Raw genomic sequence first — 288,358 nt, 5'->3', positions numbered from 1 at the left:
TCTTTGAGATCTAGGGCTAGGCAAAGAGTGTTTAGATTTAACACCAAAATCATGGTCCATTAAAAAAAAAAACTGATAAACTAATTCATCAAAATGAAAAACCTTTTTTTCTGCAAAAAACTCTCTTAAGGTGATTAAAAAACAAGCTTCAAGCTGAAAGAAAAATTGCAAACCACATATCTAGCAAAATACTAATATCTAGAATAGATAAAGTTTTCTCAAATCTCAATAGCAAAAAAAGAAAAAAATCCACTAAAAATTGGGCAAAAGACACAAGAGATTTGACCAGAAAGGATATACAGATACAAATAAGCACATGAAAAGATGTCAAAACCATTAGCCATTAAGGAAATTAAAATTGCACTGAAATATCATTACATAACTATCAGAAGGGCTAAAATACAAAATAGTGACAACATAAAATTCTGGAAAAGACAGAGAAATTGAATGACCCATTGCTGGTAGGAATGTAAAGTGGTACAATCACTCTAGAAAACAGTTTTTTAGTTTCTAAAAAACTAAAAATGTAATTTTCATATGATCCAGTAATTTCACTCCTAAGCATTTATTCCAGATAAATAAAAACTTAAGTTCACATGAAAACCCACACATGAACATCCATAACAGCTGTATCCATGATAGCCAAAACTGGAAACAATCTAGATGTCCTTCAACAAGGTATTCAATTAGGAAAAGAGGAAGTCAAATTGTCCCTGTTTGCAGATGACATGATCGTACATCTAGAAAACCCCATTGTCTCAGCCCAAAATCTCCTTAAGCTGATAAGCAACTTCAGCAAAGTCTCAGGATACAAAATCAATGTACAAAAATCACAAGCATTCTTATACACCAACAACAGATAAACAGAGAGCCAAAGCATGAGTGACCTCTCATTCACAATTGCTTCGAAGAGAATAAAATACCTAGGAATCCAACTTACAAGGGACATGAAGGACCTCTTCAAGGAGAACTACAAACCACTGCTCAATGAAATAAAAGAGGATACAAACAAATGGAAGAACATTCCATGCTCATGGGTAGGAAGAATCAATATCATGAAAATGGCCATACTGCCCAAGGTAATTTATAGATTCAATGCCATCCCCATCAAGCTACCAATGACTTTCTTCACAGAACTGGAAAAAAACTACTTTAAAGTTCATATGGAACCAAAAACAGAGCCCGCATCACCAAGTCAATCCTAAGCCAAAAGAACAAAGCTGGAGGCATCACACTACCTGACTTCAAACTATACTACAAGGCTACAGTAACCGAAACAGCATGGTACTGGTACCAAAACAGAGATATAGATCAATGGAACAGAACAGAGCCGTCAGAAATAATGCCACATATCTACAACTATCTGATCATTGACAAACCTGAGAAAAACAAGCAATGGGGAAAGGATTCCTTATTTAATAAATGGTGCTGGGAAAACTGGCTAGCCATATGTAGAAAGCTGAAACTGGATCCCTTCCTTACACCTTTTACAAAAATTAATTCAAGATGGATTAAAGACTTAAACATTAGACCTAAAACCATAAAAACCCTAGAAGAAAACCTAGGCATTACCATTCAGGACATAGGCATGGGCAAGGACTTCATGTCTAAAACACCAAAAGCAATGGCAACAAAAGCCAAAATTGACAAATGGGATCTAATTAAACTCAAGAGCTGCACAGCAAAAGAAACTACCATCAGAGTGAACAGGCAACCTACAAAATGGGAGAAAATTTTCGCAACCTACTCATCTGACAAAGGGCTAATATCCAGAATCTACAATTAACTCCAACAAATTTACAAGAAAAAAACAACCCCATCAAAAAGTGGGTGAAGGATATGAACAGACACTTCTCAAAAGAAGACATTTATGCAGCCAAAAGACAAATGAAAAAATGCTCACCATCACTGGCCATCAGAGAAATGCAAATCAAAACCACAGTGAGATACCATCTCACACCAGTTAGAATGGCAATCATTAAAAAGTCAGGAAACAATAGGTGCTAGAGAGGATCTGGAGAAACAGGAATACTTTTACACTGTTGGTGGGACTGCAAACTAGTTCAACCCTTGTGGAAGTCAGTGTGGCCATTCCTCAGGGATCTAGAACTAGAAATACCATTTGACCCAGCCATCCCATTACTGGGTATATACCCAAAGGACTATAAATCATGCTGCTATAAAGACACATGCACACATATGTTTATTGCGGCACTATTCACAATAGCAAAGACTTGGAACCAACCCAAATGTCCAACAATGATAGACTGGATTAAGAAAATGTGGCACATATACACCATGGAATACTATGCAGCCATAAAAAATGATGAGTTCATGTCCTTTGTAGGGACATGGATGAAATTGGAAATCATCATTCTCAGTAAACTATCGCAAGGACAAAAAACCAAACACCGTATGTTCTCACTCATAGGTGGGAATTGAACAATGAGAACACATGGACACAGGAAGGGGAACATCACACTCTGGGGACTGTTGTGGGGTGGGGGGAGGGGGGAGGGATAGCATTAGGAGATATACCTAATGCTAAATGATGAGTTAATGGGTGCAGCACACCAACATGGCACATGTATACATATGTAACTAACCTGCACATTGTGCACATGTACCCTAAAACTTAAAGTATAATAATAATAAAATAAAATTAAAAAAAGAAAAAAAAAGAAACCTAAGTGGTTAACAACTATGCCGTGATATCATCAATCTCACTAGTAAATAAAGAAATTCAAATTTCAAAAAAAAAAAACAACAAAGAAACAAAAAAACCCCAAATGAATGGTTGAAAAACTGTGGCATATTCATACCAAGGAAAACTATTCAGATACATTCAACAACCTGAATAAATTTCTAGATACTTATGCCGAGTGAAAAAGCCAATTCTAAGGTTATAATCAGTTTAATTCCATTTATATAGGATTTTTGACAGGACAAAATTATAGACATGAAAACAAATTAGTGATTGCCAGGAGGTAATGAGGAGGTGAGAGTGAGAGGGAAGTGAGCATGTCTGTAAAAGAGCAATAGGAGGGATCCTTGTGGTGATGAAGGCATCCTGTATCTTGACTATATCAATGTCAATCTCATGCCTGTGGTACTATAGTTTTGCAAGATGTGGCCATTGGGGAAAACTGGGTAAAGGCTAAAGATGATCCCTCTGTATTATTTCCTACAACTTCGTGCTAATCTACAATTATCTCAAAATAGAAAATTTAATTAAAAAGTCAAAACAAAAGTGTGGTGTTTCTCTGCCTAAGGGGACTGGAGAAATTACATGGGGGCCCAGAAAATAAGAAAGCAACAGCCCACTCAATCCTGGCTAAGGAATTAGAAACAAAGAAGAAACTAGGAAGCAAAACAAGATTTCCTTCTTATGACTTGGTAGAGCTGACAGTTGAGCCTGACGTGGAAGGTTAGGTGGTTGGGTTATGGTCAACTGCCATTTGCCATATGCTCACTGTATTAGTCAGGGTTTTGTACAAAACCAGCAAGATGTGTACATAGAGAGAGACATTTATTTTAAGGAGTTGTGTGTGTCTGTCTGTCTGTGTGTGTGTGTGTGTGTGTGTGTGCATTCAAGCAAGTCAAGTTTTAAAAACTAGGAAAAAAAACGATGACTCACCTGGTGGGAAAAGATAGTTATAACCATCAGACAAGGCATCCTATGCTTCCATGCTGTCTTTAACACTAGCAGAAAAAGTAACTTAATAACTCTGCTGCAAGATGACTGGCTGTTTTCTAAACTATCTGAAGTTCTCTCAGGCCATCCGTGGGATAACTCCATTTTATTTTCTCTTCTACAAATATTTTAGGTGTAATCTCACATGCCACAATTTGTTTGTCACATGTGTCACCTGGGTATGATGGTTCGATTCATAAATTTCTCTTATTCTCTGCTAATTTTCCTCTCTCTCCTGTTCACCCCCAAATCCCAAGCTTCTCTTTTAACTCATAAGACATTTTAAAGATCCGTGATCTAAGCCGGAGAGGCTAGTCTAATTGAACAGCATTGTCAAAAAAAGGGCTAATATTATATCTCCAAAAATTTACATAGTTTTTATTATTAGAATGCTTTTCTCTGTATGCTACTTTAAAATCACAGAGTTGTCTACATTTTCTTGTATATTTACATATTTTAACACTTCAAGACTTTAAAAAGTTTGAGCTTAGAATGGACTCACTTTAAATGCTTCTGTAAATTAAACACAATATGAAATAAATACACCCTGAAATGTCATGATGGCTTTGTTCACCTTTGCATTTGGTTGAAGAGACTGAACACAAAAATCTGAAGCACACCATTGTTTTTGGAACATAGCTTACTTGGTCCAAATTGCCAGGAGTGCACCAACACATACAAGACTCTTAATGCAAACCAGGAACAGATGGCCTATCCTGACAGAAAAATTACACACAGAGGCCCCTTCTTCTGAACGACCTCTTGGAGCTGGAAGTAATTTGTAGGGGTTGGTCCTGGAGGAAAGGAAGATTTTCCATTTTTGAGGGCTGAGTGGGTGGTAGGATGCAGCAAATCTTTCACTACTTCTTGAGAAAAAAGTCACATATGCTAGACCCTTAAATATTCTGGTCCAGTACACTTTGAAGTTTCTCACCCAGCATCACATATCAGCATCCTGAACATGTCCTTGTTAGTTTCTCTATCCAGTTTTACGTGCTCATTTTGGTCCTTTCCACCACACCCTCCTTCTGAAATAGTTCTTCCACACTTACCATGGTTCTACTACACTTACCATGGTGCTACTTCTTCATGTGGTGTTATCCCTTCAGCTTGGCCAGTCTTTCTAAGTTGTCTATTGGCCTTTTCTGTATCTTTTCCTGTGGGTTAGATTTTCAAGGCCATTGGTCATGTCTGCTACTTATCTCTGAACTCCTTCCATTTTGCCTACACTTCTCAGGTAGTGAGCTGCTCACCAGAGTATAACAGAAGGAACACACAGTCTCCCAAGATTATGATGGAATTCCTTGGGGTATGCTATTTAGTAATTTTAAAAAATTAATTTCCCATTTAAGATTTGAATATAATTTTATGTCTACGAATAACTTTAGTTGTATTTCTTCTCCCTGGATCTATCTTTCTAGTTCAAAAAGTTATTTGTGAAAGTATTTCTCCAATTGGATTAGCTTTGGTTTTTAGAAAGTGTAATATTATTTGTATCATTTACTTTTTTTTTTTTTTTTTTTTGAGGCAGAGTCTCACTCTGTCATCCAGGCTGGAGTGCAGTCATGCAATCTTGGCTCACTGCGACCTCCGCCTCTTAGGCTTAAGCCATCCTCCCACCTCAGCCTCCTGAGTAGCTGGGAATACAGGTGGGTGCCATCACACCTGGCTAATTTTTGTATTTTTAGTAGAGATGGAGTTTTGCCATGTTGCCCAGGCGGGTCTGGAATTCCTGAGCTCAAGTGGTCTGCTTGCCTGGGCCTCCCAAAGTGCTAGGATTACAGGCATGAACCACCATGCCTGTAAAATTAAAATTTTTTAAAATTATCTTTTAAAGGTAATTTTTGTCCTAATTCAAGGTTGATAAATATCATGCTCAATATCCTAAAATGAAAAATTTACAATTTTTTGTAAAAACATGTAAAGATGTAAAAATACATCTTTAAAAAGATGTATTTTTCAACCTGAACCTGACCAAAAATTTTGCATAAATGAAAATTAAAAAGTACTTTTTAAAATGCAAAATCTTTCAAATACCCTATTAGAAATCTGTTTAGAGAATGCCAAACTAAATCTATTTACATAACAAATCCCTACAAATTGCTTTTTAAAAGCAGGATTAAGGTGCATTATAATTAACCTTTTGCTTTAACACAGCATCAAAATAACAAAGTACTTTGCAAATTACGTAGTTTTCTAGTTTGTCAGGGGAAAAATGTTCTCAAGTGTGTCTTATATAAGAATGATTATTCCAGACTATTTGAATTATAGAAGTACATATAATTTTAGAATTTTTAGGAAATGTGAAGCAATAAAAAGAATCTTCAAATAATATTAATTCAAATGTATATATTCATAGCAATTTTTTTTTTGAGAATAAGACATCACTCTATGTGAGGTAGTAAATACCAAAACAAACAAAATTCACTGGTTTTGTCAAAGAACAAAATAAAACCAATCAAAACAAAACTCTTCTTGTCCATCCAGGCAGCTGAGGAAGGCAGGAAGGCAGGTAAGGTCAGTTCACTGAAAATCAAATGTTTTACCAAAAGCAAAGAACCATTTATTAAAAAAAAGTCTTGAGATCACCAAAAGAACTACCATAAACAAGAAGCTGTCATGGCCATGTGTGCCTGTAATCCTAGCAGTTTGGGAGGCCAAGGTGGGCAGATAACTAGAGCTGAGGAGTTCAAGGGCAGCCTGGGCAACATGGTGAGGATTATGCCATGTTGTGTGTATGTGGCGTGTGTGTGTGTGTGTGTGTGTGTGTGTGTGTGTGTGTGTGTGTCTCGAGCAGATTCTGGCTGCCCCAGACTCACTAATGCTGCCTCCTGGTTGTATGTTCTCCAGGAGATAGTTTTGGATCCTTCATCTATTATAAAATGCATTTTGTGTGATTTTCTTCCTTTTGCATTGTATTGCATGTTATCAATTTAAGGAAATAATCCTTTGGAATTGTTAAAAAAACAAATAAGAAGCTGTGATGTGACAATGAAAAATTGCTGGGTCTTAAAACATTTGTAATTTGTGCATTTTAGGATATTGAACATGATATTTATCAACCTTGAATAAGGACAAAAATTATTCATAAAAGAGAGAATACACTAAACAAATGTTGTCTACTTGTATCTGACAGGAAAGGTTTTCCTCTTTTTAAAAAGATAATTCATAGGTCCAGCCCTGCCAAAGAGCAACACTGGATCATTTCACGTAACTGAAGCATTGACTTGTTTTTCACCTGAAAGTTTTCAGAATATTCTATGTTTATTACCAAATGGTAGATCAGGTATAATAAAAATAGACACCAACCATCCTCCTAGGAAAGACTTGAGTAGAAAGTAATGGGATTCTTAATGCCTTTCACACGAAAGACACATATGGTAATTAGTTTATTCTCCTCATGTATGGTGTAAATAGCAAAATGTGACTTTGAGTGGTTATTGTAGGCACTCTTTCCTTAGAGTTTCATTAGAGTTTGAAAGTATTTCTGGGAAAACATCAAGCAAAATATTCCATGTTGCTAACTGTAATGTATGTAAATGGGGTTTTCCACCTTTTGGTGACTCATCTTGACTTGATCCTTAATCAGAATTAGAAAATTCCTAAATTTATATGTGGAGGAAGGATGCTTTGGGGCTCCCCTCCCCAGTGAACTAATACTTAATGTAAGCCTGACTTCAGACATTGTTATCAACCAGGGGTCTTAGTTGGTCTTGAAAGATCTAACTTGTGTTGTAATAGGACTGGGACTATGAGGAATCAGATGTAGGATCCAGAAAAGGAAGATTTTCTGGACTGACATAAATATCTAAAATACCTTAATACTGTACTTCAAAAGTAACTTGAATTTTTAGTAAAACATACATACATATTTAAAAAATAAATCAGACATATATGAGGAAGGAAAAAAACTCTACCAGGTTTCATTTCCCAGAGCATTACTGGTATAATACAAAAGCATTTGTCTAATCTTCCTGGCGGTTGAAGAGGAAAGGCAAATAGGGCATGTTATGTAGAAGTCAAGTCTACTTTAAGGCAATTCCAGGTACATTTATGGGGATCAGAATTGAACTGAAGCTTGTACCTTCTTATGAAACGTTTTATTTATTTTTTTTACAAGATAGCTTTGTATCGGAGGATAACTCCCCTTGCAGGTAGGACACAAAGGAAGAGGCCCTGGAAAAACATGTAAGTGTCAGGCCTCTGAGCTCAAGCTAAGCCATCATATCCCCTGTGACCTGCACGTACACATCCAGATGGCAGGTTCCTGCCTTAACTGATGACATTCCACCACAAAAGAAGTGAAAATGATCTGTTCCTGCCTTAACTGATGACATTGTCTTGTGAAATTCCTTCTCCTGGCTCATCCTGGCTCAAAAGCTCCCCCACTGGGCACCTTGTGACCCCCACTCCTGCCCGACAGAGAACAACCCCTTTTGACTGTAATTTTCCTTTACCTACCCAAATCCTATAAAACGGTCCCACCCCTATCTCCCTTTGCTCTCTTTTGGGACTCAGCCCACCTGCACCCAGGTGAAATAAACAGCCATGTTGCTGACACAAAGCCTGTTTGGTGGTCTCTTCACATGGACGCAAGTGAAATTTGGTGCCTTGACTCGGATCAGGGGACCTCCCTTGGGAGATCAATCCCCTGTCATCCTGCTCTTTGCTCCGTGAGAAAGATCCACCTATGACCTCAGGTCCTCAGACCGACCAGCCCAAGAAACATCTCACCAATTTCAAATCCAGTAAGCGGCCTCTTTTTACTCTCTTCTCCAACATCCCTCACTATCCCTCAACCTCTTTCTCCTTTCAATCTTGGTGCCACACTTCAATCTCTCCGTTCTCTTAATTTCAATTCCTTTCATTTTCTGGTAGAGACAAAGGAGACACGTTTTATCCGTGGACCCAAAACTCCAGCACCAGTCATGGACTACGGAAGGCAGCATTCCCTTGGTGTTTAATCATTGCAGGGATGGCTCTCTGATTATTCACCCACGTTTCAGAGGTGTCAGACCATGCAGGGACACCTGCCTTGGTCCTTCACCCTTAGCGGCAAGTCCCGCTTTTCTGGGGGAGAGGCAAGTACCCCAACCCCTTCTCTCCGTGTCTCTACCCCTTCTCTGACTTTCAGCGGGACAAGAAACCCCCAACCCCTTCTCCTTCACCCCTAGTGGCAAGTCCCATTTTTCTGGGGAAGGGGCAAGTACCCCAACCTTGTATCTGTGCACCCCAATCCCTTATTCCGTGCCCTGACCTCTTATATCTCTGCGCCCCGATCCCTTATTTCCACACCCCAACCTCTTATATCTCTGCACCCTGATCCCTTATTTCCACACCCCGACCTTGTATTTCTGCACCCCGACCCCTTCTCTGCTTTTTTGGAGGGCAAGAACCCCCCACCCCTTCTCCATGTCTCTACTCTTTTCTCTGGGCTTGCCTCCTTCACTATGAGCAAGCTTCCACCTTCCATTCTTCCTTCTTCTCCCTTAGCCTGTGTTCTTAAGAACTTAAAACCTCTTCAACTCTCACCTGACCTAAAATCTAAGCATCTTATTTTCTTCTGCAATGCTGCTTGACCCCAATACAAACTCGGCAGTAGTTCCAAACAGCCAGAAAACAGCACTTTCAATTTTTCCATCCTACAAGATCTAAATAATTCTTGTCATAAAATGGGCAAACGGTCTGAGATGCCTAACATCCAGGCATTCTTTTACACATTTGTCCCTCTCTAGTCTCTGTTCCCAATGCAACTCATCCCAAATCTTCCTTCTTTCCCTCCCACCTGTCCCCTCAGTCCCAACCCCAAGTGTCGCTGAGTCTTTCTAATCTTCCTTTTCTACAGACCCACCTGACCTCTCCCCTCCTCCTGAGGCTGCTCCTCGCCAGGCCGAGCTAGGTCCCAATTCTTCCTCAGCCTCCACTCCTCCACCCTATAATCCTTTTATCACCTCCCCTCCTCACACCTGGTCCGGCTTACAGTTTCGTTCCGTGACTAGCCCTCCCCCTCCTGCCCAGCAATTTACTCTTAAAAAGGTGGCTGGAGCTAAAGGCAGAGTCAAGATTAATGCTCCTTTTTCTTTATCCCAAATCAGATAGTGTTTAGGCTCTTTTTCATCAAATATAAAAATCCAGCCCAGTTCATGACTCATTTGACAGCAACCCTGAGACACTTTACAGCCCTAGACCCTAAAAGGTCAAAAGGCCGTCTTATTCTCAAAACACATTTTATTACCCAATCTGCTCCTGACATTAAATAAAACTCCAAAAATTAAATTCCGGCCCTCAAACCGCACAACAGGATTTAATTAACCTTGCCTTCAAGGTGTACAATAATAGAAAAAAGTTGCAATTCCTTGCTTCCACTGTGAGACAAACCCCAGCCACATCTCCAGCACACAAGAACTTCCAAACGCCTGAACGGCAGCGGCCAGGCATTCCTACAGAACCTCCTCCCCCAGGAGCTTGCTACAAGTGCCAGAAATCTGGCCACCAGGCCAAGGAATGCCGGCAGCCCAGGATTCCTCCTAAGCCACGTCCCATCTGTGCGGGACCCCACTGGAAATTGGACTGTCCAACTCACCTGGCAGCCACTCCCAGAGCCCCTGGAACTCTGGCCCAAGGCTCTCTGACTCCTTCCCAGATCTTCTTGGCTTAGCGGCTGAAGACTAATGCTGCCTGACCATCGGAAGCCCCCTAGACCATCACAGACACTGAGCTTCAGAAAACTCTCACAGTGGAGGGTAAGTCTGTCCCCATCTTAATCAATACCAAGGCTACTCACTCCACATTACCTTATTTTAAAGGGCCTGTTTCCCTTGCCTTCATAACTGTTGTGGGTATTGACGGCCAGGCTTCTAAACCTCTTAAAACTCCCCAACTCTGGTGCTAACTTAGACAATACTCTTTTAAGCGCTCCTTTTAATTATCCCCACCTGCCCAGTTCCCTTATTAGGCCCAGACATTTTAACTAAATTATCTGCTTCCCTGACTATTCCTGGATTACAGCTACATCTCATTGCCGCCCTTCTTCCCAATCTAAAGCCTCCTTTGCGTCCTCCTCTTGTACTCCCCTACCTTAACCCACAAGTATAAGATACCTCTACTCCCTCCTTGATGACCAGTCATGCACCCCTTACCATCTCATTAAAACCTAATCACCCTTACCCCGCTCAATGCCAATATCCCATCCCGCAGCATGCTTTGAAAGGATTAAAGCCTGTTATCACTCACCTGCTACAGCATGGGTATCTAAAACCTATAAACTCCCCTTACAGTTTCCCCATTTCACCTGTCCTAAAACCAGACAAGGCTAACAGGTTAGTTCAACATCTACGCCTTATCAACCAAATTGTTTCGCCTATCCACCCCATGGTGCCAAACCCATATACTCTCCTATCCTCAATACCTTCCTCCACAATCCATTATTCTGTTCTAGATCTCAAACATGCTTTCTTTACTATTCCTTTGCACCCTTCATCCCAGCCTCTCTTTGCTTTCACTTGGACTGACCCTGACACCCATCAGGCTCAGCAAATTACCTAGGCTGTACTGCTGCAAGTCTTCACAGACAGCCCCCGTTACTTCAGTCAAGCCCAAATTTCTTCCTCATCTGTTACCTATCTCAGCATAATTCTCATAAAAACACATGTGCTCTCCCTGCTGATCGTGTCCGATTAATCTCCCAAACCTCAATCCCTTACAAAACAACAACTCCTTTCCTTCCTAGGCATGGTTAGTGTGGTCAGAATTCTTACACAAGAGCCAGGACCACACCCTGTAGCCTTTCTGTCCAAACAACTTGACCTTACTGTTTTAGCCTAGCTATCATGTCTCCGTGCAGCAGCTGCTGCCGCTCTAATACTTTTAGAGGCCCTCAAAATCACAAACTATGCTCAACTCACTCTCTACGTTTCTCATAACTTCCAAAATCTATTTTCTTCCTCATACCTGATGCATATACTTTCTGCTCCCCGGCTCCTTCAGCTGTACTCACTCTTTGTTAAGTCCTACAATTACCGTTGTTCCTGGCCTGGACTTCAATCCGGCCTCCCACATTATTCCTGATACCACACCTGACCCCTGTGACTGTATCTCTCTGATCCACCTGACATTCACCCCATTTCCCCATATTTCCTTCTTTCCTGTTCCTCACCCTGATCACGCTTGATTTATTGATGGCAGTTCCACCAGGCCTAATTGCCACACACCAGTAAAGGCAGGCTATGCTATAGTACAAGCCACTAGCCCACCTCTTAGAACCTCTCATTTCCTTTCCATCGTGGAAATCTATCCTCAAGGAAATAACTTCTCAGTGTTCCATCTGCTATTCTACTACTCCTCAGGGATTATTCAGGCCCCCTCCCTTCCCTACACTTCAAGCTTGAGGATTTGCCCCCACCCAGGACTGGCAAATTAGCTTTACTCAACATGCCCCAAGTCAGATAACTAACATACCTCTTAGTCTAGGTAGATACTTTCACTGGATAGGTACAGGCCTTTCCTACAGGGTCTGAGAAGGCCACCACAGTCATTTCTTCCCTTCTGTCAGACATAATTCCTCCGTTTAGCCTTCCCACCTCTATACAGTCTGATAACAGACCAGCATTTATTAGTCAAATCAGCCAAGCAGTTTTTCAGGCTCTTAGTATTCAGTGAAACCTTTATATCCCTTATGGTCCTCCATCTTCAAGAAAAGTAGAACGGACTAAAGGTCTTTTAAAACCACACCTCACCAAGCTCAGCCACCAAGTTAAAAAGGACTGGACGATACTTACCACTTTCACTTCTCAGAATTCAGGCCTGTCCTCGGAATGCTACAAGGTACAGACCATTTGAGCTCCTTTTTATTAGGCCCCAGTCTCATTCCAGACATCAGACCAACTTGGACTGTGCCCCAAAAAACTTGTCATCCCCACTATCTTCTGTCTAGTCATACTCCTATTCACCATTCTCAACTACTCATACATGCCCTGCTCTTGTTTACAATGACAGTTTACACTGTTTCTCCAAGCCAGCACAGCTGATATCTCCTGGTGCTATCCCCAAACTGCCACTCTTAACTCTTGAAGTAAATAAATAATCTTTGTTGGCAGGACTATGCTGAATCTCCTTAGGCACTCTCTAATCAGATGTCCTGAGTTGTCCCAATTCTTAGACCTTTTATACTTGTTTTTCTCCTTCTCTTATTCCATTTAGTTTTTCAATTCATACAAAACTGTATCCAGGCCATCACCAATAATTCTAAATGACAAATGTTTCTTCTAACAACCCCACAATATCACCCCTTACCACAAAATCTTCCTTCAGCGTAATCTGTCCACTCTAAGTTCCCACACCACCCCTAATCCTGCTCAAAGCAGCCTGAGAAACATCGCCCATTATCTCTCCATACCACCCCCAAAAAATTTTTCACCATCCCAACACTGTACTACTATTTCATTTTATTTTTCTTATTAATATAAGAAGACAGGAATGTCAGGCCTCTGAGCCCAAGCTAAGCCATCATATCCCCTGTGACCTGCACGTACACATCCAGATGGCCGATTCCTGCCTTAACTGATGACATTCCACCACAAAAGAAGTGAAAATGACCTGTTCCTGCCTTAACTGATGACATTGTCTTGCGAAATTCCTTCTCCTGGCTCATCCTGGCTCAAAAGCTCCCCCACTGGGTAACTTGTGACCCCTACTCCTGCCCACCAGAGAACAAACCCCCTTTGACTGTAATTTTCCTATACCTACCCAAATCCTATAAAATGGCCCCACCCCTATCTCCTTTCGCTGACTCTCTTTTGGGACTCAGCCCGCCTGCACCCAGGTGAAATAAACAGCCATGTTGCTGACACAAAGCCTATTTGATGGTCTCTTCACACGGACGTGAGTCAAAGTAAGAATTCTTTATTAACAATCATGACAGGGCATCCATATGTCTCTGTCTCAGTCTGCCTGTCTGTCTGTCTGTCTAATCTATTTATCTTATTTGTCTATCTTTTTATGAATCTAATCTATCTATTCTATCATCTATCATCTATTGTCTATCTATAATCTATCCAAGTGTTTATCCTATCTATCTATCTATCTATCTATCTATCTATCTATCTATCTATCTATTATCTCTCTCTCTTTCTCTCCTATATCTGCTTTCAGAGGTATAGTTGGTATATTTATAGGGACTAAAATAGAAAAGACCCATATAGTATACTGTGATGCAAATCAAGTTATTCTCAGCATATACTGTTCGGTTTGCCCTGCCTTCTTTTGGGAATTGTATCTCTCATCTTCTGGGAACCATTCTTTCCACCACTGCAGCCATAACAGAGCTCTCATGGTTTTATCCAAAGTTGTCATCTCCCGGCTACAAAAATTAGTCCAAGGATGTCACTACTTCAGGCTGAGCCAGTCATAACCCTTCCCCAGGATTTTAAAAACTGAGTCCAGAGAGCACAAGCTCAGTACCCTTTCATGGGTGAAGCTGAGACTAGAGATATTAGGAGCTGTAGATACCCATGTTTCCAGCATGGCAGAGTCCAGACTGAGAGAATGAGCCTGGCACACAGGCCTAGCATAGACTTGAAGAGAGAGACAGTCCTGGCAGTGTCTGAGTTCTTGAAGCCCAGCCTGCTCTTGTGCCTTCCCAATGGTTTGATTTTGTGAACCAAAAATTTCTTTTCATTGTTTAAGTTACAGTTGGTGGTGTCATTGCATGTGGTCAAAGGGTCCTGACTACTTTTGATAGGTATTTGTAGGTTTTACTAGCCCATCATCTTTTTCTTCTGTTTCTAGTGACAGCACTTTGATTTTCTTTTTGTGAAGCACCCCTCTTCATTCTGGTAAACTGGATCACACAGACTCTCATATACCCACTTCTGGCTGCAAGCATGGACGTACAATCCAGGCATGGCTAATAAGACTTATTCTCAATTTTAATTGGAGCTAGGGGAAAAAAGAAGCTAGAAATGTCTGGGATTATTAATTATTATTAATCAAAGAAGCTTAAGAAATAGATCCATGGCTCAGTGTAAGCTACTTTGCCTCAAGAATACGTATGTGCCAAATTTTGATATACAAAACTTTACAACTAAACTCTCTGTTCAACAAAAGGTAAGAAGAAAGGAAAAGTGATTTCTTACATAATAAGAACCTTAAATTCACAGTTAAATGTCACAGTTTGCAAAGTAACTTGGTGAGGCTGTCAGCGTCAGGGCTGTTGCCATTAGTATACCTTGTTGTCACGTGCAAAAAACAAAGTGTAGAGAGGCCAGTGATTCATCTAAGGCCAGAAACCCTGGTCTTGGACCCATGCTCTGTCTGACCCCAGAGCTCCTTCCACAACCACACTCAGCATTCCTCCAACAGGCTCTGAGGGGCTGCCCCAGGGCCCTGGGAAGACTGTGCTCTTTGTCTGAGATTTGTCATTATCTTAATGAAGAGATTCTCATAAATCATGACTCTTTCTGATGCTAAAAGTCCTCTGCTAAGTAAACACAAATGCTTATTGCAACAGTGAAATCTTCAAAGTGTTGGTTCTTACAAAGACCACGAAAAAGGGTTCTTTCAGCTAAACCTCCCTATACTATTTATTAAAATACAGTGAGGATTAGAGAATCACATTTCAACATATAAAGTCACCTAGAAAAGTGTTTTTGCAAGACTGTTCTCCCAAGATATTCCCTGAGCAAAATATACCCGTTGTTTTATTAGTTTTCTATGGCAGCTGTGTAACAAATTACCACAAACTGGGTCACTTAAAACAACAGAAATTTATTCTCTCACAGCTCTGGGGGCCAGAAATCTGAAATCAAGGTATTGGCAGTGTTGGTGTTTCTGAGGGCTCTAAGTGACAATCTGTTTCATGCCTGTCCTCTTCTATCTACCAGTGACAGCCAGCAATCTTTGACACTCCTTGGCTTTGAGGTACATCATTCCAATCTCTGCCTCTTTCTTCCCATGGCTGTCTTCTCTGTGTGTGTCTCTTTCTTCTTATAAGGACACCAGTCGTATTGGATTAAGAACCTGTCCTACTCCATATGACCTTATCTTAACAAATTACTTCTACAGTGACACCATTTCCAAGTAAGATTACATTCTGAGGTACTGGGAGTTAGGCTTCAATACATATATATATTTTTTTTTCTGAAAAGAAATTTAATACTATATTGAACTAAATCAAACTGAAAATACAATTTTTATATCTTTGTTGTCTGTCAGAGGGCCAGTCTAGTAAGAGTTCACTTATTTATTAAATTTTATAACTACTTCTTAGAAATATTATGTAACTTGTTGGGTGGGTTTTAATACAAATAGTTATTTCCTGACATTTATCAGGTTAGGTTTACTCTCTTTGTCTCTGTTATTTTTATGTTTTTATTTTTCTTTTCTTTTTTTTTTTTTTGTGAACATAGGTTTTTATTTTTATTTTATTTTTATTTTTTTCTTTATTATTATTATTATTATTATTATTTTATTATTATACTTTAGGCTCTATGGTACATGTGCACAATGTGCAGGTTAGTTACATATGTATACATGTGCCATGCTAGTGCGCTGCACCCACCAACTCGTCATCTAGCATTAGGTATATCTCCCAATGCTATCCCTCCCCCCTCCCCCAACCCCACAACAGTCCCCGAAGTGTGATGTTCCCCTTCCTGTGTCCATGTGTTCTCATTGTTCAATTCCCACCTATAAGTGAGAATATGCGGTGTTTGGTTTTTTGTTCTTGCAATAGTTTACTGAGAATGATGATTTCCAATTTCATCCATGTCCCTACGAAGGACATGAACTCATCATTTTTTATGGCTGCATAGTATTCCATGGTGTATATGTGCCACATTTTCTTAATCCAGTCTATCATTGTTGGACATTTGGGTTGGTTCCAAGTCTTTGCTATTGTGAATAATGCCGCAATAAACATACGTGTGCATGTGTCTTTATAGCAGCATGATTTATAGTCCTTTGGGTATATACCCAGCAATGGGATGGCTGGGTCAAATGGAATTTCTAGTTCTAGATCCCTGAGGAATCGCCACACTGACTTCCACAAGGGTTGAACTAGTTTACAGTCCCACCAACAGTGTAAAAGTGTTCCTATTTCTCCACATCCTCTCCAGCACCTGTTGTTTCCTGACTTTTTAATGATTGCCATTCTAACTGGTGTGAGATGGTATCTCATTGTGGTTTTGATTTGCATTTCTCTGATGGCTAGTGATGGTGAGCATTTTTTCATGTGTTTTTTGGCTGCATAAATGTCTTCTTTTGAGAAGTGTCTGTTCATGTCCTTCATTCTTATACATCAATAACAGACAAACAGAGAGCCAAATCATGAGTGAACTCCCATTCACAATTTCTTCAAAGAGAATAAAATACCTAGGAATCCAACTTACTAGGGATGTGAAGGACCTCTTCAAGGAGAACTACAAACCACTGCTCAAGGAAATAAAAGAGGATACAAACAAATGGAAGAACATTCCATGCTCATGAGTAGGAAGAATCAATATCGTGAAAATGGCCATCCTTCCCAAGGTAATTTACAGATTCAATGCCATCCCCATCAAGTTACCAATGACTTTCTTCACAGAATTGGAAAAAACTACTTTAAAGTTCATATGGAACCAAGAAAGAGCCCGCATCGCCAAGTCAATCCTAAGCCAAAAGAACAAAGCTGGAGGCATCACACTACCTGACTTCAAACTATACTACAAGGCTACAGTAACCAAAACAGCATGGTACTGGTACCAAAACAGAGATATAGATCAATGGAACAGAACAGAGCCGTCAGAAATAATGCCACATATCTACAACTATCTGATCTTTGACAAACCTGACAAAAACAAGAAATGGGGAAAGGATTCCCTATTTAATAAATGGTGCTGGGAAAACTGGCTAGCCATATGTAGAAAGCTGAAACTGGATCCCTTCCTTACACCTTATACAAAAATCAATTCAAGATGGATTAAAGACTTAAATGTTAGACCTAAAACCATAAAAACCCTAGAAGAAAACCTAGGTATTACCATTCAGGACATAGGCATGGGCAAGGACTTCATGTCTAAAACACCAAAAGCAATGGCAACAAAAGCCAAAATTGACAAATGGGATCTAATTAAACTAAAGAGCTTCTGCACAGGGAAGAAACTACCATCAGAGTGAACAGGCAACCTACAAAATGGGAGAAAATTTTCACAACCTACTCATCTGACAAAGGGCTAATATCCAGAATCTACAATGAACTCCAACAAATTTACAAGAAAAAAACAAACAACCCCATCAAAAAGTGGGCGAAGGACGACACATATTTTTTTAGCGGGAAACAATTCAACCCATACACTGGTCAAATATGGTTGAGAAATATTGCACACTATACAATCCTCTTTGCAAATGTTTTTTAGCATATTAAAGGTTTTGAAGCCAATGAATCTGTTTGATTTTCTTTTAACCTAGCATTTCCAAAATGTGTGCAACCACACATTATTTTATTCACTTAATATCAATGAACATCCTGAGACTCAATGTTCTGAGAGGCACACCATTTTAAATGTTCATCAGGATGACCTTCAGCATATCAGAGACACTCCCCCACTTCCTAGTTGTTAATGAGAACCTCTGTGGCTGGCATGCTCAGTAGTTGGTCAGTAATGACAATATGGTTGGAAACACAGCAAAACTCTTTCCATGATGCTATAAAACCAGCATCTGTGCATCTTCTTATAATTAACTCACTTGGCAGTATGGCAAATTCATCCCAAAAAAGATGTGGGTGAGAACTTGTACTTAGGTAAATGTAAAGCCTTATCCATTGCTGGGAAAAGATAACTGGAAGAACATATCCTGTGGCTATTAGGTAAGAAGCGCTATGAAACTTTTTTTCTAGTTAGAAAAGTGTGTGTGTGTGTGTCTGTGTGTATGTGTGTGTGTATTCATCGAGGGCCAAATTTATACTTTCCTCAAGTTCATGTATTCTAATTTCATAGCACGGTGCTTTGGAGTCACCAATTCATTTAACATTTATTTTTAAATACCCACTGTAATTAATCCAAAATATATTTATTAAATATGAAGCACTGGGGATGCAGCAATGGATGAGAGGAACAGAATCCCTGGTCTCAGGAAACTTGTGTTCAAGTGGAGTAAAACAAAAAGTAAACAAGAATAAAAATAAATAAAATTTCACCTATACTGATAAATACTATGAAAAAAGGAAATGAGTCAGGGTGCTATAATACAGAGAAACTAGGTGACTGCAGGGAGAATGATACTTTAGATAGAGTTACCAGTTGAATAAGTCATAGTTTTCCACAGAAACATGTGTGTGTGTGTGTGTGTGTGTATAAAATATACAAAGTAAGGATTTGACTTATGGCATAATGGAGACTGGAAAGTCCAAATTCTGCACAGCTGATGTCCCAGTTCAAACTCAACAATTAAAGATGCTGTAGAACATGGTAAAGCTGATGTCACAGTTTAAAAGTTGCCAGGTAAAAGAATTCTCTTACCCAGGGGAGGTTCAGCCATTTGTTCTATTCAGTCCTTCAAATGTTTGAATGAGACCCACCCACACTAGGGAGAACAATCTGCTTTACTCAGTCTGTTGATTTAAATGGTAATCTCATAAAAAAAATTACTTCATGGAAACACTCAGAATAATGTCTGACCAAATGTCTGGATACCCCATGGCCCAGTCAAGTTGACATATGAAATTAACCATCACAATGGGCATCTTTGAGCAAGCTAGATTGCATTGAGCCCTGAGTTATGAAAAAAAAAAGCCAGCCAGGGGAGATCTGCTGGGAAAATAGGCACCCCCTACTTAGCAGTATATGGTCTTTAATTCAGATGCATGCCTCACATAATGTGGGTAAACTGAACACCAACTGAAATAGAAACTAAAGTTGGGTAGAGAAAGCCTCACCACAGCCCTGCCCTGGGATTTAGCATAATGGAACTTCTTAATATGCACTCTTCTGAACACTTTAGGTTTCACAATCTGAGAAATACAAAGGAAATCCTGAATAGCATCTCTGAAAAAGGACATGATACACTAACTCTAAGCTTTCAATGAATTTCCCATGCTCACATGGTGACTTTACAAAGGATCTACTTTCAGGCACTGCTGTGGTTTCTCTCTTTCCTCTTTAGTTCCTTTTCTTCTCACCCATTCAAGACATCCACTAACCACAAATCTACAAGGAATCCTTTTAGAATGTTTAGGAAAGCAGCATAGAGCATTATTCTCCCAAAACCTGCAAACTGATTTTAGAATATGTTCCACATCTGGTGCAGCCCAACTAGACCTGGTTGGTTTGTCAATTCAGGAACTCCAAACAATGCTAAAGGTTGTATTTTTCACTTACAAACTCATTAGACAAAAGACTGCTTACTGCCAAAAGCAGAAATGGATGATGCTACCAGTTTAAACAGACATGCACATGTTCACTCAAGTGAAGTTTCGGTTTTACTCCAATGGGAATATTTTTCTGTAGCTGACATAGAAGGAGAGGCTCTGGTCAAAGCAAGAACTTTCTGAAATCACCCATCTTTTCTGAAATGGCATATTTCATATGTGTTAAAGCTGTTGAGCTCAGTAAGAGAAATGAGACCAGAGAAACTAGCCAATATTCATATCTCGATAGGGCCCAGGAGGATGCATTCAAACTAGGGAAACTTATTGTATTAGGATTCCCCAGAAAAACTAAACCAATAAGAGATGTTTGTGTGTGTGTGTGTGTGTGCGTGTGTGCACGTGCATGCGCATGTGCTCGTGTGTGATTTAGACCTTCAAACTGATTAGATGAGGCCCACTCACATTAGGGATGGCAATCTACATTCCTCAGTCTACTGATTTCAATGCTAGTCTCATCCAAAAATAACCTCACAGACAAACCTAGAATAGTGTTTGACCAAATACCTGGGCACCCTATGGCCCAGTCAAGTTGACACATAAAATTAACCATTACACTTTCAAATAAAAGTATATCTTAAGCCAAACATTACAATTAATTTTTTGATGGAGGTTATAGAGGCAAAGACTTGCCTTTTCTCATCCAAAAATTAATGTTCCACTCAGAATATTTTCAGGTTAAGGGTGCCAATAAGAAATACTGGAATTTTTATGCCATAATTTTTTGTGTGCAATCTGAATTATACCTCATGAAACTTTTTGCAATTAAAACTTATTGAAGTTATTTAAAGATACAGATTCTCTTTATATTGTCTCTGTCATTAAACAACTCATAAACTTCCTTCATGAAGGATCAAATTGTCTCGATAGCCACTGACCAGCTTCAGAATAAAGATAAAATCTCAAATAAACACAAGCTTTGATTCAATATCATTTTTGATTCAGTAGCATTCCTTTTGTGAAAACAGAATACAGTTAAAGAAGCACAAATCACAAGATTTAGTGAAAATACTCAGCCCCCAAAAAGGACAGATACAGTTGATCTCTTTCACGTATATTGAAATGTTTGAATTTTAAGAATTAATTCTGAGATTGATGACTCTCAGTTACTATAAGGTATTTAATCAATGTCAAAACAAAAACAAAACAAAAAATGTCTCAACCCTCAGCTATTTACCAATAGTGTGCATTTACCAGACTGAGATATTTTAGAAATATTATGTCAATAAATATTAGGCCCAAAAGGGTTTGAAGGTTCTGCTTGAGTTTTAGAGTGAGGCAGGCCTCAATGATAACAAGTATAATGATGTACGGGAGTAGAACAAGTTTCAGAAGGGGCTTTGTGTTTTGTTCTCACTGCCAGAGGAATCTAAATGTGTTCTTAGTGTGGGCCCCCTTTCCCAAGGAGACTCTTCAAGATTTTGTGCTTCATCACTGACATAGAGCTTGTTGGTTACTGCTTTCTTTTACATCTTGCTTCTGTGCAGGACTCCGGATGGGGCTAGGAAGGCAAGGAATGTTGTGGAGGGTAGCTACAGAGCCCTAAGATGCTGTGGGGGCCTCTGGGTCTGAGCCTTTGACTTGTAAATAACAGGGAGTAAGTTGTCTCTGAGGTAAACCCATGTATGTTGTCTCTGAGGTAAACCCAAGAGCAGAGGTAGAACCAGACCCCGCAGCAGCATCAGTAGCAGCAAAAGTCAATGGGAATGGGGAAGACCAGGTCCTGCACCCATTTTCCAGAAACCATGGGAGACTCTGTAATTCTTATATGGTCTTAGTGGAGGGAAGGGCCCCTAAGCATGACTGAAATTGAACTTCTTAACATTGTAGCAAGTGTAAAATAATACATAAGTGTATTTTTTTTCAGCAGCTTTATTGAGGCAAAATTGACATACTATAAACTGCACTTAAGATGCCTTAATAATAGCTAATGATGTTGAGCATCTTTCCATGGTCTTATTTTAGTCAATATATCTTTTATGCTGAACTATCTTTGTATATTTCGCTCATTTTTAATTGGGCTTTTGTTCTCTAATGTTTGAGTTTTGAGGGTTTTTCAGATACTCTAGATGCAATAACTTCAACAGATATATGATTTGCAAGTATTTTCTCTCAGTTTATTACTTGTCTTTTTTCTTTTAATAATGTCTTTCAATGTGCAGTCCATGCCTGTATTAAAGTGCAGAAGTTCTTAATTTTTATGCAGTCCAATTTATAAATACTGCTTTTATGGAACATGCTTTGGATGTTGAGTTTAAGAAATCTTTAATCCAAAGTCAGAAAGAATTATTTCTGTTTATTTCTAGAAGTTTTATAATTTTAGGTTTTATATTTAGGTTTAGGATTCATTTGAGCTAATTTTTGTATCTGATGCAAGGTATGAATCTATTTTTTTTTGTTTTGGGGGGTTTTTGAAAGTGCTTTTTTCTTTTTCTTTTTTCATACAGATATCCAATTACTCTGGAACCATTTGGAAAAGACATTCTTTCTCAAGTAAATTATCTTTGTATTTTGTTGAACGTCAATTGACCTATATGTGGCTCTATTTCTGGACTTTCAACTAAGTTCCACTTGTCTATATGTCCATCATGACAGCACTACCAAACCATCTTGATTACTGCACCTTTATAAAAAATCTTGGAGTAAAAGCAGGTAAGAGTGTTGAGAGCAGACATCCTTGTTTTGTTCCCAATCTTGAAGGGAAAGAATTCAATTTGTCACTGTTAACTACAATGCTGGCTGTAGTGTTTTTGTAGGTACTCGTTAGCAAGATGAGTAGGTTCCCCTTTATTCCTTTCCCTGAGAGTTTTTATTATGAATAAATGCTGATATTTCTCTAAATTGCTTTTTCTGCGCTATTCTTTCGCCATTGAATTTATTCCAATGGAACCAAACTGGAATCAATAGCAAAAAGCTAATAGAAAAATCTCCAAACACTTGGAAACTAAGCAACACACTTCTAAATAATCTATAGGTCAAAGAGAAAGCCTCAAGGAAGTCAAAACATAAATTGAACTGAATGAAAGTAAAAATACAACATATTAAAACTTGTGGGAAGAAGCTAAATCACTACTGAGAATGAAATTGTACCAAATGCTTACATTAGAAAAACGTCTCAAATTAATAATCTAAGTATCCATCAAAAAAGATCAAAGTGTTTTGAGAGCCTCCAAGTAAATTGGGGTTTCAGTACCAGAGTGGCTGGCAACCTTGCCCTAATAGAAATTGAAGGGGAGCTGGGTGTGAGTGTTTACAGCATGCCTTTCATGGGATACTCCTTTTTTTTTTCTTTTCTTTTTTTTTTTAAACACTGGAAGATGGCCTAAAGCCTAGTTGTTTGACTGGAGACCCATGGCTCCTTTACACAGGATCTTTATTTATAGTGGTAGATGCTCTTGTGGTTATTTTCTTTATACCTGCCTGATCTTTATTCTGGCACTGGGAGCCCAACCTTGTGCTCTCCCTGGCATTTGGGGGCAACTCAACCTGGGGCAGCCCTTACTTAGTCCTTCAGATGGAAGATGCAAACTCAGTATACTACTACAATAGGAAACAAGTTCAAAGATTTTCTACTTACAGATTCTGGGCAAGGAGGGTGCACTGAGTTGGGAGGGCAGGCCTCTGTTTGGGTCACATGAGGCAGGAATGCAGAGTCAGGTAGGGAGAGATGAGCGCAGGGCAACTGGCAGTACATATAAGGGATGAGGGTGTGGGTTGCTTTAAGTTCCCAGGCAAGAAGTTGAATGGTTTGTCCAAAAGAAGTGGAAAGAAAGCGGGGAGAGATTCCTTTGAATTCTTATCTCTGGCCACCAGCTTGAGCCATCTGGATGTGTTGTAGATCTGGAAACTGTGTCAAGAATGACTTTCAAGTTTATGAAAGTAAAATTCCCAAAGTCAAGGGTGACTGAGCTGTGCTTCTGGCTTGAGAAAGTTAAACTTGTATTCAAAATGAATGCTGAGGCAACATAAAATTATAATTCATTACACAAAGGAACCCAAAGAAAGAAATTAAAGAAAAAAAAGAACAGAAGTCATTAAAATTGGAAACGGAAAAGCTATAGAGAAAAGTCAGTGAAACAAAAGGTGATTCTTTGCTAAGGCCAGTAAGATTGTCAAACCTCTAGCAAGATTTACAAATGCTAAAAAAGAAAAGACACAGATTACCAGTATCAGGAATTAAACAGGGATGTCACTACAGACACTGCAGACACCAAAAGGATAATAAGGAACTATTACAAACATTTGAATAGCTCTGTATCTACTAAAGAAACTATAATTGTAATTTAAAATTTCCAAAGAAATCTCCAGGCCCAGATTGTTTCACTGGAGAATTTTATCAAACAGTTAAAGAAGAATTAATACCAATTCTAAATAATCTCTTCCATAAAATAACAAAAGAGGGAACATATCCCAATTCCTTTTATAAAGCTATTATTACTCTAATACCAAAACCCTACAAAGACCATTCAGAAAAGAAAACTACAGACCAATATTCCTCATGAATGTAGATACAAAAATCTACATTCTAATCTAATTAAAATATTAAAAATACAATTCAGTAATATATAAAATGAATTATAAACCATGGTCAAGTGATGTTTATCCCAGAGATGCAATATTTCAATATTTCTAAAAGTAACCAATGTCATCAGCAATAAAATACAGGAGAAATTACACGTGGATTACACTTTCCTCACTGACCAGAAGTACAACTACATTACAAACACAGAAACATTTTTCCACTAGACCTTCTCTGAGCATCTCTCTTCATTTACAAAAACTATCAATTTATCAATCCATGCCATCATGATCACCACCCTATTGTGGAGCTCCACCTACCTTGACAATTTCTCTAACCAACCAGAAAAGGAAAAAGGGGGTTGTCAGTTATTTTTAAGAGAACAAAAATTGATAAGAAAGAGTCAGGGACAGCACTTCTGGCCTCAGATATATAGCATGTACTGAGTTTTGGCGGTGGAGGGAAGACTCTGAAGTAATGACTCAGAAGTATCACCATAGCTGGGAGGACTGAGACATTTGATGGGAAAAGAGTGATAGAAGAATAGATCTCATTAAAAAGAAACTGATCTACAAGAATGAGTAGAGAGTAGCACTGGATGTAAGGACAATGCCAAACAGGGAACATTTGTGTTGGGACAGAAGGAAATCAAGTTTAACTATCATATGTGTATGCAACAAACCATCAAGCTAGAGGTTGTAGTGGGGGCAGAGTGTGGGACTGAGCAGTGGAGGACTATCTCCATTTACTGACCACAGCACGACTGTGTGAGAATCTGTCTCAAGCACTTTCACACACATTGTCTTACATTGACCTCATGTCAACCCTTAGATGTAATTTCCATTTTACAGATGAGAGAACAATGGTTAGGAGCATTTATAAAAGTAAAATTCCATCACAAATTGAGCAGTGAAGTCAAGTTAAACTCAGGCTGGAGATCCACGGTAGCTTTCTATCACCTTTCCTTGAGAGGCAAGATAGAGCAATGTGGTGAACCTCGAATCTGAGACTACCTTCTATAAGGCTTATTCTGCTAAAGGAAGCTTATTCTGCTGAGGAGTTCTTGCCTTGCTTTCCTGATGGTTTCATCATTCAGGAAGTAGTGGAATGAACAAGGGACAGTGAACATTTTTAAGAGGTATTTGTTCTACTGCAGTTGATATGAATATTGCCTGCCACCCCAGAGTTGTGCAGTATACGGCATGCAGCCCCGGGATCAGCTACTTTATTTTTTTTAATTTTTAATATAACTTATATTTTAGGTTCAGGAGTACATGTGCAGACTTGTTATATAGGTAAACACGTGTCACGGGGGTTTGAGATACAGATTATTTAGTCTCCCAGGTACTAAGCCTAATACCCAATAGTTATTTTTCCTATTCCTTTCCCTCCTCCCACCTTCCACCCTCTGGCAGGCCCCAGTGTCTGTTGGAACAGCTACTTTAAACATCATTCTTCAAATAGTAAACTGACTAATAAGGTAAAGATGATGAGAACCTTGGTAGAATAGAATCAGATTCTTAGGATTCCTAGTAGCATGGTCAAAAATGGTCCCTAGACCATAATAATAACTTAATATTTACCCAGTAATGGGATTGCTTGATAATATGGTAGTTCTATTTTTAATTTTTTGAGAGAACTCCATACTGTTTTCCACAGTGGTTGTACTAATTTACATGCCATCAACAGTGTATAAGGATTTCCATTTCTCCACCTCCATGCCGGCATTTGTTACTTTTGGTCGTTTTGATAATAGCCATTGTAATTGGGGTGAGATGGTATCTCATTGTGGCTTTGATTTGCATTTCTGTGATGATTAGCGATATTGAGCATTTTTTTCATATAATTGTTGGCTACTTGTAAGTCTTTTGAGAAATTCCTATTCAGGTCTTTTGTCCATTTTAAAATCAGATTGTTTTTTGCTATTGTTTGAGGTCCTTACATCATTTGTATATTAACTCCGTGTCAGATGCATGGCTTGCAAATATTTTCTCCCACTCAGTAGTTTGTGTCTTCACTCTGTTGATTGTTTCCTTTGCTGTGCAGAAGCTTTTAATTTTGATGTAATCTGATTTGTTGATTTTTTATTTCGTTGCCTATGCAAGAAAAAATCCTTCTCCAGACCATGAAGCATTTATGCTATCTTTCAGGTCATACATTCAAGTCTTAATCCATTTTGAGTTGTTTTTTTATAAGGTGAAAGATACTGTTCTAGTTTCATTCTTCTGTGTATGAATACTCAGTCTTCCCCGCACAACTTATTGAAAATACTCTTTCCCCAGTGTATGTTCTTGGGGTCTTTGTTGGAAATCTGTTGGCTCTGTGTGGGTTTATTTCTGTATTCTCTATTATGGTCCGTTGGTCTGTGTGTCTGTTTTTATGCCACTACCATGCTGTTTAGGTTATATAGCTTTGTTGTACATTTTGAAGTCAGGTAGTGATGCCTTCAGGTTTGTTCTTTTTGCCTAAGGTTACTTTAGCTATTCAGGGTCTTTTGTGGTTCCATAGGAATTTTAGGATTGTGTTTTCTATTTCTGTGAAGAATGCCATTGGTATTTTGATAGTGTTTCTATCAAATCTATAGCTTGTTCTGGGTAGTATGGAAATTTTAACAATATTAATTCTTCTAATCCATGAATGTAGAATATATTTCCATTTCTTTGTGTCCTCTTCAATTTTGTTCATCAATGTTTTATAATTTTAATTGTAGTGTTCTTTCACCTCCTTGATTACATTTCTTCATAGGTGTTTTATTATTTTTATACCTATTGTAAACAGAATTGCTTGTCTGATTTTTTTCCTGGATAGTTTGCTATTGGCATATAGAAACACTGCTGAATTGTGTGAGCTGATTTTGTATTCTGCAACTTTACTGAATTTGTTTATTAGTTCTAACAGTTTTTTTTTTGTATGAGTGGAGTCTTTAGGGTTTTCTATATATAAGATCATGTAATCTGTAAAGAGGAGCAATTTGATTTCCTTCTCACCAATTTAGATTCCCTTTCTTTCTTTAAACTAGTTGCTCTGGCTAGGACATTCAATACTATGTTAAATAAAAGTGGTGAAATTGGGCATCCTTATCTTCTTCCAGATATTAGAGGAAAAGCTTTCAACTTTTCCCATTTCAGTATGATGTTAGCTGTGAGTTTGTTTTATATGGCCTTTGTTGTGTTGAAGTGTGCTTCTTTTATGCCCCATTTGTTGAGTTTTTAATCATGAAGGGATGTTTTCTCAAATGATTTTTCTGTGCTTATTGAAATGAAAATATGAGTTTTGTCTTTGATTCTGTTAATGGGACGAATCATATTTATTGACTTGCATATACTGAAACATTCTTGCATCCCTAGGATGAATCCCACTTGATCATTGTGAATGGGCATTTTAATGAGCTGCTGAGTTTGTATGCTGGTATTCTGTTGAGAAATTTTTCCTCTATGTCCAACAGGAATGTTGACCTATAGTTTTTTGTTGTTGTCGGCCCCTTGTCAGGTTTCAGTATCATGATAATACTGGCATCATAGAATGGGTTTGAAAGAATTCTCTCTTCTTTAATTTTTTTCCAATAGTTTGCATAGGATTGGTATTAGTTCTTTAAATGCTTGGTAGAATTCAGTAGTGAAGCCATCAGGTCCTCAGCCTTTCTCTGATGGGAGAGACTTTTTATAACCCATCCAATCTTGTTACTAGTTAATCGTCTGTTCAGATTTTCCTTTTCTTCATGATTTAATTATGGCAGGTTGTATGTGTCCAGAAATTTAATCATTTTTCCTAGGTTTTCAAATATGTTAGTGTATCATTGTTTATAATAGTCTTTTATGATCCTTTGTATTTCTGTGATATTGGTTGTAATGTCTGCTTTTAAATTCCTTATTTTATTTATTTGAATATTTTCTTTATAAAGTTCGTTTAACTAAAAGTTTATTGATTTTGTATATCTTTTTAAAAAACCAACTTTTCATTTTGTTAATTTTCTGTATTGTTTTTTAGTCTCAATTTCATTTATTTCTGCTCTGTTCTTTATTACTAATTCTTTATTATTTCTTTCCTTCTACTAATTAATTAATTAATTATTATTTCTTTCCTTCTAATTTTGGGTTTGCTTGGTTTCTCCTTTTCTAGATCCTTGAGTTGCTTCATTAGGTTGTTTATTTGGAATCTTTTTACTTTTTTGATATAGGCATTTATTGCTATGAAATTCTCTTTTGTACTAATTTTGCTGTATCCCATAGATTTTGGTATGCTGTATTTGCATTTTTGTGTGTTTCCAGAAACTTTTGATATCCTCCTTAATTTCTTTATTGACCTATTGGTCATTCAGGAATATGTTTTTAAATTTCCTTGTGTTTATACAGTTTCAAAAGTTCCTCTTATTATTGATTTTTAGTTTTATCCCATTGTGGTCAGAAAGGATACTTGATATTATTTACATTTTAAAAATGTGTTGAGACTTATTTTGTGGCCTAACATATAATCTATCTTGGAGAAATTTCCATGTGCTGATGAGAAGAATGTGGAATGTTCCCTAAATGTCTGTTAGGTCCATTTGATTTAGAGAGTAGTTTAAATTTGATGTTTCTTTGATGATTTTCTGTCAGGATGATTTGTTAATTGCTAAAAGTGAGGTGTTCAAATTCCCTACGATTATTTATATCTTTTTATATCTAATAATATTTGCTTTATGTATTTGGGTGTTCTGGTTTTGGGTGCATTTATGTTTACATTTGTATCCTTTTGCTAAATTGACCTCTTTATCATTATATAATAATTATCTTTGCCTCTTTTTACTGTTTTTGATTTAAAGTCTATTTTATCTGATGTATGTATAGCTAGTCCTGTTCTATTTTGGTTTCCATTTGCGTGTTATGTCATTTTCTCTTCCTTTAAGTCTATGTGTGTTTTTACAGGTTAACTGAGTGTCTTATAGACAGCATATAGTTGGGTCTTTTTAAATTTTAAATTCACCCACTCTATGTCTTCTAATTGGATAATTTAATCCATTTTCATTCAAAGATATTAACTTTTGCCTTTCTGTTAATTGTTTTATGGTTATTTGGTAGACATTTTTCACCCTTTTTTTCTCTCTTGTTTACTTTTGTGGTTTTGTGGATTTTTACAGTGCTAGGCTTTGATTCCTTTCTCTTTCTCATTTGTGACTCTGCTGCATTTTTTTCATGATTACCCTGAGGCTTACATTAATAAATAATATAGTTATAGATGACTATTTTAATCTAATAACAGCTTAATTTTGGTAGCATATAAATATTCTAGACTTTTACCCTCCCAGCCACACTGGTAATTTTTTTTTGCTTTAATTTACATATTTTTATATTGTGTAATCCTTAACAACTAATTTTAGCTATGGTTATTGTAGACCATTTTGACTTTCACCTTCATACTAGAGATTTAAAGATTATATCTCATCATTAAAGTAATAGAGTATTCTGAATTTGATTATGAGTTTACCTCTACCAGTGAGTTTTACACTTTCGTGTGATTTCATGGTAGAAATTAACATCTTTTTGTTTCTAACTGAAGCACTCCCTTAAGCATTTCTTGTAGGGCTAGCATAGTGGTGATGAATTCTCTCAGCTTTGGCTTGTCTGGGAAAGACTTTTTTCCTCCTTCATTTCAAAATGATAGCTTTACTGGGTATAGTATTCTAGGATGGAAGTTTCTTTTTCTCCTTCAGCACTTTTAATGTATTATTCCATTCATTCTTTCTTGGCCTGCAAGGTTTCTGCTGAGAAATCTGCTAATAATCCAATGGGAATTCCCTTATATGTGAGTTGACACTTTCATTTGATGCGTTGAAAACTCTCGTTGTGTTTGATTATGACAGTTGATTATAATATGCCTTAGAGGGGACCTGTTTGGGTTGAATATAATTGGGATCCTTTGGGCTTCATAGATCTGGATATCCATATTTCTCTAAAGACATGGGACATTTCCAGCTATTATTTTGTTAAATAAGCTTTCTGTGCCTTTCTCTATCTCTTTTCTTCATGAAAATCCCATAATGTAAATTTTTGTTTGCTTAATGGTTTCTCATAAGTCTTACAGGATTTTTTTTGTTATTTTTCATTCTTTTTTCTTTTTATTCCACTGACTTATTTCAAAAACCCTGTTTTAAGTTAAAAAATTCTTTCTTCTGCTTGATCTAGTCTGCTGTTGAAGTTTCCAACTGTATTTTTAATTTTTTATTGAAGTCTTCAGTCTCAAGATTTGTTTTTTAAATTGATATTTATCTCTGTTAAATGTCTCATTCAGATAATAAATTGTTTTTCTGATTTGTTGAATTGTCTATCTGTGTCCTCTTGTATCTTGTTGAGTTTCCTTAAGTTCATTATTTTTAATTTATAAATTATGATTTCTTTGGGGTCAGTTACTGGAGAATTACTGTATTTCTTTGATGAAATAATGTCTCACTGATTTTTCATATTTATTGTATCCCTGCATTGATAATATCTGTGTGTCTGGTGGAACAATCACCTCTTCCAATTTTATAGGGTAGCTATCATAGAAAAAAATTTTTGCTTGTTGTCTTGTCCTAGGGTGTTGGTTTGGTAAGATGCATTGTCTTTGTTTCCTGGTGTGTGTAGTGTAACATCTGTGCAGTTTCTTCAGCAGTATTAAATGTCAGTGATGCCTGTGAGTGCCTCAGTGGCCTAGGCTGGAGGAGTTTGTGCAGCTGCTCTGCTGAGTCAAGCCTGGCTCTCCCACTGGGGTTAGGGGTGCTGGCTGTTCTCTGTGTTGAGAGTGTGCCGGGGACGCTCTGCTTGTCAGGTGTGGTCTCCCAACTGGGGACAGGAGTGCCAGGCTATTCCTCATGCCAAGGGTACATGGGAGCTGTTTTGCTGGATTGGACACAAGTCTCCATACTGGGCAGAACTGCTTGTTTTCTAGGGCACAGGACATTACATGAGCTTAGGTGCCAGAATTATGACTGTTCAACTGGACTTAGGCTCTGAGTAGCTGGGTTTGGGGTATTGCAGCCATTAGGATGGGGAAGATGGAGTGCCTCCTAGGTAGTTTATTCCCAGTGTGTATGAAGCTGTAACTACTCCACTGGGAAATAGTGTTACCATGTATATCTGCCATGTGCTGGCAACAGAGCCTCAGAGATGGAAAGATGCAGTACCTACTGGCCCCTAGAGCAAAATCTGCTTTAGAAGTGGCTCTGGTTTCACTATGGGGCTTGAATCATGTGAGAGAGCAGAAGGGGAACAACATGAACGTCTTTTTTGGAGTAATGCATCCATGTGAACTCCAGATGGTTTACTAGACTGGTCTCAGGGCCTACGAAGACTACAGGGTTCTCGAGCAGTGAAGATTGTAGGTGTCTGCAGCTTTAATGGGGACAGTCGGAGGTCCCCTGCTTACCCTTTTCTCACAGGAAGAGTATCTCCCGGTCCCAAGCTGATCCCATCTGGGAAGACAGAGTGGCAAAGGCAGAGTGGGCTTTTTTCCCCCCTTTTAATGTGGGCATCCTGAATCTCTGCTCCCCAGAGTGTCTGCCACTCGCCTGCTGTACTCCAAACCTCTCCTTCAGATACTCTAGTCAAAATGTGGTTGTTTATTAATTGTTTTGGGTCCATTTTGTGTAGGGGGATGAACGTTAGGCACCTTTAGTAGGCCACCTTGTTGACATCACTCCAGAATATTCTGTATCCCTTATAAGACTAATGTGATATAAAGGTTTGATTCACGAGCACTCAAAAATCCACAAGCATTATGAATTAATAAATCAATCAGAATTTCATCATAAAAAGTGTTTCCATTGATAAGAATAAGAATTTTTTTCTTCAGTAAATGAGGTATGGCATGGGCTTACCTCACCCATGGTCTGTTCCAGAAGTCTAAGAATTTGAATACTTTGTTTAGTCTTTTATTTTCTTCACATTCGTTTTGGGAAAAATTCCCTGAACTATAATTTTTAAAAAGTGAGAGGTGGGATTGTCTTTTTAGACTATAGTCCTGGTTTAGATTTCCTCGATACAGTTGGTTTTAAAAACCTTAACTGGAAAAATGTATAGCTGTTCTCCCCTAGTTGAGTGCCTTTTATCACTTAATGGTTGTGTGACATTGAGCAGGTTAGCTGGCTGAGCCTTAGTTTTGTGATCCATAAAATGAGAATATTACCTTTGTGGATATGATGTTTCAGGCAATTAAATGAGATGATATAAGTAAAGTGCTTAGCATAGCATACAACCAAAGTAAAACCTCATTTATCCTCATTGAAGAAACTCTCCTGATTTGTCAGGTGAAGCCATGATGTTTCTTCCCTTTTTAAAACATGCTAGTGGGTTCCCAGGGCATGCTGAATGCTCATGACTAGAAGTTGCTCAAGATGGTGTGATCAAGGACCAACAGCAGTTGGCATCACCTCCATGATCATCTGGTGTTAGTAACCCAACCTCAGACCTGCTAAATAGGAGTCTGCATTTTAACAATCTCCAGGTGATTCATAATCACTAAAGTTTAAGTGATTCATAATCACTATTACAAGTATACATGCATAACAAGTACTTGTTCCCAAGTCATTTGATACTAGTTACTCTTGCTTTTGTAATTACATAATTTAACTAAATATCACATGAAGCTAATAAGAGTGTGAAAAGAGAGTTGTGTTTTTCTGAGAAAATTAAGTTAAATTCTTTGGAACAACAATGATGAGTGAGTTACAAAAATTGTTGTTGAATTAAGGATGAGTGAGACAACTTTAAAGGTTGGAAAATGCTAAAAATATATATGAATATTACTCTTTAAGTTCTTCTCTTGCATGTTTTGCTTCTGGACTTTACCTTAAAGAAATTTAGTAACATTTAGTCATTGGCTGGTGCCACCCTGAGAAGAGTGTACACTCAGCTTAAAAAATGGGTACTGGGTAGCCAGTACTTTCTGAGAGGGGTAACAAAATGACACTCTCCATGTCTGTCAAAACCCCAATCTGTGTTCTTTTAAATATGTAAACCTGGGGATACAAGCTTGGTATAAATAAATAAGCCTAGGAGACCAATGTCTCACTGACTTTGTTGGATGAAAACCGCTGCCAATGCAAAGACTTTGAACATCCTGGGTGCAAAAATGATTTATAAATTTTAATGATGGTGCTTGGAACTTGGCAAACAATCAATTATGCACAGCAATCTCTATAAATATAGTCATCAACAGTCATCCCCAGAGCTGTGAATTAGTTCCTATTTTCAAATTATTGTGAATTTGCTAACTAATCAAAATTCTGAACACAAACGGGCTTATTGCAGATACATGATGCATACTAAGCCACCAGGGAAGTATCTGAGTGGGCTTAGTAATATGTCTTCCACCACTTGTATTAAATTTTACAAACTAAAAACAGCCAATAAAAAGAAATGTTTTTCTGAAGCATCTATGTATATCTCAAGCTTTGGCACATAAAGACAAGCTTATTTGGCAAAAGAAGTGAGATTTAGAGTATGAAAGCTTGCGTTTGAGGCTGGCCTCTGTCATTTAGTTCCTGACTTAATGTCATTAGGAAATTGGTAATGACCATATTATCTGCTGGAAGCTTGGGAAGGAAAAGGGAAGTTGATTTGCTGATTTCTTACAATGAGTCAGTGATGTTATTATATTTACATATGACTAATTTAATTCTCAAAATGCTGAGAAAATTAGACATTATCTTCATTTAACAGATGGGGAATATGATATGCAGTTACTAATGGCAGAGGTAAATTTTTACCAAATTCTATTCAATAATAGAAGCTGTGTTCATTTCATTATACCAACCTGCCTACAAATAAGAAGTTTGTGAAACTCATATACATATAAGTTAGTATTATAAATAGAATGTCAAAATGTGTCCTATTTTTAACTGAGACTACAATGGCCAAGAACAATATGTTAGGTGTCTAATATCCCTACAGAATGTCCTAAAGCAAGGTGTTAGCCCACATTGGAAGTCCCAAGGTATTGTAAATATGTTTTCCGAATATTGTTCTATCATGCACTTTGAAGCACTTAAAGGATTGAAGTAAAGAGGCCTAAAGCAAAAGGATTTCTTTGGAGAGTTGTAAATATTCAACAATCCCCAACTTCCCCTTTTCTCCACCAATGGCATAAGGAAGGCGATGTCTTCCTCTTCATCATAAACCAGAGTAGAAGTGCTGAAAAGAGGCTCACTGAGAGGAGAGAAGTTGATATGCTGAAAGAAGCGTGAGAAAACAGAGGTCAGATGTCCACCACAGAGCCCGTAATTGTGAGACAGGTTGAAGCTGCCCTGCCTTAATGGCAGATAGAGAGGGTTTCTGGGCTTGCATTCAGTGGGGCAAAGATGAATGCTCTCCAGGGATCAAATGTGAACTTAGTGAAGGGGAGCCAGCCTGGAATGAAGAGGTGACCTTACCAGAGCGGGTATATGGTGGAGTCCCAGGCTGAGAGAAAGTCAGCTCATAAGAGAGTAGTGTCTTCCCTTACCCTTTGCCCCCATAAATGAAGCCTCCATCAGAAGGTCAGAGGGTAGCAACCTCTGGGCAAGGATGTCTGAGGACCCTTCACTAGAAACAGCCAGAAACTGTGGGTCCTATACATCCAGAATGAATAAAGACAGATCACAGATATAACTACCATGTAAGACTACTTTTTTCTCTCCTAATACTGCCATCCCTATGCCTAACTCTGGAGGAGTCAGAAACATCAGCTAGAGTGTGGGGAAGAAAAACTGACCAGCCCTATCTCCCCTACCTCCACTGTAGTTTGCTCTGCTGGAGGCTAAAGGGGGAAAAGGTTTTAGGTTGAAAGAATTTCCAAGTTATGTGCTTATTACACTCTCTTAAACATTTTAATTCCAGAAATGAGATTGTTCTTGTGAATGCAAAGGTGCCTTCCCCAGACATTATCAGGCAGTGTGGAAGAACCAGTTTACAAAATGAGTTTAAAGGAAATGATGAGAATGAAAGAAAGTGCTTGTGATTTCTCCCTCAAGAGGTGAGATCATTCACACACCAGCTTTACAATTATCATCCAAAGTGTGGACTTGCCGATGGTCCTCATTCACACTCACTAGGTTGTGGGTGATGTTAGAGGTCAGGGGATTGAGGTTTCTGCGTGTGTAATTAGAGATCTGGAAGAAATCTTTATGATCTTTCAATATCTAGCACCCAGCACACTACCCCACATCTTACAATATTAAATGTTCCATCAACACTTGTTGAATTGAATGTAGTCCAAAAATCTTCATTTTACAGATTCAGAAAGTGATGTTCAGAAAGGTGAAGTGGCTTGACTAAGGTTGGATAACTAGTCAGGAACATAATTGAGACTGTCTTTCAGGCCATGATCCCCTTATTACATCTCCATTCTAGTGTAAACTGCTTCAAAAAACCCAGTTATGAGTCTGAGTAGCCTAGGTTGTATTGCTGTAACAAATTAGCTTACAAAATATGGATTTAACACAACAAAGTTCTTATTTTCTTGCATGTCCCTCATGGCTGATGCTGGCTAGGTGAGGGCTCTGCTGCAGTGAAGCCAGGTTGTTAGAGGGTCTTCTGCCATCTTACGTTGCTGTGACTTCTATAGTTGCTGCAGCAGAGAGAGCAATGAATAAAGCACACTTTTTTCACTCTCTGGAACTAGAAGCGACACACATCATTTTCTACACTCAGGCCATTGGCCAGAATAAGCACATAGTGCCATTACTTGCAAGGAAGCTGGGAAGTCTTCCCATATGCCCATGACAGAGAGAATAACTGGATATAATGAAGCTGGTAACTGCTATCACGTGCAGAAATTAAAACTCATTTTAACCTTTGTTTTCTTGTTTATTGACCCAAACTCAGAAATGGTCTCTGTCAATCGTAAGGTCACATAGGAGGACTGCTGATGGATGGCCAAGGCAAAATATCTCTTTAAAAGCTTTTGGTGTGCCATGTATAAACTCATACTTGCTTAAGAAATTTCTGCAAAACAGATATTGCAGCCACATATTAGAGCAATTCTGGTAAAGCAGTCTGTAGTGCTGACGTGGTAAAAGAAAGTCCTGTGATGAGATATTTTGTTAACAGGTGTTATGTGTTTTTTGAAATGAGGGTTTTCCAATAAAAAACAAGCCCCATATTCCCAATAACTGAATTATCTCCTAGCAGGAAGATCACACTGCTTTCATAAATAACATATCCTCACAATGAATAGTTTCATATAAAAAATGTCAAATACTCAAGTTCAGAGAAAGAGTGGAGCATGGTGGCATGTGTTGGTTACATGGCTTCTCAAACTAGTTCTCAAAAATCCATGTTTTTGTCACCATCCCTAGACATTCTAATTCCAGAGACTTGGAATGGGGTCTAAGAATCTGTATGTTTAATAAGCACATCAGCGATTGTGCTGCATGTGATCCTCGGCGTCCACTGAGAAACACTGGTATATAAAGAGCACAAGTTATGGAGTCAGACTTAGAATTTTGGCTCCAACACTCACAACCAGTGTGACTTCAGGTTTCTATATCCGTACAACCACTTATAGGTTCTGGTAAAGATTAAATGAAATAATATATGTACAATGACTGGCACACAGTAGGCCCTTGAAAAATGCTAATTCTCACACACAATAGAAAATATATACCTGTTTAGCTCACCTTTGTTGCCATTTCGGAGAGTAATTATGTCTTATCCCCTCAGTATAGGAAACTCAGCACCGCCTGAAAAACTGCCTAAGTCTTCTTTTTCATTTTGTGACTAGTTATATTTTCCCACAAAAATGCTAATGTGAAATTAACTTTTATATTTGCTAAAACTACTAGAAACTAGAAATAAATCCTTAAAAAGTCAAGATATACTTTATGTTCCTCCAAAGTATAGGGGCATTTTTTAGCCTACCAGGTTTCAACTATTAATATTAACTTTCATCAGATTTTTTCCCCTACAGGAATATTGAATACAAGGTTCAATATGCCTTTGAGAACCATGTTTACATGTTGAAAATACTATTCAGAAGTTTATTTGATTTTAAAACTAATATTCAACTCATTAAAGTTATAAATTTAAAAGTCCAGTTTTTCTTTGTGCATTTAACTTCAGTTTAAAAATCTCATTATTCTATTCTTATGTCTACCAAATTTTAACAACTAATTTTAGAGGGCTTTATATAATGTTTGATCTCATTTATAACCTTAAACAACCCCAATATTTTAAACTGCATATATAAAATAAATGTATTTGATTTCTCTTTTATCTGACTCATCTAAGCAAATCTATTATGGAGCAATTTAGCTTATAAATGTAGTTATTCTAAATTTCCCTAAACATTTATACACTATATATCAACTCAGCAAGACTTCCACTAACAAGTTCAAGTCTAAATCAGTTAGTACAAACTTTGAATTGAAATCACAAGGTTAACCTGTCACTTAAAAATATTTATTTTATTGTAGTAAGAATGCTTAACATGGGTAGATCTCTACCCTCTTAATATATTTTTAAAGTACACAATACAGTATTATTAACTATAGGTGCTATGTTGTACAGCAGACCTCTAGCACTTATTTACCTTCTATAACTGAAACTTTATGCCTGTTGATTGGCAACTCCCATTTCCCCTTCCCCTCAACTTCTGGTAACCACTATTCTACTCTCTGACTCCATGAGTTTGATTATTTTAGATACTTCATATAAGTGCAATCATGAGCTACTTGTCCTTCTGTCACTGGCTTATTTCACTTAGCATAAAGTTTTCAGATTTCATCCCTGTTGCTAAATGTTGCAGAATTTCTTCCTTTTTTAAGGCTGAATATTATTCCTCTGTAATGCCACATTTCTTCATCCAGTCATTCACTAATGGACATTTAGGTTGTTTCCACAACTTTGGGTATTGTGAATAGTGCTGCAATTAACATAAAACTGCTAACAGCTCTTTGAAATCCTTATTTTCATATTTTAACTTTAAATTTTTTATTCATTTTAATTGACAAATACAAATTGTGTATATTTATTATGTGCAAGATATTTGAAATATATATATATTTTAGAGTGGCTAAATTGAGCTAATTAATATATACATTATCTCACATACTTTTTTAAAGTGGTGAGAACACTTAAAATCTACTGTCTTAGCAATTTTCATATTTTGAAATACATGTATTTTTATGCCTTGAAATACAATATATTGTTATTAACTATAGTCACCATGTTGTGCAACAGATCTCTTGGAATTATTCCTCCTGTCTAACTAAAATTTGGTATCATTCAACCAACATCTCCCCAACAGCCTCCCCCAACCGCTACCATTCTATTCTCTTTAAGATCAACTTTTTTGGATTCCACATATCAGTGAGATCATGTGGTATTTGCCTGGCTTATTTCACTTAACCTAATGTCCTCCATGTTCATTCATGTTGTTGCAAATGACAGGAATTTCCTTTTTTAAAAAGGCTGAATAGTGTTCCATTGTGTATATATACCACATTTTCTTCATCTGTTCATCCTTGGCTATTGTGAATAATGCTTCACTGAACATAGATGTGCAGATATCTCTTTGACATACTGACTCCATTTCCTTTGGTAGTACCCACTAATGCTTTTGCTGAGTCATATGGTAGTTCTATTTTTAATTTCTTTAAGAACCTCCATACTAGTTTCCATAATAGTTGTACTAATTTACATTCCAACAGTATGCAAGGGTTCCCTTTTCATCATCCTTGCCAATGTTTACCTTTCATTTTTTGATAATAGCCCTTCTAACAGGTGTAAATTCATAGCTCATTGTGGTTTTATTTGCATTTCTCTGATGATTCATGATGTTAAGCAATTTTATCTGCTTGCCATTTGTATGTCCTCTTTTAAGAGATTTCTATTCAGGTCATTTGCCCATTTTTAATCAGATTATTTGTTTTCTTGCTATCAAATTGTTTGAGCTCCTCATATATTTTGGATATTAACCCCTTGTCAGATATATGATTTGAAAGTATTTTTTTTTCCCATTCCATAAGTTGTCTCTCCTGTGTGTTGACTGTTTCTTTTTCTGTGCAAAAGCTTTTTAGTTTGACGTAATCCCGACTGTTCAGGTTGCTTTTGTGTTAATATCCAAACAGAAAAATCATTGCTCAGATCAATGTCATAGGGTTTTTCCCTATGCTTCCTTCTAGTAGTTTTACAGTTTCAGATTGTACATTTAAAACGTTAATCTATTTTGAGTTGATTTTTGTAGACAGTGTGAGATAGGATCTAATTTACAATAACTACAAAAAATATTCAGGAATGAATGTAACCAAGGAGGTGAAAGACCTGTACACTGAAAACTTAATAGTTTTCAAAAATAATTTTATGAAAAATAATTTCATTTAAAAATTAAAGAAGACACAAATAGATCAGATACTTGTAGAAATGTGGCATTAGTTCTGACGGCTCTGTTCTGTTCCATTGATCTATATCTCTGTTTTGGTACCAGTACCATGCTGTTTTGGTTACTGTAGCCTTGTAGTATAGTTTGAAGTCAGGTAGTGTGATGCCTCCAGCTTTGTTCTTTTGGCTTAGGATTGACTTGGCGATGCGGGCTCTTTTTTGGTTCCATATGAACTTTAAAGTAGTTTTTTCCAATTCTGTGAAGAAAGTCATTGGTAGCTTGATGGGGATGGCATTGAATCTGTAAATTACCTTGGGAAGGATGGCCATTTTCATGATATTGATTCTTCCTACCCATGAGCATGGAATGTTCTTCCATTTGTTTGTATCCTCTTTTATTTCCTTGAGCAGTGGTTTGTAGTTCTCCTTGAAGAGGTCTTTCACATCCCTTGTAAGTTGGATTCCTAGGTATTTTATTCTCTTTGAAGCAATTGTGAATGAGAGTTCACTCATGATTTGGCTCTCTGTTTGTCTGTTATTGATGTATAAGAATGCTTGTGATTTTTGCACATTGATTTTGTATCCTGAGACTTTGCTGAAGTTGCTTATCAGCTTAAGGAGATTTTGGGCTGAGACAATGGGGTTTTCTAGATATACTATCATGTCATCTGCAAACAGGGACAATTTGACTTCCTCTTTTCCTACTTGAATACCCTTGATTTCCTTCTCCTGCCTAATTGCCCTGGCCAGAACTTCCAACACTATGTTGAATAGAAGTGGTGAGAGAGGGCATCCCTGTCTTGTGCCAGTTTTCAAAGGGAATGCTTCCAGTTTTTGCCCATTCAGTATGATATTGGCTGTGGGTTTGTCATAAATAGCTCTTATTATTTTGAGATACGTCCCATCAATTCCTAATTTATTGAGAGTTTTTAGCATGAAGGGTTGTTGAATTTTGTCAAAGGCCTTTTCTGCATCTATTGAGATAATCATGTGGTTTTTGTCTTTTGTTCTGTTTATATGCTGGATTACATTTATTGATTTGCGTATATTGAACCAGCCTTGCATCCCAGGGATGAAGCCCACTTGATCTTTGACAAACCTGACAAAAACAAGAAATGGGGAAAGGATTCCCTATTTAATAAATGGTGCTGGGAAAACTGGCTAGCCATATGTAGAAAGCTGAAACTGGATCCCTTCCTTACACCTTATACAAAAATCAATTCAAGATGGATTAAAGACTTAAATGTTAGACCTAAAACCATAAAAACCCTAGAAGAAAACCTAGGCATTACCATTCAGGACATAGGCATGGGCAAGGACTTCATGTCTAAAACACCAAAAGCAATGGCAACAAAAGCCAAAATTGACAAATGGGATCTAATTAAACTCAAGAGCTTCTGCACAGAAAAAGAAACTACCATCAGAGTGAACAGGCAACCTACAAAATGGGAGAAAATTTTCGCAACCTACTCATCTGACAAAGGGCTAATATCCAGAATCTACAATGAACTCCAACAAATTTACAAGAAAAAAACAAACAACCCCATCAAAAAGTGGGCGAAGGACATGAACAGACACTTCTCAAAAGAAGACATTTATGCAGCCAAAAAACACATGAAAAAATGCTCACCATCACTGGCCATCAGAGAAATGCAAATCAAAACCACAATGAGATACCATCTCACACCAGTTAGAATGGCAATCATTAAAAAGTCAGGAAACAACAGGTGCTGGAGAGGATGTGGAGAAATAGGAACACTTTTACACTGTTGGTGGGACTGTAAACTAGTTCAACCCTTGTGGAAGTCAGTGTGGCGATTCCTCAGGGATCTAGAACTAGAAATTCCATTCGACCCAGCCATCCCATTACTGGGTATATACCCAAAGGACTATAAATCATGCTGCTATAAAGACACATGCACACGTATGTTTATTGCGGCATTATTCACAATAGCAAAGACTTGGAACCAACCCAAATGTCCAACAATGATAGACTGGATTAAGAAAATGTGGCACATATACACCATGGAATACTATGCAGCCATAAAAAATGATGAGTTCACATCCTTTGTAGGGACATGGATGAAATTGGAAATCATCATTCTCAGTAAACTATCGCAAGAACAAAAAACCAAACACCGCATATTCTCACTCATAGGTGGGAATTGAACAATGAGAACACATGGACACAGGAAGGGGAACATCACACTCTGGGGACTGTTGTGGGGTGGGGGGAGGGGGGAGGGATAGCATTGGGAGATATACCTAATGCTAGATGACGAGTTGGTGGGTGCAGCTCACCAGCATGGCACATGTATACATATGTAACTTACCTGCACATTGCGCACATGTACCATAAAACCTAAAGTATAATAATAATAATAATAAAAGAAAGAAAAAAAAAAAAAAAAAAAGACACAAATAAATGGAAAGATAACCCATGTCTATGAATTGGAAAAAATAATATCATTAAAATTTACATATTTCCCAAGGCAATCTACAGATTCAAAGCAATCCTTGTCAAAATTCTAATGATACGTTTTCATAGAAATAAAAAAAATCCTAAAATACATATGAAACCCCCCAAAACCCCAAATAACCAAAGCGATCCTGAGCAAAAAGAGCAAAGCTAGAAACATCACACTATCTAATTTCAAGATATACTGCAAAGTTAAAGTAGTCAAAACAGCATTGTACCAGACTAAAAACAGACATATACACTGACAGAACAGAACACAGAACACAGAAATAAATCCACTCATTTATGGTCAATTAATTTTGACAAAGATGCCAAGAACACACAATGCAGAAAGAATAGTCTCTTTAACAAATAGTGATGGAAAAACTTGATATGCACACGCAGAGGATTGAAATTATACCCTAATTTCACTTCTTTTGGATAAATACCAAGAAGTGTGTTTACTGGATCATATGGTAGTTCTATTTTTAATTTTTTGAGAAACCTTCATACGGTCATAGAGACTATACTATTTTGCATTCCCACCAACAGTATACAAGGATTGCAATTTCTTCACGTTTTTGCCCATATTTGTCTTTCTTTTTTTTGATAATAGTCATCCTAAGAGATGTGAGGTGACATCTAATTATGGTTTTGATTTGCATTTACCCGATGATTAGTGATGAACATTTTTTCATATACCTGTGTTGCCCATTTGTATGCCTTCTTTGGAGAAATGTCTATTGAAATTTTTAGCCCATTTTTAAACTGGGTTAGTTTTTTTTTGTTGTTGTTATTGAGTTGTAGGAGTTCCTTGTATATTCTGAGTATTTATGTCTTCTCAGATATATAGTTTACAAATATTTTCTTCCATTTCATAAGTTGCCTTTTGCTCTGTTGATTATCTCCTTTGCTGTGCAGAAACGTTTTAGACTGATGTAATTACATTTGTCTGTTTTTTCTTTTGTTGCTGTGCTATTGGTGTCATATTTATAATCCTTGTCAATACCAATGTCATGAAGCTTTTCTCCAACGTTTTCTTCTATTAGTTTTATAGTATCAGTTCTTACGTTTAAGTCTTTAATCCATTTTGAGTTGATTTTTGTTTATGGTGTAAGCTAAGGGTCCAATTTCAGTCTTTTGTAGGTGGATACTCAGTGTTCCCAATACCATTTGTTGAAGAGGCTATCCTTTCCACATTGTGTTTTCTTCACACCCTTGTTGAAATTCAGGTGGTCATATATGCATGGATTTATTTCTGGGCTCCCTATTCTGTTTCATTTGTCTATCTACTTGTCTTTATGCCAGTACTATTCTGGTTTAATTATTTTAGTTTTGTAATACATTTCAAAATCAGAAGGTGTGATGCCTCCAGCTTTGTTCTTTTTTCTCAAGGTTAATTTGGCTATTCAGAGTCTTTTGTGGTTCCACAAGAATTTCAGAATTGCTTTTTCTATTTCTGCTAGAAAACTCCATTGAGATTTTGGTAGCAATTGCACTGAATCTGTCTATAACTTTGGGTAGTATAGAAATTTTAACAATATTAAATCTTCCAATTCATGAACACAGAATTTCTTTCCATTTTTGTGTGTATTTAAAATATATTTTATCAATATTTTCTCATTCTTAGTGTTAAAGTATTTCCCCTGTTTAGTTAAAGTTATTTCTAAGATTTTCTTTTTGGTGTTATGTTATTATAAACCAAATTATTTTCCTAATTTCCTTGTCAGTGAGTTTTCTATGTATAAGATTATGTCCTGTGCAAACTGGGACAATTTACATCTTAATTTAGATTTTTTTAAAGATTTTTTTCTTCTTTTTATTGTGGGCATTTAGTGCTATAAACTTCTTTTTTATTACTGCTTTTGCGGCATCACATAAGTTTTCATATGCGGTGTTTTCATTTTTGTCTCAACATATTTTCAAATTGCTCTTTCGATATTTTTCTTTGACCTAGTGTTTGCTCAAGAGTGTGTAGTAGTTTAATTTCCACAACTTTTTAAATTTTCCTATTTTTTTCCTGCTATTGATTGTTCCATTCCAATTTGTTAGAAAAGATACTTGGTATTATTTTAATCTTAATTTTGTTAAAACTTGTCTTGTGAGCTGACATGTGAATTATTTTGCACAATGTTCTGTATGCACTTGAGAAGGATGTGTATTCTTCTCCTGTTGGGTGCAATATTCTGCATGTTTTTTATATTCACTTGTTCTACAGTGTTGTTCAAGTCCACTTTCTCTTTATTGATCTTCTGTCTGAATGTTCTAGACATTATTGAAAGTTGTGTGTTGAAATAAACTGTAGTTGTTGTGTTGCTGTGTATTTCTTCCTCCAGGTGTCTCAATGTTTGTTTTATGTATTTGGTTGCATATATCTACATAATTGTGATAACTTCCGGGTGAATAGATCCTTTTAGCATTATAAAATGTTTTTATTTCTCTTGTGACGGTTTTGACACTTAAAATCTATTTTGTCTGATATAAATATGGCCATCTCTATTCTCTTTTGGTTATAATTTGTATGGAGTATCTTTTTCTATCCTTCACTTCTGCTCTATATGTGTTTTTAAATTTAAAGTGAATCTCTTATAGACAGCATGTAGTTGGATCTTGTTTTTTTGTCCATTCAATCACTTTATGTCTTTTGATTAGGGACATTTTAGATTTAAAGCAATTACTGATAGGAAATAACTTGTTATTGCTTTGTTGTTAATTGTTTTCTCTCTGTTTTGTAGTTTTTTCCCCTCTTTTCCTCTCCTGCTGCCTTCCTCTGTGTTTTGTTAATTTTTTGTAGTGACATAAAAACTTTGATTTCTTCCTCATTTTTTGTGTATTTTTGGCTTCAATCAACTTGTCCTTTAAGCTTCTTGAATCTGGATGTCCATTTTCTTCCCCATATTTGGGGATTTTTTTGATCACATATCTTCAAATAAACTTTCTGTTCCTTTCTCTTTCTCTTCTTCTTCTGGAATTCTCACAATGCATATATTGGTTTGCTTGATAGTATCTCATAAATCCGTTAGGCTTTCTTCCTTCTTTACCGTTTTTTTTTTGTTTGCTTGTTTGTTTCTCTGACTGAATAATTTCAAATAATCTGTATTTGAATTAACTGATTCCTTTTTCTTCTTAATCAAGTCTCCTGTTGAAACCCTCTAGTGAAATTTTCTATTCAGCTATTGTATTTTTCAGCTCAAACATTTGTTTGGTTTTTTAAATATTTTGTCTTTGTTGAGATTTTTATTTTGTTCGTGCCTTGCTTTCCTGAGCTCATTGACCATCTTTATGACACTTATTTTGAATTCTTTATCAGGTAATTCATATACTTCCATATCTTTGAAGTTAGCTTACTTATTTTATTTTTTGATTGGGCCATATTTCCCTGTTCCTTCTATTTATATGTAAACTCTGGATAATTTCTTGTCACTCTTCTTCCAGTTCATGAATTCACTATATCTCTGCCTGATCTCCAATAAAACTATCCCATCAACTGTCTCTCAAATATTATATTTTTTCATTGTAGAAATTATATTCAATTATTGTACCATTTTATCACACTTTGTAAAATTATTTTATCATTTGCATATATCTTAATATTTTAATATGTTTAAACATAGTCAGCAAAATTGTTTTATAGTCTGTATATAGCAATTTCAATACTTGATATCTTCTCATATTTTTTTCCCAGTTGTCCTCATATAGCCTACTTTCTTATGTGCTGAATTATCTTTGACTGTGTGCTGGATAGCATATTTAAATTTTTCTTTTTTGACTATTAAAAAAGCTTACACTTAAAAAATAGAGTATTTAAGTGTGCTTCTGCCAAGCACTTGGGAGCATAAGTATTTCTGGAGAACTTAAAATGAGTTCAAGGGTTTACACTAGGGAGTGAAGTGAGCTCATAACTCCATAAGAGTTGTTTCTTTCTAATTCATCCTTATCTTGAAGGTATAGCCTTTTGTGGATGCCAGCTTAACATGGGGAGAAATTTTTTTGTCTGTTATTTGCCCATTCTCCTTTTCAGTCAAAATTAAGATTCACATTGGCAAATACCCTCAGTGTGCAAGATGATTTTAATATTTAATCAGAAATTTTAGTTGTTTTCTAAGACAAAATTATCTGAATTACCTGATCAACCACTAATAGAAATAAGAGTTTCAGCTATGCATTTTTCTTCATAATGTGCTTCATGCTGCTTATAGAGTTTTCTGAATAACATACTGATTACTTTAGATGCTCTTTCCCCCTCTCCTCATCAAGTCCACTTTTGGTTGTACAAGCAAAACAGTGATTTTTCTATACATTTGTAACATACTATTCTGGCCTTCCACCCCTTCAATAGGTGAGTCCTTTAAAAAAAAAAACAAAACAGAAAGCTATCACATTTTTTATTGCTGCTGTCTCTGTAACTTTGTAAGATCCATGTGATGTTACTTTTCTATTTGTTTTCAAATTTCTAAATCACCGTGGTATTCTCAAGCTGCCCTGTTATATAATGATTGTAGGACATACAAATTATTTCTGACTTTTTTCCTAGATAATTTCCCATGAAATGTATCCTATTCTTCTCCTGTAGTTCTATTTTATCTGTCTGCTGGGGTCCTCCAGAAAAGATTTTAAAGCTATGTGTGGAAACCATTATCCCTTTCTGTCTAATGTTTCAGTTTAAAAATGTCTTCATTTTACCAATAGGTTTTCTGTCCAATGGAATCCTTTCAGCCTTTAGGTTGGACAAACAGGCCCTCAGCAGTTACTCAATGTACTGTTGCAATAAGATTCAGAAAATCAAATTCCTTTTTTTCACTGATATCCTCAGATGAATTCTTCTTATTTTATCTTTCTTTTCTGGCAAAACTGCTACTTCATTTGGAAGAAGAAATGTAAACTATCTGTGCTTTCATGATCCTCAGCTTCTTACCTATAACCCTCTGTGAAAGGAAACATATTTTTGACGTTACTATGTATTCTCATGGGAATAAGAAGAGTATATCTGTTGCATGTAATGAACCTTTGTAAGCTTTTGTTCAGGGCCTAGATATATGGTCTAAGAAGCTAATTATTCTAGCCAGGCCAAGTTGTGATGTTAGGAAAGAAACCCACTCAAAGTATTTTAGGACAAAAATGGATTAATTGTGAGAATATAGGGCAGCATTATAGAATTCAGTTGTGAGAAATACAGCCAGGTCTCTTAAGATAGCATTAGGAGAAATACCTAATGTAGATGATGGGTTGATGGGTACAGCAAACCACCATGGCACATGTATACCTATATAACAAATCTGCATGTTCTGCACATGTACCCCAGAACTTTGAGTATATGCGTGTGTGTGTGTGTGTGTGTGTGTGTGTGTGTGTGTATATATATATATATATATATATATATATGAATAATCGAGCAACTATTTGGACTTATATCTCTAAGGTCCATCACCATGGTTAATAGTTTTTATGTCTATTATTGAAAATTCCCAAGAGAGGTAAATTGATTAACCCAGCTCAAGTTAGGTGACTGTCAACATCCAATGTTCTATGGCAAAGACAGCAAGGTCACTTGGTCTAGACATGTTGGCCAAAGCCATGGGTAGGGGACAGTCTCTTAGATAGTGGTGTGTACAAAGAGGTAGTTAGTGGCTTATTAGTACATCAACACACTCACTGTTCTAGAATGGGTAGAGATTTATCCACTTTTTAAGCACATTAGTTGCCTTCTTTGATTCAATCATTTCAAGACATATACTGACAGCAGGGAGTAGACATGTTATTTCTTATTATTAACCGCTGGTAAGTTTTCTCTATAGGCTGGTAAGTTTTCTCTGTTATTATTCTTGCTGTTGACTAAACACTCCAATTTTACTCTCCATGACCACTTAGCTATCTTACAAATCACATAAAGTTATCTTTTCTATGTGTGTTTTTCTATTTACTAAGTTTCAAACTTTGACTTCGTTTCCTTTCTGATCTTTCAGAATTACTTTCTTCTATTCTTTATAGTCTTCTAATGAACTGGAGGAGGGTTGGTTTCCCCCAGTTAGGAATACCTGTTTGTTCCTAAAGTACATAACATCTGTGACAACTTTTGAGTCAGACAAACATAATGCCTACTTTTCAGGTTCCCCTCTCTCACGACATTGGGTGGAAACTCTGGTGGTTCTCCCGAGAAATACTAAATACTCTGTTCCTATGTGTAATAGGAGCATCACTTGAGTAAGCATTTTGCTAATTAATGAGTCTGTGCCTATCTTCACATTCTTGTTAACCTTTTGGATTGCCTTTGTTGCATCTTCTGTGAACTGCGTGTGCATATCCCTTATCCATACTTTCTTGTTGATTTGCTGAAGTTCTTTTTATGTTCTAGATATTAATTCATTGTCAGATTTGTCTTTAATGCTATCATATGTCAATTCAAGATATCTGTTTAATAAGGGACACTATTTCTTGTTATCAAATATTTTTTATTTTAATGTAAACAAACATTTCTTTTTGCCTTTTGATTTACACTATTTGATAAATTTTTTCCTACTCTAAAATATTTTCATACATATTCTTTTTAAAAATGTATAGATTGATCTTTTACAATTAGATGCATAATCTCCTAGGAACCTACCTTTTTATGTGAGATTTTTCGGAGTTCAGTTTTATTTTTCTCCATGTTGTGAGCCTGTTTCTCCAACATCATCTATTAAGTAACTCATTATTTTTCCCTGATTTGTATTTCCACCTTCATTATATATTCTGGAAAATCTTATATATCTGAAAATTATTTTAAGATAAAAATTAATACTTCCTCAATACATTTCATAGAACTTAACTGAAAAATGATCTCAGGCTGTAGTTTTTGACTACATATTTTACTCAAGTTCTCTTTTTGTGCCTATTTTTTTCATATATAGATATCTTTAGAAATTTGTTTCATCTAAGTTTTCAAATTTATTAATGTATGCTTGCATACTGAATATCTATATGTGAATGCCATAATTATATTACTGTTTTTATAATCTCTGTGATACCTTTATTATCCACCCTTTTATTATATATATTTGAAATAAGAAGTCTCTTTGTACTTTGATCAGTCTCACTAGAGACCTTTTTTATAATACTATATTTTCAGATACCAAATTGACATTGCTGTTAAACAATCTTATGTTGGAAACAAGAAATGTTTCTAAATAACTCTTACTTTTTAAAGAATATTAAGAATTATAGAATGGTGCCTCAGGGTCAGGTTAGTTTTAACTAATATGGTTAATTCTGTTAGTTTTGGTTTTGTTGGTTTTCTCTCTTGCTCTTTCTCTCTCTCATTCCTTATTTCACTGATTTCTATTTGAAACACTTGTCCCTTTGTGACATGTGTTTGATGAGTTATTTTAGAACATTTGATTCTGCTATAGAACGTGGAAAGTGAAAAAGAAGTATGAATAACAGGTAGTTAGTAAACTGTGAGATATATTAGACATAGAATGAGTTGAATAGAGCAGATGTGTGTTCAACATAGACTTAAATTTTCTACCCCTGGTGACGCCTGTTCTACTTCTTGTGTCCTCTGCCCAAGAAGTGCAGATAAAACCCATAGTTGATAATAATTAGAAAGCTCAACAGTAGCCACAAGTACTTGTCCCTGCAACTCCTTGATAGAGTAAGTACCATATTTTGGCTCTAGTCACCTTTCATACCCTGTATCCCATTGCTCAAACTTCAACTCTGGTTTCTCACATCCACATCTTCAGCAGGGAATATGTGATTAGAGAGGACATGTGAACACTGTACTCAACGATTCACGTACTGTGGCTATACCATCATGCTAACACTCTATCCTAAGTGTGCTAACCTACCTCATCTCCTTCCCAAAGCTTCCCACTAAGTGTTTTCAATTGCTTAAGTAAGCTGCATGATTTGAGCATCTTAATTTAGTCTGTGAGCCTTTCTAGGATAGCTTGCTTGAAAATATACTTGGAGGTTATTGTTACATGAAAGTAATGTCTCATATGACATTGCCCTTCTTGTGTTTTTGCTTTTACTCTGTTGCTCACTTTCTGATTTCTTCTTAAAGGTATCTAAAGTTTAAGCTTCCTTCTAGGAACTGCTCTAGGCATGTTCCATAAATTTAGAGACATAGTGGTTTCTTTATTGAAGTAGTATTAATACAGTTGGCCCTCCATAGTTGTGAATTCCACACCTGCAGATTGAACCAACTATGGATAAAAACTATGTTTAAAAGACAGTACAATTAACAATATGATTGAAAAAATAGAAATGAAAATTACATTATAATAACTACATATTATTTACACTGTATTAGGTATTATAAGTAATCTAGAGATAATTTAAAGTATATGAAATGATGTATGTAGATTGTATGCAAATACAACACCATTTTATATAAGTAACTTTAGCATCCTTGGATTTTGGTACGGGGGAGGGGTTCTAGAACTAATCTCCTGGTGGACAGCCAGGGACAATTGTAGGTAAAACTAATATGTTGCTGATATAAGATTGGTACGATTCTCTAATTCTTACTATCCTTTTAAAAGCAAGGATTATTTAGATATGTTTATTGCCTCCAACATCGGATTGCTTAGGCTACAATTTTGCTATTAATTTCTATTTTTTTTTGCATTATGATCAGAGATCTTCGGCATGGTATTAATTCTTTTCTTTTTTTTTAATTTTATGTTTATTGTGGCACTATTCACAATAGCAAAGACTTGGAACCAACCCAAATGTCCAACAATGATAGACTGGTATTAATTCTTTAGAATTAATGGAGGTTGTCTTTAGGATCTTAAATATGGCTGTTTAGTAAACATTCTGTCTATATTTAAAAGAAAGCATGTTTCCTGTTTGTTGAGTATAGTGTTTGGTATATTTTTAATTGCTTGAGATTGATAGTTGTATTTTTCAGGTATTTTACCATACTGCTAATATTTTATTTGTTTGATCTAGCATATGTGTTAAAGTCCTCAATTACAACTGATAAATCATCTGTAGGGTCTGAATGTTTGTGTTCTCTGAAAATTCATATGTTAAAACTTAATCCCCAATGTGACAGTATTAAGAGGTGGGGCCTTTCGGGGAGTGATTAAGTCATGAGTGTGCCTCCCTCATGAATGGAATTAGTGCTCTTATAAAAGAGGCCTGAGATCCCAGCTACTCAGGAGGCTGCAGCAGGAGAATCACTTGAAACCAGGAGGCGGAGGTTGCAGGAGCCGAGGTCACACCACTGCACTCCAGCCTGGGAAACACAGCAAGACTTCATCTCAATAAATAAATAAATAAATAAACAAATAACTAGACCTGACAAAGCTCCCTTACCTTCTTCCACCATGGGAAGACAAATAGAAGATACCTTCTTTGAGGAACAGGCCCTCACCAGACACCAAATCTGCTGGTGTCTTTGTCTTGGACACGCCAGCCTCTGGAATGGTGGGCAATCAACTTCTGTCTAAATTACCCAGTCTAAGGTATGTTGTTACAGCAGTCTGAATGTATCAATATGCTACTCTTTATGATTTTTTTTGTCTTAAATTCTATTTAGGGCCAGGCGCGGTGGCTCACTCCTGTAATTCCAGCACTTTGGGAGCTCAAGGAGGGTGGATCACCTGAGGTCGGGAGTTCGAGACCAGCCTGACCAACATGGAGAAACCCCCATCTCTACTAAAAACACAAAAAAATTAGCCAGGTGTGGTGGTGCATGCCTGTAATCCCAGCTACTCAGGAGGTTGAGGCAGGAGAATCGCTTGAACCAGGAGGTGGAGGTTGCCGTGAGCCGAAATCGTGCCAATGCACTCTAGCCTGGGCAATAAGAGTGAAACTCCATCTCAACAACAAAAAAATTCTATTTAGTCAGATATTAAGAGAGAACTTCCAATTTATTTTGGTTCATATTTCCCCAGCATAGCTTTTCCCATTCATTTTTAATCTTTTGTTTTCTTTTTGTCTTATGTATATCTCTTATTGCCTGTTGTGCTTTGTGTCTTATGTGCATCTCTTGTTGTCTGTTTTTTTTTCTATTAAGAGAATCTGTTTCTAATTGCCGACTATGATCACCTTATTATAAATGTTATATGAAGACTTATTTCACACATCTTAAGACCCATAGTCATTAACTTACCCATATTGCTTTTTAATTACCAAATCTCTGTCTTTCTCCTAAAAAAAATCTTTATCCTTCTCTCAGGTCACGATTTCTTCTTGCCCTAATCTTGTCAACATTAACAAAATTTTAGCTTGGGGCATTTATTTGGCCATTTTGGAGTTATTGCTAGTTGAGGTCTTTTGTCTTTAACCATACAGAGTTTTAAAACATATTTCTGTGAATATGTCCCCTCCTCCATTTTCATTTTTTTGTGTCTTTCTGGTACTCCTACTGTTGATATTGGCAATTCCATTTCTATAGCTGTTGGTCTTTCTTTTCTGCTTTCTATGTCTTTATTCTTTCCTGTTTCCTCTGAGATTTCCAATCTAGTTTTTAACTCACTAATTAATTTTTAAGCGGTGTCTAAATTATCACGTGTTACTTATTTCAACTATTCTGTATAGTGTTACTTCAGGTATTGCATTTTTATAACCAGTGGTCCCACTGGCTTCCTTTTTTTCTCTTGTTTCTTTTTAAATTAATTACTAATTATTGACATGCATGTGTCCTCTCTGCTTCTATAGTTTGTCCAAGGTTGGTATCCAGAGAGGGAACTAGCACTCTAATCAGTTTGCTGTCTTGGCTGTCCCTTATGTTCCTCAGTGTCTCTTCTTTCTTGACTGTCTACCTTTTTCATCATCTGGTGCATAGTTGAATGGGTGAATGATATTCATAATGTTCATCATCCTACTTATTCAGACCACAATTCTCGAAACTAATAAGTGGAAATCCTGCTAGCAACAGTATTAAGTGTAGCCATGACTACTTATATGTAGCTTTTTTGCAGGCCTGAAATTAGGACTGGTGTGTCCATTGAGAAACCATGGAAACTTTCCCAAAACATGTTTTGTCTCTCAAATATCTGCACAAAGACGACATTCAAAGTGAAGAAACTGCAAACTAGTGTTGTGTTTGAAAAACTCTCTGGCTAAAAATAGAAATCACCACTATGGAAAGAAACCCTTGAAACTACAGAAAAATAAATTTCATCTGAAGACCCCTTTTGGTTGAAGGAATCTATGGACATTCAATTAAGTTAATTTTGGACCAAAAAGATACATGCTGTGAATTATCTCTCTTCTCTTAACCTATGGGAACTTACTATGTAATATTTTTTAGAGCTAAAAAACGTGAACAGCCTTACCCGTGAGAGGCTGGCTGGTATAGTAGGACCACCAAGATGGCAATTTAAAAAGCAGAGGCATTGGGTATTCTTGATTCAAATCCTAGCTCAGCTACTTACTAACTGTGTGATTGTGGTAGGCAATTTATTCAATTTCTCTTCCATGTAATTTTCTCATCACTAAAATGGGCATAAAGAGAGGATTCATAATGTTATAAAGAGTAGGTGAGCTAATGTCTATTGGTCTATTACATTGAGTACAGTGTTTTAATGATTAGTGTTTATCTCTCTCTCTTTCTTCTTAAATTATCTCTCAACATCTTTAAGCTCACAATATTCCTCTCCTGATGAGAGCATACAGAAGCTGCAATGCATGAGTGCAGTGAAGAAGGGACTACATCCTGAGAAATGCTTGCTGCACAGAGACTAGCCACCGATTCTGCTGTGCAGAGATTTCGGGAGTTTACAGCTGGTTCTATGTTTAGTTGTATGACCTCTGTATGAGAGACCAGTGTGCTAGCTTTAATCAGCCAGTCTGGCAGGTTTGGATGGAGACAGATTTCTCAATCTTTTCTGATTTTTTTTTCATTAAAGACATTTCAACTAGTTGTATTGAATTTCTATTAGGCACTTCACCTGCAAGACTGAGATTTTATTGGAGGCAAAATTTTCCAAATTAAAATAACAGGTCTCTTAAGTAAAAGAGACTATAGTGACATGAGGTGACATTGCTGGTCAATAGGTGAAGAGGGATGGCACAGCTTGTGTCTCAGTGGAAGAATTTCTGGGAAAGCTAGATAGAAGGCATTGAATTTCTGTAAATGGAAAATGGGCATTGATCAGTGATTTAAGAGACTGGCTGACCAATGCTTCAGATACTGGAAAATCTCTGAAAATTGTCAGAGATGCTTGCTAATCTGAATGGAGGAAGATATGATATTAGAAAATCTTCCTGTTCTTTTTTGGTTACAGTTTCAGTGACTGCGTTTTCTCTCCTTCAATGCTTCATATTATTCAGAGATATTAAAAAATGTTAATTTCATGTCCAGAAGAAAAAAAATCAGAAATAGTTAGTTCTTAATTTGCAAATGTTGCTTCTCTATCTTCCTTTGCCCTCACATGCACATATTATCATCCTTTTCTGCATGTTTCCAGTTATTGTTTCCTGTAACCTCCTGCTTGATATGAGTTATTAGTTCAGTAAATCAACTTTCATAAGCTTAAGTTAGGAATGTCATCTTGTTTACTCTGTCAAAATAGCAAATAGAATTTCCTGCTTTAACTTGATTGCTCTTCTAATATGGATTCTGATCTACCCTCTTCATAAATAATTTAATTTTAAACCCCAAAGTGTTAACTCCTGCGATAACTAGTTAAGCTGTAATCTAACCATGAAAGAACCACCATTGTAGACCTTGTTGTCAAGAAAGTGAGTCCTGCTTGAGACTTTGTCCTGAGATGTTCTGAGAATGTTTCTTACAACTAGAGCTCTTATGTCCAGTGTTAATGAGGAGGGAAGATCACACTCAGCTACCACCTCCAGCCACATGTGTCACTTTGCTCTTCCACCCTCAAGATATCAGTGGTTATGGTTTTAGGGTAATGGTTCACTTAGCAGGTTTTGATTTTTACCCCTGCACCAAAAAGAAGCAGTCCCTACTGTAAAGAAGGTTTGCCTTGATAACTACCATTAATAAATATTTGTTATATAGCAGGATGGGAGGCATATGAAACATCTGTTGAATCGATGTCTAATGAACGAAGTAATGAATCAGAATGATTGTAGCTCAAGGATGATAGCATTTTTGTCATGTTTTTTTCCAACATTTTCCCCTGCAGTAACTGTAATATTCATTTGCACCTAAAGGCCTGTTTTGGATCAAAAAATAGGAGTCAAAGCAAAAGGAGAGCTGACCGTCTGAGTACAAACTTATCTCTTGAGGAATCATGTTTTATGGTATGATGCAAAATTGTTTTTGTTCCTCAAGATCACAATGATAATAATATCTATTTGTATTCCCCCCTGGAATGTAAGAGAAAGATGTAATCCTTACATATCCTTTCGGAAGAAGTTTCCCACATCTCATGAGGCCACAATTTTGGATGTTCTCACATAATGAGAAGAATCTACAAATTGCTCCTCTTCCCCATTTTAGTCCATCAGAGTTCTCATTTAATCCTCATTTTTTCCATTTCATGCTTTCCAGATCTGAAAATCCTTCCAATGGTGGCCTTTATGCATTCTAATGATAGTTAATTGGTTGCCTTTCATCTAGCCTTAGTCTCTCTCCCAAACTATATTAAAAGCCAATGATTGTAACAATTCTAAGGATCTGATGTGATATTGGACAGGTCAAGTCTGGTCCCAGAATAATAAATAAAAAAACAAGAACAATAAAAGGATATAATACTTTCTTACACTTGATTTCTTTGCTGTGCTTCCTAAACCTATACAATATTGATTGACACTTGTGTGTGGTTTTGTGTTATCAAGTGCATGAGAACAGTGTCACTGAATTTACAATCAAATTGAGACTAAAGATGTTTGTACTAATAAAGATAATAACCTTGATATTTTTGTGTATTGTTTCTAACCTATGCTTTTAGATTATCTTTCCCACTCCTACAGTGCAAACGAGATGGGATGGTAGCAGCCCATGGCTGAAATGAAAAACAGCATGGAATGAGCAGGAGACGAGATGAATGAATGAAAAGATGAATAATATATTTCTTTAGAAAAATATGCAAATATACATCTTTTTGCTTTTAACATACTCTGTATTAATTTATACATATACACAGGCATAAGCATTTCACACAATCTGGGCAGAACTATGTGCAATTCTATAATAAGCTATTTTGTTTTCTTCAGCCACTACTATATTAGCATAACATCTAAAATATTTTAGCAATATATTATCACATTTGTACCACAGCTGACAGAAATACTCTGTTTTCCATGTTTGTAAACAAAAATAGAACAATACTACATAACACTGTGATTGGAAAAATACCTTCTTTTCAGTCCCCCCCTTACATTCAGTAAAGGAGACTTAAACTACTTTAGTATCCCAAATTCATTTTCTCTGTAGAAATATAATTTTCTCTGGGTGCACTAAATATGTAACCATAACAAATCAATTTATTATCTTTCCACAACTAAATCACTTCTGAAAGGCAGTGGCAAAATATGACATAAATGAGACTGGAGATTTGGAGGGTTTCAATGTATCTCCTCATTTAGTATACAAATTAAATAATGGTAACTCTGATTACTGTTGCAAATTCACAAATTAATTTCAGGTGCCAGTAATGATACTGGTTTATTCAGGATTTTCAAAAATCTTATACTGGGAAGTAAAGAGAGATATGAGAATATAATACTGGATTTTAATGGGAAATGTTAAACATGAATTGATTTATGGTTAAATTTGGAGCAGTTAATTTTTTCCCCTCCTGTTTTGGTAATAACAAGAAACAAGAGGTCAACCACAAACTGATATCTAATTAGCCCTCCTGGATCTTCCTGGAAAAGACAAATCTTTTTAAGCTTTGAAGCTGGGTGGAAAGCAGTTAATGGACTTATGTGGAGTCTTTTAATTACCAATATTCAACAAATTTATCTTTTACTGCTAGATAGCACCCAAGGGCAAGAGGTAATCTGCTTTATAAACCTTGGAGTAATTTGCTTTATAAATCCTGGAGTTTAGGGAAGTGGCAAACTCTCTTTAAAGGGAGTATTGTCTTCCACTAAGAATTATATTTTTGGCAGTTTTGTAAAAATTTTTAGTGATAGATTCTTTGTGACCTCTCAGTTTATAAACGTCAGCAACCAAAATACATTCAATATTAAGACCAATTCTTTACAACAGCTAGGTCCTGCCCAATGGACAAGCTTGTCCAAAACCAAGCTGAACATGTAATGTTTTCAGCAAATTGACTCTAAATTTCTTTTGCATTCAAAGCACACATCTTCCTGCCAAATGCAGGTCTTTTTCTTCACATATTTACTCATCTCTCTATTAGAAAGCCGCTTTGTCTTGCAGAGGTCACGTAGTTCATGTGGTTTACATTGTAAGGTTGGTAAAACATCTCAGTAACATCAGAATTGACTGAAATTAAAAAAATTAAAAATCAGATCCATAGCCAAATACAGAAATATTCTAATTCAAAATCCAGAGTTAAAAATAAACATATTGACAGTGATTTTAATTTTTCAAAGGTATAAATGGCTCAGTATTGACAAGGAGCACCCTGTATCTGAACTAGGTCAATTTCATTGTTTTTCTTTGATACTTTGCTTGCATTACTGTGACATTTGCATCTCAGTCCTGGATGAATGATGGAGTTCACAAGTTGCAGTGGGAGGCTCCATTCCTAGACTGTCTCCCAAAGCAATAGTACCAAGAATAACTTTCTTCAGATTTACAATGGACAAATTCACTGAATAATTCTGCACAAATGATATGTTCGGTTCCTGGGAGGATGGAGAACACTTTAAATGCATGGTCTTTCTCCCAGGAAATGATGGCTCAGTGATCACGATGCTGTGTTTGCTTCACATTCAAGCAGATGACTCTTGCTCTATGATATTCAAAGGGATGATCTCAGCACTCTCCTCGCCTTGGTTGTTGGCTGGTTCATTCCTCGGCTCCTGATGGCAGATGTAAATCGGGATGTCGCCAGCCTCCGCAGCAGCAGCTGCAGCGCGAGCCGAGCGGTTGGAGGGGCGCCTCCCCCAACGCTGGTTCCATTGAATTTTGAATTGGGCCCATTGGCGCTTCACAGTGGTTTGGACCTGGAAGAGAAAAAGGAGCCTTGTTTTTATATGATAGTCAGAAATGATCCATGCAAAGTGTATGAACATCATTCTTAGAGCTTATCAGATTTAAAGAAAGTTAAATTGTAATTCTGATCTAAAGGGCTGGGCTGTGTATGCTGTGGCCACAGAATATACCAACTTGGAAGAAGAATTTGCAAATGGAAGAACTGAGTTACTTGCTTAAATTACCCCTGGCAAGGTTGTTTGCTAGTTTTAAGAAAAGGTTTCTTTAGCTTTCATATCCAATGAATAAAAGTTGATTTGGTTTCACAGGTAATGTGGTATACATGTCATAATAGGGAGAAAGGTTGACAAAACTTTTCATATGCTACCATCCCTGATAAGGCAGAGGTTTTTAATTTCAGTGTGCACATGAAAAATATATATGTAAACCATAGCACAGTTCTGGATTTTATGATAATGGCCTCGTACAGTGAACTTTTCCTTGTCCGACATGACTTGAGATGGGGTATGCCAGATACATCTCTGGTTAATACCATGACAACTTTTTAAGAATAATATTTTATTTCTCTTTCTTTTGAAAGACTTCTAAAATGTAAACAAACTTGCCAGGCTTGTTTTATAAATACGATAAATTATATATTGAAAACAAAAGGCAAAGATGCTAACATCAGAAAGCTCTAAATATGAAAACTACAATAACCACAACTGAAAACAGTACCACAGACAGTGAATTTGCTTGTCTAGCTCTGCTTTTTATAGAACCGAATTCAATTTAGTAGTTAAGTTCCTCCTTCCTGTTGTCTCCAAACTTCTTGCTTTTCTCTATAGCTGAACAAAACTAAAAAAGAGATTATTGCAATAATCTCTATTCTGTATTTCTGAGTTTCTATTGCTCAATACATATGACAAGCTTACATAAAAATATTTGCATCAATTTATTATACATCCTTAGTTCATTCTGCTGCCAAACTCACATATGACAGCTAAACACATGAGAGAGAACCTGGGGAATATATAATGTGAAATAAATCATGTAACTACTTGACCATGGAGAATCATTTTATCTACTTTACATTTGTACAAATCTGAAAGATGAGAAAAATGACAGCAAAACTGATTAATGTTATAAAACTATATGTATATATAAGGCTGAATGGTTCTGTGGCAAACATACTTTTTTTTCTGTATCTAGTAGAGTAATAATCTCCTCTGAGAATAATTAGTATTGTTCATATATTTTTAAAGATTTTACTCAGGGAAAGACAAAGTCAAATGATTCCTCAAAAAGCAACTAAAGGGGGTAGTTTATCTTCACACAGCACAGCAACTGTAAGGTTCGAAGTGACAAATGGCAATCAGAATTATTTAGCAATCTGATAATTTGGAATATTAGACTTTTCAGATTACACAGGCAACACATCCTGAGCTTTGTTTTATTTTGTTTTGGGGTTAATGAGTGCTTGCATGCAGGGTACTTTATATGTAAAGTGATTTAAAACAGACAAAGACAAAAACTTTAAGTGCTAAGGAACAAGGTGGACCATGCAGCTGAAAGTTGTATTGAAAAAAGTCACACAAGAACAAAAGATAGAATAACAAGTTTCAGCTGTTTATTGAGTATTTACTACGTACCATATCATAAGTATGTGATTTGTATTAACTTATTTAATCCTCACAACAGCCCTATGGGAAGGGCACTACTATCTTCACTTTACGGATGGGGCACTGAGGTTATGCAATGTGTCCAAAATCATATAGCTAGAATGTGGCAAAGCCACAGTACCAAGCAGAGCCTGGCTTTATTTGGGTGGTACTATTACCGTGCTTTAAATGCCAGGGTTATAATCTAGGAACCATCAAATGCCCCATTGAGAAACTGGGAAATATACAGGTTCAGCACACTTTTGGAGAAGCAATGTCTCCAGTCAAAGGAAGCTGATAGGCCGGTCGTGGTGGCTCATGCCTGTAATCCCAGCACCTTGGGAGGCCGAGGCAGGAAGATCACAAGGTCAGGAGATCGAGACCATCCTGGCTAACATGGTGAAATCCTGTCTCTACTAAAAATACTAAAAATTAGCCGCCACCTGTAGTCCCAGCTACTCAGGAGGCTGAGGCAGGAGAATGGCGTGAACCTGGGAGGTGGAGCTTGCAGTGAGCCGAGATCATGCCACTGCACTCCAGCCTGGGGGACAGAGCAAGTCTCCGTCTCAAAAAAAAAAAAAAAAAAAAAAAAAGCTGATAATTTCCACGGATTCAGCATCTCTTAAATACCAAGATTATCCTTGTAGCTGAAACTTACACAGATATTTACAAGTATCCAAGCAGGCAGTTATGAGTTTAGAGTTAGTTTGCAAAAGTATGCAGCATGAAAAAGAGGTCTTTTATTTCTCACCTGTCCTTTTAAAATAACTCCCATCAGAGTATCCATTTATATTAATAAAGTACACAGCCCAGCATGGGGCCAAATGGTTTGATTTCTATTTTAATTTTTTAAAGTTATTATTACAGAAAGGTTCACGGCCTTCTCTAATTGCGTCCAAAATCATAACCCATCCTTTTGTGTGGACATGGCAATCTGCTTTGATTTGTAAACTATTCATATAATAACAGGCCCTTAGCAGCATATAAAAGACACTTAAAAAATTATAGACTAATAAAGGCAATTATCTCCTACAATATCACAGGTTGAGTCTGATGCTGCTCTGATGACAAGAATAAGGGCATTTAATCTGAAAAACAAAACAAAACAAAATAAGGAGAGTTTTGTTGCTCCTGAAAATAAAAGAAATGTTATCAGTTGTAAGTGGGATAAATGTAACAACAAAAAGATTTGAATTATATAAATTCGTCACTCACTAAAAAAGCAATACACACTATTCACTTTACATTTTTTCCTGATTATATCCATTTATGTATTGCCAACTTAAAAAAATACAGCCCTGGCCTTACAGTTTGAAGACTCAACTATTATACCTGGCTCTATTAATAAGCTTTGTAAACTTGGTATATTTAGGCTTCAGTTCCTACATTTGTACAAAACAAAATAAGGTTAGAGTCTTCATGGTTGGATTTGAATGTTTTTGTGTTTCACCTTTTTTTTCTGAGTTCATTCTGAGTACCTACTATAGTTATGTACTGCGGAATAGAAGGTGAAGTTTTCCTCTGGAGTTTTGATCCAATGAATGCAAAGATTGTAACGCCTACTCCTTCACACTGTCACCACAATCTAACAGACCTGCTGCAACCTGAGCTTAAGCATTGGGAGATATACCTAATGCTAGATGACGAGTTGGTGGGTGCAGCGCACCAGCATGGCACATGTATACATATGTAACTTACCTGCACATTGCGCACATGTACCATAAAACCTAAAGTATAATAATAATAATAATAATAATAATAATAATAAAAGAAAAAAAAAGATTTAAAATCATGATTAAAAAAACACTTTAAATTCTCTGGAAGTTACAAAGTAATTGCACACTTTAGATGGTTTTTTGTTTTGTTTTTTTTGTTTGTTTGTTTTGAGATGGAGTCTCTCTCGCTCTGTCTCGCAGGCTGGAGTGCAGTGGCGCAATCTTGGCTTACTGCAAGCTCCACCTCCCGGGTTCACCCCATTCTCCTGCCTCAGCCTCCCAAGTAGCTGGAACTACAAGGGTCTACCACCAAGCCCAGCTAATTTTTTTTGTATTTTTAGTAGATATGGGGCTTCACTGTGTTAGCCAGGATGGTCTCAATCTCCTGACCTTGTGATCCAGCCGCCTTGGCCTCCCAAAGTGCTGGGATTACAGGCGTGAGCCACCATGCCTGGCCTAGGTGGTTTTATACAACTTCTGAAAGCTAGATTCCTATTAAGCCCTATTAATTAGATGCTAAGGGATACTTGTGAATATTATTTACAAAGTTGTTGCCAACATTCTTTTCAGTCTTTTGGAGGCCATAGCAGCAATATCTCTACTGGTCTCTGATTTTATCTTACAAAATTTATATGCTCTATAATTTGAGTTAATTGAGTACTTGATTATAGAATCAGAGCTTTCTGATTCCCATTCATTATCTCTTTTCTTGTATTTGGGGAAGGTTCCTTGCTCTAAAGGATAACAATACGTAAGTATCATTTATAATAAAGTTAAACGTTTTGAAAACATTTAACCATTGTATTTCTTAATTTTCTTAAATAAAATTTCCCACATCTCCCCAGTTCATTAAGTCAAGGTCATCCACTGCTTGAAGAACAAGTATGATTGTGTCTAGAATAGTGGTTCTTAAAGTGAAGTCTCTGGGTCAGCAGCATCAGTATCACCTGGGAACTTGGTTAGAAATGCAAATTCTCAAACCCCACCCCAGACCTACTGAATAGGAAACTGCTGCTGGGGCCAAGCAATCCCCGGTTTCACAAATCTTCCAGGTGATTCTGATGTACACTCAAGTTTGAGAATATTGGTCTAGAACAAATAAAATTATTGCTTAGCTTTGAGACTGAGTCTCAAAGCTGGCTTTCTTATGTCTCTAGAAAGACATTGTATTGAAAATCAGACTTTATTGAGTGGGAGAATTTCTAAACAGAAAAAACTTCTCTTTGCATATGTTGTGAAAATCTTACTGGTCTGCAGATAGTGTTTTACTAAAAGCTACAGGGTAGAGAACATGTAGAATATGATATAGGTAGAGACCCTCACAGACAGGAAGGGGAAGTGGTGAGTGCACAGCCCTAAGAGGCCTGAGAGGAAGAGGAGAGAAAGACGCACAAATGGCCTTGCATTTCCCCTTCGTGGTGGGAGTACCTGGGAAAATGGGCAGAAGAAATCAAGGAAGAGATACTTTGCTTTCTTAGGAACACTCCATTATATCAAGTTTTTCTTTTTGATTTGAGAGCACAGTCCTGAAAATAGCCAGCCCTGAAAAGAAACTCCACATTTGCCCCTGACACCATGTCCAACAGCGGAGCAGCAATGGCTATGGCATGTGCTGAAGACAGATTCACAGGCTCTATGTGGTGTGAAGAAAGGAGCTGGAGTTCCAGGCTCCTCGGGCGGCTTGACGGAAAGAATTTGTGAATCAGAATAGGGCTGTGGCTGCATCAAGGAGGCCACAGGTGAAAAGACTTCTTGAGGGCTTAGTAGTGCGGGGAACCAGTGTGAACTTCAACAGTGGGTGCTGGCATTATAACTTGGTAGCCAGTTGCTCTTTTGGACAAAGGTTTTTTGAATTGACTGAATATTTTCTATAAAAACACTGCTGTAAACCACTAGAGGTTGGTGGAATAGTCTCTTGAAAGCAAGATAAGCTACAGGACATAAAATTTTAGCTTTTGCACACTCCAATTTGTGACAGTTAAATGGAGATGTTTCTGATCATGCTACTTCCATCTATAAACTATTTTATCCACGATGTACGGAGAATAGCAAGACACAAGAAAAGGGAGAAAATCTAGTGTGTTGTTAGAACTTTCTTTTCTATGCTACTTCTTGGAAACAAATTGTGCATTTTTATAGGTGCAATCATCTTTTTCAGGTCTCTTAGGTACCTAATAATTTACTGATATGTTTGGATAATCAATGTCCACTCACTTGGAAGAGTCATTGTAGGAAATGCTTGATACATAAGCATGCTCTCATGGTCACCTCCTGATTTCTATTACTTTAATTCTTCAAGTTCCTTTCCTGCTTCTAGTCTACCCACTGCCTCTATATAATTCATTTTCATAATTATCATTTCACTGATAACATAACAATAATGAATCAAAATTCAAAAATGAAATAATAATTTCACTGATAACATACCAATCATAATCAAAATTAAATTGCACATAACACAATGTGATGTGATCTCATTATTACGTTGAGTTAGCCCCCTAGATTTCTGCTAAAACTCAGTATTCAGCCAGGCATCATCCCATCACAGCCCTATCTTAGATGCAGCTGGAAATAACTTCCCGCATGTGTGAGTGCCCTGCCTGTGTTCAATATTGTAAGGTGATGCATTCGCAGAATGCCCAGCTGAGACCCAGATGCCTAAAAATCCATGGGCCTGTGATATTACATTTGGCACAGTACACAATTCTATATTATTAGAAATGTCACACTTGTACCTTCCCCCAGTAACGGGACCTTAATGAAAATGGAAATGGTTTCCTTACTTCAAAATCAGAGATAACATATACTCAAATGAACTCGAGACATTCAATTGCTAGGGTACCCCTGGGTTTGCTTTCTATGTCTGACACTTCCAATGACAGTATCATAGATAAGACACAATAAATATTGTGGTATTTTTACAAATGCATGCAATCCTCTTGTGTTTTTCCAGGTATGCCCCACTGAGCCTGATTTCTCATATTAGCTCTATTTTGATATTATTTTAGATAAAAAATTTATTTTGCATGCCACCTGAAACAACCCAAAAGGCATGGATATACATTCACAGAAATTGATATAAACATGGGGTGACTTATGCCCTACTCATTTATTATTTTTTATCATTCTAAAAAATATTAAAATTCTAAAAATATTGCCACTCTAACAGTGGGCAATGGAAGGATGTCTTTTCATTTCTATTCTAGGCCCTTAGTCTAGCCCTTAGCAATAGTAAATGCACAATGTATTTTTGCTGAATGAAGGAATGAGTTGGTAGATGAATGGATGAAGAAAGGAAGGAATAAAATGTAATAATTAAAATGGAGAATAGGAACAATAAAAACTTTGTCATGTTGGGGTTGGAAACGGGTATGAACAGGTCACAGAATAGCAAAATATTGTAGGCACTCACTACATATTATTTAACTTAGAAAAAAGATAGAGAATAAATGATCAACTGACAATGGTTAGAAATGTTTCTAATTACTAATAGGAAAGTAATATATTGACGTCTTGGCAAAATGTGATTTGCCCTGTATGGAATTATTCTTACTAGGAATTGATTTAAAATGTTCAAAAATGCTTTGACATTAAAAGTTGTGTGGTCCTAGAAAAAGCATACTAACATAGCTCCAGGAAGGAATTATAGATATAGATAAGTTAATTGAGAGTTAGTCAATTTAATTGAAAAACAGGAAATCTGTGTTCCAGTCTGGGTTATAACCATAAGTGCATTTGTGACATTGGGTAAATCACATGATCTTTCTGGAGTTTAGATTTCTTCCCTGAAAAATGAGGAAGATTTTGAATCATGTTCCCTAAAACCCTGGAAGTTCTTTGGAAGGATGTCTGGAGCTATAGAAGTTCCACTTTTATGTTTTATAGATTTGGCTCCCAGGCAAGATTTGGTTGGAAGAAAGGGTAACTCTGGCTAAAAACACCCTGAGAACAGAATGGATCAGCCATATGGCTCTCTAGATTTTACTGATCTAAATATTCACATTGTAGATTATTTGAGAATCCTTTTTGAATCTTAACTTCAGGGTGATTTTCAAAACACTGAATAAGTAGTAGGGTGTTAGCACCAAGCAACTGGAAAAGAAGGTGAGGAACTACTACAAACCAAATGGAGATGTCTCTGCCCTAGTGAAGGCTTGGGTCTTCCAAAGGGAATAGGAATATGACTTCTCTTTGTAATGGCATCCAGAATAGCTTTCACTATTGCTCCTGAGGGTGCTGATCTGTTCAAGATGCAACCCAAGGAAATTAGCTGCCTGTGTGAATCATATTTGCCATTGTACTACACATCCATAGATAAGATTCAGCTTGGAGTAGTGGAGAAAACATAATGTTGCTAATCACAAAACCCTATGAGGTCAACTGTAGAAGTGAGATGAAATGAAATGTGTACGGAGGCCCTTTGGAAAAAATGCTGCCTTTACATAAACAAGTGATAGTATTATATGAAATGCATGCTTACCTCATTGTTGCAGAAGCAGTAGATGGTCGCAACAAAGAAGCCCTAAAAAGCGAAGGAAAAATACAGTTGAAGTTATTTTTGTGTGCATTATGTTGTTTAGTAAACAATATAATAGACTGCCCAGAGAAGGCCTGATGAAGAAAAAAAAAGCAAGAAAAATAATTATCTACCATTCATAGTCAGTGCTGCACTACAAGAATATTCCCTTAGAAATATATTTTTCTTGTTAGGATTCCATTGTTTGGCTAAAAGGACAGCTCTAGTAAATCTAATTAATATTTTGCTCCCTTTAACATGGAGATTTATAGCAGCATATGCTGATTATGGTGAATTTGAAAAAAAAACTACACTTAGAAAATTTAAAAATGGAGACCTTGCAGAATTCAGTAGAGGGATCTTTTACAAGGACAAGTGTCATAGTGGGTGGCTGTGGGTCTGTGTCCTATGTTGTCATGGTGAACTAGTGCAATACTGTACCCACCGCCAAGTTCATCACTCAGATAAGGACATGGACTAAGAAACTGCCTGAGTCCTGGTCACTGCTTGAAGATTTCTTGTGCCCAAGTTTTGATTATGGCCAAAAGAACAGTTTGAACTATTCAAACGATCCCTAAACTTTCTTTCTAGCCCTATTAATTTTGACCTCCTCCTCACATTAAGCCTAATATAGAAAATAAAACTATTTTGAAATTTGTAATAGAGACAGCAAAACTCTGGCCTAAGAGTCTGTGATAGAATTACTCCTGCCGAGGACTCCCACATCCTATCTTGCTATCCAAATACAGCGTTATGCTTCCAATGGGGCTTTAGATCTGGGGAAAGGTGAATGCAACTAGGGCAGCCATTCTGCTATCCAGTGTGGCAGACACTGGACAGCCCAGGACAGCCTCTGAGAGCCCACTGCATTCTCTCTTACATGAGGAGAGGCCTGGATACAACTTCCCTTTATAGCACTGAACCGTCATGAATGGATTCCTAACATTCGCCTGACAAATGGAGAGTGATAGAGCAGGAGGCACGGACAGCCTTGTGCAAATTCCTCATTACCCCAGAGCCAGCACTTATTTATAAAGGAAGATCTGACAATTTCTGTATCTATGACCAAGGAGAACATGCCTGGATGGGACCAGCTGAGGGCCCTGGGAATGACAGGAAAGCAGGCACAGAAAGAAACAGCAACAAAGAGCCTCAAAAATACTGGTGTCCTTCAGAATTTTGGCTGGGCTTATTGAATTGGAGGCTTAAATGTTAAGACATTGAAGATCATGGGCTTGTCAGGTGTGTGCAGTGGCTCACGCCTGTAATCCCAGGCCAAGGTGGGCAGAATACCTGAGGTCAGGAGTTTGATACCAGCCTGGCCAACATGGTGAAACTCCGTCTACTAAAAATACACAAATTAGCCAGGCGTGGTAGCACACACATGTAATCCCAGCTACTCAGGAGGCTAAGGCGGGAGAATTGCTTGAGCCCGGGAGACGGAGGTTGCAGTGAGTTGAGATCGTGCCACTGCGCTCCAGCCTGGTGGACAGAGTGAGACTCTGTCTCAAAAAAATAAAATAAAATAAAATAATAAATAAATAAATAAATAAACAAATAAAATAATAATAAAAGATCATGGGCTTTAGAGTTAAAATCAGCTAGCTGAATAAGCACAGTAGTTGGAAAATACACCTTTGGCTTCCTGACCTGGAAATGAATCAGAGAGTGCATCACGTAATCATATATCTTCCCAAGCATCTTGTTGGAAGGTCTCCAGGGAAAGACGACAAACTGGATTCCCAGCAGGGGCACAAGGATCATGGTGGCCTTCACAGCCTTCAGGTACATGTGGGATTCCGCCTCATGGGTTTCCCTCATTTTGGTCACAAGCACCCGGACAATGTTGAGCAAAAAGAAGAAATTGACCTGCAAATATACGGTGTTATGAGCAAATCATACAGAAAAGTATCACTTAAGAATGCGCACTGTTCTCAATTCTTGTTTATCCAGTGTGAGCAACAAATGTTACCTACATAGAACATGAGAGTCTACCTGAGAGGTAGCACAATTTGCTCAGCATTTCTAGGGCTCTAGAGAAATGGTTTAATTTTATGTTCCCTCCAGCAGTATATAAAACAGTTCCAGTTGCTCATCACCCTTGCCAACACTTGGTATGAACACTCTTTTTAATATGAGCCTTTCTATGGCGGGGTGGTGGAGGGGTGTAGTATTACCTCATTCTTGTTTTAATCTGCATTTTCCTGATGATACACGAGCTGAACACTTTTTCATAAATTTATTAGTCTTTATTTGGGACATTGCAGATACCTTCTCGGACTCTAAGTTTTGTCTTTTCAGTCTTTAAATGTTGTCTTCATGTTAATGTAGTTGACTTATCAATCTCTTCCTTAAGTGCCTTTTGTATCCTGCTTTAGAAATCTTTCTGTTTCTGAAGCTCATGAAGATACTCACATAATGTGTGTTTTTTGGGGGGCCTCTATTGTTTTGTCTTTCACATTTAAACCTACAGTTCACTAAAAACACATTTTTTTGTGTCTGGATGTGGAAGGAATCAGAATTTACTTTTTCCCCACACATATGCAATTACTAAATACACGTTTGATATTTTTTCTGTATGTATATCTTATTGACCATCTCCTTCCTCTGCCCAAAAGTGCTGCTGTCATAAATCAAGTGCCCATATTTACACAGGCAGCTCTTTCAAAATGAGAAAAATCAACAATTAAGGTATAAATGATTCACCTTGTTAATTGCTGAATCTTTTTTTTTAGTTTTGAAATGCACTAATGTGCATTTCCTTTAGTCATGAAATTAATAAGAATTCCAAATATATCAATTTCTGTTAATTTATGGTCATTCACAGGGAAGTATGCATATACTCATCTCAGATACACATTTATAATTTGGATCCTAGAATCTGCATTTCCTTAAAAATTTCTAGATAATTAAGGCAAGAAATACGTGTTTTAGGATTTTAAATACAAGAATAATTGCTAAAGTTTTTACTTCACTTTACTTCATTTATTATTTTATTAGGAGATATTTTATAATCATGAATTTATGAGTAGCTATTATTGTTTTTGTTATTTTTAACAGATAAAGATATGGAGCAGTACTAAGTTTTAATGACCTAGAGCTAGAGATTATCTCCCAAAAGTACCTGAAAGATTATTTAATCTAACTTTTTCCTTAAAAAAATCAGGGGACATTTTTAGGTTAATTGATTTACCTAAATTTTCAGAGCTGGTAGATGATAGAGCTAAGACATGAGGCCAAGTCTACTGAATCCTAGGTAAGTAAGAACCGTAGCATCCTCAGTAAGAATCTGACATTTGGCTGGGAGTCCACTATTTATTACTAACTCACTAATTGAGCTTGTGTTGAATATTTGAATTTCTGGACCTTAAGTTCACAGAACCAAAGATTTTTAGAGCTCTGGAATGTCAAAGTTTTCAAAGATCCTAGATGTTCATAACACAAACAAGCTTCTTGCAGCCCCTTGGCCTCCCACCTTTACCTAGGAGAATATAGTAATAAAAATCTTAAAATATGAGCTACATTGCTATTATAGTGTGAGTCTGTAATGAAAATGAGCTCAAGATAACCACTCCATGCGTAAGTAAAGGCATTTTTTTGAAGAGTCTAAAATCAAATTGCTTTTTTTAACTATAGAATACCGTCAAATTAGCTTCATTTTGAAGTTATAAAACTTATGATACATAGAACTATATATGCAGAAATCTCAACTAAGAGATAATACTACTAATATTGCAGTAAAAAACTAATTCTCACCACAAGCGCCGCCATGACAGGTCCATGGATTATGTAAAGCAAATGGGTTTCCACACTCAGCCAGCAGCTGAAAAAGGGCAAGGGGACAATTAATACACAAATACATTTTGTTTATGAATATGTTAACTTAAACATCACCATAATACTTACTTGTCATTGAAGTACACGGCCCTGGTAATAGCATGGATAGTGGTTGGCACCAGCGGGAACCCTACAAATGTGAAAAGTACAAATCACACTTGGTTTCTTGGTCATAACCTTTAAGTACAGCTGCATGGAAAATGGTAGTGTACTTGCAAAAATACTGGCAAATTGAGTGCATCTGTCAAGATGTTCCCCTGATATTTTCACAAAAATCATCTTTGGTCAAGCCAGTCAAAATGCTCCCAGTTAGAACATCATGTGCTTCTGGAGAGTTTGGTTAAGAGCATCCAAATAATTAAAAGCCTTTTACAAATTGCTGAATGTAGTAGGTACACTATGACTATTATTACCATTGTTATGTTTATAATGATGACTATTAACTGAGACCAGAAAGCCTTTCATTGTAGGTGAACTGGGCTCTCTCATGGAGAGGAGCTGGGTCACCCCAGAGGGATGTGACCTGGGATGGTGTATGAAAGCAATAGTCTGATTGCTCCTAAAGCCTTAGCTGATGTTCACATTCTTTCTTCTAGGCTTTTTTGTTTTTCTGTATGTTTATATCTCATGGAGTGATTCTGTTTCCTTTTAATATGAATACTTTAGAGAAGCCAGTACATTCCCTACCTTCTGTAGGTTCTGGCTAGAGAAACTTTATGAAGGCAGCTTACTGTACCTCCTTGACTAAACTCAAAAAGTGCCAGTAAAAAAAAAAAAAAACTTTTTAATTTATAAACAGAAAAATGGACACAGTTATTGGAATATGTCCTTCTAGATTATAATTTTTTAAATCAATTTTTATTCTGTAGTATAACCTAAAGTTGTAATTTTCATTAAAAAAGAAAAAATAAGTCTTTTTACTCAGATGTACAACAATAGAATATTGTTTGATTTGACTGAGACATCTGTAGAAAGAGGTTTTGTTATTGTCATCAGATTAAGAAATGTGTCTTAGGAAGGAATTAAATCAATGCATTTTTATTTTCTGTGAGTTATATACAAAAAGGGGTCTCAAAATATTGAATTTTCACCGAAGAACAACCTCAGCTTTTAAACCTAGGAAGCATATATTCAATAGGACCATAGATTTAATGTTTGGCCTGAAATAATTTTGAGTTTGCTTACACAAAACGTGATTGTGTTATTCGCAGCAGTTCTAACATACCATTTTTCCACGGGCTCAGAAAGAGAAACAAAGTCTCTGGATTTATTTTGAGATGCATATTTTAGAATTAGAGAGAAAGAGAGGTATATGGAAAACTGAATCCTACCTCATCGTTTTGTAGAAAGGAAAGTGCTTTCTACTTCATCTGGAGATGAGTATAGACCCCACACCTTTTAATGCCCAGGGCTCTTTGCTTTCTTCTAGCTATGATGCCTCCTTTTAGGTAGTTTGCTTTTTCTGTTTTTTTTTTTCTTTTTTCTTTCTCTTCTCCCCAAGGTCCCAAGATCCATAACAACCCATTCCTCCCACCAAAGATGATGAGATTCAGAATAATCCTGTGTAGGATTCATTTTTTTAGAGGGATTTAATAAATTCTATTTGTTCAATATAGAAGTCCATGGGGGAAATTTCCTTCCCTTGATTTCTAACAAGGGGAAAACGAGCAAGGCAAGGCAAAGAAACAGTCTGGAGAGGGCTGCAAAATAAGTGATCTTCCTGAGAACTAAACTTCAGTATTTGAAGTTACTTCAATTGGAGAGAAATCGACTACTAAGTGGTGCCATGCAGACTTGGAAGGGAGCAACTACTGAAAGAACCATTCTTTGATTTTCTGTTGGGGAGAATTTCACCAGCAGATACTTGTTCATCCAGTGGCTGATGTTTACAATGTCTCTTATAAGTCTTTGAGATTGGTTCCAAATCCTAGAATTGGTAACATTATTCACAGCTGAATTAAATGAATGGGCTTTACATCACCTGCAAACAAATTAGGTGCTATAACACAACTGGGCTTTTTTGGGCCATATTTTCTGCAGTGTAACTTTCAAGAATCTTTTAAAAGTATGTAGATTTTGCTTTTTTTCTGGCATTGTAAAATTTGGAACCTATCATACTCTCTTTATGTGAAAAATTTTTTCAAAGGACAATAAAAATATTATCCAGAAGAGACTTATTCTCTTGCTCCATTAAACTTTATAAAGTTTCTGTGAAACGATTTTTTCTTGAGAAATTAATTGGTATTAATTTCACCCATTGTCCTCCCATCCAAAGATAGTGCTTGCTTAAAGTTCTAAGAAAGAACCCACTGCTTTAAAATATGTCAATTTTGTTCTCAGAGTTCAGATTTGGCAATGTGATTTTTCAACAGTAATGAGTTTGGTGGAATTTTGGTGTGTGCGTGTGTGTGTGTGTGTGTGCATGTAGAAAGATAGTCTTAGCTTTGGCATGCTAAAAACATATTTTAGAACTATTTGGTTGACTATCTTTCCAAAAGTCCATCTACAGAAGTGCAAATCCCTCTAATTCCTTTTTTAATTTAAATTTTTATATTATTGTGGCAAGAACAATTAACATCATGTCTGCCCTCTAAACAGATTTTGAAGTGCATAGTACAAAATTGTTACGTATAGGCACAATGTTGTTCAGCAGATACCTAAAATTTACTCATCTTGCATTACTTAATCTGTATAACCATTGATTAGCAATTCCCCATTCTGTGCTTACCTTACTAAGTGTAATGTTCTTTGGGATTCTACTTGAATCATTCGAATGAAGTTTTAAATGGTTGTTGATTACAGAAGCTTAAGGTATCACATAAACAATTTACTTATTATCATTGCCTTTGTTTTTGATACAGCTGAGCAGCTTGTTCCTTTTTTCCTTTGAATTGTTTATGTGTTTTAAGCAGATATCTTCATTGAGCTGTCTACGACGATGCCAAAAAGTTTTATAACTAATTCACAATGCACCAGTATACTCCAAGAGCAGCATAAATTGTTCCTTCCAGGGTGCCCTTGTCTCTGCTGAATGTCACAGAAAGAATACATTTACAGCCTTTTTTTCCCATGAAAAATTTTCTGAGTATGGCAGATAGATGTTTTGAACAATCAAAACTGGTAAAAGAAATATACCACAGATTTTATTTCAAAGGAAATAAATCTGGCAGAAAGTATGTGTGTGTTTGTGTGTGTGTTTGGGGTGGAATGTTATTTTCAGGTCTTTGACTGGAAGGCATTTGATCAGCACCAATTATTATGATTGTGATGATCAGAATTGCCATTGGAGTGATTAAATTGTATCCAGTCTATTCTTGGCATGACCAGATTTGGAAATCTAGAAATTGTTGAGAGGGTGTACATACGGATGAGAAGGCCAGGGAAAGGAAAGATTAGTCTCTGTGGAAGGCTGGGGCTAAAAGAGAAAAAAAATAGTAAAAGACCATTTTGAGTAAATTTTGACCTGTTTTAGGACAGGAAAGAGCAGGAGAACCTGTTACCTGATGTGGAACCAGCAGGATAGTGATAGCCTGATTTCTAACCTCACTGGATGGTTAAGGAAACAGGGTGCAGCTGCTGCTCTCCTTATAAGGGAGCAGCCATGCAGATGAGGTGATCTGGTGCGTATCCTAGACAGCCTGTACAGTTCACAAAGACCCCTTTCTCAGTCCTTTGCTGGAGGGTTCACAATCTCTAGACATGTTCACACTATGTGACAACATCCCCCTCAATTTTCTTGGCGACAGTTTATTGAACCAGGGTAGGCTACCTGCCTTCAGTTGGATCAATCAGATTTTCTTGTCCTGCTATTCAGAATTGGAACTTAAAGATGGGCATTTAGTTTCTGTGAGTGCCTGGAACAGAAACATGTGTACTCAGGAAACTTTGGGGCAGGATGTATTTACTATGAAAACTGGAGGGAGCAGAGACCTTGTGGTCCATGGTCTGTAAAGAAAGAGAAGGGTAAAAACAGATACGCAGAGGAAAAACAAAAGACAAAAGGCAGGGGGAGAGAGCTCCTGGCTTATCTGGTCCCAGGCTACAGCCCTTTTAGTTGCCTGACTGTATTTCTGCCCTTAGATTCCATGAGATACACTAGATTCTGACAACTTCTCTGTATTTGCTTAAGTTAGAACATCTTACTCTGTTGCTTGCAACCAAATAATTGTAACATCATCAATTCAATTTTGAGGCATCCTGCCTATCTGCCCCATTGACCCACCATTATCGGATTATCCCATTGGGCTTGGGCAATGCATTTGGTTAAAACCATGTACTCCTGTTATGTAAGGGTGTTATGGAAACCAGTATGGCATAACACCAGCCCCTTTCTGCAGTTTACAGACTGCAGGAAAGACTCTAGGCTGCTTATATGACTTCCCAAGCACATTTCTATAAAGTTGGCGACAATGCCTGTTGGGCAGGGCTTTAAATACAAAAGGTGATGTTTTTAAAAAATCCCTTGGATTATCCTCCCTCCTCACTACACCTCTCTTCTCTTACCAGTATTTGTAGGGGCTCCCCAGCCTGCTGCATTAAAGAGCAAGCTTAGTTGAAGGCCATCCACAGCCTCTGCTCTCAGAGTCACAGTCACCCATCATGTGGGGTCGATGTGGTGAGAGAAGCCTTTGGCTCTATAGTCAGTGAGGGATGGCCCGCGAGTTCCTCCTCTGGTATGGAAGTTTCAAGGTAAGGCTGAAACTTTTTTTTTTTTTTTGATAAGGCAGCATGTGTTTTTATCGCAGCATTTATTTTCTTTCATTGCCTCACCTTCTGTTCAGTTCCCTTCCACCAGGGGGAGCTGGACTTTCAGCAGCCTTGGGGGAAAGGGAGCAATTCTAGAGCATCCCTGAAGGACTTCAGCACCCTGCCTTAGTTTGTACAGAAGCAGCCACAGCTTAAACAATCCAGCCCTAAGCTTTCCCGAGCCAATGCCATGTGCTATGATGTCACACAGGCTCTACTTGGAAGCCCTTGTGGTTATATCTGCCTCTCAGCTGGACTCCACTTCCTGAGCTTTCACGGGAGGAATCCTGCTGATGAATTGACAGGAAGAAATGTTCTTGACGAAGGAAGATGAAGCCAGGGTAGGGGAGGTACATAATTCAAAATGTGAAATTCTCCTTTGCTCTACAAACATGTGATGAATAAAGCAGAAGGAGGCCTAATCAGATCTTCTCTCAATCAGGGCACATTTTGTGTCCATCATTAGCTAGGTTTGTTCCCTGAAGTTACCCTTTGGAAGTCACCCTTATCTTCCTTCTCTGTGCAGACCCTCATGTTCAGCACAGTTGGATTGAGATTGTTAAAAGGCTTCTACAGGTCTTTTGGAGACCGAACTCCTGCCAGTACCTGTGTTCCATCATTCCTTGAAGGACCTGGGTCTTGACTCTATTCTCTGAGACCAAGACTAGAAGAAGACTGAAAGCATACAGACAGAGGTGAAAGTGACTCAAAACTTAGCTGCAGAAAATACATACCCCAGCCCAAGAGATAATACCACCGCAGGCGTTGCTTCTCAGTAAACACAGCCACGACAATGAGTGTATGAAGATAGATCCCTTCACAGAGCATCCAGAAATAGTTGCAGGCCATCATGTACTGGTGGAAAAAATGCAAAATCTTGCAGCTCACCTGTCAGAAAGAAAGAAAGATACTCAGAGAAAGACATAGGTAAAGATCTGCCAGTGAGCACAGAGCAAATGTGAAAAGAAGCCAAAGTATCTGCATTCAGCTTGCAAGGCAGTTTCCCAAGCATCTGTAAACATGTGCCACCTGCTATACCCACAAATCAGAGTGAATGCACAGATCACTGCTATTACATGTAAATAGCCAAATAAGCCAGTGGAAAACTAGTCCACAAAACGTTCTTCCTTGTTGCATTCTGGGGACTTACACAGATGGGTTCATTTTCCTGCAATTTGTCAGACTCATAATCTTAGGCACCATCTAAGGATTTGATGCATGACTTTTATGGCCCCTTTTCTATGGCCAATGAGGCAGATAACCCATATATTTTTAATGCTGCTCCTGAAATTCACTGATTTGTTGATGATGTTCCTTTAGCAGTAAAGAGGAGAGAGTCAGGTGATAAATTTCATGTATAAACCCAGGAGATATGCTGAGCCTAGCTGCTGTTTATGCTTTTGTTTTCATATGGGAGCCTTGGTTTGTATATTGGGATCAAGTGCTCTCTGGGCACAGAGATTAGGATGACATCCTTGCTGAGAACTCAACGCAGATGTAGGAGCCACACCTTTGGAAGAGTCAGATTAATATTGTTGTCTGTTAGAAATAACCATTGCTTGTACTGAGTAATGGAATACTTTTATTTACTAGTCACTCCTGGAATAGGATTTTTCATCTTGGTACATTAGCATTTTGGAGTAGATTTTTTTTGTTGTTGTGGGGGCTGCCTTGTATATTGTTGGGAGTTTAGCAGTATAACCAATTTCTATCCACTAGATGTTAGTAGCATCTCCCACACACTCTTGACAATCAAAAATGTCTCCAGATGTTGCCCAGTCTCCCCTGGGGAGCAAAATGTCCCTAGTTGAGGATGTCTGACTGAGGGTACTTAGCTGTGCTTATGTCTTAAAAACAATAACAACAACAATAATGACAACAGAATTTAGCATTCAAAATCTTAGGTATTAGGGAGTGGTTAATTGCATTACTATTATTTTACCAAATACTCTGTTTTACATTATGTTGCTTCTTACTTTATTTTGAATTTGACTGCATTTTAGGCCTTTTCCTTAAAAAGCAAGATAGCCATGAAGTGACTTTCAGTACTGTAGCAACCTTTTCCAAACCATACATTTTATTTAATGCATAAGAGTAATAATTTGTTTACTCAGAACCTGTTGTGCTGAGCCAACAGATATTCTACTGTGTTTCCTTTTCTTTCAAGGTTTATTGAACATAGGGAAAAGCCCCCTGGGCCCAGGAGAAGGCAGATATGACATTGTCAGAGGTAGAATCAACCTCTGATTCTGACCAAAGTGGTACAGTGGTGCAGATAATTAAAAACACCAGGTAATCTAAAAGTAATTTATATTTGGCTCAGAAAAGCACTGGCTTCCCTCCCCCCCATCTGATTACCTTCCTAACTGGGATTATTTGATTTAATATAATGTTAGTTTTGTATTTTCTAAGCAAGTACTTGCTATATTTACATAACACCCAAATATATAAATAAAATGTGAAATTCAGTTGTTACTCTGGATTCATTTGGAAGACTATTCTTATTTAAAAGCCGTATTCTTTCTGGATCCAGAAATTAAGCATATGTTTTGGAGGCTGTCACTTGGGGAGAAGAAGATGGGAAGAGAACAAAGATGATGGTCTTATGCCTTTGTCACCCAGAGCAATTTTGGCTTCAAGTTTTATATACAGTTAATTATTGTTATTTTTGGTAGTTATGGTCTATAAAGTTGCTTCAAAAATTGAAATAGCAAATACTGAGCCATTGCTCCTAGGGGAAACACATGGTTAGGTTCCTGTAAGCCTCTGGTCACAAACATTTTCACCCAGCAATTGATAGCTAATTTGTTTTATGTGTTTTGTTTAAAGACACCTTATTTGACATATGTTGCTGCTTCATTCACACTGAACTCTCAGCCAATAGCACTATTACTTTACCTGAAGAAAACTTCTCCAACACACACATATTCTCTGTAAGCCACATCACAGCTTTCTTATACTTAGGAACATCACACAGCACTTCAATACTATGCTTGAGGGGCTATTTAAAACAATAAAATCACCAACCAATTTACAAATTCATAAAAATGTAAAAATTGTGGCACTAAATAGACCACAAAAAGGACATTTGTTCGTAGTGTGAGAACTGAAACAAGAAGGCACAGAGAGCATTTCCTTGTTTAACCTCAGCTGGGAGCTGCACATCAGGTGGCTCCAATTTCTGGACATTCTGTGAATGTCTGTGAATGATAGTGAATCTGCTAGGAGTATTGATTTGGGGGTTACAAATAATTTATAGGAAAAGACAAGTTTGCAAAAGTGGAATTCATGAATAAAAATGAGAATTGACCATATTTGGGTTTGACATAAGATATTGCTTGGAGGCTAAAGGCCTCAAAAGCTCACATAAATTTTAAAAATCACCAGTCTATTCATTTTTAAAATAAACACCTCATGAAAATAATTAGAAATATCTAGGTGATCAAGCTATTAGAATTTTTTACAAAAATAGTTTAGCACTTAGATCAGTGTTTCATAACTAAGGTGGTTTATCAGTGTCACCTGATAATTTTTTAAGAAATATACAGAACCATACCTCATCTCTCTTTTTGTTTTCAAACTATTTTTCAGAATTTCTAATTTAGGCCCCTGGTTAAGAATCCTGTGCCCAAGATATTCAAGGTAATTCAGTTACGTTGAACAAACATTTATGGAACACCTGCTATGATCCAGGAACTAAGCTAGCTCTGGGAGTATCAACATGAATAAGATATTGTCATACAGCCCCTGACTTAATTATAACCTTTCCGTCAAGGGTGGAGTAAACCAGGCATTAAACAAAATGATGGTGCCTCTTGATTAGGGTTAGTCCTTACCTCCATTCTGAGATGGTTTCTTAATTAGCAGCATGGGGTATTAAGGAAGTCACTCAGATCAGATCAAATAAGCTAAGCAACTTTCCACTAGCTTTCTAAAGATAAGTCACACCAGTGTAATTTTGTGTAAGTAGTATGATCTCCCAAATTGCAAGACAAAAATTTGCACTCAAATAATATAAATGCATCACTCCCAAGTAAAACAAGGAATACTTGAAGCCAAAAATAGATAAAATTTGTGAGTTATACTCTATTTTCTTCATTAATATAAAAAGAGATAATTGCCACTGTGAATGATATGTAAGTAAAAGCCATACTATCCACTTTGGCTTCAATGAGTCATATCATTATTCAGTGCCCTTACTACCAGTTCATGTTTTAATAAAACATACAGTTTGTTGAGCAGTATGTAACTTTCAAGTGGAAGGGATCCTTCAGTTTTTTACTTGGGTACACTATTTAATCTATCTTTTCCACAAAATGCCCCAAAGGGCATTTATAATAATTTGATTAAAAATGGAATCAGAATTATAGAACACAGGTTTTCCTTAGTCTAATAAATCAAGTCAACCGCAAAACTTCATAGAAGATAGATGTTCAGTAGTGAATTTATTTCCTATTATATTTTTCAAGGACACTTAAGAAAATTCCTCTAATCTACATAACATAGGAAATCTTGTGTGGTAATATGCTCAAGAAACATCGATGGGGGGCAAAGAGTGCCTCCAAATGTAAACTGCTTTGGAATTTTTGTTTTTTAGAAAAGACCAACCTTATAATAGGTAAGCAATGCTTTGAGGTGTTTTTCTGTTGTGGTGGGGGTAGAGGAAGACCTTAAGTATGAGAAATAGAAAGGAGACCAGAGCTTATCTGTGGAAACAACAAAAAGCAATGATCATGGCCTACGTCCTACTTTTGAGCAACTGAAAATCCACCATGAACTATTCTTGGCATCATTTGCACTACAGGCCTATTACCATGTATAACAGGGAGCTGAGGAATACTATCTTGCCTTTCAGAATGCCTTCCATCATCTTCAGAATGCCTGACATACCATAGGGTTTCATTTCTTTAGCTTAAAGCTGTTTTCCTTACTAAAATGCCAATACCTCAGGAAGGGATTACACACACATTTTGTCCTATCACTCTTTGAAACCATAGAGTAGGAAAATTGAGGGGCTGGGGGATCACAGAGAATGCAGATTTGGAATGTGTTTTATCAAATATTTATTGAGCTTGTACTGTATTGCAGGCAGTAGGCTAGAAGATCCAAAGTTGTCAAACAGAGTCCCTACTCCTAAGAAACTTACCGTCTTCACAGGTTCACAAAGAGAAGACCCAGGCAAGTGTTGCCAAAAGTAAGCACTCTGAAAACTTTGGCAAGGGCCAAGCCTGTGCATATTTCATTTTCAGGGTATACTTAATTCTCATGATACATTTCGTGTGCACAAAAACTCTTAGCTTTCACACACAAAAAAACTACTGCAATTTCTCCCTCTCATTGGTAAAACTGGGGTATTAGATTCAACTTCTGTGTTGATTTCATATGGTTAGGTATAATAACACATTAAGGAAAATTTTGTGAGATGTTTTAGTTTTGTTTTGCTGTAAAACAAATTTGGCAAAGGAGAATTAAAAATAACAGCCATATGTTTCCTATATTCTGCCAGGATTTGATTAAAATGCATACTTTAGATAAGCTCTTTTGGTTTTTCAAAACAGTGGCTACGTTTGATGCAGTAACTGTGTTTGCATTTTTGTGTCCAATCCTGGGCTAGGGCTGCAAAAATAAAGTTCAATGCTTGCCATCAAAGAAGTTACCTTCTGGTGGGGAGACAGATACATAAACAAATAAGTGCCACTATGTACAATGATTTCTAAAAAAGGTAATTTTTGTAGCCTACTTTAAGACAGTTAAAAATTCTCTTCTCAGTTAAGTCAGAGGAGAAAAAATGGATCAGACTAGTGGGGCATGTGTTATTAATATTAAATAATCTACCCAGTTTGTGTGAAAATTTACAAGGAACACATTAGCAGATTCTGCGAAAGTCAAACACATTCTACTCTTCTTCCAACTTTTCTATTTTTGGCAGGCTGCAATACAGGCTACTTTACAGTAAAAGAGGTGGCTGACTGTTGATTCACTTTTCAAATTCACATGGACAAAACTGAGGCAAAATGAAGAGGCTGAAGAGTATCTTCTCTGTTTCTTTAGTTATTAGAGGGCCAAATAAATATGTCTGGAAACTTACAGCAAACAACTAAAACCACATCCCCCACTATACAAACATACTAATAAATAAAATATTTAAAAATTATTTTGAAATGGTCTAAATAGTACCAACTCCACAATACTTGGCACTGAATCAAAGCTGCCAATTTTATTTCTGCCAAGTTTTGTTTCAAAACAGAAGTAAACTTTGCTATATGTTCAGCGTGATCTCTAATGATTAAAGATAATTATTTACATTTCCCTGAAGCTTCTAAAAATGTTTTCTTATCAGTTTGCTTAAGCACAGAGGGAAGAGTGTGAAGTGATGTTTACTTGAGCAGGTGAAGAAGAATCAATAAGTCAATTTCTAAATATTTTACCTGAAGGAAAAGACATTTTAAGAGAGACTGAATGATAAAGATTTGTGGTCTATGTTGGTTAAATTAGCCAGGTTAATTTTTTTTAGTAAGTTTTATTTAATGTATATCTAGATTACATATTGAGTGAACGTGTAATTGCTGTTAAATATGTTTCTACCTGATTCATCATCTTTATGTCTCTGGTGCCTCTTCCATCTCCACCCTGAGGACTTAAACCCAATAATATTTATATAGAAAGTGAGCAGCAGTTGCTTATTAAATCAAAATGAATATGGCTTTGGGTAGTGTTTATAATGTTGTTCGATTGAAAATATTTTAACTCCTAATTCAATATTATTTGATCAAGTATCCAAACAAGAGCTGCTTATCAATGATCTGACAAATAAATTCCAGGGACTTTTTTACCTAACAGTACTACAATTCTTATAAATGTCTGCAAAGATCAGTACATATCTGCAGGGATCAGGCTGCCAACATCAATAGGAAACTTACAATGCTGGGTGAGTTCCTGTGGGGGCATCTTAAATTTTTGTCAAGTTTTTCTAGGTTTCCAGTGTGGGTTCTTTAGAGGATGGCAGTCCCTAAGGTCTGCTATACCCTGTCATTTATCCCCTGCAGTCTTGGTCGAACAGGTGTTTCCCTTTGCACTATGGTCTTCAGACTGGGCATGTGTATGTGCCTTTGGGTATAAGCAAAGGCTGCCCAAGGGGCATGTGAATATTCCATGGCCATTTGCACCATTTTGTAGCATTCTTTAAGCTATCCTTTTCCATCTATCCTTTCACTTTACAACATAAAAGAACACTTTTCATCTGGAACAAAATTTACTGTGGTTCATTACTCAGGTGTTAAACAACTTCCAAATGTCAAACAAGGGACAATGGAAAAACCTCCTTTAAAGATTAGTAAAGGTGCCCTAATCCTACCTTGAGATGTTCTGTTTTCTCTGTCAGACCTCTTAAAGCAAATAAATTTGATATGGGCTATTCTAGCTTATTGGAATGTTCTATGAAGGGTATGGCTGTTAGATCATCTTTTCATTCATACACTAAAAAATACATATTAAACAAGTATGATGTGCTCCTGGACTCCACATTCACATGGTTATGTGGTCAGTGAAAGACTACACATAAGTATATACACAGAATCTGAGGCCCCTCTTCTCTGACTCTTTTCTTTTTGAGATTTATTTCCTTCACTTTTGGGGAGCCGTAGTTGCCCTAAATTCTGTCTTATATTATTCAAGTCAGTAAAATTGAGAGTTTTCTATCAGAGTTTTACCTGTCCTGGAAAGGGATAAAACCAAGGGAACTCTACTCACAACAACTATCTCCATTTTAAAGTCTCATCTTCTTTCTAGCGTCTCCCTGTCTTGGTCTCTCTCCAGGGTCTTCAGATAATTTCTTTTTATATTTTGTTCAGGGTTTGTAGTTGTTATCTGTGAGAGGTTTTTGCCAGACAGGAGCTACTCAGCCATCACCATTTTATTTTTAATCAATTTTAGATAATGAACCACTGTAATATATATTCTGTAACATCACATGAAAATTATGGTAGTAGGATAATCATATGGGAAACTTTAAATAAAACAATTTTCTTCAAAAAGTGGTCTTATATGATTCAGATATTACAGGATATGTAGCTCAATAACAGTCCATCTACATTTCAGGAGTAATCTTTTTCCTCCAATTTATCTATTTAGCTGTAATATTTTTTTTTTCGAGACACTTCCTGCCTTCATGATTTGTAGTTTATGTTAATGCCTTTCTGGTCTTGAGATAATCCTCAGATAAAATATTTAAAAATATAGTTGCCTGTAAACATTGTAGTTAAATTTTGATTTAACTCGCTTTGCAAGTATAATTTTGATTATACTTGCTTTCACTTCGTAACAATAGTTCACATTTTTAAATTATTTACACTGCATGCAAATCATCCAGAACTTTTCAAATCCCTTGAACTTATTACATGTAAAATCCATAAGCACTTTTTCTCATAAAGAAGAGATGCAAGGCTTATTTATCAGCCAAATTCAATTACATGTGACACTAAGAAGGATGCTCGCCATTGAAGTCCTATTTATGTATGCAATTGAATATTTTTTCTGCAATGACCATCTTTACATGGGGCTCATTTAAAAGCATGTCCTTTTTTGCTCCCCTTATCATTTCAATTAAAAGAAAATAAGTTTTGTCTGAATCAAATATACTCAGAGTCCCTTCTCTCCACCCCTCCATCCCAAACTGTATTTCCTCAGAAAAAGAGCAATTACAGAGAAAACAAACAAACAAACAAACAAAAAAATGACGGAAAGGGTCCCACTTCATGGGGTCATCACATAAGTTTCATTTTTCACCAGTCAGCCTTTGTCCATGAGAAAGAATTTGAGATTCTGATTCAGAAGGTGTGGTGTGGGGCTTGAGATTCTGCATTTCTTATTTATTTATTTAAGCATAATAATCTTTTAATTTTATTTTTTAGTTTCTTAAATTTCTCCTTTTATTATAGATACAGAAGATACGTATACACCATGGAATACCATGCAGACATAAGAAAGAATGAGATCATATCCTCTGTAGCAACATAAATGCATCTGGAGGCCATTATCTTAAATTAATTAATGCAAGAACAGGAAAAGACCACATGTTCTCTTTTACAAGTGAGAGTTAAACATTGATCATGCAAGGACATAAACATGGAAACAACAGGGACTGGGGACTACTAGAGGCAAGAGGGAGAGAGGAAGGTATGTGTTGAAAAACCAGTTATTGGGTACTATGCTCACTACCTGAGTGACAGGACCCGTACCCCAAACCTCAACTCCATGCAAGATGCCCATGTAAAAGCCTACATGAGATTCTGCATCTCTAACCGAAGCCCAGGTGATGCTGATGCAGACCACATCTTGGAAGAATTTAGGCTTCAGAGAGAGTCTCCTCAGTACTTGTTGCAGTGAATTTACTGCAACTCCTGTTGTTGTAAACTCCTGTTGCAGTAAACTCACAACCCAATGAGAAACATCCTGACTTTGATTCACATATATTTTAAAACCTCGTAAGGAGGAATTACAGACCTTTTTGTCAAAATACCAGTTCAGTTGATAAACTAAGGGACAAAAAGACTCTCAGCTCACCTGGAAAACTGTCAACCTGTACAGTCTTTAAAGCCAGCTGAATGAAGTAGAAACTTCATCAGAAAGTCTAGCAGTAAGCAGCTTTGTAGGAAAATGCTGCAATCTTTCTCCAGAGGAATTTAAGGATGTAACATTTTCAATTAAAAGTGAGTCTGTTATGCAATCTTGAGATGATTCCTGATAAAGCCTCACAGAAAATGAGTTTGAGTTTGTGGAACTGTGTGGTTGTGATTTGGTGTGTTTAGGAAAAGAATTAAAAACAAACACTGGAGAAAAAGTCTCATCTGAGATAAATACAGCAGGAGATGATCCTGAAATTGGCAAAGGAAGCACTTTGGAAGTATTAAGAAGACAACGCCAGGGCAAACAGAAGTGTAGGCTATACACAACTCTGATTAAAAAACAAAACAACAACAACAAAGAAATGTGATAGGGGAATAAAAGTTAACCACTTAGTACTCTCAGGGTTTTTTCTCTATATGGTATAGTGAGAGTCTTATATCACTCTTCATTAGGAATTCTCAAGCCACCATTGATTTAGCTGTATATTTTCAGACCACAGCCCTTCAGGTTATTTGTTATTTACAAGCCTCTACATATGTGTATTCTACTTTTATGCTTAGTCCCTTTTAGATTTAAGCAGTGTTTTACAAATGCTCTGAGTTTCACACCTCCTGCACTGTATCACACAGAAATGAACAAGGTGCCACAGTTAGTAATTGACAGGTGATAAAGCCCTAATGATAAAGCTAACAATGATAATATAAATGATGATAGCTGATTTTTGAGAGTTGTGTGCCAGATGATGTTTTGTGGACTTTAGGCATATTGGCTTATTTTTCACAGACAGCTTTATGAGAAAGGTACTATTATGATCTCCATTTTATACATTAGGAAAGCAAGGCATGGTTAGGTTCAGTAACTTACTCAATATTAAAGATTCATCTGTTAAGTAGAAGAGCAAGGATTTAGATCCTGAAGTTCAGCAAGAACAATGATGTAATTTGGAGTAATCCAGCTAAGCACAACAAATATCAAATCGAGTGTCACTTCACAACTTTCCAGCAATGATCCAACATACCCTAACGGAGTGTGCAAAACCTCTACCATCTCAATTGGAAGCTCTTTGACAATAAAAACAAATATATAACAAATTCTGCACTAAGTTCATGACAGCATTCTCAAAGCAGGGGAAGCTAACTGCAAGTTTTGAGATGAAGACTTGCTATGTAAAACATGTCACGAGATACCATTTGTAAGTCACTAATTTCATGTGTAGAGGTACCACCAAGATCGGCCAAATGAAAGAAACTGGAGATTGGGTATATGTTTATATCCACTTTAGGAAGAGATTCTCCTTCAAATCTGTAAAAGAAAGCATCCAATTATAAATAATAACTTTAAAAAGGAATAAAGAAATCCTCTATACTTTTCTGCACCATGTGACCTTGGTTAAAAGACCATTTATTGGTTTTGACATGTAAGTAAAGTGAAGTAGCATAAATGACCAGGGTAGGATACTTCATTCCATTACCACATCTTGGCATTATTCTCTCTGCATTGTCCTTCGAATGCATCATACACTTTCGTTCCCAATCTAGTTTTTTCCATAAGCTACTGAAATAGATTATTTCAATCTGGTTTTATTTACCATTGACCTCTCATCTCAAAAACTCTGCTATCTCAGTTACCTCTCTCACATTTATATACTCTCCCTTGCACCAGCCTCCCTTGGGTTGGGCAGGAGTCCAGTTTCCACCCTGGGTTTGTCTTCTCTAGTGTCTTGGCTCTGAGCATCCATTCTAAGCTAATCTTCCTGTGACTATCTAAGAAGAAGCTCTGACATAGCCTGGTGGCTCAATCGTTCTGAAAAAATAAAGGTTAGAAGACATTCATGTTGCTTTCCAGAACTTGGAACTCATTTGACTTTACTTATATAAGAGGCTATAGAAAATAGGACTCGATTGTTTCAGTTTCTGAGGTGCAAAGTGCTCAGGTTTCCAGTAAAAACTAATCTCTCTGCATTGTGCCTTTCAGAACCAGATAAAAAATTTAGAGAGAAATTTATTTCTAAAAAATGACAAGTATCCTGCTAGCTTCCTTTAGATGCAGCAAGAACAATGCTTTTAATTCTGCCTCCTGACTTTCTACATGAAGATCATTGAATGAGCAGATAGAACAAAAAATAAAATAAAATAACATTTCAGATATTATGGAAATGAAATGCTCAAATGACACAAAGAACAATGGGCAATTTTCACATCACTCAATAAACTGAGGATGTATTCAGCCCTTCTTTATGCCATGAGTTATTTTGAGTTTAACTTTTTTAAAAAAAAGAACGTGGAAGGAATAAGATTCTCACCCTTGGCCGTTCAGGAGATAATATAACTTTCCAAAAACTACCCAGGGAAGAAACTAATGGGAAAAGGACCACAAATCCACAGGGTTTCTCCACTGACAGTGAGGACAGGGCATTGTGTGTGTGTGTGTGTGTGTGTGTGTGTGTGTGTGTGTGTGTGTGTGTGTGTTTTCCTTACCCTCAACAGAATAATAACCAAAGAAAAACCTTATAGAAATAGTGTGACAACATTTGGGATAAGACAACCTTCCACTTCAAAAAATAACTTTTTAATATATTCCCATGGGCATTGGTGAGGAAAATCATTGCTGATTCAGTGACCCTGAATTGGTCCAAAATGAAAACAAACAAACAACAACAACAACAAACACACACACAAAACCCACCCCTCTGTCTGTCTTTAGTTTGCTTAAGAACAAACTGTCTTTAAAAATTATGTATTGTGTTTTTTTTTTGAAGAAAACATATGCCCGAATTACTGACAGATGACATGCTGATAGATACGCTTTTCTTTATTTATAACTGTGGTTGTCGTTCTAATGTTAGTTGCAATTTCAATAAATATTTGTAGATTGACAATGTTCAATAACTTCTCTTTCCCCAATTTTTTTTTGGCTGCTTTTCTTTGTTTCTTCTTCTTCTTCTTCTCCTTCTCCTTCTCCTTCTCCTTCTCTTCTTCTTCTTCTTCTTCTTCTTTTCTTCTTCTTCTTCTTCTTCTTCTTTTTCTTCCTCTTCCGCTTCCGCTTCCGCTTCCGCTTCTTCTGCTGCTTCTTCTGCTTCTGCTTCTGCTTCTTCTTCTGCTTCTGCTTCTGCTTCTGCTTCTTCTTCTTCTGCTTCTGCTTCTTCTTCTTCTGCTTCTTCTGCTGCTTCTGCTTCTTCTTCTGCTTCTGCTTCTTCTTCTGCTTCTGCTTCTTCTTCTTCTTCTTCTGCTTCTTCTTCTTCTGCTTCTTCTTCTTCTTCTTTTCTTCTTCTTCTTCTTCTTCTTCTTCTTCTTCTTCTTCTTCTTCTTCTTCTTCTTCTTCCTCTTCCTCTTCTTCTTCTTCGTCTTCTTCTTCTTCTTCCTCTTCCTCTTCCTCTTCTTCTTCTTCGTCTTCGTCTTCGTCTTCGTCTTCATCTTCGTCTTTTTTTTCCCCTTGTCTCTACTTTTCTTGGCTAGGGAGGACCTTAATCTAATGTATTCTGGAGTGTCAGTTTTTCAAGAAAAATTCAGTATTTAAAATAATTTATTTCAAGTAATTTTAAATATACGATTCTGCATGTGACTTAGTAGTGTTGATGACATGATTCTCAGCCTTTGGATACTATTTTGCCTGTATCTTTAGAAGTGAAGAATTCTATTCCTAGAAAAGATGGGTCTTGAAAACAGCAATAAAATCTTTTCTAGTTCTTGTTTATCCCCTTCATAATGAAATTTATTACAGTGGGGAAAACTGCTTTCATGATACCTAAATTTACAGTTTCAACTGTAATCTACTTTAATAATCTTTTGGATGAGAAAAGATACTCAAGAAATTGGACTTCTATGACAGAATATGCATTTTCAAGGTGAAATACAATACAAATTTTACCATGTGTATTCCTGCTGGTGGTGGCACATAAGCAGTTTCAAGGATGAATAATGTATAAAATATGTCTTCTTGAGAATTATTTCCTTCCCTTTCTTAAACTGATCTTCCCATGCCTAGAGAGAGCAACCCTATGTTGCTTGTATATGGAGGGTTAGATAAGAGATCTAACAAAACTCTCATTGGAAAACGACGACTGTGTTAAAATAGAGAAAGTGCTTAAAAACAAATAGCCTAGTTTATTTCCTCTGGGTGAAGTGTATGCTTCACAATTTACAGACATGAATTAAGTTTTGTCATTGTAGTTATTTTGTTTTAGTCTATGCTGTTTATATGTATTTGAGGAGGGACATGTGTTTCCAAATTTTCTTTTATGGAAGAAACAGACATGTGAAAATATGCAAGAGGCACAATGTGTTCTCACATATGATATTGCCCCATTGATCATTGTAAGTGGTTTGTTACTGGCGGCTTGTTTTCATTTTGTCTAACTTCAGAGGGAAATGGGCACTTTTAGGCATATAGAGAAAAATATCCAAATTTTTTGCCTCTTTGTTTTCTGTGGAAAAAATACAGTTTGAAATAGGTAAAAATGTGACCAAACCCCATATGTGTGGTTGCAAGACTCACAAAGCTATTTCCATGTGAGACTTGGCTCATTGCGAGGGATCGTGAAGGGGATGTCACAGATATGTTTCCAAAACAGTATAAATTCATTTCAGCCTGAGGGCTAAAAGTTACATTTTTGGTGGTCAATAAGTACTTGATTGATGGGATAAAATTCTATCTTTAAAATGTTTTATTGTTTTTCCTTAGGAAGTTTGCTCTCGCATAGCTAAAACCAGCAAGTCTGTTAGGTTAAAAATACATTGGAAGAACCAGGTGCTAGTCATGCCATAAAGATAAGCTCCTTTCCTTTCTTTCAAACATACTTTAAGAATGCCTAGTGTGTTTGGGTGAATCAATCTCACTCCTCCATACACAGAAGAAAGTTTCCTGTTAATTTCTCTGGCTCCCTAAATCTCACATTCATATTCTCCTAGGAAATCAGGTGCCTAGTGGCAGAGCCAGGTCCCTAGACACCTACTTATGGGGTTTATTAAAGGTTTCTAGGCGATACAGGAGCTGCAGGGCATATGTGGTTTGACTTAGTGGTGGCTGGGGGACAGCCTATGTGCTGTGGCTGGCAGAGTCCCTGGGCATGTCTACCCCTAAAAAGCCTATGAAAGTGGAAACATCTAGCAATGACAATGAATGATACTGCCAAGAGCAATTAATAGAGTGACAGATTTGTTGGAAAAGTCAAGTACAGAGACTTAGGGAGTTAGTCATAAGGCGAGAGTTGACAGCAACCTTGTGAGCAATCACTTGTAATATTAGGCCCTTAGGGGTTTTGAAAAGCTTTATGCTTCTTTGGGCTCCAGGACAACCACTGGGAAGTGAGTAGAGCAGTTTTTGTTATTCTCATTAGATGCATGAAGCTACATGGTTTCTATAATTTAGTAGCAAACTCAGAAAAAAACCTGAATTTTGACTATTTCAGGAAGATAGGTTGAACAAGATCTCACAGTGGATAAGAAGTCCCTTTTACATTTATAGGTGGGAGACAGGGAGATATGCGTGTGAGACTCCCAAAAAAAGAGGAGAAAGAGTCTATTCAAGAATTGTGATACTTCGTAATGTGACTGAGCATACTCCCAGATCAATGTAGTTGTTTATTCAAAAACTGAAGCCTCATTTCTTGGCCTGCTCCCTACAGAGAGTAACTTTCCTACGGTTTCTACTCTTAATGGGAAATGGAGAGCCAAAATGTGACTGTTTTCTGCAGAGAGATTCTTAGTTAATTGCTTCTACCTCTGTTTTCATCTCAGTGGAGTTCAGCTTCCCTAATTAACTGTAGTGGGCATGTCTGGTTATGGGCAGCCATCACTTTGGAATGGCTGAGCCCATTTCTTTAAGAACACATCTTTCTAGGGCAATAAATAAAGACAATCAAGAGCACCAAGTGGTAAAGAAGAGAGAGGTTGGCTTCTGTGTGAGATAGGTCTGGATTTGAATCCCATCTCTAAGTATTCATGCTAAGGAGGACACTTACTCTCACTGAGCCTCAGTTTCCCCAGCTTCAAAAATGGGGATAATTCCATCCATTGCTTGGATATTGCAAAGATTAAATTAGAGATAAATTTTCTTTAAATCAATTGACATTAAAAAGGAAAATTCATCAAGATAAACACACTTGGTCACATTATTCTGCAGGTCAGACTGGACTTTGATAACAGATGCCATGGTTTTAAAAGATAGATTATAATGTCTCTCTGCATATATTCATACTGCAAAAATTATTAACACTGTGGAGCCATTGGAAGCCAAATTAAGCTGCTTTCCCATGCCATGCCACTGTCACACAGGATGCATGCTCTGGGCAGATTTCACGCATTTTAGTTATTGGGTTGGCAGAATTGTCAAAAGCCAGTTTTGAAAGATGAGGCTATCTACAGATGTTTGCATAACACTGTTAAGCAGAGAAACAAAAATGAAAATATCCCTTGGCCCTTCACTGTGAGTTAGATAGCTTCTATTTGTGCTTCCAGATGCACTTTCCATCCTGCTCCCACTACCCTGGGCCCACAGAAATAAATCTGTGCATCTCCAGCAGGGCTAGGGCTGCCTTGCCCTCTGGTTTCTGGTTGAGCTCAGCTATGGGGATCATCAGTAGAGACTGGAAGATGAGAGTGAGTGAACAAGGGATATTTGTTTCTCCACTTCCTTTTGTGGGGTTGCCACAGGCTGGCTGTGTCCTAAGACAGAAGTCCTCAGTTTCCATAGGGCCTCCTTTACCACACCACCTCTCTGTCTTCGGGTTCATACACCTTTCCCTCCACTTGTCCATTCAGGCCTGGGGTGGTAATAGTCCCCACTGTTACTAGATTCCAGCGTATTGTCTCCACATTTGCATTAGGATAAAACATATGGATTCATTAATTTTGCAGAACAAGAATTATCAAATATTCGTAATTTCATACTCAATATAATAAACAGTTATATCATTAAACTATTTTGAATCATTCAATTAAAGTGCAGTCCATTAACAAATAAGGAAAAGATTTGTTGTTAAAATTAAGGAAAGCAGGTTTGCAAAGGAGAAAGCAGAGAAGTACTTAGGGATTTTTTGGGATGAAAATATTTATTGAGGGCAAAATAACTATTAAATAATAGAGGCTGCAATTATAAATTATTTAAACACTGGATTGATAAATAAAAATTTCTGTAAAGTAAATGGTTACTTGGTTTCACAGCACCAAAGTGATTTGATTTTTTAAAAATTAATCTGGTAGATTTGGAAACCTAATCAACCAGTTTGGTGTCACTAAGCCCTCACTGATTTACAGAGACACATGTGACAATGCAAAGGAAAGAACAAAAACTGAGAGTAGGAGACCTGAATTTGAGTGCCTGTTCCCCGCTCCAATCAGTTATATGATTTGAGGCAAATTGCTTTGCCTTTTTATCCTCAAGTTTCTGATCTGTAAAATGACGAGTCAGGGATAAATAACCTCCAAAATCCCTTTTAGTTCTGGTTTTTAGTTCTGGTTTTTGTTTTGTAATACCAGGGAGTGATATCAATGAAAAAGCAGAGCCTCAAGGTGCTCCTCCTCTGTCTTCCCCTGCCAGTTTTTTTGCTTCATCCAGTAGTTGGCTGATGATTTCCAAACTTGGCAGCACAGAAGAAATATCCAGGGTATATTCCTCGGCTCCACCTCATACCTACTGACTCTCTAGTATCATGTGGATAGTAGCTATTTCATATTTATGAAATCTCCCCCATTGATTCTGAAGTGCAGCCAGGATTGGAAATCACTGTGAAAAACACTATCTTGGGTATAGCGAGAGAAGACTGATGACAAATATGGGTTATTCTGAACAACTCTCAGGACAATTCTGGTAGAAGAAATCCAGAATGGTTCTCAGTAATGGAGCTAAATGATTTCAACTCTCCTGTTCTCTATAGTACTCAAATAGAAGAAGGACAGTCACCATATTTGCTTGTTGCAATTGTGCATGTGGGCATGAGTTTCAGAGATGTATGTCCTGTTGCCCTAACTTTTGCATTTCCTGTGTCATTATAAACCTTTTCCAAAGCATAATGACACAAAACATGATCATATTTATATGGTCCATTAGCATAAGGGAATAGCTACTCATAGGAGAGATGACTGGACCAAGCCCAGCTTGGCATCAGAATGAAGAAGGGATCAATATCTAGGCACACCTGTAACCATTTGTGGCACACTAGGATCACTGGGAAGCACTGCCTTAGTGTACCTAGTATCATCTATGTTCACAAGACGTGCTCAATACATTTGTCATAGATGTTAATAAATTACTGGTTAGTCTGAGAAATGCATGGTTTGGGCCAGGTGTGGTGGCTCACACCTGTAATCCCAGCACTTTGGGAGGCCGAGGCAGGCAGATCACGAGGTCAGGAGTTCAAGACCAGCCTGGCCAATATGGTGAGACCCCGTTTCTACTAAAAATACAAAAAAATTAGCCGGGCATGGTGTCGCATGCCTGTAATCCCAGCTACTCAGGAGGCTGAGGCAGGAGAACTGCTTGAACCTGGGAGGCAGAGGTTGCAGTGAGCCAAGATCCTACCACTGCACTCCAGCCTGGGCAACAGAGTGAGACTCTGTCTAAAAAAAAAAAAAAATTATAGTTTGTTGTATGATTCTTATCTGCTATAATTTCTTACAGAAACTACATAGAAATGATGCACCTCACAAAATGCAAAACTCGACAGTAGAAGTAAATATGATTACACATGTAAACAGCTGCTTAAGTCCAACATGAACACCGTGTTCACTATTTACAGGTACTATATCCTTTAAAATAAAAGTAAAAACAAAACTATGCAGTACTTACCGGGTCCCTTCGCACGAGCTCTCCATTGGGTACTACTTCAACCAGGTGGATGATGATAATCATAGAATTCAGAATGTAAGTAAGAAACATGTTCTTGTGCAGGGTTACCCTTTGGCAGCCAAGGCTCCTGGAAGAAAAAGTAACATAAAGCATTAACCAGTGCCAAAATGTTGGAGTACTTGGAAAAAAAACATTTTGGTAATATTGTTCATTTTTTTTTTTTTTAAAAAGATGAAAGAACATATAGAAAAAAGTAAGGCTGGTCCCCTCATTCAGATTTATTCCTACTTTTCTGCCTAATTTTAAAAAACATGTTTCCAATCATAGCAGGTCATAGTTTTCAGTCCTCAGGGTGACTTCATAAAATAACTGAAAGAGTGGGGGATAAAATCTTTTAATTATAACAAATGTTGTAAAATTAGTTAACAGAGGGACTCTTAGATTAGCAACTATAAGGGTCTGCAGTGTGCTTCAAATGAAAAGCCTGCTGTTCATTGTCACAACCAGGAAGAAAATATGTGGCCAGTGAGGTCACAGAGCGTGAAGTCAGAACCAAGGCTGCCTGTGACAAGGTACTGAATCTATGTCCTTGAGCCATTGCATACACACACTTCACGTCTCCTGGCATCCTCCTCTTCCATCATCTCTGTTACCATCTTCTTAGATCTTATATTCCAACTAGAATCATCACTGTAGTTCCTCTTTTCCAACCCTCCTGATGGTGGAGCTCAGACACAGGCAGAGAATTCTTAATAGGCTCAAATGAAATCTCATTATGAGGCATATTGTGATTTGGATCCAATGAGAGCTATCCAAGTGCTGCTGCTTCTTGGCAGAGTCATTCCCCACCTTTTGGGTATTAAGCAATTTGTTGGGGCTTTTATTCTTTTCTCCTCCAGTTCATAAAGTTGTACATATGTGTTGGTGCGAATGCTCACATAAACAAAAATTAATTCGAATATCCTATTTCATTTTTTGATGCAATAGAGAGAGCCTACATCATGGCTATAACAAAATTGCAGTGATTATTCTAGACAAATGAAAATCTTATATTTATCATATTCAATAAGGCAAAAAATATTAGTATAATGTCATTCACCATGTGAAAGCGTAAAACATGCCAATGACTCATAACACTAACTATTCCTAAAAATATCTTCATGGAATAAAGTTAGAAATGAAGAATTTTGAAAAGGAAATTCTGGGGAAAGATGAAATACAAAAATAGCCTGGGTTTACTTACAATGCCTTCCTATATTTCCAATTCAAAGGAAAAATAGTTGTCAATTTTCTGCAGTAAAAAGCAATTTAAGTAATAAAGGCAGCTGTTAGAGCATATTTTAACTATTATAGCTACAGTTTTCAACTTTTCGGGAAGCAATTATAGTAACTCATTAATAAATAATATTTTTAAAAATTTAACTTGTTAAACAGGGATAGGATGTAGAATTTACATCCATGAGGCAGGCTCTGATAAAGACAGGTTTAGAGAAGAGTTTTCTCTTACACACACGCTTCTGTGGACTACTCTATTCAGCAGTACGGAAGTCTGTTAAATAAATCAAACCCAACTGGTTTTATAATAGCACTAAAGGTAGGTCGCAAATTTAAATTTAAACAAAAAAATTACTTATGTGAAACCTCATGCTCATTTATACTACATAAACTTCCATCTGGTGACTGCTGCAATCAGCACAGTTGAATCTGTGACTTGCCATCTTTCATAGTCACAAGAGCAATTTATAATTCTCACTGGCGGTTAATTATGGGATTCATTGTTTAATTCAGCCTGGCTTAGACCAATGATAATTGACATTATCTAGAACTAAGGAGTATGAATGAATGTGTCATACAGCAATGATATTCTCAAGGCTGGTTTTCTTTTGATTGGGGAGAGTTCAATAATCTGCTGTTGTACATTAGCTTAAATGACTTCATGAACTTCTTTCTCCTGTGTAAACCCAAGCCACCCTGAATAAAATATACTTCCTCTACCTCCAACTTACTCTCTTGTGTGCCTGCTTTACTTTTCTTCTTAAAACTTATCACCTCCTGACACAGTATATATTTATTTATTGCCTGTTATTCTCTCCTTTCCTCCCACTAAAATGAAAGTGCTAAAGAAATTTATTTTATACATCTAGAACACTCTCTGACACATCATTGGGCTTAATACCCATTTTTTTAAAATTTAAAAATGTATTTAAGAAAAATGTTCTGTTTTGAGCTGTGACCACTAAGCAATTTTCCAGTACACCAAAGAATTACATTAAATGCTAGATGATTTCCTACTTTATACTTCATATCATACTGAACACTTGCCAAATTCTTCAGTTTCATATTAACTAGCTAATATGGAACATTATCCTGTTGTTCAACACTAGTTAAAAACGAATATACCATACAGCATATATACATACAAACAGCATATATATATATATAGATAGATAGATAGATACAGTACATATAAAGAGTACTGTATCTCTCTATATAAAAATATATATTTTTTTCATTGGAAACACGGAGAAAATGATAGTTTAAAACTAGACAAACTGCTAGCCTTCAAAGGAGAAGTATGACTAATATATGAGTTTCTGTTTTTTGAAAGTTTTAGTATAATTTTTGCTCATTGAGTTTTAAAATTTTTATTATACTAACTTGATGACATTTACGGTCATCTTTTTGAAGTGAGTCGAAGGTATTGCAAATTTTTCAAAATTCATTCAATAATCCAAAATATATTATGTGCACTCATTATGATCCAGACCTGTTAGATATCAGGAATATAACAGAAGACAAACAGGCGCTCTTGCCTTCAGGGCCCTTATATACTATGCCATTTTTAATTTAATTTTACTGTGATAATTGTTCTGAAGAAGAGGTGTGGGATGCTAGAGAGAATTAATTGAACTTAACATTAAAAATCCTCAGTACAAATACGTTGCTTAAATGAACATGAGAGAAGCTGACAACATTTTTTTGTCAGATCTGAGATGTCTTAGGTAGAAATAGCACCAACTTGACACTAGCTATATTCTATTCCCTTGATTAAAAAAAACCCAGACATTTAGATGGACAGAACGTTGCTTATTATTTGAGTGATAGGAAACCATAAGTACCATAAATTCTCCAGTAGTAGGAGGATGAGACAACATAATTTACTGCTACAACATAATCTACCAATCAAGGTGTCATTCAAATGTGAGGAAGAGATAATGATTTACTTGAGTATGAATCTCAAGATGTCACATTTTAAGGCTAAAGCAAAAAGTCATTTTCATGGTTATAGTTCATCTGGTGTAAATCTTTCACATTTGTTTCAAGTTATTAGTACCCTATGTGTGTGTGAGTGTGTGCTTTTTGGGAGCTTGTAGTTGTATGAGATGGCATTTGATATTGGTCTTGAGTTTTGCCGATTGTGTACATCAATTTGCTATCACAGGGTAAGAAACAGCAGTATTTTCTCCTATATATCTCCTATATAAGACAGTGTAATTATAGTCACATTCAAAGCAAACAAAGAAAGTAGGAAAAAGAAAATAAGTAAAAGTTGTTATGAAGTTACTGATGCATGGGAAAAGAAAATAAGTAAAAGTTGTTATGAAGTTACTGATGCATGGGAAAATATGAATTAGGAATCATTTCTGTAATTGGTACAAGCCCAAGTCATATCTTCTAGTGTAACTTTTAGTTTTCATTTACCTAGGATCATATATTATTCATGATAAACATGAGAACTGAAGAGAGAAAATGAAGTGAAATGGATTGCATTAAAACTCCTGGGAAAATTCAAATGCAATATATTATATATCTTCCCTATTTGACAAGAGACTTTATGCCTTTTGATTTAGCACAAAATCCTTAACATTAATAAATTCTCTTTCAATCAAAATTCTTGCTTTTCCTATTACTACTATTCTATGGGTGAAGAATATGCCGTGGTATGATCAACTGTTATCTTTGGTGTCTGTCCTGCCAGTGGTGAGTTGGAAGAAAGGAGGTCATCTTTGATACCATTGATTTCATGGTTTCCTTGGAGCAACAGGAAGGCAGCTAGAGATGTATAATGGTGGATACTACACAAGGTACAGATTCACATACCCACACAATATGTAGAGGTGATGTAGAACAAAGAGAATAGTAAATAGTAGAGCAATCAGTCTTCCCTCAGTATGTTCCACTGGAAGCCACTTTTGTTGACCTCCATGATTACCTATATATGCTTTTTGTCAATGTGGCCAATGTAACGTAACGTAGACAATAAAATGAAGAGACCGTCTGTTTTCCAACCTATATTTCTATCAATTTTCAGGCAAGAATAACATTTAAAATACCAATCAGAAAGACATGGATAACAATCAGTCAAAATAAATGCTAATGAATGGTCTGTTATGCTTTTCATGAAGTGATACAATGAGAGGCTTACATATTTAGGATTATTCCACAGAAAAGTAAATTGATAAATTGTAATTGAAATTTATGGATAAGTAAATTTATTGGAAATTTGCTGAAAATGGTCAAGAACCAAACTCAAATAAATGTCCATTTATGTGTCTTTCCCAAACCAGTCTTCCCTAAGGGTATCTTCATTTTAGCTCTCTTGTTGACACTTACTATTGGAATCTAGCAGTAAGAGATCTTGCTGAACTAATTTGATGTTTATATTTAATCCCTTTCCATAATATCATTCCAATTTTTTCTGCGAAGGTTTTAAAGTAAATACCATCCTAATAATGCTGTCTTCTATCTTTAACTGGTATACCAGAAATGACCTGTGTATCATCTTGACTATTATTTAAACTTTTGAACAGTTAAGATTGTTAATGCTGACTTTTCCATGAATTAAACCTGAGAAACCTTGTTTTTTCTACATTTTCTCCTTCTCTAGGAAGAAGGCATAGAAGATAAATTTTCTTCTATTAAAATAAAGACTTTATATACATTTAAACATTAATTTTCCAACAGCACAAGGAGCATGATTTCTATTTGCTTTAAGTTTACATAATTCCACCTTTTACCTTCCCCTGCATGCTCAGAATAAAATTACATTAAGATTAAAGGCATGCTTTAATCAACTAATTCTGAGTAATATCCCAAGTTTTTAGTGAAATATTGGCAGTTCCAAAGCCTCTTGTATGATCAGTGACTTTAAATTTCTCTGCAGGCCTCCTAGGCCTGCTCATTTGAGGAGGACAGCGGCAGGGTTCCTCCTTTTTATGAGGCACATTTGAGGAGTTCTGAGGGCTTTACAGTGAGATTTCAATGGAATAATTTGTGAATGGGGCATCAGCTCTCAGAAGTGGAGCTGGGTAACTTTTCACTCTGGTTTCCTGAAAGTTTTATGAAGTTGTTTGGAGTTTGCAAAATTACTCAACCCTGGGAATACAGAATTAAGCAAGGGAGTGATGATATTTTTTGCTCAGGTTGTACACAGATGATCCCATTTAAGTGCATAAATTATGAAACCTATCATAATGTGCAGTAAAGATCTTAAAGGTGATGGTGACGTAGAGTATTTGAAAAAAATTTCTGGAAAAAATTTGCTAATTCACAAATAAATTCCAATGATAGATCAGTATTATTTTCTACTTCCACAATCACTTTTAATGTTTCTGAAATTCAAATATAAAAAACATTAAATGGTCAGGATCATACTTAAATTTTAAGAAAACAGATGCCCTTTATATTTTTAGTTTGGATAAGGCTTAAGATATGATTGAAAACCAGTACAAAAATTTTATACAGCTTATTTTGGTTTGAATATTTGGCATCTCAGCATATGTGCTTTTCATATCTCATTTGTCTCTTGTTGTGTCTGCTCTGAAGAACCAGCTATTTCAGTTCATTTCTTCTCATTATTAGGCTCAGATGATAAATCAATAAGATTTGTTTTTCTTCCCCAGATTTAAGTTGCTGTTTAGTTGGTTCTTAGAACTGAGAGACAGTAGGGCAAAGTTGGGTACTTTCTAGACAATCTGCCCCCACACTCTCTCAAGGGTTTGATCAGAATCATTTTGCTTTGGGACTAACTGGAGTTGAGAAATATTCTACTTTGCCCTCGTGCTGCACTTTAACACACCCATCTTCAGTAGCTTAATATAGAAATGATTGTTGAAAAAAATTCTTAATTTCTTTGCTGATTTGGCTCTCACATCTCCTCACTTATTTAAGTGACTGGAGAAATAAAGAATTAAGATCTATGCCTTTGACATTATTACCTTTAAAGTCCTGACTACAATTAGTTGCATGATTACAAATTTGGGGAATTTTTCTTTCAATTTTTTATGATTATATTTAAAAGACTTAAAAAATATGCTTTAGTGGCATATTTTAAAATAAAAGTTGTTTGAGAACCATGATGATGTGTTTATTTACCATAATGAAGTGCAATTGAAAAATGAAGACATTCCAAGATTAATCATGTTATGTGATTACTGTATTCTGATCATTATCATTGAAAATACTTTCCTATTCTGAGTAATTAATACTCCATGTCTTTTTGCTTTGTTTATCAGACTTTCTCCTGTTAAACCATTTATGGAAGGAGCTCATTGTCTGTTTGCTTATGTTATCATTTGCTATCCAGTTAAAAATTGCTATTCACCTCTATTGCTTAGTCAATATAAGAATCTTGACTAAGATATAGACAAAGATTGAAAAATGATGAAGGAAAAAAATAGTACTTGTACTAAGGATATATTTAAAGGTGATTATTATCCCCTTGGTTTAATTTTCCTTAGTACTATCCTGACAATATTTTAACAAAAATCAAATTAAGATTCTATTATTTTATGTTTCAAATTTATTTTTTGAGGTAAAGTATAGATGTATAATTTACCATCTTTACCATTTTAAGTATATAGTTCAGTAGTGATAAATACATACATATTCTTCTCCCCCCTCATTCTATACGTGAATCACTGTACATTTAATCACATACCACATTTATTAAGTGTGGATGATTGTTGGTCATATGCGTCTACAAAAGGGCTTTTCTTTATTATTTCTATGATACCACCATGACTATTATTACTACCAATAATATTAATAATAATGATATCAAACACATATTTCACTTATTATGTGTCAGACATGAATCCAGGCACCTTACATGTATTATTTCATTTTTACCTAATTTACTTCAGTTTCTAACATTTTTACTGAACCGTGGTGTGTCTAAAAAAAAATACACATATGGCTTACTCTGAATCTACATTTGTGAATATACTTGAGAAAGCCAGCTTAGGACAATGTTATGAGTGCTTTATTTTCACTAAGGTTTGTTGTGATGAAAGCATATATAACAGTTTCTAACTTAAATGTACCATTCCTCTAAAGATCCTATTTTATATTCATGTAAGATGACAAGATAATTTAAAGTATTCAAGTTTTCCTTGTGTGTTTTCTCATATTTTGCTTTCTAGCATAATTGTGCACAATAAAACCTAAAGACAAGCATTATTTAAATTAGGTTTTGTAGAAACATGCTCTGATGTGCTTGTTTATTCCTTAGTCTTACATATGCTAGCAAGAAATAATTAGTCAGGGTATATATGGATTTGTGGCTATGGTCTCCAAAAATTAGAGTGGGAATAAAAGAAGGTGGAGAATCCTCTCCTCTACCCTTAATGGTAACTTACCCATGGTAAATTGAACCTTTACCATATTAGAACAGTGTACTTATGGATTCACAGGACTGTCTTATTTTGGGATGTCTCAAGATATAGTACTTTTGAAAATGATATAAATCTATCCTGTTCTCCCCAAAGATAGGATTAAAAGCATATTTAAATTCATTTCATTTTTCTTGCTACTTCATGACTCCTAATGTTGCATGTCACTTGTAATTTGCTGAAGACCCTTCCCCACCTCCACTCTTGCAGAATTCACCATTCATTTCAGTAACTTAAAGGAGGAAATAAAGAGCAGATGCTGTGAGTGTACTTACTTGAAAAACACGAAAATCCCCAGGGAAATCACTAGGGTGAAAATTGATAAAGAATGACCCACGATAGCCAAATAGTACAGAACATATGCATTCTGGAACAACAAAAAGTAAACAAACAAACAAACAAACAATGAATGAATGATTCATCAGAGAAAAAATCATTTCTATTTCTAAATATATGTAAATCAACAAATGTTTTCCTCCTTTTAAAAACCTACTACAATTACAACAAATATTTCAGATAATGAAATTAATTTTTAGCTTTACTCATGTCATTTTATGAAAATAAATTGTCATTTTCAAAGAATAAAGTTCCTCGAGATGAAGTTCCTCATTCAAAAATATATTTCAGAAGTAGCTTTAAATGCATTAAAAATTATCATCCCTAAGCCCAGTAAGCAATCCTGGTAGTTTTTTAACTTCTGGAATATTTTAGACAGTGGATACGTAATTCTATACCACAGAACTGGCAAAACAGTAATCGACTTTCCAAGCTGTCCTGACTCTCAGCATATACAGAGGGTGCGGAGAGTATGGTGGCAGGTTTGTGTACCTTTGTTTAAAATGATATCATTAGTATTTAGTTGGTTGAAGCTGAAACCTTTCCCCTTGGCAGCCATTTGATAATTCTTTTTTTTTTCCACAATCATGGTTAATTTTATTTATTCTCCCATAATGTTATGTTGACTCAGAAGAATGTCCTTCTCATAAAACGCATAACGTCATAGCATGTTTTTTCCTAGTCATCACAATCTTTCCTTTCCTTATAATATAATTTTATCACAGAGAAAACAGAGATTGATCCAGTCACTCATCTCTCTCTCTCTGTCTTCTCTGTCTCTCCATGTCTCTTTATCTGTTTCTGTGTTTCTGGTCTCTCTCTCTCTCTTTCACTCTATTTTGACACTAGCTTTTGCATGTTGTACTATTTAGCCAATTTCATCGCTGTAATTGAAGTAGACTTGAATCTTTTGCAACTAGGGATTTTGTTTTCACTTGTTTTTCTTGGTGATGCATAATTTGTGTATTATTTTGTAGTTGTACTTTAATCTCTTGACTTTTGGTTTTAAGTTCCTTCCACAGTTTGTTGGGTATTGGTATGAATGCAAACGTAGTGTAGATAGGATGAATACCTTCTATGAAGTTCTTTGAATTCCTGGAATAAATGTAGCATTTACATATCCTTGAACATTTTGATTCTTGTCAATTTCCTCAGGAAGAGTCTGGGATTGAAGCACTAATCAGCTAAAATGCATCCAAACTGTTCAGAGCCCTTTCTTGGTTATGTGCATTATTGCTATCCTGAAATGAACATTCCTTTTCTAGGCCTTAGAATTTCAAAATGGACTAATTAGCTTCTCCTAAGTTGTGCCTGTTGCATCATTTGACCAGGCATTCCATATTTTGGGGGCATTTTCATTGTTGATCCCACTCTCTTAATAGCACATTTTACTCTTACAGGAAATGTTAATAAAGTTAGAATAGTTGGTTTATAATTGGAGGTGATAAAATCTTCAGGTAGCTTTCTTGGGAGGGATTTAGGAATCTTACACACACATACACACACACACACACACTCACCCATCTTTTCTCCCAGGAATTCATTTTCTGGCTATTTTTCTAACTTCACTTGTAGACAATATCAGGAGGGGCATTTTCTAAAAGTTCTTCCTCCTAGATAGTTGACTATATAGAACACTCTTGCCCCTTAATTAATTTGGATATGTATCTGCACCCCCTCTTCTGTTGGTCTTTTAAAAAATCTTTGCATACTTTATTTCTAAGAAAAATTTATATAACTTAATTCATATTCTTTTCGGTTGCTTCCAGAGTACTCCTTTTAAAAACATTTGTTCTTCTGAAATAGAGTTGTCTAAATGTGTAAGATTAAATCAACAACTCTTAATTTAGTTGCCATCCTTGTGTCATTCTCAAGGTTGAGTTTTTTTTAATGAATTCTAGGTTGGTTCCTTCAAATTTTAATGTGACTATATTTATATGGAAGATTTGTGGAAAGCATTTTAATCATTATACTAAGTGCCTAGAGAGTAGCATTTCTTCTTCAAATTATTTCATTCTCAGATGTGGCCAGTGTACGTGAGAAGTCCAAAAACAACACTAAGAATGATTTGGACTTGCACTACTTACAACAATCCGGTTAACATGAGTATAATTTTTCTCTGTAACATCATAATCAGCACTCATTTGGAAAATTCACTACCCCGTGACATAGCTTATTAATCAGACTTTATTAACAGCTCTCCATGAGGGTGTAGACATACATCTGATTCTCAGGGTGACTAAACCATTTGTAAAGAGATAACTGGCTGTGGTGCCCTTAGCCTGTGCTTGTGATGAGGTGTCCCTCCTATTCAACTGGTCTGTAAGCTATATGTTCATCTCATTTGTCTTTGTTGTTATTTGTTTTGTTTTTAATAAAAGAAAACTTTTCTACACCCTGAGAGCATCTCAACAACAAACAAAAACACTAATGTGTTTTTAGTTTTCAACTGAATAATTATTTAGTATACAGGCCTATCTTTGACAGAAATAATAGGTTTATGTTAGGGTCAGCAGGGTTGCTTAGAGACGCCCTGCACAGCTAAACATTGACAAACTGTAACTCCCTGTTCTGTGGGGTGAGGAGGCTGGTTGTAGACTTAGTGAACTTTTCAGATTTTTGACGCATCTGAGGAAGAGAGAGCATCTGTTCCCCACCCCCCATTTGCTCAGATGAATGTTTCTAAGCAGAGATAATATTCAAAATATTTAACAGACAGTAAAATGCAAGTACTAAAAAATAAGAATCAACTTCCACTGAAAATAAGCAGCCATATCTGTATTAGTGGACTGATGAGATGCCCCACTTTAGGAGTTCTTTTTATGCCTTATTGTAAAACTAAAGTCATGGCCAACACAGGGGAAGCAAGCTATCTTGTGACTTGTGGAAAAATCTGTAGTTTTGAAACTCTTCCAGGGAAAGAGAGATGTTAGAGAGTCCCTTGAAATGTTGTCTAATTTCTGGCGACATTGGGAATCCTTTCTTCTGCTCTATGGACACTTATGCCTGTGCCATAAATGGACTGATTCTGTACGCTCATGGAACTTCAATTGACTCTTGACTCTGAGTGCCAACCAAGAAGTGAAATGTTATTTTCTCTAATGCTACTCTAGAGATTCCTAGAACTTACCAGTTATCATACGATTTCTTTCCACAAAACCTGTTGGCTTCTTGGTAGCAGATATTTTACAGTTATGCGTCTATTTCCTTGTACAAATAATGACATTCTTACTCAATACTGAAACGTGAAAAAGAACCTACCTTCAGTTTCTCAGGAGTGAAAGCATTGCACATAGTATAGTTGGACCAGGTTCGATTGTTTTCAGGATGTTTAAACCAAACACCCTTTTCATCACAGTATTTTGTAACCTTTTCTGTTAATGAAACATAACAGTTATTGTATTAATATCTCAAAATCCCAAAGAGGAAAAATAATAAATTAAAGCTTAAAAGCCATTCCAACATATTAATCACTTTATAGAACTTGAATGTATGTCAATAGAGACTATCACGAATCATGTATTATACAAAATGTATTAATATGCATTGTCTCATTTTATCTTTAGTAAAGCCATGTGAAGTAGGCATTGCCATCTTCATTTTACAAATTCAAAGCAGACAGTGAGAGGAGTCATGGAGCTTGAGATTGAACCAGGATTTAGACCCAAAGACATGGATATGGGTCAGACTCCAAAGTGCTACCTATACTCTACTTCATAATTTTTTAACAGACATTAAACTTTTGATTATAGATGGAAACTACTAGAGAAGAACAAGAACATACCTTTCTTTGTTTACTTGCAATGTTCTTTCATTAGATTAACTGTATGAAACAGTAATTTTTGGATCAAATGGTCAAATCTTCTCAATCCCATATGGTTAAATCCAATAGAAAAAGAAGTCCAAAACTAAGTGATATATCAAGAGGTCATTTTTCTGCCTCTCAAGAGATTTCACTTGAATCATCTCTCTTCATCCCACAGAAAATATCTAGGGATCCAGGCTTCAGCCTTTACTGTTGACTTTTTAAAGTATCTCATAGATGCTAGTTAATGAAATCCCTAACTCAGTTGGATTGGCATATTAAAGATCTCCACCTTCGCTATGGGGGGGCCAGGCACTGTGCTCAGCACTTTGCAGAATTATCTTCTTTAACGTTAATAATGAGTCTTTGAAGTGAATATTGTTCTTCCCATTTTATATATAAGTAAATTTCCCTTCCATAACTAGTGGTAGAAAGGTCAGGAATCAAATCCGAGTCTACTTGATTCCAAATCTATTGCAGAGCTATTAAGCACTAATTAAGCCTCTTATTTCTGTGGCAATGTGCCAACTGGTCAGAGGAAACAAAACAGGCAAGCCCTTATTGTTAAGATGTTAAGATGCAGATGTAGGTGAGAAAATAAGATGATGTAAATGGTACCTGGAAGTTGGATTTGGCATAGAAATAAAAGATAACAGTGGTTTGGCCCAATTTTTTTTTTTTTTTTTTGAAACTGATGCTTAGCAAAGAGGAGGAAAGCCTGACATCTTACTATCCCTCCAACCAGCAGGTCAGTGATTCTGGGGTTGCCCACTGAGGTTAAGAGTTCTGCTTTACACTAAAATATTTTGGAGGAAAAGGATAAGAAGATTTTCTTTGAGCCCTGAGAAAGAACTTTTCCAAGTGCTTGCTTTGTGGTGTCTTGCTGGTTCCCATCAGGCTTATTATTTTTTCAATTATTTTTGTGTGATATATTCAGTGCTGGTTACAGTATGATAAAGCCTTGTTGCTTTTTTAATTTTAATTTTTTTAGGCAGTGTATATGTATCAGTACAAAGTAAAGTTCCAAACTTGAAAGAAATAATAAGTTCTCATGGGGATGACTCATAATATCTTTGCTGAAATTCACACTAAAATATTAGGCCACTATAGCAACTACAATAATTTTTTAAAATAACATTTGATAACTTACAATATACCAGACCCTACATCAAGTGCTCCATCTTAAAAATAAATAAGAAAACTTCTTTGTTCTGTATTTTGCTTAATTATTAACTGAGTATATATCTGAGATTCTGGGTAAAGTGCATGAGGCTGGGAAATCACAACAATATATATTGGGAGTAAAAAGTGGTCAGAATGGTGAGATAATATTTATCAAGACATTATTATCAGCAGGATAAACACGCTGTAAAACTAGTATATTGTTAGCAAACAACTAAAATGGCACTTAAATAAAATTAGAATTTGGCTGGATTGTCTAAAAAAAACCTCGCTTTTGTATTATAATACTGGTCAACAATATTTTAATTTGGTACTGGGACTCTAGAAGGTGAAATCTCATAAATGATCAAGGTTATCTATATTCCATTCCAGTGACCTAAAGAATTTTAGATAATGTTGTTGGCTACAAGATAATATTTAAATTCTAACCTCTGAATTGGCCAAGCAACTGAAAGAAAAAGTCAGGTTGAATTAAATAACATTGAAATAATGAACAAGTAAACATTAAAATGAATGTACTTGCCAAATTTAATCTGAGTTATTTAGATACTCTCCAGTTCTTCAAAGCACCCATTCAATGTGTTTATTGTCTGAGAGATCAAATAGCAAGCCTAGATTGGTATAATATGCAGGGAGATTTTGCAAGTGTATTTGGAATCTTCACAAAATTTTAATCGTTGATAATTTCTCAGGGAAAATATTTTTGAAGCATTTTTCTATGTTAACAAAGGCAAAGCATTGTTGTATGTATAGGTAACGCTTTTACAGATGGCTATTTTCTTTTTTAGCACAGGATGTGGAAGTCAGAATCATATAGTAATATTTGAAGAACACTGCTATTGTTTTAAAGGCTAAGGAAATAACATACTGAAGAAAAGAGAAACTTATTTGGCAGAAAAATCACTGAGATCTGATAATATTTAAAATAATTTTCTATTAGTAGTTTTGGTTACTCAATCTGCTAAGAGCTAGTACGAAAATCCTTTTACCTTGGCAATTTTTAGGTATAATTCATCATTTTTTATTGTATGACTGAAACAGGTCTTATTGAACTAAATGCAAGATTTAAACTGCAGGTTATAGAGTTATTTGTATGTTTAATTTTTATTTAAAATGGATGAAAAAACATTTTTTCAAGCAAAAGATGTTTTCAAGCAACCTACTAGAATCATTACTGCTTCATGTAAATCTGTTACAAAGTTAAATGAGAAAACTTAAAACTGTAAATTTACTGAGATAGCCACTAGACAAACCCTACTTAAAGCATGTCTATTGGACACTAACAACATGTGAAAAAGGATTAGCACTAATCAGCACAAAAAATTGATGCTGAAAATTTGTCAATTATTTTGCTAATGTTATTTGTCAATGACAACCCTTCCAAGCTTACTTGCAATTTTAAAAAGTGGCCACAATTTATATTTATTAGATTGCAGAAAGTAGTTTTTTTTTTTTAATAAAATGAACGCAATTTGGTTTCAATGAAGTTATGCAGCCAGGTATGGGAAAATATATTGTATGCAGAGAGATACTACTCTTAAAGAAGGTCATTCTACTCATGAACAAGGCCATAGCAAATGGTATTTTTTGTTTTGTTTTAACTAAAGTCTGGATCAAGTCATTTCTTGGTTTTAACTGTTATAACTATCAAGAATTTGTTCTACTTCACCTGATGAGTCTTTCAATATTTGAAGAAAGGATTATGTTTACTCTGGGTCTTCCCTTCAGAAACCAAACACCCCCATTATTCACTCCCCACAGATTGTCCGCTCACAGCCTGGAGACTCTCCACATGTGCTTCGATAATTGATATTTCTCTCTAAAATACTCTATGTGTGGACTGACCCATGAAAAAGTACAATGTGCTTCTCTCACTCCAGATTCACACAGGGGAACTACTTGCAGATTTCGAGGTCCTATCCCTAGAGATTCAAATTCTATTGATCTGGACAGGGGTCAGGCATCTGCATTTTTTATAAGCTCATGATTTTTTTTTTATTTTTTTATTTTGTGAAAGGGCATCTGGGTTGAGAATCACTGTCCCAAACCATATTTGGACCATCTTGGCTCTGTGCCATTAAAATTGTTTGTTTGTCTTCAAGTGCAGGGCTGTAAATGCTTCCTTGTTAAATTTTGCTTTTTACATTCCAGCATACTCCTTCAGAATGTCAGCCTCTTTTGAATTTCAATACAGTTCTTCACTCTTTCACTATCTTTTACCAAGGACTTTTTCCAAAGTGAAACAAACCTCTGGCATTTCATTAATGTGTTTTGTACATCATTAAGATGTAAGCTTTAGGTCAATAAGAAAATCCTAAAGAATTTAAGTTTGGTGTGTGTGTGTGTGTATATATATATATATATTATGTTATATATATATTTATAATTTAAGTTTGGAATATATGTATATATTTCAGATACACTTTTAAATTTATCCTGCAGCTGAGAGGTTTCTGCATAAGAACCAGGCTGAAAAGATGGATCGATGCCTGTAAATCTCTGATTTGTTGATCAAAACCTTGCCTTGTAGTCAATATTTATATCCACTTTGGCAAGAGCCCCATTGTTACTTTGGAACTGGCCTAGTAGCCTCAATTGCACAACAGCTCTTCGTGCCAATCAAGTTACTTCTAATGTAGTTGTCAAATCAAGATTAATGAAGCTTCATTCATTGGGAAGAGTCAATAAGGGCCTAAAGGATTATCATCAAATAGCATTTAGTTAGAGATTCCAGGAATGTAGCTGATTTAGGGCACAGCACAAAGCCCTTTCTTTCTTCACATCCCAACTTTTCCATCACAATGGGAATTCCCAGAAGTGGCTGGCCTGCACTGGTTTTAAAAGAGGTCCTCTGCAATTCCACTTCCATTATCTCTGCCTTACTGAGGTGAAATTTTGTTTTTAGGGACAAATTACATCTTTTACTCTTGAAGGAAGCACAAAAAGCATTTTTCAAACATTGTTTCAGGGGTAGACTCATTTTTCTTCTTTAATTGGGACTCTAGAGCCACTTAACCCCTGTAGGCTCAGGCTGACTTTACTCTTGGGAACAAATTTCACCCATTAACAGGGACTACATGTTGTGCCCATAGCTAATCCACTTAGTTTCAGCATCTGGGTCTCCTTCATAATTAAGATTTCTACCCCTTTTTCAGTGAGACAATTGAAAAATTTTTAAAACTCACATTTAAATAAAACTATTCACAGAGTTTTAGAAAAGCTATTTTTATAAACCAGAATTTAATACCAACACATATAACTGACCAGCAATATGACTTAAAAAAAAGGACAGCTTGTAATATTTGTACAACTAAGAAGTATTTCAATTAAGGAAACACTTCAGAAGTTGCTAAAATGTGGAGTATGATTAGGTGGGTACATTTTGTATCTGATTTTCTTCTTAAAACCATGAAAACTCTAAAAGTTTCATAGCAAGAACATAAAATGAAAATAAACACTCTACCTGATGGATCAAAATCCGGAAAATAATCTGGGCAGAACTGATAGGACAATACTCCAGCAGGTGTGTCATCCCAGCACAGCCATCCATCCCAGGTGCGATTGCAATATGGACCTGGCCATTTAGAAGGAAATTAATATTGAAGCCATGTGGATTTAACTAAATGAGAAGATTGATCCCAAGATGATATTACATGTAGCTGAGCTCACTACACCAGTCATAACCACCTACATTTCAAACAAGCCAAAGTCATTTATTTTGGAAATAAAGTTTCAAATAGCCTTAGCATATCTGTGACCAAATTATCTCATTGGATGACAAGCAGGGTTCTATTTCTACTTTGTAAAAGGTTCCAAAGTTGAGTGTATCAAAAAAGCAAATGCCCCAAAGACTGCAAGACCCTCTCTCTCTCAAAAAAAAAAAAAAAAAAAAAATTCTACCCAAAACCATGAAGATTTACCTCTATAAAGGTATGTATTCAAAAGAATCAGATTCAGGCTTTCAAGAAAGCTCTCAAAAATTATTTAAAAAATGAAAAGAGCTCTCAGTTCTGTGTTTTTATTGTCTCATTGGCTTCAACGAAACTGTTTCTCCTTTGGTTAGAATTATATCTAATGCCTGTTCAGTTCTTGATAAACACTGAAATTACTGCAGACAGAAGAATAATATGTATCTGCCTTTCAGTTGACTTGATGTTTTTGTTTAAAGGAAAATGGTAAAAATAAGAACTACAAATTAAAACTTGAACTATTTGAAAGCAAAGAATGTGCAGTAACAGAATATATTTTACCATTTTTTTCCCTACCAAGTTGGGTTGTCTTAAAATGTACATGGTAGTAGGCCAGATGCAGTGTCTCACGCCTGTAATCCTAGCACTTTGGGAGGCTCTCCTGAGCCCAGGAGTTGGAGACCAGCATGGACAACATGGCAAAACCCCATCTCTACAAAAAAATACAAAAATTTGCTGGGCATGGTGGCATGCACCTGTAGTCCCAACTGCTCAGGCGGCTAAAGTGGGAAGATCACCCTGGGCGAGAGAGTGAGACCCTGTCTCAAATATATATATATTTTTTACTATATATATATAGTAAATATATATATATATATAAAGATATATATATATATCTTTTACTATATATATATATAGTAAAAGATCTTACTGAATCTTTTCAAATGCCTCAGGGGACAAATAGGAGAATTTAAAGGGATGTTGCAATGAGCTTGCCCATCACATCTCCCCTTTTGTTTTTCTATGGGTCCTCTACAGCTAATAGAATATGTTTAGACCTGAAAATATCTGGGCAGTCACATACAGCCATTCTAGAGAAGCTGGTAGATAAACAATGTCTGGCTAGGAGGTATCTTTTTGTAATTCTCCTGGAAAGTGGGGACAGAAAGTGTGGAAGAATAGTATGGGTTGTCAACCAATTGACAGTGAAAGGGAAGATACTACCTAATTAATCCAAGCAAGATAGGGTTTGATAGGGTCCACTTCAGGCAAATTCTCTGCCCACTATTTTCCAATTCTCTTTCCTGTCATTTTCTACATCCCCTCCCTCACTCGGTCCTTTATTGTTCCGGCTCTCCAGGTGTGAATACTGAATTATTGCGGTAATTTTATCATGAGGGCAGATGTTAGCCAAATTGCAGTCAGATGAACTTGAGCAAAGAAATTAGGCATATGCACTGCATGAAATACACAAACATACCATAGTGTGAAAACTGCTGGCATATTAAATTAAAATTATTCAACACATATTTAACCACAAAAGAAAATGTCTGTAGTGGTGTTTCAAACATATGTTCATATATATCCTTCTCTTTACCTTCTCCTTGGTATGGGGGTAACTGCTGCATTCGGTCATAGCATTTGTACTGTGCATCCATCATCTTCTTTCGTCCTACGACGTAAAGAAATGGCTCGGGCTCTATTGTTGGATAGGTTTGATTTGAAAAGGCAGGAAGAATTGGGGTTGGGTGCTGTATTAAAAAGAAAAATCAGTTACTTATAGACAGGAGGAATGGGTGAGCACAAATAAATGAGACAATGAAAAAGTTTGAAAACATTTATTTTTTGCTCTCTAAGCAATACTTATTCATGGTCTCTATGTACAGTTTTTTTCATATATATAACAAAAAATGTTTTTACATTTCATCTACAAATTCTACCTGCACATTTTATATTTGCATTAGTTTCCATTTACTATTGAAAATAGATAACACCTACACACACTCATATACCTCTTTATCAGCTAGGATTGTTTCAACTGTATTATGATTCTAAAGCTTAGAAGTAAACAAAACAAATAATCTAATTTCCAAAAAATACAAATATTAAATCAACTTTGCCTTACTCTTAAGAATCATGAATCATGTTATTAAAAATAGACATAGTTCAATAAATACGCTTTTTTATTTGATTCTTTCAGCTAAATTTTATTGGTGCTGTGTACACTGCCAGAAATTTATCCCATCTATTCCATGGAACAAACAAAATATGTTTTCTGCTCCTCATAACTGACCACAATCTCCTTAAATTGGTTTCAACAGCAGATGACCTGTACAGGGCGATTCATGTTCACTAATGAAAAATCAATGTATTTCTTAGATATTTATCTCAGCACATTTGCATTTTGGTACAGATTGACAATAGTTTTTTTCAGTTTCAGTTAATCATCACCATCACAAGCCTCTCTTTTTCAAAGGTAATGTGGGTGTTTGAAAAGATCACTCTGTCACACTGTTCTTCCTAACTTGTGTTTATAAAGATTTCAATTTCTATTGTGGCTATGACCGATGTTTTTAGTGGTGTTGGAATCTGCGACTTTTTAATATCCATGTTCTGCATAGAGCTTTTTTTTTTTTGAGAAGGCCTAAAAACATCAGCCTGCACTGACTTTCCTTTTTTGAGAAGGCCTAAAAACGTCAGCCTGCACTGACTTTCCTTTTTCTGAATTTAGGAATGCTGCTTAATTTCTATCATACCCGTTGAAACTTCAATTCTAAGACTGAAGTTTCTCCAATTGTATTGATGGCAGAAGTGGTGTTATGTACTCTTCTATATGTGCTAGCTTCTAAACAAAACTCATCCCTATTAAGTTGACATGTATATTCCTGGCTCTTCATGGTGAATCCTCGCTGTTTTCCATGTGTGTCATTGTGTATGTCCTACACGACAGCACATCACTAACTGCTAAGCTGTCCAGCACACAATCCAATCAAAATTCAGAGTTTGGAGAGAGTAGGGAGCAAAAACATTCAGGATGGCTACAGATACAAGGTAGAATTTGAATTGAACCTTGAGTGTGTGTAGTTTCTGCATAGGCACAAGGGGGGTCGAGAAGCCTTTTGGGATGGAGGGACCTTTCCCACAAAAGTCTGGAGGTTGGAAATGACATGCATGAGCCACTGTGAGAAAACTATCTTGCCTGAAGGGGAGCATATTTGAGGGTAAGAAGGTCAGGACTTTGCTTTCAAGACTGCATTATCTGAATCTTCAGATAACAAAAAAGAGTTAAAACTTGTTTTGTCACTTTGAGCAGGTTAGCAATCTCTCACTAGATCCGTTTCCTCAACCTAGGAAACGTAAATAAGAAGAGTGGTAAGAATAATATTTATCATCTGTCATGTTGTGAGGATGAACAAGACAATAAACACCAAGTGTCAGGGACATGAAAGGTTCAAAACATTTTAGCTAATATTGTTAAAACACGGTATATAACATAATATATATGACAAAGATGTTTTGTAGATTTTTGATCAGTGAAGGTTGTGAAAGGAGAATTTTTAGTAAAATTCATGCAGCAGGCATCAGATATCCACAGGTTAAAGTTGCAGGGTGGGGTCGGGGCAGCCAGGAAGTTGAAGGCCTGGCTGGACTAGATCAGTCCATGTTGGAACAAGAAAGTACCACTCTTAGCACCTTCTCAATAATAAAAACATGAAGGCATATTTGAATACAAGGAATGGGAAACAGTAATAGCCAAATAGCCCAGATATTTAGCCTAGATATTTTGAGAAAAAAATAGTTCCCAAAAAAGGGGAGATGCTGGGAAAGGAAAACCTTATTAGGGGGAACTTCTTCCCCTTGGTAAGTAAGTCCTATTTTGGGTTAGATTTGGAGATGGTAGCAAGCCATCCTAGTGGAAATAGCTTGCAAAGAGAAGAGGGTGAATACTTATCATTATTATAACATTACTGTGATAACTTCAAATGGACACCAATTGTGAATAAGGTTGACACTACTCTTTAAACATTTTGTTTATTTCTAATTTTAATGTCTCTTGAATTTATGTCAGAAGAGAAAGTAATGAACCCATAAAAATGATTATAACTGTGCAAATCCTTTACCAGTGTAGCTGAACACAATTCTTTTGCTATATGACACTTTCCCCACTGGTCTTCAGATCAGTCAGCAAATATTGATCAAACTTGATGAGCCCAACATTGTGCCAGATGCTGAGGATACAGTGCTGAATAAAATAAGTGTAGATTGTGCTCTCAAAGAGCTTACAGTCTGGCAAGATGGACCAACACTATAAAATATATTTCTGATACCTGAAATTATGAACAATAAAGAATCATCAGTCATAAAATTCTTAGATATTCCTAATGGAATTGGAACATGATTTGCAAAATTTTAAAAAAAGAGTAATTTGAAGGGATTCCATGTTGAGGTTTCTTTTTTTACTTTATTACTCAACATTTGTATGAATATGTGTGTTTTAAAAATTCAATTACATATCAGGTAACCATCAAAGCAAGAGTGGATCATGATGCCTTCACAATAGAGATATTAATTATTGTTTCAGCTTATACATTTATTTTAGATTCTTCTTTTGTGGCTGTAAAATCTTCAGTTAATATGAGAATGATCATTTGATGTATTATTAATTTCTGGACCATTTTCTCACCATCTTCAAATCGAATTAGAAGATGGAACATGATGTCATATATATGCTAAACACTAGGAACTATTTTGTTTAAATCTGGCTTTCTTCCCAAAAGTAACATTCTGAATTCTCTTTTTATATGGCTGACAACCAACTAAGAGATTTTCTTGCTCTAGTTGGAAATTCATGGGAACCATAGGCAAATAGTATGTCCGAGGATAACAAGTAGAAAACCCTATTCTTGTATTTTCAATTGTATTTTTATTTGCTTTAATGCAGTTTTAACATCAGTAACAGTGGAAATATGACAATCTGTATATGAGTAGTTATAATTCATGCTGATGAAAGTAGCTTCCATCTTATCATTCTTGCAATATTGAAACAAACTCCAGTGAACTTGTTTGAAGCTGGTTCAGTAGAGATTGTTTCAACACTGAAGGAATGAAAAATCAGAACCTCTGTTGTCAGATGAGCAGTAATAATCTGCATCAGTTCCTGGTCTGGTTCATATTTGAGCACTGAAGATGGAATTTTCCCAACAGTTGATGAATGTCTCAGTGGCCTTCTTCCTAAAATAACATACCCATTGGGGCATTATGTTTATACATACAGTCATCCCTTGGTATTCTCAGGGGATTGGTTGCAGGACTCCTGTGGATACCAAAATCTGAGGATGCTTAGGTCCTTCATATAAAATGGTGTAGTATTTGCATATAACCTATGTACATCCTCCTGTATTATTTAAATCATCCCTAGATTATTTATACCTAGTACAATGTAAATATGATGTAAATAGTTGTTATACTGCATTATTTAGGAAATAATAAAAATAGTCTGTACATTTTCAATGCAATTTTTTCCTGAATATTTTCTATCCGAGATCGGTTCAATCTATGGATGTACAACCCATGTATACAGAGGGCTGACTGTACAGATAGATAGATAGATAGATAGATAGATAGATAGACAGATAGATAGATATAAACATATAAATATATGTATATGTATGATTTTATATATATAATATATATATAATTACAATCATGGAATTACTACTGCTTAAAAATAACACATATACAAATTTCATAAAGTTTATTAAATGTTAAACTTTTGCTGATAATTTTATACAAATAAGAATTGCTGGGAAGGTGGTATCATTTTCAGCAATACAGAGACAAAATAAAACCAGTAGTGATTGGATGAAACTACCAAGCAATGTAAGAGACTTAAAATATCCTACTTATTATAAGTGTTATGTCTATACTACTTATCTCAGGGGGTTAAATAAAAATATGATTATATGGTCACATCCAGATAGAAATGAGATATTAAGGGCATATTGTTTTTCTGAATAAACATCAGTTTTCAAAGCTTTGCATATAAACCATCTTACATGATTTTTCAACATACAAACAAACAAAACTCTTAATTGTTGTCCCATGTAGCAGTTTAGCTGCCGTATATGTGATGTCACTCCTAAAGGTTCAAGTAAATGGCGCCACACATACGACCACCAAGCTGCCACCAACAGCAGTAGTCAGCAGCCCAAACATCATCGGTTTTTTTCAGTCGACAAATACTTTGAGTACCTCTCACATGCCAGGCACTCTTCTAGGTTCTGGAAATTCAGCAGTGAACCAAACTGGCAAGCCACCTGCTCTCATAGAGCTTACATTCTTGATTTTATCCACACTAATCATGGAGTCCACAGGAAAGCAATCTGATTTGAAATGGTCATATGCTTACGCAATTCCTACTGTGATGTAGGACAGTCAGGTTGCTTTTGGGTTACAGGCAGTTTCTAGAAGTACAGAGACACAGAGCTGTTCTTCATGGAACTTTGAGAAATGGTCCATCTTTGCAATAGTTCAAACCCACTGAGTGTATGGACCCAAGCTGCTGTGCTGAAGGGAGAGCTTCCTATTGATTGCCACAGGCAAAACTGCTCTAAAAAGTATGTAAACCTAGAATCCATAAACTGATGTAACCAATGGGATTTTTATGTCACCATCCTTAATGTTGATAATGTATATAATTATTTTTGCTTTTCAGTTACTTATACATTTCAAAATAAGAAAGGACAAAACACACTGTTGTAAAAAGTGTTAGCCCTGGTTTTCCCAGGTAGGATCAGATGCCTGACTGGTGTACTGTGTAATTCTACTTACATTATATAAACAACAAAACTGCATATATCATAAATTCAAAGCAAATGGGTGAACATAGCTAAGTAAACAAGTAACAATAACACCTGCTCTGAATAACCTAATTTTTTATGTCTTTATTATTACCATTGGCATTGTTGTTATCAGCATCATCACTGGCATCTTTTTCTGAGAGCTCACTGTATACCAACCACTGTTCTAAGCTTACTGTATACCTCACAGGAGGGAGAGGAATTGAGTGGGTGGTTATGGTTAATGGAAAGAGGCTAATTGAAGGTGGTGACCAAAACTGATACTTTAAAACCTATATGGAAATCAAGTTGATAGAGTTCAATAGTTAGTGTATTTTCACAACAATCTATTGTCTAAAAAGTAATATTTTGGATTAATTAGGAACATGGTCATTAAAATTTTTTTTCTCTGAGAAGTGTCAATGTGAACATAATAAATATTTTGAAGAAAATGGACATATCAAATTTTGTTTTATGGACAAATCCTCCAAATCAAATATATAATCCAAATACAGAGAGAGAAGCAAATTTCTCTCTGTCACAGCAAAGAGAGCACAAACCCATTTAAGTGCCCTGTTCAGTTATGCTTGCTGGTCAAGAGGTGCCCACAAGCCATAAAATGTTTCTGTCCATGGCTCATGCAAAGATGTGCATTTTTTTCAATATTTAAATTATAGACTACATTAGTAAAAGTTTTGAATAAAAATGACTTACTTTGCTTTTTGAACACACTACAAATTTTCTAAAGCCTTTGTAATAAAAAGGTAATTAGATAACCTTCAAACAATTTTGTTAGTATTTAGTTCTTTCTTTAGTTTTTCTTCTGTCATGTTCAATATAATTATTTATGAAACATGATTATTCAAAAATATTCACATATACCAGATCACTTAGGATTTCATTTGAGCTATGAAAAATAACAATATCAATAATATATAGCAATATTTTTACATCCATAGAAGACCACATAAGGCCTGGGTATTTACAGACAAATTAAAATATTCTATTAGTTTCCATAGTAGTCTTGTTTAGTGTTTTTATTATATTTCCAGTGACATAAAGAAACCTGCATTTCCAAATACTAATTACTTTTAGAAAACTTTACTGTAATTCATCTAAAGAAATATTTAATAGGATAAAGTGATAAGACAACCTGACAATAAAATAAGTTATACTCATTATCCAAATAGGTGCAAAAGGGTTGCATTAATAGTCATTCCCATAAACCATTTATTTGATGTACAATATTACAAAATAAAAATTGCCTTACAAATTAAATTAACATTTATGAAATACTAGCAATATTTTTTTCTTGAATAATATAAAGACAAACAGTTTAGACAGACTTGTAGGCCTGTAACTACACATTAATAAACAATGGAAATCCTGGAACCCTATGCAAGCTTTGTGTGGGTCAGTATGACAGTATGAGATATTGAGTGAGCTTTGCTGCCAGCTGTAATTTATTAGCAAATGTTACTCTGATGTGATAGAAAGGATAAGAAGCAAGGCAGCTCCACATTGATTTAAGTAAAATTTACTCATCTCCCTTTCATGTGCTATTGGAGCTGATGTGATGGTAGGTTAACAATGTTGACACAAATAATAGGCATTGATAGTGTTTTCTAAGATGATTATATTTCCGATTACTTGCTAAATCTTTTAGGAATAAAACAATATAGAGTTACATAAACTGAACATAATTTAAAAGATTGGAGAAAGAGTTATAGAATAATAGTGGTATATAAAGACTTGAAGATTCCGTAGTCAGTTTTTGATGAAAAATACATTTGAAATCAATAGCCAGACTGACAGAGTTCAGAAGTTTTAAAAGGATTGAACAGCCCAGATGTTTTAAAAGGATTGAACAGCCCAGAAACTATCATTCAAATCATAGTTTTGAACTAAGATTCAAAACATAGTTTTTTCAACATGAAAACATTTTACCTGAGAATATTATTTACCATCTATGTTAATTTCTAAGATAATATGGAGATGTCTCAAATTAATGCTAAAGTTTTGTAAACAAAACTCAAATTTCTGGGTAGACCATAAACACTAATTTAAATTAGAGACAGTTCAGAGGAGAGATTTGTTAACAAAATATTGAGCAAAATAATGGCTCTGAGGAACTTAGTTTCGGCTTCTAGAGACCAATGCCTACCCTTGCAAATGCTAATTAAATCAACACTCAAAACATTCCTCCTTATTCAGCATTCTTCATTAGCATGGCTTTGAATAATTTTGTTTTACTTACATTTAGAAGAAGAAACAGTGCCAAGCACCGGCTTGTAAATGTGAACCTCATTTTTGGTTTTTGAAGATCTGTTTGTCCTAGAAAAATATAAAAGCAACAAAGACTAAAATTAATATATCTCTAATATTGGCTATGGCATTTCATTTTCATTTTTTCTATTCGACTTAAAGAGGATCAACATCCCGAGACACCCTAAAAAAACACATGTAAGCAAAAACAGTATGCTTGTGATGCAAATGCAGTGAAGACTCCATTGCTTTTCCTGTCAACTAGATTGTTATACCTGAGGCCCTCCTATTAAGAAATTCTGGAACTACCTTTGCATATTAGGACAGAAATAAAGACATTCCAAGAGAGCAAGAGCAACCCATGTCAGCTTCAATTAACATGTGTCATTAATAGAGCTGCTGAAAATTGCAATGAAGACGTCCACCAAGAAGTCACCTCACTGGACATGAACAAATAAAATCTATAATTTGTGAAAGATTAATCGTCATGCCCTCTAGGTAGTCTAAGGCCAACTCTAAAAGTAGCCTTATTTAAAGCTTTGAGTAATTTTCTTTCCTATAAATGTTTCTTTAAGCTTCAAGTTGCTAGTAAGAACAAATTTCTTCCATAGCAATGATTGAGTATGTCATTTAACAGCTCACCATTCATACTGAAGAGCATAATCATCCAAACAGGCTGCTTAGTCACAAATATCAAACGGTTTTTCATGGCTCTGCAGATAATTTTACACAAGAAAATTTAACAAAGGGTTAAACATTTGAAATATACATATATTTATTTTCATCAGTGGGAGTTGTGTGAAACCTACATTCCAACTAGGGGTGAGCAGTTATGATTGTATCTTAATTGGTAAGTTCCTCTTGCACTATATCCACTGTATTACCTATAGAATTTACCTATCCTTTATTCAGGAGAACTTCCCCAACATAGCAAGACTGACCAACATGCAAATTCAGGAAATACAGAGAACACTACTAAGATATTTCACGAGAAGATCAACCCCAACACACATAATTATCAGATTCTCCAAGGTTGAAATGAATGAAAAAATATTAAGGGCGGCCAGAGAGAAAGGCAAAGTAACCTACAAAGCAAAGCCCATCAGACTAACAGAAGACCTCTCAACAGAAACTCTACAAGCCAGAAGAGATTGGGGGCCAATATTCAACATTCTTAAAGAAAAGAATTTTCAACCCAGAATTTAATATTCAGCCAAACTAAGCTTCATAAGCGAAGAAGAAATAAAATCATTTCTGGGCAAGCAAATGCTGAGAGATTTTGTCACCATTTGGCCTGCCTTGCAAGAGCTCCTGAAAGAAGCACTAAATATGGAAAGGAAAAATCAGTACCAGCCACTGCAAAAACACACCAAAATATAAAACCAATGGCACTATGAAGAAACTGCATCAACTGTTGTGCAAAATAACCAGATAGCATCATGATGATGGATCAAATTCACACATAAGAATGCTAACCTTAAATGTAAATGGGCTAAATGCCCCAGTTAAAAGACACAGACTGGTAAATTGGATAAAAAGTCAGGACCCATTGATGTGCTATGTTCAGGAGATCCATTTCGTGTGCAAAGACACACATAGGTTCAAAATAAAGGGATGGAGGAAAATTTACCAAGCAAATGGAAAGCAAAAAAAAAAAAAAAAAAAAAAAAAAAATCATGGGTTGCAATCCTAGTCTCTGACAAAACAGACTTTAAACCAACAAGATAAAAAAAAAAAAGACAAAGCCTTGCATAATGGTAAAGGGAACAGTTCAACAAGAGCTAACTACTCTAAATATATATGCACCCTATAGAGGAGCACCCAGATTCATAAAATAAGTTCTTAGAGACCTACAAAGATACTCAGACTCCCACACAATAATAGTGGGAGACTTTAACACTCTACTATCAATATTAGAGAGATCAATGAGACAGAAAATTAGCAAGGATATTCAGGGCTTGAACTCAGCTCTGTATCAAGTGGACCTAATAGACATCTACAGAACTCTCCAACCCAAATCAACAGAATATACATTCTTCTCACTGCCACATGGAATTTATTCTAAAATCGACCACATAATTGGAAGTAAAACATTCCTCAGCAAAAGCAAAAGAACTAAAATCATAACAGTCTCTCAGACCACAATGCAATCAAATTAGAACTCAGGACTAAAAAAACACATTCAAAACCACACAATTACATGGAAACTGAACAACCTGCTCCCAAGTGACTCCTGGGTAAATAATGAAATTCAGGCAGAAATGAAGAAGTTCTTGGAAACCAATGAGAACAAAGAGACAATGTACCAGAATCTCTGGGACACAGTTAAAGCAGTGTTAAGAGGGAAATTCATAGCACTAAATGCACACATCACAAAGCTGCAAAGATCTCAAATCGACACCCTAACATCAGAATTAAAAGAGCTAGAGAGGCAAAAGCAAACTAATCCAAAAGCTAGCAGGAAACAAGAAATAACTAAGAGCAGAGCAGAATTGAAGGACATAGAAACCCAAAAAACCCTCCAAAAAAATCAATAAAACCAGGAGCTGGTTTTTTGAAAAAATTTAAAAAATAGATAAGCCACTAGCTAGACTAATAAAGAAGAAAAGAGAGAAGCACCAAATAGACACAATAAAATATGAAAAAGGGGGTATCATCACTGACCCCACAGAAATACAAATTACCATCAGAGAATACTGTAAACACCTCTACACAAATAAACTAGAAAATCTAGAAGAAATGGATAAATTCCTGGTAACCTCCCAAGACTAAACCAGGAAGAAGTTGGAGCCCTGAATAGACCAATAGCAAGTTCTGAAATTGAGGCAGTAATTAATGGCCTACCAACCAAAAAATGCCCAGGACCAAATGGATCCACAGCTGAATTCTACCAGAGGTACAAAGAGGAGCTGGTACCATTTCTTCTGAAACTATTCAGAAGAATTGAAAAGGAGGGACTCCTCCCTAACTCATTTTATGAAGCCAGCATCATCCTGATTCCAAATCTGGGCAGAGACACAACAAAAGAAGAAAACTTCAGGCCAATATCCCTGATGAGTATTGATGCAAAAATCCTCAATAAAATACTGGCAAACTGAATCCAGCAGGACATCAAAAAACGTATCCACCATGATCAAGTCAGTTTCATCCTGAGATGCAAGTCTGGTTCAACAGACGCAAATGAATAAATGTAATCTGTCACATAAACAGAACCCAAGACAAAAACCACATGATTATCTCAATAGATGCAGAAAAAGGCCTTTGATAAAAGTCAACATCCCTTCATGTTAAAAACTTCAATAGACTAGGTATTGATGGAACATATCCAAAATAAGAGCTATTTATGACAAATCCACAGCCAATATCACATTGAATGGGGAAAATTGAAAGCATTCCCTTTGAAAACCAGCATAGACAAGAATACCCTCTCTCACTGTTCCTATTCAACATGGTATTGGAAGTTCTGGCCAGGGCAATAATCAGGCAAGAGAAATAAATGAAGGGTATTCAAATAGGAATAGAGGAAGTCAAATTGTCTGTGTTTGCAGACAACATGGTTTTATATTTAGAATACCCCATCATCTCAGCCCCAAAACTCCTTAAGCTGAAAAGTAACTTCAGCAAAGTCACAGGATACAAAATCAATGTGCGAAAATTACAAGCATTCCTTTAATCCAACAATAGACAAGCAGAGAGCCAAATCACAAATGAACTCCAATTCACAATCATTACAAAGAGAATAAAATACCCAGGAATACAGCTAAAGAGGGATGTGAAGGACCTCTTCAAGGAGAACTACAAATCACTGCTCAAGGAAATAAGAGATTACACAAACAAATGGAAGAACATTCCATCCTCACAGACAGGAAGAATCGATATCGTGAAAATGGCCATACTGCTCAAAGTAATTTACAGATTCAGTGCTATTCCCATCAAACTACCATTGACATTTTTCAGAGAATTAGAAAAAACTACTTTAAATTTCATATGGGATCAAAAAAGAACCTGTATAGCCAAGACAGTCTTAAGCAGAAAGAACAAAGCTGGAAGCATCACACTACCTGACTTCAAACTATGCTATAAGGCTACAGTAACCAAAACAGCATGGCACTGGTACCAAAACAGACATATAGACCAATGGAACAGAACACAGACCTCAGAAATAACACCACACATCTACAACTATCTGATCTTCAACAAACCTGACAAATACAAGCAATGGGGAAAGGATTTCCTATTCAATAAATGGTGCTGGGAAAACTAGCTAGCCATATGCAGAAAACTAAAAATGGACCTCTTCCTTACACCTTATACAAAAATTAACTCAAGATGGATTAAATTCTTAAATAAAAACCACAAACCATAAAAACTCTAGAAGAAAACCTAGGCAATACCATTCAGGACATAGACAGCAAAGACTTCATGACAAAAATGCCAAAAGCAATTGCAACAAAAGCCAAAATTGACAAATGGGATCTAATTAAACTAAAGAACTTCTGCACAGCAAAAGAAACTATCATCAGAGTGAACCAGCAATCTACAGAATGGGAGAAAATTTTTGCAATCTACCTAACTGACAAAGGTCTAATATCCAAAATTTACAAGGAATTCAAACAAATTTACAAGAAGAAAACAAACAACCCCATCAAAAAGTGGGCAAAGGATATGGACACTTCTCAAAAGAAGACATTTATACAGCCAACAAACATATGAAATAAAGCTCAACATCACTGATCATTATAAAAATGTAAATCAAAACCACAGTGAGATACCATGTCACACCAGTCAGAATGGTGATTATTAAAAAGTCAAGAAACCATAGATGCTGGTGAGGCTGTGGAGAAAGAGGAATGCTTTTACACTGTTGGTGGGAATGTAAATTAGTTCAATCATTATAGAAGATAGTATGGCAATTCCTCAAGGATCTAGAACCAGAAATACCATTTGACCCAGCAATCCCATTACTGGGTATACACCCAAGGGAATGCAAATCATTCAACTATAAAGACACATGCACATGTATGTTTATTGCAGCACTATTTACAATATCAATGTCATGGAACCAACCCAAATGCCCATCAATGATAGACCATATAAAGAAAATGTGGTATATATACACCATGGAATACTATGCAGCCATAAAAAGGAATGAGCTCATATCCCTGCAAAGGATGAAGCTGAAAGCCATCATCCTCAGCAAACTAACCCAGGAACAGAAAACCAAACACCACATGTTCTCATTCATAAGTGGGAGTTGAACAATGAGAACACATGAACACAAAGAGGGGAACAACACACACCAAGGCCTGTTGGTCGGTGGAGTGTGAAGGGAGGAAACTTAGAGGACAGGTCAATAGGTGTAAAAATTTCATTTTTTAAAAAGAAAAAAATAAAATAAAATATGCACTCACATATTTAAAAAAACAAAGAATAGTAAAAAAAAGTATTTACAGATTTTTCCAGATACAAATTACTGTCTACAGTGTATGCCTATTATACTTGCCCCCAAAAGAGTAAATTCTATTCAGTTTACCTATTGGCATAATAGGAAATTGAGAATGTAAATTATAATTTTGAAATGTCATTTTATATGTTGATCATTATTCATTGTTTCTGATTTATTTCAAGTCCACTCAGTAAAATTAGAAGCATACACGCACACACGTATTAAGTGCTGAGGCACTACACGAAATGTAAATATGAGCTGGATGAGATATGATTCCAGTATAAGAAATTCAGCATCTGAGTGGGGAAGGGTATAAATGATTTAAGATGTGGCAAAATAACTCAAATGCAGACTGGGTAAAAGGTTCAATGAAATTGCAAAAATGTAGGGCCTTATAAGAGGGTTATATAATTTTTGATTGGGGGATCAGGGAGGAAATTATATTTTGAGATAAAATTTGAAAACCTGAATAGGGTTTTGAAAAGCAAAGACCTCCTAGTCAGAGAAAGCACATAAAAACAACATATGGATCTAGGAAAACTTAGGATAACTAAAGAATAATGAATATAATAGTTTAATTTAGCTGGAGCATAAAGCCTCTTAGGAAGTGGAAATTAGGCTGAAAAAGTAGGTTTTGAGTGCTTAGGAAATTTATTACCCAAACTACCTATTTGGCATTCTGTGTATTTCTATGTATTTTCATCTACATATATACACATCCTAACAACTTTACCTAATGCTAAACCCTTTCAGATAAGAATTATTTTTTAGATAGTTATATATCTCTGGCACATCACAAAATTGCATATACATGTTTATTATTATTGATAATGATGGTGGCTTGTGATCTAATGAGTTAAATAAAACATGGAATTCTGATTTTTTACAACTGTATCCTCACCACACCACCACATTGGCAAATCTAAATGTATTATTTTCTCTGTCCATTTTCTTGCATTTCTCATATCAGTGTCTTTCACAATTATCCATGAATTGTTTGAATGAGAAAGTAGGGATCATTCCTGATTCCACTCACTTCTTCATTCCAAGCTTCTAGTCTCTAGGACTCTCTGATTCCATCTGCATTTCGGGATCTTTTCAAGCATGTCCATCCTATCTACTACCTTAGGGCAGGTCACCATCTTTCTCTTCAGTTCCCTGGCAACAGCCTCTAGACCAGTTTCCCTGCTTCAAGTTGTAATCCCTCCAACTCATGTTCTATATTAAAATGAGTGCAATTTTACTCTTCTTTAGCAATTCCCTACAAACTTTAAGTAAGTGCAAAGAACCATTGGCTAGGAATACAATACAGGATCCCCTTAAAGTAGCAAGCACCAGTGTGATCATGAAGAGAAATACAGAAAAATTAAAATTGTCTCTTAGATTTGTAGCTTGCTAAAAGGACAGATAAGAATTTCAGGAAAGGAAAGTAGGTGAAGGAGGCAAACTTTTAATTTGTGTCTTTCTTGTTGATTGGGAATATTACTACCTCCATATATTGGGTGAGACTTATTTCCTGGTGTGAAAGTTAGAGTTTTTGAGATGTATACATACTTGTGAAACTGACACAGTTTTCTTTGTCTATATCTTGCATTTTACAAAGTACAAAGAAGTCATAGACATACATTAAATTCCTAAAGGTGACTGCTCATGATTCTACTGTAATTTAGCCTCTGAGAGAAGAAGAATATGTAGAACACCATGGGTGGTGCCAGAATTAAAAGCCAAATCTCCTCTTGACATGATCCTACTCATTAATTCCAAATGTGAGAGCTAATATGGCAAGAAACCAGCCTCTTTATGAAGGTGAATATGTGGTGATTGGATGGTTAATTGATAGTACATGGTACTATCCATGCCATGTATTTGATATTTTGCAATGTAGAAGTTGCTGTTTGACTCAACAGTGTTATTAAAATGAGGAGCATTGGAGGCAATGAGAGGCTTGTCACTTTAAGGTGAATGAGCTGCACAGTCATCTTGCTGTAGGAAAGGGGACCCCCATGGTCTTAAAGCCCCACACATGACATTTACACATGTATCACAAACAGCTTATAAGAACAAAAATAGTATGAAAACAGATCAGAGAGTGAATATTCGGAAACAACAGAAGGGATTTAGATAAGAAACAATTTATTTTGTTTTGCCTATTAATTGAAGAGGTCTTAATTTTAAAGACTTGCATTATTTGGAACTATAACAAATGCCTCATGCCGAAACTATAGTAGATCTCTGCTCACCAAGCCTGCCTCTAGTCAGAAAAGTTGCACTGCAGTTGTCCTGGGTTAAACAATGCCTTGTAGATATATGGTTTTTTGAAAAAAAGCACTTTATGGTGACTCCTGAGGAGGGGAGAAAAAACATATACAGGTAGAGCTGTGAAGAAAGGAGGTGCTTTATCAGTTTCAGACAGAAAAGCAGGCAAGGAAGACTAGAATCAGGCTGAAGAATGAGACAATTTCACTTTCCTGAGATTATTAGAAGGAAGCAAAGAATGGGAGAGAGAGGTAATGAGAGTGATAACTGTGGAAAATCCGGGATGAACTGACAGAGGCCAATGGCTTAGTTGAAGAGATGATTAAAAGACAGAACGAAAGGATGGATAGATTGGAGGGTGGAATCTAGAGACTGATTAGTGTAGGATTTAAAACAGGCAAGATTCAGGGTGATATTGCTATGTTCACAGTTCAGTGACCTTCAGGAGAATAGCTGACCTGAGCCTTAGAGAGTGAAACCTGGACCCAGGTAGAAAGGACAATATCACCAAACAGCAGTTAGTTGGTATGAAATGCACCTTGAGAACTTTCAAACTGGAATGGAAATAGGTGATACAGAAGACCTGCAACCAGAAAATCATCTGGTACACCAGGAAGATCACTCAAAGAAAATCAAAACAAAGTTTAACTTTGACATAAGATTATGTGTTTACTTGCTTCTTGGTGAATTACCATCTCCATAGCAAGGATTTTGTTCACTCTTGCAACCCAAGAACCTAGAGAAGAGCCTGGAACACAGTAAATGCTAGTAAATGTTGGTTGCTTGGTTTAAGGGATAATTTAGGGATAGAACCTAAGGAATGTCAATCTATAATTTAGTAAGACAGGAAGCATTGTTCTTTACTTAAAGTGCCCTAATCGTGTAGCCAAAAAATTCTAATTTCTGCTTCTACCTTTATTATTATTATTTTTGAACAAAGAGCTTCACTTTTATACCAGCTTCTTATCTATAGAATGACTACTTAGTCATGCCCTCCTTGAATAGGAGAAGTATACAAGACCTGTCTCAGTAATCTGGCTCCTTAGGGTAATGATTTCCAACATATCTTTTAACCACTTTTTTCAAACAAAAACCCGGACAGGAGCCCCATCCTGCCAGACTCAATGCGGACCCTAAGCCAGATCAATGTGGAGCCTAAAAATCTGATTGTCATGGCTGATTTAGAACATGCAAATGAAGAAACCATTGTAAGAGGTTCAGTTACTGGTGGGACAACCGAATCTACACTGGTTTGTATCCACAAATGGGCACTTGCCACTAATCTTCTCTCCGGAAAATTGCATCCTGGGGTGGCAAAAGTGGGTGGATCAGTGGGAATCATTTATTCTGTGAATAAATAAAATCAAAATCAGTAAATCAATGATAATGATTGAACAGAATGTCTTCATGTAAGGGGAACAAATTTACTTGAAAAGTAAAGTTAAATTATTTTTTTGTGGAAAGAGTACAAAATATCAATATCTGAAAATAATGTGTCTATTCTTATAGATCGACATTTCCAAAAGCATGTTCCATAGAAGAGCAGCAAGCCCATGAGAAGCAGCATAAAATAAAGTTTCCATGGCCAAATAAGTTTAGGAAATTAAGTCTTTCCTATTCTCTCAGAGATTTACTATGGACATTAGCACTTCAAAGACTCTAATTTTTCTGTACAAAAAAGATCCCTTTGATGTTAACTCTTCATTTCCCAAACCTGATTGACCATGAAACACTTTTATGGTGTGATAACAATTAATAACCCATCTATAGAATATACTTTGGAAAATGCTCTTTTAGCTCAATGGCAATTTCTAAACCACTCTAGTTGATTAAGTCTGCAAGTCATGAGAACAAGCTGCCCTTTCACTTATAATTTTCTCTCTTTCCCCTTCATGAAGCAAAAGTGGAATTTCTGAGGTCTTCAACATTCTCTAGCCTTGGTACAAAGCCCAATACTATAACGGGCATCTCACAGGCAATTATTCCTTTGGAGCAGTATTTGTCAAGAGCCTTTCCACCAATATCTTGACTATGAGAACAAGGAGTAGGATGAGGAATGTGGGCAAAGAGTAGTGAAAAGGAACATGGCTTGTCTCAAAACAGCTATGAGCTGTTGTCAACCAACGCCTAGAATCTTTTTCAAATATAAAATTTGGCATTTCTTTCTAGACAATTCTATTTAATATGTTTCTGTAGATGCAGTCTAAGTGAATAAGCAAATGAATTTTGTGAAACCACAGGATAGGCTGGTTTGTTGCCATAACAAAGCCTTCTGTTTGGATAACTCCTTGATTATATAACCTATTTGAAAATCATTCTTCATTATTACAGGAACTAACTTGCCAAGGCATAATATGGCCATAAACCCAATTTATGTTGCCACATAAAGCAAAACAGAGTGCCTTCCTACTCCTCCTCATGAGTTTAAAATGTCTATCTAAATCCAGGCTCCAAGTCTAGCTGGTAGAAAGACTTGGCACTTTCTGCATTGGAGAGCTGTTCTGGGTAAACAGCATGACACACAATGTAAGAGAAATAATTCAGATGATAGGGGAAACAGAACAAAAATGATGTCATATTGAAAGAAATAAGACTTTTTCTTTTACTCATGTCAATGACCTGACTCAGCCATGTATTTTTACATCATCATGCTAACTTAGCTCTTATTGAGCACATTGAGCTCTTATAAACTTAACCGCTTTGTAGCTTGCATTATGTGTATACATCATCTAATTAGCATTTAATAGTTACCGTGTTTTCAGTACCATGCTAGATTATTACATACATGTTCTTTGATTTAGTTCTTAAGACAAAATGTTGTAGATTCTCCTTTTACACTTAGTTTGTGGATGAGCAACTCAAAGCTCAAGGAGATTAGGAGATTAGGTTAGTTTCCAGTCATGAAGTTACTGAGTGGACAAATCAGGTATTCTGACTCCTAGTCCTGTGCCCTCAGAGTGGTCTCTCCAACCACCAAGCTATTTCTGTTTTAACAATATCCCTGACTACAACCAGCCCAGGGCTTTCCATATCATACTTGTTCAATGCATGTTTTTTGAGGGTATAAATGAGGAGAAGATCTAACAGCATGTCCTTCATATCTTTTCAGTTTCCATGGAGAACTCAGTCTCAAATCACTCTTGATCTCTATTATATCTGTTTATCAACTCATATGTTATTTTCACTGTTATTTTTAAGCACATAGATGATGTTTTTATTATCACTGCCTAGAAGTTCAAAGACCAAAAGCCCACAGTCCAGAAATTCCTGGTAGGAATAATCCAGCATGGATATATATTTCCAGCTATTAAGGGGAAATGGCTAGAAAACACATTTCTACTCCAAGATGCTAGCCTAACCCTGGTGGAAATGGTGTAAACTACTCGACAAATTTTGAAAAGTTACTGGTCACATTTTTGTCAGCATTGCTACTCTAAGACCCATCTCCTTAAGTGACTTTAATTATACTTGCTAATGGGAAACAAAACAATGATATAATATGTAAAATGAAGCAATGATGTATACTAGTTTGGTGGAAGTTTTCAAAAATAAGTAGACTTTACTTTGAATTTGAGTATCACATCCTGTGTAACAGAGTGGTTAAATACAAGACTCAACACAAAGCCTTGCACATAGTAAGTGCTCAATAAGTATTCATTGAATGAACAGATACATGACATCTAAGTAGTTGGTCAGGCAACATTAATAAACAAGGAGATCTTAGAGAAATGGGTCAGAATTATGTGCAGTTCAGAATTGTGCCATTACTCAAATGGCTATTATTAATGGAAAATTGGATATGATTTGTCTAATTAAAACTAATTTAGGAAAAGGGCATTGTAACCTCATGTATACTTTATAGTATCAGAACTCTAATAACAGCCATGATAAAGGGGAGATAGAAACTGTTTGATTCAAATCAATGTAATTAAAAATACATCATGCACTTATTAGATGTGTTTCAATGCTTTCTTAAGGTAAAGCTGAACTTTGATATGTGAGAGACTGGGAGAAAAATAATCCAATCTAAAGGATCAGCATGAAGATACTGGAATCACTAAGCATACTGAAGAAACCTTAAGTGGGCTAATTCCAAAACCTGTGTTCTTAGTCACTACATATAGACTGTCATATATGAAGAATAAAGTAAACTCAGTTTTGGACAAGTGGAAATTGAATTATCAGAAGGTCTTCTATTTTGAGAAACTGATTGTAATTAGCATGTTCAAGGTTTCTTTGTAACTTTTCAACTTCTGTTAAGATCAACTATGGCAAATATTTGAAGAAAAGTCAGTATGGCATAATGGAAAAAAAAATAGTGGGCAAAGGAATAAGAGATCCATATTGTAATCCCAGAAAAACTTCAAACTCACCACGTGACTCTTAAGCATGTTACTATATCTTTCTGGGCATGCATTTCATTACTTATAAAATTAGACAGCTGGACTATAATTAAAGGTCTTTTTCACTCCAAGATAGGCTCTAATGTAGCCATCACTAAAATACAAAACATGTATTTGGCAGACAGAGACAAGATAGCAATGTATATATAAACATTGACTCTACTTGACATTGTAATAGAAAATAAACTAAAACAGAATTTCCACATTGGTTTTACAAAATATGATCTCTGTGAACACTCATTAATAACAAAAAGAGGAATGAGTAGTCCACTGGAACAAAGTTTGTGAAATGTGAAATACCATGTGCTCTTCTCTGGAAATTTGCAAGTGTTAGGATATTAAAAGTTCTGCAAAATCCTGCAACCATGGATCTTCTAAATAAATTCATTTAAATTAGCTGTTATTTCTAATTACATTTACCAATATTAATGTGCAATGAACATTCAAGGAATGGATGGCCACGTCTGGGTAATAATTGACTTCCATTGATTTCCTGAATGAAAAGTATGTTGGTCTCTTGATTAGCAGAAAAAGCTGCAGTAAAAGGTAAATGTTGCAGACTTATCAGCATTTCTTTACTATATTGGAAAAGAAATTGCAGGACTTTGCCATGCTTGTTTGGCTAAGTGAAACTCTAGTAAATATATGATTGGCTAAATATGTTGGTGCTTGGTTTTGAAAGTCCACTTTCACAAATACTGATGAATTACCCTTCTATTATATCTTACACAGGAGACGTACTGAGTGGAACTAAATTGGTTGGCATAAGTTATAAACTCTTTTAAGCCAAGTTTTAAAATATTTATGTAGAAGTCAATGCCACATACATATGAAACCATTCTATAAATACCAACAAGAATTTAAAAGGGTGGGATTAAGATATAGTCCTTATACAAAATATCATCTTGTCCTTATACACACACTGTTGAAAAAAATCCTCTTTCAGAATAAAGTACACCTGATTTTATTAAATGATGAAACTGGAAGGGATCTTAGAATTCAAATATCTCCAACTTCTCACTCTATAGATGAGCAAAAGAAAACCTACTGAATGATTTATTTTAAATCTGTTTGAAAGTTAGTGGAAGAGCTCTAATTAAAACTCTATCATAGGGTCCAACCTAGTTCATGTTCTAAATTACTAATCTGTCTCGCATTAAAGATTTTTCCTAGTTGGCTTCAATATTCTGCAGTGAAGTTCTAAAGCTTGGTCTAGTTGGGGTAGAAATAACCATAACGATAGTTCATCCTCTTGCCCAGTTTAATTTCTCTTAGTCACCTTTAACATTCTGTTTGGTTCTGATATCAAGACTATTTTAAGAAAGAATGTGCTTAGACTTGAATAAAATGAGGTTAAATAAAAGGACATCTGGGATGTTATTCAATGTATTTAACAATTGTTGCCACTGCAACATCCACCAATTAGAACAATTGCTGGCTGTTAGCCCACAGGCCCTGTTGTACCAATACTTACTAGCTATAAACCAGTCTGGGGTTCCTAATTTTCTGCCTCTCCCCCATAACCTTGCCATGCATTGTACATACATTTATCTTTGTATGTTTGTGTTTGCAGAAATGGAGGTGGGGTAGAATGAAGCAGAACACTTATTGTGTTTATAAATTCACTCATCAAATATTTACTGAATCCAGATGCAGTACTTGCTCTTATGGAGTCTTTCTGTATTGCAGAGAAAGCTTGAATGGGAGCTATCCTCATGCACCCTCTTAATACACATATCTCCCAATCCTCTCACCACTTATGGGATTTCATACAAAGATATTTCATCTAGAACCTTATAAAAGACAAGCTTGCTCCTGCATTTCCAATTCCAGTGCATATATTTACTAATAAAGAAAAGCACCATCAAATGTAATTTAATCATTACAAACTTTCCTTTTCTTCCTATTAAATTATTTAAGAATCCATTTTCCTGAAATTTGAGTGCCCTTGGAAATTATCCTTTCTTCACAGCTGTGTAAGTAGTTCAAAAGTTCTGTAAAATTAGCTAGATTCCCTTGAAAAACAGAGCAATTAAGTGAGATTAATGATATAAGGGATGGCCAACCAAGTTGGATCTCTAAATGTCAGCAACGATATACAAATAGTTTTCATCATAGCAGTTGTTTCCTACCATGACCCTAAGAGCTAACAGTCAATGGTCTGATCTGACGAACTTTATCTAAAATGATGATGTTAAAGTCAATTTCAATGTGCAATTTAATTTTTCAGGTGAACTGAACATCCTGCTTTATTCAAGAAAGCTTAGTCCTTGTGAGAAACTTGCATATGACTCACCTTGCCAGTTCACATTTAAAAAATTAGCACATTATAATTTTACAAATTTATGAGGTACAATGATGAAATCACCAGTTCACTTTTTAAAAATTAAGTATATAAAAAATTACAGCACATAAAACAAGGTTTAATCAACCCCACAAACTTAATCAGGAATACCAAAGAATTAATCTTAACTAATGTGATTTTGTTTGGGGATGCAGATGGGATAATAACTGAGAAGTTCAGTTATTTCAGAATGTGTCTAGAGGCGTCTACATGACTTAGATCCATAGGTAATCCGGTTCATATTTTTCTGATAGCTGACTCATATTTCTAAGACATCTTGTATCTCCTCACCTCTCTCTGGTGGTGGTACACATTCAGTGATAGGAGCTAAAGGACGCAGTGTAGAACTAAACCAGAATTTATGCAAAGACAATGAGCTGAACTGGAATAACTGAGTTGACTAAATTAATCTGAGCAGGATCTGTCGCTTTCCCTGAAGGAACCCTGGCTAGCAATAGCTTCTCCAACTGCCAGTTGACTCTTACTTAAGTTCACTGCTTCTCTGCTGTTGCTAACGTGCAGGTTCTGGGTCCTGAACTAATTGCTGCCAGGTGGGTAACAGGAAACAGAGCTCCAATCTTGGTCTCTGTTCTCAGAGAAAGTTCTGATATTTTTTGGAAAGATATAGATGAAACCTCATGTTTATCAAGAAGCTCTATCTGTTATCCTTGTTGGCTGATACACAAGAATATATGGTAGTCTTTGGCCAAATTAAAACATTAAAATGGACTCCTTTTCTGAGGAGTGGTTGGGAGTAGGGGATAACTAGTGGGAAAGGAAGGAAGGAACTAAAATTAACTGAATGCATATAGGAGCCAGGCAATTTATACACATTACATTATCCTCCTATGAAATGCAAATAGGCATTTAAATCTCCCCTTTATATATGAGGAAATTAAGGTTCACAGAAGTTAAGTAACTTGATTAAGATCTCACAGTCAATAAGTGGCAGAGACAGAACTTGAAAATAGTTCTTACTTCAAAATCTATTTTCTTTCCATATTTCACACTGATTCTAGAAACATATGTATTTACATAAACATGCACACTGAAAATAATGAAGTTTGAAAATAAGTTGTCAATGATTTTTTTCTTTAATTGATCTACCCTTAAAGATTATATAACTAACTTCCAGCTAAGTTTCGCTGTATCAACATTATAAGTTTGTAAACTGTAAACAACTCTATATGCCAAAATTCTTAAAACATCCAGACCCTTTGACTAAGGTTTTTTTCCTCTTGATATTATAAATTGGTCCAGATTTGATTGTAGAAATGTCCATCATAACTTTGTCTAATGTGGTGGAATTTGAAAGTAATCTAAATGTCCAAAATAATGAATTTGTTAATCTTTGGCACACCTATACTGATGGAAAACTCTGCAGCCATTAAAAATTGTGTACTAGAATATTTAGTTATCTAGATAGATGTTTTTGGTATGTTATTACTTTAAAAAGGGACTACAAACTGAATGTATGACGTAATCTTATTTTTGTAAATATATATTTATATGTGAATAGAAAAAAGGCTTGAAGAATATAATATTATGCAGCAGGCACTATGAGTATACATGTTTTACCTCCTTTAATCTTTTCAATAGCCTTCGCATGTAGATACTATTATTGTTACTGTAATTTTGCAGCCATGAAAACTGAGTCTTAGAGAGGCTAGGTAAAATACTAGATTTGCTATGTAAAAAATAACCTCCAAATCTCAGTTGTTTAAAAGAACTGATTTTTTCTTTTCCTCAAGTTACATGATAACTGTGGGGCAGCTGAAGCGCCCTCTGTGGATCTGCTCCACATGATTTTCTCTCTGTGACCAGGGCTGATGGAGCAACACTCGTCTGGAATATGCTGTTCTCAGGGCAGAGGATGGTCCTGCCAGGGGAGCAACGCTTTGCTCAGATGAGGTAAGACATAACTACTCACACCCTATTGCCCTAAGCAAGTTACAGCATTAAGGCCAAAGTTAACATATCATGAATACATATGCTTTTTCTGAGTAAGGAGAAAGCAAATAATTAGAAACACACACACACCCCCACACACACCCACACGACACAGAGGAAAATTGCACAAGTTTCCACAGCAAGGTGACAAAGATGGTACTAGAACCTCTCCAGATGGTGGGATTGAAAGTGATTTATTTGATTTGATTTGATTTTGCTTGCCTGCATTTTCTAATTTTTGCAATATACAGGAATTGCTTTTGAAAAAAAAGAGGAAATGAACTATTTTGTTCTTGTTCTGTGTTTTGTGCACTGTTGCTGATAGGAATGTTCCCTATGGTGTAGCTTTGGAGTACAGAATAAGAAAATAGTAGGCGGAAGAGGGAAGTTATACTTGTCTCACCTTAATTGCTTGGGTCTGCTTTTAATCTGTCTTCAGATAACTGGAAATATACTTTTTAAAAAGTTTGACAATAATCCCCAATAAGGAACAACCCTCAAATTAAAAGAAGGCTCTTAAACCAATGGGAATGCCATTTCACTGAGAGCTATTCTTTATAATGAAGGCTTCATTCATGATACCAACAGCAAGTTGCAATAAAAAAATGAATTAGCACTAATTAGCAATACACTGAAGACAGAATGTCTGATGGGCTTTCTAATTACATCTCTTAAGAGTGCCCTGGTGGTGATTAGGTGTTAAAAAATGTATTTCACAAATGTAATTACAAAACTATAAAGGGAAATTAATTTCAGTGGCCAATGAAGAATAGTCATAATAGACCCATAAATACAGCTTCCAACAATATACAAACAAAGACAGAAAGCATTCAGTGATATTATAGAAAATTGCCCACACTTTCCATTTTAATTCTTATTGTTGTTTGGCTTCTTTGGAAATTCCCCCCAACAGGGAAAAAAAACAACAAATTCTATCTTACATTTCACACTTGCCTTCCCTAAAAACACTATCATTGTAATATTGGTTAAGTATAGCTAAAAATAGTTATTTCTGTGCTGGAAATAAGGAAACCCCTGACTGCAAAGTAATAGACCATGACATAGTTTCAATATCTAACTTCAGCAATATTTGGTGCTCAACGAATTCCGGTAGAAATTCTTTAACCATGTATTATTTCCTCTGCTCAACAGCGTCTTTTTCTTTCTCCCATCGTATGTAAAACCTGTGATCTGCCATCTTGGGCAGACACTCAAATAGTACTCGTAAATATGTCTACCATGATCCATAAGTTTTTAAGACCTAAGAGAGATACGTGTTCAAAATGTTCAATATCCTCAACTACTATTCCTTTTCTTTCCTTTTTCCCCCTAGGCAAAACTGTATTTTTTTAAATTTAGTACAACAAAGAATTTAAGTTTCCTGAAATAAAATAACTTCATGCCATAAGAATGAGGTAAAATCTGTCCAGTTAATCTTTTCTGGTATTATCTTAGGAAGACTGAGTTAGTGTTATCTATTCACTCTGGTAATAATTGTGACTGACATCTCCAAGTTCCTTCTAAAGCAGACGCATCCATACAAGACTTATGCAAGAATCTTAGGGGTGCAGCAATATTTCCATATGGTATCTCACCTCCTCTCTGAAAATGCTGCTGCAAAAAGAGCTTTTATAGTATAAGCAGTGGGGCCCCTATGGAAATTTATATCTGCCACTCCTGATATAGTCCCACCACCCATACTATTTAATAACAAGAAGTGTCAAGGAAGGTACCAGTTCTGAGTAATTTCAAGGACATCTGAAAAAGGCCTGCAATTCAAGCATATTTTCAATGATGTCTAGATAAGACTAGATACAGCTAAGTGAAAAAAAAAAAGCCTATAAAAACTCAGTCCCCACGATGTTCTTTGCAGAACTCCCCCCCAAAAATAGCTTGAGTTTCCTTTTCCAAGAATCAGTTGGCACATCCAGTTGCATCTGTTTTTGTCAAAGCAGGAAGAGTTTGATACATTGGTTGTGAAAATAGTTGTACTTTAATTTGGGACATGTGGAAGGATATGAATTAGTGTGATAGATTCAGGAAAGTTTAGTCACGAAAGATGTTTGAGTCAGACAATCAGACATTAGAGATTATCTAATATGAAACCCTCATTTGAAAATGAAGAAACCAAGACTCAGGGAGGAGAAAGAACTTGTCCAAATTTATAAAGTGTATACACAGCAATGGGAATCAGGTATGTGCTGGATGGTCTTCTGTGAACATTTCACTATGTCTTTCTCTCCCGTCTTCTCAACCCTGTCTCCTTCCTTCAGGGAACTTTGCTAAACTTTTATCTCCACTATAATACGTTATAAAGACTAAATAAAGAGAGAAGTAGATAAGCCATGTCTACAAAATAGGATAAAAAGAGAACCTCTCTTGTGCAAAATAGGAGGCAAAATCATGCGCACACACTTCTTTTTACCATCTCATTCTAGCTAGAAGTTTGTACAGGTTAAAAGGCCACCTGGGACTAGGTATGTTCAAAATGGCGACTCCACCTTCCCTTCTCTTTGCCAGCCCCGTGTACAGGAAGGAGCAGGTAACAAGGTGCCAGCTAGGCAAAGACTCTATTTGCATAATAAGATTAGGGGCCCCACGCATTATGTAAACATCACACCTGGTCCAACCAATCTTTGGGCCCTATGTAAATCAGACATTGCCTTCTCAAGCCTGTCTCTAAAATCCGGTGCACTCCACCTCAGGCCAAATGTCCCACTCAGGTGTCCCTCTCTTTCAAAAGACAGAAAGCTGTTCTTTCTCTTTCTTTTGCCTATTAAACTATCACTCCTAAACTCACTCTCTGTGTGTGTCTGTGTCCTTAGTTTTCTTGGTATGAGATGACGAACCCCAGTTATTTACCCCAGAAAATGATGCCGCTTCATTAGGTTTCTGGCTTTTACAATATGACTGATGCAGATGGGATTGGCTGAGATAGGGCACACTGAAGGAGGATTAGGTTTTTTGGGGAGGTTCATAAGTTTAGGACATTGTTTTTATTAAAGACCAATTTCATGGTTTCTCATCCATAGTCTCCTGCAGGTGTGTTTCTCATTTGCACACTTAAGGCCTCATAACCAACCCACAGTGACTTTAAGAGCAGTCACAGAGGTAGTGTTTAATGCTACTTAGTGTATTTCCTTAATGTCCTTCAAACAAGCAAAAAGCAACAATCTCCTCACTACAGACAAAAATTGCTAAATGGCCCTGTAGAAAACAAACAGGATTCTGTTGCTGTTATAACATGCTACCAAATATCCAGATGGCTCAATTGTTTGTTGAATTATTTGGTCAAACAGTTGTTGATTGTGATTTTTTTTTTTTTGGCTTTACTTGGTGGTTGTGGGGCATAAGACCAGCAGATTCTCAGCTTCCTAGCTTATTTTCCTATGCATGAACTTTTCCTCTGGGAAGTTGGCTTAATAATCAGGTGATATGGTTTTACTGTGTCCCCACCCAAATCTCATCTTGAATTGTAGTTCCCACAATCCTCACCTGTTATGAGAAGGAGCCAGTGAAAGGTAACTGAATCATGTGGGTGGGTTTTTCTCATGCTGTTCTCATAATAGTGAATAAGTCTCATGAGATCTGATGGTTTCATAAAGGGCAGTTACCTTGCACATGCTCTCTTGTCTGCCACCATGTAAGACATGCCTTTGCTCCTGCTTTGCCATGATTGTGAGGCCTCCCCAGCCATGTGGAACTGTGAGTACATTAAGCATCTTTTTCTTTATAAATTACCCAGTCTCAGGTATGTCTTCATTAGCAGTGTGAGAATGGACTAATACGTCAGGAAAGAATAAAGTCCCGAAGGGCCAAATTAGAATTAATTTAGGGTCAGTGAAGAGTAAGCAGCCTTAATGTAACAAGGAGGCCCAGAATACTTCCTTGTTGAACACACACACACACACACACACACACACACACACGAGTAAATAGACTAATAAGGTGAGAAAGTGGTTAAAAAGAAGTGGGGTCAGGGGGACAAGTCAAGTGTTACATGTCAGTTAATAACTGATGGAGAAAACATTAGTTTAGGAGCAGTACTTCAAAGGGAGAGCCAGCTGTCAGGGCAATGAGTAGTGAGGAGGGTAAGGAGCCAGGACTGAAAAGAACAGTGGTGCTGCCATGAGGGGCCCTTAGTGTAGGGTTTTCAAGACAGCCTAGATGTTGAATCAGGTGCCAAGGAAAGAAAGTGACTAAGAAAAGCAGAAGAAACCAAAGAAAGCTTTCCCTCCACCACTGTTTGTGCAGAACTAAAATCAAGCTGATGAAGTCTGCGTTAAAAAAAAAAAGAAGGTCAGGCGCAGTGTCTCATGCCTGTAATCCCAGCACTTTGGGAGGCCGAGGTGGGCAGATCATGAGGTCAGGAGATCGAGACCATCTTGGCTAACATGGTGAAACCCTGTCTCTACTAAAAATAAAAAATAATAATAATAAAAAAAAAATTTAGCCAGGCATGGTGGTGGGCGCCTATAGTCCCAGCTACTTGGGAGGCTGAGGCAGGAGAATAGCATTAACCCAGGAGGTAGAGCCTGCGGTGAGCAGAGATGGCGCCACTACACTCCAGCCTGGGTGACAGAGTGAGACTCCATCTCAAAAAAAAGAAAAAAAAGAAAAGAAAAAATTGTTCACATGGACCAAGTTGAAGAAGACAACCTTTCTTTGATTTTCATTTTAAGAATTAATATACCCAATTTCCTGAAACCTACAATCTCTGATTAACTTACAAGTTCCAGAACCATTTTATGATATTTCATAAGATATGCTCAGAGAATCTTATGAAAACATATGCAGTAAATACAATTCACACATATATTGCCATTTGGCATATAGCCAAAGAAAAATAAGTGTGCACTTATTTCACAAATGTTGACACAAGATAATTCTAATGTATATATTGGATATTTTACCAAACAAAAACAAAAACAAAAGAAAACCCCTCAATGTGCTTAGTCAAGAAAAGGGGAAAATGAATCAAAGCAAAAAGTAGTATATTTTCCAGTTGGGCATACTACACTCTCAAAACTGTGGCTATCAGAGAGCACGTGGACTCACAAAGGAGGGTGGACCTTTTTTTTTAAACAATTTTTTTTAAAATTCTTAACAAAATTCAATCAAACCATTACATAGAATTACTTTTACATGCAGTTTTATTGAATTTAAGCCTTAATTCTAAATCTGCTTCTATTAACATTGTTGAACTTTCATGTAGCAAATAAGCAGAGTTACGAATTTAAAAAGTAGTTGAATGGTCTAGTGGGTAGGGTCATTGAATTATTTTTAACTAACCCTGTTTGAAATGAAGATTAGTCAAGGCATTACAGGTAGAAGGCTAAGATTTCTGGCAAATCCATGTAGTGATCTGTTTGTTATAATAGCTGTGCGCCTAGAGTGGTGCCTAAGGCCTTTACTTTCATTACCTAAATTAACTCTCAACAACCCTCAGAGAAAAGCAGGTTTGCAGATGAGGAAGTGGGAGATTTGGAATTTATACCTGGTCTGTAAGATCTTACTGTCCATGTACCTAGTGACCCTAGGTAGATGCAGTAATGTACCCCTGTAGTAATGTCTCCCTGATTTCAGAGGAGTAATTTCTGTAGCGCTGTGTTAAAAATTGAGAACTTGGGTTTCTCTTTCCTACTCCCTCACTAAAACTAAATTACCTAGCTATTCTATCTCATCTCATGTGATTTGCTTATAAGATGAAATGGACACTCTTCCATTGAGAGGTGGGGTGTATGTTCTCTCCTCTTGAATTTGAGTAGAGTAAGACACTGTGGTGCCATATTGGCTCAGATAAAAGCATGGCAGAGAGGGATCCCATAAGATTCCCAGGCAAAATTCTTTTCTCCAAATTTCTTTAAATTGCCCCCAACAATATGGGGTTTTAGACAGGAAATGATGAAGTCCTACCTTTCACTACTAAAAATCTAATTTAAGGAGCCACCTTCTCCTAGAGTTGCAGGCAACTCTAAAATTCAAGTATTAGAAATATATTATCTGGAAAGGAAAAGATCCTGATAGGACATTTAAGAACTAATAGGCTTCCTAAGTCAAATGATATAAATAAACAGAAGCCCGAAATCTTTTTGGACCCTTTAGTACACAGGACAAAAACAAAACAAAATGAAAAAACTTTTAAGACAACTCAGCAAAAAAAATTCCAATTTACAATCAATCTAATACTCTAGAGGCCAACTGCTTTCAAAGCAGAAACTAGCTTTATTTTCTTTCTAAATCTTTGGCCAAAGCAACATTTGGAATACTCACATATGTGGAGATTAACTTTCTGCCAAACATAGAAGTTTCCAGTTTATTTACTCAATAAAATAATTCACTCAAGTTAATCTTATTTATTCCAGGAATAATGTTGCATTTGTAGACTGTGTCCCTGACGATGAACTTAGAATCAAATAAATTGTATATATGACAATACTATATTATGAAAGTCTAAATACAGAACTGAAAAATTCCTATGGTAAAATTAGAAATATTTAAGTTGAATCCCCAAAAGTGGATATTTATAGGATTAATACATAAAATACCGTTTACTTACATCATTTGTTTGACATAAAACTTCCCTCCAATCAAGTTAGTTGGGCATTACATTTATAATGCTTTTAATATTTTTTTAATTTAGAAGGGATTTTTCAGAGATGATTTGGAGTGATCTATATCTTTATAAAGAATAAACAACTCTTACTAAAGACTTTTGAGATTTTTTTTCTTTGTATAAATTTCTTTGTCACGAGCAAGGACATTTATTTATTATTTCATTGATCAAAGCAGAACTCAGAGTAGAGTGGTGGGTACTCGATAATTATTTACATTGATTATATAAAACTATGACTTCTCCTAAAAGCTGTTATTAAAGATCAGAGTAGGCTGGCATTTCTCTACTCCATGTTTTTCTTGTTCAGAGTAACATCAGGAGCTACTTAGGACCTGTCCAATGTCCATGGGGGAAAGGTCCCTCATTAATACTGAGGCTGAGTTCATCTTTCACTGGAGGTCAGAGATTCTCTCTGTGACAGCCCGGTGAAGACTCCTATCTGATTTGGTGGGCCAGGGAGGCATCCATCAGTGATTAGCAAAGCTTTCCCAAAGGAGTTTTAGTTACTTGGGAACATTTAAAACTACAAATAGCACTGCAGCTTGCACATGTATATCCCCCAAATTCTTCACTTCTAAGCCTGGACAAAAAGAGATGAGGGGTCTCTAAAGAGGGTGGGGTAAGATGGCTCAGGCTTATAATCCCAGTGCTTTGGGAGGCTAAAGTGGGAGAATTGCTTGAGGCCAGGAGTTGGAGACCAGCCTGGGCAACATAAAGAGACACTGTCTTTACAAAATAAAAGTTTTTAAAAATTAGCTAGGTGTAGTGGCACATGTCTGTAGTCCCAGCTACTGGAGAGGCCAAGGCGGGAGGATTGCTTGAGCCCAGGAGTTCAAAGCTGCAGTGAGCTATGATAGCACCACTGCCACTCCATCCAGCCTGGACAACAGAGCAAGACCTTGTCTTTACAAAAACAAACAAACAAACAAAAATTATTTAGGAGAGTGATGAGATTCTATTTGAAGAATGGGTTGGAGAAGAGCAAGCGTGGAAGCAAAGCTAGTTAGGGCATGGGTCCTGGGGGATTAGGGAAGACTTCATAGAGAAGGTGACCTTGAATTGAGAGCAGGAAGAGAAGTGTAAAAACATGCTTAGTGAAAAAAAACCTCTCTCTCTCTCTCACTCTCTCTCTCTCTCTATATATATATATTCACATATGCATATATATATATGCTGATCTGTATAGCATAGGGACACAAACATATGTAATTAAGAAAATAAATCATAAACACAGTAACTAAAAATTCTGGAATAACAAGTTAAGTTACCTCTGAGTGAGAAGGAGTGAATGGTGGATGAGATTGGAGAAGGATTCGCAGGTACTGCTAAAGATCTTCTTAAACTAGTACATGGGTGTTCATTATACAATTATTTTTATGTCTTATATATATTTTATAACTACTCAAGATTTAATCTAAATTCCTTAAAAACAATTAAGTAATACATAATTTAGTAAATTAATATGTGGGAGAGTTTAAGACAAATCTCCCATTGTCGAGAGATCTAAATCTAGGCTTACATGGAGTTTTATAAAAATCACTTTATCAACAATTTATTGAACATATTGGTATATGCTCAGAGGTGAGAATCATCCACAATAAAAAAATTACTAGATATGTGAAAAGTGGGAAAATGTAATTCCTTCTGAAGAGGAAAAAAAAAAAAAGCAGATTCCTAGACAATGCAGTTGTTGGACTTTTCAGACCAATACTTTAAAACAATTATTAAACATACATTAAATAGTTACAGAAAATGATGAATACAATGGATGAAACTGTAGTGAATGATGGCCATTGTGGATGAAGTAGTAGGGAATTTCAGGAGACATTTAAAAAATTTAATAAAGAAGCAAATGGAAATTCTAGGAATAAAAAAGTCCTATATCTGAAATAAAAATGCATTGGATGGGCTTAACAGCAGATTGGACCCAGCAAAAGAAAGAATCTTCTTTTCTGGGTAGGCATGCACTATTGGCATACAAGTAAATGTAGAGAGGCGGAGGTCACTATCAGATCCCACAGTTAAATCCAGCCATAAATCTGCCCAGTTTTAATTTCCTCCAGTTGGAACACTTCTTTCACTTAGAACCAGCCAAGCTTAATGCTCTTCCTTAGGAGCCAACAAAGCCCCAGCTAAAATGCAGTTCCCATTAACTACGGCCTCTTCAGTGGTGGCTGAAAGGTAGGCAGAATAATGTTCAATCTTCTCACCACATGTCTGGCAGAGTATGCTTTGTGACTATTACAGAAAGGACCTCAAAACATTTGGAGACCTGGTGTGACCAGGCATCATGCTATTTACTTTACATAGCAGCCCTGTATGGTATGTCGCATCTTCATTTTATTGAGGAAGCAACTCAAGTGCATCCCAGAGAGATTAAGAGACTTGCCCATGGTCTTTCATTTAGCAAGAGGTAGAATCTAAATTCAAACCCAAGTCTTTCTGACTGTACAGCTCATGTTTTCATTCTCCCAGTGCCTCAGGCTGGTTTCTTCTTTTAGAAAAGGCTTTCTTTTCTTTTATGGCATCACAATTTGTAATAAAAGTAATTCAGGGCCTTAAAAATGCATATAAGATGAGACTTTTGTAAAGTTTACATGGAATCAGCAACCATTTGAAGAGTATAAACACAGGGACATCCTCTTGCTTAATTAAATCCAACTGAGTATCCTAAAATATGTAAGATAATTATATTTTTTGATGAAATGAATTATTATGGCTTGTACAGACAATCTGAAAAGGCTAATTAAAAGGCAATTTCTCTTGCAGAGTGGAAGATGCTCTTCAGCAGTTCTTGAAGAGCTCCATGCAATTTGGCTGCATCTGCCCCTTACACATGCAGGGGTATCATATAATTCCAAGGAAAATTTTATGATTCTAAATAGCACTCATAAATTTTTTTCCTTGATAAGCAGCAATACTGACATAACTTATGATAACTGTTTTCCTTCCAACAAATGATTATCGTATTTAGGAGCTGGCATCTAATTAGTAAGACAGTGAAGCCTGTTATATAACGAAACAAAATATTTAAGGTAAACCACAGACCCCATGAAGGCTAGGAATAACTATTAACATTCTTCTAATACATGTCCATTGCCCAAATACAGACACAGAGCTGCTGCCTCCCCACTGTTCTGCACTCTAGAAAGCCTGGAAACGTCACTTCCGTGTGAATCCTGACTGCTTTGCCTCTCAGTGCACTTCTAGCATGGTCTTCACGTAATACTGGCTTCAAAGGAAATTGGGGTACCTATGAGTAATCCCAAATGACAATTGGCAGCCCCAAATATTCCACATAGAATGTGAAAAAAATTAGTTTAAAGGAAGATCATTTACGTAATAAATGTTTTAAATGAAAAAGATCTTTCTAATAACGTCTGCTATTAAAAGAAGCATATATAGGTTTATTTACTAGGACACCTTATTAAATACTACAGTATAGAACCACTGCTTTCTCACAGAATAGCTGGTTTTAAAAACTATTTCTTCTCTTTTTATATTTCCATTTATTTGAGTAGTAGTCCCATGTTTCATTCTTAATGTTTCTGTATGTATTATAAAAGGTAATGTTTTCTAGAAGGTTGGTTTTTCAGTAAAACCACCTAAACTTTGCAGATGGCATCGTGGAATGAGTAAGTTACAGTTGAATTCCTGCTATGGTCTTTGCAAGCTGTGTGACCTTGGAAAAGTTAATTTTTTGAGACTCCATTTTCTCGTTTGAAAAATGGAGATTGTAATGCCCCTCTTGCAGTGTTAATGTGATCTTCAAGGAGGTTAGGTCCATAAAACAGTTGACATGCAATAAGTATTTAATATGTAGATATTTGTTTTTATTTACAAATAAACATATATTTATTTTATTTACAAATAAATATATAGATACTTCATTTACAAATACATATTTATTTCATTTCCAAAAAATATATAGATATTTATTTTATTGTGACCTGAGCCTGCTCCTTTTCTCATTCAGCATAAACTGTAATTTAAGAAAGTAGCCTCTAGAAGGCCTAATAAGTCAGTGAGAGGGTCAAGAATTAGACAGGTAGAAAGTCCTTTAAAAGCTTATAGAATGAAGATAATAACCTTTATCTTCTTGTACAATAAGATTCTTAGGAGAGAGTCAAACATTTATGGGGTTGTTTTTGCACATTCCTGGTAAACATTTTTTCTTTCATGATCAAATTTTAACCTCTAAAATTAATAAAAATTGTTCTGTTCATACACATACTATCCTCTACACCACCTTTTCTCATTATGATTATAAGGAATAATTTTCTATAGAATCTTAAAATTATTCAGCTCTGAAACTGGTCTTTTTGAGTAATCTCGACTATTATATTGAGGCTATTTGGCCAGATTTTTTCCTGTACTCTGTTACTGGACTTTGTAGCTTAAAAACTGCATCTCACCAACACTGAGGATAGGGTTTAGTAAATAAAAATAACAATAGTAATAATAAGAGCTAATATTATTAGCACTAACTATGTATCAACAATGTTCAAAATGCTTTACATATGTCGTCTCATTTAATTCTCACCATAAGATAGGGTAGGTACTGTTGTCACCCCATGTTACAGATAAAAAATGAGGTACAGAGATATTAAGAAGAGAAGAAGGAGTAATTGATGTACTATGTCCTGGGAGCATCACATTAAGGCATGTTGCCCTAGATATCCTGAATGCAAATGAGCAAAGAGCTTTCAAATTAAAGAAATGTTGAAATCCTGTCTCTCTTCTTTACCCTCTCTATTGAAAGCTTCCTTTGAGTATATCATCCATATATAGAACCAGCTCTGCATCCTGAGGAGATAGGGAAAGGGTTTTAGGGAATGCCCTAAGTACTTATGAAGCAACATTTATAACTAAAATTAGAAGGAAACTTAAAGACTGTATACAATTACTGGAATTGCAAATAATGTTCAAGTCATATTGACCCATACTCTTGTCTTGCTTTTACTGCTCACTGTATCCATATCATCTTAGGCCAATCAGTATATCACTCTAGTTTCCCATCCATAAAATGAAAAAGTTTTATTAGCTGATATCTAAAGTCCCTTGAAACTTGACATCCTCTAGTTTTTAAATAGTTCAAGAAACTTCATCCTAACCTTTTATATGATATCCTGATCTTTAATATATTTTGAGACTAAGATCCTTATCAAATTGCCCTTGACCTCTACCCACAAGGCTAGCTTACTGTCTTAGTCATTGAAATAAAGTATGAGATATTTCATTTGCCTTGAAAACAGAGAAAATGAGATTGACTTCCTATAGATCTAATCTGCTCCAGTTTGCTGACTGGATTATTTATTTATGCTGTGATACTCACCTAATAAAAGAATTAGTAAGTTTAGTAAGTTCCAATTGTGGTGAGACAAAGGGGACCTATTTTAGAGGAGTTATATCCACCTTCCACATAATGAGAATAAACTGTTAACACTTTATGTAAGAGGAGGGATGAAAATCTTCTTGGTTGTTACATGCTATGATGAAATTTTAACTTTAAAGGCCTAATGTTTCTGCAGAGTTATTAGCCTGTTTGTTTGTATCAGTCTCAGTCTCCTTACATAGCAAGAGTAGATGGCCCAAACCAATAGAGACCAGAAAGGTCTGAGCAGAATTTGTATGAAGATTAGTATCCTTGTGAGTCCATCGTTCTGAATCTTTGAATCTTATACCATGTTGTAATTTGCAGTTGACTTCCACATACATGATCTTAATTATACTTCACAACAACCCTTAATAGAGGCAGCAAATGGCTCATGCCTATAATCCAGCACTTTGGGAGGCCGAGGCAGATGGATCACTTGAGGTCAGGAGTTCAAGAGCAGCCTGACCAACATGGTGAAACCCCATTTCTAATAAAAATACAAAAAATTCACCCGGCGTAGTGGCACGCACTTGTAATCCAGTTACTCGGAAGGTTGAGGCAGGAGAATATTTTGAACCCAGGAGGCAGAGGTTTTAGTGAGCCGAGATCGTGCCACTAAACTCCAGCCTGGGCAACAGAGTGAGACTCCTTCTCAAAAAAATAGAAGGAACTTGTTTGTGGTTTACCATCTATAGAGGCTAGATATAAGACAAGGAGGCCAAGGAATTTACATTTTTATCCAATTAATAAGTGCTACAGTAAAAACTAGAACCCAAATCTTCCCAGTTGAAGGCCATTTTCTTTGCCCCATCGTGCAGCCTCTATGATGTGCTTGAGGCCCCTTCAGGTCTAATTTTGAAGTCATTAGGTCTGGTCAGATATTCTTTAACATACTCTGTATTTACCAACAAAGGAAATAAACATAGCAAATTAGCTTTTCCTTATTTGTAAAAGTCTTAATTTAAAATCAAATATAGGGTTTGATTTTGAATTTGTAGAGGGTTCCCCTTTTTTGACATTCTGAAGGCCATCTCTTTTCTGGAAGTTTGTGGCTACAATTTTCTTTTGCAACTTTAGCAAGAAATAGACTTACACTTGGTGTTATCAAGGTAAACAGGAACTATAATGGCTTATTCCTCTCTTCCCTTTTCTTTGCTGACATAAGGGCTTAGAGCAGGAAAAGACAAAGAAGATATCCATAAACACTCAAAACAAAAGGTAATTATGGAATGGTTTTCAACCACACAGAAGTGGAGGAAGGAAATTAAAGTCCCCTCTCCTCCCTTCTCATTCGACAATATTCCAAAACTCTTTCACGTCATGGTTGCCACATTGAACAACCATAAAGAATGCTTCAAATCTTTTGGTCAATGTGCTTTGGAGATCTGATAGACAAACACCTGTAGAGCAGCATTTTCCCTCAAATCACAGGCTGGACATAGAGGGTTGACATTCTATGTTTGAATCAATCATTGGAACTTTGCTTATCACAATTTCATTCACCCTCAGAGCACTTACTATACTCTGCACAAAGCAAAGGACAAGGTGAGCTAAGATGGTGAATTTGTAGTCTATGTGCTGACATAGGCTGAATATAACTCCTATGCTCAGTTAAGAGGTAAGCTTACCATGAAAGAAATAGAAAATAATTTATTTTTGCCTGTTCAATTTTGGTTACTATATGCTATAGCAGAAAAGAAAAAAATATTATATAATATGTAATAATCGACACCTTTAAATCTGAGGTTGGCCACATATTTATAGTCTTTCAAACATTTGTAACTATAATACTTTTGTAAAGGGCTCATATTGAGCTCTAAATATGAAGGATCTGTGCTAAGGAATTCCAGTTAGTGCTTCAATACTTCAAGATAAATAATTTGTTGTTATTAATATCATATAAAATTATCAGAAACAAGAAAAACTTTCAATATAATAATACAATATTATTAATATAAGAATCTAATCTGAATTATGACAGTTCACTAAAGTTGACACCACTCTATTGCTGTTACCAAATCTAATGTAATTTAATTACTTATATTCAGCATCACATCTGTGAATGTGCTAATGCACTCAAAATAATTACTTATTGAAAACATTAAGAATGTTCTGATTTGGAGTATTTGATTTCATGTGCATATTTTAAAGGTACTATGTCAGTCTCCCAATAAACTTTATTTTCTCTTTCTGTAAAAATGCAACCAATTGACCAATAGATAATCCTAAAAGTTCTATTATTCAGAGACAACAGCTTGCCTCTGCATTATGAGCCATTAAGAATGGTAGCAGAGCAAATAAGTAGTGAATCTAGTTTATTTAGAAATACTTTTAGAAATCTAATGGAAAAGGTAATCTCATGCTCATGCAACTTAAAACTGTGCCAGTCAATTATATTCCAAGGCCATGTGGGTTCCAGCAACATCTATGTCCTTTCTAAAAACATGAACATGTTTTTTTTCTGGATTCAAATACATCTTCAAGTGTTTCTGACATCAGTAGACAATCCTTTTTCTTCATACCCTCCAGATAAATACATTTTGGCAAATTGAATTACACTGATCAAGTCATGATTCTTATAATTGTAAATCACTTTCTTTCAAGCCTTTCTCAAGGATGGCTATAAGGAAGACTAAAAAAATTTCTAACATGAATTCCTGTGTGTGGAAAAAATACTTATAAGCAGAAAATTTGTAGGAGTTCTGAAGCAAACAGCATGAAGTTATTACCCTATGAGAGACGAACTCCTAGGCATCATCAGTTGCTATCTCCCTGACTCGGTGTGTTTGTGGCAAAGGAGGTATGTCAAAGCGGGACCTTTTATTTTGACCAAAAATGCATGCATGCTTGGAAAATCTCGTCTGATTAGTAATGATTAATGGCACAAATAAAATACATCATTGTGATTATTATGAATAGTATTACTTTAGCTGTTATTATTTTGGTGTTTATGTTTCTCAAATATATCTGCTTACATATGTTTTCTTTGCTACACTCTTGTTTGATTGATTCTAATGAGATATATACACATACACCATTTGCACATTTTTCACAACTGAGTATCTCAAAAGTAGATTTGGATATTATAATTGCTGTCAGCCAGAAGGCAGTCATGACAAAGCTGTCTGTCCTTTCTTACCAATGCACATTCAAATTTGTAGAATGAGCATCAGAATTCAAAGCTGAGTAGAAAAATATGGACATGGACAATTTTGAGCCAAAAAGTGATTTAAGAATGTCAAAATCTGAATGTGAAGTTTTAGGGTGCATTAAACAATTTTGCTTTTATCTCTTTATTTTTATTTCAATGTTTCCACAAGACTGATATATTGTAAAAATCTATGTATAAATAAATCTAAAAGAATTCTTTCAATAATCATAAAATAAAAATTAAAAATATAAGAAAGCATTGAGTCACAGTATAACTGAATTTTATTTTCTTTTTAATGATACATAAAATAATGTGTGTGCATAATTTCCATTATTATTCAAAACCAGTGTGACCATATCCCAGAGTCCTATCCTTTCTTTTACAAGTCTCACCTTAAAATTTTCCTCAAAATATGTAAAAGGTTTAACATCACCCTCTGTTACACATATAAAATGGTTTTAATTTGGCTCTTCAAAATCATGATAATCCCAAACTTATAAGCAAATATTTGGCATAAGTAGATGGCACAGTTGGATGATTGTTGTGATGTGATCTAAGAAACTGTGGTGCACCCACTAGAATGAACTAGAATGCCCCACTAGGAAGTTGTTTCTTTAGGCTAAGTTATTTCATAAAGCTTCAAAAATTTGTGTTCACATTGATTCATGAATTCAGGGCTCAGAATTTATTCTAAGAAAATAATCATATGTGGATAAAGATTTTGCTGCAAGGATACTAACCTTGGGGCTAGTATCATTACACCAAACAATGAAAACAGCCTAATGCCTCATAATAGGGAGATGGACACACTGTGGATTGCTATGCAGCAATTTAAAATTATGTTGGAAGAGAATTCAGTATCATGAAAAGATGTTGTAAACATATCCTAAAATAAAAAACAAACAAAAAGGAGGCTAGGAACCATTATGGCCAGTAGAACCCTTCAAAGAATAAATACATGCACGTCGAAGAGAGTCGAGAAGTATGTTACATGTATATACATAAGATTATCTCTAATTATAAGATGATGGATGAAGTTTTCCCATAATGCTACTTATTTTCCAAAATGATCTATATATTTCTTTAATAATTAAAAAGTAATAATAGGGTGTCAGAAGTCCTCCATAAAATATAAATGGCCCAGAAGAGAGGATGATGTTGCATCACTCTTAAATTATCGCGGGTTTTTAGGAGACCACTTTAAGATCCAGAGCTGTAAATTTACAGTGTTGAAAGTGAAAAGAAATTACGGTTCAGAGCATAAGAGTAAGTCAAAGGAAGACAGACTTGGGTAGGACATTGCGGTGGCTTTTTGCATGTTAGAACCATGAGAGTATAAAATGGCTGGGCATTGAGAAGCAGGTATCATAAGGTTGCAAGGAGGATGTCATGATTAACCACTAATTTCACAGTTTTGCTTCTGCCTAGTCTATTATGGACTTCACAAGTAATTCCATCTTAATATAGGGAGTGAGAACAGAAGATGTTTTTACTACCCAATACCTATCAAACCGCCAGGCACAAAGCCCAAACTTTGAAAATGCTTCTAACCTCAGGAAATCTGAAGTAGTGGAAAGAACTTTAGATTACTATCAAAAAATCAGAGTTTGATTTGAGAACTTTTTTTTAATTTGCTAGCCATATGGCCTTGCACTAATGACTTGCATTTCTGAGACAGATTTCTACCCTATAAATTTAGATGATATTAGTAATGCTCCCTCACATAGTTGGAAAGATTTAATAATCATATATTATAAACTAGCAATGATTTGTTTCCATAAATTATTACTACACCTATTTTTGCAAAAGGCCTTTTAAATATAGCATTACAATCCATAACAGTGCTGCTATCTTTTTAGAATTCTTGAAGATTACATAACTGAAAACTAAAAGCAGGTGAACTATATGGAAAGAAAAACAAAACTTTAATTATTCTTACATTGAAGCTATCAAAAGTTTAAGGATCTGAAATATTAAAAATGAAACAAAACACACTGAACTTCTTTGTGTATAGTTACTGTGAAGACAGTCTAGCTCATTGACCTCTTAGGATTTCTTTTTATCTCATGGTTGTAATGAGGATACATTTGCAATCCAAGATAAGGAAATCTTGTTGAGTAAAATATTGACACAAGGAGAACTTTGAAAGAGATTAGTTCAATATAACTAAACAGAAAATCCAGAAATAAGTCCAACTCCCCTTAGGAATTTATTATAGGGAAAGGTGACATTTTATATTGGTAGGGACAAGACGGGTTATTTAATAAATGGCACTGGAACAACTGCAAAGCCTTTGGGAAAAAATGGGTTTCTTCTTCAGTCCCTACATCTAAATAAATTTCAGATGGATAAAATAAGTAAATGTAAAAACATGAAACATTGAGAACGGTAGATAAAAATATGTGTATTTTTGTAATCACAGAATAGAAAAAGAACTTCCAAGGGTGACATCAAATTTAGGAGGCATAAAAGCCAAGATTGATAATTCTGGCAAGATAGGAATTTAAAATTTATTTACAAGACCACACACACACACACACACACACACACACACACACACACACACACACTCCAAAACATAAAAAAATCAAGAACTGGGAAAAATATTCACAACATATGTGACAGAAAGTAGTTAAATTCCTATAAAAACAAATAACAAATCAATGAGATGAAAACTCAATAAAAATGAACAACAAAAAACACAAATGACCTATTCAAATATGGAAAAACTCTACTCATAAAGAAATACTTGACTTTATTATAACTAATTCTATTCATATTTAAATATGTGCAAATTAATGTCATGAGTTTTCCCACCTGTTAGCTTAGCAAAGACTAAACTGTCTTCTATTGTCCAGCATTGGTATTTATATGAAGAAAAATGCACTTCTGCATTATTGGTGAGAGCATAGAGATACAATCTTTTTGAAGGGCAATATCTGCAAAATAATTAAGCCTAACCAATTAGGTGGAGAATATACAAAGATGTTTATTGGAGCAGTTTTAGAAACAGCAAAAAACTAGAAACAATCTAGAATACTGATTTTTCATAAACGAAATAGAATATTATGTAACTATTAAAAAGAATGACATCAATCTCTATGGGATGATATGGAAAGACCTTCAAGGAGCATTGTTAAGTTAAAAATAAACTGTACATTAATATTTATAGTTTTATGCCATTCGTGTTTCTAATAGACATACATTTACATTTACCGAGATATATCTGGAATGATAAAAAAAAAAAGAAACAGTTTAAAGTGGGTTCCTCTGAGGAGATGAGTTGTAGGATTGAGAGAAAAAAATTTTTATCTAAATCTTTTGTATTATTTAACTCTTACATAATGATCATGTTAATTATGTAATAAAAAGCTTAAGCCATGCTCTCTGAGTAGTGAATTATGCTTATTAACACTGCTGTATATAATCTTCTATTTTTTAAGAGCTCTTATATGAAGGCTATTTTACACTTATAGACCTTAAAGATGTTCAGTCTTCACTCGTACATACTAATGTTTTCTCCTGTTTTTCCTGTTGTGTGAATTTAAATTCTATAAATTTGTTTGTCATATATCTAGAATTCCTTATATTGCTGTAATTATCTGGTTAGCTTAACATAAATGAAAACTGATATGTGGCATCAATATGATAGTTTTAATTGCAATAATTTTATAGAGTAGTGATTCTAGGATTCGATTTTCTAAATTTACATACTGGCTCTCTCATTTATTAGTAGGGTGACCCTAAGAAAGTTACTTAACCACTCTTAGCCTCAGTTTACTCATTTGTACAATTAGGTAAATGATAGTCTGTCTTTGTATTATAGGGAAGTTGGGGAATTAGATAGATTAATACATATAAAATGTTTAGCAGTCCTCAGCACATAGTATTCAATAAATATGTTGAGCATTATCATTATTTATATTATTATTAAAATACCTTTGAAAGACATTTCCAAATTCAATTCTGTTACTATATAGTCTGTGATATGGTTAGGCTCTGTGTCCCCACCCAAATCTCATTTTGAATTATTATCCCCAGGTTAAGGGAGAGACCTGGTGGGGGGTGATTAAATCATGGGGGCGATATCCCCCATTCTATTCTCATGACAGTGAATAAGTCTCATAAGAGCTGATGGTTAAAGAGCAGTTCCCCTGTGCTCGCTCACTCTTCTCTCTCCTGCTGCCAAGTGAAGAAGTTCCTTGCCTCTCCTTCACCTTTGACTATGATTGTAGGTTTCCTGAGGCCTCCCTAGCCATGTGGAATGGTGAGTCAATTAGACCTCTTTCCTTTATAAATTACCCAGTCTTGGGAAATTCTTTATAGCAGTATGAAAATAAACTGATACAGTCTATCTTCAAATATAAACATTTTTCAAAATGTGTTCATAAATATAGAATAAATTGCTGTTATTTTTGAAGAGGAAGCAACTATTTTTCATTTGTTGAAAAATATCAGAGTTGCAAATATTACTTTCAGTTTCTCAAGCAGAAATAATGGAATATGAAAAAAAAGATGGAAAATAGCTGGTAGATATTAATGAAGGAGAGTGAGATGAAGATAGACCCTGAATTGAAATTGCCAAATGAGTTCACAAAGAGGAAGTAAATGCCATTCAACCTGATGGTGGGGAATGAGATTACCAGTGTATGAGAACTTAGTTCAATTAGTTAATTTTTACTTTCTTGACAGGTAATGTGTAAACAACATGTGTGGCATTTTACCCAGCTGTTTTCCTTACATTTCACTTATACCACGATTTAATCATTAAGAGAGTAAATGGAATATTTTCCATTTGTTGCATCAGAAGAAGCATTATTGACTATTTTTTACAGTCCTCATTGTTCCTTATTGTGCTATTTTTATTTGTATAAGTAAATGTTGCTGAATTTAGAAAATTTATTTTATTTCTAGCAAAGATATAGCATTCCTCCCACCCTACTTAATTTGTAATAATTCCATGTATAGCTATAAAAAAGAGAAAAACATCAACTCTACAAAAATTAGCTTATTTACCTTGGACAGAGCTAACTATAGCTACAAATATTCTGACAAGAAATGCAGGTTTCTTCTATAGAAATTGTCTGATTTTTATTTATTTTAAATGGTACATGGTGCACTTCCTACCTGAAAGTGGGGCCAATTTTTTGATGAACTCTTTTACTTTGAGTTCTACTGAATTTAAAGAAACAAAGGCCAAATTTTGGTGAGATTTTTAGATTTATACTTTTTATAGGGCCACTTTAAATGGTGTTGGAGACCATTAGCAACAAATACATGTAATTCGAGAAAGGTCACCATGACTTCCTGCAAATTAGGGGTTTTATTAGGAAACCATGGCTATAAAACATTTGGTGTTTCTCAGTTGGCTCCCTGTGTAGGTGGCATATTTCCTTCCCTATGTTTCACAGCCAGTGAAAGGTCCAAACCCTTCACCTGGTACATCTAATGTTATTCAAAACAAATCCAACAATTTGTCACATTAAAATCTTATTTAGTAAATAGCTCTAGGGACTATAAGTTCTAGTACTTCAGAGTTCCAACTGATTGATTTGTTGCCAGTAAGGCTAAAGTTGGGGCCAGCCTGGGTGGACCGTACCTCTGTTCAGTGGCCCAGACCACAGAGGTCACTGGATACAAAGGCACTTGGTAGGAAGATATGTCTGGTATAGCAGCAGTTGGCCACCTCTTCTATGCATGAGAAATAGTATACTGTCCAGACCCTACTGGCAAGTAGGAACAACCTCATTTTTATAGATACAAAGGAATAAGCCATATATTAAAGTGTGTACATTTGTATTTCCCAAATAGATATTTTTCCCTAAGCACAAAAAACAAAGGTACCAAGAAAGTACATCCTCTAATCAGGAAGCTAGGGGGAGAATCTGCTGCTGACAAGTAAAAATTACAGAGCTATAAGATCCCTTTAATTTTCATCCTAGATTCTAGATTTTATTTTTCTAAACCATTCTTTTTGTAGCCACATAATTCGAAACCATTCTTTTTGTATCCATATAATTCATTGCTAGGGACTCTTTCCCATTCAGAACCGTGCAGAATCAATGATATGAAGATGCATAGATATTGCCAAACGTATTACATATCTATTAATACTATTCTATTCCATTACATATCTATTCCATTACATATCTATTCCATTACATATCTATTAAATACTTTATTAAATAATTCAAATCTGCATTAAGAATTAAATAATTCTTTCTCTTTATCGAAATCCCAAGGGGTACAACATTTTGATTGCTAACTTTTGTTATGTGGTCAAGCTCTGGCTTTATAGTATCATTTTGGAGAAATCAGAAAACTACCAACAAATTTCTGAATGCTCTTAACTTCAATGAATTCCGTTTCCCTTTCCCCAATATTTTGTTTTGTTTTTTTGAACAACAGTTCAAAGATAACTACCATAATTATAAGTATGTAAATGAAACAATTTGTGTATGTTTGCATGAGTGTCTGAGCGGGGATTTATTATTTTTTTAAACACAGCATGAGGCATATCACTCACATCACAGAAAAAGCCATTTTTAAGTTTATCAACTTAAAAATTGAGTATCCAATTTTTTAGATGATAAATCTAGCAAAGATATAAAGAAAATAGCTTTAAATATCTCAATGCTGATACTGATTTATCAATTTGTAAGACATTTGAAACTATTTCTCTTTTATATTCAAGATTTATCATCATTCATTGAATTGAATATTATGTGATTGTTTGCTTTAGATACTCTGTGGACAGGAAGTATGTCTCCATCTCCTTCGTTTTTTGCCCTCTAGGTCCTTCAAGGGCTTTCAGAACTGGAGGCTGAGTGTACTTGCACATAGGTGTGTTCACATACCTACCTGTCTACCTATCCATCTACCTACCATGTCCTTTTCATGCAAATTTTTAGGTGTTAAGGATTTACCTTGTAAAAATGAAGTATTTCAGACTTGCGGGGTAAAATTATTTCTACAATAATTTATTTCTACAATTTCCTTCAAATCTTCCCATTTTGAATCTAAGTGAGTCAAAAAGAGCTTAGTAGTCTTTGCAAGATCACAAAGCCAGTTCAAGGCACAGTCAGGAAAAGCCCAGCATGCCATCTGTGCTCCAGGCTTCCTTCAATTCCATCATGCTGTCTTGTTTTGTACAGTTCCTCTCATGTTAGTATGAAGATATATATGATTAAGAAAAAAGACCAGTATTTAAGTTAATGATTTTTTAAAGTCATGTTCTGTTATGCCACTGGCAAACCTTTTGGAAGCAAAAATCAAGGAATGAAGCGCAATCAATTTATTTTTAATTAGCTTATTACTTCCTGCTTTTTTTCAGTTTGTTGAAAATAGGTTAGGAAAATTGAGATGATTCTACTACTACATTATTAAAGTTAATGTTTTAAATTAGCATTTGAAGCAATACTGATCACTTTGAAATAGAATAGAATATGGTAAATTAAAATTTATTTGTTAAAATGAATGCTCAAGAACACTTCATCCATGAATGTGTTCCTGGATTAATCAGGTTGCTAATTTGTTTCCCTCCTTACCACTTAGAATCTAGAAAAATTGCTTTGAATTTTCTCTCCAATAGTTTCAAATACAAACAGTTGCCTACTTCATTCTGGATAGTATATTCCTTTCCATAAGGATTTAATTTTGACATGCTTCTGTACCCCTCACAGTCTCCTCCCATTTTTTTGGTAGAAACACAGAAGGTGCTTAATAAAAGCCTTGAAATAGACTAGTGATAAAAGAATGAATCCATATATACATTGTTCTTGTAATCACTGCATTTGTTATTTAGTTCCTCTCCTGGACTGTGAGGTTATCGAGGGCACAGACTGTGTCTTATGCTTGTGTATTCCTGTCATCTACTAGATATTCAGTACTGCTTGAAGAATGAATCAATGATTTCTTCTCACTTTTATTTAGGTATATGTCTAATGTCTTTACCTAGTCTGAGAGTTCTTTGAGAAAATAACTCATATTCTATTGATCTCTGTAAGCTTCAAATGAGTTCTTATTATGCTATGAATAAAGTAGCACTTCAAAAGCTCTAGTAAATAAGCCAAACATCACCTTGGATTGCTTTTTTAAGTCTAGGATTTTTTTTCTATTTTTATAAGTATAAACTATGCTGTTGAAATAAAATTCGGGTCAATATAAAGAAGTTTCTAATATTTTTATATTATTCATTTGATATCTAATTCCAATATCTAATATTTTGATAATGAGGTAAGTTGCCTTTTGATGTCATTGATTTTCTAAGATCCAAAATCTAACAAATGTGCATATTACTGCCTAATAATTTCTCTAATGGATGCTCATACTTTCTAGAAATAATTACAGATAATGTATTTATAACTCTAAGACTCTGACTATAACACTACATAATTACATTTCCTACTTTCATCCTTAAATATGTTTCATCATACTAGTAGTAATGTTACTCATTAAGTAAAATCAAAAATATATAAAGAAATAAAAAGTTGGCTAGAATCTCACCACCCCCAAATGCCCTTAATTTTTGGTCAATTTATTTACTATTTTTTTTTCTTATTTTTTTTGAGACAGAGTTTCGTTCTGTTGCCCAGGCTAGAGTGCAGTGGCACAATCTCAGCTCACTGCAAGCTCCACCTCCCAGGTTCATGCCATTCTCTTGCCTCAGCCTCCCGAGTAGCTGAGACTACAGGCACCTGCCACCACGCCCGGCTAATTTTTTGGTATTTTTTAGTAGAAACAGGGTTTCACTGTGTTAGCCAGGATGGTCTTGATCTCCTGACCTCGTGATCGGCCCACCTCGGCCTCCCAAAGTGCTGGGATTACAGGCGTGAGCCACCGTGCCCTGCCTGGTTTTTTTAAAACATACATTTCTGATTTTCTTTTCCAAGTTATATATATTCAAATTGCAACAGTATTCTTATATCTCATATATTTTATTATTAGCTTAATTTCTGCTTGAGGAGAAAAATGCTTTCTAGTACTGAGTAAGTGAATGTAACTCCAAGTTGTCCCATACTTATTGATTATGTTCTCTTCCCACAGAAGGCTCACATATGTAATTGTTCTCACAGATAAAAATGAAAATAATGTACATATGTGTATATGTGTGTAATTTTAATAAATATCTGTATCTGTAATCCTTTGTCTCAAGTAGATAATGAGACCCCACAACCTTTTCCAGAAAATTAATCCCAAAGATACTTATCATAAAGCGTGCTATAAAGTGAATGTTGTGTCCCTACTGGTTTCTACTACAAAACTAAAGTTTTTAGGGCAAGTCACATAACCTCTAAGCATCAGTATCTTCATTTTTAAAAATAAAGGGCTCATATAAATATTTACCTTATTGGGTTCTTTGGAGTATTAAAAGAATCCATGCCTGCAACATGCTTAGAAAATATCTAATTGATACAAAATACTTCATAATTATAATTATTCTTACTGGGAAAGTCTTATGATCAAAAACATTAATTCCAAATTTTGAGGCTTAAAATTTTTTCTTTTCCTAGACTCAGGGAAATAAAAAATGATAATAGTTTCTTTTTCATAATAATATTTTGGAAGTCACTTAAACATTCCTATCTTCCCTTAAACATTCCTATCTTCCCTTGGTTCTATACATTCCTATCTTTCCACTTGACAAATGCAAAAAAATGTTAGGAAACATTACCTTTTAATACTAGCTCCCTGCTATACTTTTTTCCAATTATTAAAAAGATTTTTTTTTTTAACAGAGTCTGGCTTTGGTGTAACAGAAGTTGCTAGGCTACTAGGGGCTTGCAGGCTATCTCGGAAGTGACCTGGTTGGATTTCTCAGTACTATGTTCAAACTAACAGCATGAAATACTTATCCCATCAATGGCAGAGAATTGTTGAGGTTAAGGAAGACAGCAGAATATGAAGCAGAGCAGGTCATGGTGTGTATGTTGAATACAGCAAAGGGGCCTTGAACTCAATTCAAACCTACTTTGTCAGAGGACAATGTATTCTTTCTGGCTAATGGTACTGCAGTTCATATATGTACTGAGATCAAGGATGGAGAGTTAGTCTAGAGATTTAAGTCAGTCAATTTGTCAATTTAAAAGTTTAATAGTCAGTTAGAAACCAGATTGACAATAGTCAGTCAGGATTAATTCTTAAATTGTGATTTCCTTGAAGATAAAATATTTCAATAATGGCTTCAAATATTTTTCTTCAGTTAGTGTTCTTTATGCAGTTTAGAGATTTGTTTTATATTAAGTTAATTTAAAAGTGACTGACTTTGGAAAAAATCTCTTTTGTGGGGAGGAGGCATGGGAATCAGTGTTTAATTCTACTGGAACACATGAGCACTATTAACCTTTGCTATTAACCTTTTTGCTTTCACTATCACTTGTAGACATTTAATTTTTATAAAGTCATGAGATGCAAAATAGTAAATAGACATGGACAGACGAGATGTGATTGGAATCAATGGATATTGCAAGACTTCTCAATAAACTGTTCTGATGGGAAGTCAACATAAAGATTAGAAACCACTACTTCAAAGTGATTCATGGGCAGTAAGATATAGAAAGGGGCTTTAGAGTCCATCTTCGTGAACTGGATCGTTTTTGTTTGTATGTTTGTTTAAGTGAGGAAACTTGCACCCTAAATGATAAAGTGATTTTCTCCAAGATGACACTGCTAAACAGTAACAGAGCATGGATGAGATACCATTTCCTTTGGCATCTATTCTTTTATCTTACCAATACATCACACTGTTACTTGTCCTTTGGAGGTACATGGCCAATATTCTCTCTAGAACAGTATAGCAAAGAAGGGGGGAAGAGGCAGAGAATTACCAATACTGACTCAAACAGTATAGCAAAGAAGGGGGAAAAAGGCAGAGAATAACCAATACTGATTCAGAGATATGGTAAAGGAAAAAATATAGATTGCAATTTATAATGTATATTATGATTCATATAGAATTGTATATGGGTTACTTATTTAAGTGTGGTCATAAAGAATGTTAATAAGACTTTTGAGATAAGCTAGAGAATATGAAATACTGTAAAGTCATAATATATGAAATTTTATTCCATTAAGGCAGGTTATAACATTTAAACAGCAAATTGTTGAAGAAGAAATAAACGACATCCTGTGTTTATTCAATAGACAGATAGTCCAATATGTTAATTCATAATTTTAGCGACAAAAATTTTACAAGTTTATTCAACAACATAGTTACTTATGACTTCAACATTTTCTTTTAAAGGAGAAAGAGTCTATGTTTGACAGCATAAGATTGTGACCAATTAAAAATAAAATTCTAGCTTTGGGTCACTCCATTCCATGAATACATGGCATTAAGTTAGTTATATCATAATATAAAGTGAACCAAATTGTTCCAAAGAACATAAAACTATAAAGTAAAATAGTTTTTGGGGAAAAGTCTATTGTTTTCTTCATACCTGATCTCTTTCTTTCAAATTTGGATTTGTATTATGAAATGTATTTTTCTTTATAAGGTATGTTTATATATGAAAAGTAGCTTTAAAGTTTTTAGTAGAACTTCAGATTCACCCAATAACATATCTTCTTTTTTCTCTCATTTTTCTAATAGGTGTCTTGGCAAGTGGAAGAATTTCAGGGAATTGCATATATATATAGTATATTTATGTTTATGAAATATGTACATGTCATTATACTAAAATAAACATATAAAATACATTTATACAAATGTATATATGACATACAACTTTTAATATGTTAATACATATTATATGTTATTCACTGAAAAGCATAAATATATATTTAAATGGTATATCTAAATATTGTCTCTATTTCTATAATGCAAGTTGTCCCAAAAAGCTTAGTACAGTTTTAAGCTTTAATCACTTCCATACTATAAATGCTACAAACTTATAAAAATAATGCTTGAAATTTAATTGCTTAAATTATTTTGTACTAGTTTTGCGATTTTTGTGTAATAATTTTTAAATTTCAGTTTGCTTTAGGACCTCTGAGTAAAGATGACAAATTACAAGTTAGCAGCCATTTTAGCAAATAACTGACTGGTTCTAGAAAGAGCACAATCAACATAAATTTTGCCCACTTCAAAATGCTGTGTAGGGATAGCCCTGCATATAAGTTTCTAAGACAAAACAGTAGTCCAAATCTATTATAAAAGATGAACATAAACAACAGAAGCACTTTACTCAATGGAGGCCCATTTCATCAGGGCAGAATTCTGTGCTCTATTATGTAGGTTTGATTTAGTGGGAAAGCAAATGTTATCTTCAGAGTTAAAATGATTAAAGCCACAGCATCTTTGGAAGACACAGACCTGTTCAGTTTTAATAACAGGGATGAACACTTTTGTTATTTTTTGCCTCAAAAAATTTAATTGGTAAGTATATTCAAGAAGCATTGTAACCTAATGGTTTATTTGAGGTTTCAGAATATGAGATATCATTATCTACAGCTCTGAAATATTTGTATTTTTTCCTCAGAGTCTAAACCGCTCAGAAAATGTTCTGGTACCTTTGATTAGTCCAAAAGGTAAGCCCATGTTTAAATAAATTTCATACTTTTCTAACAAAGATTGATGCTGCCTGAACACTTTCAGGCCCATTGCTTACTACACTCATTTATGCATTACCAGTGCCTAGAACAATGTCTGTTCAAAGTACGTGCTCAATAAGTATTTGGAATATTTCTGAGAAATTTAAAATTTTTTTATTATACTTTAAGTTGTAGGGTACAAGTGCACAATGAGCAGGTTTGTTACATATGTATACATGTGCCATGACGGTGTGCTGCACCCATTAACTCGTCATTTACATTAGGTATGTCTCCTAATGCTATCCCTCCCCCCTCCCCCCACCCCACCACAGGCCCCAGTGTGTGATGTTCCCCTTCCTGTGTCCAAGTGTTCTCATTGTTCAATTCCCACCTATGAGTGAGAACATGCGGTGTTTGGTTTTTTGTCCTTGCGATAGTTTGCTGAGAATGATGGTTTCTAAAAATTTTATGGTATAATATAAATAAGCCCTAAAGCATCATTCTCTATCTAATTTGTCAAAATAGATTTTATTCAAAAATGTAATAGAATCTTAAAGGACTTTGATAGATAATTGGCAATATATGTTATTCATCCTGTAGCCTTTAAAGAATAAGTTAAACACAAAAGAAAGGTCATACTATAATTTCCTAAAGTTGAAGTTCCATAATACTAATATTCTATTTGCCCACAAGATACTTGGCCTGATTAAGGCTTCTGATGTACCCCCATTCAAGTCGCTAATTTAGCCTGATACTGATAGTATTTAACCAACTTTATCGAAAATTTTGTGAGAAAGTAATTTGGCTTTATTTCTGTAAGAAATCTTGGTCTTCAATTTCTTTTGTAGTCACGGTGTGCTCTACAGCTGTAGGCATATGATTATATGAAAATGAGTTTATATGAATGCATATGGCATGCATTCATGCATGGATGAATGAATGACATCTGGACATATGATAAATATATAATAAAGATGTTGATATAGTTTGTATATTTGTCTCCACCCAAATCTTATGTTGAACTGTAATCCCCAATGCTGAAGGTGGGGCCTAGCGGGAGGTGATTGGATCATGGGTGTAGATTTCTCTGGCTTAGCACTATCCTCTTGGTGCTGTTCTAGTGATAGTGATGAGTTCTTGTGAGATCTGGTTGTTTAAAAGTGTGTGGCACCTCCCCATTCTCTCCCTCTTGTTCCTGCTCCCACCATGTAAGAGACCTGCACCCCCTTTGCCTTCTGCCATGCTTGGAAACTTCCTGAGGCTTCCCCAGAAGCAGGCGCCACCATGCTTCTTGTACAGTCTGCAGAACCATGAGTTAATTAAACCTCTTTTCTTTATGAATTACTCAGTCTCAGTTATTTCTTTACAGCAATGTAAGAATGGACTAATACATATATATTTCATGTAATTGCAAAGCAAAGCAACAATTTGAAGAACCACAAGAACTACATATTTATTTTTATTATATTTCATTTATTTTTAAATCACGTATCCTACAGACGTCAGCTAACTTTTCATTTGTCTTTATTTCTTCTAATTTCATATTTGTTCATCTTGTATCTGAGACATATAACTTTGATTAAAATATTGGGTCAAGGCACAGTTTAAAAGAACACCAGATACTAGTATTTTCTCAATGAAGAAATAAATAAAGGAAAAGATGATGAAGGTTTGGATGAAGTCAGGGGTTACCACTCTAAAATACTTAGAATAGTCATTGGAAAATCAAATGAATGTTAATATATGTGAAGGCAAAATTTAAGTCTGTGTTTAGAGTAACAATCCAATTTACATCCTCCCTGTAATAGCAAAAGCCTTACAAATATCACTATTTCAACATTTCTATATGTAAAACACAGCTCTTGTTTTCATTGCTCTTTATTGTGCTCCAGTTTCACAGCATGATCTCTCAGGTAAATTGGTTAACCAATTGAACAAAGATATACTAAAAGGTATTTTGACTATTATTTTTAAAAATCAAGTTCCAAAAAGAGCTCCTTTCAATTATTACTGTTTTCACTTACTTATGGGGCAGGTCAACGTAATTGTCCCTTATTGTGGAAATGAGAAAATAATGTTTGAGAAGTTAAGTGATCATCACAGAAAGTCAGTGTCAGAAGTTGTGATTTTTTTTGATTTATAAATCACGATTTATTTGATTTATAAATCAAAATATTCAGACTGCCTAGTCCTTTTCCAACTACCATTAATAGATTATTTGGGTACTGAGCAGGCGGACCAGTTTTTGTTTGTTTGTTTGTTTTGTTTTGTTTTACATGCTACACGCTACATTGATTATGTGACTATTTCCACCTTTTAATCTAACTTTAATGCCACATCACTCAATCATAACACTCAATTTTTTTGATTAATATATTAGACAGGAGGTCTATAATTTCCTTTACTTAAAAATAATCTCAAATCATCCACAAGTGGTACATTTTAAAATTCATTAGAGATCTTTGACATGCTCTTCTATTAGCAAGATTTCAGAGAGCACAGATGGCAATTAGTCACACAGATGCTGGTGGTTAACTCCTTTGACTGAGGAGAGCAGCACTATCCATGAAAAGAACTTTCAAGTCTCTGGAAACAAACAGTAATATTAAATGCCATTCAAAGCATTTCCTGTCAATACTCCAGCCTTATTACATCCTTATATAAATTCTTTGCTCATTTTTAAACTTTCAAAATGGCTGGTTGTTGGAAAATCCAATCCTAGCAGGATAGAGGGTCCTTTAAGCTACTAGTTCTCCAAGTGTAGTCCCTGGACCAGCAGCACAGACATCACTGGAGAGCTTGTCAGAAATGCAAATTCTCTGGCCTCACTCCAGACCTACTGAACCAGAAACTTTGGTAGTGAGGCCTAGCAATCAGCATTTTGATAAGCCTTCCAGATGATTCCCATGTAAACAAAAATTTGAGAATCTTTGCTGTAAGTTATTTGGAGGTGCCTGGAGAAAAGGCTCTCCATAGAGATTATAATGGAATGTACAAGTTAAATTATTATTATAGTTTACATTATATTTAAATTATAAAACATTATTCGACCATAAACAGGATGTTAAATTCTTTTTTTAATGTCTGTATTTTGAATTCATTAGAATTAATGTAATTTAATTACGAATTTCTCAACGTAACACTATACGGATGCTAAATGTGCCTTTGCTCGGTGGAGAAGAATTTGCTTTAGGCAATAGGGGAATGGAAATTATTGAGTAGGAACCTGGGCTGAGTTGTTACTAAAGTCTTTGCATATTGGCAGGGATTTGAGATACTAAATTACTACCTTTGGTTTCTCATATGTCCATCCTCCATGCCCTGTGACTTCAGAAATGTATCCTTCCATCACACGTTAACTTTACATATTACAAAACAGAGCAGAAAATCACACGCCATATTGGAAAATGGAGAAATCAGCAAATTGTCAATCCAGAGAGCTAACATGGAATATATTTCTTTTGCTTGAATTTATTTTTATATACTCCTCAAAGCAATTTCACAATTCCATGGGAATATGGATATATGTGATCTTACAATTATATTTACATTCTCTAACCCCTGATTTCTTTAATTGTGTTCATCCTTATACTAGTTTCCACGTCAACAATGCCAACTGCGAACGCTACTTGTAATGGAAGCTTAAAAACAAACAAAAAGAAAAGTCCTTTAGCTTAGAATATTTGAAAGAACCCAAAGATTGGGTTAACTAAATCTTAATCGAAATTCAATGTGCAGCAACTAAAATTTTAATATGATGAGGTCATCATCAATGAATTATCATAAAGGTTTTTTTAAATTCATTGATCTGAGAATACTTAGTACATATACCGGATAAATAAATTAACAATGATCATGAATGTGATTAACATATACTCAAAGTTAAAAATGTAATTCTTTCTGATATTTTAAAAAACAACTATAATGCAAGATGAATATGTGTTTTGCTAGTATGAACACTATCAAATACCCTGAAGTACTATCTATTGATAGCCATGAAGAAATAATTGTCATAAATATATGACATGAATAAAATAAAGTAGTGGTAAAATAAATCAGTTTTCACTGCTTCAAAAGTTCCCTCTTTTTCAATTTTGGGAGACAGACTGCTAAAGACGATGAAGTCTGTCTAAAGGCAAGTGCAACCTCTATGATAAAAATCTATCTTCACAAGCCTCAAGGAGAGTATATCTGGTGTTGAAAGGTTTAGCTCCAAGAGTGTAACAGTGCTGAAGACAGGAAGGGAGCACTTGCCAGTTATTCAGTCTTTTCGACTGTCTTCTATCACTACTTTATAAGTCCTTCTGATATTTGTGCTGATGTTTGCTGCTCCTCTTTTTGCCTTAGGCAGAGTAGAGTAAAGTTCAGGAGGTTAGGTTAAAAAAGACCCCAACCAGCAGGGAATGTAGTTTATTGACGGGGTTCTTTACAGACGGATAATAAGAGTAATGAGAAAGCTACATAATTGCTCTTCATGGTGTGCCAAAAGCTCAGTCAATGGCTGATATACATGAAACAAAATTATTAAAGCACTTTATATCAGACACTGGAATGGTTCCCTAAATTAGAACAGACTTACTAACAGCCCATCTGGTTAGGTTTCGGAAGAGTGGACAGATTGTGGCCTATGGATGCAATTCTTTACAATACAAATAGCAGGTGTGATCCTTTGCCAAAAGACCGAAGAGGACTTCTGCAGGAATTCAATACAAATCTACATCATATAATAGCCTTGATTCCTCATGTCCAAAGCAAAAAAAAAAAAACAAAAAAAAACCTGACTCAACCCTAACTACTTTTCTTTCATGAGCTTTCACAAAATGAAGGTGATAATAGTACTTGCCTTCCAGGATTGTGACAAGTATGAAGTGGAAAAATACCTAGAAACACATTTGAGGGATTAAAGATGGTAATTCTCTAAAAATAACCTGGAGACTAACATTTTAGAGGATAAAAGTGATGTCAATTTTCTCATTTTTATCCTTGTTATTCAATGAAATTGGTAATCTAAATTGAAAAATACTCTAATAACATAGTTTTGTTCAACTTCATTTTATTATTACATTTGAAATATGTAATAATGGTTTCATTATACATCATTTTGCTTAAAGTCACAGTTACCAAGAACCCATCGACAATATTAGGCGAGGGCTAACTGTACTCCCTTTTTCATGGGACTCAATTAATGTGGTTTTTATTTTGAATAAGCCAAAAGCATGTCTGATAGACACTTTCATTTTTTCTGTATTGGCTAAAATGCCCCAAAAATGGCTTGGCACCAATCATCCAGTATGATTTTATTTTTGCAAAAAGTTCTAGAACTCTTTCCTCCAGAAGCCTGACACTTTTTACAAATTACGCTTCATACTTTCAATGTAATTATCAGCCTTTGACCTCTGTTGAAGTGCAAAGACAAATAGGAGGGATGAAGCACTAAACGGCTATTGGTTTCTGTGTTAATGAAGCATTGAGATAAGGTTCCAATGGGAGAGGAGGTTGAAGGAAAGACTTTTTTTTAAAAATGTGGCATTGTTAGGTGCTTAGACAGGTACTAGAAGGTTTAGGTGGGGAAGCACTCCGAAAGGCTGGATTTACTCTGATTCAAAGGAAGTATACAGATGGGGTTCTTAGCTCATGAAAGTTAGTAGGTAAGTAGATCTAAAACCTGTAAAGTATCAATGTTTTAGAGGCTTTTTTCTCCTTTCCCAGTAAATTAAAAAAGTACTCAGTTTTCTTCTGCTATAAATGTTATTTCTTTGGGAAATAAATCTGGAGGTCACTGCTCATTGGTTTGGTAGCAGCCTGCTTTTACCTTCGTAATGTTCAGCAGTTGTATAGACACTCTTATTGCTCTAGAGACCATCTCTTTACCCCACATTTTAAAGTAGAAAACAGACCACCATTGGTTAATAAAGGATCAATGCCTTTATCTAACAGAAGCATAATTTTGAAAATACCACTATAAAAAGAATGATCTAAAGTAGAAATATGACTATAAAGGTTTTGTCAGTGTCATAAAGTTCTGTATCCAAATAGCTAAATATAAAGCTAAGAAACATGATTTAGTACCCATGTATCAAGTGTTTGACAATGATTGCATAACAGTCTAATATTTACAATAGCCCTAACAAGTGTGTATTATTATCTCCAGTTTAAAGAGTAGAAAGTGAAGCTGAGTATGGTTAAGGAGCAAGTCCAAAATCACACAGAAAGTAAATGGATGAGCTGAGATTTGTAAAGTAGGACAGCCTGCTCCAGAGCTCATTCATTTCCCTGTACACAATGCTGCCTCTTAAGATGTAGTCTCTCTGGTCACAAGTGCATGGAATTGCTCAAGATGGTAAGCCTGACTCCTTCAAAAATAATTGTCACTCTTTTGAATAAAGATATAAATGTAAGTAGACATTATCTCAACTATGTCAGTACCCTTTCCAAAAAATTCCACTTTTACTAATTACAATATCAAAAGAGGCCATTCTTAGGAAGCGTTTTTATTTCTAATAGTGATAATGAGGGAGTATTAAACTCATACATAACAGTGATTATAGAACTGAAGACAACAAATATTCTTCTGAAACTGGAGTTTCATTACATTTTTCTCTTCCTCCTTCATTTTCCAGTCAAATCATTGCAGCACAAGGCTTTACTGAAGAAACACACAGCTGTTACAAGAAATGTTTATTCTAATCCAAGTCCAGAGAGCCTACAGTGTTTAGAAATATATAGATAATCCCATATGGAATTATTCAAATACAAAAGAGAACATTTATTGAGTTACACTAAGTGTTTTATATAGAGTGTTCAATCTATATAGAATCCAGTGGAGAGACTGATTCTTACTTTCATCTTACAGATGAGAAAACTAAGGTTTAGAGAATTAAAAACTTGCCCAAGGTCATTAAATTAGTCAGTAATTAAGCTGTGATGCTAATCTTCCCAGCTCAGTAAACTCTATTGCCTCTCAACATTATTTACAAATTGTTTCATGGCTATTAATAATCTTTCCATAATTCTTCACTTGAATACTCAGAGAAATGAAAGTAAAACTCACTATTATTGAATCTTGCTGACCTATGATTTTTCATTTTATACTTATGCTCTAGTTCTCCAAGTACAATCAGCATTTCCTATAATAATAAGACATAGTTTATATGAGACATAGGTAATTACACAACTGAAATCTATGGGATAATATATCCTAAACAAGCTGAAGGGCAAATATTATTCTTCCCACTAAAATAATTACACCTAGCTGGATATTTCTCCATGTAAGCTTAAATTTCTTAAGTACATGGGCCTGTCTTGCTTAACTTTTTATTCTTTGGCACTTAAGCACACCTTTCACCAGTAAGTATGAGGATGACATAACATTATGTATGCTAAAGTCTTATGAACTGAAAATGGACACACAGATAATGATTGTTATGACACTACTACTTCTATGAATAAACTCACAGTTTTTGAACGCGCGAGTAAATAATGTTTTCATAGAGACCATAGGGCATCTCTCCTTGGTCCAGTAGTTTTCACTTGAGATATGTTGAAAATTACAACAGAATGTCAAAATTGAAATAATTTCATATTTAAAACTAGAAATAAATAACCTCAACTTATTTACCAAGGGCTGTGTATGCTCTTTATGGACTTGTCCTTGGCCTAAGAGACGGTGATGACTTCTGTGACCACATTATGAAGTTAGATGCTGACTAAGCCATATTGTGGGACCTTTGGAATTACCAAACAAAACTGAACTCTCTCAGCTAATGCTATAATATGTAAAGTTCTCTGGTTAAAAATAGAATTTTCAATTTAAAAATATACTTGAAATAGTTTGTTGCATCCACTCAAATCTCAGCCTTCTTAACGTGTATCACATTGAATAACTTTACGTATTTATTTAATGTTATTATTTGTATGTATGTCTATACTAGTGTAGATAATGCATTCAGGTTAATATTTTGCTACTGTCTTTGAGGAAAAGGAGTAACTTAACTGGTGAAGCTGTCCAGTTCTTTCCTGCTTCCAGTCATTGATTTTAAGTTGTGTGTGCAGCAAGTGTAAGAGCATTTTTAAAGTGGGAAATAAATCCTGATAGCTGTTTTCTATGCTAAATGTCTCTTGCCCTAGACAGACACACACTATTTCATGGAAGTGAATGGCATACTTTGTCACTAGGCCTAGCCATTAATTGTGTTTGTGCTCTAATGATCCGCTTAGAGAAATCTGTCTCATAGTGCCATTCACTTCTGTTTAAGAAATGTTAATGTGTCCTATTGACTAATTTTGGAAAGAAAAACCAGAGACTTTGCAGAAAACTCTGAATTATTTTGATTTCATATAAAGAGTAACATCTCTAAGAATTATAGAGAATAGTGGACTACTGCATCATCTTTTTCTTTTCCCCCAAGAGGAAACCTTTTTGTTTCTTTCATATGTTCAGTAACTTCTGAATTTTTTTGTATTTTCTCATGAAGTTTATTTTTACTATTGTTGACTTTTTTTCTTTTGGGTCATTCTTGACATAAGAAATTAGTGGTGGAACTTAAGTATGAATTGCGCATTAAATAATGGTATTATATCACTGTTAAATTTCCTGATTTTGAGAACTCAACCGTAGTTACATAAAAGAATATGCTTGTTCTTAGAAAATACACACAAAATATTTTAGGGTAAAGTAGCACAATGTTTCCAACTTACCATTAAGTGATTTAGAAAAAACATAAATATCAACAATTATAAAGAACATGGATTGGTAAATCTGGATAAAGAACAAACAGGATTTTTTGTTACTATTCTTGTGACTTTTTTGTAAGTTTGAAATTCTATGAAAACAAAAAGAAAAAAAAAACAATGTAAAGAAAAAGTTGTGAGACAATTTTCCTCATTTTAAATAAGCATTCATATAACATTCATTAAATTGTTTAGTGAAGTAATAAAGTCTTTTTCTCTTATACAGTGTTCCAAGTTTTAGGTGAACATAGTGAAATTCCCTCATTGCCACCATCTTCTAATGTGAATTTAGTACTTCAGATGAGAAGAATATAGTTTAATATTTTGGGTAATGAAGGTATCATTTGCTAGGTTACCCCATGGAACTGCAGTATATCAGAACAGATTAAGACAAATATTGGTGGCTGAAATGGGAACTGAACTGATGTCTCCCGATGTTATTTTTCTTTCACTACGTTGCATTAGATAATGCTTTTATTAGTTTAGTTCTATAGTATACATTTTCAACTCTTCAATATACAGTTTTTTATGGTTATTATTAGTTTAAATTTAGCCCTTAGTAATTAGCTTATTTAATCAGTTTTTGCAATTTTATTTCAAAAATTAACAAAAATAATTTTTATGTCAGTTACTTAACTAGCTTGTTACAGTGCTTTCCATGAAACACATTTTACAAACTTCCTATCCTTGTTTTGATTATATATGTGCATACACACACACACACACACACACACACATATATACATACATACATACATGTATATATAAACCACCTGGATGAAAAGTCAACATTTTAATCTCTTATAAAAAGTTAAAAAACATATTTGATAGGTTTGTATTTTCCTGACCAAATTAATGAAATTGACTAGTTTATATGGGATCGTTTTAGTCGGGTCCCAAGACAATGTATTTTATGGTATCCCATTCATAAATGCAAACTTAGTTTATTTAAAATGGGTATTATTACATAAAACATTTATCATATTTTTCTAGTAGAAAATTAGCCAAATAATGCGTTCAACATGTGCCTTTTAAAATAAATCACTAAATTGTAGTAGTGATCATCTTGCTAAAATAATGGAAAATTAATGAAGGACATAGAACATATAATAAGGGACTAACTTAAATTGTTAATAAAGCTACACACTCAAAATACCTTAAATATCATAAAGTCTCTTTCTTTATTGGGACCTTTGTGATTATTACAATAACAAAAATAGCCAAGAATGCATAGTATGTGTTCTGCTGAAAAAGCAGATAGGCCTGGATAACATATCTTTTCATGTGTCTGACTTCCTGGATAGATGATTATCTAGTTTATTCCTACCCTCTGGGATATTCCTAGCATTTTTAGTGTGAAGTATTTACTTCCTGTCTCAATTTCTTCTGCTATAGCTTTATGATAGTTATTCTTCTTCCACCTTCAGTGGCGATGGTAAATACTTATTTTTAGTTTTTGGAATTATCATCTTTTTAACATCACTACATGCTCAGATCTTCCCTCAGATTAGGGCTTCTATCCTGGGCTAGGTAATTTTTATTCCCTTAATATTGAAACCATTCTGTTTCTCAATCTTTAAAATACCTTTGCCTTCTTTCCTATATTCTGGTGATGCTTAACCCGTTTTTTCATTTTGATTGCAGACCCTTTTTGTGCATCTGATGAAAGTCATTGACCATGTACAGATAGGCGTACATGCTCAAGACTTCATGAACCTTTTCATATGTGTTGTACCTCCTAGGGCTTGTACATGCACCTTCTGGAATAGAGGTTGTCAAAATAAAATAATCTGCTCAGATTATTTAAACACTGGATTCCTGAGACCAATCCCCTGAGATGTTAGTTGAATACAACTGAGGAGGATCTAGAATCTGTATTTTAACAAACTCTAGGTGACACTGATATATGGGGATGGTATTATATTCTGAAACAGACTCCGCTAGAGTTTAAGAGTCTCAGATGAAGAATTTCCACTCTATTCTTCTTGCAGATTTTGTATTTCTCATCTCTTAGAAGAATCTAAACTCAGAGATCTTATATGCTTTATTCAGTATATGACGTTATAATATGTTGATATGTTACAGTAGCTCCCCAGGAAGTTTTATTCTCACTCTCCTTCTTTCTATATATAAAGTCCATTAAAATCCCTGGGGTAAGGATTTATGAAATCCCAATCACTTAAATCAAAGGCCCATCTCTCCTCTGAAGCTTCTTGTGAATTTTGTAGCATATGATGATCTACATTTATTGACTATATCACTTGTTTGGCAAATATATCATGTTTTATGTATTCAAAATCTTGGTTGCCATTTAGAGTTGGTGTATGATGATTATCTCATTTCTGCCATTTCAATCAGGGGCTTTTAGGATCTAGTATTATGTATCTGTTTAGTTACCAATTGCTCAGCCCAGTGTTCTAGTAATAGTGAGAAACCTAAATCATTGTTAGTTGATGAATGCATGGCTCTATAAAGAAGTGTTCCTCTGAAATCAGTGACTCTCCTTATGAGTCTCTGACAATGTATTCTTTGGTCAATTATACCCAAAGAGTAGTTTCTAGATGGTATAGGTCCCTGGAATCAGGCATATATGACCTAGGGTTATATCCCAGCTCTGATATTTATTGTGTGTTCTTGTGCAAGTTACCTAACACCTCTGAAAGGCTTGGTTTTTCCATATGTAAAAGGTGGTTGCTGAATGGGGAAAGGCGGAGCATTCTATGGCAAAGGCTGTGATGGAAAGAGCATGGTGTGTTCCAAGAAGTTAAAGAAGCTTCCCTCTGATGCAATTCTAGAGAGTAAGAAAAAAGAAGCAATTCACGCCTTTGTATGACCTGAACTGGAGAACCCACATCAAAGTAGGGATTTGTGGGGCCCCTGTCCACTGTTGAAGATATTCCAGGTCTGCAGTGAAATGAAGCAGAGGAGCATACAGCAGCAGAGATGAGAATAAGAAAGTACTTCCTGGTTTCCCAATGCCTAGTCCCATTCCCTTGGGGGAACTGTGGGGAGAAGAAAGAGAGTAGCTGCTTTCAGTTTCCGTTCGCCGCCCAAGGATTCTTCCAACAAAATACTTGTTGCCCTGATGACTGCGAATTAATTTTTATGTGCAATCAAAAACTCCGATTAATTCAGCAGGACTCGAAAAGCAGGTAATTCAATATTGGACCTGGTGAGTTTTCAGTGCCTGTGAAACAGTTGCATAGGTATATTAAGTAGGAAGACAGCAGTCAATGGGTAGGATACTACTTTTTTATATGTACGGCAGGTAAATACATTGGCCCATTTGAATACAGTCACTCTGTTTTTGGTAAAATTGTAGTTAAAACTATTTTGTGCTGATGTTCAACATTTTAAATACATGGTACCATGTAATAAAATTTTGTTTGAATTGAGATCCAATAAAATGTTTACATTTATTTATACAATTTCCAGCTATTTTGATCTTTATGTAACTCCCTGTGTTTCTTTATTTGCATTTACTTACAGCAAAATTGGAGACAAATTTAGTGCCCAATGGTAATCAGTATATTTTAAATGGCTAATAAACTCTATCTTTTCTTATTCCTTTTAAATAATTCGTATTTGTTTTATCTCTAACTGTCCTAATTTTAAAATATGTTCAAACTTTATGACAGCTCTAAGGAAAAAGTTATACATCTTTATTATATTTAAGTGGTATAAACAGAGAATGGGAGTATATAAACATTAACATTTTTCTATAAATCAACTTAATTCAGCATCTCTCTTTGCCCATTCATAATCAATCAGGATTCAGTAGAAAATAGTTCAATATTAATAGCAAAAAATTCAATTTCATTAAGAAAAATGACAAATGAGTGATTTGGCATGAAAACTCACTATAGCCTTAAAAAGACTGAAAAAATTCTGATATGTTTTGGTTTATAATTTGTAAAATATGATTGCCATGCAAATTCACTCTACTGGGCTGAACAAGACATACAAATTGGATTATAAATCCCAAAGCATCAAAGTCAAATTAGGACTTTGTAAATGAAACACCAAACTTATTATTATTATTATCCGAGATGGAGTCTCACTCTGTCGCCAGGCTGGAGTGCAGTGGCATGATTTCCGCTCAATGCAACCTCTGCCTCCTGGGTTCAAGCGATTCTCCCGCCTCAACCTCCTGAGTAGCTGGGATTACAGGCGCCCACCATCACTCCCAGCTATTTTTTTGCATTTTCAGTAGAGACGCGGTTTCACTATGTTGTCTCTATCTCTTGACCTGGTGATCCACCTGCCTCGGCCTCCCAAAGTGCTGGGATTACAGGAGTGAGCCACCGCACCCAGCCTTTATTTTTATGGTAAAAGAGCAACATAATTGAAGTTAAGTGCTAGAAAGTGGGGGAAGATAGATTCACTTCTATATTTGCATTAAATTCCTATTGACTTCAGAAAAACATACTGAATACTTTTATTATTAAAAAATCAGCTGCTGAGGTGTTTTATGTTCTCTTGGTATATGATTCTATGGGCTAGAGGACGCCACAAGATTGTGACTTATGTGCTAACATACAAAGAAAGTGTAGCTGAGTGCAATTCAAAGTTCCATCCTATCCATTTGTCCATGTGCAAATTTCAAGAGCTGTGTGGCTGGAACTATTCACCCTTCTTAAAGAGTTTGGTCTGCGGCTATCCATGGTAAACTGGATCTCCAGACTTCTAAATAATCCCTACAGTTTGCTATAGGGCATTAGACAAATCTGTGATGTTTTTACTTTCTGAGAAACTAATTGATAAGCATTATGTTAAAATTCATATTAGTAGCTGGTTTTTTTTGGATATAAACACAGTACGGCTGATTACATAAAATTTGGAAAATTAGAAAGAAATACATAGAGAAAAAGTCACCAAAAACTAATAAATAAGTGACAATCTTTGCTGCCATTTTGATATATTTACCTCTCAGTCTGTTTTTCTATGAATACAAATATATACAGTGATATGTTGCTTAACAACAAAGATAAGTTCTGAGAAATGCATTCTTAGGCGATTTTGTCATTGTGCAAATATCACACAGTGTAGTTACACAAACCTAGGTGATATAGCTTACTACACACCTTGGTTGGACGGGATAGCCTATTGCTCCTAGGCTACAAACCTGTACAGCATGTTACTATAATGGGTACTGTAGACAACTGTAACATGATGGCAAGTGTTTGTGTATCTAAACATATCACAGCATAGCAAAGATACAGTACAAATATAGTATTAAAGATATTTAAAATGGTATACCTGTGTAGGGCACTTATAAATGGAGCTTACAGGACTGGAAGTTGCTCTGGGTGAGTCAATGAGTGAGTAGTGAGTGAGTGTGAAGGCCTAGGACATTACTGCATATAAACACTGTACACTTAGCCTACACAAAACTTATGAAAAAAATTTTTCTTTCTCCAATAATTTATATTTAGCTTACTGTAACTTTTAAAATTTATGAACTTTTAAATCTTTTGAATTTTTGGCTCTTTTGTAACAAAACAGCTTAAAACACAAATTGTACATATGTACAAAAATATTTTATTTCTTTATTTTATAATATTTTTTAAATTAATTTTTTTTCTTTTTAAACATTTTTGTTAAAAACTAAGACACAAACACACACATTAGCCTAAGCCCACAGGGTCAGGATCATCAATACACTGTTTTCTACCTTCATATCTTATTCCACTGGAAAGTCCTCAGGGGCAATAAAACACATGGAGTTGTCATCTCCAATGATAACAATGTTGTCTCTGGAATACCTCCTGAAGGACCTACCTGAGATGGTTTTGCAGTTCACTGATTTTTTTTTTTAAGTAAGTAGAAGGAGTACATTCTAAAATAATAATAAAAGGTATGGTATAGTAATACATAAACCAGTAACATATTCATTTATTAATACGTATTATGTAATGCACATAATTGTATATGCTACACTTTTTGGTTTTTGTTTTTGTTTTTTGTTTTGAGATAGGGTCTTGCTCTGGGGCTATAGTTATAGTTGTATATAGGACTATAGTTATACATACCAGGCTGGTGTGCAGTTGCACGATCTCTGCTCAGTGCAACCTCCACCTCCCAGGTTCAAGTGATTCTCATGCCTCAGCCTCCAGAGCAGCTGAGATTACAGGTGCCCACCGTGGCAACTGGCTAATTTTTGTACTTTTAGTCGAGACCGGGTTTCACCATGCTGGTCAGGATGGTCTCGAACTCCTGATCTTAAGTGATCTGCCCACCTCAGCCTCCCAAAGTGCTGGGATTACAGGCACGAGTCACCGTGCCTGGCCTGTATATGTTACACTTTTATACAACTGGCAATGCAGTAGGTTCATTTACACCAGCATCACCACAAGCATGGAAAGTAAGGCTACGATGTGAGCATGGCAATGGCATCACTAGATGATAAGAATTCTTCAGCTTCGTTATAATCTTATGGGACCACTGTTGTATATGCAGTCCATGTTTGACTTAAATGTCATTGTATGGCCCATGATTATATATATATACACACACACACAGCTGAGAATGCACAGTTATTGTGCATTTGGGATCATACTGTAACTAGATTTTTTGGCTAAGATTTTTTCCCAATGAGTTTTTTTTCAGGCCCAATTTTTTTTAAACCAAAATTATAACACACATTAGTCTATCAAATTGTTAAAGCTATCATATTTAATATTTTAAATTGTTTAATTGTATTTTTTCTTCTGTTACTGGCCTCAGTAATTATTACAATTAGTACTTAGGGTATATTTATATGTGATAATAATTGCTACAGTACTTCTGCCTTTTATATTTCAGTAGAAATTAAAAGTAAAAAAGACAAAAACTGCTTAACATACAAACAAAATAAAAAAGCACAATAGAAATTGAAAAATTTATAGCATAACTTAAGACAAATCATGACAATTATGACAATAAATGTAGTTGGAATACAATCTTCCATTAAAAGATAGTAACTTTTAATTTTGTTAAAAAAAACTATATCCTGCTTACATTGATAAGAAACTAAAACAATTAATGTCAAAATTAATGAATAAAAGAAAAACAAAATTTCTTCTGATACCAAATATTAATAAAATGGAAGAAGGGTTAAAAAATTAAAATCAGGTGGGATAGTGTTTCCATATGCTAGCTAAGGCTGGGTGTTCACAATTTTTTAAAAAGTCTTCTAGTTTGTAGGCAAGTATGGTAAAAATTACATTAATTTACATCTCTCATCATTAGTAAATTTGAACATTTTTTCATACATTTTTTTCTCCCCTTGGTATTTGCTTTCTATTTTCTTTGCATATTTTCATATTAGTTTGTCATTTTTGAAAGAATTTTAAAACATCTTAGATATATTTTTAACAATGTATTATATAGATTGTGATTTTGCCTTTATTTTTCTTTGTAAATTTTGTTTATGAAGGTTTTTTTTCACACATGAAAGATTTTAGTTTTTCACTGTGTGGTATTTTGCTTTTCTCCTTCAAATGGTCTGAGATATAGACTCATCTACATGTTTTTCTAATTCTTCGTAGGTCTTTTAATTGGAAGTTGGAATGGGACTTACCAAGCTTCTCAGCAGCAGTGTGACTTAAATGACCATTTCTTTATAAAGGCAGATTTGGCCAGGAGGAGCTTATGGCAAATCTTCCCACAGCTTTCCTCCAACTGCTCAACAGCAAAGATATTTATGTCACTGTGAGTCTCTACACCTGTGGTCAGTGATTTCATGCTGCTCATGGCTCATTTCATGCTGAGCAGCAGGAAAGGCCACTGTGCAGCTTTCCCAGGCTGAATATGAACTCATCTTTTCTGGAGCTGTCCCACACTTTCCCCAGACTGCGGAGAAGGGCAGAAAACATGCTCTATGGTACTACTGCTTGGACTTTTTCGTTAGGCTGCTTCATGGATAAGGTTGGGCCTGCTGCATGTTAAGTTGGTGGGATGGGAAGGATAAGGTACTCATGTGATATGTATCTTGGCCTACTTTGTAAACACAGAGGCCTTACACAAATGCTATTCTGGTTGATATTATTATCAGGAATAAAGGAACTTAGTTGGCTCCTGAATAAAATATGACTTTCACATATGCTGTTGCTTTTCATGTTACATAGATTAAAAATCCTGTCCTCTGGCTGTAGAGTGCTGGTTTTGTTAAATTTAGACTTAGAAGGGCAATAAATATTAAAAGAACTTAAACTATCCAATGTAATTTCTGCCTCTAGATAGGCTCAAACAAAGTGAATTTTGGTTAAGAAGTTGTATTTAACAGAAATTTAACGTGGTATGTCCTCATATTAGGATTATGTTGAATTAAAAGATCCAGGTCAAACGACCTTGCCTGCTGGACTTTGATGATGTTTTGCCAAAAAATGATGGAAGCCCCATCTTTGGGGCAGCTGATGCTAGGCTAGCCAGGACCCTGAGAACATGTTTTAAAAAGACCCTATGCTGGCAAGAAGTATAGAGATTACTTCATGGGACTTCTGAATTACCAATTATTTTTGCTGGATTTTTGACATAGTATTAAATTTTTTTTAATCTAAAGAAAAATAGTTGTCAACTTCCTGAAGTTAAACTTTAGTCCTGCTACTACCATGGGATCGACCTCATATCACCCCTTTTTCATCATCTGACAAGGGTGGGGATTGGAGCAAAAACAAGGAATCTCCTCACTACACTCCATGCTTAGGTTTCTCTTGGACAAAGTGAGCTTTTCTCTAGCAACTAAGCCTAATTAGGAATTAAAGTAGGGGCTAAACAAGTGAAATAGTGGTAAGAAGCTCTCCTACACATATATATTTGAGCACTCTCTCCCCTTACTGAAAGAAAATAACAAAAAAAATACTGCTGCAAATTAACAAATTCAGAAAATGCTAATATGAAAGAGAATGCCATATTCTAAGAAATTTTTTTTACCATAATCCCATAGGCAATGTTAATATTTTATTAATAGGATGTTAATAGCCCATTAACCCTAACAAGGTCCAGGTATCATGCAAAGTCCAGGTATCATGCCAGGTGTTTTATTATAGAGCAAACCCCTACATCCTGTATTTCCCAAGAAAGTACTAGCTCACACCTGTTGTCCTGATGTAATTTTAATAACATCCCTGTTCACTCACAAAAGCGTACCAGTTTGAATGATAATTTATATGGTTATACTATTTTTATGTGACTGATTACCCTTTATCTTAAAGAGAACTGTGACAAAGATGCTATTATTATGATCCTCATTGAGAAACTGATTTACATAAAGGTTAAATAATGTATTTAAAGCCACACAGTTTTTAAGTGGCAGTAGCTGGAAGTCAAACCCAGACTGTCTGGCCTCAGAGCCTGAAATGGTGGCTTCCCAACATTTGTCCTGAAGCTGGGCTCATGAGTGAGTGACTTTTTGTTTTCTTTTTGTTTTCCTTTTTTTTTTTTAGACAGGGTGGAGTGCAGTGGTGGGATCACAGCTCACTGCAGCCTCGACTTTTCTGGCTCAAGTGATCCTCCCACCTCAGCCTCCTGAGTAGCTTGAGACAACAGGCACGCATGACCACACTTGGATAATTTTTGTATTTTTTTTTGGTAGAGATGTGGTTTTGCCATGTTGCCCAGGCTGGTCTTGAACTCCTGGGCTCAAGTGACCCACCTGACTTGGCCTCCCAAAGTGCTGGGATTACAGGCGTGAGCCACCACACCCTGCACAACTTCTAATTCAAAGGATATTATTAGATTGGAGGAGAAACTGGATGCAGACTTGGGTTCTCTTCCTCAAGATAAACTGCTATGTATGCCTTCATTCTCATCTTTATCCTCCCACAGTCGGGTAAAGGAATTATGTGAGTATATGAAGGGACAAGCTCTCAGAAGGCACTGAGATGAAAGTGCGGAATGGAGATAGAAATTTTCTCACCTGACTCTAGCAAATACCAAAAAGCAAGGAAAAAGACCCTTGATCTCATGGTACGGACCTCTTAGGACAGGTTGTCTGACTTGTGGGAACTCTACTCTTGGTAGATCTGGATCAAAGCTAGAGATTGCATATTTTAGCTGGTAGTTAGGGTCGCAAAAAACATTATGTTAATTTATAGATCACAGTCCCCTTTGTAGTTTATGTTATACATAATGCTATAGATAGCACTGCAGTTTATTGATTTCTAATTTCTGAATGCAGAAAACTTTGGGGGATATATAAACAAATAATGACAAGTACTAAGTAAATTGCATTTCAAATGTCAGTTATTATCATGCTAACAAATTTACTTTTTTGTTACTTAAAATTTCCAATGCCTTAAAAATTGGAAGCATACTATTTAATGTGAATGATTTTTGTAGGTGGCTTTGTCCATGAAAACCACATTTGTACTAATACTCATTCAACAGAGAATTTGAAGCAGGCCATACTTAATTTGCTCCTCTGTTTTATGGACAGGAAAGCAGAGATATGGGTGATCTACTAGAAGTCCACACAGGTCAACTATGTGGAGTTTGAATTAGAATGCAGGTGCTCCCAGCTCAATCACAGCAATAGATAATCCCACGCAATTATGTTTCCTCACATTTGGAAAGTCACACCCGAGTATTCAAAGCAAGTAATTGGTCCCAGTAACTTACTTTCCCAGTAACTTAATGGGCTGTTTATGAATCCACCTGACCTCTGTATCATGGACTTTCAGCTGTGCCATCTCATCAAAGGCCTCAGAACATTGTACAGGGGGTAGTTTGCCCCTGAAAAAGGAGCTTATGGGACTGTCCTGATTGCTTAAGCATGAGAACAGATGTTTATTTCAAGGCCACATTCCTCATGCTTCAGAACATTGCTTCCCTGAGACTTCCCTAAGACAGTGGTTTTCAAGTGGGTATACACATAACCCTGTCATGGAAATACTTTCTAAGGGGTGGGCATATGAGTAGTTTTGAGTGTCAATTATTGGGTTCTTAATCTCTGTATATTCTCTTTTCTAAGACTGATCTGTCTTACCACTTGTCTGAGGTATGCGGAGCTCTCTTTTCTCTAACTCCTGTTCATAAACACCCTTCTCCCAAACAAACAAAACAAAAGCCCACCTCTCACTCATCTTGGATAGAGCATCTTTTGGGGATATAAAGAACCTCTTGGCTCCAAACCCTAGGACTTGTTGGCAAAGTGAATGACTCTAATGACCAGTTAACAAAGCTTTTTGCAAGTCTGGTGGTTTCCAGTTCTTTGCTTTCAACAACATTATAGGAGGATCTAAATAAGTTGTTAAGCTGAAAAATGATTACACATAATTCTTAATGATCAATCATCATGTGATTTTTGACATGTAACTAGGGAGGAATTTATAGAACTAAGGGAAATTACTATAATAAAACTCCAATTTCACCTACTTTTAAATATAACCATGTTTTTTCAGCAATGAGGTCAGAAAAAACAAAATTGTGAATAGAAGTGAGGGTGATAGTTGTGTACTTCTTGCAAAATAGAATCTTTGAGCATGGATACATGAACTAGTTAAAATAAAGAAAAACAGAAAAAAAAAACCCCAAAGCAAAACACTTCATTCATCTCACTAAGAGAAGCATTTGTAAAAAAGCTTTACTTTAAATACTTAGGAATTATTAGAATTCATAATGTAGTTATGTTGTCTTGGCCAATTGTGAGTTGATAATGATTGTAATAATTCAATCCAGAAGAAATGTGTGTGTGTGTGTGTTTGTGTGTATGAATTTAAAGTTTTATTCCCTGGGACTTTTATTAAGGTTTACATTTTTATACCATTTTTTTTCCCCTGAGAATTGTAATGCTGTGATTATAAAAATTTTCAAGTAAAGAGGTATTATGTTGGATTTAAGTTATTTCCTTATTTTTGGGAAGGGAAATGGAAATATAGTCAAAGCATATGACAAAAAAGATATAGAATTTCTAATTGTTAAGTTTCTGCCAATTATCCAATGAAAGATGTCTAGTTGATCATTTAGTTTTTTGTGACTTCATGTTCTCATGTTTACAGTGGAGGGGTTGGATAATCACCATTTATTATTTTAGCTGCTGAACTCTTTATTCAGATGGAATCTTAAAATCTGAATGATGAGAAAGTATTCTTACACCTTTTTTTTATAACTAAGGGCAATAACATATTTTTCAAATGATTATCTTAGTTCTCAAGTCTATTCCCTTTTCTCAACCAGGGAAGGTAGAGAGAAAAAAGGGATATCTGATAGAAAAGGGAGAATGAGGTCCTCTCAACTACTGAATTTTCCAGTTTCCTGAGCATTCTGAATTTGTAAACCATTTAAAATACTCAGCTTAGGAAGTTGTTGTTAAATAACATAAAGACAATTACCCTGGAGACTAAGAGATGAAGTTAATCATTATTTTCCATAGGAAGTTTTCTAGGAGAATAATTTTAGGTTAGGATTTGTGGTTAAGGTATCAAAAATGAAAACATCAAAGTAAAAAATTGAGACTTTGATTTTAAAATTCATTCAGACAATCTGACCAGATAAACCTCCTCTATTAGGGTTTAGGGCTTCACAAAGACCTTATTAAATAAAGTTAATAGAAAATGCAAAGCCAATGCAGCTATGTATCTTTGTAACCTAACTGAGATGTAAACACCATGAACAGTGTTTCAATATTACCATGATAAGTACATTCAAGAGATGCTATCCAGGAGCTAACCTATCCAAAATGACCACATGCTGCTGATAGAGCAGTGCTTTAAACAGCACAAATAGGCAATTCAGTTTCAATCACTAAAAATCTCATCTTCTGAAGAGATCAGACTGGCAATATAATTAAATGCAATAATTTGCTTCAGAACATAAATGATAGAGTTCATCATTTGTTGCACTTTAGCTAAATATAACAATATGTCATAATATGAGGTGGAATCTTTTTTTCATTTAGAATAGAATATTTAATCAGCTTTATTTTTAGAAATAATGACTTGGTTAGACAGCATTTACTACATATTCTATGTATATGGTTTTGTTTTCCCTTTAAAGAAAAATTAGTGAAGAGAATTGTCAATTTAGGCCAGGTGTGGTGGCTCATGCCTGTAATCCTAGCAAGCTGGGAGGCTGAGGCAGGTAAATCACCTGAGGTCAGGAGTTCGAGAGCAGCCTGGCCAACATGGTGAAACCCCGTCTCTGCTAAAAATACAAAAAATTAGCCAGGCATGGTGGCGCATGCCTATAATCCCAGCTACTCAGGAAGCTGAGGCAAGAGAATCGCTTGAACCCGGGAGGCAGAGATTGCAGTGAGCCGAGATCATGCCATTGCACTCCAGCCTGGGCAACAAGAGTAAAACTCTGTCTCAAAAAAAAAAAAAAAAAAAAATGGTCTCGTCAATTTGGTCAATGTTGGCCACTTCAGTATTTTTAGAATTCACAATAATTATAACCAAGCATTTCCATTTGGCTAAACACACACACACACACACACACACACACACACACACACACACGAGAGACAGAGTTTTGTGACAATTGCTAAAGGGTATCAGACAAGAACAATATCTGAATGCGATGGCAAAACGCCTACTTGATATATTCAAATAACTAAAATGCACTGATGTTTTTGTCTGAATCATTTGCATAATTTGTACATGTGTCCTTCTTGTTGTTTACTTAGCTACTACTATGGTTGAACTGCAAAGAGTGCACCTGTGATACCAGCTTCTAGCAATCCAACACCAATAATCTTGATTCTGCAAATTTTCACTTCCAAGAAGTTTACTAAAAACATCTGTAATATTTAAAGGTAAATTTTTAATTTATATCTGCTTCTACTTATCTCTGAGGAAGAAAAAATAATTAGACATGCATAATTTAAATATTTGAAGGAAGAAGCCATTATGAGTGAGTCTAAAATTAGCAAGCCACCACAAAACAAGATATAAAAGCTTGAAAATTACTTAATTTCAAAATACATTTCTACAAATGGAGTAAATATGCTGAGTGTATGTGAAAACACTATGTATAAAAGCAAGTCCATCATGAGATTTTCAAACAAGTTGAAGAAAATTCTTTTTAAAAAAGGCAAAAAGCCATTAACAGAGTGTTAACACTGCGCCACCTAATGGAGAACTTGTCAACTCCTAAGAAATGCGCTCAAGAACTTGAAACGTGTATTTCATCAGGGAGGGTTCTAAGAGCCTTTGTCAGGGATGAAGCTCTGGATATATGCAGGCAAAACTTTTCCAACTCATTTGACAAGCGATGTCCCTATTTATTACCGAGGTCTTTTTGATTACATGATTCACATGCTCATAATCAATTCTTAAATGTTCAAACAACCATAACAACAACTTCTTTACGGGTTTTTTTAGTGCCAGTTGTTTTGGGATCCATTTCCACAAATATGATAGAAACTTTATTTGTAGGCACCAGGTCAAAAGTGACAGGAAAAGTAAAGAGGAGTTTGGTAAAATCTTGTAGGAGCTTCTGGTCTACCATCCCCTGACCCTTTGGAAAACAAATTTAAGAACCACCCTTTGTGGGGAGCATCTCCTGGATGGAGAGGATGGAAGGTGCCAGTGACCTCTACTGTCAGCAAAGGTATCCATAGTTTTGGACTGTAGGAGTCAAATTCTGCAGTATTTTGCTTTATTTTACAGATACCACAAGTGTGAAATTATATCCTGCTGATATAGTGTGTTAAGCCCATTTAAGTAGAGATTTCATATTTTGGTAAATATGATTGAGATAAATTTTCAATATAGATGACACAAATTAAGAAAAAGGTCTGTCAGCAGTCAGTGAAATGGATAATCATAATAAAAAGAACAGGACATTATATTGAAATATTTACCCTGAAATCAAAGAATGTCAAAGTGGCAAAGAATGTGCAGAGCCTGTCGATTTCGTGGCTACAAAGGTACACACTAAAACTCAGGAAGTGAAGTGATAGGAATAGTTTAATGCAGAGAAAAGCTTCAGTCATCACATTCTAGCCTTGCCATTTATCAGCTGAGTGATCTTGGGCATTGTTCATTAGCCCTTCAGACTAAATTTTCTCATCTGTACAAGGTAAATGTATTACCTAACTTACAAAGAGGCTATGAAAATTAAATAAGGTAAAATGCCCAGCTCAAGTTCTCAAAGCCAAACAGTTGTTCAGTAAATATTATGAGCTTACCAAAGTCACAAAACCTGTTGGCAGAGCTGGAGATGGAACTCGGGTTTCCCGATAGTTTATGTGATGCCCTTTCCAAGGCCACACTGTTTCAGGTCTTACATTAAGTCATTTAAAGCTAAGATTCAGCTTTACTGGTATGCAGATGAATGGGCCTATGAATATGATTTCAACTAAAACTAAGGTTAAAGACTGATCTTTGTGAACCCATTGATTGGCTATATTTTATTCAGCACCGTCTTTACAAAGCCACTTTCATGGCCTGGAGTATGGCTGAATCTGGTTTGATATAAAACCTTTATATTAAACCACATCTCTGTAATTATTCCTCTTTGGCCTTTTCCCATGTTCTCTAGAGGTTAGAACTAGAAGCCTAATTTCTTTGATAATTAGCATTATCTCCAAACATGAGTATAGCACATTAATAGATTGTTATATTAAAGAGAATTTGTGAATCTCAAATAAGAAATTGACAGAGCTCATAGGAAGAAATGCTCAAGTAGAGTTCCCCTCTTCCCTATGTAGCACTCCTCCCCAGTAAAAAGGGGATTTATTTTGTCCAGAAGGACATGGTGGACCATATTCAGTGTAGCACATATCAAAACTTTTGGGAAAGACCCAAGAAATTCTTCCTCACTGGATAAGATAAACATAGCACTTGTTTCTATGGCAATGGTAAAACAACGTATCCATTTGTCTGGTTACATAATGGACACCTGAACTCACATCTTCTTCTTTCAAAATATATCATGTTATTTTACAGGGAAAAAGTTTTCAAATAAAATGACCTTTTATTCAATTACGGGTTATTTTAAAAATCTGCTATCTCCTTTCTCATCAAATTTCACCCATGGTGGAGATATTTCACTGACAAGATGTTGATTGTCTTCCTGTGGAAGACAGTGTGGATTGGTTTGTGTTGCTCCATCAAAGGTGCAAATCAGAGGGAGAGAGATTTTGGTTCAATATGTCAAAGAATTTCCAGAGCTCCTCAACAAGGGAAGAACCGGGAGATCCTGAGGAGGTACTGGGTATTAAGGACAGGATCCTTTAACAGATGGAAGTTTGGTCCAGATAATGAGCAAGATCACTAGTTACATGAACGTTCTGTGGTGCTAGGTTTACAAAATGCATGCCATAGAAAGATGTGAATGAAAACTTACCCTTTTTTTTTTTGCACAACAAATTTTGGAGGCAGATTAATACAAATGGTAAAGACACAGAGTGGGGTCAGACTTCCTGACAGCTCTGTCAATAAGCTCTGCTCATTATCAGCTGTATCGCTTGGGCAAGTTACTGATGTTTTCTGTGCTTTAATGTCCCCATTTGGAAAACAGGGCTAATAACAGCATATATTTATAGTGTTATTATGATGATTCCATGAGTGAGTACATGTGAAGTGCTTTGAAAAGCACTTGGTTCAGATTAATGTTCTGTACTCTTCCACCAAATGTTAGTGTCTTCTCCTTCTCCACAAAATTATATTGTATTTGACTATACAAAAGGATGTCTGTGTGATCCAAAAGCAAGCAGGGATGGTAACTACATGGTACAAATCCTATCCCATCCCACTCTATTGCCATGATAGATATTGTCTTCAAACATGTCACTAAATCCCACTGCACCTAGATGTGACCTCAGCATCTTTCTCAAAGCAGAGATCTAGAGCAGACAAATGAAAAGAAACTTATTTGTCATTTCTGCTTTTGTTAATTTGTTTAAGAAATCTGAATTTAACCTTTAACTGTAAAACTTGTCAGGGTCAGAGATTAAACCTTCCATTGCTATATGTACTCCACTTTTTGCTTTAGTGTGACATTTTCACATGGATTTGTCAAATTACCACAAGACTGCTTTTATCTATTTTTTATATGAGAAGTTGTACATTTTTAATAAGCCATCATGAAAATTAGTGTATAAAATACGCTTTGTTGGAAACATCATTTCTCTTACAAGTCATGTGTTAGACAATATATTTATTTCTCATGAAATTCTATTTCCTAGTTTGGCAAGTAAGGTTTTCAACACTTGCTAGAATATATCTGTTTCTATTCCTTAGAGAATAAGAACTATCTTACATCTGCAAATTTTCCTTAAAGAAAGGAAAGAGATCAAAGAAGATAGAAGCTATACAGCAAAGTGACCTCAATGATTAAAGTTAACCCTGTCATAATTCATTTCCAACAAGGGATTTATACTGATCATTTACCCTTTCTGGTTGTGAGAACAAGGTAGCTAAACCTACGGGAGGCAGGGATGAGAAAGGACTATAGCAATACAGAGTCCAGCAATAGCACATTGGGAGGAGCAGAAAGTTTAAGACCCATTAGCAGGCTTATTTCCAGTTTATTCTAAGCACTATGTTCCAAAGGGAAGTCCCATTTCCCAGGTTAGGATAAATGCAGAATTCTGAAGGCAAAGATGATAGATGTTCAAATTGCCAGGCCATATCTATGTATTATATGTACATGTCATTTTAGAAAGTACACAATATCACTATTTGAGCACTTATTCTGCACTAGTCATGTGGTGAGAAGCTTACTCATTCAGTCTTTATTGACACAGTAAATCTGAGAGCTAGGATCATCCCTATTGATTATGCGAGAAAATTGAAGCATGAGAAAATTAAATTGTTTTTTGTAGGCCATATTGGCAGTAACTAGCAAGACCAAGACTTGATCTTAGAATCTCTGACTCCAGAGTCTGGATACTGACCCCAATGAGGGGACAGGCGGTGCTGGTTACAGGGAATTACCAGGTTCCATCTCCCTTGGGCTTGAGGGCTGCTGGGAACTTCTGCGTAAGCAGGTCCCAGCCAGATGAGAGGGGATGTCAAACAGACATACTACTCATGTATCAGTACTCTGCAGAGCACTGGAGAACTCCTCGGATGAATAAAAGGAGGTCAGGGTTTGAGAGTTGGAAGGGGACTTTTATCTGATCATGCTCCAGCAATGCCCCATCATTTCCGTACTTGAAAACAGTGTGGATACAGTTAATGCAGGGTCCTGAGGGACTATGGATGTGCTAGAAAAAGGCTGACTCATTACTCTCAAACTAGCTATGGGGAAGAAGTAACAAGCCTGCATACTCCTGGGGTCATCTGGAATAGACAGGAAAGGACTAGCGTTAGCAGCCCAAATAAATTTGATAGTGGTTTAAACTGCAAAAAGTCACTTATGGAGAAGGAAACAACAACAACAACAACAGAAAACCTAAGCATTTTGAATTATGTCTACCTTCCAGTTGTTTTGAAAGGTTTTACCCTTTCAAACATTTATCAAATGGGAAACATTGAATTCCAAACTTGGTAAATAGTTTATTGGTATAGTCCAGTAATTACATCAAAGTGGTATAGATTAAGCACAGCACTGAGTTTATCATATGTTTATTAAAACAGGTAGAAACATAAAGCTAACATATAATCTGAAATCATATTTTTAAAAACAGGTCTTAATAAACAAGAACTTGATAGGAAGGAAACTAGACTTGGGCTGATCAGTGGACAGATATTTATTGCATTTATGAATGAACAAGTTTTTCTGCTCTATTTTTATTTTAATGAAAACATTCATGTCCACTGAGATCTTTTAGAACAATAATGAAAAGAGTAAAACTCTTCTGTAATACAGAGGTGACTCAAATAGCAATTGCTTGGGACAGATATTTCACACTGTAGGGCTTCCCTTAACCAAATACTGCATCCTGCAAAGAGTTCCTAAATGAACATGCCATGGAATTATTTCTGAATCCATTAAGGTTATCCTTAAGTCATCAAGATACTTGGGGATACTCGAATTTTTTTCTCCAGGGCAACTGTTTGCTTTAAAACAGTAGAGTAGGGATGGAGGATGAAAACAGAAATGGAATTTGGATGGACCTTATTATCAGTGGCCTGATATCGGCATGAAAGCAAAGCCTGACACTAAAGGGCACTGATACTCTTCAGTCAGATATAAGTGAGAAGTATTTTCCTGGCATTCTGAGATCCTCTTCAAGAACAACTGGTCTACACTGTTTGAGTTCAAATGTCTTTCACTTTTTCACTAAAATTTGCTTTAAAATATTTTCCATTATATTTTTTTCTGATTGCCTTTAACAAAATACATATTTTAAATTATGAAATCTAAACTGGAGATAACTTTTGTTTTGTAAGTTATTTTATGTGTAAAAGTTTTCCCTCATACCCATTCTACTTCTCCAGCATAACTTCTCAGAAGTAGAACCAGTTAACAATTTCAGGTTTACCTTTCTAGACATTTTTCTGTGCACATAGGCATGTGTAGAATGTATAATTTTACACAACAGGATCTTTTTTATCTATATATATTTTTTTCCTGAAACTTTCTTTTTACTTAATATATGATGACCATATTTTCATGTCAGTACATATAGATCTGCCTCATTCTTTTGAAATAGGTGTACGGCATAATACATTTGAGTATTTCCCTATTGATTGGCATTTAGGCAATATCCGTCTTTGAAATACTACAAATGATATTGCAAAGAACATTCTAGATGCACCTAAAGATATGTACAGAAAGACTCACATTTCTGTAGAGTAGAAAATATGTAGAAATGCTGGGCCAAAGCACATGGGATTTGTAATTTTCACAAGTAATACTAAATTTTCTGCTTCTCTTTGATTATTAGTGAGGCTAAATGTCTTATTATAATTACCTTGGCCATTTGGTTCATCTTCCATGACTTCCTACATTTTGTCCTTTTTATTTTGAATTTATAGAAACTCTTTTTACCTCAGTGTTTAATAACTTTGGAGTCAGAGACATCTGAATTTGAATCCCAGTTTTGTCTCTTTATTGCTAGATGACTGGCACTTTACCAAATGTCTCCAATCTCAGACTGCTTATGTATAAAACGAGGATAATAAGAGTACACATCTGATAGTTTTTATTTCTTTAAAAATTTAAAAATTGACAAATTAACATTATATATATTTATGGTATGCAACTTTATGTTTTGATACATGTATACATTGTGGAATGGCTAAATCAAGCTAATTAACATATACAAAAAAACGATAGTTTTTAAGTCTTAAAAATAACACAGTGATTGTAAATTTTTAGAATGGTGCTTGGTACAGAATATGTGTTCAATGAATATTATTTGTTCTATACATCATGAATACTTTTTCCATGCTGTCAGTTGATTGTGAATACTTTTCCCATGCTGTTAGCTGACATATTATTATTTTCAGAAATTATCACCATATAGAAATTTTATATTTAGATACAGTCAAGTCTTTCATTCTCTCTTTATCTTTTGGCTTTTGGGTTTTGTGTTATGTTTATGATTATAACACCTAGATTACAACAAATACATCATCTTGTATTTCTCCTAGTATATCAATATTTGTTTCTGAGTATGATAGAAGGTAGATATCTGTTTTGAATTTTCTGTCATTTTGCCACTGATTTAAAATGCCAGTGTTATCATATACTAAATTCCAATATGTTCCTAGACTTTATTTTCTTTCCTTAATCTATTTATCCTTTTCTGTGTCAGTACTGTAGTACTTTAGCTATTTCAGGTTCATGGTATGTTTTGACCCTTGAAAAAGCAAGACCCTAACTCTTTTTAATCTTTTAGTTATATTTGTTTATTTGCTTATTACCTAGTTTGTGATTTAGAGGCTTTCAGGGAAATGTCGCCTTGTCTTTATTATAATTGCCTAAAATAATACTTAGCTCAGACTAGGCGCTCAATATAGGTGAGTTGAATAAACAAACTTAAATCTCATAGTCTTTTTTAACACCTATTTTTTTACTGTTTCTTAAAAATTCTTACTGATGAAATTAATCACGAATACAGAAAACAATATAAAACAAAAATATAAATACGCTTCTACCTACTGCCTTGTATCCAATTTTTAGAAAGAAATAAAACAATTCTTGTGCTTTATAAAATTATTCTTCCAGTAGTAGTAGCTTTCAAAGTAGTTATATTGGTAGAATCTTTATTTCTTTGTATACCATGGTTTGATAATGTTTATTTATTTATGCTGTTTAAAATGACATTATTTACTCTGCTATTTGTTTTAGAAAGGAAAAATATTTCCTGGAACTTTCACCTTTAGTGAGTTAGAAGAATGCCATTTGAAGTAAATAGAGCTTTATCGTTTCTCTGTATCTCTCAAAGAATCAGTAGAGATATTGAGAGGAAAAAGGTAGGTTTCACATGTCTTGCTGTTCTTGATAGTCTTTTAAATAAAGACTTTTTATTATATTTATCATCATTTAACTGGAATGAAAAAAACCTTTTTTTTTCTTATTTACACAGTTCTTTCTCATATAAATTTGGAATACTGGAAAGAAATTACTGGAAGAAAAGAAAATATTGGAAACATGGGTAGTGATGAAGCAAAGAATCTGAAATGCTTCACTCAAAACCTCTTGAACTGTGGAAAGGGTGGGGAAGAGAATATGTCAAATGAGATCCCTGGGAAGGAATGTGAGCTTGATAGCTTGACCAACAGCAACAAAATGACCTGAGAACTTACTAGAAATGCAAATCCTTGGGCCTCACCTTAGACTGAATCAGAAACTCTGGGAGTGGGGCCAGCAATCTGTTTTGACAAGCCCTTCAGGTGATTCAATTGCTGATTAAAGTGAGAAAATCACCACTTGAGTGCAGCAAGGAGAGCAGTGTGTTGGGATGATATGGGAGGTTTAAAAATCTGTCAAATAACAACAGCAACAACAAAAAATCCTTGTCCCTGTCATCAACTTCCATGTCATGAGGATAAAAGGGAAGTTCAAAAAATTACTTGAGAAAATATGGTAAGACTGGCAGCAAATTGTAAATTCAAAAATTAGTAGGCATATTAGGCAAGCTTCTACCGCACCTCTTTCTTACCCAGATTCACGCACACAAACCAGGCTGTCCAAAGCACAGTCCTGCTTAATTAGATACTGAGGAGCCAAAACTTTTCCACCCCCTCCCCTCAGTCCCTAAGACACAACAAATCGGTTTCCATGATTGCTGTTCAGCAGAACCAGGCCAATCTGGTTTTCTGCAGCTTGCCTATTAAAAAGCGCCTTTCACACCCTCCTGGGTTATGTACCAAGACCTTTGCCCTTTTGTGGCTTAGCAGAATGATTTATTTGTGTCATTAGTCAATCTATTATTTCATCCAAAATATTTCCATTACCTGAAATAAACCTGCAGTCCCAATGATGAAAGCTGTGTCTCTCCTCACTTTTAGCAGTGGTGGTCAGTTGCTGGCAAGATACTCAGGTACTTAAAACTTTTTTTTTTTAATATTCCTACTCATTACTTTTAATGGATCAAAGCTAATCTTCTTTGAAGAAATATTTTGGTCTTTGACTATAAATATTTTCAAGCCATTTTCATAAATTGGGGGCAGCAAAAGAGATTCTAAACATTATCTCCCACCCACTCTCTCATACTTCTCACTGGTATTCCTGTCTCTTATACCTCAACTTCCCTTTGGAGATCGGGACTTTGTTGTCCTTTCTGTCTGGTGGCTGACATAACATGTAATAATCTCTCTGCTGCAAATTTCCACCCTAAATCACAGGAAGATATGAAATTTAATAACTGTTGAATCCTTTAAGTTTGTGATGCTCATTCTCACAACACAGTGTACATTCAGTATTTACTTGTTTCTGAATATGTGAGAAACAGGTATTTAAAATCCAACTCTCTGATGCGCTCAAAACAAGAGATGGGACCCTAATGAGTATGTTACAGTAAGAGAAAAACAAAGCCCTCTGAAAGAAAGGAAAAGAAACTGTTTTTCCTTCCTTATTTTCTCCGTCTGAGGACTGAACTATGTCATACTTCTGCTTTCTCTTTAAAAAGAAACTCTTTATTCTTTAGAATTATGATGAAAATAAAGCTTTTTACTAAGGAATCAGTGACACACCCACTTTTTTCTAATATTCCATTAACAATTAAAACAATGCTCTACCCTAGAGAGATGATGTCACTCTCTAGGTAATTTAAACCAAAAACAAAATAAACATAAATAAGCACACTGACTATTGGTATCTACAATTTTGAAAAATATATCTGCTGGTATGCACCTATTACACAATGAGGTATCTTTTATAGATACCTTCAAATTTTACCTTCCCCTTAAACTGGTGACCTTCAGCCACGGCCTCCTTTATGCACTGTAGGATCCTACTTTTCAGATCATCTGAAAATCTTTACAATTTTAATTTATACTATTTGTTATAATATAACTTTTATTGGCTTGATATGTACAATGAATCATTTTAAATTTTATTTGATTTTTCTATTGAAAAGTTTATTTGCTGTGACCATGTGGACAAAGACATCAAAGACACATATCTACAGAATGGTGGAGGCACATTTAAGTCAGTGGCACTTCTCAGCTTCTAACCATTACTAAAATTGTGGTGTGGGATAGTGAAGATAAGGTTTGGGATTAATATAGAATTGTGGGTGAGGGATAACCAAAAGAAGCTTGGGGGATGCAGATAGAATTTGTCTCAATCTCCAACTTCATCACTTAACCAGATGAACTACTTTAACTCATGCTTTAATCTGAGTTGTAGTTTTCTCATTTGTAAAATGAGGATCATAATAATTACAACAATAGATAGCAGTTATTGACTGCTATATGCCTTGTGCCATGACCAAAGTTTTTCCTACATTATTTACAATCCATGAAATAATCCTTTAAGATAGAAACAATTCCTTCCTAAAAGGAAACTGAGGCTAAGAGAGGCTGAATAATACTAATAAGAAGTATATCCTGTTGTATTTCCTTTCTGTTACAGTAGCACTGTGTCACGGAGTGTTGGGTGCAGATCAAATGAGATGCTGAATGTGTAAGCACTTAGTAGGTTGCATGCACATGACTCAGTCAAAGTTTAAGTGTTTTGTATCTGAACAGTGCTATTCTATAAAAATATATTCATACACTAATAACATCATTTTCTTTCAAGGGTAGCCTGCATCCTTGAAAATTCTTTAAAAAACCATAAAATGGTACTGCCTAGCATAAGGCTTAATCTTGGACACTCCTACAGAAGTTGCTTTGGGTACCACCCTTCATTCCCTAATAGCATTTTTGCTTTTTCAAAAGAGTCCAGATTTTAAAATTTTCCAAATAAATAAATACAATTCCTTCTCCAGTGTGAGGCAGGGGACATAGGGTTAAGAAATTTATAATTTTTAATTAAAAGAGTTAAAAAAATGCTATCATCAACTATCACCACCATTAGATAAAAAGAAGGGATATTTTTGATCCAGAAGAGAAAGAATATAATCCCAAAACAAAGTGTGATTCTTTAAATTGAACATACTTAATGGTAAGAAAAACTCTTAAAATTGTCTTCTATCTTTTTATTTTGCTGCCAGACAGTGAAACCCTGAAACCCTGTCATGGATCAGCATGGATCATTAGACCACATTTGAGAACCACTGTTTTAGATTAAAAGCTGTGTGAGACCCTGAAAAATCACAGGCTGTTCAGCAAACAGGCCCTGGGTAAGAATGTGTGCTCTGCCTTTAGTAGGAGTACAGGACGGCGATTCAGACCCTGAGCTCTGTAGTTGGGTATTTTAGGTTTAAATCCTGCCTCTGCTTCTGGTTATATGATCTCTACGTCTCTAAGCCTCATCATTTCCTGGAGTTAAAATGGGTATAACAATAAATCATGTAAGTCTCATAATACTATGATTATTATGAGAATTAAATGGAATGATTCATCCAAGAATCTTTATATTAAGCCCTCAATAAATGTTAGTTTTAAATTTAAGTTATTAACACTATTATTAGTAATAATAGCAATTATTTTTATTTTTATTTCTTATGATTATTAATTATTTAACTTCTTTGATTTTCAGTCTTCATATCTGTAAATTGGAGATAAAGTACCTAGTTTTCAGAGTTGCTGTGGAGCCTAAATGAGGTAATGCATGTTTGTACATAGCTTGGCATGTATCAACAAGCCTGATAATAGTGTTAAAAGCAAAACATATGCATGATTTTCACTTAAAGACTGAGCAATATCTATTCAGGAGCTCTACTTAACAAGTATTATAAAAAGGAAAAACAACAACAACAACAACAAAAATGAAGACATTATCATTAAAAAAACACCTCTAGCTTGGATGTGAGTGGTGGTAAGACCAGACATATGTGCTTTCTTTCCTGCATAAGCTTATATTTTCAGGTGTCCTGGACAATTCAAGGAGTCACCCATGGTGCATTTATCTCCCACACCTATTGCCCACTAGTCATCATTGTGATTATATCTGGAACCCAACCCTTTCTTTTATTTAATATGGTGTAAAATCTGGCCAGCTGGAAGATTCTGGACAGTGATGGAGTAAAACAAACAGATAAAATCAGCCTGCATTACTATAATCTTGGCTCTTCAATAAAGAATATCCTAACAATTTTCTAATTCATGGGGAAATTGGATAATCTAATGTAAGCAGTTAAGGTTTGAGATCAATATTCTTTCTTTTATTATTTTTAAAATGAGCTGGAGCAATGAAAGGGAAAAAGCTTTGGACTAAAGCATGTTCAAATATAGAACGTATGAAAAATTTAAAAACAGTAAATAAAAGAGCTAAAATTATATTAGAAAAGAAAATAACCTCAAATATGGTAAATAAATTTAAAAATATCAGAAATAGTAAATAAAAATCACTTGCAAAAGGCTGTGTAGCCTGAACACGGAAGTACACACACAGTTTCCTTTGAGTACCAGAACAAATCCCTCCCGTTGCACAAGTACACAGAGTGCCAAGGTAGTCATCATATAGGGAAATGAGACCATTTAGAACACATGGAAAAGAGTCGCCATGCTCCAAAATAGATCTTGGAAAGTTTATCATTTCCAAGTGAGTGAATAGGAAACTTGACTATTTTTAGCCTAATTAAAATTCAATGTATTTTTTACTTGCCATTTTTAGACCACTCTTTTTCTCTCCACATCATTACAACCACACATACCATGGGTTTCTGACTAATTTTCATGTAACTAATCAATGTATAGTTTTGAAATTCTATTTAAAGCCATGTTTTGCTAAGAGTTGTATTTTGCATTTTGTTAGCAGAAATCGCACCTTTAAAATAGTAAGGCAGATTAGGTTTTTGCATTTGATTCTAATTTTTATGAATGAGATGTCAACCTGGCAAAGCACAATTTCCCTTTTGTGTAAACCACAATGCAGAGTGGAATACTATAAGCCTGAGTACATCCCATGACAGCTGTAGAGGTTAATATTTAGAATAAATAAGAAAAATCACTATTTAATTCTCTTGACTTTCTATCCATGGATCTGCTGCTCAAAGGCACACAAAATGCAAAACTGAAAGACATTTTATATTATAATGACAGAGCTTTCGCCGTCATACATTTATAATGAGCACACTTCCCTTTTCTGATTTACTTACATACTGGAGCTAGACCTCCTTGGTTCATTTCCGAATCCATCATATTAGCTGTGTGTTCTTCAGTAGGATACTTACCTCTCTGTTCTTCAGTTTCTTTATGAGTAAAAGCGTGCAATAGTACCTACCTTAGAGGGTGGCTGTGAAATTTAAATACATTAAAATCTATAAAAGGCATAGAAAATTACTGGCTCATAGTAAGTACTATGTGTTAGCTATTATTACCATTATTGTTATTATTGAAATATTTCAATGTCTATTTCATATCCGAGTTTTCTTGAAAGTTTTCAAAACTTACTTTTTTTTTTTTTAGAAAGTAGAAATTACACATTTCTGGGAATCAGGGATTGATCAAAGTTTCACACTTGTCTCTGTTTAGATTATATTCCAATCATTGCCAACACTATTATTTAATTTCCGAGAATCTACCAGAAAGAGAGTACTTTGAGAACTAAGTGGTGAATGTGTGGGGAGGGACAGAGTGCTGGTGAGCAGGTCAGATGGAAGGTTGTTGGAGTGGTCCAAGTGATAGATGACAGTGGTCTGGCTACCTTAGAGGCAGTGGATATTAAGCTTTTAACATGCTTAAGTTTAGTATAAAGCTTCTTCAAGTTTAGAAATAAAGACTCAAACACATTTGATCAAAGAACACATCATAAACATTGATAATACATTTTTTTTTCTGAGACGGAGTTTTGCTCTTGTTGCCCAGGCTGGAGTGCAATGGCACTATCTCGGCTCACTGCAACCTCCACCTCCCGGGTTCAAGTGATTCTCCTGCCTCAGCCTCCCAAGTAGCTGGGATTACAGGTGCACACCATTACCCCCAGCTAATTTTTTGTATTTTTAGTAGAGACGGGGTTTCGCTATGTTGGCCAGGCTGGTCTCAAATTCCTAACCTCAGGCGATCCACCTGCCTCAGCCTCCCAAAATACTGGGATTACAGGAGTGGGCCACCACACCCAGCCATTTTTTTTTTTTTTTCCTGAAGGTAGTCCGTGTTTACTTCACTATGTCATACTTTGCAGAAAGCAGGCATTGTAGGCATAGGGCAAAATAAAAGTAATTAATTTTGAAGTAGGGGCAAAGGGGGTTTAGAGAGATATTGTGGAAAGACTCAAACAATGAGGCTTTTCCTTAGGAAGGCCAGCTTCTAGAATAAATGAGAATACTATATGAATGGTAGGTGCCGGACAAACTAGGAGAAGGGGAGGGGACATGAGAGACAAGTTCTGCCTCTTTTACAATGTAATGCAGAGCCACTCTTATTCATGTGTTTAACTGTCTTTGAGGTCATCTATAAGTACATTAATGCACATATTTTTCTGTATTTGCTTATGGCTCCCTGCAACTTTGCAGTTCCTTTAGGGAGAGCACTAGATGTGGAGTCAGAAGGCTGGAGTTTTCATGGCAGAACTATTACCTCCTGGTTGGAAAATAATGTCATCTCTGCTATGGTCTCCTCTTTAATGAATGCACTGGGCTCCTGAATAATAATAAGGGTAAAATATTAGTTATCAAGAAGATATATAGCATTACTTCAAATGTTAGAAATGCCTCTTTAACAAATTAAAATGCAGACCATAACTTCCAGTTTTGATATTTGTGGACTCCACATTGCTACTCTTCAAATATGCCCAGATATTAATATTTTAGTAGCTGAGAAGAAATGCTAAGTTTCTCACTGACCTTGTATTCACTAAAATAACACATCTAATTTGAAGAATATATATTTTCCTCATGGGATGCAATACAATTGTTTTCATTTTGAATGGGAAAAGAAGCCACCCAGTAAATTCTTATTTTTTTCTAAATTGGCCCTCGAGCAAGGATCATTCACCACTTTGCTGGGATTTTGCCTTAGTGCCACCTTTGCAGTCTATGTGATGTTAGTAATGAAAAAGTGGTCTAATATCCTGACCTTTCAGTCCTGCAGTAGGCCCAGTGAAGAAGGTGTTAAAGCAATTTGCATTATTATGTACCCTGTGCCATGAACTTCTGTGAATCTTGGGCTAAAGAGATTCCATTCCAATGTCCATAAACACCAATGTTTTCTATGATACATCCTCATACTTGAAAGAATTCTATCTGTCAGACTTAAGGTTAGAAACAAATAATTATGCTGGAAGTTGGGTTAATTAATGGATGAGTCAAGTCAATTTAAAATTTAAATTTGGCAGCAGTACAATTTTCCTTTCTTTTTCCCTTGTTGCCTGCGTTGACTTTATGAACACCTCACTAGAGAGGAAATCTCAAAAAGCAAAGCTTTTCTTTAAAAAATATTATTATTAAAGAGATTTTTTCCTATAATACAATAAATATAATTTTCATATTGATTAAGAGCTGACACCAAACTAAAATCCATTTGCAATTAAATTTACTTGATGTCTGCCTACTTAATAGATTTGGGACAGACAATAAAAACCTATGAAATCCTAGAAGAACTATATCACATTTCACTTTTTTTTTTTCTGTGCAGTAACGTTATGTTTGTATACTTAGCTATCTGGAATGTAAACTTAATATGAAGTCTGATCCTGAACTATTCCAGGTTATACCAAAAGGCTGGAATTTGGTTATAGGTATAGTCACAGTTCCGGTGGCCTGATTGAGTTGGAGAGCTGAGTTTAAAGCCTATAGAGATTGGCTGAAATATCCATTGAGAGAGGCTCCCAATTCTGTTACTTACAGGCTCTAATCATCAAAGACAATTAACATTCCAATTATATTAAAATAAAGAGATGTCTCAGTCGCCCTCAAAATTCCATTTGAGTACAGTAGCAGAGAGAGCATAGTCTTTTGGTTTTAGGCGAACTTAGGTTTGAGTTCCAGCTCTGCCACTCAGAGATGTATGAACCTTGCTGGGTCCCTGTAAGTGTTCTGCCCTGTTTCCTCACCTATGGAATGGGCTTGATAATATACCATATGATCGTCTTAAGAAGTCACTGAGTATCATTGTATCCTGCACACAGTAAGGGCTCAATGAATAGTAGCTGTTTTTTTTTTCTTCTATTTTTAGTTATACCTGGGAAATCTAGAAGGTATTAATATTAACTTGCGGAAAATCAGCTATTCAAACTATTTAGGATTAATTGTTTTCAGGGCTTGGATCCACATTAGGAAAATGAGAAGGAAAAATGTTTAGTTTTGTTTTGTTTTTCTTGCCTATAAGAGGTATAAATACCACCTAAGTAGCTCCAGCCTAGTGCAAGAAGCAGAGGAGAAATAGAGGTATGACTTTGTGATTAAGAGGGCAGAGGATTGTTGGGAAACAGTTCTGCATGATTAAACTGAATGCTATGTTCTGAACATGTGTGCTATGTTTTAAATGCTCACTAAAGAAAACCAACTCAAACCCGAAATAGAAGAATGGATGTTAAGAATATGAATGAATTATTGGTTTGGAGGAAGTACTACAGATGAATAGCTGAAAGCTCTGGGGAAACAGCTAGTTGATAACTTAAAACAAGAAAACTTTAAGCCTCAGTGTGCAGGAGAAAAAAAACACTTTATTTATGGACACGTTTAGGGAAGTTTTAACTCATTTCTCTAAGAGAAGAGAGGGTCTCCTGGATGTGCTGGGACAAAGAAATAATGATGACTCTGTCCTTTGTAATCTGGTAGAGAAATAAGAAAATAATACAAAAGGGAGATTAAACCACCATAAAACAAGTATAAAATGGTATAATTTGTGATTCAAAAATTGCTATATTTGGCCTGAAAAATTTATCTATGCAACTTTTTTTTTTATAAAAAGGTTTTTTTTTAAATTATACTTTAAGTTCTAGGGTACGTGTGCACAACGTGCAGGTTTGTTTCTTAGGTATACATGTGCCATGCTGGTTTGCTGCACTCATCAACTCGTCATTTACATTAGGTATTTCTTCTGATGCTGTCCCTCCTCCAGCCCCCCACCCCCAACAGGCCCCAGTGTGTGATGTTCCCCGCCCTGTGTCCAAGTGTTCTCATTGTTCAATTCCCACCTATGAGTGAGAACATGCCACTGTCCTTGTAATAGTTTGCTGAGAATGATGGTTTCCAGCTTCATCCGTGTCCCTGCAAAGGACATGAACTCATCCTTTTTTATGGCTGCTCTATGCAACTTTTAAGTACGCAAACAGTCTGGGAAATATTTGGTATATGCAGAAATCCTAGAATTTCCAGATCATTATTATTGAGGGCAGGGGCTTATAAACTCATTTTTCCCCAATATACTATCACAATAAAGAGATTAAGAAAATTATTTCAATGAATGCAAGGCAACAGAGAAAAATACTTTACATACTACATGGGTATTTAATATATACCTATATATTCATACACACGCAAACACACACAGCTCACATGCATGGGACCTCTGGAAACTCTAAAACAAGAGATATCAATCATGATGTGATATGACATCTTTGTTGGGGGGATTAAACGCTGTCCAGGAAAGGCTAAAAAGAAGGAAGCAGCATGTAAGTTAAGCTTTAGGAGACTGCACCTTTCAAAAAGGGAAAATAAAATAAGGCAGGCGTCTCAAACTGATTGAAATTATTGTGTACAATCAGTGTCTCCATTTCCTCACTTCACATTTATTTCTCAACCCACACCCAACTCACGACTAAAATTGCTCTCAATTAAATCCAATTGCGAGCTCTCAATCCTTATCCCACTTGATCTACTGGTAACATCCCGCATGAGTGCTCGCTTTCTCCTTCCTGGCTTCCATAAAATTACATTCTCTTTCTCTCTCTCTCTCTCTCTCCTGTAGTCTTTCATCTCTGTGTTTTTTTTGCAGGATTGTTTTCCATTTCCCTTTAAATATTAGTGTTTTCCAGGATTCTAAGATGTTTTACTTTTCTTTTAATTTTCTACCTTTAATTTTTTCCTCTATGTTTTCTTTCTTTATTCCCTGTTTTTACTTCTCCAGAGATAATATGCTTTATTCCTATGCTGTCTGCTGAAATAGATTCACTATGTCTCTTAAATTTATATTTCTAGTACCAAATTCTCTCTTGAGGCACTAATTTCTATATCTACTTCTACTTAACATCATCACATGGATGAGCCAAAGATATTATTTTTTTTCCTCCAAATTCAACAATTTATCTTCCCTCTCCAAAATATTCCTTGTCCCGACTTGGTGAATGACATCACATCTCTCTTATTATCCACGAAAGAGGCCTGGAATTAATCATACAATTTTTCTCTTTCATTTTACCTCTAATTTCTATTGTTCACCAAATCCTACAAAATCTACCTTTAAAATAATTTCCTGTTTTTTTTTTCCTTTTCTGTCTCCAACAAGGAGGCCCTAATTGATTCTTCCCTCTGTCACTGCAGTAAGGCTGCGGGTGTCCAGTTAATCTGTATCCATCCTTTTTTCAATCTAATATGCCTCTTATTTTCCACCAGAGAGATCTACCAAAATGGCAAATCTGATTATTTCAGTAACCTATATTAACTCCTTCAAGGACCCCCACTATCTTCCTGATAAAATGCAAACCCTTTAGTATGGTAGGCATGCAAGCTTCTTTGTGTATAATCTGTGTCCTTTAGACCCTGCTGGGACAACAAAAATACCTGTGGTTTTCCCAGGTCACCATGTTGTTTCAAGCCACAATCTGGTTTCCTGCCTGTAACACTTCATTTCTTCCCCTCTTTATCTAGCTCATTCTGTTCTGTCATTTCAATGCTGAATCATATGCCCTTTAGGGTAACCTCCCTAGAAAATTTCCCTGATGCCCGGGTTAGTTGTCTAGCTAGGCACCCTCATGGCATTTCTCTATTGGAATACATACCACAGGGCTGTATAATGTTTGTTGGTTTGACTGTCTTTTCCATTCCCCATGAAACCAGGATCTGTAATCTGTCACAATATCCCCTGATATCCCCTGACTAGGACATAATAGGCACTTAGTACATATTTATTGAGTTTTAAAATATGAGCAAAGCTATTAGGATGGAAATTTGTTAGATGTGTTATGGGAGAATGATTAATACATTTTAAGGATGGAGGAAGGTAAGATTTGAAATGTTGAATTCTGAACCACCGGACAAATAAAGGGCAGGGAGTGAGACTAGGTGAGACTAGGGTTGCAGCGAGACATGAAAACCAAAGAAAAGCAGCTCTGCAATGGAACCATTGATGTAAAGGGACACACACACACACACACACACACACACATACTTCAATTTTGAGGCAGAATAATATAGACTGAGGTTGACATGCAAGGGCACAGGGTTGAAAGTGAAGAATGGACTCCAAATCAGGAGTCAATTTTTCTGGTGTAACTACAGCTTCAGAACTAAAATTAAGGAGCGGTTGAGGTTTTCTACCTGACTTGGATAGGAAAGCTACACTAGGATTATACCATGAAACATCTTAAATACCAGGCTGAAAAGGGGTTCTAAGTCTTGCAGTCCTTGGACCATTACTGAATAATTATGAACAGAGGGGGAGAAACTAGAGATTAGAAAACAAGTCTAACCATGTTCTGTAACACTGAATTCAGCACAAAGAAACTTAATGTGACTGAATATTAGGAGAATAAATATTTTATTAATGATAATAAAAACTTAAACTAGAGGTGTGGCACTGATACTTAGAGGAAGAAAAATGTAGCATCCATGGGAAAAACTGGAAGTAGTCTGAGACTTGATAAGAGAGAGGAAAGACATAAATTTTACTGAAATAGTTAAACATAAATTTTAGTGAAATGGGATAGTTAAATATTTCACTGAACCAGGTACTTTATTTCTTTGAGAAATAACTCCTTGAGTTTAGATTATCTGTGTTATTCTGGTACAAACAATACCAATTTATATGCTATTTTTAAAAAATAAACAGGGACTTTAATTTTTAACAGACAGAATCTTATACCTCAGGTATCCACTGGTACCCTGGAGGTACCAGGCAGCTGTGCAGAGCTGCAGGCATAGGCTAGGAAGTGCTGCCAGCTTCAATGAGGTATATGTTGCCTTGCCAACTTGTATTAGGGACATTTTTCTGTATTCTGTGATCCACTCTTTCTTCCCTGAAACATTTTTTTTTCTTAAAAACAAAAACAAAACTACATTCTAATCAGACAAAACTGTTTTTGAAAAGCCAATTCAAGAAAATTACTGTTAGAAGTATTGAGGAACAGATACTGATAACATTTTTTCTACTGATTCTTCTCCAATGTTCTATCTTCATGATTCACTTTTAATATAAAATTTTAAAGATCTCAAACCTCTCCATATTGCTGGTTTTCTAAATGTATAAGGGAAGCCAGAAACATATGTTAATATGATTTTCTGTGTTTTGATACTAGAATTGAAAACAAGTTAGTATCATTACGAAAACACAAAATCTTATCACTTGGTTTTATAACACTCATTATATGAAGCTCTGGAAGATCACATTCACATGGAAAAGCACATAGTTGTCACAGAAATGATGCTTTTAATTAAGTAAAAGATCCATACCTGATTGGGATGATTACTTATGTACTTGTCATTCTCTACTATACACGACATCCTTGAGGATAGGGATATGACTTATTTGTCTGTGTATCTTCAGGCTTAGTGCAATGCTTGGCATAGAACAATCAAAATTTTTTTGAATGAATGACATTTAAAAAAATATAACACATAGAACTTACTATGTACCAGACACCTATCCAAATGCTTTACAGATATTAACTCATTTAATTCTTATTCTACAAAGAAAATTAAGGCACAGAGAGGTTACATTATGTGCCCAAATCACACAGATAGAAAGTTATGGAGCCAGAAGTCAAGCTCAAGCAGAGCTGTGCCAGAATTTGTACTCTTAACTTATATTATCTCTAAATAAATGCTGCTGTTAAGTTGTAAAAAATACAAATATGTATATAAATATATAATGTAATCCATCATTGAACTTAAAAAGACCTGGGTTCAAATATATTTTTAATTTACTTGGTTCGTGGCTTTGAGCAAGTTCATTAATCTAATGGGTCCTTAATTTCCTCACACATAAAATAATAATAATAGCTTGCAACTCACAAGGCTACTCTTAGCTTAAAACATAATTTTTGTAAAAGTACTAGATTATCATTGGCACCGGGTATATGGTAGTTAGTGTGCCAAGGGGAATGATGCTATTTTCCTCTTTCTCTTCTTTCAAAAGGGTACGTATTTGTACGTTACACATTATACAGGTCTTAAGCAAAAGGAGATAAAATTGTATGTTTCATCAAGTATTATTTTCAACATCTCTTAAAGCTAGAGTTCATTTACTAAAGCATTTTCTGGATGGGCAGATCAATTTCAAACTCAATAGCTTGTTTTCTGGATAAAAAATGTTTTTCCGAGAAGCTGTTATGGTCTAAACATCTAACATCAAATATTAAAATATTTTTCTTCTAATTGTAAGATCAAGTTATACATATATATGTATGTTTATACATATATGTTTCTTTTTTTTAAAGAAAAAACTATTTGACCAGCAACATAACAAACAACATTTATTTTTATCAAAAGCCTCCCACATCAATGAGTTCTACCAAGTCTGCTGGAAACCCTCTTGGTCAGTGGCTCTCAATCCTGGTTGCATATTACAATCACCTAAAGAAATACATCAAATTGCAGACCCTTTCCACAGATATTCTGATTTGATTGAATTGGGGTAAGGCTGAGCATCCGTATTTTTTGAAAGTTCTCCTATTAACCCTAATTTGCAGCCCGAGTTGAGAATACTGGTTTAGATTATCATTGAAACCATTAACGGTCTCCTATTTCCATTTCACTTGAACTCTAATAAAAACCAACAGTAGATAATATTTTCATTCATGTTAACATTGACAGAGTCTGAGAGGTTCATCAAGAACAGAATTGCCATGGCACAACTAAACTAATAGTTAGCTCCCTTTCTTCAACTGATTTGAGCAAATGCTGTCCATCCACCATCAATCATTACCTCCAGTTTCAAAATGAGAAACAGAAGATGTATTTATATCAGCTATTTCTTTTTAACTTTGAGAATCATGAAACAAAACAACTCCAAGATTATCTATGTGTTCTTATAAACTGGTTATAATGAAGATTTCTTGTTCACTTATTGTGTTGATGTAGCCAATGAATAAACTTAGAACATTTTATAATATGACCAGATATTATTCTTGGGCTATAGTTCATAAAATAAACTACAGGTTAGAGGCATTGAACCAGAACAAATCCTGGCTGATGGATGTTTTGAGTTATGCTAAAATATTGAGTAGAAATGAGTATCCACTGAGAATACCAACTTAAACTGTAAAGATTTTACAAATCTAATCATCTTAGTTTCTCTCATAATACTGGTGTATAACCAGCAATCTCAACTTTTTAAAGCTGAGTTATTTTACTACTGAACTCATAGGCTAGCAATATCCTATTAGAAATTACACTTTATAAATTCCATAATACTAAAAGAATTCCTACTTTGTCCTTAATGGTAAGTCAACTGGCCCAAATACATAAAATATTTGCTTTCTATGATCATTTAAGACAGACTCAAACTCGGACACTCTGTAATTTAAAGATTAGCTTTAAGAACTACATTGTAAAACTTTGACTTATTTTGAACATTTCACTTTCAATCACCGAATAATTTCAACAAATAGCCTTACATAGATAACTTGATTCCGGTTAACCACAGCCAGGAAATAGTCAGGGTCTCCTGAAGATCAGCAAGTGAAACCCTGCGTTCTCTTCTTGCATATATCACATAGTATTAGGTTAAAGCTTTCATATAAAACTTTTCTTAGGTAGATTTGCTAAATAAAGTCTGTATGATAGTTTACTAATCTCAATTGTATTGTTGATTTTTGACTTGGACCTCAAGGAAAATGAATGTTTTGAGAAAAGGAATTAATTTGTTACAGCTTTTCTTGATGTCTTTCACCCAGGCTTGGGAAGAGCTTCATGAAAAAGAGTACTCTTTTGGAAAACATGCACACAACATATTTTTCCTAATAGGTGTGAAGAATGGCTGCTATGCATAAATGATTGTTGGAAAACAATTCTCTGTAAAACATGACTTAACAAGCAACTCCATTCACTACTGTGCTCATTTCCAATATCCAGAACAACCATGACACATCTTATAGATGCCGATATTATATGTTTGTCAGTTAATAAACACCCTTTGGGAAAATTCACAACTTTAAACCCCCGTAATTTTCCTACCCAATAAGTTGGAGAATAAAACTTTTGAGGGAAAATTGATATGAACAACATAGTAAAAGTCACAAGAAATCAAACGATTCTTCAATACGAAACCATAAGTTGTTGGCTCTTCCCAGGACACCTATTTTTCTTTTTTCTTTATCAAGGGTAAAGTAAAGCATCTAAGACCTAGCTGACCCTACATGAGAATCACAAGCACCACAATCAAACCACATTTCTATAATCAAAAAGCAAGGTGCCTATAGCACCTGCACTGTTAAACATCCCTTGGACAACCCAAATCGTTAAGTCCCGCTCATTTCCAAACCCTCCTTACCTGGAATTCTGTCACTGGGCGGCTGGGCACAGCTCAATAGAAGCAAAGGGTGTTCGCAGGTGTGGCTCCAGGGACTCAGGCGCTCAAGCTTCAGCGCCCATCTCCTGGGCAGGAGATGTCAGCCGCAGGGTGAGGTGCGGACGTGCGCACTTCTCCAACCCGGGAAGGTCCGCCAGTCGCGCGGCGCAGCCCACCCAGAGGCTGGGGGGCTGGCTTTCCTAGTTTGATGCGAGAGCAAACTGCGTTAGTCTCAGTCCTCCCTCTCCGCCCCTCTCCTGGTTTTCTGACACTTTAAATCTGTCTTAGGTGGTTCAGACCCAAGTCTAGGTTGTCTTATCAGCTAAAAGACAACTGTTCTTTCCCCTGGCTTGCTTTCTACCTCCCCAGAGTCCGGGAGGCTCACCTTCCCGGCGCCTTCCTGCGCTCGCCCAGCTGTGAAGCTGTGCGCAAACTTCTCCCGACTTAAGAGTCTCAATCCTAGCCTGCGCTCCCGCCCCACCCCCGCCCGCCTCCCGACAGGCGGCAGACGAGGTGGCAGCAGAATTGATGAGAGCCAGCCCCCCTTCCCGGACCCCGCCACCCCAGTCAGCCCCCTCCTGTCCCAGGAGAGGGAGGGGCGAGCTGGTGAGCTCCGTGCGCCTCGCGCCAGCCCCAGTCGCCCCGGCCCGCGAGTGGGGCTGCGCTAGCGGCTGCTGTCTCGCTCCAGTCGGGGCTGGGGCTCACCCTGCGAGTCCGGGAGACTAAAGCGCCGCGTAAACACAGGAAGCAGGCGAGGGACCCGAGTTAGACCTTGAGTAGGGAGGGAGAGTGGGACGACAGTCTGGGCTGGGAGACAGCTTTCTGGGAGCCCTGTCCCCTCCCCGGAGGATGCAAATTCCGGAGGGAGGTGAGTTTCCACAAGAACCTTACCCCAGAGACATTGTGACCCTGGCTTCTTCAGCCGCCACTCCGGGGACAGCCTGTGGAGGGAGGGTCGGTAGTGGGCTAGGTAGTGAAAGTGGGGTGAGGACGTGGGAAGACGGCTGGCTAAGAGCTGGGGTGCTAAAAGGAAAAAAGAGCTGAGAGGAAGGAGATGAGAAGAGACACCTTGGGGGTCAGGCAAGCCCTGGGAGAGCGTCCGGAGTTGGGCGGCTGTAGGCTGGGGGCATAACTTGGATTTGGAGAAAGAGTGCCCTCCGTGTAGGGGACTGCTGGTGGGCACAGTGTTTTAGGGTGAATGAAAACAGAGAGGACGGCGAGGGAAGACGGGGATATGGGGTGCCTGACTTGGTGCCGGACACTGCGACTCCTCTTCTTTCCCCCTAAAGCCCTCGATGTCAGCAGGAGTCCGGGACAATCCAATTCCAGGCGGGGCACAGCGGAGGCTGGCAGGCACGCCCTGGGAGGCAGGCAAGTTGATTCCAAGGACGAGTCACCCTCAACCTCTTTTAGCCTACAACTGGGTGGAGCAAGGCAGGAGCCAACACTTCTTTCCCTAACTCTGTTTAGGGGGTGTTGGACTAAGAAAACAGCATCCGGTGCGTCCCAGGACCACAAGGTGGCCGTACACCGTCGAGGTTACTAAACACTGTCTCCTTGGCAAAAGAAATAATAGCAATCTTACAATAAAAAAAAAAAAAAAAAAAGAAATAATAGCAATCATTTAATAGGAGGGGAAGAAAGCCAGACGGCAACAGCACACTTTCCCTGGTGATCTTAGGTTCTCATAAGCACACGGGACAACACCAGGTGACAGAGAAGGAGGTGTCCTGTGAATGGAACTGCAGCCCTCACCCAACCATCCTTGGAGCTCTTTCATGGAAACATCAGTGACTGTAGGCAAAAGATGTGCCCGTTTTATTTTGCATGCTCCTGTTTTATTTTGAATCCTCATACCCCACCCCAGAGAGACAACAGGGACCCCTAATTTGTGTGGTTGAGGCTTTCAGGAGATCCAGTGGAGGACAGACTCAAGGATCAGATCAGCTCTCCCACCCAACATTCCAGGGATTTTGTTTTTCCAGGCTCCCTCCTCTATATACTCCCCCCTTCCCTGTCACCTCCAGTCTGGTGACCCAGAGGGCTGTGTGTGACTCACTATGCATTCAAACCCTGAGGCACTGCCTCACTGCAGAGGAAGATTGTACAGTCCCTTCATTCCCAGGATAAGTGAGAATGATGTTGTTAGCAGTAAGAAATGTGACTAGGAAAGGAGGCTGGGCAACTGGGAGACAAGGAAGCTTTGAAAGGAAAACACACACACACACACACACACACACACACACACACACAGAGTAACCTAAACAAAGCCTGTATAAGAAATCCTTCCGAATTCAGAATTTAGATACGAATCTTCACTCCATGCTGGGTTGGGTTCAATCTGTCTTGGGTTCAATAGCTCCCTGCTTTCCAACAGCTCCTGACCAGCCAACAGTTGACCATGACTTCCTTTAAGAATTCTCTTTTGGAATATTAATTACCTTCTTTTGGTGCAAACAGCAGAGAAATATTAAAGTTGTTTGAGAGTCTCCTATGGTCAACTGCTGGGGCCAAACATTGAGAATTTCTCGGGTTGTAGCCCAAGTCACTGAAATAACGATGATTCAGGGAGACTATTGCTGAGTAGAAAGTGTTGCCGCCCTCGGCATTGTGTGATAGAACAAGTACAAGGAGATTTTTCTGCTGGAGGTTAAATCCTAGGGCAGCCTACCTGATATTGACTACCAGTATTCTGAGAGCAGGATGGGCTTGATTCTATAAATCTAATGAACATATGTGGGATGCAGCCCTTAACCATAATGTAAACAAAGCGAAGTCTAAAAGTTATTGAGAAAAATGGCATGGGTGTATCATAAAACTTTAAACTGTTTGTGGGCTCTAAGCATAAGCAACCTCAGCTGATTAAAGTGTGAACTGTGTTAGATACAATATTGGGGGAAACAATGAGAGTTCTCTGTAGGCAGAATATTTCAGGGAAGGTGACACAGCAGAAGCAAGATCAGGGATGAAGCTCTCTTGTCCCCTAAGAAGATTAAATTGACTTTGTCAGTAACAGATATTTATTGAACACCAAAGGGGTTATGTACCTGTTGGAAACACTTGGATTTTACAGAAATTTAACTCTACTGCTTTCTTAATATTATCACAGTATTTTCTACATGGACACAGTGTGGTAAGTTTTTGGAGGGTGGATGTTAACATGGGGATGGTCTGATAAGGGGAATTGGCATTGTTTTGAAAATGTTATGAGACCCATTACTGGATCTTGAAATCAAGTTAGCGGGCATAAGTAACATTTAAAAAATGAAGTGGAATAGGATAGAAAAATAAGAGTTCATTGCCATTTGAAAGCACAAGAGTGGTTTCTTGAAACTTGTCTTATTTCTCTCTCTCTCTCTCTCTCTCTCTCTCTCTGTGTGTGTGTATGAGATTGCAAAGTAAAATGTATTTCTTTCTGTAGATCACAAAAATACCTTAAGACACTTGGTTAGAATAAGCTATTCTTCAAGTGGAATACTTTATATTTGCAAATAAGCTTTCAAATGAAATTAGTTCATCAAAGGGGCATTCAGAAAATAAGCATCTTAAAATGTGGTAGTCACACATTCCTGGTACTTTTATTGATTATTTATTTAAAAATCCCCTGTCTTTATGATACTTTGCCCCTTTCTCTCTGTCCCTCTTCCTCTTTAGAAAATTTCCCCTTTGGACAGTTACTAATTTAGGGAGAAGTATTCTGTGGATCTTGTCTACAGACTTTTCAATGCAAACTCCACTTCAATTATGAAACCCTCCATCTTCATTGCTGAGGGTGTGAAGTTCTGCCACTAGCAAAAGGTTATCTGACCTCTCAACTCTGTCTTTCCAGGCAAGGTTTGCCAGAGTTTGAACCATACATACCACTTTCTGGACACTTATGGTTTGAGAATTCAGTGACTTTTCCTTAAAAATCACTAACGTTTTGAATTTCAGTGAATGGAGGGAAGATTGCCCATTATTAAAGACTAGCTCTATTAATAACTATTCCTGTTAAATATGGTTAATGTGAGGGAGGTCACACTTTGTAGAGACTGAAAAAAGTCATTTAGTTCTTCTTGGAAAAAAATTGTTATAAGGTTAAATAGAGTTTATTCTCTTTTTAACAGGAATTTAGAGAAAAAATTCTGGACTCTCTCAGGAATCCAATGGTTAATTTGAATAGCTCCCTATCAGCAAAGTTTTCCTTACTTTGAAATCCAGCTCAATCCGTTATGCTTATGTGTTGGTCATTTAGTACATATTTAACACCACATAATGTCACAACACACTTGGCTAGCCACTTATGGGGGACCCAAAAAGCACAATATGCAGCTCCTACCCTCAAGAAGCCCACAGTCTATTCAAGAACATTTGTTTCTTTCTCTTGTAGCCTCCTTCCAAATAGACAACAGCTGGTAGTTATTCTTTATATAATAACTCTTCCTAGATTTACAGGCCTCACCATGACAGGGCAAATAATAATTTGCCTTAGTGAAAAATAAATGTTTCCCTTTGAAAACAATTTGAACTTCGACCTGATAAATCATGCTCTCTTGAAGGAAGTGTCCTGCTTTGATTTTCCACCTGTCTTTCAGAAACAGGAGCTGGGGTACTTGTAAGTCTCTTTTCTCTCCTCATCTTTCCAAGGGTGTGACACGGTTGTGTTTCTCTAGAGAACGTGTCTTTTGTCACGGAAAAAACAAATTCCACTTGAACTAGGAAGTGTCTTTCCAGATTGTACTTACATAAACTTCACTTTGGTTAACTGTTAACTTAATGTGTAAATAATTCAGAGTAGGAGGAGATGGCAGGGACTTATACCATAAAGCAGCAGTGGAAACTAATTGCTCCATCTCTGATGAAGTTCAGAAATATCCATTTCCTATATTTTAAATAAAATTCTAAAGGGAAATCCAGGAGCCAGAAAAAATACTGCAGAAGCAAATGTATGCCGACATTCATTCATTCATTCATTCAACAAATAATGAAAAATTGAGGCCTCAAAGCTTATATTCTAGTGGGAAGAGGGAGATAGGTAATAAACAAAATAAGAAGTAAATTGTTAATTTCAGATACTGACAATGTTAAAAGATCATCGACAGGGGACTGAGAGGCAGGCATGGGGTAATGCTATTCTAGGATGGCCAGGAAAAGCTCTATTTGAGCTGAGATGTAAATGAGAAGCCAGTCATCATGAGTTCTGTAGTAAAATTCTCATAAAGTGCTGCTTCACCTCCCTTTAAATGAAAATAAATAACATTTGGGTCAGGAATCTACTCTTTTGGGATTGTGATATTGTGTGTGTGTATATGCACATGTGTGTCTTTGTAAAATGCTCTTTGTAATTTATTCCTATTTAGTCAGTGCTCAGGAATCTAGGAGATGAGAGGCATGAGATAGGTAATGATAATTTTTCTGTACTTCTGTGTTGGTCTACATAAAGTTAAATTAGGAAAGAACCCTCACACGGCACTAACTTTTTAGCTTAGATTGTCTCAGGATATGTTTGCAACATGCTAGAATGCAAAGAAATATGGAACTTCCCCCAGAACTAAAGCAAAACTTGTCTTTGATGGCTACAAGTCTTACTTTTTTGTTTTCTGATTACAAATCAACAGTTCTATTAATTTTGCCTTACTGAACATCTACTATGTGCTGAGCATTTTATTAAGCATCTTAATGCATTTTCTTATTTTAACTCTATGAGGTAGGCACAATTATTATTTTGCATTATACAGATGCAAAGACAGCACAAGAAATGATTTGACAAAGGATTAAAGATTCTAACACAGGCAGTCTAACATATATATTAATACATATTCAGCTAATCCTTGTTCAGTTACTAACAGATGTAAGTCTACTTATAGGTAAAAAATAGCCAGGCATAAGATTATTTTACTAGGCAATTCTATACATATTCACATATTTTTAAATGACAACCAAACACAAATCTTTCAAACAAATAATTTCCAGTTCAGTCACAAACTGAACACCTAGCCATCTGAATAGCAGAGAGTTTTGTCTTTTCACCTGAGTATAGGCTAATGGAGAAGGCAAGCTATTTAGATAATTAATAAATAAAATTCAAACATCTGCAGCAGAAGTATTTCCCAGTGCCCTGGGAGCTCAAAACGGAGGGGATTAACTCTGCCGGGAAGATATTTGCTTTTACTAGTTATCATCTCTCTGAAATCTAATACACCAGCACTAACAGATTCTGGTGTGAGTGAGTGTTAGGAACACAGAGCTACACATGTTCCAGAAATGGACTTTTCCTTTTTTACTATAAGAGATGACATTTAAAATTACATAGCAAATATATGTGAATGAAATTGTGTAACAGTGGAATATGTTGTCCACCCAACTTTTCTTTGGATATTGCATTTAAACGTTTATCACAGATTCTTTCCACTCCATAGTTCAAACAGAAATGTTATTTGGGTGACAATTTGCATGGCTGGGGCATTTAAAGCATAGAAAAGAAAATGAAATCAGTACAAAACACTGAGAAAAGATACTTTTAAGGCAAAAGAAAAACAGGAAGTGTAACAACCCAATTGCTAAATTGGAGGCCGAAAACATATGAAAATGTTGCAGAATTTGGGATCTGCTGTCCCATCAACACCAGTCCTGGCTGGCAGGAGAAGAAGGAAAGAGAGAACAGAGAGATTAAGTTTAAGTCCTTAAGGGCTATGAAATCAGATGAGCTGCTCTACTTTTTGTAGGCTTCTCTAATTTTCAAAAATCATATGATTCTAAATGACTGAAGAATAGGCCCATGACAGGCATTTATAAATACTTCAGAAATTAAGTTTAATTGCATATATTACTCAGAAAGGAAGACGATGAGGGTTCACAAATGTTTCAAAGATAGAAACTGAAAAGAGAAAAGGAATCTTTCACCATAAAGAGAAAGAAATGACCAGGAACGAGGGAAGGGTTGGAGAGCAGAAAGGAAGTGGAAGAGATGTGGTATTTTATCCCTGGGGGGATTCTTAAACTTCCCTGGTCACTGAGGTTGTCATTCTTAAAAGTTGATTACAAAGTACTAAATTGATTACAGATTACTATATATATTGTGGGGAAGGAAGTGAAAATCACATCTTCAGAAGCTCACTAACTGCCTCTATCACTTTAGCTTCAGCTTTTACCAGCTTTCTCTTCTGTACTTCAAAGGGTGGCAGCATTTTCCCATGTCCTCTGTATTCCTGCTCTATTTAAAGAACGTTTTCTCTCTGTTATTGTTTCTTTCAAATATCTCTTCATATTTTACCTTGTCATTTAACCCTTTCTGATATTATTTTCCCATATACTCAAAATCTCTCCTCATACTTGATGCAGCCTGCCTTCACCCTTCTAAAAATAACTGTTTTCTTTTTTATTACTCAGTGATGAGCCACCTAGATTCTCAGCTTTTTGAAAGCAGCTCTGTAGTAAAATATTATTTAAAAGGAAATATTTTTATCTTTATCATGAGTCTGAGTTGAAATCTTCATAAAAATGGCCAAACCAAAATCACCCACTGTGATATGCAGAATAATAGATTTGGTTAAGGGATTTAGGGTGATGTTTTAATGTGCTGCAGATGACCTAGGGATCTTGCTAAAATGTCTGATTTTCGTGTCAAGAGTGGGGCCTGAGATTCCGCACTTCTAATGAGCTGTCATGCTGGTGAAATGTTCACGGGTTGTCTTTTAAGTAACAAGGCTTTAGAATCATTCCCTGCAAATATGCATATCATCTTATAAACTTTATTCTTTTAAAATTTGGAAATATACTTTAGTCTATAAAATACGTTACTGCATGACCATGGAAAGTAGGACTAATTCTGATTTTCTTTCTCTCAGAAATATCTTCTCAACTATCTGTACTGGGAATGTGGAGGACAGCTGCCTTAGGAAAGAGGTGGACATGCCCCTTGTGATGTATGAAGTTGGGAAATAAATTAATTTGTGGGGGATTTTATGGGTGTGCTTTATTTTTCCTGGAAGGAGATTTGATTTTAAAAGAACTAATATCCCTGAGAGACAGAAGGGAGTATTGGTGGTGGAGATGGTTGGCATTAGTGGTGAGATTGGTGGTACTGGTGCACAGGTGGTAATGTTGATGGTGGCAGTGGTAGTAATGGAAGAAGTGGTGTGGTGGTGATGGTGGTTGTGGTGTTAGTTATGGTGATGGTGGTGGTGCAATGGTGGCAGTGGAGATGGTTGTGGTGCTGGCAGCAATGGCAGTACCGGTAGTGGAAGTAGTGATGATTTGATGGTGATTGTTCCTAGTAAGATAGTGATGGAGGTGGTCATGCGGTTGTTCTGGTATTGCTGTTGGTGGGATGATGACAGTGGTGGTAGCAGAAATAATGGTAGCAGTGGTGGTGATAGTGATAGTGATGAAGCTGCAGGTAGGTGGTGGTATTGATGTTTGTGGTGATTTGGTGGTGCTGGTGGTGGTCATGCTGATAGTCATGGTAGGGGTAATAGTGTTGGAGACTGTGGTTGTACTAATCCTAAAGTAATGGTGGTAGTGCTAATGGTTGTGATGGTGGCAGTGATTCTTGACATGTGGGTAGAGGTGGTAGTTGTGGCATTAGTGGTAGTGATACTGGTATTATCAATTTACACTAAATAATAGAGCAGATGGTTTTAAATCCTGCTGTAAGTCATCTCCCATTTTTCTATACTTGGGCAAATTGTTTGTCTCTGAGCCTCAGTTTTCCAATCTAAAAAAATACTGCTAAAAATTCTGAGGTGGGGCCGGGTGTGGTGGCTCATGCCTGTAATCCAAGCACTTTGTGTGGCCAAGGCAAGTGGATGACCTGAGGTTAGGGGTTCTAGACCAGCCTGGCCAACATGGCGAAACTCTTTCTCTACTAAAAATACAAAAAGTAACTGGGCGTGGTGGCGCATGCCTGTAATCCCAGCTACTCAGGAGGCTGAGGCAGGAGGATCGCTTGAGCCCACGAAGGTGGAAGTTGTAGTGAGCCGAGATCGCATCATGGCACTCCAGCCTGGGCAACAGAGTGGGACTCTGTCTTCAAGTGGGGGATAATTATCAGTTGTGAGTATCACCTGAGCCCAGGAAGTCAAGGCTGCAATGAGCCATGTTCATACCACTGCACTCAAGCCTGGGTGACAGAATGAGACCCAGTCTAAACACACACACACACACACACACACACACACACACACACACACACACACAACTTAACTATGAGTATGCTATGGGGATTAAATGAAATAAAGTATGTGAAGCTCTTAGCAAAGTTTAAAAAAGTCCTCTCAATAAATGATTATTTATTGGTAAAATTGCCTGACTCCATATTCACTTTTTTTTTGGAGACAGGGTCTCACTGTGTCACCCAGGCTGGAGTGCAGTGGTGCCATTTCAGCTCACTGCAACCTCAGCCTCCTGGGCTCAAGAGATCCTTCCACCTCAGCCTCTGAAGTAGCTGGGATTACAGGAGCATGCCACTATGCCTGGATAATTTTTTTATTTTTTTAGTAGAGACGAGGTTTCACCATTTTGCCTAGACTGATCTTGAACAAGTAAGCTCAAGGGATCCACCTGCCTTGGCCTCCCCGATTGCTAGAATTACAGGCATGAGCCACTGCTCCTGGCCTATCATTCTTAACTTGTAAGTGTCCAACAAGCGTGGATTTGGATGTTTTTCTTTTGATTTAGTTTATGCTTTCTTTCTCTTTTTTCTGGACACATTCTCATTTGCTCAGAATGAGAAGTCATAGATTTCATATTGACCTTTGATGGTAAAATGAATAAAGGCAGTTCAATCACTATCCTATTTTAAGATTTCTTTATGTAATTTCAGCCTTTTAGAAATTGATACTTCTAGAATTTAATAATGTATTTTTTCTATCCAGAAATTTCAGCAATCTCATAAACTGGGAGGTCAGAGACAGTGTCTTTGTAAATGAATGTGGGTGACTTTCCCTGCATTTTTATATTGCCTGTGATCCTCCCACAGTTCCATCTTCCTCCTGCTCACCAAGTGAGTGCTCAAGAAATTGAAAAAAGCCATGCAAAATCCCCTCCTTGAAAACTTTCAATGACTCCATAGAAAATCCAAACTTGCTGGCCAGACATTCAAGACCTTCCCAAGATGTACTCTAACAATCTCTGTAGCTAGTTTCTGTCCAGTTTTCTCTTTATCTTAACTTATGTTTTGGCCAAACTAGGCTTTTCCCCCATGAGTAGAAATAACTTTAATTTATGAGGTACCTACCATGTGCTAGATGCTGTGTTTAGCATTTTCATGCAGTGTCTTATTTGGTTTTCAACCTAGCAAGGATCATGTTGTTATCCTTACTTTATAGACAATTAAAGCTTAGAGTACTGAAGTAATTTTATTACAGTCACAAAATAAATAAGGATTCCAACTCCCGTATTTAGAGTTTACTCTTTCCAGGATCATGTGCTGTCTCTTTAGAGCTCTCTTGCTCACCTACTTCTGTGCCTTTGCTCATGGTGAGCTTCCATTCTGGAAAGCACTCCTTCCTCTATCTGTTCTATAAAATACTAAAAATCTTTCAAGGGTCCAATCAAATAGTACTGACTGCTTGGGTTTGAATTCTAGTCATGAGATTTTGGAGAACTTTATCTCTATGTGCTTCAATTTCTTGGCTAAAAATTAGAAATGATAATAATTGTATTTGTATCATAGAGTTGCTATGAGGAATAAATATTTACAGATTCTTATAATAGATGCTATACACATGTAAACACATGTGCACACACACACATATATATTCGATCTTTATCTATAGCTGTACCTATGAAGAAGTTAGAACAGTTCGTGTACCAAGTATTATGTCAGTGTTTGTTATAAAAGCAAAAGTTATCTTAGATATCTGGGAAAATCCTCTTAATTGGAAAAATGATAAATCTGAAACTCAGAGAAGGTTTGTAAACCTGTCCTAGGTCACACAGTTGGTGGGACAGCCAACTCTGGAATTCAGAATTTTCACTTCCTGTAACAGAATGTTTCTTTACATCTTTACACCAGACTATTTTGCCTTTTAAAACCTTTCTATCTTGCCTCTGAACATTCTTGTTCTTTGTTTCTCTCTTACAAGGAACATTGCATTATAACTATTTGAATATGTGTCTTATCATTCAAACTCAATTGTGAGGTCCTTACATGCAGGGTGGCTTTCTCATTCATCTTTGTTTTCTACACAATATTGATGCCCACAAATGTGCACTCACATAGCATTTCATGAATTGATTGAACATCTGCTATTATAATAATGTGAACTGATTATTCGTCTGATAGAAATTGAAATTGAGGTGCTTTCACATCAATTTTCAGTCTTCTCGGCAGCCCTAAGGGATGGGTACAATTTTACAGAGGAGGCAAATGAGGTTTAAAGGTTCAGAAAGGAAATGACTGGAAGGTTAATTACACAGGTGTTTCAAAACCAACCAAAGCAAAATGGATCATTGGGTCATTTGCTCTTTGGGATAGCTATGCCTTTGTTGGCTTCTTTGAGCACAGATAAATAAGAACATTTGGTCTATTATTGCTCTTAATTTCAACAACACGTCGATTTTCCTAATGTTTTTTATTCTCATATGTGTTTTCTTTATTCAGTCAAGTGTTTCAGTAACTTGAGTTATACATTTTTTTTTCTGTTTTCAAAAGTAATAAATGTTTGTTGTAGAATATTTAGAAAATAAAAAGAAAAATCACTCATAACTTAGAGATAAGCAACATTAATATTCTGGCTGTTCCTGGTAATTTTGTCATGTTAGAAATATTAATTGTATCTGCTTCTCTTTCTCTTATTTTAAATAATATTTAAATTGAGATTGTAATTTCTTTTACAACTTACCTTTTCTATTAATCATCTAGAATCTAATTAATAAAAGTGCTATACATAAAAACAGTGTGAAATGAGTTACTTCAAACCCAAGATGTTATATCTAAGGGCGTATAAGGTAAGAAGTTCAAAGAAATATAGAATACTTGGTTTCCATGCATTGGGGTAACTCTTTTCAGATATTTCCCAGTCTGAAATCTATTTACTTCTAGCTGCAACTATAGCAGCACAAATAACAACTGAAACTGCTATTGTGGTGGCACCTGTGTAGAGACAACATTTGGCAGTATAGCTAAAGAGCATCCATTCTCCAGGGTAATAGGCATCAGCATTTAGAACAAAGCACATTGAACTTTTCAACTAGAATTAGGGGAATGCACGGGATAAAGTCTCTGTATAGTATTTTAGGTTTATACTTTGAACAGTTGTAGACAGAAGATTGATACTTCTTTACATCTTGTATAGCCTTCCTAATGAAAGTAAATAATAGTTAATTCCCCAGAAGGTCCCATGATGAACACAAGTGAGCAATGCAGAATGTAGATGAGGAGGGAGGAGATTCTACTAGACCAGAATATTGATGATGGGTCGACCTGAGTGTTTGCCTATTGCTTACTGAGTGAGGCCTAAGAGTTATGTCAGTATGAATTAGGTATGACTGACAGTAACAGAGGAACTAAAAAGCCCCTCATAGTTTAATAATATGGAAGTTTATTTCTCTTTTCAAAAAGTTGATGGAGGTAGATATTTGAGAGATAATATGGCTAATAGGGTCTATCTCTACTGAGTCCCTGAAGATCTGGACTCCTTCCAGCTCACTGCTCCTCCATTTTTTGGGTGAGGCCCATGTCCTCATGAAAAAAGATAGAGTTCCAGTGACTGAAACCACATTTCCAGCAGCAGAAAAGCAATTTCTCATTACTTTCATAGTGTGAAAGCAGCATTGAGTAGTTGCAACAGAGACCTCAAATATTCACTATCTCATCTTTTACAGAAAAAGCTTGCCAACTCATGCTCTGGAATTGAGACTGTGGTTTCACAAATTTTGAATTAATCCATTTTTTTTTTGTAATTGTCAGGTTTCTAGTTTGAAAAAAATGATTTCTATAAATTTGTATTACATTTGGATACATCAAAAAATAAGATTTAGTACTATTTTGTATATTATTACTTGGATAAGAAAGAGGAAGAAAGGATGGGGAGTGAGACTGAAAATAATACAGATTTATTTCTTAAAAAATTCTGAAGTAAATTGTGGCAAAATATTAGCACCTGTTAAATATTGGTGATGGGGCATGTGGAAGTCTGTTATTTCTGTATTTCTTTGGTATGTTTAAAACTTATATAATTAAATAATTTAAAAAAGTTTAAAAGAGAGATGATTATGGGTTCCCTTAAAAATAAAAAAAAGAACTGTAGTTAAGTTTCAAGGCCATTCCAATTTGGATGTCCAGAGGAAGCTCCTTACAGAATGGTGTGTGGAGAAGGTTGACTCCTATTGGAGTGTGATATATATATATTTTATTATACTTTAAGTTCTAGGGTACATGTGCACAACATGCAGGTTTGCTACCTATGTATACATGTGCCTGGAGTGTGATATTTTTTGTGATTGAACCTCCAGAATCATATCAGCAGTTCCTGAGACTCTTCACATCTGTAAAATGTGTGCTACACATTTTACACCTCTGCTTGTGTACTACAAAAAGAGCACCCGCATACAAAACCAGAAAAGAAGGCAAATGTCTCCTAGAAAAGTAACAGACTGTGTTAGAATTCATACATTTCTGAGATGAGAAGGTTTGAAATACTAAGAGCTCTCTATTTTTTGTTCGCATAAAATCTAGATCATTTACTCATAGTAGGATAAATTATTTAGGAAGACCAAAAGCCATTATATAGACTTGTTTAATATTTAACTTTTTTAAAATGGGTACTTGTAACCTATAAGCATGTAGATATATAAGAAAAAATAACAACTCTCTCAATTATTTAAGATTTGCTCCTTAGAGACAATAGATTATCTCACAATAGATTGAACCTTTCTATATTAAAGAAGTAATGTTGCCATGTATTTAAGTAAGAAGAGAAATTTCAAAGCCATTAGTGCTATAAAATTGTATCCAGTCAGCCTTGAGCAACATACATAATCATAAGAAAGCTGCTCATCTGCCAAAAATTGGACAGCTTTACCAAATACAAGTTTAATTAACTGTAAAAAAATTAAATTTTAATAAATAATTAGAGTGATTATTAAGCATTATGGTGCACTTAAAATGTGTTGAGTAAACACTAGTGTGAATATCTTCCAAGTTTGATTTCCTACTCATTTTAAGTCATTATCTTTTGAGAATAAAACTAAAGCAACAGATAATTTTTTAAGGAAAAGGAAGAAATGTATAAAACAAGAAAGAACATTTGGATAACATGACAATACATTTTACATCAATTCTCAAAAATTGTACAAGGCAGAGTGCCTTTGTACAAGGCAGAGTGTTATATACTGAAGATATAAAAATGGGTAAAATATGGTCTCTCTCAGAACTAACAGACTAGTGGTAGAATGAGGATTAGAAATGTAAGTACCATACAGTAGATAAATGTTTTAATAGAGGTGTGTTACAAATGCTTTAAGAGCACCAAGGAGAGAGAGAATTCATTCTGATAGGAAGGACACAGAAGGTACCACAGATGTACACATACAGATAACATAAACAGGCAGAGAGGGAAGTAGAGAAGGCATCTCATGCAGAGGAAAGAGCACCAGGAAAGTCATCCAGGCACAAAGTGCATACCTTGTTTGAAGAAATGTGAATTTCTTCATCTTGCCAGAATGCAAGTTTATGGGAAATAAATGACCAGAGGTGAAAATATAAAGGTGGTTAGGGACAGATTTTCATCGAAGGCTTTTAAGGAAGAAGTTAACTATGGTCAGATCTGGGCTTTTGAAAACAGATCATCATCAGTTGAAGGGGAAGTAAATGGGAAGGATGAAAATGGTGAAGACCTTTATAAGGATATCCAGTGGTCAGGGTGAGAGGCGGGAGTCAGGATGGCTGATTTAAATCATTAGCAAAGACAATGAAAAAGAGGGTATACATAAAAGGAAACTTGCAGAAGTAAATCCATTTGGTGATGACCGGGAGAAAGACACAAAGAGAGAAAGACACATATACACACAAACACACACACACACACACACACACACATACACGCAGGGAGAGAGAGAGAAAGGAGAGACAGAGAGAGAGAGAGAGAGAGAGAGAGAGAGAGAGAGAGAGAGAATGGGTATTAAAGGTTAATGACATTACCAAGGTAGAGAGCATGTGAATTAGGAACAGGTAAGGGGAAGATACAGGTATTTATTTTTCATGTTTGATGTCTTTGGGTTATTCATGCTGATTTGACATTCATGTGAGGATAACAGCATTCAGGTCTAGAATTCAGGGCAGAAGTGAGGCCAAGAGATGGACATTTGGGATTCATTTGTAAATAAGTGATGACTGAGGCTGTGGAGTTAGGTAAATTATTCAATAATAAAGCATAAAACAAGATAAAATGAGCATATATGTAAAACTTTCTGATTGGTGTGATACATTAAATGTGTTTTCCTTTTTGAAGCAAGAAAATCGCTACTTGAAGTTTTTCTTTTCATTCCCTGACAGAAATTTGGCTTGATTGTGGACATTTTATCTCTCATTAATTATTATTTTTCTAAAAATTTTCCAATTAACCAGAAGACTTTTAAAGAATGCATGGTGCCCTACTTAGTACTGTTTCATGGCCCTTCCTTTCTTTCCTTACTTCTGGAAACCCCCAATCCTGTGATTAATTTCCCAATGTCTTTTATTGGCCTATAGTTACCCAGGTAGTTAAGGAAGCCAAATTATAGCAAACTTTTGGGAAGACCTTCTAGCATGACCCTTCCACAATCTGTTATTTTTTTATTACTAATTTTATGTGTAACAGAGTATCATAAGATTTATACATAAGAATCATGTTACTTTTAAATAGCACATTTTCTTTAACAATGTAACAGTAGAAAAGTATATATATTTCAGTGAAATGGGAGATTAAAATCAATTCCTGCATTTCTGTTGCATTTTAACATTTTCCTTTTTATTATAGGACATTAATTATGTATGGAAAACGTTCAACAACTTTGTTGTCTTAGTTGCCTACTCTCTGTGAAATACTAGAAATGTGGGAAAAATGCAAGACAATTTTTACCTGTTACCATCTAACTCTGACTAATTCCTCCTAAATCAGTGTTCAGATAATTATCATATTTGATACTTATGGACCTAACTTAGCTAAAACTTCATGTATAAATTTTAAATTATTTGAATTATTTATTTGATAAATAGATAAATTTACATCTATTTTAATTTAAGATTATCTAGCATTTAACAACATCCTAAATCAATGGTCATTCAATCCAAGTAGTCCTGTATTGGTTAGGATCAGATTTGACTACATAAAATGGGAAAACCCAAAGTAAAAGGTTAACACACAAGGAAAGTCTTCACTCACTCCTAGAGGTAGGATCAGATTTGACCAAATAAAATGGGAAAACCCAAGTAATGTGTTAACACACAAGGAAAGTCTTCACTCACTCCTAGGGAAGTCCAGAGGTAGGCAGTCTTTGGTGTTGATGGCTCCAGGGTTATGAGAGATGCCATCTTCCTTTATCTTGCTGCTCTACCATCTTTAGAGTTTTCAGAGGCAACCTCTGCTTTCTTAGAAATCTTACACAAGTCTTCTGCTCACATCTCATTGACTGAAGCTGTGCCTTTACACAAGAAAATCTGCGAAATGTAGTCTTTTAGCTAGCATCCCTCACCCAAATAAAATTGAGTTTTGTTATGATGGCGAATGAAGAGAATGGATTTGGGGGAAGACAGTAAGCTATCCTATTACAGTCAGTACAATGTCACAATGTTGTTTTAATATAAAATATTTTAAAACTTGCTAGGTTAATATCTAAGCCCAGTGATGGAAATTTATAACATTCTCTTTTCCAACTCATCGTTTTAGATTTAAATTTATAAAATAATATAGATTCTTGTTTCCCAATGGCAGAAACTCAGTGTAGTGTAATCTATAAGGCCATTTAATTCAGAAAATAGGGCATTTATTAAATGTCATGTGTTGAGAAATCTCTAACTCTTTTGATGTCAGACGTCGAGAAAATTAATGCCTCCTTCAAATCTCACTATTAACTTATGAAACCATCTGCTAAGCCTGACTGCCTGTATTGATTTTTTCTTTTTAAAATTTTTAATTTTTAAAATAGATTTAAGGAGTACAAGTGTATTCTTATTACATGATACATTGTGTAGTGATGAAGTCTGGGCTTTATTGTACCCATTGCCTGAATAGTGGACATTGTACCCAATAGGTAATTCTTCACTTTTCACCCTCCTCCCAACCTAATTAATTTTTCCTGATTACATACTCCACCTTCTTTCACACAGACCCATCCCTGATCCCTGTGCTTCTAATAACTAGTACTTGACCCACCTCTGCTGACTTTCATGAAAACTGCTGCCTTTATCCTCTGGATTTTCATTATCTATTTCCTAATCTCCTGCTATTATCAATTTCTTATCTCTTCGGTTCCAAAGTTCTCAATCTTCACTCTATAGAGGTCTGTATTCACCTGAATGTGTTTTAGAATTTGTGATCTCATTTCCAACATCTCAAACTCTGGAGAAGTATGAAATTTAGTATCAGGCAGATCTAGGTCCAAATCTCAGCTTTATCATTTACACCTGTGACTACAGATAAGTAGATTAATTTCTTTCAGCCTAGTTTTCCTCATCTGGAAAATTATAAAGAACATGTCTACTTCATTGGGTTGCTGAGAAAATTAACCAGGATACCACATGAAAATTTAGTTGTCCAATATTAGCCTATCCCAACTATCACTGTAATTATCTTCAGAGCAAGTACAATGTCTATGTAATGACTCTCTGGGAGATTTTCTGGAAACAGAGTGGGTCTTCACAAATGATGTATGAAGGAAACTCCTATCGTTACATCTCATTGCAATGTGCATGCTTGTACCTAGGGGCATATCTAAGTTAGTAGATCAAGACATGACACTGGTATCAAGATATCATGGTTCCAATCTTAGAATCCACTTCTGTCAGTAGTCCTTAGAGAGAGCAAATCAGTCTGTTCTACAGTGTTTTCTTAATTTAGAGCTTTGGAAAGCAGAGGTTAGGCTCTCAAGTTTTTTCCCAAAAGGTGTTAGGTTTCTTAGGCTTTTTGTCCATTCTTCCCGTGATGAGCTTTACATACAATGGATGTCAGAAAAGACAGCCTGGATTGATTCACAAAAGGTTATTTTATACTATTGTCACAAGAACTTGCCCTGAAAAATTAAGCTTAATTGTTATCTTATTTTTCATAACAAAAGTTTATTCTAGTGGCTTTTTTTTCTGAACCAAGAACTTACAAGGACCTTATCAATGCTGCCTCTATTATTAGACATGCTCTTATACCTCAATTGACACACAGATATATTGAAATATATTTTTATAACATATTGATAGTGCATTGAAATTGGAAGTTTTCCAAAATCTAAGGATTGTAAGTTACATAGAATTGTTGAGTTTCTAGTTTAATTACAAATAAAGTACTTACCAATGTTTTCGCAAACTATTTAAGCTCCAGCTAGAGCATGCATTTCAAAAATTGATACTTAGGCCAGGCGCAGTGGCTCATACCTGTAATCTCAGCACTTTGGGAGGCTGAGGTGGGTGGATCACCTGAGGTCAGGAGTTCAAGACCAGCCTGGCCAACATGGCAAAACCCTGTCTCTACTAAAAATACAGAAATTAGCTGGGTGTGGTGGCAGGCGCCTGTAATCCCAGCTACTTGGGAGGGTGAGGCAGGAGAATTGCTTGAACTTGGGAGGCAGAGGTTGCAGTGAGCCGAGATTGTGCCATTGCACTCCAGCCTGGGCAACAAGAGCAAGATTCCATCTCAAAAAAAAAAAAAAAAAAATTGATACTTGTTTGAGTAGGTTTTAATATGTTGGATATTCTAATGCTAAGTGATGATGGGTTTCTGACAATGTATATAGAATGCTAAAATGATGCCCAAACCCTGTATCTTGTAGATTCAGATTCATCTGGTCCTGTTTTGAAGGTTGACTAGTGGAGCTGCCAGGGGCCATTTTTATGAAGAGCCATTGGAGCCCGACAGAGAGAAAACAAGGGCAGGTCTTGGGGCTGACAGCTAGTCCTGCTCAACTAACCCTGGTTAGCAAAAGGCCCAGGGGGAGAAATGTCTTCATGACATTTTATTTATGTCATGAGGAGACCACACTTGCATTTAATTATGGTAAACTGATACTCAGATTGTCCAGCTCAGCTCCCTTAGGCTCAATGCCAGAGTTCTAAAGTGAGGGGGAGACAATACAGAGTCAAACAGCAGGTGTCGCTAATATTCCTGTACAAAGCTGAGGGCTCAGAGCAGTGCTCTCTGTGGATACAGCATCAGGAGAGTTGAAGTGGATAGGAAAGCCATCTGTTCAATGATGCAGGTAACAGAAGAACATTTTACAATGGCTTCACTGGGCAACAGCGAGGGAGCAGCACATAGATTTTTCTTTAGGATGCTGGGCACTGTTTGGTACAGTGACCTGGGACTGATTAGGCTGTGTTTAGAGTATGGAAGAAGGTGGCAATTTTGAGCTATACAAAGAATATCTTCTAGATACCCAGAAATGAGTTGGAGAGATAGAATTGGAAATTCCTGTGACATTCTAATGAGAGAGAGAGAGAGAGACAGAAATAATAAAGGAAGAGAAAGAAAGGGGGGTATGAAGAAAGATAGAAACTATAATATTACTAGGCTGACAGTGATAGCCAGGAAAAGACATAATAGGTAAACATTTTTCATTTTTCGCCTTTGCAATAATCAGGGTTCACATATTTATATGAGTGAGAGCTCATAATCCTGTATCAGAATATGATGGTATTTAATAATACTTCAGTATTTTCAGGGTCCTTTCCTGTTAGGGATACTACAGTGAGGTGGTTACAAATGGACATTGTGAGGCCAGCCTACCTGTATTTGCCTCCTGACTCTTTGTATGATCATGAACAACACATTTAAATTCCTTAAGCCTCAGTTTCCCTGTCTGTAAAATAGAGATGATAATAGCACTGCCCTCACAGGCACTTTTAAGAAAAATTAAGATAATCATATGATAAATTTGGTGTATACCAGAACTCAATGCATGTTTTTAATATATAATGTTCACTTATTTAGACTAACTAAAGTTTTGCTTTGTAAGGTTCTTTTCACACCAAACGGAATTTGTTAATCTGTCATGACATTGATAACTCTTGGAAACTTTTTGTTCTTCCTTCTCATGCTGGTTAAATTATTTCACAGTATATCAGCTATGATCTAATTCCACAGTTCATACTCAGGCAAAACTGCCTTCTCAAATAATGGGAGTTTGGTACAGAAGCTACAAAACCAGGGCAAAGGATGTTAAATTGATACTTCCAATGTGCCTTATTTTGAGCCTGATACTATGGAATTTTGCCTGCTATTACGGTACCCAATTATTGCTTGGAATAATTTTACATTTCCTCACATTTTACAGAGTGGGGCTTTACTGACAATTTGACAATCAGATAGCCTAGGCTGATGCCATCATATCTATTTAATAACTTTGTTAACCAATTAATGCAAGCAGACAATTCCCATAATAATTGAATATTAAAAAGAACAACAATAAACCATGGATACTTAGAACAAACAGCTGAACACTGTTTTAGCCCAGTTGCCCTCTTTTCCTGAAAGCTCCAAAGACATACACACACACATACACATATACATACATACACACATGCACACACACATACGAAGAAGCACAAAGAAGGCAAAGGACATTTCATTTTGGGATTGAATTTTTGCTCTGGAACCCAGTATAAGCTGTAGCAGGTAGGCTGGTCTTCAAGGAAAGGCTCTTTTCCTGTATATATGGTAGGCTACTTCCCTTCAAGACCCCTATGTGAATCTAGAATCTAAACCATGGATGGCAGGATGGCGACACCTGTGCTAATGTTTGAGAAAAAGTAGTAAAAGAAGGAGAGAGAGAGAGATAAAGATACAGATCTATTTATCTGTATCTATCTACATCTATCAGAGAGAGATAAAGATACAGATATAGATACAGATCTATCTGTCTAACTATCTATCAGAGAGAGAGAGAGAGAGAGAGAGAGAGAGAGAGAGAGAGAGAGAGAGAGAATTTGCCTCTATTGCCCAAAATGGAACTGTATTAAGTTGTATGGTCCAAAAGTCTAGTCCTAGCTCCCAGAAAGGAGAAGAGAAGAGAGAAAGAAACAGCCAGTGTTTTTTTAAGAAAAAAAACAAATTCTGGGCTTTTCTAGCAGACTTGTGGATAGAAGAGGAAAAAAGTAGGAAGAGAGAAGATTGTATAGACTTACTTTATAGTGGGAACCTCAGAGTCTTCACCATCTAGGCTTCCTGACCAGACTTGTTAACCCATAGCTCCTCCACAAGAAATTTAATGTAGTATATGCTCTTCCTTGGTGTTAGAATGTTTTTCACCAGATTCTTGTTCCTCCTAGAGGTATAGTAAGAGGGAGAGGAGTTGAAGGAAGGCGTTTTAGTTTCTTTCTCCATAGACCGAAATTGGACTAATTTTGTTCTTTCTTCTCTTGATTAAATGCAGTGAAATGTCAGGTCTATGATCAGCTAAGTGTGAGGCTGTTCCTTCTGAGGGAAGATGTCTGCAGACATCAGTAAGTCCTCCCTGCACCACTGGAGTGGTTTTCTTGGGCACTTTCAGCACTCTGTTTTGTACATCTGATATTAATGATACAAGCAGTTCAGCTCCTCTGTTCTTGCTATCTATTACAGGGTAACACATTAGTCTAAAACTTAGCAACTTAAAAAAATGTTTATTATCTAGAAATGGCTATTCTGGATGGTTCTGGTTCTGAGTTTCTCATGAGGTGATCCATAAGGTGTCAGCTGGTGCTCCAATTGTTGGAAGGTTTGATTGGATTGGAGAATTTGCTTCCATGATGACTCACTCACAAGGCTGTTGTCTGGAAGCCTCAGTCCTTCCAATGGACCTCTCTCTGGAGCTCCTTGAGCGTCCTTATGACATTGCAGCTGCTTCCTTGGGAGAGTGCAATCCAAGAGGAGAGACCAAGGAGAAAGGTGAAATATCTTTTATGTCCTAATCTTGTTTGCCGTAACTATCACTTCTGCGACACACTATTCATTAGAAGTGAGTTGTTAAATCCAGCCCACACTCAAGAGGCAGGAAATAAAACATTGCCACTTGAAAGAAAGGGTATCAAAGAATTTGTGGATGTATTTAAAAGCTGTGCCATCCTCAAATCTTTTATAAACCCACTAGGCGCTTCCACAAACGGTCAAGATAAAACATTAATTAATGCTATCTAAGGCCACACCAAGTCAATGATTTGCCATCTCTTTTATTCCCTACCTTAAATACTCCTCCTTCTTTTTATCCAGTTGCACTCACCAGTGTTATACACTGAAATGGATAGAACTATAGACCAATTAGGCCGGGCGCGGTGGCTCACACCTGTAATCCCAGCACTTTGGGAGGCCAAGGTGGGCGGATCACGAGGTCAGCAGATTGAGACCACGGTGAAACCCCGTCTCTACTAAAAATACAAAAAATTAGCCGGGCGCGGTGGCAGGCGCCTGTAGTCACAGCTACTCGGGAGGCTGAGGCAGGAGAATGGCGTGAACCCAGGAGGCGGAGCTTGCAGTGAGCCGACATCGTGCCACTGCACTCCAGCCTGGGTGACAGAGCGAGACTCTGTCTGTCTCTGTCAAAAAAAAAAAAAAAAAAAAAAAATCCTATAGACCAATTAATGCAATTAAACCCCTTTAATTATCAATAAAATGTTTATTTCCACTGAAAAAGGCAACTTACTTTTCTTAATTATTGGCTCACAAATGGATCACTCTTTTTTCCGTATAGTGGAATTAAAATTCAAAAGTTTACTCTTTAACATTTCTTCTTATTCTGTTTGGCCCTCTCTAAAAAGTTTCACTCAGTGACAGAGTGCCTTTGTGTGTGCATGTGTGTGTTTAGCCCATGCTATTTTGTACAGAACTAATACAGATTTTTTTATATCACTACAGAGGGATTATTCTCACCACAACTGTGACATATTATGTTAATGATTCCAATGAGATATGACCCTCTGATGGGCCCCAATGTGTGTTGTTCCCCTCTATGTGTCCATGTGTTGTCATCATTTAGCTCCTACTCGTAAGTGAGAACGTGTGGTATTTGGTTTTCTGTTCCTGTATTAGTTTGCTAAAGATAATGTCCTCCAGCTCCATCCATGTTCCTGTAAAGGACATAATCTCTTTATTTTTTATGGCTGCATAGTATTCCATAGTATATATGTACCATATTTTCTTTATCCAGTCTATCATTGATGGACATTTAGGTTGATTCCATGTGTTTGGTATTGTAAAAAGTGCTGCAGTGAACATATGTGTGCATGTGACTTTATGATAGAACGATTTACATTCCTTTGAGTATATACTCAGTAATAAGATTGCTGGGTCAAATGGTATTTCTGTCTTCCACAATGGTTGAACTAATTTACACTCCCACCAATAGTGTATAAGCGTTCCTTTTTCTCTGCAACTTCAACAGCAACTGTTACTTTATGGCTTTTTAATTAATAGCTATTCTGACTGGTGTGAGATAGTATCTCATTGTGGTTTTGATTTGCATTTCTCTAATTATCAGTGATGTTGAGCTTTTTCTCAAATAATTGTTGGCCACATGTATGTCTCTTTTGAGAAGTGTCTACTCATGTCCTTTTTCCTGCTTTTTAATGGGGTTGTTGTTTACTTGAATATTTGTTTAAGTTCCTTATAAATGTTGGATGTTAGACCTTTGTCAGACGCATAGTTTGCAAAAGTTTTCTCCCAGCAAATGACATATTTTTATTAATACTTCCTGTCCACTCAGTGGATGCCTTCTCATGACACTAAAACAGTATGGTTTATATAGTCTATGAAAGTGAGAAGAAATTCCGTAGTTAAATTAAAAAAAAAACAAACAAAAACCTGTTGTAACAACAAAGAGCAAACTCAGGTTTTCTAACAAGCTTGTAATGCAAATATTTGCTAATGATTAAAGATAAAGATTTTCAGTTGGAAGGCTTTTAATCCTCATTTTTGGTCTAGCACTCAAAGATTAATAATATAGACCTATAGTATTCAGAACCAAGTCACACATGACTTGATGTGTCTTTGTGAGAAATTATGTAGAGTCTCTTTTAAGACTAAAGTAATTAAGTTTTTTTCAATATCTAGCTAATTTTAAGACTCTCAATATTACTATTGTGAAGATTTAACTTCAGCAATATTACAATTGCTAATGCTATATTTAACTAAATATTGCTTATTTTATGCTAAAAAGAAAAATAATAGTGCCACCATAAGCATACACATACACACATTACAATAGAATATATATTTAGAGTTCCATTCACATCAAATACATACTTTTCCTATTCAGATTAATTTTACGTAAGTATTTGTTGCTAGAAGAAATACTTATATACCTAAACAAACCCAGTATTATTAGACTATCAAGTAGCTTTTATTTAAATATGTAATAAACATTTGAATGTGAGAGGATATAAGATAAATATCATGTTACTTGTTGAATAAGTAATTATTGAAAATGTGTTGTGGGCAGATTTGACCAAATTATATTCTATTGAACACAAAATTTTAGTCATAAATAAATCATACGTCTAGCTGAGGTAGTCTTTTACAATTCTTTTAAAAACAGCAAAATGAGCTTTTTTTTTTGCATCTTGTTGAGAAACGAGGGTACATTTATACCCTATCTATATGTATGTCTTTTTTTTATACTTTCCTATTTTGTGCCAAAGAGAACATAGGACTTCATGCAATAAGATGACCGGTGTTTGTGTAAATGTTTTCAGTTGATTAGAATTTTAAGGTGTATCAAATGTATTTGTTTGGAATAACTGGACATGTTTGTATTAAATTTAGTGTAGCCTGTTTATTGAATTTTGTTTTTTTGTCTCTTGGTCTTTCATCTTCCCACATTAGGTCGACTGGGGAAAAGAGACTCTCTTCTTTATTTAATATGGGTGCATTAAATCTTTGGGGATCCTAAGCTCTCACTTCAATATGCATAGACACTTCAAAAGCCTGAATAAGATAATGTGGTTCTAAAAAGTGATTTACCACCTTTTTACTAGAATATAATCCATAGTCAGAGATAATGAATAATGCCAGATAATGGACTCTATCGAGTAAGGCATGCCACTAGGTTCTTACACTGACCCTACAAATAATATTTTCCCAGAAAAAATATTTTAAATGAGGAAAAATCTTCTAGTCGTGCGGTTTTGTTGCCTTTTGTTTAGTAAGAGAACAATAACATTGTCTGCTGTGTAGGTTTTTCCTTTTAACGAGCTTCAGGGGCCATACACTTTAATGTGTAATTAAAAAGAATATATATATATGTATATAATCATATATGTATATGATTAAAACAGAAGGAGTGTGCTTGGGAACTTGTGGTTTAAGAAAACTGCAGAACATTTTTTTAAAAGCGAGTGCAAATTTAAATGAAATAAATGCTAACTAATTTTAGGCACTAGGAAAATGCCTTAACACTTTTTTTGTAATAAAGATACTAAATATATCCTGGTAGGCTTATAGAACTACAGGACCATTTTGTGTGGTATTTGCCTTCATTAGCTGTCTATCATAATGCCCACCCTATTTGACACTGATACTATCACTATGCTGAAAATAATGTTGCAATATCAGGTTCACACTGACTTCTCACAGTCCTTAAGATGTCCTCTTGTTCTCCTTCATGACCTTATTCCAAACAAAGAGACAACTCGCTCCTTTGGTGCTTCCACATTTAATGCACAACTCCGTCTCTGGAAGCAATAATGGGGAACTACAGGGTGAATTCAAACGTAGTACTGTAGATTTCCCACAATGTTGTGAGATTTTGGGCTTTTACCATCAAGCTTTAGCCATTGTTTAAAGGCATTTAGTAAGACAGATCCTTATGCCTGAAACAGTTTCCTACCTCACTTGTCTTAGTCTTCCAGAGGAAGGAGGGTTTGTTTGTTTGTTTGTTTATAGAGAATTTATTATCTCTAGGAGAAAGCCCCATTTCTTGAAATTCTTCCCATTTGGATCAGAGAATAATATTTTGAGATCTTTACAGCGGTGTTTTCCAAATTGAAAAATACAACTTATAAATGGGTTGTGATATTGATTTAATAGGCCTAGACAAGCAATTATGATTAAAACACAAAATATAGCAGGTTAAGAGTGACGCAACTATGTCAGAATAGAGGATATCAGCCTTCATTGCATAGTAAAGGTCTTCATTCCAATTACATATATATGTAAGCATATGAATATGTTTACTGGTCCATGGTGGAAAAAAATGTATTTTTAAACTGAATTTTGATGAAACATACTTGAAAAAAGTAGTCATGTATAACAATATAATTTCATAAATGTTATGCTTTACAAAAGATTCAATGATTCAACTCAAGGAAATTGCCATCTTTATGGATAGAAGCACATCTATGTAGCAAGAGAGTCGTACATATTAATTTCCTATTTGGAAAGAGTTTGATACACCAAAGAGTGTTATCAAAGTTAACAGTAAGGGGAAAAGAAAATATGCCATTATTCAGAATACATACTCCTTAGTCTCCTAAAGGCCTATTGGTTACAAAAGTGTTGTTTAGGATCTCAGAAAGAGAAAGTTTGTTTTAGATAAAACACGTTCTCTTGTAGGCATCTGAAGAGTAACCAGGAGTGACAGACAGTCAAAACAGTTTTCTACTTTCTCAAACAAGAATTTAAACTGTCAGTGGTTCACTGAGTGATTATTTTCATGTCTTGTCCATTTTTCCTTTGTAATCTTGTTTTCATGCAATGAAAGCTTTAAAAATTCTATAGAATTCTTTTTATTTTGAGGACACAAAAGAAAGCTTAGGCATTTACCCTTCTGAAATAACTTCAAAATACAACTTCTTCCTCCATGGTCACCCTAATTTTTTTTATTTTGTAATTTGGACAGTTTCTTAGAATTGCTCAGCATCCCATGCACTGTCAGGGGGCATTAATGAGCCCCTTTCATCATGGGTGGCTCCTTTGCACAGTTGGAGACTTCACCAAATTATTTATTGCTAACAATGTGCCAAAAACAGTTTTCACATGAAACTCATCTTTATGCAAATTCTGTTATCTGATAGAGAAATGATTACTGGCGTGGGGCATGAATTCATTCGTGTATGCATTGCATATAAAATAAAATATTATAATATAAATTTAAAGAAAAATAAAAAAGGCTTCTATTTTCCATGTTAGCATTTATATAACATTTTCCTACATTCAAATAAGTCATGTATCTTAATAGCTTAGGATTGTTTCTCTGTTTTCATTTTCATTTTTTTGTGTGTGGGGGCCAGGAGAATGAGGATGGTAAAATCAGTTACCACACTTTAAAATTTTACATTATGCTAATTTTCTGTTATGTTTAAAGAAATATACACACACTTTCATCATTATTCCTACATTCTAAAATCTATCCTGGTGATCTCCATCTTCAGGTTGCACAGTCCTGCATTAGGCACAGATAAAGATGCACTAATTGTGGACAGTGTTCTTATTAGTCATAATATCCATTCTGATTGGTTGGAGCCAAGGCTATGTTGTTTACCATATATTTTCAGTATCTTCTCTTCTTATACTTTCACTCTCACTACTAACTTTTTGAAAAGTATGTTGACCCATGCAAAGAATATTCACAATACTTTCAGCAGGGGCTCTAGAGCCAATTTTAGACGCATGTCACCAAATTACCTTTCTAAACAGTTATACTCTCCGGAAGGCTTGCAGGAAACACAAAGAAAAGAGATGCCTTATTAATGAAATGTAAATAAAAGGTGAATTTAATGACACATGAGGGAAAATTTTCTGTGGTTAATATCTAATATCCATACTTTCAATATCTCTTCCTTCTGTGCCATACACCATGAACTAAGACATAGAATACCACTGCTAAATGTGATGAATAATATTGAAAAATTTAATAATAGTAAGAAGAATAACAGGGAGAGTTGGGATTGATGTGAATTTTACTTTCTCAGAAAGAAACTTTCTCTTAGTAGAAAATTTTTGTTTAGATAAAATCTAAAAACTCTGAGGTAAGTCCAGAAGTAGAATCAGTTAAAAAGCACCTGTTTTCTGCCTGGTCCCATTACTCTGTCTTAAAAAATTTATTCTATTTTTATTAGAGGAATATCTTCCCTGGACATTAGAGATCTTTAAATAATATTCCATGAAGCTTGCAATATTTCACTGAATTTTGATTATTTCCATGGGAATGTGGAGACTGGTAACATCCATCTATTCCCACAGAAACTCAATGCCAGGTATGTTGATGTTATTTGGCAACACTGTTAATGATGGTTTCTTGAAAAAAATGTTTTCCATATTTTTTGGTTCTTGGTTAAAACTCAAAACTTCCATGTAAAATTTGAAGTGTTTGACAAACTTAGAAACTCTCTAAAAATGCATAAAATTATAGCCCTATATGTCAAAAAAAATAGTTTTCCCTCTGAGGCTACAAATTCAAAAAGGTGACTAAGATGGAATATAATTACTTTTATTTGAATGAACAAGGCACTAGGGTTAGCAATGTCAATCTCATGGGACGTTTAATGAAATCTCTGATGATCACAGAAGGTCTGGATCTTCCCTTCACATTTCATTTGAAAGATACTCTACTGGTACTGATAAAAATGAATGGAGTTATTAGAAGCTTAACACACTTATTTCTTCAATCTAATACATTTTCAAATATCTAGCATGACAGGGGAAATTGATAATTTCATTAACCAGTTTTGGTTAACAGAAGGGTAACCAATAAACAGAATGGTAGTGAATAAGAGGGACAATTTTTTAATCACTGCCTGATCCTTTCCAAGAACAATGGTTGGGAGCTCTTCCTTTCCTCACTATCACTTCCTTTACAGGTATCAAGGATTCACCCTTGGTGATAGAAAATTGATATATTCATGGAGATCTCAGAAGAGATTCGGCAGTATTTTAGGCATTGCTTCTTCTATAGGAAAAGTGCAGGCAGCTGTGGATGAAGGGCCTTACAAATTGGTGATATGAATAGATAATGTGGCTAATCATACGGGAAATATGAAATGAGTTCTAGCATGGTGCTCAATCTATAGGTGTTGGATCAGGCCTTCTCGACTCACTGGTAAAGGTGACAAAGGGATAGGGAAACCCCTAGGTCTAATGTTTTCCTCTCAGGCCCTGTGACCTCCAAGTTTACACTTTATCACCCCTTTTCCCTCAAAACCAGCCCCAGAGGACTCTCACTGTCTGTCATTAATTCACCAATCTATTGTTGTGGCAAAACCCCTAGGCCCTGCTTCCTTCAGGGCTAGGCTTTAATTCTTAAGATCTGTAATCATCATTAGCTGTGTTCACCACTATTAGTAATCCTCTGTTTCAGGAAAAATTCCCTGCTTTAATTCACTGAGACTTAGTAACTAGTTTCTAATCAACAGAATATGGTGGAAATGATAATTTCTGTTTGGGATTAACAGACATCGTGGGTTACTCCTTGCGGTCACTCTTGGGTCACTTGTTCTACAGGAAGCTAGCTGCCATGTTGTGTAAATGCTCAAGTAGCTCTGCAGAGAAGTCTGTGTGGCAAGGAACTGTGGCCTCCTACCAACAGCCATGTGAGTCAGCCACCATGGAAGCAGATTACCTGCCCCAATCATAACTTCAAATGACTCTGTCTCAACCAACACTTTGGCTGAAACCTCAAAGAGGCCCTAATTCAGAATCAAATAGTTAAGCTGCTTCTGGATTTCTGACTCTCAGAAGTTATGTGAGATAACAAATGTTTGCTGTTTAAAATGGCTAATATTTTGGAATAATTTTTTTTACTGAAGTAGATAACCAATTCATATTGTCTGGAGATTATCTCTGACACATCAATGGTATGATAACCCTCTTGTTACCATGAAGGTGTACTGAAGCCAGGTGCAAAATAGAGTCATATGATCAAGCCTAGCTGACAGTGGATTCAGTGGGTCTATGGATTAATGAGCTTATTTCTTTAATACCTATGTGCTTAAAAGGATGGATATATTTAGTCAGTAATGGAACTCACATAGATTCCTTGACCTTTGGAATAATAGGCATTATAGTGGGAAAGGCCATCAGAAAGCCTCTTAAGCTTCATTGCACCATGCAAGATAGTACATCAGAGGCATCATAGGTAGAATGGTAGAGATTGAATGGCTACATTCAAAACTAAAGAATGTTGATATTGCCCCTGCAGAAACAAGATGTACCATGGTGGGTAATGGTACACTTCTGAAAATTTTAAAAATTGGTAGCTCCAGTTACAACTTCTGTGCCATATGTGATATCTTTACTAGAACAGATAATATAGTTTCTGGCACATGGCATGAGGCCATTGATATGACATGAGTGTTTCTTTCAATTATCATCAGAAAAGGAGGTAAGAAGCAGTTCACCTTCATTTGGGATGACAAAAAGTAGACATTCATGGCCTTGTGCCAGGAATATGTTGTCAAGTTATATAATGTATAGAGTCTCTAGAGAACCTCAATAGAACCACTTCATTGTAGAATCTTAGCATTGTGGAGTAAGGTCATGCTATACTAGCAGGGAGTTGTTTTTCATTCAAAATCAGTTCCTGATATAGAGCAATGAAAAAGACCATCATCTCCAATCCTAACAACAAAAATAGGTCATATAAGCTACTATAAAGTTATAGTCTCTCAGAAACTCTTCAAAGAGCTGACAATGTAAAGGAATACAAGCAAGCTAAATTCCAAAAAGGAATTAGCCCTTTTTAGGAGAGAAGATACCCATGCCTTCTGTCATCATGGGGCATGATGGAAGAAGGGAAAACCCTTTCAATAGATAGGGGCCAGGAGAAAGTTGCAACTTTTTAATGAACTTTGAATGGCTATACCTAGAGGACAATGAATGATCAGATTCCTGATAATCCTAGTCATAAAGCAAGTATGCACAGCCAAAAAATTCTATTTCATGGGATTTTCACTGAATGCACAGCAGCACTTTGTAAAGGATAGGTAGAGGGAAATAAAGTTAAGGGGCATACCCCCAAGGTGTACAGAGCCCTTATTAAGTGCAAGGCAGATGCTATAGGCTGAGGGTGGAGCAGGAGAGCTCAGAGAGATCACCTTGAGGTGGATACAAACTTCACCAAGTTTATACTTGGAAAATAAGTTTATACCTTGGAAAACTAGGGCCTAGGAAGAAGCGTAGAGAGTTAGAAAGCAAAGAAAATACTCCAAAGAAAACTGATCCATAACGCTGCCAGTTGGATGGTAGAAAGAGATCTTAGACATCTTTCTGTATTCAGGAAAGACCTAATCTCACCATCAAAATAGTAAATCCAGTGGGGAATTGGATCCAACTAAAAATTCAATAAAGCCAAGATAGAGTATACAACTCTAGGTAATACTCAGCAGCCCAATCTAGCGGTCTGAGGAAAAAGCATGTTATTTCCTAGGGTAATTTTATCTACATTAATTTAATCTCTGCTGTTCTTTTAGACACAGTATTTGTCATTTTGTAGGGTAATTGCAGAGCATATAAAGACGCAGGATAAGTCACCCACATTCAGAGAAGAAAGAGTGAGTGGAAGCAGACTTACAGATAACATAGATGTTGGAATTAGCTGAAAAGATCTTTAAAAGAACTATGATAAGTATATTACATAATTCAAAGTTAAAAGTGGTATGATTATTTGGAAACAGTCCTCCAATTCCTGACACTCTTTGTTGAGAGGTGATATTTATTTTACCTCCTCTTAAATATAGATGGGCTTTTATCTGCAATCTAATATGACTTTTGTCTGTGTTCCTATATGTCTTCTGGGCCTTTATTTAAAGATATCATGCAGCTTTTTTTCTTGTCTTATTGGGATGTTTCTCTGAGAGAAGCCAGATGTCAGATAAGAAGTTTGACTCCTTTCAGATTGCCATCCTGGAGAGGACATATGTAGATACTTGGATCAGTAGCCCTAGCTGAGTTTCCAGGTGACAGCCAGTGTCAATGGTCTACTATGGGTTGAGACAACTTGATATTCAGATGAGTTAAGCCTTCAGATGACTGTAGCCCCAGCTGACATCTTACTGCAACGACATGAAAGACAACAAAACGTGAGTCTTTCCTGAATTACCACAAAATCATGAGCAATAGAATGGCTATTTTCAACTGTTAAGAATGTGAGTAATTTATTGTGCCGCAGTGGTAACCAGAACTAGTAGAGAACAGATGGTGGATTTCAGCAGAGAAATTTAAACTATAAGAAAGAATCAAGTGGAAATTCTAGATGTGAAAAATTGAATATCAGAAATAAGAACTCAGTGATGGTTTGACTGAACATGAGAAATGAGAGTATTAATGAACTTGAAGATGGTTAATAGAAATTGTCCAAATGAAGCAAATATACACACACACTCTCTCTCTCTCTTTCACACACACACACTCTTTTACACACACACACACACACACCCCCCGAGATATAATTTCTAGAGTTTCTTAGAGTTCCTCAGAAGTATGCTCCAGTAACCCAGAGTGGTAATTTGCCTGTTCATGCACCTTCTATTGCTTCTTTCCCTTCTGTGTCTCCCTTCTCTACTTTCCATTAAGTTACTTGCACTTGAATGCTCTCAAGATCTGCCTTTGAGGAAACTCAAACAATACAAGTGTTATTTCATATAAAGTGAGCAAAAATTCTAGGAAGTCAGTTCTATTATTAAACTCTTTTTAAACCTTTTAAAGGGAGGAAATTAAATGTTAGAGAAGTTAAAAAATTTGGCCAAGGTCATATAGCTAGGAAGTAGCTATATGAAAATGACATGAGAGGCTGCACTTAACCATACTCCATAATAACTTACGTTGTAATGGCATTGTATGTAACAATTTATAGGGTGCTCCCAAAACATTATCTCTTTTATGTATAGAACAAATGAGTGAGATGAGCAAAACTTATATTTTTGTTCAGAAAAGAATATTTTATTAGAAGAAGAAACTATTTTAAAGAGAAAGTGGCTCATTTAAACAAATACAGCTATCTACGGGCAGAGCCAAGACCAGAGCTGGGTCTTCTGACTTCTAACTTCTAGTCTACTGTACCATGTAATAGGGCTGTAGGTAACTGAGAAAATACTAATTTTTACTTCAACAATCCCCTTGATCTTCTACAATACTTCTGAAGTTGAATGACCAGTGTGAGGGTCAGTGGTAATATTCCCCTTTTTTCTTTATTAGTCTAGCATCTAGCTAGTGGTCTATTTTATTTATTTATTTTTTCAAAAAAAAAAAAACAAGCAAAAAACAGCTCCTGGATTCGTTGATCTTTTGAATAGTTTTTTTGTGTGTCATCTCCTTTGGTTCAGCTCTGATTTTGGTTGTTTCTTATCTTCTGCTGGCCTTGCTGTTTGCTTTTGGTTCCCCAGTTTTATTTTTAGAGAACTAGATGTGATGTTAGGTTGTTAACTTGAGATTTTTCTATCTTTTTGATGTGGGCATCTAGTGCTATAAATTTCCCTCTTAACACTGCCTTAGCTGTGTGCCAGAGTTTCTGGTACAGTCTATCTTTGTTTTCATTAGTTTCAAAGAACTTCCTGATTTCTGCCTTTGAAAATTAAAAAGAAAAGATCAACTTTATTTTTTAGAATTAACAAAGCCAAATTGACAATATGTGGATGTATGATGGCTATAAAAATGGAAGTTATTCACAAACATAAACTTATTTCTTTGTATGAACAGCCTATTTCATGTTTCTGAAAGCTCAGTAACCTGAATCAGTGTGTTTATTGACATTTTCTTCTATTTGAAAAGTGTCTATTTTTCATAATAAAAAAGCTCTGGAAAAATCTAATTCTAAAGCATGTATTCATAAGTCTTATCACGGTACAAGGAAAATAAAGCATCAGCAATTGCAACTCTTCAATGTATTTTTTTCCATAAATCAAACAGAGAAATGGCTATTTCAGAGATTCACATGGTTAAGCCTTTAAGTGGCTTCTGAGGGTTGGAACTCTTTACTGTAATTTCTAGGAGTCTCCTCAGGCCACTCTCACAGAAATTAACGTCTGTTAAAAATCTCCTACTTATTATAAGCTCCATAGCACAATAGGGCAACTATAGCCAACAGTAATTTATTGTATATTTCAAAGTACTTAGAAGAGTAGATTTGTAATGTTCCCAACACCAAGTATGATAAATGTTTGAGGTGACGATACCCCAATTTCCCAGATTTTATCATTATACATAATATGCCTGTGTCAAGATATCACCATGTACTCCATAAATATGTACAACTATTATGTATTTGTAAAAATTTTTTTAAATAAAGTATTTTGTTTTACTTATAACTTAAAACAGGAAAAGAAAATATCTCTGGTGTATACAAAAGAACATTCGGTTAGTGAGATTTCTCTATCATAACTGCTTTCATCCGCATGTTGGAAGGACAAGAAGATGTATAAATGTTTATGGCTGTGTTAAACTTGTCATGTACAGCTTCACGGGTTGTACATTGCACTGTTCCAGGGATGCCATTCACTTAGATCACAATATGAATAACTCTCTTGTCATAATGTACAGCACAACTGGTACAATAATACACAATGACTCTGCTCATTGAGGTCCACTGAGATCTTAGGATCACTAAAGAATGGACAGTTACAGCTATTTAAATTGTAGTTATTGGATTAATCCCATTTATAGTCGTACTATTTAATTAAAACATAACAAAATCAAATGCAGATGAAAACCAAAAACAAAGATGTATCTGTGTGGGATAAAGAGATAAAGAGACCTTTGCCTATTAAATGTGTTTTACACTTTCATAAGAATCTTAGCAGTCACTATTCTTGATTTTGTCATTCTGCCAAACATATTAACTTATTTTAATAAAAAGTAAAATGGACTGTCAATATTAGCTAAAGAGAATAAACAAACCTAGTGGGGAAAATAAAATATTTCCCCCAGACTCTAGTGTCATAAAAGTAAGAATAAATTACAATGAAATGCAAGGTATTTATGTAAAACTAACATTTTCTTATGAAATGGCAGTTGCTATTACCGGTGCTCCACAAGCATTATCTAATTTTATACTCACAATTTTCTATTAGTAGAAAAAGTTATTATACTTACTCTACAGGCCAAAAAATGGAAGGGAAGTTATTTAGTAATTTGCTGGAACAACGCATATAGGTAGTAAGTGACAGAGCTAGACTTAAACCTACATGACATAAATCCAGAGTTCCTTAACAGTTCATACAATACCTCTTAAAATGTTATTTAATTAAACATACAAAATGCCAAAGGTAGTTATGAAATAACACTTTAATGATAGCAGGCTTGAGTATCTGGTACCAGGCCTCAGGATCACCGTATGCTTCTGACACTGGAATGAGAGAGTAGGTGGCAGAACACTTATAGCTGAAGTAAAACTTCAGAGTTAAAACTGGCCTCAGCCTCTACTGCTACAACTGCTCCTGCATCTCCATTTTGTGTTGAGCTTAACAGAATTCTTTAAGAAAATAAGAACTGAAAAACAATTGGCAATGCAAATATCTTAATTGAAAGATATTCTCTATCTGGAACTGAAGCATACGGTACATTGATGAAAATTAAAATTTTCATCCTTGCTTTTCATGGCTCTGTGACAGAAGGGTCTATATTTCTAAAGCAAATATAATAAAAGAAATGCCTTGACTATCCTTGAGAAGTTCGTCATATTATGAATCCCATGTCCTAGTGTTTCTCATGACCAGGGCTTGTAATAAAATGATTGCATTATTCAAGGAATCCATTATACCAACTCCACGAATCTTTGCTCAGAGAAACAAATTTCGTAAGTGGAATCAGTAAGCTGCTAAGAGTATGGCTACATGCATAATATATTTTCATAATTGTTCAAGACTTCCATTTATGGGAATTACTTAGGATCTATTGTTATATCTTAGTCTCCAATTTGGAAGAGTCAAGAAAGTGAAGGACAGATTTTGCAAAAGGTAGGACCACCTTGAGAGAATGTTCCATTCAACATTTTTTACAACAAAGTCCAGCATCTGTCAAAATGGTTCTCATCTTTTGTCTTTAAGGAATCTTGATTATAAACATGACAGTAAAAGCCAAGCATTATGGTGTATTCAGAGTTTGAAGGCAGGGTGCCTTGATTAGCCAGTATGTATCACAGTCCTCCTTACATAGTCTGGCATACAAGATGGAAGTCAATTCTGTAAATTAATAATTGGCAAGAACAAATTTGACATTTTTCCCTGAAAAGCTTCCTCAGATTTGTCTGAAAAGAACTGCATGTCTTTCAAAAAATATAAGAAAGCTGTTTTTTAAAAAACTGGAAATTATACTTTAAATTTGCAGAATGACTCTAAGAGAAAAAGTTTTCTAATTTTTCAGGACAGATTCAAAGGCCCGTTGAGAAGGAACCAGTTGAAAGCAGTGGAATCAATGTTCACTACATTGGACATGTATACATGACATGAATTTCCAAAAAATAGTCAGAATGCTCATAGGATGTGGAGGAGGAGGGGTGAGAGGGAGAATAACGGGGTAATTTTATCCAACTTTAGCCATTGCACCAATTCCTTGGAGATCAAATGATGATTTTCTCTTGCTCTAAAAAGGAGCTTTTCAAATTGAGCCAGTTTCCTTGGCACCCAAAGCTGCTTAATAAACTGTACATTTTATATTATCTGTTAGTAAAATGTTTTGGGGTAAACATTTTAATAATGATACAAGACAAATGTGAATAAATAAATAACTGAGATACAAAATGCTCATGGCTAAGAAGAGCTGCTTTGGGCTGGGCCATCAGAACCAACAAAGGGCACCTATATATCCTCTGCCATTTGTATTAATTCCATTGAAACACTTTAGAAGTGATGTTCTTTTTTTTTTTTTTTTTTTCCAGGAAGTATATTTTAGTGCAGTGACTAAATGCCCTTAAGTGCTGTTATTATTTTTTTGTTTTTTTTAAATTTATTATTATTATACTTTAGGTTTTAGGGTACATGTGCGCAATGTGCAGGTTAGTTACATATGTATACATGTGCCATGCTGGTGATGTTCTAAGGAAAAAAGGAATTTGTTTAAGAATTTGATTCATTTCAGCCCTATGCTCACTAGCGCCAATATTTAAAAATTGCTGATATCCTAGATAGAGAGGATCAGAGGAGAAGAACCCAAATGAGTGTATATTTATTTACTCTTCAGTCATAAAAGACTGCTTAGTAACTCTACAACTGTATTCCTCCTGCATCTGGTACCATCGTCTTCCTATGAATCCATTCCCCACCTCTTGGTTCTGAGACCTGCCTAATCTTATCAGGAAAGAGATTTCAGGAAATACAGATCTTTGCCTGGAACACTAAAGATCAAGTCAATTTGATTTGACTTTGGTTCCATAGTTCTAATACCCGGGCCTCTGCTTTGTTCTTAGACACTGAACATTTGTTTATAATAAATTCTTATTTCCAATTGCTTAAGTTCTTACTTTAATTCCTTCCCAGTTTCCCAGCTCCTAAAAGACAGGGCCTGTGTATTTTCCTTTCCAATTGCCTTTCTCTTCTTGTCCAGGATCTTTAACTAATACATTTCTCTCTGCTGTCTCATCTTCTCTTTCTTTATTCCCATACAATTTTGTTCATTTTACTGTTACAGAACTTATCACTATCTTCTGTCAGGGAATATATTCTACTAATTGTATATTCTTAGAGATGATGACACAGATTCTAGCATATAGAAAGTTTTCAATAAACTTTTTCAAATGAACGTGTCACCCTAGCTCTATGTTCCCTAATTATAGAAGGAAGCACGGTGAAATCCACCACAAAACCATCTTACTTACTCTTGGCTAAGCACACTCAAGGGATCCTTAGAATGTCCAAGTAATCTTTGAATTCAGCTTCAAATGTTATATTCCAACACACACATAGTCCACAGGGTAATGGATGAATGACTGGTTTCTCTCACTCATCCCACTTTTTCTCATGTTTTTGTCCCGGGGCTTCAATTCTTAGTTTTATACTCTCTTTATCCCACCCTTTCTTTCTGCCAGTCCCTAGAAAAGTCAATCTTCTCTCCTGGGTTGTTAGTCATTATTAGTCACTTCTAATTCTGTTATTGAATACAGGAGTAGGATCTTGAAAGTAAAATAGGGAGGAGTAGAAGCTCCCGGGATGGCATTATCTTGAAGTAGAGAATCTGAAAAACCAGTGTTCTTTTATTATTGCAAAAGATGATTTTTATTAATTTTTAAATTTATTCTAGAATATTTATAAATTTACTATGTTGATCAATAAGAGAGATGGTAATACAGCATTTACAAATTTATGTTCCTATAAGAAGTTATTCTCTTGTGTCCTCTTATGTTAAAAGAATGACTCCTAGTGCATCCTGGGCTACATTACAAAAGACCCTCTTTATAATCTTGGTCTCCGTATTGTAGGTTTTCCTTTATTAATCTAGCCATTGTAGGTGCCATGATATATATTAAAAAAGAAGAGCTGAGTAAGGGTGACATAGGTGTTTGGATTTGCTAGGGTAACCACTGATCACCTTGTCTATTCTGAAGTAGTCAAAAAGAAAGCTGCAGGTGACAGAGGTTTCTAAGAGGTGGCCAGAGAGGCAATGTCCTCTATCTAGCCATGCTTCAAACCCCAGAGCCTGACTGTATTTCCAAACTTCCCATTGGTGTGAATTAATACATAATCCCACTTTTCTTTCCAAGCTAACATGAGTTGGTCTTCTACTACTGGCAATCTATTGAGCTAAATTTGATGTTGTAAACACAAATCAAATCATTTACAATGTTATTCTATCTGAGACCAGGAAATTGCCTTGCTTTAGATAAAAGCTTAATATAGGAGACAGGAAGACAGGAATTTACATCTGAACTGATAAGATAAAGGCATCAACATAGCAACAAGGTGAATAGGAAAACATTTTTTCAAGAGACCCAAATCACAACCACAAAAAGATGTATTTCTATATACACTATTCTGGTGACTTTACTCATTTCATAGACAAATGGAAGAATGAATTTCATTTACTGGGGCAGACTGGAAAGGGAAGGATCTTTCTAGAGCTAGCTATTCAGACTTCAGTGGGCAGTGAGGTAGAGAAATACAAGGAAAAGGGAATGTGGACCCAGTTGGATATTGGTAAGAAATGCCAGTCTATTAAATATAATAATAATGGTGGCCATTTTTATTGGCTATTATGGCTTTTAATGCCTTCTATGTGCTAGGCATGCCTCATGCCTTATTTTCATTCCTTCTAACAAGTCTACAAGTACTAATAACTCTTTTACAAGAAGGAAACTTTAAGCTCAAAAAGTTGGTGAAAACCACAGAGTTAAAGGGGAAGGGTAGAGTTTGTACTCATATCATTTGAATTTCAAAACAGGTTTATTTTTCCCCACTACGCTAATCTAGCCACTTGAAACAGGGAGACCAAGGCAAGCAGTGACTGGCAATACGTTGACTTCCTGGATTTCCGGCAGAAGACAACAATATGGGCAAGGAAATTATTGAAATGTCAATCGTACTTTGGATATTTCCGTGGATTAAAAGAATATGTATACTAAAAGGCAAATTGTATATTTTCATAGTTTATGGAATAAACCATGGAGCTAGTTTCCCTGGGTTCAAATTACAGCTTCTCCACTTGCTAGTTTTGACATCTTGCCTAAGCTATTTAACCTCTTTGTTCTCCATTTTAAAAATGGGCCTATTAATAATATAGACCTCTTAGAGCTGTTATGAGAATCCAATGTGTTAATGTTTTTAAAGCTCTTAGAAGAGCAATGAACATATAGTAAGCATTACATAACCCTTTATCAAATAAATAAGTGCCAGAAGGTATAAGTGTTGTGGCTTAACTTTAGTATTGTGTATTTTTAACTTCGAATTGTTTCCTTTAGGTCAGGATTTCTTGGGTTTGACACGATTTTCATTTTGGGCTGTACTGTACTTCATTATGAAGGCTGTACTGTACACTGTAGGATGTTTAGCAGCACCCCTGGTCTCTACCCACTAGATGTCAGTAGCACCTCCCCAGTTGTGACAACTAAAAACGTCTCCAGACAAAGCCAAATTTCCGCTCGGGTTGGGGCAAAATTGTACCTCTTCTGCTTATAAAGCTTGGATTTATGTGCAATTATTATTTGCTTCAAACTTATAAAGTGGAGCTAATTGCTTCATGTCACTACTACCACAGACATTTCAAAATCAAAATAAGAAATGTGTTAGCAAAGTTCTTGAAAGAATGAGATGTTGTCATCAGCTTGCTCTCAAGTCTACTCGTTTTCATTCACTCATTTCTAAATATTGTATTTCTCTATTCCACGTACTCTGGCTTTTCTGTTTCTTTGTGTATTTCCCCTCTGTGCCCTTCTCTGTGTAGCAACGCCGCATGGCTACCAGCAGGTGGTATCCATGAATCATGTGATCTACATCTTTTCCCTTGCAAGCGTCATCAGATCACCTCTCCCACGCTGCTGTGTCGTGGCTTAGATGCTGAGAGTTCTATAGAAATAATCGGCATCTTTCCCTTACTTAGGAGAAACAAAAAGTTTTCAAATAGAATTTTGCCTTCGTAATTCTGAGGGCTTCCTCCAACACTTTGTATCTAGCAGCAGATATTATATATAACTCTACATGAGTCCAATGGCATTACTTGTAAGCAGACGATTAGAGTCATTTGCTTTGCTGAATATTCAGAATTCAGCTACATTGAGTACCCAGATTATATTATTTCACTCTTCTTAGCTGACTACCAATGACTACATCCCACAATTCCATGTGTCAATGTGGAAACTGGCTTAGAGATAATAAAAGACACCTGAATAATACATTTGCCTACTGCATTTTAAATGCCCACAAATGCAGTCTTCCCATTAGTATATCACAGTTTTACTTTTGATGGGTTCCAACTCTAGTAATGAATCATGATCATATGAAAATAAATCAACATTTCATATGCCACATGGTATTTAAAGGCATCCATTCATTATTTCACGTTTCAGGAAGATGTATATTAGATAATAATATTATAATTTATAAAGTTTCAACAAATTTCAATATATTACAATCTTGTCTCTTCTCATGCAGCAATCTGAGTTTACCAGTTTTCCTTCCCTGGATTTTACATTCTGACTTTTAATTTGGCATAGGGGGAGCCCTAGCCCCACTATTGCATTGTCAAAATATTGAAAACAGCTCTTTGGAAAATGGGTACAGGAAATCTTCAGAAATAATGTAGTCATTTCTGAGCCCCTTTCCAGGAAGTAAAGTTGAGAACTGATAACCAAAGCAAAGTTGAAGGGTAGAATTCTAAATTAATTTAATTCATCTGATACACTGGAAGGCTTTTGCTGTTTCACTTTCCCTGGGCCACTTCTATACTGGCTATAGAATTAGGTACAGCCAATCCTTTCCCGGAGCATCACAATCCATATCTGGCCTTGTAGACCAATCAATATTGTAGTGATCTGTATTGATCTTTAAGAGAGTTAGCATGACTGGTTCCACCGTTTGATCAATTCTTGGGTATAGATCCAGTCTAAAAGTTCTGGTCCTCATGAAAATTTGATCAAACAAATTACCCCAAATAGAACTTTGACAGCTTAGTAATAGATTATCCTAAATCAGTAAAATAAGGTGAGGCTTTATTACTCAATATATACCAGATAATTTTAGATACATTTCTATCGAAGAATTATTATTAGTAGAAGTTGGGAAGATATATTTGCATAACATTTCACCTTTTTTTACATTATGAAAAATTTGCGCTGCATTCATCTAGCTATTATCTATCTATCTATCTATCTATCTATTTATCTATCTATCTATCTATCTATCTATCTATCTATCTATCACCACATACATTCTTCCCTCAGGTTTGTCGATCATAGCATTTTGTCATATTGCTTTGATCCTTGTTATTTTTCAGAAGAAATCATTGCTGGAAATCCCTACATGTATCATCCCGATCACATTTCTATTTATCCTTTTTCAATCATTCTCCAGAATTTGGTGTTTAGCTTGCCATGAAAGTTTTTATTCTGTTTTATAATAAATGGTCTCATACTCATTGTTTCCTTCAAGTTGATTTTCATTTAATTTAAATTTTGTGAGATGTATCTATGTTGATACAACTATTATATAGATGAGAGTAGTGGAAATTATTTATCCATCCTTCAGTTGAAGAGCATTTAGGCTGTTTACAATCTGTTTCTATTACAAACAGTGCTGCAATGAACATTTGTGTACATGTCTTCTTGTGCAATGTGTGAAAGAGTCCCTGACAGTAGATAAAAAAATGTGTCTTCAAATTTATCAGATATCCCCAAGTCATTCTTCAATTTACACTTCCTCTATTCATTTATAAGACAGTTTGTATTATTCCACAATGTCATTGACACTTAGTATTATTCGACTTTATTTTATTTGCCAGTCTAGGAGAATGAGATGGTATTTTATTGTGGTTTAATTTACATTTATATTATTACCAGTGTGTTTCCCTATGCTTATTTGTTATTGGGTTTTACTTTTTATTTGGAACCAACCCAAATGTCCAACAATGATAGACTGGATTAAGAAAATGTGGCACATATACACCATGGAATACTATGCAGCCATAAAAAATGATGAGTTCATGTCCTTTGTAGGGACATGGATGAAATTGGAAATCATCATTCTCAGTAAACTATCACAAGAACAAAAAACCAAAAACTGCATATTCTCACTCATAGGTGGGAATTGAACAATGAGAACACATGGACACAGGAAGGGGAACATCACACTCTGGGGACTGTTGTGGGGTGGGGGGAGGGGGGGAGGGATAGCACTGGGAGATATACCTAATGCTAGATGACGAGTTAGTGGGTGCAGCGCACCAGCATGGCACATGTATACATATGTAACTAACCTGCACATTGCGCACATGTACTCTAAAACCTAAAGTATAATAATAAATAAATAAATAAATAAATTAATTAATTAAAAAAAAGAAAAAAAAATTTTGTTGCTATTATTTGCTAATTTTTAATCTTTGGTTGCACAACCTTGTTTCTTTGATTTGAAGAATATTTCTCCCCCAACCTTAACCACCCTAATCCTCCAATATTACCTTGTTATTTCTGATATCAAAGTTATTTTATTTGTGTGTGCTTTATTGTATTTTTTTAAACAAGTGTATTTAAAATGTATTTTTCTTACATGAAAACAGCTTTATTTTATTCAGTATTAAATAAATAATACATCTCTCCATTAAAATAGTTAAATGATACATAAACATATATTAAAATTAAGATCTCCTGTAATTTCACCATTCCTAAATAACTGCCACTAACATTTCAGTGCATCTTTCAGTGCAATTCTTGGGCATTCACCCACTCATATACACATATTAATAATTCTACATATAATTGTATCATAGACAATTTTCCCTCTTCTCCTACTTCCTCATCACTTCCATTTCTATCTTCTATCACTCCAGGTAAGGCATGTTAGTAACCTCAAATGTGTTTAAATATTTGACTCTGTACTAAATATAATTCCATATGCCCTTTTTCATTAAATTTTATTAGTTCTTTTACTATATTAAATTATTATATATGTTATATGCTAATTATTTTGTTATATTTTATTTTTATTTATATTACTGAATTATATCTACAGTAAATGCATCCATTTTAAAAGTAGAGTTGATGAGTTTTGACCAATATAAAAATACTGTGTAACAATCACCAAAATTATAATATAGAACATTTCCTTTACCCCAAAATATTTCCTGTGTCTCCTTTCAGCCATTCTGCTAGTGAGTAGAAGTAACTTATTTTAGTATTAATTTGCCAACTCCTGATAAATAATGATATTGAACATATTTTATGTACTTCTTAGATAGTTATATGTTTTCCTTTGTAAAGTGTCAGTTTAAATCTTTTGTCCAATTTTATTTCATTTTAATTTTTTTTCATTTTTAACTTTTGTGGGTACTTAGCAGGTATATATATTTATGGGGTATATGGGATATTTAGATAACAGGTATACAATGCGTAAGAATCACACCAAGGTAAACTGGGCATCCAGTCTGCTTTCTTAGTATTGAGTTTAAGTAATTCTTTATATCTTCTGGATTCAAGTTCTTGTTCAATATATGTATTGAGAATGTTTTCTTCTAGTCTGTGGCTTGCCTTTTCACTTTCTTAATGGTGTCTTTCAGGAGCAGAAGTTAATTTTGGTTAAGTCCAGTTTGTCGTTTTTCTTTGTGGTTTGTGCTTTTCATAGTCTGCCTACGAATTCTTTATCCATCCCAAGGCCATGGACATTTTTTCTTTGTTTTCTTCTAAAAGTATTTTAGTATTAGCCTTTACATTTAGGTTAATTAACAATTTTAAATTAACCTCTTGAGTGTAGTGTGAGTTAAAAGTTGAGGTTTATGTTTAATATATAGAAACTTATTATAATTTCTTGAAAATACTTCCTTCATTGAATTTTGTCTTTTTGTAAGAAATTAACTAAGTTCTTGTTGAAAGGCTCTGAAGAAAAATCTGCTTCAGATTTCTTTCAGGTTGTTAGAAAAATTTTGTTCCTTACATTCGTAAGATTGAGATCCTTGTTTCCTTGCTGACTATCAGTGTGGGGATGGTTTCAGCAATTAGAAGCTACACTCATTTCTTTATATATAGTCCCCTCAGTCTTCAAGCTAGCAATAACATGTCAAATTCTTCTTATACCCTAGAAATCTGATTGCATCTATGACCAGCTGGGGAAAATTCTGTACTTCTAAAGGCTCATGCAATTTGGTAAGACCCACCTGGATTATCTTCTTATCTTAAGGTCAACTCTGCCTACAACATATTCTAACCACTGAAATAAAATATATCTTATTAAAGGTCCCAGGAATGATGCAGGGTGTGCATGAGGGGGATGGTAATTCTTGGGGGCTATCTTAGAATTCTTCCTACCACAGTCTGCTATTTGGCCCTCGAAGATTCAAGTCCCTGCCAAATGGACATCCCATTCCCTCCCTCCCAAGCATTTCCAGGGTCTTATGTACCACATTACAGTATTGGCTCAAATCCAGGTTCTTATTTAAATCTCATTAGCTCAGAGTTTGGACTCTCAACATTTAAATCATCAAAATCACATACAGAGAAGGTTCCTGGGTATAATTCATTAAGTGCAACTCCTAGGGCACAATTACTGTTTACCTATGGATCTGTGAAACTAAAGAGACAATTTACATGACCTCAGTACTTCCTACACACAAGGGCAGAACAAGCATTGGCTAATAGTTATAGGCATTCCAATTCAAAAAAGGTAAAAATGAATGGTAAAAAGGAATAACTGGTCCAAAGTAATTCTGAAATTTAGCCAGGCTGAATCTAACCTGAATTGCTTGATTAGGTTTCAAAACTTGAAGATAATCTTTTATGGATCTTTTCTCTGTCCCTGAGCTCTCATTTGAGCCCTGATAGGTCTTGGCTATGATCTTTCTGCTCTTGGTTTCATTCTCTTTTAGTCATGTTTCCTTTTCTTTTTCATGAAAGATAATATGTGCATACACTTGAGTAATTTTATCAACATGCTTCCTTTCAAAAGTATAATGTACATCTAGCAACCTTCTTTGTCATGTTGTATTCTCTCTGATCCTTTTAATCAAAGCTAACTGTGATGGTTAATATTGAGTGACAACTTGATTGGATTAAGGAGGCAAAGTATCGTTCCTGAGTGTTGCCAAAGGAGATTAACATTTGAGTCAGTGGACTGGGAGAGGCAGACCCACCCTCAATCTGGGTGGGCACCATCTAATGTGCTGCCAGCACAGCTAGAATAAAGCAGCAGAAGTTGGAAAGAACAGACTTGCTGAGTCTTCTGGCTTTCATCTTTCTCCCATGCTGGATGCTTCCTGCCCTCAAACATCAGACTCCAGGTTCTTCAGCTTTTGAACTCTTAGACTTCCACCAGTGGTTTGCCAGAGGCTCTTGGGTCTTTGGCCACTGACTGAAGGCTGCACTGTTGGCTTCCCTACTTTTGAGGTTTCGGGTCTCAGACTGGTTTTCTTGTTCCTCAGCTTGCAGACTGTCTACTGTGAGACTTCACCTTGTGATTGTGTGAGTCAATACTCCTTAATAAACTCCCCTTCATATAATCATCTATCCTATTGGTTCTGTCCCTCTAGAGACCCCTAACTAATACACTGACTGTGTGTCTGATGGTATATTTTCTCAAGAACATTTATATCTCATATTTATTTTTCACATGTGTATTTTTGAGTAATAATGTTCTTTAGTTCTCTTTTACTGTGATGTGTTTGCCTGTTTTTTGGTATCACCAAGGCCAGCCTCATAAAATAAGCTGATACTTGTTTCTGGTAGATTGTATGCAAAATTGGTTTTTCTTTCTTAAGTATATTCTATAATTAACCAATGAAGCTATTTGGGTCTGAAGGATTTTTGTAAGAAGATTTTCAAGTATGGATCTATTCTCTTATAGGTAGAGATTTATTCAGGTTATGCAGTATTTTTTAGTGAGCTTTGGTAATTTGGGTCTTTCAATGGATTTGTTAATTTAATCTAAGTTTTATAAATTATGGCATTAAGCTGTTTACAGTTTCTGTAAGATCTGTAATGATTTTTATTTTGCATGCCTCGTACTGATAATTCGTGGTTTTTTTTTTGACAAGTCTTACTAAAGATTTTTTATTTTATTGGTCTTTTAAAAAAACAGACTTCAGTTTCATAGATTTACATTTGTTAGTTTTTGGATTCCATTTTCGTTGATTTCTGCCTTTATATATAGTATTTCCTTCTTTCTGTTTGCTTTGAGTGTAATTAGCTGTTCTTTTTCTAGTTTCTAATGGAGACAATTAGATCATTGATTTTGGAGATTCTTTTTCTATATTAGCACTTAAAAACTAAAATTTACTTCTAAATTTTGCTTTAATTGTATACAGAAAATGTTGATGTCTTTTGCTTATCATTAGTTCAAAATATTTTCTATATTTCTTTGGTGATTTTTTTTATTTGGCCCATGAGTTATTTAAATGTAAGTTGTTTAATTCCCAGATATATGGGTCTTTTCTAGATGTATTATTTTTGCTATTTGTAATTAAATTCCCCTTTAAATTCCATAACATATTATGTAAAATTTCATTCTTTTCAAATTTTTAAGATTTATTTCATTTTCCATCCTATGTTCTATCTTCATGTACCTTTTATAATCACTTGAAAAACATATGCTTCTTCACTTGTTGAGTGTAGTGCTGATATAATTGGCAATTAGGTTAATGTAATTAACGTCAGTCCAATCGTCTCTAACTTTACTTACATATATTTACACCTTTGCCATTTTTTACTGTTTTATTTCTTTCTGTAGATTGAAATTTCCCTCTAGAGTGTTTTTTTTCTTTAACATTTCTTGTAGTGCAGATCTTTGGACAATATAATTTCTCAGTTTTTGTTTATATAAAAATTTATTCATTTCACTTTTATCTTTGGAGTTTTCTTCACTGGATGTAGAATTCTTAGTTGACAACTTTTTTCTTTTACCCTTATAAATACATCGTTTCTTGTCTTCTGGTTTGCAGAGTTTCTGATAAGAAGTCATCTGTTATTTAATCATTGTTATTCTGTATATCACATGCCATTTTTGTCTAGCTGCTTTTCAGATTTTCTCTCTATCTTTGACTTTCAGCAATTTTAGTGTGATGTGTCTAGAAGAGTTATTTTTTATTTTTATCTTGCTTGGAGTTTGTTGAGGTTCTTGGATCTGGCACTCAGCCAAGAAGAGCATCCAACTCACAGATCTGGTTCCATATTACTCTATCTTTCAAGAGTAGATTTCCTTGTGGTCTCTGTTAGCCTTTCCTTTTTGTCCACTGGGATCTCCCTCACATTTATCATGTAGTTGTCAGCAGTGAGTTGAGCTGTTCATACTCTGAATTTTGGTCACTCTGTTTTTTTTTTCTTTTGTTTCTTGCACTGCCACAACTTCTCCCTTATATTCCCAGCTTTTTTCTCAGATCTGAACTGTAATTTTTGGAACTTTTACATGGTAGGGCTGTGGAATTTTTTCCCACTGCCATTTTCCATAGTTCTAGCCACTGGCACTAGGCAATGTCTTTAGATCAGCTATTTCCAAACTCAAAATTTCTATGTCTTCCAGTTACAGGGTTTTTAGATTAAATGCTCCCCCAGCTTCTGTCTACTTTTGGATATTTTCCAATGTCTTTAAATATTTTTTAAATTATACAATTTTTATCATTGTTAACTGTGGGAAATTAGTGTGCAACCAAAATTACCCTTTATGGGTACTGGAAGTTAGGTCTCGACTTTTTTAAACTTGCTTTTTGTACCCCCAAATTATTAAATATTTTTCTTATTATTTTATATAATCATTTTTGTTCTTACCTCCTTAGAATTTACATCTTTTTTTTTCTGAGTTGTATCTTCTAGTAGCTCTTTCAGTGAGGATTTATTATTATTATAATCTCTTACTTTTTTTCTTAAAATGTTATTATTTTGTTGTCACATTGAGTGGTAAAGTTAGGTAAAATAGGATTTTAGGTTGACTGTTATTTTCTTTAGGTAGTATGGCTCTGGTTGCTTTTAAGATCTCTTCTTTAGCATTCTGTATAATGTGCTCTTTTTTTTTACTATATTGTAATATTTACTATATTATAGATTTACTATATTATAGATTAATTACAATTTATTCTATTCAGAACCTGTTCATGATTTCTGAAGCTGATTCTGAGTACTCATGGTTTTTATAAATTCTGGAAATTCTAAGTTATTCTTTTCAAGTATTTTTCTTCACATCTTTGTCTCTCCGGAATGCCTATTAACTTACAATGGTTTTTAAAATATATTCTATATTTCTTAATTATTCTTTTCTATTTTTGTGACTAATTTAATATTTAGCTTTCAATTTAATAACTCTTGTTTCAGTTGTATGTATTGGTGGTTTAACTTTACATTATATTTTTAACTTTTGTTACTTTTTTTCTGTTTCCCTGTTTCAATTTCTATTTTCTACCTTTAATATACCTTAAATATTTATTTTTGTAATCTCAACTAAACAGTTACAATGTCTGATGGACTGGGTAGGGAGGATCTTATCTCAATGTTTCTGTGACACATGACTTGTGTATTCAGGGCCCTCATTTCTAATGTCCATTTTTGCATGGTGCAAAAGCCTTATGCCTCATGAGTTTCTGAACCAGAAGCCTCTTGGTAACAAAATGCAGCATCGGTCCTTTTTGTAAAAGAATATGAGTAATCTTAAAGAGATGCAAGGACTTTCCTTGTTTTAACCATACATACAATCAAGGATAAATATAATATACATATAGTACATGTTTTACATTATATTACTGGTAGTGACAGGTGCTTTGATCAAATCTAGACTAAATAGTCACACTTAAGTGATTATTACTTTTAATCAGCATTTAACAGAAGCAAATGACAATCTCATTGATAGCCAGAGCAAAAGAAAGGAAACTAACTCCTCATCTAAGACTTTAGGAAATGAAGCCAAGTAATTATTGTGGGAATAAGGATGAAGTACCTGTCCTGTATTGTCCAACAGTTCTTCTTCTGTATAATTATTCTGACCTAGAATGATCAATGAGCTACAAACACAAATACTTATTGAAGAAAACAAGTTTTAATTTGCTTGTTTTTTATCTGGGCTCCCAGTCTTGGAAAGGAAAATATTTAAATTTGTATTTTTAAATTTCAAATCAAACTTATCTGTATATAAATTACAATCAATATAGGCTTTATATCTTTATAATTTGTCTTTTCTGTACAATCAACGTCAAAACTTGCCTTTAACTTATTCAATAAATCACCAATTAAAATTTTCATATATATATTAGAAAAAAATGCACTGTGAAAAATCTTTTTAATGAGATTTCCTTTAATTTAATGGATTGGATAAAGCAATGTACTAAGATTTAAGATACCTGGGTCATACTTTTGGTTATATTGCTTGGTAACCCTTATTTTAACTTCTCTGAGTTTTGATTTCTCATGCAAAGAGAAGAATCACGAATATAAATAGAAAATCACTAGCATCTCTACTAATTTTAACATCATATTGGACACCTACTCAGACCTACTGATTGTAAAACACTTATCATTTTTCTCAGTTCCAGTCTAGCTCCCCACACACTTTCTAATTCTTTCTCAATGCCCCAGAGATCCAAACTATGCTTATTCTTTTTCTGAGCTGTGGGCCACTTCACCCAGTGACTCTCAAATTATGTACTTCAAACCTTTGAGAACACATGGAGTTGTTGCAGTTATAAAGACACTGTAAATTCTTATATATATCACATATTTTCTGGAGACTAAAAGTGGTTCGTATGTATGCACTTCACTTTTTCAAATATAGGTTAATGCTCCTGTGATCAGCAAAATTGAAATAATTAATTTTTAATGTTTTTAAGTTCAGAAAGATTTTGTCATTCTGAGTTTTCCAATCAGTGTACAATTAAAGTCTAACTACTCTTAGATAGAAATACTTGGAAATTTTGGCTTTTGATAATGTTAGGAATAACTAATCTTAAGCTGTTTACTTCCATTTCTTTCATTTCAATATAAGTTCCCTTTGAAAATAAATCCAGATATCAATTTTTAGCAAGGCTTCTTGGAAAATTACTGTAGGAAAAAATAGAGTAACAATTTGATACCAGCTCTGCCCTGTGGGGCACCTATGCTATAGCATATTATATGTACTTTTGGTAACATATATTTAACTTTCAGTAATATATTGTAATTGATTATATGTTTATCCCACCTACTGGATTATGGATTACTTGAGGATTGTAACAATTGCTTACTCAGCATTGACTTCTCTTATGGTGTCTACTCTCATGCTGCATAGATAATAGAATCTTAGTAAAAATTATTTGAATTGAATCAAGTGTTTCTGTAATTCTACCAGGTGCGTGAGAGGCTGCCAATAGATCTGAAAGAGTGGTAAGATCTTTGTTACTGAGAAAGTGGAAGTGAACAAAGGATAAGACTTCTGATTAGAGTATCATTCAAATAAAAATACTGAGCTATCTCAAAGACCATCCTGATACTCAGGAAAGTCGAAAGACCCTGAGTAGACTAATCTTATTCCCCAGGATTTGCAAGGTCCAGTGACCAGATGAGAGTAGAGTTGAATCTCCCCTAGGGAACATTAGGCATCAAAAATTTGTACATTTTTCAATACTTTATAGTTTTCAGAATGCTTTACCTTATATATTTTGGTTAGGTGTTGATTTCATATGAAACCAAACCTCTATTGTATTCATATTTCATGGCTAGGCTGATATCTAAGAAATTAAGAGTGGAAGAATTTCAGATTACTGGAGTCTTTGATGATGACAGTATCCTAGGAAAAAGCTTTAAATGTAATTCCAAAAAGAGTGTATGATGAGATACCTATTGAACAACTGAGTCATAGCTTAATAAAAATCAAGGTGATTGAGTTAAAGTTTTGTCAGATATCCAGAATGTTGCTAAAATCTATTCTTCTTCTTCCAGAACACTTGCCTACTTTGCGTAGCATGGTCTATTTTATAGCTTTATTAATGGTCTTTCCACCTTTTTCTGAATATTCTTTTACCTACTATATCCCCCATATTGTTGCTAGTCATCCTTTTAAACACTGATCATGTCTGTCACCTGTTTGGAAAACTCCATGGCTCCCCATCCAAGGAGAACAAAGTGTAATCTTGTTAGCATGGCCTCGAGAAATTCAGTTAGAATTTCTCTGATAAATAATGTCAGATAATTTTTCTGGGTTGCCCAACTAAGGTTTCCTACATTAAATGGGAGAGACAGACAATATCTTCAGTTGAATGGCACCTGACTTTACTAGTACCCTTTTGAGCAGCTGCCACTTAAGCTCAGACTTTTTGACACTAAAGCAGTTTATTTAAGCCCGTAACCCTACGAAGACTAGCTCAAGGTTGCTCCATAAAAAATGAATGTCATTTTGAAAGTAAGCAGGGAGGGGGTGGTGTGGTTTCTCTGCTGAAGTACAGCCACATGGCGTGTCTGGCTGTATTCTCTCCCCAGGGATGCCATAGGATGCTGGAAGACAGGAAATTCTTAAAGTCATTGCCTTCCTGCCCATGAGTTTCAGCCTGTACCAAACCCTTTGCAGTATTTCAGGAAAATAAGATTCTTCACCATATACTTTATATCTATAGCCTCCCAATTTTCATGCTTTCTTCCATTGTATCCCAAGATTTTTGCTATTCCTCCCATCCTCTGCACATCTATACCTTCATGACTTCTCTTGACAATATCTTCTCCAGCTCATATGCTAAATAGTTACATCCTCATTGGTCATCATAATAATTAAATAGAATGGTTCTGTAGAGCTTTTAGTTATCTGCAACACAACCATCCCGTTTCAATTCATTTTTCTCCCAAGGAAGCAAACTTCCTCCTCTAAAAAGCTATCTTTGTAGCATACCAGTTTGTTAGTGATTTAACCAATAAAAATATGAAAACATAATTTACTTACACTGACATGGACAACTGTGTCAGTGGGAGAAGAAATAGGTCTTTAGTATAACAGAGTTCTAAATATGCGTATTTGAATTTGCATATTTATACAAAACTCCAACCCTCTCTTTGTTTGATTTACTATTATTATTATTCCACCAGGGTTCGATTCAATTTTCACTGTGTTGCCTACACAAACTGTCCCCCAAGGTGACCTCCAGAATTGTCAATTTAGATGCTCAAATTAGATGCTCAAATAATTCAGATAATTGAACTATTATGTCATTATAAAAGTAGCCTAATATGTGAGTATTTGGGGCTATTTTATTTGGGTGATATGTCATTCTTCCTTACTGATAACATTTATGCTAAATGATTATCTTCTAACTATGTGTAAATTGTATTATGCTTCTTTGATCAAAATTATACAAATACTCAGTTGTTTACTTTCCATTGTGTCCAATATATACACTAACAAAAAAGTCGGAGAGTATGTTCGGTATCAGGATGGGGTGTGGGATGATTGCTTGGGCTGAAGCATGAATTAACTGTAGAAGGGGATAAGAATAAACATAGAGACTGTGGTAGGCAGAATTTTAAGATGGCCTCCAACACTGCTTTTCTCAGGTGTACACACACCTTTTCACAGTTGTTCAATCAAATATTAATCGAGGTCTCCTGTGAAAATAACTTGCAGATGAGATTAAGGTGGCAAATCTGTTAATGTAAACCTAGGCAGATAATTTATGTGGATCTGACTTGACCTAATCATATGAGCCACCTAAAAGTAAAGAATTTTCTTTTCTTTTTTATAAATTATACTTTAAGTTCTGAGATACATGTGCAGAACTTGCAGGTTTGTTGCATAGGTATATACGTACCATGGTGGTTTGCTGCACCCATCAACCTGTCATCTACATTAGGTATTTCTCCTAATGCTATCCCTCTTCTTGCCCTCAACCCACCAACAGGCCCCGGTGTGTGATGTTCCCCTCCCTATGCCCATATGTTCTCATTGTTGAACTCCCACTTTAGCAGATCACAGAAGAGGAGGTCAGAAATCTGAAGCACAAGAAGGATTTGTTGCACCAATGATGGCTTGAGTGAGGGGAGATACATGGAAGGAATGCAGGCAGCCTCTGGGAGCTGAGAGCAATTCCTGGCTGGCAGACAGCAAGGAAATGGGGATCTCAGTCCTACAGCTGCAAGAAACTTAATTCTTCTAACAGCAGGGATGACCTTACAAATGAATTTTTCTTCAGAGCCTACTGATAAGAACTCAGTTGATGTGAAAACTTGGTTTTAGCTTTGTGATGCCCTGAGTAGAGAATCTAGCTATGCCATGCTCCATGCAAGACTTTTAACTTTCAGAACTGTGAGATAATACACTGGTGTTGTTTTAAGCCACTAAGTTTGTGCAATTTGTTACTTGGTAGTAGAAAACTAATACAGAGGACACTGCAGTTATTGGAATGAGGGACAATGGCAGCTTGGAGTATGGCTGTGGAAATTGAAACAGAAAAAAACAGAACTGAGATATTCAGGGATAAAATTGATATGACTATGTGACAGATGGGGGGATAAAGGAGATAGATTAGTTAAAACATCTGTCTGGTTTTTCACCATGCATAGTTTTTCACATCAGAAGACTACTGTGCTAAGTGAATTATTGGGTAGTTGTTAAGAGTTAGAGAATATTAATTGGGTTTAGATACGTAGAGATTGAAGTGCCTTGAGACACTTAACAGGAGCCATCAATTGGCAGTTGGATATGAGTCATTGGTATTATAAACCAAAAAATATCTGAGAGAAGTCTCAATTAATTTAGAAGTTTATTTCACCAAGGTTAGGGACCTGCCTGTGACACAGCCTCAGGAGGTCCTGAGAATGTGTCCCCAAGGTGGCTGGGCTACAGCTTGGTTTTATATGTTTTAGGGAGTCAGAAGACATCAGTCAATACATGTAAGATGGACAGTGATTCAGTCCATAAAGGCAGGACAACTTGAAGTGGAAGACTTCCAGGTAATAGGTGGATTCAAAGATTTCCTTATTGGCAATTGGTTGAAAGACTTTATAGAAAGACCTGAAATCAATAGGAGGCAATGTTTGAGTTAAGATAAGGGGTTGTGGGGACCAAGGTTTTTATTATGCAGATTAGTCCTCCAGGTTGCAGGCTTCAGAGAGAATACATTGTAAATGTTCTTATCAGACTTTAAAAGGTGCCAGACTCTTAGTTAATTCTCTCCTGGATCAGGAGATACAGCTTTGAAGGCCATTTCCATTTAGGGCCTGCTATCTGTCATGTTGGTATCTTATTGCTGTAAAGAGTCTGATTTGTCAGCCTTAAAGTCTGTTTTAATGTTAAATGATGGCCAGGTGTGCCTGAATTCCAAAGGGAATAGAGTATAATGAGGCATGTCTGACCTTCTCTTCTCATCATGGCCTGAACTAGTTTTTCAGGTTAACTTAGGAATGCCCTTGGCTGAGAGGAGGGTCCATTCAATTGGTTGGGGAGCTTAGAATTTTATTTTTATTTTATAGCATGCTGGTGATAATTAAAGTCCTTGGCATAGATGACATCACTGATGAAGGATGTGGCATGAGAAGAGAACAGGACTTTAAGATTCTTAATATTTAGTAGCCAGGTGGAGGCAAATAAGCCCATAAGAGAAACAAGCAATTAGTGTGTAAGTAAAAACTGTGTTGTGTCATGGGAGTCAAGAGAATAGTATTTCAAGAAAAAGAACATGGGCAATGTAACAGGTGCTTCTGAGATGTCAAGTAAGAAATATTTTGGCAGAGGGGTTAGTAAAATGGTGTTTACTGGTTACCTTAGTAAAAGTTGTTTCCATGAAGGGATGTGGACAGAAACCAGACTGGAATGAGATAAAAAGTGAAGGTGAGGAAATGAAAACAAAATACTTAAGTACAGACTACTCTAAAGAAGTTTGCTTATAAAAAGGAGAAGACCAGGAAGTAGCTGGAGGTGTATATTAGTCTGTTCTCATACTGCTATAAAGAACTGCCTGAAACTGGGTAATTCAAAAAGGAAAGAGGTTTAATTGACCCACAGTTCAGCATGGCTGGGGAGGCCTCGGGAACCTTATAATCATGGTGAAAGGCACCTCTTTGCAGGGCAGCCAGAGACAGAATGAGTGCCAAGCGAAGGGGGAAAGCCTTTATAAAACCATCACATCTTGTGAGTACTCACTCACTATCATGAGAACAGTCTGGTGGAAACTGCCTTCATGATTCAATTATCTCCCACCAGGTTCCTCTCATGACACATGGGGATTATGGGAACTACAATTCAAGATGAGATTTGGGTGGGGACACAGAGCCAAACCATATCAAAGTGTTTGTTTTATTTTATTTTCTGTGGGAGACAACATATTTAAAAGCCAACTAGAAGGAATCAGTTCAGAAGTTGTTAAATATACAAGAGAGAAGGAGGAAGAAATAACAAAGTTTTCTGAGAAGGTGAAGGAGATAAGATCCAAAGTACACATAGAGATTTAAGTTCCTTTAGTATAACAGGAGCAAAGGGACATTGATGGGTATACCTATCTTGTACAAATAGGTTTACATATTAGGAAAAAATGAAATTAATAGAGTTCCAGTCTGATGGCTTCTTTTTCTTCCAAAACTTGTTTGAAAAGCACTGTCATCTGTTAAAAATATGGGAGGAGAGTGGGAATTATAAAGGTGAAGAGGGGTGGATAAAGTCTGAAATAGTCCTTGTGGAAAATGGGGGGACTCAACTGAATAGACCTAGACAGGTAGTCTATGAGGAAGCCTAAATGTCTTAACATTAATGAAGATTTTCTTGTCATCTTTCCAGCAGCTGTCAGCCTTTACCTTCTCCCACTCCGAGGTAGAACTAATCTTTAATGTCTTCTTCCCTTGAAATACCATGGCACATTTTTCATATCATGATAGAGATCATCTCGCTGTATTAAACCATCTGTTAGCATGTCTTGTTCGTAATGATAGACTATGAAATGAACAAGACCATTTCTGATGCCTTCATTTATCTTTGTACTTCAATAGTTTAGCAAATAAAGAAAAAAATGTAATTATTAGGCAAAAATAATGATAAAAATAACAGTAACAATTTTTAAAAATAAAAGTTATTGATCATTTATTTGTGTCATTCACTTTGCTAAGTATATTTTTACTTTCTTATTTGTAATTTAATTTTGTCCATCCTAATTTGTTTATTTAATAGATTAGGAAACTAAAGCTTAAAGGGATTAAATATCTCCATGGTGACACTACTACTAACTGGAAACTTTTTTTGAACTGATGAGTGTTTGATTCAGAACCCATTGTTTTGACCACTGTCTTCTATTATCTCTGTGTAATACTAATTAAATATTTATTTAGAAAGATTCTCATCAGAATTCATCTTTCAGAAGAAGTTTTTACTCAATATTTTAAAATTTTCTTCCTTATTCTATTGAAGAAAGAATGATGCCACAGAGCAAAATCAATTCATTTATTTATTTTGCATAGATGGAATTTATGTAGACAGCACTATCATAAAGGTACTGCAAAAGGAAATTCATGTATGAATATCCTCATCAACTGAATTAGAACTCAACATCATCATTGCTACATCATGCAAGAAGACTATATAGCAACTTAGTTTAGACAGGCATGAGTATCTGCTTAGTCTATTCATTAATAAAAAAGAAAGAATAATCAACTTTGGTTTCAGGACGTAAAATGATCCCAAAGTTGGCCAGATAAAAATAGGGTCACCTCAGAAAGTGGTTCTAAGATTAGTTTGAAAAGTGATTTAACACATTGCTGAAATGTAAGCGGATATCCAATCCAAAAGAAATAACAAAACAGAAGCCTTGTTACTATCCCCCAGAGTATGGTTTTTTTAGGAAAACATGCAGAGAAAGAAAGGCAAGGATAAAGTGCACAATGTGCACAATTTAGAAATAAATGGAAACCTTTTATGTGTTAATCATTTCTGGGATACTCATGCAATCTGTGTTTTATGGTCCATTTTATATATTTCTTTAAGCTGTCCATTGATAGAAAAGAATACATAAAAGCCTGAAAAGTTAGAGAGCTTTAGTAATTACATTTTGTCACTTACTAACAACCAAGGAAGGGAAAAAAACTATAATGATATTTAGTAACCCATGAATGTGACTTTTCTAATTTCTAATATGATAAATCAGCACTTATTAAATTTAGAATAAACTTATTGTAAATATCTATCTGTCCATCTATATGTCATTTATTTACCCCAAATATCTTATATATTGGAAATTTTAAAAAATGTATTTTAAATATTTATATTTTAATCTAATCTATGTTATATAATTTCAGATCTAAATGTCATAAAATTCATGATATATTTGTATATGTATGTATATTTGAATGAAACATTTAATAATATTTACTTAAAAGCAAATTTCATGTATATCATGTAACAACTATGGATTTTAGTTTAGCTTAAATTTCATTTTGGGGGAAAAACATAATACTGACATGTATGATTTTTGGTAGGGAACTAAATATATGTTCAAATGTACATTAAAAGGTAACTATAGTAGAAACTATGAAAATATATGAAAACTAGTTTTATAACCTATATCAGGCCTCTGAGCCCAAGCTAAGCCATCATATCCCCTGTGACCTGCACATACACATCCAGATGGTCGGTTCCTGCCTTAACTGATGACATTCCACCACAAAAGAAGTGAAAATGGCCTGTTCCTGCCTTAACTGATGACATTGTCTTGTGAAATTCCTTCTCCTGGCTCATAAGCTCCCCTACAGAGCACCTTGTGACCCCCACTCTGCCTGCCAGAGAACAACCACCCTTTGACTGTAAGTTTCCTTTACCTACCCAAATCCTACAAAACGGCCCCACCCCTATCTCCCTTCACTGACTCTCTTTGGACTCAGCCCACCTGCACCCAGGTGAAATAAACAGCTTTATTGCTGACAAAAAGCCTGTTTGGTGGTCTCTTCACATGGACGTGAGTGAAATTTGGTGCCGTGACTCGGATCGAGGGACATCCCTTGGGAGATCAATCCCCTGTCCTCCTGCTCTTTGTTCCGTGAGAAAGATCCACCTACGACCTCAGGTCCTCAGACCAACCAGCCCAAGAAACATCTCACCAATTTCAAATCCGGTAAGCGTCCTCTTTTTACTCTCTTCTCCAACCTCCCTCACTATCCCTCAACCTCTTTCTCCTTTGAATCTTGGCGCCACACTTCAATTTCTCCCTTCTTTTAATTTCAATTCCTTTTCATTTTCTGGTAGAGACAAAGGAGACATGTTTTATCCATGGACCCAAAACTCCGGCATCAGTCACGGACTGGGAAGGCAGCCTTCCCTTGGTGTTTAATCGTTGCAGGGACGCCTCTCTGATTATTCACCCATGTTTCAGAGGTGTCAGACCACACAGGGATGCCTGCCTTGGTCCTTCACCCTTAGCGGCTAGTCCCGCTTTTCTGTGGGAGGGGCAAGTACCCCAACCCCTTCTCTCTGTGTCTCTAACCCTTCTCCACCTTTCTGGGGGGCAAGAAACCCCCAACCCCTTCTCCTTCACCCTTAGCGGCAAGTCCCACTTTTCTATGGGAGGGTCAAGTACCCCAACCCCTTATATCTCTGCACCCCGATCCCTTATTTCCGTGCCCCAACCTCTTATATCTCTGTGTCCCAATCCCTTATTTCCACGCCCTGACCTCGTATCTCTGTGCCCCAACCCCTTTCCCACTTTTCTGGAGGGTAAGAACCCCCGAACCCCTTCCCTCCATGTCTCTACTCTCTCTTTTCTCTGGGCTTGCCTCCTTCACTATGGGCAAGCTTCCACCCTCCATTCCTCCTTCTTCTCCCTTAGCCTGTGTTCTTAAGAACTTAAAATCTCTTCAACTCTCACCTGACCTAAAATCTAAGCATCTTATTTCCTTCTGCAATGCCGCTTGACCCCAATACAAACTCGACAGTGGTTCTAAATGGCCAGAAAACGGCACTTTCGATTTCTCCATCCTACAAGACCTAAATAATTTTTGTCAAAAAATAGGCAAATGGTCTGAGGTGCCTGACATCCAGGCATTCTTTTACACATCGGTCCATCCCTAGTTTCTGTGCCCCGTGCAACTCGTCCCAAATCTTCCTTCTTTCCCTCCCGCCTGTCCCCTCAGTCCCAACCCCAAGTGTCACTGAGTCTTTCTAATCTTCCTTTTCTACAGACCCATCTGACCTCTCCCTTCCTCCCCAGGCTGCTTCTTGCCAGGCCGAGCTAAGTCCCAATTCTTCCTCAGCCTTTCTCCACCCTATAATCTTTTTATCAACTCCCCTCCTCACACCTGGTCCAGCTTACAGTTTCATTCCGTGACTAGCCCTCCCCCACCTGCCCAGCAATTTACTCTTAAAAAGGTTGCTGGAGCTAAAGGCATAGTCAAGGTTAATGCTCCTTTTACTTTATCCCAAATCAGATAGCGTTTAGGCTCTTTTTCATCAAATATAAAAATCCAGCCCACTTCATGACTCGTTTGGCAGCAACCCTGAGACACTTTACAGCCCTAGACCCTAAAAGGTCAAAAAGCTGTCTTATTCTCAAAATACATTTTGTTACCCAATCTGCTCCTGACATTAAATAAAACTCCAAAAATTAAATTCCAGCCCTCAAACCCCACAACAGGATTTAATTAACCTCGCCTTCAAGGTTACAATAATAGAAAATAGTTGCAATTCCTTGCCTCCACTGTGAGACAAACCCCAGCCACATCTCCAGCACACAAGAACTTCCAAACGCCTGAACCGCAGTGGCCAGGCATTCCTCCAGAACCTCCTCCCCCAGGAGCTTGCTACAAGTGCCAGAAATCTGGCCACCAGGCCAAGGAATGCCTGCAGCCCAGGATTCCTCCTACACTGCGTCCCATCTGTGCAGGACCCCACTGAAAATTGGACTGTTCAACTCACCTGGCAGCCACTTCCAGACCCCCTGGAACTCTGGTCCAAGGCTCTCTGACTGACTCCTTCCCAGATCTTCTCAGCTTAGCAGCTGGAGACTGACACTGCCCGATCGCCTTGGAAGCCTACAGGACTATCATAGATGCTCTAGGTAACTCTTACAGTGGAGGGTAAGTCCATCCCCTTCTTAATTAATACGGAGGCTACTCACTCCACATTACCTTCTTTTCAAGGGCCTGTTTCCCTTGCTTCCATAACTGTTGTGCGTATTGACGGCCAGGCTTCTAAACCTCTTAAAACTCCCCAACTCTGGTGCCAACTTAGACAATACTCTTCTAAGCACTCCTTTTTAGTTATCTCCACCTGCCCAGTTCCCTTATTAGGCCGAGACACTTTAACTAAATTATCTGCTTCCCTGACTATTCCTAGGCTACAGCCACACCTCATTGCCGCCTTTTCCCCCAGTTCAGTCTCCTTCACATCCTCCCCTTGTATCTCCCCACCTTAACCCACAAGTATAAGACACCTCTACTCCCTTCTTGGTGGCCGATCATGCACCCCTTACCATCTCATTAAAACCTAATCACCCTTACCCTGCTCAATGCCAAGATCCCATCCCGCAGCATGCTTTGAAAGGATTAAAGCCTGTTATCACCTGCCTGCTACAGCATGGCCTTTTAAAGCCTATAAATTCTCCTTACAATTCCCCCATTTTACCTGTCCTAAAACCAGACAAGCCTTACAGGTTAGCTCAGGATCTGTGCCTTATCAACCAAATTGTTTTGCCTATCCACCTCATGGTGCCAAACCCATATACTCTCCTATCCTCAATACCTCCCTCCACAATCCATTATTCTGTTCTGGATCTCAAACATGCTTTCTTTACTATTCCTTTGCACCCTTCATCCCAGCCTCTCTTTGCTTTCACTTAGACTGACCCTGACACCCATTAGGCTCAGCAAATTACCTGGGCTGTACTGCCGAAAGGCTTCGCAGACAGCCCCCATTACTTCAGTCAAGCCCAAATTTCATCCTCATCTGTTACCTATCTCGGCATAATTCTCATAAAAACACATGTGCTCTCCCTGTTGATCATGTCCGATTAATCTCCCAAACCTCAATCCCTTACAAAACAACAACTCCTTTCCTTCCTAGGCATGGTTAGTGTGGTCAGAATTCTTACACAAGAGCCAGGACCGCACCCTGTAGCCTTTCTGTCCAAACAACTTGACCTTACTGTTTTAGCCTAGCCATCATGTCTCCGTGCAGTGGCTACTGCCGCCCTAATACTTTTAGAGGCCCTCAAAATCACAAACTATGCTCAACTCACTCTCTACATTTCTCATAAATTCCGAAATCTATTTTCTTCCTCATACCTGACACATATACTTTCTGCGCCCCAGCTCCTTCAGCTGTACTCACTCTTTGTTAAGTCCCACAATTACCATTGTTCCCGGCCCGGACTTCAATCCGGCCTCCCACATTATTCCTGATATCACACCTGACCCCCGTGACTGTATCTCTCTGATCCATCTGACATTCACCCCATTTCCCCATATTTCCTTCTTTCTTGTTCCTCACCTTGATCATGCTTGATTTATTGATGGCAGTTCCACCAGGCCTAATCGCCACACACCAGTAAAGGCAGGCTATGCTATAGTACAAGCCACTAGCCCGCCTCTCAGAACCTCTCATTTCCTTTCCATCGTGGAAATCTATCCTCAAGGAAATAACTTCTCAGTGTTCCATCTGCTATTCTACTACTCCTCAGGGATTATTCAGGCCCCCTCCCTTCCCTACACATCAAGCTCATGGATTTGCCCTGCCCAGGACTGGCAAATTAGCTTTACTCAACATGCCCCAAGGCACGAAAACTAAAATACCTCTTAGTCTAAGTAGACACTTTCACTAGACAGGTAGAGGCCTTTCCTACAGGGTCTGAGATGGCCACCACCATCATTTCTTCCCTTCTGTCAGACATAATTCCTCAGTTTAGCCTTCCCACCTCTATACAGTCTGATAACAGACCAGCCTTTATTAGTCAAATCAGCCAAGCAGTTTTTCAGGCTCTTAGTATTCAGTGAAACCTTTATATCCCTTACGGTCCTCCGTCTTCAGGAAAAGTAGAACGGACTAAAGGTCTTTTAAAAACACACCTCACCAAGCTCAGCCACCAACTTAAAAAGGACTGGACAATACTTTTACCACTTTCCTTTCTCAGAAGTCAGACCTGTCCTCAGAATGCTACAGGGTACAGCCCATTTGAGCTCCTGTATAGATGCTCCTTTTTGTTAGGCCCCAGTCTCATTCCAGACACCAGACCAACTTAAACTGTGCCCCAAAAAAACTTGTCATCCCTACTATCTTCTGTCTAGTCATACTCTTATTCATAGTTCTCAACTACGCATACGTGCCCTGCTCTTGTTTACACTGCAGGTTTACACTGTTTTTTCAAGCCATCACAGCTGATATCTCCTGGTGCTATCCCCAAACTGGCACTCTTAACTCTTGAAGTAAATAAATAATCTTTGCTGACAGGACTATGCTGAATTTCCTTAGGCATTCTAATTAGATGTCCTAGGTCCTCCCAATTCTTAGACCTTTAATACCTGTTTTTCTCCTTCTCTTATTCCATTTAGTTTTTCAATTCATACAAAACCGTATCCAGGCCATCACCAATAATTCTAAATGACAAATGTTTCTTCTATCAGTCCCACAATATCACCCCTTACCACAAAATCTTCCTTAGCTTAATCTCTCCCACTCGAGGTTCCCACGCCACCCCTAATCCTGCTAGAAGCAGCCCTGAGAAACATTGCCCATTATCTCTCCATACCACCCCCAAAAACTTTCACTGTCCCAACACTTTACCATTATTTCATTTTATTTTTCTTATTAATATAAGAAGACAGGAATGTCAGGCCTCTGAGCCCAAGTTAAGCCATCATATCCCCTGTGACCTGCACATACACATCCAGATGGCAGCTTCCTGCCTTAACTGATGACATTCCACCACAAAAGCAGTGAAAATGGCCTGTTCCTGCCTTAACTGATGACATTCCACCACAAAAGCAGTGAAAATGGCCTGTTCCTGCCTTAACTGATGATATTGTCTTGTGAAATTCCTTCTCCTGGCCCATCCTGGCTCAAAAGCTCCCCTACTGAGCACCTTGTGACCCCCACTCTGCCCGCCAGAGAACAACCCCCCTTTGACTGTAATTTTCCTATACCTACCCAAATCCTATAAAACGGCCCCACCCCTATCTCCATTCGCTGACTCTCTTTTCGGACTTAGCCCACCTGCACCCAGGTGAAATAAACAGCTTTATTGCTGACACAAAGCCTGTTTGGTGGTCTCTTCACAGGGATGAGAGTAAAAACCTAATTATTTGCAATACATGAATTTTATGCATAAATTAATCAACTGGTTTGTCTGTATATATTACAGATTGTTTATGATTTATGAGATACATCAGTATGGATGCTTTTGTAAGCAAGTAACAAAAAATCAATCAAAATTGGTTTAATGGAAAGGGGTTTTATTTACTCACATAACTGGAAGATAAGTGATAAAATGCAGTTGAGTATTAATGCGGTGCCCCCAGCTTCACTTTTTACAAATCTTCCTCTGTGAGGGATAATTTTCACATAACAAATACACCTGTTTTAATAGTTCTGTTTGATGAGTTCTGACAAACATATGCAACCTCAATCCTAATCAAGATTAAACATTTTCTTCAATCCCCCAAATTCTTCTGTGATTTTTGTAGTCAACCTTCCCCCCCACCCCCATCTGTAGCCCTTGGCAGTCACTTATCTGATTTCCAACTTTACAAACTAGTTTTCTTTTTGCAGAATTCCATAAATCATCAGTCATGTCTGGCTTCTTTTGCTCAGCATCACATTTTTGAGACATATTTAGGTGATTGTATGTATCAGTAGTGTGTGCATTTGAAGTTAATGCTTTTACATTTCCAAGTAGTATTACATTGCAAGAATACACCACAGTTTGTAAATCCATTCACCTGTTGAGGGAATTTGGATTGTTTCCAATTTGGTCTATTATTAATAGAACTGTTATGAACATTTGAATATAAGTCTGTGTTGGCATATATTTTCATTCTCTTGGGCATTGCTGAATTTTATGGTAAGTGTATGTTTATTTTCCAAAGTGGCTATGCCATTTCACAACCTCACCAACAATATATGAGACTTCAAGTTGCTCTACATTGAAGCCAACATATGGTATTGTCAATCTTCTTAATTCTATCCTATTATACTTATGTCTAGTGGTATCTCATTGTTTGATTTTCATTTCCCTGATGAGGAAAGATGTTGAGAATCTTTTCTAAGTGCTTTTTGGCCATTTATATATCTTCTTTAGTGAAGTTTTTAAAAAAAGTATTTCTACCATTTCTATTGCTTTGCTTACCTTATTATTGAGTTTTAAAAGCTATTTATATATTCTCGATACACGTTGTAGGGGAAAGGGTTAACCCAGCAGTCTTGAGTTGCTCAAACCTTGTGTATTCCCAAGAAAGGCCTGTTTTCATCACAAGCTTTTGGCCAGCTACTGGGAATTGAGCTCATGGAATGCTCTGACTGTTAAGAGTGTTTTGCATGCTTAGGGCCTTTGCGCCATACTTTAGCAGTTTGTCTAGATTTCTCAGAAATAATGTGATTTATATTGAGCACCAACAGGTAATTTTGAAATTAGATAGAGGAAATAGTGGTGTTACATTGTGAAAGTGCTAAATGCTTTAAAATGATTTTACTGTGTTGTACACTTTAAAATGATTAATTTCGTGTTATATGAGTTTTACCTTAATAAAAAACAGTAACAATTTTAAAAATCAGAAAAGGGGGCCGGGCATGTTGGCTCATGCCTATAATCCCAGCACTTTGGGAGGCCGAGGCGGGTGGGTTGCCTGAGGTCAGGAGTTCCAGACCAGCCTGGCCAACATAGTGAAACCCCGTCTCTACTGAAAATAAAAGAATTTGCTGGGCATGGTGGTGGGCGCCTGTAATCCCAGCTACTCAGGAGGCTGAAGCAGGAGAATTGCTTGAATCCAGGAGACGGAGGTTGCAGTGAGCCGAGATTGTGCCATTGCACTCCAGCCTGGGCAACAAAAGTGAAACTCCATGTCAAAAAAAAAAAAAAAAAAAATAGGAAAAGGATTTGAATAGACATTTCTCCAAAGAAGATATATAAATGACTAAGCATATTAAAAGAAATTATCAGCATCAGTAGTCATTAGGGGAATGCAAATCAAAAACAGAATGTGATACTACTTTACACCCACTAGGGTATCTACAATAAAAAAGACAGAAAATAACAGTTGGAGGGGATGTAAATAATTTACAACCCTTATGCATTGCTGGTGGAATATAAAATGGGGTATTTGCTGAGAAGATCAATTTGACACTTCCTCAAAAAGTTAAAAATAAAGTTAACCAGAAACCCCAGCAATTCTGCTCCTAGGTATTTACCTCAGAGAAATAAAATTTTTGTGTCCACTTGAGCCCAATGCACAATGTTCACAGTAGCATTATTCATAATAGCCAAATAGTGAAAACAACCCAAATATTCATAAACTGTTGAATGGATAAATATAGTATTGTATAAACATTAAATAGAATATTATTCTGCAATAAAAAGAAATGAAATACTGATACAAGTTACAAGATGGTTGGATCTTTAAAACAATATTCTCAGTGAAAAAAAGCTAGTCACAAAAAGGGATGGATTAAATAGTCACATTTATATAAAATGCCTAGTATAGGAAAACTCAGAGACAAGAAGCAGATTTGTGGTTTCTCAGGGCTGACAGTGGTTGAGGAGAGGGGTGGAGTGGAATGGGTATTTACTGTGGGGCATGACATTTCTTTTAGAAGAGACAAAACATTTTGAAATAAATTGAGATGCTCATTTCACAGCCCAGTGAATATACTAAAAACATTGAATTATGCACTTCAAATGTGTACACTGTGTGATAGGTGAATCGTAGCTCAATGAAGCTGTTTTAAAAAACAATCACTATGGAGGCTGGTAACTTGCAGTTGAATTTTTAAACAAATGTTGACTAAGTTATTAATATATTCAGCTTATCTCTACTTACATGTGCTCAACACAACTTGCAACCTCTTAAAACAAAGTTTAAATACTACTCATATTAAAACTTGAAAATACTGCATTGTTTTAACATCACAAACACTCACAAAAACCTTTGTGAACCATTCTAACATCAATCAAGAATTTGCTGCATAGGCTTAGAAACTTCTCCTCTAAGAGACAACATTAAATTAAGCATATGAAATAATTTTCAGGATAATATAATTGATAAAATAGCTAGCAATACTAGTGGATAAGACCTGAAAGGAATAAACTAGCAACTATACCTCGATATTTCTTAGTGAACTTTTTGCTTTCTAGTTCAAGAGAGGTCACTCTGTGATAAATTGATAAAACTTATTTTTTAAAAAATAGTAGTTTTTTATATTTAAAAAATGACTTGCAATAGTTTCTGCTTTACTGCTTTTGATCTCCAGGAATAGGTACTGAGGGATTCCAGTTGTGAGAAATGGGAAGAAGAAAAGTAGAATCCTCTGGCTCCTGAAAGCGGTCCATCATAGAGCAGACACATCTCAAATCTTTCATTAATTAGCTGTTTGATGTAACTTCTCCAAGTCTTGCCTTCTTCATTTATAAAATGCATAACATAACAATACATACTTTAGCAGGGTTGTGAAAATCAAATTAGGCAATGTATGTAAATCCTTACATAAGTATTCAATATTATGACAACTATTATTATTATTATTAATGCTTTTGTTGCTATTTTTATTATTTTGATGATCATGTCTAGGATTAATAATTCCTGACCCCAAAAGACTATCTAGTGCTCTAAACTTTCTGAAGCAGATTCTAAAAGGATGAGTTTTTTTCCCTTCTTTATTCGGAGTTGGTAGATTGGTCAGGAGACAGGGGAGTCTGTGGTGGGAAGAACATAAATCATTCTATATAATGCTCCTATAGTCTTTGTGATCATATGCGGTGAGTGCACACAATTTACTAATGAAACCTTGAAGCTCTTTTATTATCAAAGTACTGAGCTCTCCATTTGTGTACAAAAACCAACAAACAAACTGGATTAGCTGTCTTATCCTATGATGAGTTTAAAACCTCCAAACTCTGTGGGCAACCAGTTCTGAAAACACACAAAAGATTTTAGATTAAACTTTGAGTTTATATTGGAAAATTGGGGAGCTATTTGATTTTTTTCATTACACTCCTTGTGATCGTATGCATTGACAACCATATTGAGCAACTCAATTTTCCTTCACTACTGCAAAGCAAATTCTTCTCTGAACACAGAAATATGTCTCTATTATGCGATATTCTTTCACCCGTTACATCTCAAATATTCAAGTATTGTTCATAGAGTAAAAATGCACAAAGATACCTACTTGATAAACTGTTTTCTGTTTTTAAATGAAACTATGTCACAGAATGGATTTTCCTTTTGTTTAACTTCCAGTTACCTGAGAATGAGGTAAAATGAAAAATGAAAGAAAAAGAAGTTAGAAATTTTTTTAGAGATTCTCTCTGTCAGATGCTTAAGTAATTCCTTTCTTCTAGGCTGAAAAGAAAACGCTTCCTAGCTCAGGGTATATACCTATCAAATTGGAAAGAGAGCATTTCTACATTGTTTGTGCTACTCTAAGTTTTGGTTTAAAAGATCATTGTTTTATGTACATGTATTTCTAATTATCTCAGAAGAGTGAATATGAAGTGAGTGGCTTTACTGTCCCTTGAACTTTAGGGAATGCACAAGAAAATTATGATTTCCTCTACTGAATTTTTCTCTCTTTGGTACTTTCTTTTTATTTCTGCTCTAGTTGAGCTATCCAACTTTGACTTTCACATCACTCAGTCTTACTTGTAGATGGTCAGTAGATTTTCTACATAGTTTAGCATTTTTTTCTATAGGTTTTAAAAAAAATAATATGGGTGCTAGCTTTTCTATAATTGTATTTATCCATATCACAGTTCTTTGGGAGTCTTGTTTCCTGTGTTCCCTTGCACATCTAGCCAAGTTAAGAAGGAGACAATATTGCCAAACAAAGGGAGTTTGAGATTCCAAGTCAAGGAATATTAGAGGTAAAAGAGACTTGGAGATCAGTCATATAGACTCTTTGCTTTATAGATGAGTAAGCTAAAATCCAAAGGATGAAGCCTGCCTCCCAAGATTGCACATCATTAAGTGACATTAAATCCTGTTTCCAAATCATCACTTACATATACAGTAGACTATCTACTCTTTGTTGATAGTGGTGTTAGTAGAGGACGTTGATGGCAGTAAGTGATAGCAGCAGTGGATTCAGGCCTTTTTTCCACTGACCCATGTTGTAGACATTTAATTTATTATTGGATTAACAACACTGCAAAACATTGGCAGATTATCAAAGAACGTGCCTGCCTTGGTAGAGCATGTAGTTATTCCTGTCTTTATGCATATCAGGACAGCAGAAACAAAGAACACATTTTAGTTTGCTATTCCTGATATAGGAAGCTCTAATTTTGAGTTTCCCAGATGTATATCTAGGGCACAGTCAACAACATCACTTAATGCAGTTTCAGATGGCTGTGTCAGGGGCTTAGGGGCTCATCTTGGTGTGAGGCTCTAGAGTAAACCTATTGAGTCCTGAGTTTCAGTGGGTTTAACAGAGTATGTTCTGATTCATCTCAAGACAGAGCAATTACACAGTATTTTAGAAAGGCATTACATTTTAATATTATGTATTCATGATGTAAAAATGAGATAAATTTGCAGAATTTGCTAATTCACTAATAAATCCATAGGAATAAAATATGTTGCCTTAGTCTTCTTATCTTTCAAAAGTATGACTACTCCTCTTTTGAAATGCTACTTGAGATGCTTGTCATCTTTAGGTGGGAACATGTGTCTATTTCATTTTATTTAGTGAAAGTTTTCCACTGGCTACTAATTAATTGATAATTTATGCTAGGCATTCCAGTTCAATTTCCTGACAAATCCAATCAGAAATCAAAACATGACTTACAAATTTAAATAAGGAGGAAGCACTGACCAAAACAGAAATTAATGTTCATGATCTTCAGTGTGACTTGCAGCTTTATATTATCAACAAGAATAGGGACAATGAAACTTCCATTGTGCTACTAATTGTTGTCATCACAACTTCAATGAGATAATAATAAAGGATAATAAAAGGATTTTCATAAATTGCTTGTTTTCTGAGAAGGTTTTACTACTGGATTTGAAGCTTTTGAAAGTACATTATTGTAACATATGAATATTGGGTTGTACTAGCTGATTAATTTAAAAGAGGATAGTTAATGGGTATATCAGTCAAGGTCCAAATAAGAAAACAGACACCTTTTCAGGTCTTTCAAAGAGGGGAGATTTACTACAGAGGGCAATTACTGGAAACTGCTGTCTATTTTATTTTAAAAGAGAGAACAGCTGAGGCATGAAAAAAGCAGAAGGTGAAGCAACCTACAGCTTAGCAGCTGAAGGACAGCACCATATATGAGGGCTGGAGAGATGAGATAAAGGGATGGTGTTATCAGAGACCAGAACGTAGGTCCTCCTATGGGAGTTACAATTGTGGGGGCAGTTGGGAAGCTGCATGATGGAAGTTTGGACCAGCAGGATACTTGATCCCTGCCAGAGATGTCAATAGAAGTAGAAACAGAAGGATAGAAATACATTGAATTTTTTTACCCTGCTCTCACCCTCCAAATTTTGCCTTGGCTACTAATGGTCATGTCTAGTTGAAAGTCATAAGACAAGGGAGACAAATAAATGTCATTACCTGTGATATTCAGAAGAGCAAGAGAAGTGGTAAGGGTGGAGAACACTTTCACAATGAGTACTCATTGATATAAAATAAGAATACCTTGATATATTCAAAAGGATAATATTTATATTTTCATAAAAGAAACAAAGGATGACAGGAAATTTCCAAAATTTAACAATGACAACTCAAATTACAACATGCAACATTTGTCACTTGGTCTTTTAGAAAAACAAGGGGATAAAATAAAACATCTCTAGCTTTAATTTTGTGTTAAAAGCTTTTATACAAATGACTTAACCTTGCTTTCATTGAATATCTGTTGAATATTAAATATTTGTACACATAATAACTATGTCTCTATATTCATGCCAATGTTTTATTTTTTTTTTATTTTATTTTATTTATTTATTACACTTTAAGTTCTGGGATACATGTGCAGAACATGCAGGTTTTTACATAGGTATACACATGCCATGGTGGTTTGCTGCACCCATGAACCCATCATGTACATTAGGTATTTCTCCTAATGCTATCCCTCCCCTAGCCCCCCACCCCCTGACAGGCCCCAGTGTATGATGTTTCCCTCCCTGTGTCCCTGTGTTCTCATTGTTCAACTCCCACATATGAGTGAGAACATGTGGTGTTTAGTTTTCTGTTCCTGTGTTAGTTTGCTGAGAATGATGGTTTCCAGCTTCATCCATGTCCCTGCAAAGGACATGAACTCATCCTTTTTTATGGCTGCATAGTATTCCAGGGTGTATATGTGCCACATTATCTTTATCCAGTCTATCATTGATGGGCATTTGGGCTGGTTCCAAGTCTTTCCTATTGTAAATAGTGCTGCAATAAACATACGTGTGTATTCATGTCAATGTTTAAGAGATTTGCTGTAAACATTATTACATTACAGTATAATCTATGCAGGGCATGTCAGACAAGTGATAGTATTCACAACAATTTAGCCATAAATCAACAAAACTCCCATTATTTTAGCCGTAATTATGTGGCTGTTTCCTTTTTTACTTAGGCAAAGATCTAGACCCAGAGACATGGAGACAGTAACTTTATTTTCAGTCAGTCAACAACAATTTTCCTGTCTATGTGGCTACAAATATATTAAGAATTTTAGGAGGAGTAAGAGAAATGACAGCCCTGGTTTTCATCTTTAAGAGACAGTAACAACAAAAACGAATATATTAAAGTATTTAGTTGTACTGGCCAAAGAAAGAATAAGATTAAATGTAATAATATCGGCTTGAGAGCACAGTTTTCATAGTCAGACAATGTTAACTGTTTATTTTTAGTTTTGCAAATTGCTTTAGAGTCTTTGTTTATTGTAATAGGGATAGAGATATTATCTATTTCATGGAGACAGGGGAGACTAGAACTGGGCTTTGAAGGATCGGTAGAATTTGGATAGGTTAAGGAGGGTATTATTCTAGAAGGTACAAATAGTCTTGAGAAAGGCTTACAAGGAGGGAAAAACACTCGCAAGAGATGTATGGGGCCAGTGGATTGAGGGAAAGCTAAGTAAAAAGAGGACTATCAGGTCATTGAAGATGTCAAAAATAAGACAATGATAGGGTTCAACCTCTCTTCCAAGCATAGAATGAAACTTTTCAAGTTTTTAAAGAAATAATTGAGAAGTAAGTAACATAAAATAAAATACACATCTTAATAGTTCAGTTAACAATTGTATAGCCTCTGTCTAAACACCAAAGAAAGCAAAATATAGACCATTTCCAACACACCAGAAATTTCCCTCATGCACATTTTCAAAAATTTATTTTCCTCCCCATCACAGCTTCTATGACTTTTTAATATCTGTAACTATTTATTTTATCTGTTCTTGGACTTCCTATAAATGGAATTATTGAATAAGTATTCTTCCATGTCTGTCTTCTTTTATTTCACACATTATTTTTGAAATTGATCCATTTGCTGGGTCTTGTATAATGATCTACATTTTAGGAGATCTATATTGTTCAAAAATAACATTTATAATAAAATTTATTTGTTATAACGTACCTTATCATTTAAATGCTTTATTCATAATGTTAATTTGTGTTTCCTCTATATTTTTTGATCATTTTAGCTAGATTAATCTTTTCAAAAAAATCAATTATTCACCTCTTCATTTTCTCAATTTTTTGTTCAACTTCTATTTCACTGGTTTCTACTTTTATTTTTAATTTTATCTTCTTATTTGCATATAATTTGCTATTCTTTTTCTATCATGTTTGAGTGGACTCAGGTTATTATTTTAGACTTTTATTCTTTTTAAAAACTTTCATTTCAAGCTAAAAATTTTTCTTTTGGCGTAACTGCATCCTTTATTTTTATGCACTGTGTTTTTATTATTTACCCCAATGTATTCTCTAATTTTCCTGTATATTTTCTTTGAACTATGAGCTATTTGGGCATACTTTAATTTCTAGATTTTCTACATATTTATAATTTCTCTATACTTATACATATATAGTTACATATTCATTTTATGTATTGATTTTATATTTATTCAAATATATTTATTCAAATATATGTATTAAAACTTCTGTAATTTCTATATATGCTAAGTATATTGCTAGATATATTTATTAATTTCTAATATGATATCATTGCAGCCTGAGAATAATTCTGTATGATTATGATTATTTGATATGTATTGCAATTTGTTTAAGACCCACGATGTGGTCTATCTTAGTGTATATTTCAGGTCACTTCAAAAAACATATATTCTGCAGTTAGAAGTAATATCCTACGTGTGTCAATTGGGTCAGATTGATAGTGTATTTAAAATCTGTATTTTCACTGGCTTTTTGTCTACTTATTCTAATAGTTACTTAGAAAGGTTTGCTAAAATCTCCAACTATAATTATGGATTTATTTATTTTTTCCATTAGTTTTGTCAAATTTGATTGATGTCTTTTGAAACTCTGTAATAATTAAGTGCATACATGCTTGGGATTTTATGTTTTCTTGATGACTTGTTTGTTTTGCCATAACACATGCTCTTTTCTTTCTAGTAGTACTCTTGTCTTGAAATTTTCTTTGTCTGACATTAGTATAGCTATGCAAGTTTTCTTATGCTTACTGTTTTCACAGGAATATTTTCTACACTTTTAATTTGAATCCATCTGTGTCTTTATATCAAGGATGCTTTTTGTAAACAGCCTATATTTGGGTCTTGTTTTGTTATTCAGTATAGTAAGCTCTTTTAATTGGAATGGTTATCCAATTTACATAGTATGTAATTATTGATATGTTTGTTTTGGTATTCCATTTTGGTATTAATTGTTTGTCCTCCTTGTACTTTTTTTTTTCCTGTTCTTCCTTTCATGTCTTCTGTTTGGTAAATCACATTTTTTTGCGGGGTTGGGGGGAGTATTTTATTTTATCTCTTGTATTGACATTTTAGTTATATCTCTTTTTAAATTGGTTGCTTTAGAAATTACAATAAAAATTATGAAGTCACTACAGTCTACCTTTAAATAAAAATAACATATGACCTCACAGTCTGCATAAGAACCTTATAAAAGTTATAACAGTATAATTCCATTTATTTTGCCTATTCTTTGTTTCTTGGGTTATCATAATTTACTTCCAGATATGCTCTATTTTTTACTATTTTTTAAATAAAAAACAAGTCTCTTAAAATTTATGCATGTAACAAAATACAAAAAATATAATCAAGGTAATTTAAAGTCTTTTATGTTTACTCAGTTATTTACTTTTTCTGATAGCCTCATGCATTTGTAAAGAATTTGGTTTCCTCTGGTCCACCTTTCTTTCAACTTAAATAACTTATTTTTCTATTTATTTATGTACTACGTATTAAATTATTGAAGTGTAGATTTGTTGGAGACAAACTCTTAACTTTTGGCTATCTGATAATATCTCTACTGCTTCCATAGTTTAAAGATGTTTTCACTGGAGATAGCATCCTAGATTTGACAGTATTTATTTATTTATGTTTAGCACTTTAAAATTATTCCATATGCATCTGGCTTTTATTATTCTGATAAAATGGTAGCTACCATTTATATTATTTTTTTCCTGTATGTAATGAGTCTTTTGTTCTCTGGCTATTTTTACAAATTGCTATTTATTTTGATTTCCAAGAACTTGATTATTCTGCAGATAGGCATAGTTTTCTTGGTATTTATCCTGTTTTCGTTGCTGAGCATTTTGGACCAGTGGGTTGATGTCTGTTCCTAGTTTTTTAACATGTCATTCACTATCTCATCATTCTGCCTCATCCTCTCTCTTTTTGAGGGGACTACAATACACATAACTGTTTTGTTATGTTCACTTTTTTCATTCTGAGTTTTAGTTGGGATTCTTTCTATTTAACTGCTGTTCAAGTTTTCTGATAGTTTTCTCTACTGTTAAGTCATTAAATCAATTTTTTATTTTGGACTTGGCACTTTTCATTGCATTTCCTTTTTGTTTGAGACAGGGTCTCACTCTGTCACCCAGGCTGGAGTGCAAAGTTTCCATCATGGCTCACTGCAACCTCTGCCTCCTAGGCTCAAACAACCCTCCCACCTCAGCCTCCTGAGTAGCTGGGAACACAGGAGTGCACCACCACACTTGGCTAATTTTTGTATTTTTTTTTTTTTTTTGTAGAGATGGGGTTTTGCCATGTGTCCCAGGCTGGTCTCAAACTCCTGGGCTTAAGCAATGCACCCACTCGGTCTCCCAAAGTGCTGGGATTATAGGCATAAGCCACTGGGTCTGTCCTATTTTTTTGTTATAGCTTTTATCTGACTGATAAATTTCCCCACCTCTCTACACATTTCATTAACCTTTTCTTCTGGAACCTCTAGTATTTTAGTCACAATCGTTTTAAAGCCCACATCAGTAATTTCATTGTCTTGAAAATTTCTGGGTCTGCATTTATTAACTGTTTCTTCTGAGCAAGGGTCTCATTTTGTTACTTTTACATGTGTCCTATGATGTTTTATTGTATACTGGTAAGTTTGTATAAATATCAATACAGCTAGAAGTAAATAATGTTTACCTTCAGAAAGGGCACACCACCTTTTTCAGACTGCTGGAGAGGTGTCGAAGTCATTCTGATGTGCAGATGTATTGGATCTGAAGTTTGTTGTGGCTTTAATTTATTTTACCACTGACTTTAAGCACTTTTAGGTTGGGAACAGGACATTCCTTTTAGTGAGATCTAGGATATGTGCACTAACAACATTCTGGAAATTTACCTAGTTTACAGTCACACTACCAATTTTTGTAAATGTGAGAAATATTTTTCTACTTTCTATCATAGCTGCTAGAATTTGGAGCATCTGTGGAGTTTTTTGTTTTGAGGTCTCCTCAAGGCATTCAGAGAGCAAATGCTCTTCACTCTATGAAGGTCTAGAATGCCCCAGATGTGTTTCTTTCAGTTCTACTAGTGTGTTCACAGTCTTTTATGTTTGAAAGCCTAAAGTTACTGGTAACATTTTTTTTTTTTTTAGCTTTCTTTTCCTGATCTCCCACCTACTAAGGTTGCTGCCTTGAATATACAGGAAACCCTGTACACCTGAGGGAGAATTGCCCTGAACTTCCTTCCCTGACTCTGGAGATTAGTATAATATTGCTGAATATTTGGTGAAGAGCTGAGGGGAATAACTGGCAGGTGGTAACATCTATAGCCCAGCTTTTTTTTAGGACAATCTCAGTTGTTTTCCTTACCTCTTTTATGGCATATTCTTCATCCTCTCAGTATTCTAAGAATATAAATGTCTTGTCACTTTTCATAGTTTAATTCATTTGTGTTTCTTTTTTTTTCTTTTTTTATTATACTTTAAGTTCTAGGCTACATGTGCATAACGTGCAGGTTGGTTTCATATGTACACATGTGCTATGTTGGTTTGCTGTACCCATTAACTTGTCATTTCCACTAGGTATTTCTCCTAATGCTATCCCTCCCCCATCCCCCCACCCTACAACAGACCCCAGTGTGTGATGTTCCCCGCCCTGTGTCCAAGTGTTCTCATTGTTCAGTTCCCACCTATGAGTGAGAACATGCAGTGTTTGGTTTTCTGTCCTTATGATAGTTTGCTGAGAATGATGGTTTCCAGCTACATCCATGTCGCTACAAATGACATGAACTCATCCTTTTTTATGGCTGCATAGTATTCCATGGTATATATGTGCCACATTTTCTTAATCCAGTCTATCACTGATGGACATTTGGGTTGGTTCCAAGTCTTTGCTATTGTGAATAGTGCCACAATAAACATACGTGTACATGTGTCCTTATAGTAGCATGATTTATAATCCTTTGGGTATATACCCAGCAAGGGGATCACTGGGTCAAATGGTATTTCTAGTTCTAGATCCTTGAGGAATTGCCACACCGTCTTCCACAATGGTTGAACTAGTTTACAGTCCCACTAACAGTGTAAAAGTGTTCGTGTTTCTCCACATCCTCTCCAGCACCTGTTGTTACCTGATTTTTTAATGATCGCCATTCTAACTGGTGTGAGATGGTGTCTCACTGTGGTTTTGATTTGCATTTCTCTGATGACCAGTGATGATGAGCACTTTTTCGTGTGTCTGTTGGCCACATAAATGTCTTCTTCTGAAAAGTGTCTGTTCATACCCTTTGCCCACTTTTTGATGAGATTGTTTGATTTTTTCTTGTAAATTTGTTTTTCTTTGTAGATTCTGGATATTAGACCTTTGCCAGATGGGTTGATTGCAAAAATTTTCTCCCATTCTGTAGGTTGCCTTTTCACTCTGATGGTAGTTTCTTTTGCTGTGCAGAAGTTCTTTAGTTTAATTAGATCACATGTTTCTATGTTGGCTTTTGTTGCCATTGCTTTTGGTGTTTTAGTCATGAAGTCGTTGCCCATGCCTATGTCCTGAATGGTATTGCCTAGGTTTTCTTCTAGGGTTTTTATGGTTTTAGGTCTAATATTTAAGTCTTTAATCCATCTTGAATTAATTTTTGTATAAGGTGTAAGGAAGGGATCCAGTTTCAGCCCTCTACATATGGCTAGCCAGTTTTCCCGGCACCATTTATTAAATAGGGAATCCTTTCCCCATTTCTTGTTTTTGTCAGATTTGTCAAAGATCAGATGGTTGTAGATGTGTGATGTTATTTCTGAGGCCTCTGTTCCGTTCCATTGGTCTATATCTCTGCTTTGGTACCAGTACCATGCTGTTTTGGTTACTGTAGCCTTGTAGTATAGAAGTCAGGTAGCGTGATGCTTCCAGCTTTGTTCTTTTTGCTGAGGATTGACTTGGCAATGTGGGCTCTTTTTTGGTTCCATATGAACTTTAAAGTAGTTTTTTTCCAATTCTGTGAAGAAAGTCATTGGTAGCTTGATGGGGATGGCATTGAATCTATAAATTACCTTGGGCAGTATGGCCATTTTCATGATATTGATTCTTCCTATCCATGAGCATGGAATGTTCTTCCATTTGTTTGTGTTGTCTTTTATTTTGTTGAGCAGTGGTTTGTAGTTCTCCTTGAAGAGGTCTGTCACATCCCTCGTAGGTTGGATTCCTAGCTATTTTATTCTCTTTGAAGCAATTGTGAATGGGAGTTCACTCATGATTTGGCTCTCTGTCTGTTATTGGTGTATAAGAGTACTTGTGATTTTTGCACATTGATTTTGTATCCTGAGACTTTGCTGAAGTTACTTATCAGCTTAAGGAGATTTTGGGCTGAGATGATGGGGTTTTCTAAATATACAATCATGGCATCTGCAAACAGGGACAATTTGACTTCCTGTTTTCCTAATCGAATATCCTTTATTTTTTTTCATGCCTGATTGCCCTGGCCAGAACTTCCAACACTATGTTGAATACAAGTGGTGAGAGAGGGCATCCCTGTCTCGTTGCAGTTTTCAAAGGGAATGCTTCCAGGTTTTGCCCATTCAGTATGATACTGGCTGTGGGTTTGTCATAAATAGCTCTTATTATTTTGAGATACGTTCCATCAATACCTTGTTTATTGGGAGTTTTTAGCATGAAAGGCTGTTGAATTTTGTTGAAGGCATTTTCTGCATCTATTGAGATAATCATGTGGTTTTTGTCTTTGGTTCTGTTTATATGCTGGATTACGTTTATTGATTTGCCTATGTTGAACCAGCCTTGCATCCTAGGGATGAAGCCAACTTGATATTGGTGGATAAGTTTTTGATGTGCTGCTGGATTCGGTTTGCCAGTATTTTATTGAGGATTTTTGCATCAATGTTCATCAGGGATATTGGTCTAAAATTCTCTTTTTTTGTTGTGTCTCTGCCAGGCTTTGGTATCAGGATGATGCTGGCCTCATAAAATGAGTTAGGGAGGATTCCTTCTTTTTCTATTGATTGGAATAGTTTCAGAAGGAATGGTACCAGCTCCTCTTTGTACCTCTTGTAGAATTCGGCTCTGAATCCATCTGGTCCTGGACTTTTTTTGGTTGGTATGCTATTAATTATTGCCTCAATTTCAGAGCCTGTTATTGGTCTATTCAGCGATTCAACTTGTTCCTGGTTTAGTCTTGGAAGGTTGTATGTGTCCAGGAATTTATCCATTTCTTCTAGACTTTCTAGTTTGTTTGTGTAGAGATGTTTATACTAATCTCTGATGGTAGTTTGTATTTCTGTGGGATCAGTGGCAATATCCCCTTTATCATTTTTTATTGCGTCTATTTGATTCTTCTCTCTTTTCTTCTTTATTAGTCTTGCTAGCGCTCTATCAATTTTGTTGACCTTTTCAAAAAACCAGCTCCTGGATTCATGGATTTTTTGAAGGGTTTTTTATGTCTCTATCTCCTTCAGTTCTGCTCTGATCTTAGTTATTTCTTGCCTTCTGCTAGCTTTTGAATGTGTTTGCTCTTGCTTCTCTATTTCTTTTGATTGTGATGTTAGGGTGTCGATATTAGATCTTACTGCTTTCTCTTGTGGGCATTTAGTGCCATAAATTTCCCTCTACACACTGCTTTAAATGTGCCCCAGAGATTCTGGTATGTTGTGTCTTTGTTCTCATTGGTTTCAAAGAACATCTTTATTTCTGCCTTCATTTCGCTATGTACTTAGTAGTCATTCAGGAGCAGGTTGTTCAGTTTCCATGCAGTTGTGCGGTTTTGAGTGAATTTC

At 35.9% G+C, this 288,358-nt stretch overlaps 1 protein-coding gene and 1 long non-coding RNA gene across 3 annotated transcripts; one reads left to right on the top strand and one right to left on the bottom strand.

Moving 5' to 3' along the window:
* Positions 1-56,337: 56,337 nt before the first annotated feature.
* CALCR (calcitonin receptor) lies at positions 56,338-209,333 on the bottom strand. Of its 2 annotated transcripts, XM_054495353.1 has the most exons (16): positions 209,301-209,333; positions 208,898-209,115; positions 128,050-128,120; positions 119,064-119,140; positions 111,565-111,718; positions 109,742-109,852; positions 104,553-104,665; positions 101,231-101,322; positions 94,526-94,573; positions 93,283-93,409; positions 75,609-75,762; positions 70,198-70,258; positions 70,048-70,114; positions 67,942-68,160; positions 66,256-66,297; positions 56,338-58,431 (listed from the first exon to the last, which is right to left on the bottom strand). In XM_054495353.1, the coding sequence occupies exons 3-16, from the start codon at positions 128,075-128,077 to the stop codon at positions 58,198-58,200; spliced, it is 1,527 nt and encodes a 508-aa protein (XP_054351328.1). In that variant the 5' UTR covers positions 128,078-128,120; positions 208,898-209,115; positions 209,301-209,333; the 3' UTR covers positions 56,338-58,197. The 2 variants fall into 2 exon arrangements, with proteins under 2 accessions (XP_054351328.1, XP_054351329.1); XM_054495354.2 differs by lacking the exons at positions 94,526-94,573; positions 128,050-128,120; positions 208,898-209,115; positions 209,301-209,333 and having other exon boundaries at positions 57,660-58,431; positions 119,064-119,114.
* LOC129040612 (uncharacterized) lies at positions 168,279-194,441 on the top strand. The gene is made up of 4 exons (XR_008503686.1): positions 168,279-168,793; positions 185,479-185,607; positions 193,044-193,168; positions 193,282-194,441. It is a non-coding gene; the product is annotated as an uncharacterized LOC129040612 (long non-coding RNA).
* Positions 209,334-288,358: the final 79,025 nt, after the last annotated feature.

This window comes from Pongo pygmaeus, chromosome 6 (assembly GCF_028885625.2).
Source record: "Pongo pygmaeus isolate AG05252 chromosome 6, NHGRI_mPonPyg2-v2.0_pri, whole genome shotgun sequence".
NCBI classification, from domain to species: Eukaryota; Metazoa; Chordata; class Mammalia; order Primates; family Hominidae; genus Pongo; species Pongo pygmaeus.
The sequence above is the reverse complement of the archived record's forward strand: the minus strand, read 5'-3'. Positions and strand labels throughout refer to the sequence as shown.

What these genes read in the sequence shown, in the direction of transcription:
- CALCR (XM_054495353.1), bottom strand. Translation starts at nt 128,077, where the DNA reads ATGCAATTTTCCGGAGAGAAGATTAGTG. An exon ending in AGCTCGTGCGAAGGGACCCG is followed by an intron (nt 75,763 to 93,282) that starts GTAAGTACTGCA and finishes TCTTTCTGACAG; the next exon opens with GTGAGCTGCAAGATTTTGCA. An exon ending in ACTGCTTCTGCAACAATGAG is followed by an intron (nt 58,432 to 66,255) that starts GTAAGCATGCAT and finishes TTTCTCTTCCAG; the next exon opens with GTCCAAACCACTGTGAAGCG.